This window comes from Homo sapiens, chromosome 11 (assembly GCF_000001405.40).
Source record: "Homo sapiens chromosome 11, GRCh38.p14 Primary Assembly".
Taxonomy (NCBI): Eukaryota; Metazoa; Chordata; class Mammalia; order Primates; family Hominidae; genus Homo; species Homo sapiens.
Window position 1 is genome coordinate 61,251,756 of NC_000011.10, and position 214,729 is coordinate 61,466,484.

The window sequence follows — 214,729 nt, forward strand, 5'->3', positions numbered from 1 at the left end:
AAAAATAGGGCACTGAAGCTCTTAGTTGAGGGAGTCAACTTCTTCTTTCTCCCAAAGCCAATAAGAGATCATGAGAAGGCTGGGCACAGTGGCTCACACCTGTAATCCCAGCACTTTGGGAGGCTGAGGCGGACAGGTCACCTGAGGTCAGGAGTTTGAGACAAGCCTGGCCAACACAGTGAAACCCTGTCTCCACTAAAAATGTAAAAATTAGCTGGACATGGTGGTGTGTGCCTGTAATCCCAGCTACTCGGGAGGCTGAGGCAGGAGAAGCGCTTGAATCTGGAAGGCAGAGGTTGCAGTGAGCTGAGATCGCACCATTGCACTCCAGCCTGGGCGACAGAGCGAGACTCCATCTCAAAAAAAAAAAAAAAAAAAGAGCTCATGAGGAAAGGAAAGCAATCAGGAGAGTCAGGAAAGGCGGACACTAATGGTGATGTCCCTAAGTAGATAGGACAGGGCAGTGTTGTCTGCAAGACATGGACAAGAGAAGTGGAAGAAGCTGACACCCCACAATCTTATAGGATGCCCTTGTGATTCGCTGGCTACCAAGACTAACAGTTAATCTCCCCCAAGTCCCAGGCATAAGACACTGAATCCATCTGTTTCCCCATCTGTAACCAAAGAGAAAGGTCTTCCACTTCCCTGAGCAGAGGTTGTGAGACAGAGAATTAAGCATGTTCATTAGCATATATGCCCTAGAAAGGCAAAGAGGAAATGGAGCAGTTTCTCAGACTGGGCTTGGTAGCAAAATGTTCAATGGAAAACACAGTTTCAGAATAAGTATAGAACATGCTACATTCTAGGCCCTTCCCCAGGGTTCACCAGCTACAGTTCCCAATCAAAAGCTCTGACAAGTCCTGCTGCAAAGTGATCTGTTTCTTTTTTACTCAGCTGAGCTTCATCTCAGACTCTCTCTTGCTAGTAAGTCTATTACAGCCCTGGGCTCCCCGGCATGCATGCTGGGAAAATTCCCATAGCTCCTGCTTCTGGTGACAGCCGACCTAGGCTGTCTGCTGAAGACACAAACCCAGAGGCTGGAGCTGGGCTCTAGGAAGGGCGGGGGTGAGCTCCAACACCCAGTCTCCCCAGGGTCACTCTCACCCTCCCAAGCCCATTTTCCATAGCTGAATAAACTTTAGGAAACATAAATTTCATCTCATCCCTTCCTTGCTTTAAACTCTTAATGCCTTCTTGCCATTGCCGTTGGAATAAAACAGCAAATCTTTGGCATAGTTCCAGGTCCTGTGTGCTCCTTTCCCTCCAAACCTTCCCTGCTTCACTCTGATCCCGTTACCCTGAGCTCCGTCCACCCTGGCCTCCCACGGCCACAAAAGCCCATGTGTTCTTCCCACCTCCAGACTTTGCACATGCTGTTCCCTTTGCCTGGGTTGCTTTTCCCTCTTTCTTGACTAGCTAACACCTAGCATCTGCAGACGTGGCTTAAATGTCACTTCCCAGCCGTGTGTGGTGGCTTATGCCTGCAATCCCAGCACTTTGGGAGGCCAAGGCAGGCAGATCAGCTGAGGTTAGGAGTTTGAGACCAGCCAGGCCAACATGGTGAAACCCCATCTCTACTAAAAATACAAAATTGGCCGGGTGTGGTGACCCATGTCTGTAATCCCAGCTACTTGGGAGGCTGAGGCAGGAGAATTGCTTGAACCTGGAAGGTGGAGGTTGCAGTGAGCCAAGATCACACCACTGCCCTCCAGCCTGGGCAACAAGAGTGAAACTCCGTCTGAAAGAAAAAAAAGCATATGGCTCAGTAACTTCCCTTCTGAAAATTTACCTTAAAGATACACTAGTAGATGTGCAAAGCGATGTAAGGACATGATTTTTTGTAGCATCATGTGGAAAAGCAAGATTTGAAATGACCCAAAAGTGCATCCACAGGAGTTGGTTCAACAACTTATGGTGCATCCACACAATATACAGCTGTAAAAGGAAGAAGCAAATGTGCTCACTGGGTGCTAAGATGGAAAGACCTTTTTTTTTTTAAGACGGAGTCTTGCTCTGTCTCCCAGGCTGGAGTGCAGTGGCATGATCTCAGCTCACTGCAATTTCGGCCTCCCGGGTTCAAGCAATTCTCCCGCCTCAGCCTCCTGAATAGCTGGGATTACAGGCACCTGCCACCACACCAGCTAATTTTTGTATTTTTAGTAGAGACGGGATTTCACCATGTTGGCCAGGCTGGTCTGGAACTCCTGACCTCATGATCCACCCACCTCGGCCTCCCAAAGTGCTGAGATTACAGATGTGAGCCACCACTCCCAGCCTCGGAAAGATCTTAAAAAGAGGGTAAGTTAAAAAAAAAAAAAAGTGAATTACAGCGATTTTGAGCCTCTGTAAGTTTGTCCTACTTAGAAACCTACCGTGACTTGCCTTCAGGCCATGCATCTAATAACCTTTAAAATCAGGTCTCTTGAAACAGGTCTGATCATTCTGCCCTTTGAGAAGCTGCCAGGTGCAAGGGAAACTGAGGCCACAGAATAAGCTTCCGACACACCCCCATTCTGTTCTGTTTCTCAGAACCCTAAAAGTGGAATCCTAGCTCAGGAAAAATGCAAGGTGTCTCCATCCAAGAACAAACACTCCCTTGCTTGTTGGAGCACAGGCTCCCGAGAATTCAGAGCAGCTTATCCCATTAAAGGCACTGCGCGCCCCGCTGGGGGCTTCAGGTGGACTCCTGCCTCCTGGTGCACTGCGGTTTACCGTGCACAGAACATGTGCTTACATGGCCCAGTGAGAGCCCTGACCCAGCCCTCCACCCATGGCTCCTGCACCTCTGCCCCAAGAGCCTTCTGGTGCCTGGGGACAAGCAGAAAGGCAGGCTCAGTACTATGGCAAGGCCAGCAGGGTGTGCTAGAGAGCCAAAAGCCCAGGACAAGGCTCGACCAGTGAGGGACGAAAGTTGAGGGACAACTACTGGTGCATCTTCACACCCTTGGGGGACAATCCTCAGGCAAGGCATGGGCTCCACAGTCTTCCAGAAGGTCCCTAGGACAAAGTGCCAATTGCCCATAGCTGCAACCGGCTCATCAATGCCCCTTGATTGGTCTTTTTCTCTTGGCTCTCACCCGAATACTATCTCTGGGTCTGCTTTAGGGGGAACCCAAACTAAAATAGTGTTCACAGGGCCCCTCCTAAACTGTGGGCCATCAGCTGTCTCTCCAAACACCAACAGGAGAACCTCATCAGGTGAAATGTGAAGCGAAGGAAAAACACCTGGACTGGGAGTCAGACGAATGAGGCTGTCTTCCCATTCAGCCGTCATAATCTGTGCAGCCTTAGAACACTCTCCTAACTTCTCTGAGCCTCTGCTTCTCAGCTGTAATATTGGGTGGGGAACAGTCCAGTTAAACATGTTTTTATACTCGGAAAAACTTGGGAAAAGTGTTTACAGCTGTCCCCCTGCCCCACCCCCAACCAATCTTTTTTTTTTTTTGAGATGGAGTCTCGCTCTGTCACCCAGGCTCTGAGTGCAGTGGTGCGATCTTGGTTCACTGCAACCTCTGCTTCCCAGGTTCAAGCGATTCTCCTGCCTCAGCCTCCTGAGTAGCTGGGACTATCGGCACATACCATCACGCTTGGCTAATTTTTGTATTTTTAGTAAAGATGGGGTTTCACCATATTGGTCATGCTGGTCTTGAATTCCTGACCTCGTGATCCGCCCACCTCAGCTTTCCAAAATGCTGGGATTACAGGCATGAGCCACCACACCCGGACTCCTTTTTTTTAAACATTCAAAATGAACATCATTGACATGAGTCCTATTTGCAGAGGCAGGTGGGGGGGACTAGTATTAAACTTAAATTGCATGCTAACTTATTGCATAAAGGAACAGCAATGAGGAAATTGGCACTAATTTTTAGCCACTACCATTTTGACAGATGGACTTGTTTGAAAAGTTGCAGCATGGGGGCAATGAGAATTCTACGCTTTTATCCTGAAATCAGACCCCACGTGGCATCACCAAGCCGGGTGGGCTGTAGCAAGTTTAGGGGCCACAGGGCCACAAGTGCAAACCACTGAGACTTATGGAGGCATTATCACACGTCATTGTCACAACTCCATAAAGTAGGCCTGTTATTATCCCCATTGTCCAAATAAGGGAGCAGAGGCCTGGCGCGGTGGTTCATGCTTGTAATCCCAGCACTTTGGGAGGCCGAGGCAGGCAGATCACCTGAGGTCAGTTTGAGACCAGCCTGGCCAACGTGGCGAAACCCCATCTCTACAAAAAATACAAAAACTAGCTGGGCATGGTGGCGTGTGCCTGTAATCCCAGCTACTCGGGAGGCTGAGGCAGGAGAATCGCTTGAACCTGGGAGGTGGAGGTTGCAGTGAGCCGAGATCATGTCACTGCACTCCAGGCTGGGTGACAAAGCAAGACTCTGTCTCAAAAAATAATAATAATAAGGGAGCAGAGACCTAATATCCCACAGCTAGTCCAGCTGAGCAAGGCTCCAACTTGAGATTCATTGGCTGCAGACCCCGCTCATGACCATGACCCTTTGTATCTTACTGGACAAAACGGCCTCTAAGTCCTTTGCCTCTCTAAACTGTTTGGTTTCCATGCTCCTATCTCCCACATTTATTATTCCTGCCACCAGCCGCAGGTTAGAGGCCAGGACTACACTGTCGTCTGGACTGGATACCAGGTTGCCTTTGCAGCCAGGAAACACTTCAGCAGACCCTTCGCCCTGGGACACAGAGTGAGTAGCAGGTCAGAGAAGGGCTCAGAAGAGGGCGGCCTCGGCAAAGCGATGGGCCATGCCCGGGGGTGCTTTCACTCCGCAGCCTCCATGGGTTTCAGTGGTAGCAAGTGTGGGGCTGCAGGCCCGTAATCCCAGTACTCAGGGAGGCTGAAGTGGGAGGATCGCTTGAGCCTAGGAGTTCAAGACCAGTCTGGGCAACACAGCGAGACCCTATTTCTACAAAATTTTTTTAAAAGTTAGACAGGCGTGGTGGCATGTGCCTCTAATCCCACCCACCCGGGAAGCTGGGGTGGGAGGAAGGCTTGAGCCCATGAGGTTGAGGCTGCAATGAGCCGTGATCATGCCACTACACTCCAGCCTGGATGACAGGGCAACATCCTGTCTCAAAAAAAAAAAAATGGTAGCAAGTGGTGACTTGGTGACAGAGCAGCTTCTGCTTTCCAGCCCCACATCACTTCCCTTATCACAAATCCGCATCCCCCCATTCATGACGGCACTGTCCTCTTTCCGTCTCTCATGCACACTGTGCTACACTGCCCAGATCCCCCCACTAGGACTGAAGGATCAGTCTCCCAGCTGCTGGGAAGGTGGTTGATAGCAGCTCTCTGGTCAATATGAGGCAGAAAGCCCTGCCCCGTAGCTCCAGCTCAGGACAGCTCCGAAGGGCCAGCCTAACCCCAGAGCTCCCAGAGGGGGCTGGCTGAGGCTTCGAGAAGGCCCAGCAGCCCCAACTCTCCCTCCCTGCTCCTTCCCCGCTGCCCACAGGTGTTCCTGCTGAAAACACGTCTTAAGAAACTGCTGGCCCGGCCCGGCGCGGTGGCTCAGGCCTGTCATCCCAGCACTCTGGGAGCCCAAGGTGGGCAGATCACCTGAGGTCAGGAGTTCGAGACCAGCCTAGCCAACATGGTGAAACCCCAACTCTACTAAAAATACAAAAAATTAGTCAGGTGTGGTGGCGGGCACCTGTAATCCCAGATACTCAGGAGGCTGAGGCAGGAGAGCCGCTTGAACCCAGGAGGCAGAGGTTGCAGTGAGCCAAGACCTTGCCATTGCACTCTAGCCTGGGCAACAAGAGCGAAACTCCATCTCAAAAAAGAAACTGCTGGTCTGTCATTTCGTCTCAGAGGTTCCTTCCCAGAAGCAAGTCCTCTCCATCATCTTTTCCCTTCTCACTGTGGAAGCCCCCCAGTGTCTGTATGGTATTCCATGGTGTACATACTATGCAGCCATAAAAAAGAATGAGATAATGTCCTTTGCAGGAACATGAATGGAGCTGGAGGCCATCATCCTTAGCAAAGTTACGCAGGAAGAGAAAACCAAATACCGCATGTTCTCATTTGTAAGTGGGAGCTAAATGATGAGAACACATGGACACATAGACACGAAAAGCACACACTGGGGTCTATGGAAGGGTGGAGGGAGGGTAGAGGGAGAGACTTAGGAAAAATAACTAATGGGTACTAAGCTTAATCCCTGGGTGATGAAATAATATAATCTGTATGACAAACCCCTGTGACACGAGTTTAACTATATAATAAACCTGCACATGTACCCCTGAACTTAAAATAAAAGTGAAAAAAAGAAAAAAGAAAACAGAAAAGAAAATCATGATCTTGGGGAAAAAAATAAAAAGAAGTCTCCCAATATAAAAGGCCGCCAAGTGCTTACAGGAGACCCTTCCCCAGCCCAGTCACAATTTGGTGCCAGCTTTTCTCCCCAGCAGTGGGGTAAAGGTGGATGCTCACTTACCACCTGTGGGCTTGGGGTCACGTTTCCCACCTTCCCACAGGTAAGCGGTGAATGAGCAGTGCAGCATGGGGAAACCGAGACAACCTTTAATCAGGAAACCTCAGAGAGACGCATGACACCTGGCGGTACAGTCCCAGTGAGTGGAATCCCAGCCGGACGCAACTCTTCCTCCAGGAGAACTTGGCAGTCCCAACCCTTCTCAAAAGATGAGCCAGCCACGCGGTCCAGGGAGGATGCTGACAGTGGAAACGACTTCCTCCATTCTTACAGCACATTCCAAACACTTCTTGGGAACAAGGTTACATCCAGCCTTGGGGGTCTTCCATCCTCACCAGGGCCCCTGCAGGAGGGAGCCCAGGCATCCCCACCAGGTTCATCCTTGGAGCTGCCCTGCACACACCCTGGGCCACTGGCAGAGGTCCTCTCTCCAGAGTCTCCCGGACACAGTGACCTCCTTACATGGTGGACTCTTCCCCCCGAGAAGCCCCCACTGGGGGCTGCTGGGGGCCAGGGTGGGTGGTGGCTGCAAGGGCTGTGGAGAGTCTAGAGGTGGTGGGAGAAAGCACGCGAGGCCCGAGGAGGGTGATGGGGGTCTTCGAGGGGCTGGGGTCCATCATGGAAAGTGCTGAAGCTTCCGTCAGGAGGGTGCCAGGCAGAGGAGGCCACCTGGACACTATCTGGGCCCCAGAGGCTGAGAACGAGCGCTCTGGAGTCACAGGAGGTGGCTGAGGAGCCCCTGGGGAAGCTAGAGGTAGAGTGGGGGCTCCTGGAGGGGTCGAAGGCCCTGGTGAGAGTCGAGGGGAGGCCCCAGGCTCCCCTGGGAAAGTGGCTGTCAGCCCCAAAGCGAGTGAGTGTGGACCATGAGCTCCTGCCGGGCTTGTAGGTAAAGTCTGTGTTTTCATCAAGTTCGTTCTTAAAAGGAGCTGGAGGAGATGAAGCACCGGCCTCGAGGGTGATGCTGTCGGGGGCCCAGGACAGGAGCTACAGTTGACAGGGGCCTCAGTGTCTCCATGCAGGCTCCGACCAGCTTTGCTGAATGCCACATTTCCGTGAGGGGAGAGCCCCTGCTTTTCTTCCAGAGGAGACAGGGAATCTAGAGAGACGAGGGTGAAACGAGATGCACAATGGCTCTCTCCAGTGGCCAAGGTGGCTCTGGGACAAGGTATACCAGGGACACCCAAGCTCTGTCCTCAGAGGGGCCTCAGCACACCTGGTGAGGACCAGCCAGCTCCTGCCTCCAGGAAGGGAAGACTGAAGGAGCCATGAACGGAGGGAGGCAGGCAGTTAGCTGTGTGACCTCACGCAAGGCATGCAACTCTCCTGGGCCTCTGTTTCCTCATCTGTAAAATGGGCACAGCAGTAAGGACTGAGTGTGAATGAAAGGGTGCACGGAGAGTCTCAGCCTAAACCTCAATGTGAACTATAGACATTGGATGTCAATGACATGTCAGTGTCAGTGTAGGATCACCGATTATAACAAACATGCCACGCTGGTATGGGGTGCTAATAGGGGGCAACGCTGTATCATGTGGAGTCTGAGGCATATGGGAACTCTCTGTACTTTCCACTCAATTTTGCCATGATCATCAAACTGCTCTAAAAAATAGTTTCTTTGAAGAATTTTTTAAAAAGTCTCAGCCTAGGGCCTGGCATATCATAAAGGCTCAGTACACAAGGAGAAAATAAACACAGATGCTCCTTGACTTACGATGGGGTCACGTCCCAATAAACCTGTAAATCAAAAATGCATTTCTGACCAAGCGCAGTGGCTCACGCCTGTAATCCCAACACTTTGAGAAGCCGAGGCGGCGGATCACCTGAGGTCAGGAGTTCAAAACCAGCCTGGTCAACATGGTGAAACCCCATCTCTACTAAAAATACAAAACTTAACCGGACGTGGTGGCGCGTGCCTGTAGTCCCAGCTACTCGGGAGGCTGAGGCGCGAGAATCACTTGAACCCAGGTGGCAGAGGTTGCAGTGAGCTGAGATCGTGCCACTGCACTCCAGCCTGGGAGACAGAGCAGGACTCCGTTTCACCAAAATTTAAAAAAAGGCTTTTTTTTGGGGTGGGGGGGACAGGTTCTCACTCACTTGTCCAGGCTGGAGTGCAGTGGTGCAAACATGGCTCACTGTACCCTCAACCTCCTGGGCTCAAGCGATCCTCCCATCTCGGCTGTCCTACTTGCTGGGGCCACAGTCACATGCTACCACACCTGGCATTCTGTTCTGTTCTGTTCTGTTCTGTTCTATTTTATTTTTGTAGAGACAGGATCCTACTTTGTTACCCAGGCTGGTCTCAAACTCCTGAGCTCAAGTGATCCTCCTGCCTTAGCCTCCCAAAGTGCCGGGGTTATAAGTGTGATCCACGGTGCCCAGCAAAAATGCATTTAATACAGCTCACTTCCTGAACACCACAGCTTACCCTGGCTGACCTTACACGTGTTCAGAACCCTTATACTGGCCCACAGTTGGGCAAAATCATCTAAGTAAATCCCTATTTTTTAATAAAGTGCTGAATATCCATGTGTCACATATTGATAACCCAGGAAAAGATCAAAATTCAAAATACAAAATACAGCAAAATTTTGATGGTTTCACATCATTGTAAAGTCAAAAAATCATTAAGATAAACCACCAGAAAGTCAGGAATCATCTGTGAAAGAAGGAAGAAGCTCAGCAAAAAGAAAATGAAGAGTGAAGAAGCAAAAAAAGAAAAAGTATCGGCCCAGGCGCAGTGGCTCATGCCCATAATCCCAGCATTTTGGGAGGCCATGGTGGACAGATCACTTGAGGTCAGGAGCTTGAGACCATCCTGGCCAACATGGTGAAACTCCATCTCTACTAAAAATACAAAAATTAGCAAGGTATGGTGGTGCCTGTAGTCCAGCCACTTGGTAGGCTGAGGCAGGAGAGTTGCTGGAAACCGGGAGGTGGAGGTTGCAGTGAGCCAAGATCATGCCACTGCACTCCAGCCTGGACAACAGAGAGAGACTCCATCTCAAAAAAAAAAAAGAAGAAAGAGTATCGAAGGTATGATCAAGGAAAAATCAGACGTTGTCAAGCACATAAAAAACTGGAATGATTATATTTTAAAAATCAACTATTCATATTAATAGATGGTTGCGTAACTCTAAAAATATGCTTAAAATGACTGAATCATACACTTTAAATGTGTGAATTGTATGACATATGAACTTTATCTTTAGAAAGCTGTTATACTTTTAAAAAAATCATCAAAAGAGGCTGGGCTCAGTGGCTCATGCCTGTAATCTCAACAGTTTGGGAGGCCAAGGCGGGACGATTGCTTGAGTCCAGGAGTTGGGACCAGCCTGGGCAACATAGCAAGACCTTGTCTCTAAAAAAAAAAAAGTAAAAAAATTAACCAAGTGTTTATCACTTCATGGGCTTGGAAATAAAACAAAAATAGAAACAAAAAATTAGCCAGGCAGGGTGGCATGCACCTGTAGTCCCAGCTACCTGTGAGACTGAAGTAGGAGGATTGCTTGAGCCCAGGGGTCGAGGCTGCAGTGAGCTGTGATCGCACCACTGCACTCCAGCCTGGGCAACAGAGTGAGACCCTGTCTCAAAAAAAAAAAAAAATCATCAAAAGAAAGCAATTCATATTCTACTTCAATAAAAAGTTGTTTTTCCTTAAAGGGAGCTCTTGTTAATAAGAGGTAGGTGGTAAACATAGTGTGCTTCAGGAGAAGGAGCTGGGCTCTGGAGGTTACCTCTTGGTTTTTGTTTTTGTTTGAGACAGAGTCTTGCTCTGTTGCCCAGGCTGGAGGGCAGGGCGCAGTCTCAGCTCACTGCAACCTCCATCTCCCAGGTTCAAGCAATTCTCCTGCCTCAGCCTCCCAAATAGCTGAGATTACAGGTGTGCACCAACATGCCCGGCTAATTTTTCTATTTTTAGTAGAGACAGGGTTTCACCATGTTGGACAGGCTGGTCTCAAACTCCTGGCCTCAGGCGATCCACCCACATCAGCCTCCCAAAGTGCTGGGATTACAGGCGTGAGCCACCACGCCAGACCTGGAGGTCACCTCTTTGGGTCTCAGTTTCCCCAGGTGGAGGTAGGAGGGCACGGTGGGAAAGAGGACAGGATAGGAAATAAGAGAGACCTAGGCTTAAGTCTTACACACCAACTAGAAACTTAACTTCTTTGAGCCTCCATTTCCCCACCTGCAAAATGGAGATAACATAGCAGCCACGCTGGAACACTCCATGAACATTTAAATGAGGTAATACATTTAAATAAGGTATAAAATGCTCAGTATGCTGCCTGGCACATTAGCTAGCAATCAGTCTCTAGACAGTCAGGGGACTAATATCCACTAGCATGCAGAGAGGTTTGTGGTGGTTACAATGAAGTACAATCTATAATGTCCCCAACATGATGGATTTGAAGGCTCAATGGATATTCCTGGCGCCACCCGCCCTAAAAGCTCATCATCCACAGATCTGAAGAGCTGCCCCCGAAAACAGAACATACTCTTCAAAAGGTCAAAGGAGTTAAACAAATATTTTATAAAAAAGGGAATTCAGGCCACCATCAGTGAAAAAAATTCCCTGTCTTCCTAGAAGTTTAAAAAACATAAAATAGATCCAGCAATCCCACTGCTGAGTATTTATCCAAAAGATTTAAAGTCAGTTTGGGGAAGAGAGCTGCAGTCCTGTGTTCACTGTGACACTATTCACAATAGCCAAGCTATGGAACCAACCTAAGCATCCATCAATAGTACTTCATTGTGTGCATATACCACATTTCTTTATCCAGAATGGAATACTATTTAGCCTTTTAAAAGAAGGAAATTACAGGCTCACGCCTGTAATCCCAGTGCCTTGGGAGGCCGAGGTGGGTGGATCACTTGAGGTCAGAAGTTCGAGAACAGCCTGACGAACATGGCGAAACCTTGTCTCTACTAAAAATACAAAAATTAGCCGGGCATGGTGGTGTGCGCCTATAATCCCAGCTACTCAGGAGGCTGAGGCAAGAGAACCACTTGAACCTGGGAGGCAAAGGTTGCAGTGAGCTGAGATCGCGCCACTGCACTCCAGCCTGGGTGACAGAGTGAGAATCCTCAAAAAAAAAAAAAAAAGGAAATTCTGTCATTTGCAACAACATGGATGAAACTGGAGGACATTATGCTAAGCGAAATAAGCCAGACACACAAAGACAACTATTGCAAAATCTCAGTTTTATGTGGAATCTAAAAAGGTTGAAGCCAAAGAAGCAGAGAATAGAATCGTGGTTACGAAGGCTGGCAGGGGCGAGGGGAATGGGGAGATGATTGTCAAAGGGTACACAATCTCAGCTAGACAGGAGAAATATGTGTTGTGTTGTGTTTTGTGTTGTTTAGAGACAGTGTCTCTCTGTGGCCCAGGCTGGAGTTCAGTGGCGTCAGTTCTTGGGAATCAATCCACTGTCCTATCTAAAAGCATCGACTCCAGTCTGAAACCCTGGCTCTACTACCAATCAGCTATGTGATCTTGAGCACAGCACTTCACCTGCCTGGGCCTGTTTTCTCACCTGGCACAGGAGGATGACAAGAGTATTGCAGGGGTGTAGACACATGAGGTGTCCCGGCACACCGTGGGTGCTCAACACATATTAGAGATTACTCTTCTGCAAAACGGACTCAGTTCCCATGTTGTAATTTAAAATAAAGAAGAAAGCATAGGAAGAGGTTAAGAAAGGGGATAAAGAAGAAAAAGGGAGTGCAGGCCGGGCGCAGTGGCTCACGCCTGTAATCCCAGCACTTTGGGAGGCTGAGGCGGGCGGATCACGAGGTGAGGAGATCGAGACCATCCTGGCTAACACGGTGAAACCCCATCTCTACTAAAAATACAAAAAAATTAGCCAGGCGTAGTGGCAGGCACCTGTAGTCCCAGCTACTCCGGAGGCTGAGGCAGGAGAATGGCGTGAACCCGGGAGGCGGAGCTTGCAGTGAGGTGAGATAGCGCCATTGCACTCCAGCCTGGGTGACAGAGGGAGACTCAGTCTCAAAAAAAAAAAAAAAAAAAAAAAAAAGCAGAAGAAGAAGAAAAAGGGAGTGCAAATAAACAGACATCATGGTGTGTGGCATCATGAGCACGGGATGAGGGTCAGCAGGCCACAGCACAGCTGTACAACCTTGCGCGAGCCGTGTTCCCTCTCTGAACATGGCTTTCTCTTATCCAGCCCTTTACAAGTTCTATGTACCGGGGAAGAAAAGTAAAATGGAAGAAGATGGCGGAGAAACTCCAGGACCCAGAGACCCACTTACCTGGACAGGAAGAGCAGCAGTCCCCAGGAAGCAGGGCAGGGTCGGCACAGGCCCGCTGGCAGGGAACCTTCTCACAGCTCACCTCTCCCAGCTGGGGAAGCAGAAGGAACCCCATGAGGAAGCCCAGAGCATCTTGCCTGCCCTGGGCAGTGCCCTCAAGGGCCTCTTGCACCAGCAGCAGGACCCACGGAAAGATCCCAGGACAGAGGCTGCAGTGCCTGAGCCCTCGCCTGGAGAACAGGTAAAGCCAGCTATGGCAGGACCCCCTTTGGGAAACCACTTCTCCCTCTGGACTTCCACAGAGGGAGGAGATGGTCAAAACCAAAGATATTCTGGCAGTTAATTAAAGGCGGAGGATGGCAGGAGGATGGATTTATGCTGGCTAAAGGGCTCCATGTTTTGCAAAGGGACAAAAGGCAAGAAGCTGCCCTCTGGCGGGGCCGCTCCTGGGTTCCCAGGCCCAGCTCACCTGGCACGTGCACCGGGTGCAGGGTTCATCATCCAAGGTGAACACCTGGCCATTCGCCACCTTCCTTCCCTCGTAGTTGCAGTCTGTGGAGGAAGGGGAGACAGGAGCCCATGAGAGCCGAGGCCTGGCCGGGAACCTGGCACGTGGGGCAGCTGGTCCCACTCACCTCGGCACACGGGGCAGCACTCCCCGTCAGGGTGGAAAGGGTAGGTACAGGTGATGGGGCAGTCCACGGGGGAACAGGCCACTGAGCCCAGCTGCAGGACACAGAAAACACACAAGGCCCTCGGTTCAGGGCAGCTGACAAGACACTCAGGAAGATGCCGCTCCTATAGCCACTGAGTGTCCATCAGAACAATCAACATTGTGGGAGGAGTCCATGGTGGGGCAGTGGGGCAGGGGGCGCATTTTCTCTGTTGGGGTCCAACTTCCCACTAGAATTCAAGCCCCTCGAAGGTAAGAACATGGACTTGTCCACGGAGGGCATCTGTTAACGGGTGCCTGTTGCATAAACTGCCCAGAAAAGATAAGCACCAAAACCCGATAGAGAAAGATCCAGGGGCCAAAGTTCCCCAAAGCCCGAGGCTGAGAACAACTAGGGCCTACGTGCAGTGGGTCACTCAGGGTAAGTAGCTCAGGGCTGTTTACCGTGAGTTTCTCAATCTTTCTGCAGACCGTGTCCCTTGTCACGCATGTACTCTGCTGAGGCTCACTGATCACCAAAGAAATACCGCATCTGCACCCACACCAGCAAAGCAGCGTCATCCCGCATTCAGGGCGTCAGCATGCTAAGCATGAAGAATTTTTTTACCCGGAGTGGTGGCTCACACCTGTAATCCCAACATTTTGGGAGGCTGAGGCAGGAGGATCATTTGAGGTCAGGAGTTCGAGACCAGCCTGGCCAACATGGCAAAACTCCGACTCTACTAAAAGCACAAAAATTAGCTGGGCGTGGTGGTGCGCACCTGTAATCCCAGCTACTCAGGAGGCTGAGACGGGAGAATCGTTTGAACCTGGGAGGCGGAGGTTGCAGTGAGCCAAGATTGTGCCACTGCACTCCAGCCTGGCGACAGAGTGAGACTCTGTCTCAAAAAAAAAAAAATAAAATAAAATAATTATTTTTTTCATCCAGGCATAGTGGCTCACACCTATAATCCAGCACTTTGGGAAGCTGAGGTAGGAGGATCACTTGAGGCCAGGAATTCAAGACCAGCCTAGGCAACAGAGCAAGATCCTGTCTCAGTATTTTTTTATGTAAAATTTTTTAGCTACATTTTTAAAAAAGCTAAAAACAAAATTTTTGGCTGGGTGCAGTGGCTCATGCCTGTAATCCCCAAACCTTGGGAGGCCAAGGTGCGAGGATTGCCTGAGCCCAGAAGTTCCATACCAGCCTGAGCAATACAACACGACCCCATCTCTATGAAAAGAATTTTTTAATTAGCCAGGTGTGGTGGTAATCCCAGCTGGGTGTGATCCCACCTACTTGGGAGGCTGACATAGGAGGATCGCTTGAGCCCAGGAGGTCAAGGTTGCAGTGAGCCAAGATCACGCTACTGCACTTCAACCTGGGTGACAGAGCAACACCCTGTCTCAAAAAAAAAACAATTTTTTTTTCATTTTCCAAAAACTAAATGATACTATGGGACATGCTTTTTCAGACTGAGAGGCAGTATGACCCAGGAGAAGAAATATGCATCTCAGAATCACAATACTAGGGTTCCATTCTCAGTACTTTGATTAACTAGTTACGGGATCTGAGCAAAGACTCTCTCTGTGCCTTGGTTTTCTCATCCAGAAGAATGAGATGATAAACTCTTGAATGGATTAGCTGAGTGCATGCCTATGAAGGGCGTGGCACACTGCAAGAGCTTGACCACATGGGTCTACTGAAAAGGTTCCAGTACTGGATTCTGGGTTTGTGCGTTTCACCTCCACCCTCATCAAGAATCCCTAAGACTCTCTCTAGGGGGTAACCCGGAAGCAGAGGACTTTGCCAGCCAGGTTTAAAAATATTTCTCTGGGCTGGGCATAGTGGCTCATGCCTGTAATCCCAACACTTTGGGAGGCTGAGGTGGGCAGATCACCTGAGGTCAGGAGTTCAGGAACGGCCTGGCCAACATGGCGAAATCCCGTCTCTACCAAAAATACAAAAATTAGCCAGGCGTGGTGGTGCATGCCTGTGGTCCCAGCTACTTGGGAGGCTGACACAGGAGAATCGCTTGAACTCGGGAAGCGGAGGTTGCAGTGAGCCAAGATCACACCACTGCACTCCAACCTGGGAGCCTGGGTGACAGAACAAGGCTCCATCTCAAAAACAAACAAAAAAAATTTCTCTGGCCCTGTCTAAAGGGTCACCCTGGGCAGGACTGGAGGGAGCTGACTTCCACCATGAACCAGAAGCATCCCTTGTCTTGGAGGTCTCTGGATTTTGCCTCTGGGATTCAGGAGCCGATGTCAGTTGTGGGGGAGTTTCCAGGGGCGGGAGTCAGATCTGGGTGGTCCATACCAGGCAGATGCAGCTCAGACATGGGTCCAGCACAGACGGGAAGGTCTCGTTGTTATAGAAGATTCTGCCTGTGTAGGTGCAGCCTGCCAGAGAGAGCATGCGCTGAGCACCAGCTGGGAGTGGCCAGGCACCAGGCTTCCCGCCAGGGCCAAGGTCACAGGCTTATCTGGATGGCAAAGGGGAGGCCATGTGCCTCCCCAGGCAGTCACCCTGGGAGTTAGGGAAGGGACAAAACGCCTGTTTGGATTGTCTGAATCGGGTATTGACTTTTTTCCCACTGGATTCAGCAAAAGGATCAAGTGTCTTGGCCTCAGTGTCCTCACCCTGAAGAGTGGGGAGATTCATCCTCTACCTCCTCACCAGGGGGGATCAGGTGGAAGAACTGGGAAATACGAGGTGTGTGTGAGGCCCCACAGCATCTTCCCAACCTCCTCTCTGCCCTCCAAACTCACTCAAACCACCAACCCCGCCTGTCCAGAACATTCCCCAACACTACTCCCCTCTCTGATTCCTGACAGCCCCAGAAGCCTGATGTGAGTGATGCCACCTTGGATGATACTATCATATACTGCTAAGTGTAAAAGCAGGTGATGAGACAGTAGGGGAAGCTTTAAAAAAATAAAATAAAATAAATAAATATATGTATGTTTATATATATATTATATATATAATGTACATCTACTAAATGTGTGTGAGCATCACAAAAAGAGACTAGAAGGACATAAACACAAATTTAACAGTGCTAATAGGTCCTTGCTAATATTCTTTATTTTTGCTTTCTGTACTTTTTTTCTAAATTTTCTATAATGGAGCTGGGTGCATTGGCTCATGCCTGTAATCCCAGCACTTTGGGAGGCCAAGGCAGGCAGATCACCTGAGGTTAGGAGATCGAGACCAGCCTGGCCAACATGGTGAAACCCCATCTCTACTAAAAATACAAAAATTAGCCAGGCATGGTGGTGGGCACCTGTGATCCCAGCTACTCAGAAGGCTGAGGCAGGAGAATCACTTGAACCCGGGAGGTGGAGGTTGCAGTGAGCTGAGATCACGCCACTGCACTCCGGCCTGGGTAAGAGAGCAAGGCTCTGTCTCAAAAAAATAAGATAAATTTTCTATAATAAAACATTACTTCTGAAATCATGGAAAAGGTAAAAATGACTATTAAAAGGCAAAAATGACTGTTAAAACTTCTCTCCTCCTGCTGTTCTCCAATTGTCTCACAGGTGCAGCTCCTGTACCACCCACCTGCACCGTAAGCCCTGCGTGTCTTCAGATCTGCCTCGAGCACTCAGAGGGGGCCTGACTTGGGTAAACTGTTCTACCTCAGTTTCCTTATCTGTGCAATGGGGTTGTCCCTTGGGGTTGTTAGGACGACATGAGATGAAGGCTGTATAGGGCTTAAGGAGCCCGATGCCTGAGATGCCCTGCCCTGGGGGCTTGGGGCAGAGGCAGGGGATTACCTGCTGAACAGTCTGGGCAGCACTGTCCAGGGATCCGGATCGGGTGAGGGCAGGAGTCCACACAGTCTGTCCTCTTGCAGCTCACCGAGCCATCTGCCTGGAGGAAGGAGGAACTTCACCAAGACCCCACCGGTGACACCGGCCCCTGCCTCCCCGCCCTGCAAAAGAAACAGCAACGCTGCAAACTGGCCAAGGCTTGCCCTGAAAGGCAACATGACGCGGCTGGAAGATGGCAGGTCTCCCCTAAAGAGGATCGGCTACTTGAGAAAGGCCATGTGAGCCTTCCAGGAAGTCTATGCATCTTTAAGGAGAAGGAAGGTCAGGGTTGGGATTCTGGTCTCCTCCGCTTCCTGTAGCAGCCAAAGCCTGCACCGTCACCACCATCCAAATCCTTTCTCAGCTTTTCCCTGGAACCCTGGCTCACCAGGAACCTACAGAGTACCATAAAACCCTATTTTTAGAAAAAACAATGCCACCAGAAGTGTCTATTTCAGAGAGCCAAAGTGCCATACAAGGTTTCTTTCTTTTTTTTTTTTTCTTTTTAAGACGGAGTCTCACTCTATTGCCAGGCTGGAGTGCAATGGCGCAATCTTGGCTCACTGCAAACTCCACCTCCCGGGCTTAAATGGTTCTCCTGCCTCAGCCTCCCGAGTAGCTGGGATTACAAGCATGCGCCACCACGCCAGGCTAATTTTTGTATATTTAGTAGAGATGGGGTTTCACCATGTTGGTCAGGCTCGTCTTGAACTCCTGACCTCAGATGATCCACCTGCCTTGGCCTCCCAAAGTGCTGGGATTACAGGTGTGAGCCACCGCAACCGGCCTCTTTTTCTTTAAAAGAAAAAAACACAAAAACAATCTGACAGTTTGAACCTTTTGTATCACTCTCTTGGTGACTGATTATGGGTGCCCGAAATCAGTCATAAAGGAGAAGACAGCACAGGAAGGACTTTCCTCCCAACTCTAATTTCAATGAGACGTGTTCAGCTTACAGCATTTTTTTTTTTTTTTTTTGAGACGGAGTCTCACTCTTTTGCCCAGACTGGAGTGCAGTGGCTCTATCTTGACTCACTGCAAGCTCCGCCTCCCGGGTTCACGCCATTCTCCTGCCTCAGCCTCCCGAGTAGCTGGGATTACAGGTGCCCGCCACCACGCCCAGCTAATTTTTTTTGTATTTTTAGTAGAGACAGGGTTTCACCATGTTAGCCAGGATGGTCTCAATCTCCTGACCTCATGATCCACCTGCCTCGGCCTCCCAAAGCGTTGGGATTACAGGCGTGAGCCACCGCGCCCGGCCCAGCTTACAGCTTTTTAACAAACGGCTCATCGAAGGCACTAGAAGGCTGGGCTTCTCCCACATGAAAGTGCACACAAATCACCTGGAGGTTAAAATGCAGTTTGTGAGAGCAGAGGTGTGGGCAGGGCCTCGAAAGGCTGCACGTCTAACCAGGGCTCCCAACGCAGGTGCAAGGGACCTCATTTTGAGAAATAAACCTCTAAAAGACTCGAAGCTCTTAAAGTAGAAAGGAAAGCCAGCATGTATTAGATTGGTGCAAAAGTAATTGCGGTTTCTGCCATTGTAAGTAATGGTAAAAAACTGCAATTACTAGTACTTCAATAATGAGCTAAAACAATTGTATTTCTGGGTGGATAGCTGTGTTTGCATTGTTGTTGATCTGACTCAAACTCATGCACCTCCTTACTCATTTCTGAAATGGTGAGGTCACATGTTTTGCAGTCATGAAGAAAACATTGCAATTTCACAGAAACAGCCTGAACAACTGGGTCTCAGGCTACCCCACTCCCTCAGTTATCCATGCCTGGGGAAAACCTTCTATGAAGATTCCTAATTCTTACTCCTCATGCCAGCAGCTCCCTGCACATGCACACTGTGTTACACACACTTTTTTTTTTTTTTTTTTTTGAAACAGGATCTTTCTCTTCTGCCCAGGCTGGAATGCAGTGATGTGATCACGGCTCACTGCAGCCTCGACCTCCTGGGTCAGCCTCAGGAGCTGAGGAAGCGATCCTCCCACCTTAGCCTCCCAAGTAGCTGGGACCACAGGGGCATGTCACTACATGCAGCTAATTTTTGTATTTTTTTGTAGAGACAGGGTCTCACCATGTTGCCCAGGCTGGTCTCAAATTCCTGGGCTCAAGCAATCTTCCCACCTCAGCTATGTTGGGATTATAGGCGTGAGCCACCACTCTTGGCCATACACACTTTTTTTTTCTTTTTTTTTGAGACTCCTTCTTGCTTTGTCGCCAGGCTGGGGTGCAGTGGCGTGATCTCAGCTCACTGCAACCTCCTCCTCCCGGGTTCAAACGATTCTCCTGCCTCAGCCTCCCAAGTAGCTGGGACCACAGGCACCTACCACCACGCTCGGCTAATATTTTGTATTTTTAGTAGAGACAGGGTTTCACCATGTTAGCCAGGATGGTCTCGATCTCCTGACCTTGTGATCCACCCACCTCGGCCTCCCAAAGTGCTGGGATTACAGGCGTGAGCCACCGCACCTGGCCAACAATACACACTTCTTAAGGCCAACTGCCAAGCACCATCGTCCTCACACATCTACTGAGAGCAGGATAAACTCGGTCCAACCCTTTTTGTGAAAGTGGAACTTGACAGCACCGGAGGGAGACTGCGGCCAGCCTGAGGCCAGCCTCTGGAGGGGCCAGGACGCTTGTCTCCTCTGGGTGAGGCGGGGCAGCCAGGTAAAGCAGCTGAAGGCGAGCAGGTTGTCATTCACCTGGCAGATGCATAACTCACAGGGGTCACCAGGCGACCAGATCTGTCCAATCGGAAACTCAACCCCGTTGTCGTCAAGAGAGCAGCCTGGATGAGGACAATGGCAGAGAAAAGACGGCACAAGACCTAGACTACAACAGCAGCAAGGACAGATGCCTCATGCGCACAAACACACACAGACACCGATATCACTCACACACGGACACACAAACTTACACACACTCATACAAATGCACACTTACACAGATACAATTCACACAGATACACATACACTCATACAAATGCACACTTAAATATACATGTACACACAGATACCATTCATGCACAGAGACATACACATACCGATACAAATGTACATTTGCATACACACACAGATACAACAGACACACATGCTGATACAAATGTACATTTGCATACACACACAGATACAACACAGACACACATGCACACAGACACACACATACTCATACAAATGCACATTTACATACACACACAGATACAACACAGACACACATGCACACAGACACACACATACTCATACAAATGCACATTTACATACACACACAGATACAACTCACACAGACACACACTCATACAAATACACTTACATACACATACATATGCTCAGACACACACACACAGATACTACTCAGAGAGACACAAACTTACACACAGACACACTCATAGAATCATACACTTACATGCACATACACACATACAGACATGCATGCTCACACAGGCACACACAAAAACACAAAAACAGACACATAACATACATACCACAGAGACACACTCATACTACACAAAACATACACATACATGCTCATACACAAAGACACATGTACACAGACTCCCACAGATACCATTAACACACTGACACACACACACAGAAAACTATTCAGAAACACAGAAACACACACACACAGGCACATACTAAGACATACTACACAAAACACAGATACACACTCGTACACAGGCAAAGACACATGTACACAAATTTACACACATTCATACAAATGCACACATACACATACATGCTCACACAGACGCACACTACTCACACACAGACACACAAACTTACTCTCACGCAGACACACTCATACAAACATACACTTACATGCACACACACATATGCAGACACAACAGACACAAAGATGCATGCTCACCCAGGCACACACAAAAACACAGACACATACACACACACCCACAGAGAGACACATAGACATACTACACAAAACACAGACACACACTCATATACATAAATACAAAGACACACATACGCAGGTACCACTAACACACCAACACACAGATAACCACTCACAAACTCAGAGACACACAAACTTACACACACAGGTACACACTCAGACACACTACACAAAAACTCACACTCATACACACGCACACAAAGACACATGTACACACACACACAAACAGCACACACACCAGCAGTCTCAGCAGCAGGTGAAGCTCAGCCTCTCTCCCCAGTATCCATGCCCTGTGTCGGGGCAGCCCTGGACCAGCTCACCTGTCGAGGGTGTGGGCTCCTGGCAGGTGAAGCAACACTGCCCAGGGCCCAGCCGCCACTCTTCTCGGGGGCAGGCCAGCTCAGGGCAGGGCATGAAGGAGCACTCCACCTCCCCATTCTGGAAGAGAGCCCAGGCACAGAATGATGAGGGCGGCACCCTGCCTGGGGACCATGGAGAGCTAGAGGAGGCCGCAGGCTGCCTGCCATCACCCTCCCGGCTACTCAAGTGAAACTGACAAAGAAATCTACTAAAGTGAAACTGACAAAGAAATCTCCAAGGAGCACAACAGTGGGGTGGGGGGAACTGGGAGTCCTTCAATGGGGGCTGGGTGTGAGCCCAGGAGGGCATCCTGGGAATAGGCACGGCCTTCACCATCTCTCACCCTCCCGCTTCCATCCAGGCTCCCTACTGCCTAAACCATTTGGCAGCTTCACTGAGTGCAAAGCCCTCAATGCAGCTGGTGGAGCCCTTCAGGACTGAGTCAGGGGCAGAGGCTGTCAGTGCCCACCCAGGTCCTGTCTCCGAAGTACTGCCAGTGGCTGACGGCAGCTGCGTCCTCCAGAGATGCCTAGATGGTCACCACCCCCACTCCCTGGGGAGCAGAGAGAGTCTCTATAACTGACTGGCCCTGAGGTGCAAGAGCCTTGCTCCCCAGCACGGTCCACTGCCCAGAGCTTCCCAGGGATCAGTGTGAGACCACACCTTCACCCTGCTTCCTCTCCTGCCCCACCCTTCTTCCCTCGCCAGTTTCTTCTGAGAGCACTCCCTTGGTAAGTCGCCTGCACTGGCCCTGCTTCTAGGGAACACAACCCAAGATGCAACCCCTACCTGCAGCCTTGCCGCCTGCCTGACTCTCTCCATGCTCCAGGCAGAACGGCCATCTCCAATCCTCCACCCTCTGCTGGGTACAGCAACCTCAGCTCCCCACCTGATGAGTCCCTACCACCCTCCAGGTCTCTACTTAACATCCCGCCTTCCAAAAAGGCATCAGGAGCCCTGGGCACCCGGCCATCAACCCACCTAGGCAGTGGGCTTCCGGACCAAGGGGACTGGGGCTTCCTTGTGCTTAGCTGTGTCCCCAGCACACAGTAGGTGCTCTGTAAATAGCAGTGTTGAAAGATGAAGTTCAAAGAGACTGTGGGAAGACCTGGGGGATCCCTGTAGTGCCTTTGCTTCCTCAGTTTCCCTGTTGCTGTATGACAACTCATGTTCTCCTAGTCATGTCAACCTGAGTAAAGTGTTGTGCCTCGCTCCCCTCTCCATCAATTCCACAGGCTTTGGGACGCTCAGCCACCATACCTGGCAAACACAGGTGGTACACTCGTCACCACCCCCACTGAACACAGCCCCGTCTGCGTACCACCGGCCGTGGAAATAGCATCTCACTGCAGAGGAGAAAGGGAGAAGCAACTCAAGGTCTTTGGGCAGAGGCAGCTAAAGAAAGGGGGGAACAAATGGGTAGGGAGCCCCGGGGCACTTAACACACACCCACAACACTCCACAGCATGCTCCGTGCCCAGGAACCCAAAGCACTTCTCCCCCTCCAAACCCCAGACACAAAACAAGTCATGCCGACAAAGGGGTGGGTGTGGCAGTTCATGTCTGTAATCCCAACATTCTGGGAGGCCAAGGTGGGAGGATCTCTTGCAGCCAGGAGTTTGAGACCAGTCTGGTCAAAACAGCGAGACCCCATCTCTACAAAAACTTTAAAAAATTAGCTGAGTGCAGCAGTGCGTGCCTGTTGTCCTAGCTAATCAGGAGGCTGAGGCAGGAGGATGGCTTGAAACCAGGGGTTGAGGTTATAGTGATTGCACCTCTCTACTACAGCCTGAGCGACAGAGCAAGACCCCATGTCAACAACAACAAAAAAGTCTGACAAAGAATGAGTCACATGTAAGATGAGGTCCTCAGCCAAAAAGGCAGGGGAAGCCCTAAATAACTAAAAAGTAACAGAAAAAAAGAAATAAAAAGAGACTGTCCAACACCTAAGACAAAGGTGCTACCTTAGACAAATGATGCTACCACCCCCTGGAGGCTGTGAGAATTTGGGGAGAGGCTTTGATTTGAAGATCCACTCCAGCGAAAAAACAGCCTTAGAAACTGCCCAGGCCCACCTGCCAGTAGTCAGACTGCCCTGGGCTCAAATCCGAGCTATACAACTCACCAGGGAATGACTTTGGGCAACACACTTAAAGCTCTCTAAGCCTCAGTTTTCTCATCTGTACAATGGGACCGATAAGGGTTCCTATCTCACAGAGACTACACTGACTATGCAAAAGTAAGTCAATTAAAAATAATGTAACATTTAAACATTAAGAAAAAAAACACTTAAAAAGAACACCAGCTTTGAAATCAGGTAGACTTGAATTCAAGTTCGGCTCCATTACTTAATGGTTGTGTGTCTTTAGGCAGTGACTTGAACTTTCCAAGCTTCAGTGTTCCCATCTATAAAATGGGGCAATAAATAGTACTGCCTTACAGTGGTGACATAAAGGGTTCCATGAGATGGAGTTCTGGTAAGCGCCCCACACAGCAAGGGGCACAGAGTCAGCAGGGAACATCCATGACAGCAATGAAGCCATCCCAGGAAAGAAAACCTTGTTTTTAACAAAGGACCAACTCATTAGTGGCTAAGGAGAGACCCTTCCCTGCCCTGGGACAGAGCAATGACAAGGGTGGACTGAAACTCCATCCTGCCTGAGCTGAAGGTGCCTCCTAAGGCAGGGGAAAGCTGGGCTGTGAGCACAGTCTAGCCTCAAACTGCTGTGCACATAAGTGCACAATAAAAACAGGCACTTTGAAATGCTTCACTTGATCTGAGTTTGTAAAGCAGAAAGCAATCTCCTCCCTCACTCCTCCACTCACCCCACTCCATCGCATACTCAAAAGACATGCTCCCCTACACACACAAAGAAGCAAAATGTAAAACTGAGCTCGGGGGCTCATGCCTGTCATCCCAGCACTTTGGGAGGCCAAGGCAGGTGGATCACCTGAGGTCAGGAGTTCAAGACCAGCCAGGCCAACATGGTGAAACCCCATCTCTACTAAAAATACAAAAATTAGCCCAGTGTGGCAGCAGGCGCCTGTAATCCCAGCTACTCCCTACTCCGGAGGCTCAGGCAGGAGAATCACTTGAACCTGGGAGGCGGAGGTTGCAGTGAGCTAAGATCATGCCACTGCACTCCAGCCTGGAAAGCAAGTCTCCCTCTCAAAAAAAAAAAAGGAGCAAAATGCAAAACTGGGCTTGGGGGCTCATGCCTGTCATCCCAGCACTTTGAGAGGCTGAAGCAGGAGGACCACCTGAGGCTCAACACCAGCCTGGGCAACATAGTGAGGTCTACAAAAAATCTAAAAAAAAAAAAAAAAGCAAAATGCTCCAAGAGTGTCACTTACCTGGAACACAAGTACAGCAATCCGTCTGTGGGGGGGTCTGACAGGGGCCAGAAGGACACTCAGGAGAGATGCAGGACACGTTTCCAGCCTGAGGAGGAGGCAAGAGAGGGCACTGGGGGTGCGGGTGTGGAACAGGGTTCATTCCCCATCTCACAGCAGGCCCTTCGAACAGGAAAGCTGCCTAAAGGAGGCCACAAGAAACCTTTAAAGGCTGCACCCCAGCCTGGGCAACAAAATGAGATGCCATCAGTAAGAAAAGAAAAGAGGAGAGGAAAGGAGAGAGGAGGGATGGGGGGAGGGGGAGGGAGAGGAGAGGAGAAAGGGAGGAGGAGAGGAGAGGAGAAGACAGGGAAGGGGAGGGGAGGGGAGGGGAAGGGCAGGAGAGGAGAGGGGCAGGATAGGAGACAGAGGAAGGAAGGAGGGAGGGAGGGAAGGAAGGAGAGAGGGAGGGAAGGAAGGGAGGGAGGGAGGGATGGAGGGAAGGGAGAGAGGAAGGAAGAGAGAAACAGAGAAGTGAGAGAGAAAGAAAGAGAGAGAAAGAGAAGAAAGAAACAAGAAAGAAAAAGAGAGAAAAAAGGAGGGAGGGAGGGAGGGAGGGAACTTGACTGCTGTGCTTTCATGTAGCACACAGGAAGAGTTCGATAAGGGGTGCTGGTGGTTGTCTGCATGCCCCTGATTTCACACTGCAGCATCCACCTTTGATGCCAGAGCAAGAGACACTTAAAGATGGTCATGACCCGGTGCAGTGGCTCATCCCTGTAATCCCAGCATTTTGGGAGGCCAAGGTGGGAGGATCGCTTGAGCCCAGGAATTTGAGACCAGCCTGGCCAACACAGCGAGACCCTGCCTCTACAAAAAAAAAAAAAAAAAATTAGCCGGGTGTAATGGCATGAGCCTGTGGTCTCAGCTACCTGGGAGACTGAGATGGGAGGATCGCTTGAGCCCGAGGCTGCAATGAGCTATGACTGCACCACTATACTCCAGCCTGGGCAACAGAGCAAGACACTGTCTCTAAAACAAAAAATAAAGATGGTCAGAGGGTGGCAGTGAGGGCTGGTAGACAGAGCCCTGACTTTGGGCTCAGACAGACCTCAAATCCCAGCTCTGCCACCTCCCACCCTCTGTCTTTTCATCTGCAGAATAGGGGCAGTAAAGCTGACCCCGAAGAGCTGCTGGGAGCCTCGGTGAAGAAAGAGATGAGAAGCACCAACCCTGGGCCTGGCACTCAGTAGATGCTCCTAATCAGCATTTTCTTTTTTTTTTTAAGACAGAGGCTCGCTCTGTCGCCCAGGCTGGAGAGCAGTGGCGCGATCTCAGCTCACTGCAACGTCAGCATCTGGCAGGGCAGGCACACAGTAAGTGCTTAATAACTATTCTTGCAGGAGTGAATTTGCCCAAAGCCAAATACTTTTAACAAGCTGAGTTTGGTAATGAGCCTTCTTTTTCCCAAATGTGGAGACCTTTATTGTGCTGGCAAATATTTTGCCTGGAGAGAAAAACAGCTTCCCTGGTGGGAAGTTTCCAAGGGAGTTTCGTCCCCTCCCCTTCCTAAACAGACGGACCCTGTGTGCCTGCTGGCTGTCTGCTGCGGAGCAGAAGCCTCCCTTACTCCACCAACCTTCGTGTTTTACACTTCCCTCCCCCTTTTAAATTCTACAGCTTCTAACCAAATTCCACAACCTGAGAATGTTCCCTTCCACTCAACAAGCTCACCTTTAACATCCGGTCTTTTCCCCTTCCTCTAAAACCCCCAAAGGTTAAGAAAACACCCACGAGGCTTTGAGGATCTTGTGACGCTTACCAGACAGACACAGACGGTGCAGTTCTCATTGGGAGGTGAAAACACATCCCCTTCAGCTCGGACGACACCACTGTGAAAACAGCCTTTGAAGGACAAATAGGAGGTAGAGGCATCAGACCTCTTCAAAGAAGAGGAAACTTGAGGTCTCGCTGCTTCTCCATGCTTAATGTACCTGGAACATTCTCTCACTGCCCTAGGTGTCCCAGGAGTGGTAGATTCAGGGTACTCTGACTGTGTGGTCCTGCAAGGATCAGCCGTGGTGGCCCCAGAAGGGTCCATTCATGTCTCACAAACCCACAACTGTCTGGAGAGCACAACATTTTCTTCCCAGAGGGCAGGAAAGGCAGCCTGGTTTCAAAACCTGAGGCCAGGTGCAGTGGCTCACACCTGTAACCCCAGCACTTTGGGAGGCCAAGGCGGGCAGACCACAAGGTCAGGAGTTTGAGACCAGCCCGGCCAACATGGTGAAACCCCGTCTCTACTGAAAATACAAAAATTAGCTGGGCGTGGTGGCGTGTGCCTGTAATCCCAGCTACTCGGGAGGCTGAAGCAGGAGAATCGCTTGAACCCGGGAGGCAGACGTTGCAGTGAGCCGAGATCGCGCCACTGCACTCCAGCCTGGGTGACAAAGCAACACTCCGTCTTAAAAAAAACAAAAAAACAAAAACAAAAAAAAAAACTGGCCATCCAGCTTCGTTAACCAGCGTGTCCCTGGACATGTCACTTCACCTCTCTAGTACCCAGATTGTCTTCACTGCAAAATGAAAACACCACCATGTACCCTGCAGGGATCTTGGAAGGATCCAAAACCTGGGCAATAAAGTACCCAATACTTCGCACTCAAGACTCAGCGTGTTGCGGGGACATAGCCCACAACAGTCATTAAGAAAATCAAGCCAGGCCCAGCGGCTCATGCCTGTCATCCCAACACTTTGGGAGGCCGAGGCGGGCAGATCACTCGAGGTCAGGAGTTCAAGACCAGCCTGGCCAACATGGCGAAACACTGTTGCCAATAAAAAAAAAGTACAAAAATTAGCCAGGCTTGGTGGTGGGTGGCTATAATCCCAGCTACTTGGGAGGATTGCTTAAACCCTAGAGGCGGAGGCTGCAGTGAGCCGAGATCACACCACTGCACTCCAGCCTGGGTGACAGAGCAAGACTCCATCTCAAAAAAAAACAAAAACAAAAAAACAAAAAAAAACCAGTGCATTTCCATTTTAACCCTTAGGAAGACTTTTTAACTACTGCTCAATCTCCAGCAACCTCAGTGTCATATCACCAAGACCATCAGACAAAGAATCCCCTCCCAGACCAACTGAATGAGAATCTGCTTTTTTTCTTTTTTCTTTTTAGCCAGGGTCTCACTCTGTTGCCCAGGCTGGAGTGCAGTGGCACAAACATGGCTCACTGCAGCCTCGACCTCCTGAGCTCAGGTGATCCTCCCACCTCAATCTCCCAGGCAGGTAAGATTACATGTACACGCCACCATACCTGGCTAACTTTTTGTATTTTTTGTAGACACGGGTCCTCCCTATAGACACGGGGCTAGTCTCAAACTCCTGGGCTCAAGTGATCCGCCCACCTCGGCCTCCCAAAGTGCTGGGATTACAGGCTTGAGCCAGCATGCCCAGCCAAGAATCTGCATTTTAATAAGAATCCCCTTGATTCAACTGCAGAGCAAGTTTCGAGAAGCTCTGTTAAGGATCTGTGAAGAATTTGGGTCCCTATCCTTCCAGCAATGGGAAGCAAATGAAAAACCATCAGCAGATGGCGGGGGCGAGTCAAAAAGGGGGCAGAATTTAGAAACAACTACTCCTCCGCCTGTAGGAGGGTAACTGGGCAGGAGAAGGGGACTGCACAGTGGATTTAAAGAGGCTCAATGAATGACTGAATAAATGAAAATGAGCGAATGAAGCTGAAAACAGATGCCCAGAAGATGAAAAGTCCCCCTTGAGGCATATTACAGCATAAATGAGTGGTTCTCAAAGTATGGTCCCTAGACCAGCCACGTCAGTATCACCTGGGAACCTGTTCAAAACGCACATGTTCTGGCCCTATCCCAGACCTACTACATCAGAAGCTCTGGGAGCAGCGCCAAGGGAAGTGTGGCTTAGTAAACCCTCCAGGAGATTCTAATGTATGCTAATGTTAAAGAACAGCCTTTTGGCTGCAGGAGGGTGCAGAGAAAGGAAGAGGCAGGACTATGTCCTTCCCTGGCACCAGCTCTCACCTGTGCACGATGGGCAGCACCCACCATCTCTGGAGGGAATTGGGTGGGAACAAGCAGCTTCACACCTCACCTTTTCACAGGTCACCTTCCCGTCCTAGAAGCACAAGCAGGAGTTAGAGCCACCACAAGGCCCCAGACCAAGGAAGCTCCGGGGACCCCTAGTACCCACCTCGCACCAGCACTGGGAACACCCAGGCTCTGTCCAGCGACTCCTTGATTCATGCATGGCTCCCAGGTGCCAGCAGGGAGAGGGCCCTGCTGCCAGTCGGGGGGACTCAGGGCCCCTGGGTGAGGAAGGGGTCCCCATCACCTCCCCCTGAAGGAGTGAGGGGGGTCTGAGGTTCCCCAGCAGGGAGGCAGTAGGCACTGGGGTGGCCAGCAGGGTGGACAGCAGCCACACAGGGGCAGAAGGGGAGGATGTGGGTAGTCGTGGGGTGGGAGATGGCAGGCGGGTGGTCCTGACTCCGGCTGGGGGCCCTGGAGCCCCAGAAGGAGGGCTATGTCCTGGGGACAGGGCAGGCCGGCCGGCCTCAGGAAGCAACAGAAGCATCTTGGACGGGTGTTGCCGGGGTTGCAGGATGGCAGATGGGGCCAGCACGGCTTTCGGGAAAGCTGAAACAGAAGCACGGAGGTCTCTTGGGGTGGACAGCAGAGACAGGAGGCAGGGTTTAGGGAGACCTGGGCTCGGCTCCACCACCACAAGTCCCTGTTCACCCCCCGTGGTCTGCGCAACATTCTACTATGTTTATGGGGACACTGTCGCCGTTTGGCAGGGCGAACCACGGAAATGGCTGTCCCTGTAGCCCAGGATACTCGGACTCCTGTTGGGTTTTATCCTTTTATCATTTGGGAAAAAAACAGAAGGGCTGGGGAAACAGTGAAAAGAAGAAGGAAGAATGGATAAAGAAGTGGAAAAAGAAAGCGAGGAAGAAAGTGGAGTGTTGAAAGTAACAAACAAGATGAACTCAAAACAAGGGCAGAGCAGAAAGGGAGCCTAGCGCCAGGTGGGCGGGGCCGGGGTAGGGCGGGGCCAGGAGCTGAGAGGGCGTGGCTGGGCGCCGGGAGGGCGTGACGGGGAGGGGCCAGGCTATGGGGGGGCGTAGCTGGGGCAGGCACTGAGGGGGCGTGGCCAGCCGCCGGGATGGAGGGGCCTGGCGCTCACCTTCACAGGACACGCGGTCAGCTCGGAGCCTGAAGCCAGGTCGGCATGTGCATAGGAAGCTGCCCACGGTGTTGTGGCAGGAATGGTGACAGACTCGCCTCTCCAATGGCCTCCGACACTCGTTTACATCTGCGGGAGAGCCTCGCTGCGGACAGCTGCTTTGTTTGGGCTACGGAGCCCTTCTTCCGCCCATCCCTTAGCTCAAAACACTTGGGGAGTTTCTCTGCCATGTTCTTACAGGGTCCATGCCTGCCCCGAGGTGCGGGATGTGACTCAGACAGCTGGGAGCGGGGCTGAAATCTAGTGCTTGTCTTGTTAATAGGTTCACACATCGAGCAGGTATTTAATGCGAGTATCAGAGACTCAGCCCCAGCACTATGCAGCGGTAATTAATTGCTGCGTGGTAGGGGTAAGCCCCAATGAGAAGCTCATCTCCAAACCTTCCACCCTCCCGTTTTTCTTTCCGAAAAAAGTCTCAAAACTCACTGGGCTGCTGAAGGAAGGCTTCGGGACAAATACCTAACTCCGCTAGAACAAGGTCTTTTTTCAGGCCCATGGGACCCCACCTTAAACCCATGAGCCAAGCTCAAACCAAACATGCCAATCCCTTTCTGGAAATTTCTGCTAATGGGCTGAGAAAACAGGGTCTCCTTCTAAACCAGAGGAACCAAGACATAACGTGCTTTATTTACCAAGGGGAGCAAAGGCAGCCAAGAAAATGGGTGAGCAGAGAGGAATCCTTGGGGTGTATCTGGGAGAGGAGCGGAAGAGAAACATAACAGGATGAAAGTGGCAAATGGCCAGGAAAAGTCCAAGACAGGGTCTTCATGCAGAGCCACACCAACCCCAGGGACAGGCAGGCTCTGAGCCAAAGGCTCAAGCCCCTTCAAGCTCCAGAGGACCAGAAAGTCTAATTGTTAACCTTCCCGGGTCCCTGGGCTCCCTGTCCATCCTCCTGATTGGCAGCCTAAGTGTGCAGACCACAGGGTCCTCCCCGCCTTACCTACACAGGAGTGCCGGTTGCCATGAAGGTGGAAGCCAGTTCGACAGGAACACTTGTAGCTGCCAATGCTGTTTTTACATCTCTGCTGACAGGGAGTCCCTAGGCATTCGTCAGTGTCTGGCAGGAAAAGGGACAAGACTGGGGTTCATTTCCCCAACAGAACCTTGGAAATATATGGTCCCCTCTTCCTCCCTCATCTCCATCTCCTATACACACAGGGCTGTGGGGAACCACCTTAGCTGCCCCTCTTCTGCACTGCCCACATCCAGTCCTAAATACTCTCTGGACCAGCCCACGTCTCTCATCCTCACTGCTACCCCTTAGCCCGGCCACATTCATCTCTAGTCTGGAGAATAGCCAGAGCCTCCAGTGTGTCTATCTCTACCTAGGTTCCTTCAAGCCATCCTCTGCACAGCCTCCAGGATGTTCTGACCAAAGGGCATTTCTAATCAGGGCCCTTCTGCTCAAAACCTCTCCGCTGCTCCCACAGGCCACAGACCTCATCTTAGGGTAAGACAGCAATGCCGCCCCATAGCTCACGATGCCTTTGAACACAGTCCTGGTTGCCTTGCCCACCTCCTTCCTTGCCCCTGACCTTCACTCTGGCTTAAATTCTTTTTTGTTGTTGTTGTTGTTTTTTGAGACAGAGTTTTGCTCTTTTTGCCCAGGCTGGAGTACAATGGCGCGATCTCAGCTCACTGCGGTCTCCATCTCCTGGGTTCAAGCAGTTCTCCTGCCTCAGCCTCCCAAGTAGTTGGGATTACAGGCATGCACCACCATGCCTGGGTAATTCTGTATTTTTAGTAGAGATGGGGTTTCACCATGTTGGTCAGGCTGGTCTCAAACTCCTGACCTCAGGCGATCCACCTGCCTTGGCCTCCATTACAGGCGTGAGCCACTGCACCTGGCCACTGGCTTAAATTCTTGCCATCTTCCAAATGCACCACGCTCTTTTGGTGCTCCACTTTTGCCCATGTTCTCTGTCTGCCTCGAATGCCTTTCCCTCTTGTCTGGCTGGAAAACTCCTACTCATACTTCAAAACTCAGCTTCAGTGGAACCTCCTCTGTAAAAGTTCCCTAGTGCTGTTTGAAATTGTGAAAAACTGGAAATAATCTCCATGTTCATCAATAAGAGAAGAGTTAGTAAACTATGAAATATTTGCACTGCAGAGTCAGCAGTTAAAAGGAACAAGGCAAGTCTATTTACCCTGATGTGGAAACATCTTCAAGACCAACGTTGGGCAGGGGTAAGGGGAACAAGCAAAGGAATGACTAGGTTCAAATCCCAACTCTGGCTGGGTGCAGTGGCTCATGCCTGGAATCCCAGCCCTTTGGGGGCCAAAGCGGGAAGGATAGCTTAAGGCCAGGAATTTGAGACCAGCCTGGGCAACACAGCAAGACCTCATCTCTACAAAAAAAAAACAAAGAAAGAAAGAAGAAAAAAACCTTAGCTCTAATGGGATCTTAAGCAAGTAACAATTTCCTTAAGCCTCAGTGTTCCTTTCAATAAAATGGAGATAGATAATACCAACTTCACTGGGTAATTGTGAGGGCGAAAGGAGAAAATGCGTGTAAAGTGCTTAGCCCAGGACCCAGGACCTGAGAGTTCAGCAACTATCCTATCTCTGTAAGTGCCCATGTACGTACGTACACATCATGGGGAGGGGCAAGGAGGGCACACAGCAGACCAATGCCTGAGTGCTATGGACTAAACTCTGTCCCCTCAAAAATCGTGTTGAAGCCCTAACCGCCAATGTAATGGCATTTGGAAGATATGCAGGTAAGATAAGTAGATAAGAAGATAATTAGGGTTACATGAGGTCATGAGGGTGTGCCCTCTTGATGGGATTAGTGTCCTTTTAAGAAGAGACATGAGAGGCCTAGCTGGGTGGCTCACGCCTGTAATCCCAGCACTTCAGGAGGCCAAGGCGGGCAGATCATTTGAGGTCAGGAGTTCAAGACCAGCCTGGCCAACATGGTGAAACCTCATCTCTACTAAAAATACAAAAATTAGCCAGTCGTGGTGGCGCACACCTGTAACCCTAGCTACTTGGGAGGGTTGGAGGATCGCTTGAACCCAGGAGGCGGAGGTTGCAGTGAACTGAGATTGCAACAATGCACTCCTGGGCAACAGAGGGAGTGTCCTCTGTCCTCCTCCATGTCAAAAAAAAAAAAGAAGAAGAAGAGATACCAGAGAGCTCTCTCTCCAAGTGAGGACACAGCAAGAAGACTGCTTTCTGAAAGCCAGGAAGAGCCCTCACCAGAAACTGAATTAGCCAGTGCCTTAATCTTGGACTTTGCAGCCTCCAGAACTATGAGAATCAATGTCAGTGGTAGAAGCCCCCAGCCTGTGGAATTTTATCATGGCCGCCCAAGCAGACTAAGACGCGCAGGCTATTCTCCAGGGAGAGCAGAGGGCAGCAGTGGGAAAGAGGGCCTGGGCTAGCACCATGGCTTTTAAATTTTTTCTCATAATTTATGAAAATGTCAAACATAAAGAAAATAATAATGTAAGATTCAGGGGGAGGTCACAATTATCGGCCTTGTGAGATTCTTTCCATAATGTGTAAATAAAAGGCATTTTAAAAGAATGAGTAATAATTGTAAGATCTCTCATCCTGCAAACTGAAGAGGTAGGATTCCTTCTCTTCCCTGGGTTTTCCCAACACTTATCCCTCATCCTAAGCTTGTTCTTCTGCTCCCCATCAGACTTGGGGGATCCTACTCCCCAGGGTAGCTCCAGAGCCTGGGCCAGCAGTGGGGCAGGTGAAACTGATGAATGTAGTCAGTGAATGACCCCATCCCGGTATGCCCCTCCCATGGCTCCTCGGGACTCATGGCCTGAGTCTCTCCCGGCCCTCCCTCATCTCAGTGGCCTCCTTCCCCAGGTTGGTCGGCCCACTCTGCCCTGGCTCTCCTCACGGCCTCTCCTCCATCACCATCCCTTTATCCTGCAACAGCAGCAGCAGGTACTTTGTTTTCTGAGATGAAGTCTCACTCTGTCGTCCAGGCTGGAGTGCAGTGGTGCAATTTCGGCTCACTGCAACCTCCACCTGCTGGGTTCAAGCAGTTTTCCTGCCTCAGCCTCCCGAGTAGCTGGGATTACAGGTGCTCGCCACCACGCCTGGCTAATTTTTGTATTTTTAGTAGAGACGAGGTTTCACCATGTTGGCCAGGCTGGTCTCAAACTCCTGACCTGAGGTGATCCTCCCGCCTTGACCTCCCAAAGTGCAAGGATTACAGATGTGAGTCAACCCACCAGGCCAGCAGCAGTCGGTTCTAACTGTTAGATGTGCTGGGATTCAAACTCTGACTCCACCTCTTACTAACGACTTGGCCTTGGGCAAGCCTCAGTCTCCACATCAGTCAGACAGGAACCATAATAGCATCTCCCTCCGAAGCCGGTGGTGAAGGTTCAATGCAGTGGCACACAGAGCACACTGCACTGGGCATGGCAGGGCTGAGTGTTCAATGTGGCATCCCCATTACCCCTCCCAGAGCAGCCATTCCTTCTCTGCAGCTCACCTTGGCAGCTGTGGCGGTCGGCAGACAGCTGCATGCCCGGCCCACACTCGCACACAAACCCACCTTCTGTGTTCACACAGTGGCCCTCGCAGGAGGAGGTTACACATTCGTCAATGTCTGGAAAGACAGAAAGCACGTGTTTACACAGTGGTCCTCGCAAGAGGAACTTACACATTTGTCAGTGTCTGGGAAGAAAGCACCCTTGCAGGCCGGGCATGGTGGCTCACGCCTGTAATCCCAGCACTTTGGGAGGCCGAGGCCCATGGATCACCAGAGGTCGGAGTTCAAGACCAGCCTGACCAACATGGAGAAACCCCGTCTCTACTAAAAATACAAAATTAGCCAGGCATGGTGGTGCATGCCTGTAATCCCAGCTACTCGGGAGGCTGAGGCAGGAGAATCGCTTGAACCCAGGAGGCGGAGGTTGCGGTGAGCCGAGATTGCGCCATTGCACTCCAGCCTGGGCGACAAGAGCAAAACTCCATCTCAGGAAAAAAAAGAAGGCCGGGCGCGGTGGCTCACGCCTGTAATCCCAGCTCATTGGGAGGCTGAGGCGGGCAGATCACGAGGTCAGGAGATCAAGACCATCCTGGCTAACATGGTGAAACCCCGTCTCTACTAAAAATACAAAAAATTAGCTGGGCGCGGTGGCGGGCACCTGTAGTCCCAGCTACTTGGGAGGCTGAGGCAGGAGAATGGCGTAAACCTGGGAGGCGGAGCTTGCAGTGAGCCAAGATCGCACCACTGCACTCCAGCCTGGGCGACAGAGCGAGACTCCATCTCAAGAAAGAAAAAAAAAGAAAAGAAAAGAAATCTCCCTTGCACGGCCCTCTCTGACATGACTGTGACTCAGGAACAAATCAACCCCACAAGGACCCTGAGCCCACACCAAGCCTGCCCTCAGCAGCATGGAATCCCCACCTGCACCCCAGGAAAAAAGAGCAGACACCAGGAAGGTCACTGGCTATGAGGAAACCCCAGGAAGGAAGAGGCCAAGGGACTGGGGCCCCCTTTAACCCATGAAGATCAGATGACGAGAGAAGACGGCTGAGACCAAACGTTTCCAATGGCCCTGGCCCTCAGGGCAACCCCAAAGGGCCCTCAAACGGGCAGAGGGCAGTGGACAGGGAGGTTGATTAAATAATCAACAGAGTCATTCTCTTAAAGGTTCATAGAGCACCAACTGCGTGCAGCAGACCCAGAGGGGTGCTGTTGAGGACGCAAATGTGACTAACTAAGACACAGCGCTGACTCCAGATGTTCACGGTCTGATAACACAGGAGCCAAGACACACACCCAGGGGAGAACAGTGCCTGCTGGGATGATATATGCCCCACCAGTGACAGACTGGCCCAGGCAGGCATGCCCTGGAAGAGCGACTGGCTGAGAGGACCAGGAGTATCGGGAGAAGGACTGCCCAGGTGGAGAAAGGGTCTGAGGTGCTTCCAGGCAGCAGCTGGGCTCCTTGCAAACTGTACTGAGGCCCAGAGTAGCTGAAGCTTGGGTTCCTTTTGAGGCAGCAGGAGACAGGACTGAAGATATGGATTAAGAGGAGACTAAGGCCAGGCGCAGTGGCTCACGCCTGTAATCCCAGCACTCTGGGAGGCCGAGGTGGGTGGATCACGAGGTCAGGAGATTGAGATTATCCTGGCCAACATGGTGAAACCCCGTCTCTACTAAAAAAAAATACAAAAATTAGCTGGGCATGCTGGCACGTGCCTGTAATCCCAGCTACTTGGGAGGCTGAGGCATAAGAATCGCTGAACCAGGAAGTCAGAGGTTGCAGTGAGCCGAGATCGCACCACTGCACTCCAGCCTAGCAACAGAGTGAGACTCTGTCTCAAAAAAAAAAAAAAAAAAAAAAAAGATGAGACTAAGTTGCAGTGACTAAATCCAAGTAGTACTTTACGAAGGTGAGCCTAGTGAGATGTTCTGATCTGAGGGATGATAGGAGCTGGGAGACAGATTTCCCCAAATCATGCTTCATGCCATCCCTTCCCTGCCAAAGATCCGCAGCAGCTTCTGAGGACCTACGGGCTCAGCTCAGTCTACTCAATCTGCACTCACTGTGTAGTGAGCCTCGCCACTGTGGCCCCCAAGCCCATGGGACACCCCCACTCTCCTTATCCCCTACTTAGCCTTCTACCCAGCAGCTACCCACTCTTCCCAACAGCTGGACCGTCAAGACCATGCTCAACACCGCTAAGAAGCCCACTCTGACTAACCCCATTCCACTGGGATGTCTCGTGGCTACAGTCAGTGCCACCCTGTCCTGCAAGTGCTTTGACATTGTTCTCTGGCTTTTCCTTGGTTCCGTTTGCCTCTGCAATGAGAAATACGTGCAGAAAATGTCCCAAGGTGAAAGGCATTCAGGAGCAGATCAATTGCTTCCATTGGTTTTCCTATCTGGAGGAGATGCTGCAACAAGCAATGAGCTCCAAGACCCCTTTATTGAGACCCTTGGACCCAACAGCGTCCTTCTGGGAAATAATCAGAGAAGCTGACAGGAAGCCTCTTTATGGCGCGTTTTTTTTTTTTTTTTTGAGACGGAATCTCGCTCTGTCACTCAGGCTGGAGTGCAGTGGCGCGAACTTGGCTCACTGCAACCTCCGCCTCCCGGGTTCAAGCAATTCTTCTGCCTCAGCCTCCTGAGTAGCTGGGATTACAGGCACCCGCCACCACACCCACCTAATTTTTGTATTTTTAGTAGAGACGGGGTTTCACCATGTTGGTCATGGCTGGTCTCGAACCCCTGACCTCGTGATCCACCCACCTCGGCCTCCCAAAGTACTGAGATTACAGCGGTGAGCCACCGTGCCCGGCCCTATGGCAGCATTATTTATACTGGTGAAACACTGCAAACCTCTTAAATAAGGGACAACAGACAAATAGTTATTTCAATTACAGCAACCACATATGTAACTGCTAAAAAAAAATTTTTTTTCTTTTTGTTTTTTTGAGACAGTCTTGCTCTGTCGCTAGGCTGGAGTGCAGTGGTGTGATCTCGGCTCACTGCAACCTCCACCTGCTGGGTTCATGCAATTCTCCTGCCTCGGCCTCCTGAGTAGCCGGGATTACAGGCATGTACCACTACACCAGCTAGTTTTTGTGTTTTTAGTAGAGACAGGGTTTCACCATGTTGGCCAGGCTGGTCTTGAACTCCTGACCTCAAGTGATCCACCCGCCTCGGCCTCCCAAAGTGCTGGGATTACAGGCGTGAGCCACCAAGCCTAGCGAAAAAAAAAATTATGTTGCAAGGAATTGTTAGTGATGCCTACAACATAAAGTTAGATGGGAAAAATAATAAAAGCTACAGATAAGATATAATCCCAGTTTTATAAAGCATACATATATGCTGCATGCTTAACATACATACACACACATACACACACTCACAAACACAGACACACCCAGGGAAAAGGGCAGGAAAAAAAACTTCATTTTAGTAACAAATATCTCCGGGTGGGGACTTCCAGAGAATGCTTATTTTCATCTTTCTCCTCTTACTTTCCAAATGTTCTACAATGAACTATCTCTTGCTTTTCTATTCAGGGGGAGAAATATTACTTTTACGAAGTTAAAACTCCAAAAAGGCTTTTGTCGCTCTGGAAAGATTGACAAGAAACTGGTCACAGTGACTGTTTCTGGGGAAGGTAACAGATTTTGTCCGTAGAAATGTTTTAAAAATCACAAGCAAATAATACATTCACAAACTAATTATTGAGTTTAGCGTCCCTCATCTTTTAAATGTCATTTTCCCAAGGAGCCTCCCCTGGCCAACCCTCCCAACTCTGGGTTCCATGCCCCTCTGTGGGCCCTGGCACCTTGCCCTTCCCAGTGAAGGTCCCCATGACAATGGAGCTGTTCTTGTCCTGTTACTTGTCTTCCTTCCTCATATTCAGAAACTCCCTAATGGGGCTGGGTGCGGTGGCTCACGCCTGTAATCCTAACACTTTGGGAGTCCGAGGTGGGTGGATCACCTGAGGTCAGGAGTTCGAGACCACCCTGGCCAACATGGCAAAACCCTGTCTCTACTAAAAATACAAAAATTAGCTGGGTGTGGTGGCACCCGCCTGTAATCCCAGCTACTGAGGAGGCTGAGGCAGGAGAATCATTTGAACCCAGGAGGTGGAGGCTGCAGTGAGCTGAGACCATGCTACTTCACTCCAGCCTGGGCAAAAGAGTGAAACTTCGTCTCAAAAAAAAAAAAAAAAAAAACTCCCTAACAGGGACCAACTGTGGCTCCCATAACCCCAGTCCCTAGCTCAGTTCCTGCCCCTAAGAAGTGCTCAATAAATAATTGTAAAATAACAGAAGTGACACATTTCTTTTGTTCTCATGTCTCTCTGCCCACTCTCAAACATCAGAGCCTATCTTGGCTCAGCTTAGCCTTGCAATACACTGGAGACCATCCTGGCAGGAGGGGGAGGAGATATAATTCCCGCTGTCCCCCTCCCCCTCCCCCACCACTCCCAGGCGTCTCACCTGTACACCTGATGCCAACAGCTGTCTCCGTCATCGAGAAGCCCACGGGGCACACTCGGGCCACCTCCTGACAGCCTCCATGGTTGCAGGTAAGGTCACAGCCGTACTCCCCACATGGTCCATGGGTTTCTAGAGCAGGCATCACACCAGTGAGCATGCACCCCGTGGCAGTCCCAACCATCCCCACTTCACCAGGGTCCTCCTGAATTCTGTTGGGAGGGTAGCTCTGAAGGCAAACAGGCCTGGGTTTAAATCCAGCTCTGCCATTTACCAGCTGTGTGACCCCGGGCAAGACAATAACTTCTGTGTCTCAGTTTCTTCATCTATAAAATGGGCACAAAATGTCTACCTAATGGAGTTGTCTGAAGCTGAGACACCAGGACACATCTCAAGTGCCCACTGCCCAGGACATAACCTCAATGCTCATTCATCTGTTCCCATCAGCCCCTTCCCATCCCCAGTTACCTGGGCAGGTGGCCCCTTGCTCTCCATCCTGGCAGGAGCAGACATTGGGAGCGATGCAGATGCCACTCCCACAGCCGAAGGAGCAGAGGGCTGAGAGGAGAAGTGCAGGTGAGACACGAGGAACTGGGGCCTCCCGTCTGCCCCTCGGACCAGGGACTGAGGGCTGGCAACACACACTGCTGGAGGAGAAGACTTGGGGCACAGGGACAAGCACTTACGCAGGGTGCAGTGCCCACCACCCATAGAGGGCGCCCAGCCAGGGCAGCAGCCACTCCCAAACCCAGAGAGGCAGACGTGGGGGCCCAGTCGGCGTCTGCAAGAGAAGAGAGAGCACTTTCCTCATTCTATACTGGGGGAGACATTGGTCAACAGGAAAGTCTCCCAGCCAGTGTGTAAGTGAATCAACAAACAATTCTCAAGAACTGTCTGGAGGGGCAATGGGAAGTTTCCAAAGAAAAATGACCCAAACAGTCTTCTCCTGGAGGCAAGACAGAGACAAAAGTGTGAGACAATAGATACTGGCCTCCTACAGATATCTGCCACGTGAACACACAGCAGAGTGGCCAGGAGAGGGGCCTCAGAGTTGAAGAAAGGCTGTGCAATAGATGAGGAGCCCCAGGGGTGGCTGCCTCAGGACCTTTGCACTTGCAGTTCCTGCTATAAGAAAGGTTCTTATGGCTGGGTGTGGTGGCTCACGCCTGTAATCCCAGCACTTTGGGAAGCCGAAGCAGGCTGATCATTTTGAGCCCAGGAGTTTGAGACCAGCCTGGGCAACATGGTGAAACCTCGTTTCTACTAAAAACACAAAAACTAGCTGGGCATGGTGACACACACCTGTAGGGTCAGCTACTCGGGAGGCTGAGGTGGGAGAATGGCTTGAGCCTGTGAGGCAGAGGTTGCAGCGAGCCAAGTTGGCGCCACTGCCCTTCAGCCTAAGTGACAGAGCCAGACCGTCTCAAAACAAAAAAAAAAAAAAGAGAGAGAGAAAGATTCTTCCTCAGACACACACTGGGCTTCCTCTCTCCCTTCACCCAGATCTCTGCCCATGGCACCTTCTCAGAGAGGCCTTCCTTGTCCACCCTTACCTTGCTTTATTCTCCACAACATTTACTTCCTGTGACATTAGATTTTAATTTATTAATTCATTGTCTCCCCTACAACTCCCTGATGACAAGGGTTTCTTATCTATTTACCCCAGCACGTACAGGAGTGCCTGGCATGTAGTAGGTGCTCAATAAATGGCTGTTGAGGGAAAGGTTGAGAAGGGCAATGGCATAGGTGACATCTCTTGGGTGGGTGTGGGGTCATGAATGAGCTGCCCAAAACTGGAGGCAGTAGGGGTCTGTTCAAGCAGGAATGAGGTCCAGAAAGGGCAGGAAGCCAGATGCATCCAACTGGTGCTGGGTGCTGAGTAAGGCGTGACCATACAGCCATAAACAAACTACTGCCCCCACCTTCAAGGAAAGTAGGGCAGACCAGGAGCTAGGTGATAACAGCATAGAGTGACAAATGCCACAGTGGGACAGACTGTGGAGCCCTGAGGAGGGTCAGGGGGGGTTCCTGGAAGGGCAGCATCTAGGCTGAGGTGAGAGAGAAAACTTTGGGAGGCCAAGGCAGGCAGATAACTTGAGGTCAGGAGTTTGAGACCAGCCTGGCCAACATGGCAAAACCCTGTCTCCACTAAAAAAAAAATACAGGCCGGGCGCGGTGGCTCACGCTTGTAATCCCAGCACTTTGGGAGGCCAAGGCGGGCGGATCACCCGAGGTCAGGAGTTTGAGACCAGCCTGACCAACATGGAGAAACCCCGACTCTACTAAAAATGCAAAATTAGCCGGGCATGGTGGCGCATGCCTGTAATCCCAGCTACTTGGGAGGGTGAGGTAGGAGAATTGCTTGAACCTGGGAGGCGGAGGTTGCGGTGAGCTGAGATCACGCCACTGCACTCCAGCCTGGGCAACAAGAGCAAAACTCCATCTCAAAAAAAAAAAAAAAAAAAAAAAAAATTAGCCAGGTGTGGTGGCATGTGCCTGTTGTCCCAGCTGCTCGAGAGGCTGAGGCATGAGAATCGCTTGAACCCAGAAGGCAGAGGCTGCAGTGAGCCGAGATCGCACCACTGCACTCCAGCCTGGGTGACAGAATAAGATTCTGTCTCAAAAAAAAAAAAAAAAAAAGTAGGGCAGCCAGCAAAAGAAGAGGAAGGGAGAGGGTGTTCTAGCAGGGGAAACAGCACAACTGCAGGCCTGGAGGGGGACAGAGAGGACAACTGCAACCAGCTCCAGTCATGGACTGGACAGAGGGTGATGAAATCCAGCCTGGTTTGAGCTTCCAACCCCACCGCAACAGAAAAGGGACAAGAAACCCCTTCCCAATGGTGTTCCACCAATGTTCAGAGCGGAGGGAAGATGATTCTGCGAGGCAGGCACTTTGTAAAGCACCCACTCTGCGCTGGGCACTGGGGACATGGGACAAGGCAAACTTAGCGTGTTCTTGGGGAGAAAAATCTGTGCCAAAATGTGACAAGTATTCCGGAAAGGGAAGCTCAGGGTGCAATGGCAGCACACAAAAGTCTGAGGAAAGCTGTCCCTGGGGCCTTTTTCCCTCTCTGAGGTCATCACAGAAGAAAGGGGGGGCCCTCCTGCTGGCGGGAGCTGGCAGTGAAGTCTCATCCACCCCCTTGCTGGAGTGATTATGGCAGCAGCCTGAGAAGGAGGGGACCGGGCGAATGAGCGGAGCCTTGGGACTCTCAGAAACGGACAGGCAGTGCCACCAAGGCGGCAGATAAAAGGGTGCCCAGGGAGGCTGATGGAGTCGAACTCTCAGGTGGGCAGGGACCGAGCACCCGCCAGAGCGCCCTAAGGAGCCTCCTAGGGCTGGTGACAGAGGGACAGGTGGTGGGAGCCTGTGGAACGCCGGGGAGTCGGGGCAGGTTCTGAGCAGGAACTGGCGGTGGCTGTGGAACACACGTGTGAGCTACAAGCCTGGCCGGGCCGCCCCCGCTGCGCGCCCCCCGGAGGACGTGGCCGCGGGCCAGGCCGCCTGCTGACACAGTGTTCCCTAGCTCCGAGCATCACGCACACACGCGCACGGCCCCACCGCGGCCCGGGGGAAAGCACGTGCGGAGGGCGGCATCCATCGCGAAAGACAGCGGAGGGGCATGCACCCCACCCCCACGCGCGCACACGCACGGACAGAAAACGAAAAGTGACCCAGAGACCCCGGCTGTTCCAAGGTCCATGAAGTTCGTAGGGCCAAGACCCAGGGAAAGCCCCGCGCGGCAGGGGAGGCCAGGCGCTGCCCGGGCAGAGCCACGGGCACGCTGGGGGGTGAGCCAGCCAGTCCGGAGACCAGATGGCACGTCCTGGGCTCCCCTCTCCAGAGGTCCGCGCTCCAGGGCACATTAGGAGTCACCCAACGCCTGGACCTCCGATCTCCCAGGTCCCAGTCTGGACAGCCCCAGCCAGGGGGGCACGATGAGCACCCGCCTAGAGGCACAAGTTGCTGACTCTTTGTGCCGTCCCCGAGCTGTGCCCGCGCTGATAGCACCCCAGAGGAAGCCCCGACACGCGGCTGCCTGCGGCTCCTGAGCGCCCCTCCGCGCCTCTCGACTGCACGCCGGTAGCGCTCTCCCGGGCGGGGGAGCGGGGAGGAGCTCCGGGCGCTTACCTCTCGGCCGCGAAGTGCCCGGGCGGCTTCCTCCCGGTGTAGCCTCGGGCTGGTGCCCCCGGCAGCAGGAGCGCGACACAGGCGGCCCGAAGGAGCAGTCCGGCCCACATGACCGGCGGCGGCGGGTCCCCCGGGCTGGGCTCGGCTCCTGCGCCGCGCGCGGGAGAGGGGGCTGCCGGCCCTCGCCCCTCCTCCTGGCGCCGTGGGGAGCGAACCAGCGATCCCCGAAATGGCACGCAGAGCTGAGCAGGGGGGCTTGGGACGCCGAGAGGAGGGGCCGAGGGCCGCGAGGGGACGCGGCGGACGATTGTGGGGAGGGTCTCTGGCACCTCGAAGCGAAACACACAAAGGCAACGCCGCCCGCCTGCTGATGCCTCTCCGAGAGGCGCGGAGCCCGGGGCGGGGGCAAAGATCAGGGACCCCTGGGGGCGGGGTTTCGCCCTCGGCCCACACCCCCTGCCCCGGTTTGGGAGTCGGCTTCCTGCGAAGCGCTGACTGAAGGCGTCAGACCGAGGCCCCGGGAGGAAACAGACTTCGGGAACAAGGCTAGCACCAGAGGCTGCGCGCCCCGGGCATGGCCCCTGTCGGTGGGACCCGAGACGCCTTGTTGTGACGAGGTGGGAACCGTGGAAATTCGAACCCACGACGCCAGGTCGCTGTGCCGCTGAGCAGTTCTAGGCCTGCCCCCAGCCTGCCAGAAGGTCTGCACCCTAACGCCGGAGTGCGTTGATCTGTGGGTCCAACCGCTCCCTGGCCTGGGGCCCTAGCCACTTTTGAAGCCCCGGGCTCCTCTGGGCACCCAGGGGGCAGATGGCCGGCCTCCCGACTGCTGGTGGCAAGACCAGGAAGCAGCTGGCGCCGTTGGCAGTGGAGAGGCAGCAGCAGATCTGGAAGGCTCCTCTTTGCCCCTTCTGCAGCTGCCCCAGGCCGTGGTCAGAGACTGGGGGGCTGCCTAGGGATTTAGGCAAAGAAGGGGTGCGGAAATCAAAATCATCCCGCTGGGAGAAAGCTGAAAGGATAACTGATTTTACCTTCTGCTCCATGCAGTAATCTTTCCCTTAGCCACCCACAATTAGTCAAGATTTTGCTTAAATACTTCCAGGGGTAAGAAACTCACTATCTGTTAAGAAGCGGCCCAATCCAGTTTTGAACCACATTTGTTTTAAAGTGTCTTCACTTCCCAGTTGAACAATCCCTGTTCCTTTGGCCTTCCTGCTACCTCTGCCTTTACTGAGGTGCTTAACATTGGTGGCCACAAATGGACATGGCGTACCAGCGGTGGCCTGGACTCGTGCCTCCTTCCTGCAGACACCATACTTTTACTAATGCACCCTAATATTACGTTTTTGGCAACCCCATGATGTTAATTATGACACATTGAGTTTGCAGTAAAGAAAAACCACAGGTGGCCGGGCGCGGTGGCTCACACCTGTAATCCCAGCACTTTGGGAGGCTGAGGTGGGCGGATCACCTGAGGTCAGGAGTTCCAGAACCAGCCTAGCCAATATGGTGACGCCCCATCTCTACTAAAAATACAAAAATTAGCTGGGCATGGTGGCGGGCGCCTGTATTCCCAGCTACTCAGGTTGAGGCAGGAGAATCACTTGAACCCAGGAGGCAGAGGTTGCAGTGAGCCAAGATTGCACCATTGCACTCCAGCCTGGGCGACAGAGCAAGGCTCCATCTCAAAAAAAAAAAAGAACGAAAAAAAGCAGGCATTTTTTGTTGTGCTTTTATGTTATTTAAACACAAGCTGCCAAGTGGTCTCCCTACCTGAAGCTGTGTGGCCCCATTTTTTTTTTTTTTTTTTTAGATGGAGTCTTTCTCTGTCGCCCAGGCTGGAATGCAGTGGCACGATTTCGGCTCACTGCAACCTCCATCTCCCGGGTTCAAGCAATTCCCCTTCCTCAGCCTCCCGAGTAGCTGGGACTACAGGCGCACATCACCATGCCCAGGTAATTTTTGTATTTTTAGTAGGGACGGGGTTTCACCATGTTGACCAGGCTGGTCTTGAACTCCTGACCTCAAATGATCCACCCACGTCAGCCTCCCAAAGTGCTGGGATTACAGGCGTGAGCCACCGCACCCGGCTTGTGGCTACATTTTTGCAGACATTCACCTTGAGGCCGTATCTCACCTTGTTTGTTTTGGCCCATTTTCTTGTCAACATATTCTCAACAAGTAGGAGCCAAAATATTCTGTAACATAAGATGAATGCAATTTCCGTCATATCCATTCTGAGTCCCAAGGACCCTCGGAATCCTAAGGCATCTTTCTCTCTTGCCCCAAACATCTGAAGGTTACACTTTCCCCCTCCACTGCCCCTAAACCACCAATGTCAAATAGGTGCTCTTTTTTCCTGGCCCTAGGGGAGCTACCCAAATTTTCAACAGGCATACACAGAACAAGTGTCCACATGGCTTCCATATTTCATGCCATCTTCTCACACTCCAGCACACCTCAGCTACCTCTGTTCTTAGCTACATTATGGAGCCCCACCTGCTCCACCTCACCCTGTAAAACTCACTCCCTGGCAGAGTTTGCTCCATATTGGCCAATGAGCAGCTGGAATAGCTGAGATGCAACTTTGTGCTTGAAGAAAACCCACATCTACCCTAAGGAATTTAGGATACTTAGTACACAGTAAATTCCTGTTAGTGAATCTCCAAACAACGTCCAAACTGCCCCTGGCATTTCTTTCATTTCCCCATAAAGTTTCTGTGACCTTATGGCATTCACCTTGCTCCTATCAACATTTTCCCCTTTAGTTTGGTTTTTGTTTTTCTTGTCTTTTTGTTTGACCCTGAGGTTTCTCAGTTTGGACACAGAGTCTCTAACTTACTATTGTTCAAGACTAGTTCGGGCATATCCCTTGATTGCAGTTCCTGTGTTTCTTCCCACTTCTGTGGCTTGTGGTTTCTCAGTAACAAAAGGGACCCTCCACCGAGGGTGGAGGATCCAAGTTGTTGTTGGCTGCAGAATGACAGCCTCTGGCTTGTGATCCCTTCAAATGGTCATGTGATGAGTCAGTGTTTCTATTATTCTCCCAAAGGTCCCTTCGTGCAGAGGCCTGGAGTGATGCTAGTTCATCAGCGCCTACATGGAATGGAGCTGTTCCAGTTGGCTACAGCCACGCTCCAAAGACAACCTTTCACCCCTAGAGAGGTGATTAATGGTGTTTAAGAGGGGATGTGGGAGTATGGCAGCAGAACATCAGTTTCCAAAGTTGGAATTCAATCCCGAGTGAATACACCCAAGAGTGTACAAAACAAAAAATCAGCAAAACATAGCAAGGACTCCACAGGCTTCCAAATTCAAGACAAGTCATTGACAACCTTCTTCTCAATAGCAGGTCTCAGCAGCTGCAGGTCAGACCACAAAAGTGCCCCAGAATGATCATCCCACCACATTCTGTCTTTCTGATTATGACACCTTATAGTCAGCGCTCCCATCTAGGATTAAATTTTTAAAATAATCACAATGTGGAGACTGTTGCTTGCCTGCCTCATTAAAGCTGGCCTCTGGCAGGGGGGCAGGCCCTTTCAAATTCAAACTATGACTTCTAGAATTCAAATCACAGTGTTGGGTTTCCAGTTCAACCTGTGGTTTTTGAGAGGCTGATTATTTTTTGTTAAGACCCTTATCCCCCACCCGCAGAACTCTCAGAAGAGTAAGGGGAAAAAAAGGTAATAAAACACAAGGAATTCCTTCAGGGAAGGAAACTTCCTCCAGAAGACCCTCAAACCAGGGATGCTTCTTAGCTCTTTTCTTTTTAAGCTAGAATCTCTCAAAACCACAATTTGAACTTGCAACCACAATTTTCCTGACACTGTATCAAAGGCTGGTCTTAAAGGAGCCACCAATATGCCTAGTATCAACCCTACTCCACCGTGGGGACAGAGCAGCCTTTCTTCCCACCGGATCACTGAGAGAAACGTGGTCCCAGACATTGGCCCACCAAGCTGAAAAGAAGACAGGCTTTGTTTGCCAGACAGAAGAGTGAATCCCATATGTGCCCTACTCCTGCTGTATTCTCAAACCAAAAGCACCAAAGGTTCACTTGATTAGATCAGAGGAAACAAAATGAGGGTCCAAAGGGCATGTGGCAACAAGCAGCTGGGAGGTACATGAGGAGCTACTAGGTGGCCTGGGGGCTAGATGACTGGACACTGCACACAGAGCTGGCTATAAAACCAGGAAAGGCAGTCCAGGCAACCCCCAGGCCCAGCAGGTTACCGACAGAGGCAAGTAAGAATCAAATGGTGTCAAGGACAACCAAAAAGACCAGTGAATTTCTAAGCCCATCATCCTTGGGATCCCATCAAACAATCACGTGATGAAGAAGAGGTATAGATGTCTTCACTTTCACTACTTGAAAAGAGCTGTTCTAACAGCAAGGGCAAGTGAATGCAACAACTGCCATAAAAGGGAGGATACTGCCTAAGTTCGCAGTAAATTAAGAATAGTTAACCTGGAGTCCTGGATAGCTGGGCAGGGTGAATAAAAGCAAAAACAAATGTACCTTTCTTCTTATATTCTACTTTATTTGGTAAAACTCAGAAACTAACAATTCACATCCTCCCACCTTCTTCTTTCCGAAGAAGGCAGTTTGCAGAGACAAAAGGGCTGTGGCGTGGGGATCATCCACCATCTCCAGGTTTTACACCCAGGCTACCCATGGCTTGGCAGTCAGGCCTCTAGGCCTGATGCTCTCAGAGGCAATAGAAGAAAAGTAAAAGGAAGGTCTCACTTCACAGACAATGAAACCCTCCTAACCCTCTTCCCCACTACCCACAACTCCCTACACTGCCAATCTAAATAAAAAGAGGACAATGCATGAGTGTGAGATACACATACACACACACACATACACACACACACACGCACAGCTTCCTTTCAGCCAAAGAACTGCAAAATCCTTCCCCGGAAGGAGGACAACTGGCAACACCAATCAAGGCTTGGTGGTCTAAGGTGATGGCTGGAATCATGTGAGACTGGTAAAAATCCAGGGAGAAAATGTTTCACCTTCAGCTCATTCCCAAGTCTCTATGAAGCCCGCCCCACTTCCACATAGGGGAACTGTGGCTCTGGGGGCAGCTGGCTTAGGGAAAGGCCTCCCATGGCCAAGAAGACGATGGTGGAGAGGAGGGGGAGGGCAGCAGGGCAAAGCCTTTGGGGAGGGTCAGCAAAGGGGCCCCCTGCCCTTGGCTAATGGATCCGAGTTAGCTCCTCCACAACCTTGATGAGGTCGTCTGCAGTGGCCTCTCGCTTCATACCGCTGCCATCGTCATACTGCAATGAGAAGATGGGCGGGGCTGTGAGGACCAAGAGGGTGCTCTCCCACAGGTGGGGAAGGGAATGCCCCCAGTGAAGGAGGCACAAGACTCCACCATTGTCATGGCAGAGGAAGGACTCACCAGAAACCCACGCCTCCCCCTGGGTGGCACAGGTCAGCAAGGACACCACCTGGTCTATTTCTCCCTCTTCAAGATTCTCCCTCTTCTGCTATCCCCGAGACACCATCTCCAGTGAGCAATATCCCAAACTCCAGAATTGTGGCCATTTCTCCTCCCTACGGGATCCTGACCCTGCCTCCCACCTTTGGGTCTTGCTAAAGATCCCAGATATGTCTTCACTGCTCAAGGACGGGGTTAACATGGGTAGAGTTACTAGCACAGCATCTGGTACCTAGTGGGTACCCACGAGCCACAACTACAAACATCTCTTTTCCCTCAGACTCCACCTTCCATCTGGTAAGGATTACACAGAGGTCCCCTCGCATCTTGGAACTGAGGAGGAGAGGTGCCCAGAGACAGTCTCCTGGCATGCCCCAACCTGCAGTGGACTTGTCTGGCCCAGGGTTAAACACCACACAGCTCACCTGTAGGTTTGCCACCACCTCCTGCATCTTGGGGCGGCTAATATCCAGGAAACTCTCAATCAAGTCACCGTCGATGAAACCTGTGGCTGGTTCTGTCTTCCGCTCGGTGTGAAAGGATCTCCAGGTGGATGGGTGAGTTAAGGAACACGTGCTTATCAGGAAACACCCTCCTCAGTCATCCCCACCTTTGAATAAGACCACAATCTAAAGCAATCATCAGGATTAGAAAGGAAATGACACTTCCTTTCGCCTTGCTTTTATTTGGACATTTTTGGAATTGAAAAAAATGTAAAAATATGACCTAATCTAATTGGTTCTCAATTGGGGTGATCTTCAAAATAGTTTTTAAAAGTACAGATCAGAGTCTATTAATGTGAAGCCCGTATATGTATGGAAGTTCTTTAAAAGTGCTCTAGGCAAAGCTGATGCACAAGAACCACCTAAGTCTAGCCTCAAAGCTCCATAGAGGGGTCAGTGTGGTGGTGGCTCATGCCTGTGAACCCAACACTTTGGGAGGTTGAGGCAGGGGGATCGTTTGAGTCCCGAAGTTCAAGACCAAACCGGGGCAACATCATGAACTCCTGTCTCTACAAAAAACAAAATTTTTTTTTAATTAGCCAGGTGAGCTGACACGTGCTTACAGTCCCAGCTATTCGGGAGGCTGAGATGGGAGAATCACTTGAGCCCAGGATGTCAAGGCTGCAGTGAGCCATGATCATGTCACTGCACTCTAGCCTGGACAACAGAGCAAGAACCCACCTCCAATTAAAACAAAAAAAGAAGAAGAAGAAGAATAAAAGCAGCAGCTCCGTTGATGAATAAACTGAGACTCAGTGAGACAAGGCTGCCAAAAGTCTTGTTAGCAAAAAACCAATAAACCAGCCCATCAGCCCTCCTTGGCTAGAGCAGGGCCAGAGTCACAGACAGGAGCTCCTCCCACCTCCAGGGGGGCGGGGAGGGCCCTTTATATCTCCTGTACTACACAAACTTCCAATAGCACTTGGATTCTGGGGGTCCCAGGGTGGCAGATTCTTTCAGTGTTTTCCGCTTCTTCACCTTTCCCTTTCTTCTGGTAGTTTCTCTAGTCTCAGACACTGTTGCCCTCAACCAAATCCCTGAAAGGATGTGCTCCTGTGTTGTGATCTAAATTCACATTTGGCCTGCTACACCGAGAGGGCCAGAGGCGGACACATTTCAGGAATATAAATGTACATTTCCAAGATGGACCAGCGGAAGCTAGGTGATAAGTACTTTGGGAGTCAATATACTGTTCTATTGTGTATGTTTGAAATTTTCCACATGAAAAAGTCAAAAACAAAACAAAACAAAAAACCTGTTCTGTACAGGAACCTAATCAAGACATGTAGTAGCTTCCGGGTAATGTGACTCCGTGTGCCACATATGCCGGGATGTGCTTCCCAGCAAGGGGATGGCTCTGGGAAGGATATAAGGAGTGCTCGATCTTCCCCACACTTTTGATGACTTTATTGAGTCGATTCTGCATGTCCAGCAGGAGGTTGTACCAGCTCTCTGACAGTGAGGTCACCAGCCCTGAAGAAGTGAAGGAGGCAGTGAGCTGCAGAGAGCTCAACCCCACAGCATGTATCCTCTACGTAAAGGGCAGCCCAGGTGAGCAGCTCAGGGAGGGCTAATGTGCTGCAGCCTCCTCTAGTAAACACCTAGGTCTTGTACAGTTGCTCTCCCCAGTCCCTCAGAATGCTGGTATCAGGAAGGAGGCCTGTGTGGGGGTGTGCCCCACAGGGGTGACCTTACCTATCATGCCGTTGACCGTGCCGAAGAGCACCGAGCCTTGTGTGGGGGTGGAAGTCTCACCCAGATTCTGCATTACCAGAGAGCCGTGGCAAAAGACATTGACAAACTCGCCCAGGTGGAAAAGACCAACCTCCTGGAGGTGCTGCCGCTCCTCGTCAGTGGTGGCAGCGCTGAAAGGCGGTAAGAAAGTCACTTTCTGAACCTCCTGTTTCCACCACAGGCCCTGAGACAGGACCACGTGCAGTGGTCACGGTGCTCAATTTCCCTGGGGAGCTGACATACTCCACAGTAGGGGAGCCAGTCTAAAGAGGTGGATTTCTGTCACCTTTTATTCTCTGACGAGGAAAGTTCTATCTCTGTAAACAGGAGCACCTGAACCTGACACAGAACCCAATGCTTGCATCCACCAGAGACCAAGGAACTCCCAGCCCTCCCCACCACTCCCAGAGCTGGCCACTACTCACCTATCCTTTTGACACACAAACAAGTTAAAGGCATTTTCAGCCCCCAGAAAATTGTCATCATCCAAGATTTCCACAGCACTCATCCAGTTGGGATTAAAGTCTCGAGCAATCTTAAAACAGACAAGGTGAAAGAAGAAAGCATAATCAGCAGTTTGCACGGAATCCAGTTCTGGGACTTGTGTTTCCTTTATTCAGGAGCAAGGCCCCACCCTGCAGAAGATATAGCATGGTGTTCAACAAGTGTCACCCTAGAGGGATTCTCCCCGACCTCTCTGCCAACGCAGCCCATTTGGTTGCCAACTGCCCAGAGATGGAGCCTAGTCAGAGTTTGAGTTGGGAGTCTCTAAAAATACTTAATCAGGGCCGGGCACAGTGGCTCACGCCTGTAATCCCAGCACTTTGGGAGGCCGTGGCGGGCCGATTATGAGGTCAGGAGATCGAGACCATCCTGGCTAACAAGGTGAAACCCCGTCTCTACTAAAAATACCAAAAATTAGCCAGGCGTGTTGGCAGGTGCCTGTAGTCCCAGCTACTCGTAGTCCCAGTTACTTGGGAGACTGAGGCAGGAGAATGGCGTGAACCTGGGAGGCAGAGCTTGCAGTAAGCCGAGATCGCACCACCGCACTTCAGCCTGGACAGAGCCAGACTGCGTCTCAAAAAAAAAAAAAAAAAAAAAAAACTTAATCAATGTAGAATGTCTGCTCCGGGGAAAACATTTCTGCCCCTAATACTGGGCTGGCTTATCCTTCCCCACCAGAGACACTTGCAGGGGCGGTGGCTCAAGCAAGAAGTCTGCTCGCATCCCCCCACCAGCATCACCTCTTCAAAGTTTCCTTCCATGGGCTTGTAGGCAAGCAGCAGCACTGAGCGCATAAGGTCGCCCACCAGGATGAAGTCGCCCTTGGTCTTCAGGTAGAGGGCCATGATGTTGTTGTAGTGGTTGCACTCAGTGCGCAGCTCCTTCTCTGTTGTCCACTCATAGAGCCGCACCTGGGAAGGGCATTGTCTCTCTCAGCCAAAGGGGCCAGAGCTCTCTCAGAATGACTCCCCCCAACTCTTCGACCCTTCATCTGCAGCACTACTTCTCAAAGTGCAATGCGGGACAGGAAACGGTTTTATGAGGCACTGGGGTGAACATTTATTATTTCACTATTACATATTTATGAAATATGAAAACACAATGAACACACCAAACCAGGAATACAAAACTTCCCAAGTTTTCCTTTACATAAAAAAATGAGTCCACGTAAAGGAAACAGTAATGTGGGTAGTCGGGCTTGGTGGCGCACACCTGTAATCCCAGCTACTCAGGAGGTTGTGGCACAAGAATTGCATGAACCCAGGAGACAGAGGTTGCAGTGAGCTGAGCTGAGATCATGCCACTGCATCCCAGCCTAGGCGACACAGCGAGACTCTGTCTCAAAAAAAAGAAAGAAAGAAAGAAAGAAAAGTCCAACAGAAACATTGACAAATAACTAAAGGAACCTGAAGAACTTGATTCTACAGCCACCCTCTACCACCCCGCAAGAGGGAAAAAGAAACTGTGCAGCCGGCCGCAGTGGCTCACGCCTGTAATCCCAGCACTTTGGGAGGCCGAGACGGGCAGATCATGAGGTCAGGAGAACGAGACCATCCTGGCTAACACGGTGAAACCCCGTCTCTACTAAAAATACAAAAAAAAAATTAGCCAAGCGTGGTGGCGGGCACCTGTAGTCCCAGCTACTCGGCAGGCTGAGGCAGGAGAATGGTGCGAATCTGGGAGGCGGAGCTTGCAGTGAGCCAAGATGGGGCCACTGCACTCCAGCCTGGGGGACAGAGTGAGACTCCGCCTAAAAAAAAAAAAAAAGGAAAAAAAAAGAAACTGCTTTTTTCTGTCTCCACCACAGTGCTTCTTCAATTACAACCACATCTCCAAAAGAATGAAAATGCTTTATCATCAGTAGACAAATGGAGAGCTACTTGGCACGGCCCAGTGCTAAAGAAGACAGACTCAACCCATCTGAACTGACAAGCCTCCCCTGGCAGATCCTTCAGGATCCAGATAATCCCCATGGCCTCTGCACATCTAGAAACTCCTGGGCAGAACATATTAATCAAACCACAATTTCTCAAGATTTGTCCAAAGAACCCTAGCTACACAGGAATATATTCCAAGAATCATTTGTAATAATTACAATGGTTGGCGGGGCGCAGTGGCTTACGCCTGTAATCCCAGCATTTTGGGAGGCCAAGGCAGGCGGATCACGAGGTCAGGAGATCGAGACCATCCTGGCCAACGTGGTGAAACCCCATCTCTACTAAAAATATAAAAATCAGCTGGGCATTGTGACGTGTGCCTGTAATCCCAGCTACTCGGGAGGCTGAGGCAGGAGAATCTCTTCAACCAGGGAGTCGGAGGTTGCAGTGAGCCAAGACTGCGCCATTGCACTCCAGCGTGGCGACAGAGTGAGACTCCATCTCATAAATAAACACATACATACATACTATGGTTACCACACCTCTATCACAGGGTAAAAGGTACCTCCAGAGTGCCCCGTCTTCAGGTAAGCCCACCTTGCTGGGCCTCCACACCTCCAACAGAAAGAGTGAAGCGGGGGGCCTCAGAGCTCCACATGTTCCTGCCAACACCTGCCACCACTCTCTCTCCACACTCTCAACCTCCCCATCGCCTTGGAGAGAGTCAAGACTAAAGCCAGACACCACCAGAAGGCCAAGACTCCCATTCTCTTCCCAAAAGGCTGTAGACTTCCACTGTCCAATATGGTAGTCACTAGCCACACATGGCTATGAAACACTTGAAATGTGCCTAGTCCATGTTGAGATGTGTTCTGACTATAAAATACACACCAGATTTTGAATTATTAGTATGAAAAACTGTAAAATATCTTAATAAGCATTTTTATACTGATTACATGTGGAAATGCTAATATTTTAGATATTGGGTTAAATAAAATACCTTATTCATTTCACCTGCTTCTTTTTGCATTTGTTAATGTGGCTACTAGAAAATTCAGAATGACATACATCGCTCATATAATATTTCTATTGGCTGGCAACAGAACAGATATGTCCTCACCTGACCTCAAATGCCACCCTCCACCCTCCTGATCCCTGTGCCCACTCACTGCACCCTCTGGAACACAGTCATTAACCATGGACAGCCACTTCTCTGGGCAAACCCTTCACTTCATTCTAACTCATATCCATGGCTCTTTCCTAAGGGCCTTGTGGCCCTCTTAACTTGTCTGTTTTCTCTTCCACTGTCCCTCATAGCACTGGAACAGGAGGTAGCACAGTCTCCCAAGCTCCTCGTCTGCTCTTTCAGACTTGTCACTCCCTCCCCTGAAACACCACAGTTTTAAGGCTCACACCACCAGACCACACAACCACCATCACCCACTAAAGCAGTCACCTGAATCCCCAACCCACCCATCACTCTCTCCCACACAACCTCCTATAAGTCTTGATGACTATAATATTCACAGAGAAGGTCCTTCTAATACCCTCACCTCTTAGCTTTTCTGACCCCTTCTTTCCCACTTACTTTGTCCATTCTTATGACCACCTCTTAAAGCCTGGCATTACAAGTAACTGCACTCTTCCTGAATCTCGTGTCCTCCGCTCTGCCTCTTCTCAGATGCTCATAGTCCACCACCATAATCACATAATAACTGTCTTGCAGATTCCAACGCCCTGACCCCTCTCCCCTTTCTCATGCTCACCTAACAAAACTCGACTTGTATTAAATTTTCATCTTCCACTCCAGGTAAGGAAAACCAACCAACAGGATGACTGTTCTTTTACATTCAAGACGACTAACTGAAAGGGGGTTCCTAAACCTCTCAGAAATAATGCATTTTCCTACTCCTCTCACTCTTCTGGTCCTAAAACAATGAATTCATCCCTTTTCCACTCTACTCAAATTGCCAATACCTCCTTCCCATCTTCTCTCTCAGCAATTTCACAGAGAACAGAGACACAGCCAAAAGGGCATTTCCATGAACTTCCACATCTGTTCCCTTCTCTGTCACTCGGTTTGAGATCCCACCTCCTTTTGCCTGGCCAAGAACAATGGCTCTCTTTCTAACATCAGTCCCATCAGCATAGAAAACATGCAGCAGTGTTTCCCAGCTTGAAAAATTAAAAACAGAAAATTCTTATCCTGAAATTTCACTGTCCACATCACTCTGTCCTTTACTGCAAAACTCCTTGAGGGGTTTTCTGTACCAGCTTCCTTTCCTCCTACTCTCCGCTGAGGCGACTGCAATCAGGTTTCTAGCCCCACCACTCAACCAAGAGCTCTGATCAAGTTTACCACTGACTTCCATGTTACTAATCTTTATGTTACCTGACCTGCCAGCAACACTTGGAGTTTACCAATTCCCTCCTGCTTCAGATAACTTTTTCTCCATGGCTTCCAGAACACTATTCTCTCGGTTCTCCTCCTACTTCACAAGTCACCCTTTGTTTGGCTGGATCTTCACCCTATCTCTGAAATGCTGGACAGCTCCTAGGGCTATCTTCAGATCCTGTCTCTATGGGCTCTCAGCACATGGGTGGTCTTAGGTGATGTCATCCAGACTTTCAGCTTTAACTGCCATGCTAGTATCTCCAGTGTACCTCTTCCCTGGATTCCATACCTCTCTCATTGTTATCTAGTGAACATCTCCACTTAGATAACCACTGAAACTGAGTATATCCAGAACCTCTGGTTTCCACTCCAAACCTGCTGCACTATCTTTCCCATCAGTAAATGGCAAAGCCAAAACCCGACCCTTTATTCCTCTGCCTCTCACATCTCATCTTCAATCTATCACCAAAGTCCTTCAATCCTACCCTCATAACATAAGCAGAATGTGACTACTCTTATTCCTCTCCTCCATCACCACCTGGTCCCAGCAACCACCGAATGCATCCAGATTACTACAAGAGCCTCCCCTAACTGACCTCTTATACCGCTGCTTCTACCCCTGCTCCCCTACAGTCTTTCCAGAGAAGCAACATGACCTTTTGAAAATACAAGTTCAATCATGTTCAAACCCTTGCTCAAACCCTCCAGAGGTTGCCATCATGCTCTGAATAAAACCCTGATATGGCCTACCAGGCTCTGCACGTTCTGGCCCCTGGCTGTCCCTTGGACTCATCTCTCACCAGAACACCAGCTCAGTCCCCACAGACACCAGGCCCGCCCACTCTCACCTATGACCTACCACCCCTTGCACTTGTCTTCCCCAAGCACAGGTAGGGTTCTTACCTCCCTTCATTTTGGAATCTGCTCAAATGCCACTGTGTATCCACAAGACCCTCCCGACCATGTGATATGAAACAGCAAACCCCACTTCCCACATTCATCCTGGCATTCCTCCAGTCCTGCACCCCTTTTACTTCTCACCATTTCACGTACTATGTACTTTATTTGCTCATAAACTCCAAAAGGGCAGCTCATTGTCCATTTTGTTTGCTGCTATCTCCCTACTCCAAAACATCAAGTTGTCCATTTTCGATATACAAAATTTTTGTCAACTATACCTCAATAAAGATGGAAAAAAACTTTTTAGCAAGGGAGGAGGTAGGGTCATGGCATAAGCAGTGGAATATTTCAAAGGACTAGCTTTCAGGAATGCACTCAGGATATTCTGATTTGGCTCATTTTCTTTTGGCATGGAACATCCTACGTGCAGGGACCATAGGTCTCACTCGTTTCTCAAGTCCCACAGCACTCAGGATCTGAAACACATGGGGGTTCACGTAACCTAGTCTAATGCGTGGTTCAACCTCAGTTTCCGAGATTCTCAACTCAGAGCTCTATCCTCCACACCCGCTACTTTGTTCTCCTTCAGATCTGACACACACGTGGCCCCAGACAACCTAAGAGAGACACATTCTGCAGACAATGATGGGCAGCCTAAAGTAAGTACCAAGTGGTCCAGGCCTCACCGTGCTATTGATGCTGGCTAACAGCTTCCCGTTAAATTCCACCATAGAGTACACGGCCCCTTTCACTTCCTTTTCAGCCACAGTCTGTAGTTTTCCTGGGGGTGGAAAAAATATGTTTGAGTCTCTATGAGCCCACACTTTACCTCATCAAAAGAATCCTCTGGTTGCCCCTGTGGTACAAATTCTTGCCCCCCAAAACCACTCATCTAAAAAAACAACACAGACTCAGTATCTACTGGAGTTAATGACCACGTGAAGTATGAGCCCCAAGATAATGTGCAGAGAAATCCAGTTGGTATCTAGGATCTGCCCCCTCGCCCTGAAACTCTAGATCTCTCTCTCAAGATGGAAACCAGATCCCATTTCAGCTATCTGATCTGAGATTTCCGGGCTGATAGTCTTTAGAGCCATCTTGGGTGGGTGTAACGAGAAAAGATATTAAAATATAAACACAGAGTTGAAGCTGGAAAGAGCACCTAAATGCCTGAGCAACCAAGTGGAAAACAAACCTAAGATTCTGAATTTTTATACCTGTTGTCACTAGATTCCCTTACCCATCGTTCACTTCTCCCACCCCTCCCTTTTGTTCTTTTGGCCTTTCAAAGAGTAGCAAAGAAAGAAATGTAAGCTAAATTTTACTGTGTACTGTTCACATGCTCCAAAATTCAATCAAATAAAGAAGAGAATAGCTCTTTACAGCAATGAACCCAACTTCTTCTACTGCTTAACTGAGGCTCTCTGAAACCTCACAATGGCCTGCTGACTTTCTCAGCATTTCACATCCCTCAGAAACTGGAGACTGCGCCCACTTACCATCCGAATACTGAAAGACCACAATGCGACCCTGCTTGGGCTCTGCCTCTTCAGGATACACCATTGCTGTGCCCACAATGAAGTAAGTGTTGGGGTCTTTGCCCAGCTTGCAGGAAACCAGACTGAGGGCATATTCATTCTGCAGAAACTGGTGGGCATGAAGCACTAGAGAGTAGAGAGATGACTACGTGATGACAGGTTACCCATATCTGCACGCACACATAACCCCGTATTTCTGAGGCCTGTGGCTTAGGCAGTGACAAAGCGTGTACCACCTGCTGTCCCTGTCTCATCAGATTATCCATCCCCCACCAGCCTAAGCTAAGGAGAGGATGCCCAGCCCTCCAAACTCACTGCCATCTCACAGAATTCCCACCCCTCCTTTCTGCTCCTCCTAGGACAGTCTGCCACATCTGTCAGGCTTTGCAGGTACCAGAGCCCAGAACAGCCTGGATTAGGGAGGGCGTAGATAAAAATTATCGAAAGAGCTCATGTGCACCTTCAAAGGTGTGTTGGTCAATGATAAGTAGGTTGTGCACCTCCACCTCTTCTCCAAAGGAGGTCTCATGAGGAGCAGTGCTGCTGGAGAACAGCTTGCTGGAGCTTACACTGCTGGACAGAGCCTGCAAACAGAGAGAATGCACATCATCCTTCTCAAACACAGAAGAAGTGCTGAGACATCATTGTGAAGGGACCCGTCAGATCAGGACACAAAGGCTGCAGCTAGCCAAGAACTCTGATGGCTGGCAGCTCAAGGAGCCTGAGGAGAGTGTTTCAGAGGAGGCATGTAGTTGAAACATCAATCCCAAACAGTAAAAATCTAAGGGTCATTAAAGACAAAACAGTGATGCTTCAAGTCAATCAAGCACAGCTAAAAAGGAACTCAGGTGACCTAATGGGGACAGACTCCACTACCCTCAATGGGAAGAGGAGGGGGGCACTTCAAATAAAAACAGAAGCCATGAAGACTTCAACTCTGGACTACGGAGGGAGGTCCTATCGCAGATATGTGGAAACATGAAAGGCAGAGAATACATGGAAGAAAATGACCAGCTGGTATCACCACTGAGCCTAGTATGTGTAGCTCCAGACTGTTATCTGCCTCATTCTGCAGATAAGAAAACTGAAGTTTAGGCTTTCCCAAGGTCACACAGCTAGCAATAAACCTGGAAGCCAGGCCAGGCACAGTGGCTCACGCTTGTAATTCCAGCACTTCGGGAGGCCGAGGCAGGCAGATCACAAGGGCAAGAGTTCGAGACCAGGCTGGCCAACACAGTGAAACCCCATCTGTACTAAAAATACAAAAATTAGCTGGGCATGGTGGCACGCGCCTGTAATCCCAACTACTCAGGAGGCTGGGCCAGGAGAATCGCTTGAACCTGGGAGGTAGAGGTTGCAGTGAGCCGAGATCGTGCCACTGCACTCCAGCCTGGACGACAGGGTGAGACTCCGTCTCAATAACAAACATAACATAACATAACATAACATAACATAACATAACATAACATAACATAACATAACATAACACATAACATAACATAACATAACAAACATAACACATAACATAACATAAAACATAACATAAAACATAACATAACATAACATAACATAAACCCAGTAGGCACTTTTGAAAAGCTGGTTTCTGTCTTAAAAAAAAAACAAACAAACAAACCTGGAAGCCCGTTCTGTCGGACTCCAAACCCCATGTTCCTCCTCTATTCGACCACTCTACAAAGGACCCAAACTGATGGTGACAGATGCTGCAAGGCCACCAAGTAGGAACTGTTTTTTAAAAATAAACTTTTATAGAAGCCAGCTATGCTCACCTGTTGCCTACAGCTGCTTTCAGGCTACGATGGCAAAGTTGAACAGTCAGTGGTAACTGAGACCACACTGCCTGCAAAGCCGAAAGCCTTCACTACCTGGCCTGTACAGAAAGCTTGCTGGCCCCTGCTCTAAGGTCATCTTTCTTTGTCCACTGCCCTTACCTGGGTGCTAGCGCTGGGCCTCAAGGCTGTCGTGCCCCCACTCGTGTCTTGGACTTCAATGCGGCTGGAGAGGACCCCGAAACACTGGGACACTTCCTGGTAGCAGATCTTCCTGCAGAACAAGTACAGAACAACAGTGTCACTTAGAAAGTCAGAAGCACCCTACACCAACCCCCACTTCCCACTCTCCCACCCTGGGCCTCACCTTGGAGACTCATAGAGGGGAACTGTGCGAATGTGCAGCTTCTGGATCTCATCGATGGTGCCAATGGTGAGGGTGCTATTGTTGGCCAGCGCCAGGCTGGAAAGAAGGGTCTGGGTTTAGACTGAGGAGACTCAAGGAAGGCAAAGATTCTATGAGGCAACTCCACAGAGGAAGAAAAACAAGGCAGGATTACACCAGCTTTGACTCCATGCTAAACATCACCTGGAGAGACAGACAATTCTGATTCCTGGTCCCATCCACAAGATACTCTTATTTCATTGGTCTGGGTGAGCCTAGGCTGAGATTTTTAACAGCTTTCCATTTAATGATAATGTGCAACCAGTTAAAAAAATCAACGCTCCAGGAATGTGACTTTCAAACTACTGCCTGTGTCAGAGTTGGCTGGAGGGCTTGTCAAAACAGTCTGCTGGGCCCCCTCCCAGAGTTTCTGATTCTGTGAGTCAGGGTGGGGCTTGAGCATCTGCATTTCTTTCTTTTCTTTCCTCTCTCTCTCTCTCTTTTTTTTTTTTTTTTTTTTGAGACAGAGTCTCAGCTCTGTTATTCAGGCTGGAGTGCAGCGGTGAAATCTAAGCTCACTGCAACCTCCACCTCCCAGTTTCTTTTTTTTTAAGACAGTTTTTTTTCTTGTCACCAGGCTGGAGCGCAATGGTGGGATCTTGGCTCACTGAAAACTCTGCCTCCTGGGTTCAAGTGATTCTCCTGCCTCAGCCTCCTGAGTAGCTGGGATTACAGGTGCCTGCCACCACACCCGGCTAACTTTTGTATTTTTAGTAGAGATGGGGTTTCGCCATGTCGGCCAGACTGGTCTCGAGCTCCTGACCTCCGGTGATCCACCCACCTCAGCCTCCCAAAGAGCTAGGATTACAGGCATGAGCCACTGCACCCAGCAACCTTCCAATTTCAAGGGAATCTCCTGCCTCAGCCTCCCAAGTAGCTGGGATTACAGGCACACACCACCATACCTGGCTAATTTTTGTATTTTTATTAGAGACAAGGTTTCACCATGTTGGCCAGGCTGGTCTCAAACTCCTGACTTCAAATGATCCTCCTGCCTCGGCCTCCCAAAGTGCCGGGACTACAGGTGTGAGCCACCATGCCCAGCCAGAGAATCTGCATTTCTAACAAGTTCCCAAGTAATGCTGTAGCTGCTGGTTGGGGACACCCTTTGAGAATTCCTGCTCTAGAGGGACACAAAATGATCTCTAAATTAGGGATTATGAAACAGTCATCTGAATCACCTGATAAGTTTTCTGAAAATACAGATTCCAGAGCTCAACCTCAGACCCACTGAGGATTCCAAAAATCCTGTAGTTTTAAAAAACTTCCCAAGTGTTTCTATTGGGTAGCCAGTTTTGAGAACCTCTGCACTATACTTCCCATCTCAGTTATGATTTTGACACCGGAAAAAGGCTTTGAGGTAAGGGTTTGAGGAAAACATCATGACCCCCTCAATCAATAGCTCTCATTAAATAAGGAAAAAGAGACTCACCTGTCAGGATAGCCATCTGAATTGAGGGGACACATGTAGTTCACTTCCTTGAGGTTGACATTTGAGAAGACCAATTTGTGGTTGCTGCTATAGATGACAGTGGGGCGGTCAGAACAAGCAAAGACGTTGGTGGTAGAAAGAGAACGAAAAGTCCTCAATACGGTGGGCTGGGTGCCCAAAGTCACCTTCTTACGGTCGCTCAACAGACCTACAGAGAGAATGACATCAGGAGAAAGGAAGAAAGAAAACAGGACAAAAAGCTGGCCTGTGAAAGTTCAAAAGCAGAACCCTGGGACTAAGAATTCTGTGTAATTCTAATACTCTATTTTTGAAAGAGTCCCTCACTCAAAATACTACTCTCACCTGTCTCAATGTTGAGCCCAAAGTAGAAAAGCGCTCCATCTCCCAAGGCACAAAGGAGGTAATGGCTACTCTCAAAGGTGGTCATCAGGATGGAGCGAGGAATGATCTCTGTGAGAAAGGGGGACATTATGTTCTTGTTCCACATTTTGACTCTGTCCCAACCCAGGTCCCTAAATGACACATACCTCCACCCAGCATCTCCTTGTGCAGTAGTTCAAAAGAGGGCAACTTCAAGATACGAGCCGAGATGTCCGTCCAGAGGCCAATGGCACAAAGAGGGGACAGTCCATTGCTGTCTCCTAATGGGGTGATGTCCAAGCAAGCCACTTCATGTTCCATCTCTGTGTGGCTGAACAAAGAAGAATATGGCAGAGGAAGGAATCCAAGGCTCAAAGAAGTCCTAGAGAAAAGAGGAGGAAAGCGAGCAGACAGAAAAACACACACACCTGATCTGCCGGAGCTCCTGAGGATGGATCTGCAGATAGTAGAGGGCCCTGCCTACAGCCACCACCACCTGGCTGCTATTGCAGGAGGCCACACTGATGTTCTTGGCCTGAGGCTCCTTCCATTCACTGACCAGAGCTTTGGGTTCTTGAGAGACCAACCTCACCGATGCTGAAGTGATCTAGATAAACAGCAGATGAACAAATGTCTCCAAGCATCTGCCAGGGTCCACACAGGAGTGGAAAGGTGGTAAATGCAGCCCTAATAGAGCCCTACGAATAAGCTACATGAGGCTTCTATTTCTTATTCCCCAAAGTCCTGCTAATGATTACAATAGATGTCATTTTTGCATGAATGCCTGAAGGAGGCCAGCTTAAAAGTAGCTTACAGCTTACAAACCTACAGCTGGTGGGGAAAAGGCCTATTTCATTCTAATTGAGACTTACTTGGGTAATACAAACTGCATCCTGTGGGAAGATATGAATAGAGTAAGACCCTGTGACCACCAGTTTTTTGGCTTTTTTTTTTTTTTTTTTTTTTTTGGGACAGAGTCTCTCTCTGTTGCCCAGGCTGGAGTGCAGTGGTGCAATCTCAGCTCACCACAACCTACGCCTCCCAGGTTCAAGCCATTCTCCTGCCTCAGCCTCCCAAGTAGCTGCGATTACAGGCGCATGCCACCATGCCTGGTTAACTTTTGTTTTTTGAGTAGAGATGGGGTTTCACCATGTTGGCCAGGCTGATCTTGAACTCCTGACCTCATGATCCACCTGCCTTGGCCTCCCAAAGTGCTGGGATTACAGGCGTGAGCCACCATGTTGACTGTGACCACCAGTCTTAGCAGTTTTTCTCAACCCCCAAATCAGACCTCTAAAATATCTAAGTTCTTTACTGTGTATGAGCCATTTAAATTATTTAAAGTTCCTTAGTAAAGATTACAAAATTGTATAGAAATATATTGTATAAATTTATCACTGAAATAAAACAGGAAGTAGGTTGGTGACACTGTTATCTATTCATTCATCTTACCTAGCACAATTGAGTTTATATATAAGGATGAAAGCTCTTTAATAATAAATAGGTGAGCTGGTGCCAGTCTTCAGGCCAATAGTTAGATAACACTGACAAAGCAATGACTCAGTATCTGGGCACGTCCCACACTTGGTCTGCAAACTGACAGAACTTTCCCTCCGGTTTTACCAATCTACCACTGCCAGGTGGCTAAAAGGAAAACCAGGTGGATAAAAAGACAGAGACAGTTCATTAATCCTTAGGCACTCCAGTGCCCTACCCACCAAAGGCAAGACAGACTCTGGCCACAGAGTGAAGAACAGCTCAGAAGGTAAGGAGAGAGTGCTAAAAGCTGAAGGATGTCAGGGTCACTCCAAACTTCAAAAAATTGCTGAGGGGTGGAAGGGTGTCAGAAATGAGGCTCTCGTGGATAACAATATGCCAGAAGGCTATCTGCCCCCGTATTGCAGATAGATTGAAAGTAAGGATCAGAATAGGGTAAGCTTCGGTTATAATTAGTATGTGGAAAGGGCTGCCAAGAGTCATATTGGATGGTAGCATCATGATTTTTTCTTTTTTTGTGCATTTTGGCATTTTCTAATTTTATAAATAAGGATGTATCACTAGTTTAACAAAGGGAAAAAATTTGAGTGTCTCGGAAGATATAATTAGTGCTAAAATAGGATCCGAAACTATATTTTTATGTTTATATATATAATGACCCGAGTCTATAAAAGAAAATGTAAATAAATACACAGACATTTGCAGAAGAAAAATAAAGCTAAAAGGAGCAACTCTAAGGTTAAGAGTTGTGATCTCTGAGTAGTGGATTATCTGTAATTTTTTCCCTAGAATTTTTACATTATTTTTGGAGCCATAAAAATTGGTTGTTTTAAAATCCAGTGGTGCTCTGTACTGCATCTAGGTCAATTCAAGTATATGGTAACACCTGCCCCTTTCTCAGTTATCACCTGGATAAGCTGCTGATGAGCCACGTTGCCACAGAAGAAAGTCTGCTGATCATCCACGAAACCCATCAGTTCGGTTTCTTCTACCTCCTCTCCATTTAACATGAGAACTCTGCAGCAGAATGGAGGGCCTGGGTCAGCCTGGGACCAGCTTCCCCACCTCACAACCTTCTCACCAGCACCTACAGCTGGCACTAGACCCATCCTTACCTTGTCTGGCCCACAAAAGAGAGCACCAAAGTGTCATCAGTCTCACGATTAGGGTCAGACCGCAGTGGCCATAATCCTGGAACAAGGACCAAGGATTCAGATGCATAGGACAGACCAACACTTAGCATGCATATCTACGGACAGGGCAGGCCAGGGGCAGTGGCTCATGCCTATAATCTCAACACTTGGGAAGGCAGAGGCAGGAGGACTGCTTGGAACCAGGAGTTCTAGACCAGCCTGGGCAAAATGGAGAGACCTTGTCCCTGCTAAAAATACAAAAGAACTTGCTAGGTGTGGTGGCACAAAACTATAGTCCCAGCTACATGGGAGGCTGAGGTGGGGGGATTGCTTAAGATTAGGAGAAAGAGGCTGCAGCTATGATCATGTCATTGCACTCCAGCCTGGGTGACACAGCAAGATCCTGTCTCAAAAAAAAAAAAAAAAAAAAAGGATAGATATATATATATATATATATATATATATATATATATATATATATATATATATAGACATGGCAGCCTGACACCACTGGAAGGGCTGGAACATGGAGTCCTGAGCTGGAACCCCCTCTCTGCTCCTTCTTGGTTTTAAGGCTCTAAAAAGTTAAATAGTTTTGTTTTGTTTGTTTGCTTGTTTTTTTTGAGACGGAGTCTCGCTCTGTCACCAGGCTGGAGTGCAGTGGCCCGATCTCAGCTCACTGCAAGCTCCACCTCCCGGGTTCACACCATTCTCCTGCCTCAGCCTCCCGAGTAGCTGGGAAGGCAGGTGCCCGCCACCACACCTGGCTAATTTTTTGTATTTTTAGTAGAGACAGGGTTTCACCATGTTAGCCAGGATGGTCTCGATCTCCTGACCTCGTGATCCGCCACCTTGGCCTCCCAAAGTGCTGGGATTACAGGCGTGAGCCACCACGCCGGGCCAAAAGTTAGATAATTTTAAAGCTGTTTTGAGCCTATTTTAAATTTGGGATTGGATATACATTTCCATGACCCAAAGTCTAAATTTATTTATTTATTTATTTACTTATTTATTTGAGACGGAGTCTTGCTCTGTCACCCAGACTGGGGTGCAATGGCACGATCTCGGCTCACTACAACCTCCGCCTCCCGGGTTCAAGCGATTCTCCTGCCTCAGCCTCCTGAGTAGCTGGGACTACAGGTGCGTGTCACCACGCCTGGCTAATTTTTTCTATTTTTAGTAGAGACAGGATTTCACCGTGTTAGCCAGGATGGTCTCGATCTCCTGACCTCATGATCTGCCCACTCGGTCTCCCAAAGTACTGGGATTACAGGTGTGAGCCACTGTACCCAGCCTAAATTTATTTTTTAAAAGTACACAGAAAAGTCTCATTCCCATACCTCCCTCCAACCCATCCCCCAAACAAGTAATCAATAAAGGCATCTTGTTTAGCCTTCTGGTAAAGAGATGGGGTGTGGGAGGATCTTGCTATGTTGCTCCAGTCTGGCCTCGATCTCCTGGGCTCAAGTGATCCTCCCACCTCAGCCTCCTGAACAGTAAGGACTACAGGCCCACTATGCAACACTAAGCTTAATTTTTTTTACTTTAAGGAAATAGAGTATTACAAACAAATGCAAATATAAAATAGTCTATCATGCACTATTTGGCACCTTGTTCTTTCATTGAACAATATATGCTTGAAGCCCTTATCAGAACACAGTATTTAATTGTGTAAATCATTTATCTATAATTATTAAATTATGCAGATTAACAAATCCCTTCTCATTATATTTATTCAGTATTTTGCTATAACATACAATGCCACAAGAAATAAGCTTGTATTTTTATGTCACTTTATACATATAAAGGTCAGGTAGAGGCTCAGAACTGGGACTACTAAGTAAATCGCTAACTGCTGTCTTTGATATTGCCCAATTCCCTTCTATAGAGGATGCACAAGCATGTTTATTTTCTCACAGCCCGACCAACATAATGTGTGGTCAAACTTCTGGATTTTGGTCATCTAGTAGAGTACTGCTGTTTGGTGTTAATGTGCATTTCTCAGGACTGTTGCCTGTCCATTCATGTCCTTTGCTAGTTTGGGGACAGAAAATTTAGTGATCTTTCTATAAATATGTTATAAATTAGGAAGACTGGGCCTTTTGTCTATAAGATGAACTACAGAATATTTTTATCTGGTTTGTCATTTCTTCTGACTTACCTAATAGTGTTTTGTTTTGCTTTTGCTATGAAGTGTTTTATTTTTATATAGTTGGAATTTATCAATCTTTCTTTTTGGCTTCTGTACTTTGAGTCATAGTTATGGCTTCATTTTTTTACATTAAGTTTTTCAACCATTTAGATTCTAGCCAAGTGTACATTTGGCAGGCAGTATGAACCCAAACTTGTCTTTTCCCAAATGACTATCAATTATCCCAAAAACACCATTTATTAGGTCCCAACTTTAGGCTAGGCTCAGTGGCTCATGCCTGTGATTACAGCACTTCAGAAGGCCAAGGCGGGAGGACCGCTTGAGCCTAGGAGTTTGAGACCAGCCTGGGCAACATAGGGAGACCCTGTCTCTACCTCTACCAAACACAAACAAAATTAGCCAGGCGTGGTGGCGCATGGTTGGAGTCCCAGCTACTGGGAGGCTGACATAGAGAAGATCTCTTGAACCCAGGATATTGAGGCTATGGTAAGCCGTGATCATGCCACTGTACCCCAGCCTGGGTGACAGAGTGAGACCCTATCTCAAAAAATGAATACAAATAAAAATTTAAAAAGTCCCAACTTTACTCACTGAACTGAGAAGCCACCACTATCATACACTGAATTTCCACATGTAATTATGTCATTTCTGGACTTCTGAATCTGCCCATTAGACTCTGCCTATTCATCAGCAATACTACACTTCTAATTATAGAGGCTTAACAGTATGCTTCAGTATCTGGTAGGGCTAACATGTCTCACTGCTTTCTTTTTTTTTCTTTTTTTTTTTGAGATGGAGTCTTGCTGTGACGCCAGGCTGGAGTGCAGTGGCACGATCTCGGCTCACTGCAACCTCCGCCTCCTGGGTTCAAGTGATTCCCCTGCCTCAGCCTCCCGAGTAGCTGGGACTACAGGCACGCGCCACCACCCCCGGCTAATTTTTTGTATTTTAGTAGAGATGGGGTTTCACCATGCTGGCCAGGATGATCTCGATCTCCTGACCTTGTGATCTGCCCGCCTCGGCCTCCCAAAGTGCTGGGATTACAGGCATGAGGCATTGCGCCCGGCCTCTCATTGCTCTTTTTAAAGTTTTCCTGGTTATGCCTGCTTCTTCCTTTTTCCATTTGGACTTGTCTAAGTCAAGGAAACATTGTATACATATTCAGGTACATTAAATATAAAGAGAGAACAGCTTTATAATACTGATTTGCAGTACTTGGTGTGTCTTTTTCGTTTGATCAACTTGTTCTTTTCCTCCTTCAGGAGTATCTTTAAGTTTTCCTTGTATAGGTTTTGCACAATTTTGTTAAATGTACTCCTTGGTACTTAATCATTTTCTTGTTATGGTAAATTGCCCCCTTTCCTCTACTATGCTTTCTAATTGACTGTGTTTACATGAAAGCTATTAATTTCAGTACATTACTTTTACATCCTGCTATCTTAGTGAATTTGTATTGTCTATAGTAGTTTTTTAGTTGATTATCTTGGGTTTGTAGTTATATGATCTCTTCCTTTGCAATTTCATATACTTCTCTTTTCTTTTTTTCTTTTTTTTTTTGAGATGGAGTCTCACTATGTGGCCCAGGCTGTAGTGCAGTGGCGCAGTCTCAGCTCACTGCAACCTCCGCCTCCCAGGTTCAAGTGCCTCTCCCGTCTCAGCCTCCCGAGTAGCTGGGATTACAGGCACCCACACCATGCCTGGCTAATTTTTTGTATTTTTAGTAGAGACAGGGTTTCACCATGTTGGCCAGGCTGGTCTCGAACTCCTGGCCTCAGGTAATCCACCCACCTCAGCCTCCCAAAGTGCTGGGATTACAGGTGTCAGGCAACATGCCTGGCCATACTTCTATTTCTTTATTGACCTTTTCCCATACTTTTTTTTTCATATTCTGAATTACTCCTTTTTTTAAATTGAGATGGGATCCTGCTATGTTGCCCAGGCTGGTCTCAAACTCCTGGACTCAAGCAATCCTCCTGCCTCAGCCTCCCAAGTGGCTAGGACTACAGTCACACGCCACTGCACCTACCTTCAGAATTACTCTTTTAAAGATGTGCCTCCTATATACAACTTTAAGGTGGTTTTGTTTTATGATTTAATCTGATTATGCTGTCCTCAAACAGGACATTTACATTTACTGACATGACAGCTATGTTCCATATCAATTCTGTCATACTGTTTTAGGTTACGCTTATACATTCTAAATGTCTTTCACTGTGTAGCCTCTCTTTTTTTTTTTTTTGGTGACACAAGGTCTCATTGTCGCCCAAACTAGAGTGCAGTGGCACAATCATGGCTCTCTACAGCCTCAACCTCCTGGGCTCAAGTGATCTTCCACCTAGGCTAGAACCAAGTAACTGCAACCACAGGCATGCACCATCACCCCTGGCTAATTTTTAATTTTTTTTATAGAGATGAGGTCTACGTTGCCTAGGCTGGTCTCAAACTCCTGGGCTTAAGCAATCCTTCCACCTTGGCCTCCCAAAGTGCTGTAATGACAGGCATGAGCCACGCCACCTCGCCTAGCCTCTGATCTTTTTTTTATTAAAATTCTCCTGGAATTTAGGAAGATTTATATTTTTTATCTAGAAACCACATTTATACTTATATCTTCATAAAATATCCTCAGTCTCTCCTTTCTTTATGAATTCTATCGGTTGCCTCATATAAACAACATTAATTTTAATTTATAATCTTTTAATCCCCTAGTCCTCTATTCCACTACCAATTTTGATCAGTAGTATTTTCTTTTTTTTTTTTTTCTAAAGTTTACTTTTATACTTTCAGATATGTTTAAGCTTCTGATCTGTTGTTACGACTTTCACTCTTCACTTGATCTGCTTTCCTCTGGCTCCCACCAAAACGCCTTCACAACATGTAACAAGGCCAAAGTCCCTCATGTAAGATCTACATCCTATGCCCACCAAAAAAGCTACCTTTGATGCCTGGTAAGTCAATGCTGGCATGCTCGTGGATTCCAATTCCATTCCGGATGATCCGCAAAGAACCTTCCTTGAAAGCCCCAGAGCAAGTGACCAGCTGCAAGCAGAGAAAACGTTTCTAAAGAACCCCCTCAAGATACTGGGCCAGTCATACTGATGCCCAGAAAGTAAACACGGTATACCTAAATCCAAGAACCTTTATTGTGGGGCTAGGTTTGAGGATGCAGACTTGGCAGAGGTTGATTTCCAAAGTCTTTCAAATTTACAGAGCAGACAGGACATCCTAGTCCAGGAAGCAAAAAGCTTCTACCACTGCTCCTAGCAAGCTTGCTTAGATCGCTGGGACCTAGTTTACTAGAATGAGCACAGGATCTGTTAGATACACCTGCCACTTATTAAGTTAGGTGACTTTGGAAAAAGTTACTTAATCTTTCTCAGCCCTAATTTTCCTCACTTCTGAGATGGCCAAATATCCCTATCTAGGGTACTTGTGTAATTAGAGATAATGTATATAAAGTGCCTGGCAGACCAAGATAGGCACTCAATAAACAGTAGTTATCCTTATATCACTGGGATTCATGAGGGGGCTCTTAAAAGTATTTTCAGTGCACCCTCCCCATTCTAGATAAGCATAGCTAGGAGGACACAGTTTGAGTGGGCATATACCAACTATCCACTTTCAGAATGGCCCTTACCTGCCCCTGCCCCTGCCTCTCCAGGTCCACCACGCACATATCGACAATGGGTCCTAAGTTGGTAAAGGTTTCCATGGCCACTACATAGGAGCCTTGTTCATTACTGTCAACGTTGAGCTAATAAGAAAGAACAATGTTATGTTAGTCCTAGAACACCCTAACAGACCCACCCAAAAGAGATGGTTATTGTCCAAAAGAAACTCTCAATAACTAGTTTCTAGATCTGCCATTCTCATGTTCCAAGGGATGATTCCAGAAGGGGACTATTGACGAAAGAATATGGTTGTCCCACAGGTGACCCATTAATCAGCCAAGGATTGCTGACCTAGAGTCCATGGATGGATTTCAGAGAAGTAGTGAATGTTTGAAAATTAATGTAAAATGTTTGCATGCATTTTTCTGCAGAGAAGGTCCGAAGTTTTCATATTCTAGAAGAAGTCCATTACATTAAACTATGACCTATTTGAAGGTAGGAGCTGGGTCTTGTTCATCAATGTATCCACAGCACCTAGCACCTTGCCTGGCAAATTTGCTGAATGAACCACAAAGGCAAAGAGCTAGTCAGGGGTAGGATGTTAAATTAACCAAGTAGAAAGCTGGATAGTAGGGATGTGGATAAAATGGAGAGATTCTGAGAGGTGCCAAACATAGGAGAAATTTGATGAAGAAACAGTGAGTACAGCAAAAAAGAAACCAGAAACAAGTGTCTTCTCACCTTCACAAGCTGGGAGTCACCCAGGCGAGACCCGACAAACACAACACCATTATCAAGGTATGTCAAGCACTCAGCAATAGAGGTCTGGAAGAAAGTCAGCAACGTGAAAGAAATGAGAATGGACCCTACGTGGGATCCAGATACTACCCACATCTCAGACATCTGCTGAGAAAACTCCCAACTGCAGCCATAATTCAGAACAGTTCTGTTTCAAATTCCCAGGTCACACTAAGCAAATGTTTCTAAATCTCTGAAGTTTTTGATTCTTCATCTATTGCATCCCTACACTCAGAAAAATCTATAATTTGTCTTGCATATTCCTGCTCCAAAAGATACTGCCTAAGTATTAATATTAAACTTTTTGGGAGCCTCCTCCCAGAACTGAAATCAGCAATAATCTTTTTTTTTTCTTTTTTTGAGACAGGGTCTCACTGTCACCCAGGCTGGAGTGCAGTGGTACCACCATGGCTCACTGACTGCAACATCGACCTCCCCGGGCTAAGGTGATCCTCCCACCTCAGCCTCCCGAGTAGCTGGGACTACAGGCACACACCACCATACCCACCTAATTTTTGTACTTTTTGTAGAGATGGGGTTTTGCCATATTGCCCAGGCTAATCTCGAACTCCTGGGGCTCACACAATCTGCCTGACTCAGTCTCCCAAAGTGCTGGGATCACAGGTGTGAGCCACTGAAACCAGCTAGATTGATCTTTAATTCCAGATTATATCCTTTTCTGTTTCCCTTTCTTTTCCTTTTCTCACAGGCTGCTTGGATAGATTATCACAGGATCCTGTGAGATGCTCCAATACCTAACTCATTCAACAGTCAACTTCCACAGCAGGAACAACAGTTTGTTGTTAGGTGTTAAGTAACATAATTCCCAGAGTTGAGGTGTGGGACCACACATTTGGTGTCTTTAGGAACCTAAAAGAACATTGTAGAGGAACAGGGAGAACAAGCTCTACCTCTCCAAGGAGTTCTACACGGAGATCCTTGAGAGTGACGGTGCCATCCATCTGTTCCTCCTTCTCCAAAAGCAGCATGAAGAGCCGGCCTTCCATGTCTCCCAGCAGGTATCTTGAGCCATTAGGGTCCACTCGATTGTGGCACACAATCGTGCTTTGCTGCCAATTGGAAGGAAACAGTCATTAGAGATTCAGCATCTTCTACACCAGAAAACAAACCCTACTGGACCACTCCCTTTACCAAACCCAGCCATTTTACCAGCAGACAAATCGCTCAGATAACATTACATGAAAATGAGGATAGATCCTATTGCCCATTAATAGAAAATGGGGAGCTTTTTTATTTTGAAGATAATTTTCTGAGGCGCTCCATCAATATATCTTATATGTTTACTGATATGTCGTCATTCTGCAGGAAAATAGAAATACACAGAATAGGAAGCTGCTGCCAAAATCTACTGAACTATGCATGCTACTACAAATGTTGTTATTTATTCTTAATACCACTAATTACCCCCTACCACTGTGGCAATGCTACCACAGATTTTGTTCTTTTTTTTAAAGACAGGGTCTTTCTATGTCACCCAGGCTAAAGTACGGTGGCTATTCACAGGCATGATCACAGTGCACTGTAGCCTTAAACTCCTGGACTCAAGCCATCCTCCCAAGTGGCTAGTACTACAGGAACTTGCCACTGTAGCCAGCTAGATTTTGTTCTTTTTTCTCAAAAAGAAAGTAAAATGAAACTTTTAAGGCTTAATTTTTACAACTTGATATTCTAAGTCCTTGACATTTTTGACTTTCTTAGCCTTTATAATTTATCAATATATTACTTTATATGACTTGAGCCCTGAAAACATTACATGCAATAGAAATTGCCAAAATTACGGCTGGGCACAGTGGCTCATGCCTGTAATCCCGGCACTTTGGGAGGCTGAGGCGGATGGATCACCTGAGGTCGGGAGTTCAAGACCAGCCTGACCAACATGGAGAAACCCCATCTCTACTAAAAATACAAAATTAGCCGGGCGTGATGGCACATGCCTGTAATCCCAGCTACTAAGGAGGCTGAGGCAGGAGAATCGCCTGAACCTGGGAGGCGGAGGTTGCAGTGAGCTGAGATCGTGCCACTGCACTCCAGCCTGGGCAACAAGAGCAAAACTCCGTCTCAAAAAAAAAAAAGAAACTGCCAAAATTTTCCCCTCTTAAAGTTGCCCCATGTGGTAGTTCATGCCTGTAATCCTAGCTACTTGGGAGGTTGAGACAGGAGGATCACTTGAGCCCAGGAGTTCAAGGCTACAGTGAGCTACGATCATGCCACTGCATTCTAGCTCTCCAGCCTGAGCGACAGAGTAAGACCCTGTCTCTTTGACAAAAAAAGTTGCCCCAGTCAATGAAAAGGGGAAGCCTATTTTGATTATCATTTATCTAAGTTAGCAAGCAAGTTCTCTGTAAGCAAATCCAGGCTAATCTCTCTCTGTATTCCCAATGGCCAACGCAATACCTTATATACATAGTAAATTGTGTAACAGGCATCTGTGAATCTCCTTTTGATAAATAAGAGAAAGGGAGGAGCAAGGTGAGGACAAGGAAAGAAAAGATGAAAGGAAAAAAAGGTAGGACTGCGCTCACCTTGATGATAGGAGGGGCAATAGCCAGGTATTTGTCACCATTGTGATAGGTGATTGACTCCTGTCCAATGATGATGGCCCCCCCAAAGGGCTCTGGGACTGCAGGAAAGACAGCAAAATTAGAATGCTCAGCACTCTGGGTCTGCCAAACCAGGACTGGCAAAAGTACAGGTCTAGTTAGCCCCAAGGCAAACTTTAAGGTCATCATTATTTTAAAAAGGACATCAAAGCCCAGGGAACATGATAGCCTTTACGAGACTCTTAGAATTTGTTAACTGGCCATTATCTAATCCTGGTAGTATTTTTACTGCCACTCTTCTGGTGTTCGACTATTCCTATGGGTGGGGAGTCTTCTCCATGTTCTTCCCCATGCATTCTCCCCCATTTTTCTTCTCAACTTCTAATCCTTTCCAAGTAAAAGCTTTTACTTTTTTTTCCTGGTTTCCACTCTTGTTCCTTAGCTTAACTTCCCCCCATTATCAGGGCTACCACTGAGAAGAGCCAATTTTCTCTTAAGAGTTTTAAAACTTCCCTACTGAGTGAGACAAACATAATGTAGGGGCAGACTTAGGACAAGGAGTGAAGAGGCCTGGATTCTAGCCCAGACTTTGTCAATCATGGACAGGCATGGGCAGGTCCCTCTGGCCCTGTTTCTTCATCTATGAGGTAAAGAAATCAGATAAGCTCTATTGCTCCCTTTCAGTTTTTTGTTGTTGTTTTTTTTTTTAAAGAGATGGGGTCTCATTATGCTGCCCAGGCTGAACTCAAACTCCTAGGCTCAAGTGAACCTCCCACCTCAGCCTCTTGAGTAGCTGGGACTATAGATCCTGGCTTCCTTTCAGTTTTAAATGTTATGCCCAGCAATAAAATAATGAGACTCATTTCCATATGCCACTGTGCAAATCAATCTCAATGTTTTATAGTCAATCCCTCCACCCAAGTAAAAGACAAGTTATACTTTTGGGGGGAGAAGTGAAAAACAGAAAATCTCAAAGACAGAAAAAAACAAAGCACAATTAGAGAAAGAAAACATAAAGGAGTGGTAAACAATGCACACCTTCAATAATACCGAGCGCCAAAACGAAGGGCAGAGAAGGTGAGGGAGCGAACAAGAACAGGGAACTAGCCTAGACCCAGGTGGAGGCACATTTCCTAAACCCCCTACCAACCTGCGATCACCATGGAAGCTTCAGCTTCGACATTTTCCTGTTTCCAAGGGCCCTTATTGAATTCCTTTTCTCGGAGAGACACCTCATAGGTTTTTACGTGCCGCCCCTGAGGGTCCTGGGGGGGAAAGGTAAAATGGTTAGCCCTTAGGAAGGGTGAGCCTTGGGCTAGAGAGAGGTGCTGTAAGGAATAAGCCACCACTACCCAGCATCTGACAGTCCTGTCATGTCAGCCCTCCCACCCTTATCCATCACTATACTGACAAGCACTAGCTGAGCCTGGGATGAATTCCTAGGTAGACTGCAGCATCTGAGATCTACCATTCTTAACAATTCAACCAACCAAGAAAGGTTTAAAGAATTAGAAAAATGAACTTGTCACACTGCACTAGGTACTATAAGAGATACTGTGTGCCAGGCACAGTGGCTCACGCCTGTAATCCCAGAACTTTGGAAGGCTGAGGTGGGCAGATCACCTGAGGTCAGGAATTCAAGACCAGCCTAGCCAACACGGCAAAACCCCGTCCCTGCTAAAAATACAAAAATTAGCTGGCATGGGGGCGCGTGCCTACAGTCCCAGCTACTCGGGAGGCTGAGGCAGGAGAATCACTTGAACCCAGGAGGCGAAGGTTGAGCTCCAGCCTGGGCGACCGAGCAAGACTCCATCTCAGAAAAAAAAAAAAAAGAGATACAGTGTGTGTGCCTGTGTGTGTTCCTTAGCCTCGAGAAACTTACAAAACAGCTAAGTGAAACACGCACTGATAAGCTACACCTATGAGATTTTTTTTAAATTGATACAATTCTTAAAAGCATTCTGATGGAATAATGGTAGAGAGAACACAATTGATTGCTCCGCTAAAGTTGTCAAAACTTTCAGTCCTGCCATTGTCAACATCATCTTCCCCTCCTTTTTCTGAATTATGACTCATGTCAGTCCTGGGACTGCCAAGGTCACCTTTAAGATGCTAAAAAGCAGGGACCAGAAGAAAGCTACACTCAGCCAGTGGAAGACAGCTTCAACAAAGAAGTTATGGAAGGAATTCAGCAATGTGTTTCAGGGCAGGGATCACATCTTAGTCACTGTTACAGCTCCTGAAGCATGAATACCTTTCACATAGCACTAAGTACCTAAATATTTGTCAAATTGAATTTCTGGCATAAAACAGAAGATAGTAATTTTTGGCTGATGAAAACATTTTCCCATCAATGAGTAGGGTTATGACACAACTTTGCAAAAAGTTCAAGTGTGGATTTGGGCCTCTGAGACACACATGCAGAAATGAAGATCTGATCACAGCTGGCAGCCCTGAAGCTTAGAACAACCAGCCTTGAATAATCAACAACATCAAAGTTTTAATGACCTAATATTACAAAACTAAAGAACATAGAGAAATTCTAAGTTTTTATTTTAACTCATACTAAGTAAGATCAAACAAAATCTCCTGGTTTCAACCTTATTCAATTGGGTCTTATTCCAATAGCTTCAGAACTACAGTAACACTAAGAAATATACAAAAATATATCAGCACCTCCAACATATAACAAGGCTATCAAACTGTTTATGTGCCAACACACTCTATGTGGAACTGGACTATCATTTCCTTCCATCACTTATTCAGCCACATGCAAATGAAATGATCTTATGCTGCATGGCCCTTTGTTAAAGGGCTGAGATTTTACCAAGATACTGGCATGTTAGTCTGGTGCTCTACCACCCCACCCCCGCTTAACAGATCTGGACCAGAGAACAGCTGCCCAGGATCAGCTCTGCTACAGTTTTAGGCAGACTAAAATAGAAGTTAAGAGCCAGCAAGTTGCCGAGCACGGTGGCTCACGTCTGAAATCTCAGCACTTTGGGAGGCCGAGGCAGGCGGATCATGAGGTCATGAGTTTGAGACGATTCTGGCCAACATGGTGAAACCACGTCTCTACTAAAAATACAAAAATTAGCTGGGCGTGGTGGCATGCACCTGTAATTCCAGCTACTCAGGAGGCTGAGGCAGGAGAATCGCTTGAACCAGGAGGCGGAGGTTGCAGTGAGCCAAGATCAGGCCATCGCACTCCGGCCTGGGCAACAGAGTGAGACTCTGTCTCAAAAAAAATAATAAAATAAAATTAAAATAAGCCAGCAAGTCACCAGTAAGTGATTACTGGACAAAATGTAAACCTCTTCTTAAAAAACACATATAAGGCATCACCAAGACAATTTCTCTTTGCTTAATATAAAGGCAAGATCTAGATAATTTCTTGACAACTAAGTTTTAATAATCCCCTAGCACTCCAGTAAGAGAATCAAAGTATAAACTGGGTCATCCTATGAAATCTCCCAAGGCCCACAACCAGAGTGTAATCTCAGGATTAAAACCTGCTACAAGCCCCAGAGAGCTTGCTGCCTCCACAATAAGTACTACTGCACTCAAGAAGCAACGAAAGTCTGACCCATATTAATTGTGTTGTTCAAAACATTTCAGGACAAACACATTAAACACTTCTCTCTATCCTACCAAACCCAGACATGCCAGTTAGCAAAAACAACTCCTATCACATCAACCTCACAGTTTCTCGCTCTCTCTTCCTGATCCAGTACCTGGTAGACAAAGCAAATAGTAGGTGCTTGGCAACCATATAGGAACTTGACATCAATGACATGCAGCTCCTCCAGGCGGATGTTGAAGGCCTTGAGTTCTTTATTATCGCGATCTAGTGGAATAACCTTGAAAAGGCCATCATAGAGACGCAGGCCAATCATCCGGCACTCAGGGTCAATGATGCCAATAATGCCGGTCTCTGAGGGGCGGCCAATGCGGTCCTGAGAAACAAAATCGGGATTAGGGAAGAACCTCAACATCCACAGAGCAACAGAGGACGCTGGGCACCACTTGTGCAGAAAAATTTTAGGAGAGGTATTAAAACTAATGGATCTATTTGATAGGCCAAATAGTTGGAGCCCCAATGTCAGTGCATGCCTTTTTCATGAAACACTGAATCTCAATGAATTATTACCCTGTCCCTTGGGTCTTGAGTGAACTACAGGAGTCCTTTCTCCAAAAAGCTCAAACCCATAGTGTCTTCTCCTTATTTCTCTGATCGAATAGAGAGCTGCCCCCAGCACTTTAATTTTTTCCATGAATCATGACAGCCCTACTTAGAAAACTTTCATTGGCCTAAAGCAGCCACCTCACCTGGACATTGCCATGGGCTCGCGTAATGATGTCAATGCTCTCGCCACTCTGTTTATACTCCAGGATGCAGGCATTGTACTTCGCTGTCAAGATAAACAGCAGGTCCTTGCTCTCCCCCTGGAAACCAATATTATGCTATCAAAAGAGGTTCTTTTTAAAACAGGAACAACCTGTCCAGTCTTTAAGCACACCAAATTCTTTAAGAATTTTCCAAATTCTTCTCTCCCTAAAGAGAAAATACATGGTGAGCTTGTAACCCACACTAGGTACACATACACCCTAAGGGCATGTACAAAAAGCCAGAACTGAAGCTGGTAAACATCTAGTTCTCACTTTCATGATTCTCCATCTCTCTGTTCTACAAACAAAGTCTTCATCTATTTCAATCTCAAGCTAATCTCAATCATCCCATTCAAATTCTGAAAGATGAATGTAATGCCTCCTCCACTCCTCCCCAAGTATTTGAAGAAAGAGGAAAAAAAATGTGGGAATAACAACGGAAGCTAAAATGGATCAACAAAGTCCTACTTATTTAACACAGACTCCAAAAAATTGCTGTTTTGTTCAAAGGGTTATAATTAAAATTTTGAACCCACTGCTTTCTTGCCAGATTCAGTTAAGACAACATAAAGCAATGTGGTGGTGATTTGGATGAAAACATTTGCGCTAAAATAATGAAAATACTGATGGTAATTGTTTTTTTTGTTTGGTGTTTTTTTTTTTGGAGATGGAGTCTCGCTCTGTCACCGGGCAATGGGCGCCATCTCCACTCACTGCAACCTCCGCCTCCTGAGTTCAAGCAATTCTTGTGCCTCAGCCTGCCAAGTAGCTGGGATTACAGGCACGTGCCACCACACCCGGCTAACTTTTGTATTTTTAGTAGAGATGGGGTTTCACCATGTTGGCCAGGCTGGTCTCGAACTCCTGACCTCACGTGATCCACCCACCTCGGCCTCCCAAAGTGCTGGGGTTACAGGCGTGAGCCACCATGCCCGGCCTGGTAATTGTTAACATAACTGTAAATGCTTGCTATATGATAGGCCCTATGTTACTGAATCATTTCATCGTCACAACAACCCAGGGGATTTGATCTGAAAGGTGCCTTAAGTGGCACCTAAAGTCAGAATTAACAAGAAATGAAGCCAGGACTGCCCCACTCTGTAGCCTATCCTCTGAAACAAACTGCTTTAATTTCTCCCTTCTAAAGAAGTCAACTTCATAAATGTTTCCCTAATGAATCTCTCCTTTTACTTCTAGAAAGCTTGGTCAAGAGTACATACTGAAATTTGCTATCCAAAGAGAGAAAAAAGAGAAGAGTTTTTCTCCTAAAGCATATTCCACCCATCCCAAGAATTCGCAAAACAACCTAACACAGCCCAAGCACGGTGGCATGCCTACAATACCCCAGCTACTCTACTCCAGAGGCTAAAGTGGAGGGATTGCTTGAGCTCAGGAGTTCAAGACATCCTGGGCAACACTGTGAGACCCCCGTCTCAAAGAAAATAAATAAACAAACAAAAATAACATAAAACAACCTACGACCAACAGTTCCCCCTCCACTGCTTGTCCCAACTGCAACACTTACCTTGGGCCTGAAAAGCTCCATGACCGCAATCTTCCCATACATGCCCACCTCTTTGACGGGCCGAAGCCCCTCGGCGGTGACCACATAGATCTCTAATCTCGTGTTTTTGGCAATCAACAGGTTTAAGTCTTCGGCCGAAGTAAAGTGTCCTGAAAGAACAGACCCTCTAACTTTTGAACTCAGGGGAAGGGCCTCCCATCCCTTCAAAATAATCCTATCACTTATGTCTAAATACCTCCAGAATTCTCATTTACTTCACATACTTCTCCAACTCCCTCCAGCTACTCCCCTTCTTGCCAAATCCGGCACCTCAAAGAGTCTCAGTTCATGCATTCAACAAAGCTACTTCCCTAATCAGACTAAGAAAACTGGACTGGACCTAAGAGCCGTGTGTCCTCCAAATGACAATGACTGCGTAATCCCTTCTCATGCCTCTTGCCCCTCCAATTTTACTCTATTACAGTTACAGTGGCAGGCTCTAATTGAGAATGCCGGAGAAAGTGTTCACTTCTTCCAGTCTTCATCTAAAGTCTCACAAAACTTTTATCTGACAGACCAAGTCAAATGAAGAAGTCCCAGAGCTTTATATGAAAACACTGTTTTGTCCACACCCCCTGCCCTCCTGGCAGTCTACCAATACCTCCATCCACACTCAGCTACCTCCAACTCTGAACAACAGTTTTGTTTTGGAATCATGATTAGGGTGTATATAAACATGCAAGCTTGGGGTCTGCATATTCAGCTGAGAATGTGGGTTAAGATGACTCTTCCCGGGTTCTGAACATCGGTGTCCTTAACAATCCAAGCGCATCGTCAACAAGGCAAACCCAGCACTGGGCCAGGCAAACCAAACCCTCTTCTCCAGCAGGGCCCTCATGTAAACAACAGCCCCAGGCAAAGGGGTTAGCCTGAAGAGGGCTCCTCTCCCTCTGTGGGATAATGCGGGCATTCCTCACATCCCTCCACCTCCTGGGCCCCCCAGACTTCCCCACAGGAAAATCTTGACCCCAAAGTCGTCATTACCACCTCCCCTTTTCCTGGCCACAGAAAGCCAATCTCCGGGCCCAAACGACACCGCACAACCAACTCACACTCCTCTGTCTCACTGGGCCCGCCCTGTTCTCGAGGCCGAATGACCTCCCCAGGACGAAAGGGGACCCTCGAGAGCGGCTTCCAACCCCCAAAAAGCGCGTACAGGGACGACTCTTTCGAGGTCGCGGTGCTGGGGGAGGTTCCTCGGCCGCCAGCGCCTTCCATTCGCCGGGCCCACTCCTGCCCGGCCGCCCCCGGGGCGGCGGGCCTCCCTAGGCCGCGGCTCCCCCCAACTCCCTCACTCGCCGGGGTCTCCGGCCCCGGCAGCCTCACCGGTCACGCAGCCGTTCACGGCGGTGGGCTTCTGGGCCGTTACCACGTAGTTGTACGACATGTCGAGGCTTGGAGCGGCCCGTCGGGACTCGAGCGCGACACTAGAAAGAGGGACACAAGCGAAAAGACAGGTGGCCCCCAACAGCGCGCAGCGAACTCCACTGCCGCTGCCTCCGCCCCAGAGACACGTTGCAGGCCAGAGCGGCCGGGGCGCGGGGCATCACGGGACGGCCTCACCTGGCCTCTTGGAGGACTCCCGAAGCCCGAGGCCGCCAACCGAAGGAGGCCCCGCCCCCGGAGGCACCGCCTCGCCTCTTTCCGCCAGCGCCCGCAGGACCCGGATGAGAGCGCACGCTTCGGGGTCTCCGGGAAGTCGCGGCGCCTTCGGATGTGGCGGATGCGGCCGTGAGCCGGCGGGGGAGGTGCGCCAGTGTCCTCCGAGCTCGCCCGCAGACTCCCCACCCCGTTCCGCGCCCTTTGCCCTTCCCCGCATCCAGTCCTCCTTCCGTTGCTCCAGGAGCCCTCGGGCTGTTCCTCCTTTGGGAACGGGAAGGACTGCGGAGGCATAGAGAGGGAAGGGAGACCGCGATTCGTGCATATCCCAGACTAGAACCTTGCCTGCTTTCCTTTCACTGTCTCAGTTCCTCCAGATCCAGCTGGTGCCCTCGCCTGACGTTTGAACGACCACCTGCTCACCTCCTCCCTTTTGCGCGTTGATTCTTCAGACTTCAAAGGGCCCACCGGTCTGCTTGCCCAACGTTATTAGTGCCCCTATTGCTCTACAAATTCGAACCTCAAACACAAAACCAGTATTTCTCCGTAGGGAACCTTAATGAGCCAGGAGAGCCGTCAGCCCTGCAGCCTCCAGGGTACCCCACATCAAACAGGCTCCCCGGGAACAAGAGGAATACCACGTGGCTTGGCACACTCGCAGAATGCCAGAGAGGAGCCAACCCCCATTTTACAGATGAGGAAGCTGAGGCTTAGGGAGGAATTGGTTTACCTAAGACCCTCCCCACAACCCCAAGTAGGCTGAGGCAGAGCTATGTTGATTCTTCCTATTGTGCACCCACACAGAGGCCAACACGCTGCTGAACCAGGCTGAACTGAGGAAAAGCTAGAAAGTCATCGTGGTTTACATCTTGCCTTTCCCATAGCAGAGACTCTGCCTGACTTTGGAGGCACTGAATTATCAGTAGTAAAAACACACTCTGTAGAAAAACTAGACATTGGTTTAGATTCTGGCTGTTACCTGTATTACCTTGGACAAGTCCCTAGAGCTCTCTGAGTCTGTTTCCCAGAAGTAAAATGGGTCACAAACCTGGCTAGCTCCCCCCATTCCCTTCCCTTTTGGTGCCAAGGCCAGTGAGGGCAAGCGTGTGACGAGCTTTGTTAACTTTTTCGCTGCATGTGATGCCCGTGTAAAAGATAGTTATTCTGAGGATCACTGTCCTTTAGTGATGAAGTGGGTGCTGTTCCTGGACATAAAGGCAGACCTGTGCTTGACATGGATTGATCTGTCTTCTGGCAGTGAAGTGCAGGCATGAACCTTGGTCAGCCCCACACTCTTCTCCATCCGTAGCCCATGTACTAGAGTTTGGACTTGGACCGAAGTCTGGGGCAGCTCCCTAATTACTAGGGTGCTGAAGGCGTGATTGTGCCAGTCGACTGCGAGTTCCTTCCGCAGCTTGTATCGTTACCCACTCCTGCAGGTGCTGCTGCTGCCTCCACTGTACTCAGACCCAGGTAGCACAGGATTGTCCATCCTCCAGCAGCTCAGTGCAACGGTGTGAACTCAGCCTGTTTCAGAGCCTCCACACCATGGTGAGTCATACAGGGCCGGGACGGGAATGGCAGCATGGTCTCAAAGCAGGATCCCAGCCTTGGGCAAGCTAAAGCTCCTTACACTTTGACTGAGAGATGCTATTGCCTCCTGAGGCTCACGGGTGAAGAGAGAGGGTCATCCTCTCTCCCAGGGTCTGATCCCTGCTTTTCTTTGTTTCCTGGAGGCTGCTGGTCCCAGCCAGGCCTGGGGCTGCAGCCTCTTGAGTCCCTTCAGAGCCACTCTGCCCCTTATCTGGGTCTTGCATTCAGAGTAAAACAGTAACAGTTACCTGCTCTGTAATAGACATTGTACCGGTCACAGAAGGAATCGTGAAGAATGACCATGTGACCGTTCCTAACCTTGGGGCTTATGTGGGCCGGTCTGGAGCTGGGATCTACAGTGTGGGAGGCTGGCCATGTCCCTGGGCTTTGCTCCAGGCCCACTGATTTGAACCAAAACAAGCCTTGAACATATCTGGATTCAAATTTCAGCCTGCCACTGACCAGCTGCATGACCTTTTACAGACCTCTCTGCGCCTCTTTTTCTTCATCTGCATTATAAGGCAAATTAAGGCCTACCTCCAGTGGTTGTGTGGTGTTGATCAAGCAGAGTCCTGGAGGCCTCACTTGACTTCCTTTCCTTTTCCATCCTTTCAGGCCACTGAAACCAGGGATAGCACTGGTCCCTAAACCCTCTTCTGGCTCTGTAAAAGACAGATTATCATGATGGGGAGCAGGCCACTTTCTTGGAGGGTAGTGCTGCTGGAGGCTGGGCTTGGAGTGAGGCCAACTCACAACTTCATTGTGTGTTCCAGTCCCTGGTAGGCTCTGAGAGCCACAAACCCATGTCCTTTCTAGGGCAACCTCTGTCACCCTCCACTTCCCTCCAGCCCCTCGAGAAAGCAGCATGATATGGCCAAAAGGGAACCAGCTTTGGAGCCAGGCAGACCTGGACACCTGCTGGCTGTGTGACCTTGGGCAAAATAGTTTAACTGTGCCTCAGTTTCCTCACTGGGCTCATCTTTCCTCCATAGGGCTGTTGGGAAGTTTTGTTTTGTTTTAGTTTGGGTTTTTTTTTTTGAGACGGAGTTTTGCTCTTTTTGCCCAGGCTGGAGTGCAATGGCGCAATCTCGGCTCACCACAACCTCCGCCTCCCAGGTTCAAGCAATTCTCCTGCCTCAGCCTCCCGAGTAGCTGGAATTACAGGCATGTGCCACCACGCCCAGCTAATTTTGTATTTTTAGTAGAAATGGGGTTTCTCCATGTTGATCAGGCTAGTCTCGAACTCCCAACCTCAGGTGATCCACCCGCCTTGGCCTCCCAAAGTTCTGGGATTATAGGCATGAGCTACCACACCCGGCCTGTTGGGAAGATTAAATGAGACATGCTCAAAAACACTTAGAACTGGGCCTGGCTCTTAGTCACTGCTCAGCAAATGGAACCAATCTTATTGTTCTTCTTGCTCCCTACAGACCTAGGCTACTCTGAAGCAGGTGGCTTAGCCCTGGCCCTGGCTGGATGCAGGACAGGTTGGCAGGGAGGCAGCAGAGCCAAATTTTGTACAAAGGAGCTGGTGCTAGCAAGCTCAGGAAGAAGCCACAGCCGGAAGTTCACCTTGCCAGGACCTGGCTCAGCTGCAGGTTCCCACCGGGCCACCAGGTGGCGGTGGGAGCCCAGCCCTCTGAGTCCACGTTGGGCCCCAGTCTCACTCTGTCTTCAGGACAAAGCCAGGGGCTGCAGCCCTTGTTCAGCAGACTCTGGCTTTTCACAGCCTGTTTGAAAAAGGGAGTAGCTTCATTTGATTGAGTTTCCACTATATCATGGGCATATACTCTGTTCTAGTAAATCCCTATTTTACAGAGGAAGAATTTTAGCTCCCGACAATGATGTATCTTCCCTGAGTTCCTGCAGCTAATGAGAGGCAGAAGTGGGATTTGAACCCAAGTCCCTGTAACAGCAGAGCTCAAGCCACACTCCATTCTGGCCCCCACGCTACTCACTTCTGTCTGCACCCTGTATCCACTCAGCCAAGCCTGGCGGCACTGCTCTGTAACCCTCCACCAGCCTGTCCACAACCCCTCCTGAGGCTGCCTGTGGCCAGTCCTCTCCTCCCCACCCCTTCCTGCTGGTCACCCGTGCTTCCTGGCACCACCACACTATTCACTCATCCAGGCCTTGGCTTATGCTCCCCCTCTGGCTGGAAGAGCCTCCCTTTTCCCTCCTCCCATGTCTCCTGCCCCCTTTTTCCCTACCCCGGTCCTGCTTATCCTTCCCAGAGACCTCCAGGCCCCTCGGGAGGCTGCGGCCCCTCCTCTATGCTCCCATGGTGCACGTGCGCTCCTCGTGTAGCAGTGCCCACTACACATGGCTGTGACCTCTGCTGTGTTTCCACTGAGGGCAGGAACAGCATTGTTATCTCTTTTTTTATTTCCGAGATGGAGTCTCACTCTGTCACCTAGGCTGGAGTGCAGTGGCACGATGACAGCTTACTGCAGCCATGACCTCCCAGGTTCAAGTGATCCTCCCACCTCAGCCTTCCGACTAGTGGGACTCCAGGCATGCACCACCATGCCTGGATCATTTTTCATATTTTTTGTAGAGATGGAGTCTCATCATGTTGCCCAGGCCGGTCTCAAAGTCTTGGACTCAGGCGATCTGCCTGCCTCAGCCTCCCAAAGTGCTGGGATTACAGGCATGAGCCACTGCACCTGAGCTGTTATCTCTACACATAGTGTCTAGTGCTGGGCCTGGCATACCAAGAGGCTGGGGAAATGTTTGCCCCGCGTTGGAGCACCAGGGAGCAGCGGTGGCTGTGGAACCTGCTCAGCTCCTCCCCCAGCATAGGAGCCTCAGCCTGAGGCTTTTCTTCCTTTTGACAGAAGAAGGTGTTGGGCCCCAGTTTTATTAAAATATTTTACACTGCAGGCAACCACTCCCCCATTTTCTTTGTATTGCAGCCATTTTTTCAGAATAAATTGAAGGTATGGTGCAAGACACTTCATAAATTAGGTACTGAATAGAAAGTCACACATTACTGAAAACTCACAGAAATACCCACCTAAGATGTCGCCCAACTCAAGGAAGTCCTGTGCTCCTGGAGTTCCTAGGTGGATGCGGGAGAGGGGTCTACACCACAGCAGTGTGGCTGCGCAGGATGGGGGTATCTGTACTGACCACATTCTGACCTCCTTCTCACTCCTCCCTTGCAGACCTCCAAGAAGCTGGTGAACTCGGTGGCTGGCTGTGCTGATGACGCTCTTGCTGGCCTGGTGGCCTGCAACCCCAACCTGCAGCTCCTGCAGGGCCACCGCGTGGCCCTCCGTTCTGACCTGGACAGCCTCAAGGGCCGGGTGGCACTGCTGTCGGGTGGGGGCTCTGGCCATGAGCCTGCCCATGCTGGTGAGTATCCTGGGGTGGGGCAGGGGGTACTAGTGGAGTGGACAGGGCCTCCTGGGGGATCCTTAGTGCTGCCATGAAGTGCAGGATGGAGCTCAGCCCAGAATCAGGAACTGGGGTACTTCCCACTCTCCCACTCCCTCCGGCTGGGATCAGGGGCCCATCACGGCCTCTCTGAATCTGTTTCTACATCTACAAATCTACGAAGTTGGGCCAAACAATCTCTCAAGTCCTTCTAGCTCTGAGAGTCGGTGATTCCATGAATCTTCTGGACCCTCCAAGCCCAGCAGACCCACCCCGATTCCATGAAGGCTTCCTGACTCTTCCAGCCTACAGCAGCACCCCTCTTCTGAATTCCCACCTGCTGTGTCCCACTTGTGGACTGTCCTGGCTTCTTTCCTGTGTGGAGCCAGGGACGCAGACTCTCCTTGAGGGCTGCTGGAGGGCAGGGACTAGGATGCGCGTCATTTCTCTGCTTCCTGTCTTCCTTCAGCAAAATCCATTCATTTGGCAAACACTCATGAGCCCACTGTGTACCTGGCGCTGTACTGGGCACTAGGGATACCAGACAGGCAAGGTCCCTGCCCTCGTGGAGCTTATATTCTACTTAGGGGAGACAGACAATAACCAAGTAAACACGAAAGTAAATGAGATCATTTCAGAGGGTGCTAAGTGACTTAGTAAAGACAGTAAAATGGGGCAAAGGAACAGTGAGTCCCTGGGGAGGGAGCTGGTGACTGCTTCAGGCTGGGAGGTCACAGAAGGCCTCTCTAAGATGCCTCCTAAGAAGGAGTCAGCCATGTGAAGACCTGGGGGATCTTTGAGCACCAAGCACACAGTAGGGCTCACCAAACCATGACCCCCGGAGTGTGGGAAGCCCCAGTGACTACAGGCGCGAGTCCCACCCAGCATGCTCACTCCACTCCTTCCACCTCCAGGTTTCATAGGGAAGGGGATGCTGACTGGGGTCATCGCGGGAGCTGTGTTCACCTCCCCGGCAGTGGGCAGCATCCTGGCAGCCATCAGGGCCGTGGCCCAGGCCGGCACAGGTAAGCCTGGCATGCAGGAGGGGCTGCGGCAGGGAGGGCACAGTAAGCACACTGAGCCCTTCCGGCTGCTCCCGCAGTGGGGACGCTCCTTATCGTGAAGAACTACACTGGGGATCGGCTCAACTTCGGCCTGGCCCGGGAGCAGGCCCGGGCTGAAGGCATCCCGGTGGAGATGGTGGTGATTGGGGACGACAGCGCCTTCACTGTCCTGAAGAAGGCAGGCCGGCGGGGGCTGTGCGGCACGGTGCTTATACACAAGGTGGGCTTCCACCGGGGACGTGGAGACTGGCCAGCCCTTTCCAGCCTTCCCTTGCCTGGCAGCACCCAGTAACTGGACCTTTCCAGCCCTTCCCCAAGAAGCTAGTTCTTTTTCTCCAGTGTTCCCTGATCTCAGAAGGCCCCGCCATCCCCTCAGCTACCTAAGCCCAGATACAGGCATTTTCCCAGACTCGTCCCCTTTTCTTCTCCACACCCAATCAGTTGCCCGGTCCTGGTGCTTCTCCTCCCAAATGTACAACACACATCCTTCTCAGACCCCGCCCTCCTGCTTTGCCTTGGTTCAGGGGTCATCTACTCATGCCTGATGGCTGCAGCCACCTCCTCACTGGGCTCCCCTGCCTGCTTCCTGCCTTCTGGCCTTGCTCATCCATTCTCCACACTACTGCCAGAGGTGTCTTTTTAAAATGTGTATCTGACTAGGTTATTCATCCACTGAAAGCCTTCTTGGGTGCCTACAATCAATACAAGCCCTCACCATAGCTCCCTGACTCCCCACCTTCATCTCCCATCATCCCTGCCTTCCTCTTTTTTTTATTTTCTTTTATTTATTTTTTATTTATTTATTTATTTTTTGAGGCAGAGTCTCACTCTGTTGCCCAGGCTGGAATGCAGTGGCGCGATCTTGGCTCACTGCAGTCTCCGCTGCCCAGGTTTAAGTGATTCTCCTTCCTCAGCCTCCCGAGTAGCTGGGATTACAAGGCGCCTGCCACCACGCCCGGCTAATTTTTGTATTTTTAGTAGAGATGTGGTTTCACCATGTTGGCCAGGCTGGCCTCGAACTCCTGACCTCAAGTGATCTGCCCGCCTCGGCCTCCCAAAGTGCTGGGATGACGAGCGTGAGCCACCGCGCCCAGCCATCCCTGCCTTCCTCTTTTTTTTTTTTTTTTTTTTTTTTTTTTTTTTTTTTTTTGAGACGGAGTCTCGCTCTGTCGCCCAGGCCGGACTGCGGACTGCAGTGGCGCAATCTCGGCTCACTGCAAGCTCCGCTTCCCGGGTTCACGCCATTCTCCTGCCTCAGCCTCCCGAGTAGCTGGGACTACAGGCGCCCGCCACCGCGCCCGGCTAATTTTTTGTATTTTTAGTAGAGACGGGGTTTCACCTTGTTAGCCAGGATGGTCTCGATCTCCTGACCTCATGATCCACCCGCCTCGGCCTCCCAAAGTGCTGGGATTACAGGCGTGAGCCACCGCGCCCGGCCCCTGCCTTCCTCTTATGGTCTCTTCACGCCAGCTCCTGTACCTGCCAGGCTATGGATCATCTCTGGCTTTGCTTATGCAGTATCTGTGGCCTGGAAAATTCTTTCCTTGTCCAGCCTCCTTTTGGCCTGGCTAACTCCTACCATTCTACAGAGGCCCAGCTCTGATGTCTCCCCACCTGGAAGGCTCTCCCTGATCTCCATCTCCCCACTACCCTGAGCTGGTTGGCAGCCAGTCCTAGTGTGGACTCCATCACTGTAATTACCACCTCACATAAATTTTCAATTTATGGGTATCTGCTTCCCTAGCCTCTCCCCAGGCTGTGAGTTCTTGAAGGTGGAGACTGTGACTTAGTCGCCTTTTTTCCTTTTCAGCATATACTAGATGCTTGGTAAAAATTGGGTGGATGGATGGATGGATAGATGGGTAAAGTGACCCAAAATAGCAAGGCTATGGGAGAGAGAACTCTGGAACTCTAGAGTTGGGAAACTGGCCACCCACTGGCTGTGTGACATTGGACAAGTCACCGCCCCTCTCTGGGTCCATTTCCCCATTTGTAAAGTCTCTTCTGACTCCAACAGACTGGAATTCTTGAAGATTCCTGGCAGGTACACTGTGAATGAGGGGAGTTTGCTCTTCTGCCCTAAATGTGATGGGCCAGGTTGAGTGTGAAAATCCTGAGGTTCCCCCTTCCCAACAAGAAATTCATCCCCTGCCTGTCTTCTACCCCACATGGTACAGTGATACCCTCCCCCCTGGGGCTTTTACCTCTTTGTGGCTGCAGGTGGCAGGTGCTCTGGCTGAGGCTGGTGTGGGGCTGGAGGAGATCGCAAAGCAGGTGAACGTGGTCGCCAAGGCCATGGGTGAGTGCTGGCCTGGGAGCTGGGGAAGAGAGTGGGGAAGGTTGGACAGCCCTGGGGCGAGGAGCAGGTTCCTGTTGGCTGCCTAGCGGTGCTCCCCAGGTTATTCCCCAGGGGTCTAGGGAGTGTATCCCTGGGGGAGCTCCTGGGGACTGGTGGCCTTGGGTACCATGGCTGAGGTGGAGAGTCTGGCAGCCTTTCTCAGAGAAGAGGGTACCTGTGGGCAGGGCCTCTGAGATGCTGCTGCCACCCTTCCTGATGCCCAGTGCTAAGAGTGGAACAGTCATCCCTTCATGCCTTGTTTCTCATAGGTACCCTGGGGGTGAGCTTATCCTCCTGCAGCGTCCCTGGTTCCAAACCCACCTTCGAGCTCTCAGCCGACGAGGTGGAGCTGGGCCTGGGTAAGCTTGTGGCCATCCATCCCAGCCCTGCCTGCTCCTTGGCCCTGGACTTTGCCCACCTTGCATACCCTTAGAGCCATCAACCTGGTCCTCTCCCCAGGTGGTCTTAGTATTTTTACCTGGTCATTTGAGGCCCAGCCTGGGCCAACCTGCCTGATTTCTACCTGCTTTGCTGTCTATACCCACAGCTTTGGCCATGTGGAGCTCTGTGCACTGCCCACCTCCTAGCCTTTGCCTGCCATTCCCAGGTCCTCCTGTCCCTGCCAGAATACACCCTTCTTTCAACGGCTGTTCAAAGATCACCTGGCTGCAAAGCTTTCTTTCCTCGCCTGTGCTTCCTCCTTAACTATCTCTAGTTAAAGCTATCTCCACCACCAGGCCACAAGCTCCCAGAGAACAGAGATCGTGTTTTTCATTATTCTGTCCATTTCCATCCCCCACTCCCGCCCACTTACTGTGTGAGTCCAGCACTGTGTGAGTCCTTGATAAAAACGATGAGCAAATCCCCAGGCCTTGAGTGGGTCAGCAGTGACCACATCTATCCGCAGGGATCCACGGGGAAGCTGGTGTGCGCCGGATAAAGGTAGGTGGTCCCTCTGGCACAGGCCGCCCTAAGGCCAAGGCCCCCCAGATGCAGCTCATTCCTGGCTCCCTCTGACAGATGGCAACCGCCGATGAGATTGTGAAACTCATGCTCGACCACATGACAAACACCACCAACGCGTCCCATGTGCCTGTGCAGCCCGGTGGGTAGCCTCTCGCCCGCGTCTCCCAACCCCTCCTAAACCTCTGGGGAGGAGACGCCCAGAGGGTCTCACCTGGGGTGTCATGTCTACCCGCAGGCTCCTCAGTTGTGATGATGGTCAACAACCTGGGTGGCCTGTCATTCCTGGAACTGGGCATCATAGCCGACGCTACCGTCCGCTCCCTGGGTGAGCCATGCACTGGGAAGGGGATCCTACAGCCCTTTGGAAAGGGCTGAGGGAGGGTCTTGTGATGGCAGAGAACACGGACTGTGCGTCAGATAAGCCTGAGTTAAATCGTCTCTCTGCCACCTAATTGCCGGATACCTTGAGCCTCTGTTTGTTTTCTTGTCTGCAAATTGGGGGTAATAATAATGGTACCTGCTTTATACCGTTGTTTTGAGGATTAAGTGAGATTAAACATATGTAAGACACTCAACACAGCGCCCAGCACCTGGCACGAACTGAGTAAATGAGACCTGTAATTACTCATCTTCCCCGACGTAGGGGACACCTCCAGGGAACGTGGTCATTTGTGGGGTTATTGAGGGATGCCTGCCAGGAGGAAATCAGGACATCTCCCTCCCGACCTCAGAGCCCCAGCTTCCAAGGTCCTTGCTTTTCTGTTGTTTTCTTTCCCTGATGCCCATTTTTCCCTTTTGGACTGCCACACTCTGGTATTGCAGAGGGCCGCGGGGTGAAGATTGCCCGTGCCCTGGTGGGCACCTTCATGTCAGCACTGGAGATGCCTGGCATTTCTCTCACCCTCCTGCTGGTGGATGAGCCTCTCCTGAAACTGATAGGTGAGACTTGGAACCTGGGGTCACCCAAGCCAGGGCTCCTTGTAACTGGAAGGAGCCAGGGAGACTTGGAGACCCCGTCAGGGCTGACCGTGACAATCAGGGCTCTGGAGCCTGTGAAGAAGGCTCTTCCTGGGCTTCTCCAGCCTTCTCCAGCTCTCACTGGACTAGAAGGAGTTGGTATTAGGATCCTCCTCAGAGAGGCCTGACCCTTTCCCAGGGACCCTCTCTCCATACCCCTGTATACAGTAGGCACTCAGTCCATGCTTGTCGAGGTGGACTCCCTTCCTCCAGGGCTGCTGAGAAAGCCAGGCCACCAGGGTCAGGATGGGAGGGTCCAAGCCCTGCTGAATCCCTGGCTGGACAGCCGTGTCTAAGAGAGTTATCTTGCTGCCCTTAGATGCTGAAACCACTGCAGCAGCCTGGCCTAACGTGGCTGCAGTCTCCATTACTGGGCGGAAGCGGAGCCGGGTAGCCCCTGCCGAGCCCCAGGAGGCCCCTGATTCCACTGCTGCAGGAGGTACCAACCCCTGCCTTTGGGGAAGGGACAGGCTTCCCAAAGGATGCAGGAGTATACGGTGGGGCGGGTAGGGGCCCTGGCACCCACACCTCCCACCATAGTCAAGTGTGGTTGTGAGAAGGGCCTGGTGGGCCTGTTCTTCAGCATCCTCCCTTTCTAGGCTCAGCCTCGAAGCGGATGGCGCTGGTGCTGGAACGGGTGTGCAGCACTCTCCTGGGCCTGGAGGAACACCTGAATGCCCTGGACCGGGCTGCTGGTGACGGCGACTGTGGCACCACCCACAGCCGTGCGGCCAGAGGTTGGTGCCAGGGACTTTGCCAAGTGAGGTCATTCACAAAACCTTAGCCCCCCTTCCACTTGTTTCCCTGAAGGCAGGGACCTTCCTTTTTTTTTTTTTTTTTTTTTAAGAAGGAATCTCACTCTGTCGCTAGGCTGGAGTATGCAATGGTGTGATCTCGGCTCACTGCAGTCTCCGCCCCCCGGGTTCAAGTGATTTTCCTGCCTCAGCCTCCTGACTAGCTGAGATAACAGGCATGCGCCACCACGCCTGGCTAATTGTTGTGTTTTTAGTGGAGACGGGGTCTCGCCATGTTGGCCAGGCTGGTCTCTAACTCCCCACCTCAAGCCATCCGCTCGCCCTGGCCTCCCAAAGTGCTGAGATTACAGGCATGAGCCACCACACCCGGCCGACAGGGACCTTCTTAACACCACAAATGTATGAGGTTGTTATCTTAGAATTAAATGAAATCCTTCACAGTGAATAACTTACAACTCAAGGCGAACTTATTCTGTTGTCCTTATTTTTCTCAGTTTACCCAGACCAGTGAAAAGCTCTTAACTGTCCAGCATCATTCATTCGAGAAAAAGGTATTTGGTGCCTGCCGTGGGGCAGGCACTGCTCTCAGCTGTGGATACAGTAGTGAACAGAGCAGACAGAAATCACTGCCCTCATGGCTTATGTTCTAGGTGGAAGACAGTCAACCAGATAAATCAGTAAAACACAGAGGATGTTAGCACAAAGGGCTAAGGAGAAAAAAACCAAGCCAGGGAGCAGAGTACAGAGCGTCAAGTGGAGGGCTTCGGGGCAGGCCTCACCTCCCCAGGCCCCTTTCGGTTACGCAGCCCAGCCCCTCTCCAGACTGCACACTGGATGTGGAAAGGGATCTTGGGAAGCCTTCATTCCACTTCCCTGTCGGCCTTTTCCAGCCTTCATTGGTGCTGGCTGGAAGTCTGGCAGATGGAGGGAGGATCTCTGAATTCCTCCCCATCTCTCTCTGCCTGCAGCAATCCAGGAGTGGCTGAAGGAGGGCCCACCCCCTGCCAGCCCTGCCCAGCTGCTCTCCAAGTTGTCTGTCCTGCTCCTGGAGAAGATGGGAGGCTCATCTGGGGCGGTGGGTGCCTGGGGGCTGAAGGGCTGACAGGGAGGTGGCTGGGCTGGCTGGGGTCCAGGCCAGCACCACATGCTCAGCGTTGTCATCTTCCCCAGCTCTATGGCCTGTTCCTGACTGCGGCTGCACAGCCCCTGAAGGCCAAGACCAGCCTCCCAGCCTGGTCTGCTGCCATGGATGCCGGCCTGGAAGCCATGCAGAAGTGAGCCAGAGCCCTGTGCATCAGACCAGGGGTGGGCTGGGGGAGGTGTTTGGTGACATCTGCGCCCTGCCAGGCCCTAGCCCAACCCTCAGAGTGATTCCCTTGGTTCCCTATAGTGAGCCTCTTTCACTCTCTTTCCCTGCCAGGTATGGCAAGGCTGCTCCAGGGGACAGGACTATGGTATGTACTCAGGCTGTGGCCTCAGACCTTTCTCCTTTTGGCCCTGTAAGTCTAAAGAGCACCCTCGGTTGCAGGGCCCGTGCTCAGCCCCCTTTCCTTCACCTTGTCCAGCTGGATTCTCTGTGGGCAGCGGGGCAGGAGCTCCAAGCCTGGAAGAGCCCAGGAGCTGATCTGTTACAAGTCCTGACCAAAGCAGTCAAGGTGAGTGAGGCTGGGCCCAGCCACCTGGGGAGACAGGCTTCTAGCCAGCAGACTCCTGTCTCCATGTGACCCTGAGCAAGTTAATAACCTTCCTGGACCGCAGTTTCCTTCTCTGTACAATGGAGATGAGCACCTATCTCAGAAGGTGGTTATGTGGCTAAGGAAATATGTAGAGCCCCGCACACTGCCTGGGATGTGACAGGGCCTCAGTGAATGGTGACCCTTTTCCCTGCTGGAAGTAGATGAGAAGTGACTTTCCATTTGGTGACAGAGCAGAGGGTGCTGGCAGAGCCAGGGCAAGGGCGTGCAGGGCCAGGCTGCACGGCAGAGACGTTCTGCCCATGGCAGGAAGGAGGCGGCCTGGTGATCTGCCCTTGAACCTGCTCCCACACCCCATCCCCCAGAGTGCCGAAGCTGCAGCCGAGGCCACCAAGAATATGGAAGCTGGAGCCGGAAGAGCCAGTTATATCAGCTCAGCACGGCTGGAGCAGCCAGACCCCGGGGCGGTGGCAGCTGCTGCCATCCTCCGGGCCATCTTGGAGGTCTTGCAGAGCTAGGGTGTGTGACTGCCTCCCTTGGCCTCAGCTCCTCTCACTGCTGTGCTGAGGTGGCCTTTGTCACTTCCTTCTGCCTTCCAACCCTCACCTTCCCCCGGCCTGGCCCCATTGGCCCACCCTCTAAGTTGAGCAGGAAATCCTCCACCAAGCTTCCAGAACTACAGACAGCACCCAGAGTGAGCTGGAGTGGGTCCCCATGCCTCTCCAGCATGCCCTTTCCCTTTGCAGGAGGGTGGAGTCCCTGGGTCATGCCCTCCCCTGCCAGCTCTGGGCTTCAGAGATAAGGCATTTTCCTTGTGCAGCCTTTACCTGGCAATCCTAATTTGGTTTTAAGACTCCCTGTGAAATGCTTTCCGCACCTTAACCCCAGTGAGCGTGAAAAAGAAAGTTAATAAACTATAATACATGGAAGCAAGAAAGACACTGCCTCCTCTGAGGGACCTTTTCCCAAGCATGTAAACAAGGGGGCCCACAGCCCTGGCTGCAGGCATCATGACCCATCTTCTACCAGGCAGATCTTTATTACCTGAGCCCCTAAGGCAGTGTCTCCTCAGCTGGGCTGCTTCCACTGAGACCCCCGACCCATCCCCTTTCCAGTACACACACCTGATGCATGTAAGAATGGTAGAGGGGCTTTTCTTAGCATTGAATTAATAATTCAGTGGCTCCTCGGGAGTCGAATGGGCATTTGGGACACCAGAAGGAAAAGAAATCATCATAGTCTAAGGTTCAGTTGTAGATCAAAAAATGCAGCCAGGCCGGGCACGGTGGCTCACACCTGCAATCCCAGCACTTTGGGAGGCCAAGGCAGGCGGATCCCTTACACTCAGGAGTTCAAGACCAGTCTGGGCAACATGGTAAAACCCTGTCTCTACCAAAAAATACAAAATTAGCCAGGCATAGTAGTGTGTGCCTATAGTCCTAACTTGGGAGGCTGAGTTGGGAGGATGGCTTGGGCCCAGGAGGTCGAGGCTGCGGTGAGCCATAAGCATGCCACTATACTCCAGCCTGGGCAACAAAGCGAGACCCTGTCTCAAAAAAAAAAAAAAAAAAAAAAGAAACTGCAGCCAAGCCAGCCCCTAGGTCTCTTTCTAGAGCGATCACTGATGGCACCAGGGTGAGCAGGGGCACTGTATGCATGTGGAGACAAACAGCACATGCCTGGCACACATGTAGGGTAGGGAGTGGTTAAAGGCACTGGCTGTCGACTCATACACATGATCTGAAATCTGATTCTGCTTTAACCCGGCTACAGGAGCTAAGGCCTATTTTTTAGCCCTTTGGGATCTGTAAAATCAGAATGGTACCCACCTCATGGGGACATGAAAGGATTCAAATGAATTGATGAAGATGGGCCATAAAGCCCAGCACAGTCCAAGTGCTCACTCACTGAGAGTTACGGTTATCACAGGGGTTGGGCCCCCAGCCCCTCCCAGGTCATCTGCTCTACCACTAGCTGGTAGGAAAGAGCCTCCTGCCCTCCCAACCCCCGTCACCTACTTGGCCCAAATTTGGCTGCAGGCTCCCCGAGTGCCTGGGCTTCTCTACCCAGGGTCCTGTCTGTCGGCTGCACCATACGTCCCTGACCACAAGGCATCCACGTGCACAGGAGTATGCGCCCAGCAGCTGGGAAGGAGGCTGACCTCAGACGGTGGCCTGTGGATCCCAGCTCTGTCATTTCCTGGCTGGGTGACCTCAACCTAGTCACCCTTTTTGAGTCTTGTTTTCTCAGATTATGAAATAGGAAAAATTTCCTTCCTCGTGAGATAAGCACGTGCCATTAGCTATTAAGGACACGCACATAAATGAGCTGCATGTGAATCCACACATGCCATTCCATGAAGACAGAGGATCATGTGGATCTTTGGTGCCTTCCGGTTGGCCCCTCCCTAGGTCTGTGAGGGTCAGACCTGTCCTGAGGCTTTTACAAATTGGCCCAGAACTCATTTAACCACAGCATCATTTCATTAGAGGGCTGTTATTAGAGACTGAATGTTTGTGTCCCCCCCAAATTCCTGTGTTGAAAGGCTCACCCCCACTATGGTAGTGTTAGGACGTGGGGCCTTTGGGAGGTGATGGGGTTATGAGGGTGGAGCCCCAGAGAGCTCTCACGCCCTTTCCACCATGTGAGGTTATGGTGAGAAGATGGTCTCTGAGGAAGCTGGCCCTTGCCACACACCACATTTGCCAGCGCCTTCATCTTGGATGTCTATAGCCTCCAGAACTGTGAGAAATAAACACTTGTTGTTTAAGCCACCCAGGCTATTATATTTTTGTTATAGCAGCCTGAACAAAGACAGCTTTGATTCTTAACATATTTAATGAAACTCGAGCTTCATAAACCAGTGAAATGCCTACCCCTATGGAGATGGGGAGCTGGTCATGGGACCCAGGTGCCTGGAGGACATCCCAGTGGCTTTGAAGGCTCCAGCCAGTCAAGACGGTCAATATTAGCCCTTCTGCCAACATCTGGCAATGTGAGGCTGGGGTGGACGTTGGCCTGATGTTGCCAGGAGTAGGATGCTGATGCTGCCAGAGAGTAGGTGGGCTCCAAACCCCAGGCTTCTCACTTGCTTACTAAGCACAGCAGTCTGAAGCTTGGGACCTGGCAGTGCGTCTTTGGAGAAGGCAAAAAAGCCACAGCAGCAACACTTAGGAGCAAGACCCTTCCCGCTCTCCACCCTATTTCCTCCCCTGAAGAAGAGCAACAGCTCAAGCTCTAGCATGGCACAGAACGCTAGGTTGGGCCAGGCAAGCAGCCATGGTGGGGCCAGGTGAAGCAATGTGGGTCTCAGCAAGGAACCCCTCTGAAGGTGGCAGTGGCTCCCAGGGCTGCTGCACACTGGACACCACAACTTTGGCATCAGCTGCATGGTGAGCTGCAGAGTGGTCAGAGGGGCTGGGGCCCTGCCAAGAGAGCAAGGCCAGACCTGCCCAGCGGGAGGCAGGAAGGCCCTGATCCAGCAAGGAGAAGTAGAGGAAGTCCACAGCCACCTCTGTTACTCATCGCTACTGGGACATCTGGGGACAGGCTCTGTTCTTGGGAGAGCAGGTCACCAGGATTTGTAGGGCTGCCTGCCGGTGACAGACACGTAAGTCACAGGGAAAGGCCGGGATCCAGGCCTCAGCTGTAGCAGCAGCTGGAAGAGGTGGAGCCGCACGGTCACAATACATGCAGACACAGAGCAGCAATACGAAACAGAACAGCTCAGAGCGGTCAGCTCCTCAGCAGAAGCTGCGTGGGCCGCCACTCCCCCTTTCTGCAATCACCCCATGATGTCTCCACCCCACCTCACATCCAGATGGGGCTGGATGGCAGAGCAGATGAAGCCTGCTCTGTGGCGGGGCAGCCTAACTGAAATGCACACCTTTATGGGGGAAGTGGACGGACACCTCACCTCCCTCATGTTTCACACCGTGGACTGCACTTGAGTCCCAGCTCTTCACCACATCCCTAGGAGTCTTAAGAGGAAATCAGTCTGATTTCTTCAGACAGGAGCAGCAAGAGCGGCCAGAGCGAGGAGGACCTCGTGTGAATGGAGGACCTGAGAGGCTGACGCCAAGGAGTGCAGAAGCCAAAGCCACCAAGGAAAGCAGACAGGCAGCAAGCAGCCAGAGAAGGCAGGCCCAGCACCCAGGCAAAGCCACCAAGGAAAGCAGACAGGCAGCAAGCGGCCGGAGAGGGCAGGCCCAGCACCCAGGCAAAGCCACCAAGGAAAGCAGACAGGCAGCAAGCGGCCGGAGAGGGCAGGCCAGCACCCAGGCAAGAAGTCTGGGCCCAGCATTGGAAGAAAGTCGCCTGCTGAAACCAGCCGGGAGCCCTGGGAAGAGCAGAGCTTCTGAGGGGAGCACAGGCTGCACCACCAGGAGCTCTTGGGAGCCCCTTCCTGCTGCTTCACTCCCCATCATGCAGCAGGGGCTGGAAAGAGAGGCAGATGCCCAGGAGTTAATGACATGATGCAGGAGTCACACCAGGCCCAAGCTGTTCAGACAGACCCCCAGCCTGCAGGGTGGTCCCCATCCAAGCCACCAAATCCCTCAGGGAAGCCCCAAAGTCCCTGAGCCTGGTACACACCCCGTCTCCCTACATCCCATCAAGACCTGCTCTGAGCACTCAGCTGGTCACCAGGCACCCATCCCACTAGACTAGCCCCCAGGCTGGTAAAGGAGAAATCACACACCCTTGTCACAGTCAAGCCCTTCCTTGGGGAAGAAGATAAGGCCACACTTCACCCCACAGAACCACAGTGATTTGGGGGGGAAATTCTGTCTCCCAATGGACAGACTGGGGAGTCCCAGCATTTCACTGGGATGCGCTGGTTTGGGACCAGTGCTCCCCATCAGCCACCCTAACTCCACCCTCAAGTTACTTGGTTTCCTGCTGTGCCACAGGGTAAGTCTTCTTGTCAAGGCCCCAGCCTTTCGTGGGAGATCCTTCTCTAGACCTGGCCCTGTCCCACCCTGGAATGTGGGACTGGAACCCATACCTGTCTGTCGGTCAGGATCCCCGGCTCTGGGCGCTTCCAAGATGAAGCCAGAAGGATGTAGAGCACCAGCAGCCCAAAGGCCACCACCAGCATCCCGGTGCTGTTGGCAAAGACCGCCTCACTGGGCAGGCTGTGGTATGGCCTGGTGGTGTTTTTCCTGAAGATGACAAAACAATGTGAGCCCTCGAGAGATTTTTCCACCTATTTTTGTCTAGTGGGAGACTCGATGTCACTAACAGAGGGTGAGAAAACCTTCCCGGGTCCATATGTGATCTAGAATTTTAACACCCTTTCTTTTTTTTTTTTTTTTTTTTTTTGAGGCAGAGTCTTGCTCTGTCACCCGGGCTGGAGTGCAGTGGCACGATCTCGGCTCACTGCAAGCTCCGCCTCCTGGGTTCACGCCATTCTCCTGCCTCAGCCTCCCAAGTAGCTGGGACTGCAGGTGCCTGCCACCACGCCTGGCTAATTTTTTGTATTTTTAGTAGAGACAGGGTTTCACCATGTTAGCCAGGATGGTCTCGATCTCCTGACCTCATGATCCGCCCGCCTCGGCCTCCCAAAGTGCTGGGATTACAGGCGTGAGCCACTGCGCCCGGCTGAATTTTAACACCCTTTCTAAGTCCCTGCAAATATTTGTATAATGAGCCAGGTGCAGCGGCTCACTCTTGTAATCCCAGCACTTTGGGAGGCCAAGGCATGAGGATTGCTTTACCCCAGGAGTTGGAGACTAGCCTGTGCAACATAGTGAGATCCTGTCTCTACAAAAATAAAACTTAGCTAGGTGAGGTGGTCCATGCCTGTAGTCCTAGCTTACTTAGGAGGCTACATTGGGAAGATCGCTTGAGTGCAGGAGTTTGATGCTGCAGTGAGCTATGGTCACACCATTGCTCTCCAACCTAGGCAACAGAGTGAGATGCTATCTCTTGGCTGGGGGGATAAAAGGAGAGAGAGAGGGTCTTCCTATGTTGCCCAGGCTGGACTCCTTCCACCTCAGCCTCCCTAGTAGCTGGGACTACAGGTGCATGCCACGGCACCCAGCTGTAATAATCCTTTTACCCATGAGGAAACTGAAGCTCAAAGCAATGAAATTAACTTGCCCAAAGTTGCATAACTAGTAAATGGCACAGCCAAGATCGAAACCAAGGTCTGACCTTAAGTCCTAGTTGCTTTTCACTACACCCCATTGCCTCAAAAGAACGGACAGTAGTGGTCAGGCATGCAAGGCTCTAGAGTCAGACTGCCTAATCTGAGTCCCAGCTCTGCCACTTACTGGCTGTGTGCCCTCGGGTAAGTTACGTAACCCCTCTGTTCCCTCATTTTTTTTATTTTTATTTCTACCTGAACAGTCCTATTGCAGAATCTGTTCCCTCAATTGAAAATGGCAATGACGGCCGGGTGCAGTGGCTCATGCCTGTAATCCCAGCACTCTGGGAGGCCGAGGCGGGCAGATCATGAGGTCAGGAGTCCGAGACCAGCCTGCCCAGCATGGTGAAACCCCGTCCCTACTAAAAATTCAAAAAATTAGCCGGGCATGGTGGCACACACTTGTAGGCCCAGCTACTTGGGAGGCAGAGGCAGGAGAATTGCTTGAACCCAGCAGGTGGAGGTTGCAGCGAGCCAAGATTGTGCCACTACACTCCAGCCTGGGCGACAGAGTGAGACTCCATCTCAAAAAAAAAGAAAAAAGAAAATGGCAATGACAACAATACCAATCAATACCAATGATGTAGGGTGGTTGACAGGATTAAATGTAAGGTGCTTAGTACTGTTTCTGACACACAGCAGGTGCTAAATCAAACTGATGCTCAATAAATATCTGCTGACTTACCAATTTCAACCTAAAGAAAGATCAATTCTGTTACCTTCCAGATCAGGAGTGGACCCAACCCCAAAATCTCTCCTCCCTTGGGTGAGTCCTGTGATCACAGGGTGTATCTTTTGAAGACCCTATTCCCTCCTCTTCACCTTAGAGTTGGGGACCCCACTGCACTCACAAACTGAAGAAAAGCTTCTCATTAATGCCCGAAATGACGGATGCGATGGACAGAGAGAGGATGGCGGCTCCAAAAAAGACGTGGATAGGTTTTAGGAGGCTGCGCAGCCACATGGACGCCCAGGGCAGGAGGAAGACAGCAAAGCCCAGGAACCACTGTGGACAAAAGGGAGGACACACCCGACTGTGCTATGTGTGACCAAAGCACATCCCACCCCATCAGTGCCTCCTCCCCATCTCTGCTCCCTGGCTCTTCTTTCACAACTCAAACCTTCCCACCTGGCATTGCCCACTACCGTGCTAGCTTCCTCATTGTGGCCTATTACCCAAGCAACAAGAACAGTAAATGACATGCTTAGCTACCATCCCACTCCCAGCAAACCCAACCACCTTGTTTGTCTCTGGTTCCTTCCAGTCCTTGCTCATAAAACTCTTCACTCGCACAGGCCTGAGATCAGAATATGGAAACCACTTCAAGAATTCTTTTGGTTCACAGAGGTGGGAGTGGGGAAAGTGGAAGCCAGATGGCTGATTAGAGTCAGCATAGTGCGTGCCATGACAAAGTTAGCAGAGAGGGCTCTGGGACGAGAGACGGGCAATGGGAGGGATAAAAGGAACAGGGTAAGTTCAGGCCACTGACCTCCCACAGCCCTTGAATAAACTGTCAGTTCTACAAGATAACAATCTGCAAGTCCCTCTCCAAGCAGTGAGCAGAGGAATATTTGGTGCTCATGCAAGTGAACCCCCAACCAGAGCTCATGGCTCTGGGAACCTCGAGGAGGAGAACAGAGAGAACCCACCTGGCAGGCGAAGAGGAAGACAGTGGTGATGCCCAGCCAGCTGTGAAGGGAGTAGAGGTTGGCAGTCCTTCCATGGTTGTGAAACGTAAAGACAGCAACCAGCCCCACAACAGTGAGGACGAAGGCCATCAGGTGCAGCGCTGCATGGAGGAGTTTCCAGGGCAGTTTGGGCCCCACCCACGACTGGGGCAGGCGGTACACCAGTGACGCTGCAGGAGAGAGTAGTGCCAGGGCTCAGCCTCTCCCCTCGAGCTCACCCAGACATCAGGGAATAACCCTGATAGGATCCTACACAGCTTCCCAGCAAGGGAACAGGAAATGCTAGGGCACTGGTATCAACTCCTCGGCATCTTCTACCCTCCCATGATTTGTGGGATAACAGCCATGAAGGGAGGAGAGAAGGGCCAGTTAAAAAGGGAGGAGTGGTCAGGCAAGGTGGCTCATGCCTGTAATTCCAGCACTTTTTGGGAGGCCAAGGTGGGAGGACTGCTTGAGGCCAGGAGTTTGAGGTTACAGTGAGCTATGATCATGCCACTGCAATCTAGCCTGGGCCACAGAGAGAAATAAATAAATAAACAGATTCCAATTAAAAAGGGAGGAGGGCTGGGCACGGTGACTCATGTCAGCACTTTGGGAGGCCAGAAGTTCAAGATCAGCCTGGGCAACATAGCAAGATCCTGTGTCCACAAAAAATAAAAATAAAAAATATTATCCGGGCATGGTGGCACATGCCTGTTCTCTCAGCTACTTGGGGGACTGAGGTGGGAGGATCACTTGAGCCTAAGAGTTCAAGGCTGCAGCAAGCTATGATCATCCCACTGCACTCTAGCCTGAAAAAGAGGGAAACCTGTCTCCTAAAAAAAAAGTGGAGGGGGGAAGCAGGTTTCTTGGACCTCTCATTCTATTTTCACAATAATAAATTCAGCTTGTTTGCAGTTTCTAGGCTAAAAAGCATCATGACAGTCATTGTTTCATCAAACTGAATTGTCACAAGTGAGGCTGGCTGTCAACACAGGTACTAAGGTCAGGCAACATAGGTCCAAATCCAGGCTCTGCCTCTTAGCTGTTTGGCCTCTCCTTTCTTTTTTTTTTTTTTTTTTTTTGAGACAGAGTCTCGTTCTATCATCCAGGCTGGAGTGCAGCGGCGCAATCTCAGCTCACTGCAAGCTCCGCCTCCCGGGTTCACGCCATTCTCCTGCCTCAGCCTCCCAAGTAGCTGGGACTACAGGTGCCTGCCACCATACCCGGCTAATTTTTTGTATTTTTAGTAGAGACGGGGTTTCACTGTGTTAGCGAGGATGGTCTCGATCCCCTGACCTCATGATCCGCCCACCTCAGTCTCCCAAAGTGCTGGGATTACAGGCGTGAGCCACCACGCCTGGCCTGGCCTCTCCTGTCTAACTCTCAATTTCCTCATCTGTAAAAGGGATATAACAGAGCCCACCTCACAAACTTGTAAGAACAAAATGGGATGATATATGTGAACTGCACATGGTAAGCTGCTATCATCAATGGCATCGTATTGCCATTTTACAAATGGGGAAAATGAGGCTCACCAGGGCCCCAAGGCACAGATTTGAAAGCATGGGACAAAGATTACAAAGATGGATCCCAGGTTGGGCGCAGTGGCTCACACCTGTAATCCCAGCACTTTGGGAGGCAGAGGCGGGTGGATCACCTGAGGTCAGGAGTTCGAGGCCAGCCTGACCAACATGGTGAAACCCCATCTCTACTAAAAAATATAAAAATTAGCTGGGCATGATGGCGGGCACCTATAATCTCAGGTACTTGGGAGGCTGAGGCAGGAGAATGGCCTGAACCCAGGAGGCGGAGGTTGCAGTGAGCCAAGATCACGCCATTGCACTCCAGCCTGGGCAACAAGAGCAAAACTCCATCTCAAAAAAAGAAAAAAAAAAAAAAGATGGATCCCGGAAGAGCAAGCAAGTCCCTCATTCGGTGGCCTGACTAAACCATGAGAGGCTTCAATCTCCTGTTCTCTAGAGCTGGTTAAAAACTACAGCTCAGGTCGGGCATGATGGCTCAAGCCTGTAATCCCAGCACTTCAGGAGGCTGAGGTGGGCAGATCACAAGGTCAGGAGATCAAGACCATCCTGGCTAACACGGTGAAACGCTGTCTCTACTAAAAATACAAAAAAAAATTAGCCGGTCACGGTGGCAGGCGCCTGTAGTCCCAGCTACTCGGGAGGCTGAGGCAGGAGAATGGCGCAAACCTGGGAGGTGGAGCTTGCAGTGAGCCGATATCACGCCACTGCACTCCAGCCTGGGCGACACAGCAAGACTCCGTCTAGAGAAAAAAAAAAAAAAAAAAAACACTACAGCTCAAAGGCCAAATCCAGCTCGCTACCTATGTTTGCAAATAAAGCTTTATTGGAACACGTGATCCACACTTGTGTGTATGTGTTGTCTATGGCTGCTCTCACAATACAGTGGCAGAGCTGAGTAACTGCAACACAGATTCTGTCTTGCAAAACTGAAATATTTATCTGACCCTCTATAGAAAGTTTGCCAACTCCTGCCCTAGAGTATTTGTGAAGCCACCCTTCTGAGATGCCCCCCATCTTAACCCCTTCCTCCCCCAAATGACAGCTAGGCCCAGAGACAGCCCAACCCACCCTACCCCCATAGCCCCAAGCCCAACATTTACAAAGGCCAGCCTTGGAGAGGGAAAGTGCAGCTTTGTCCAGCCTGAGCCCTATCCCGCCTCCCTTCCTGACCTCTTACTCACCACCTCCATAGAATACCACCATGCCAGCAACCATAAGCACTGGGTGCCAGTTGAACATGTAGATGCTGCCATTCCAGGCAAAGCCACCACGCCAGTACTGCATCCAGTAGATAGTGAAGAGGATGCACATAGAGCCCAGGGACCCCAGCAGCAGGCAGGACAAGTAGAACCGTCCAGACACCATTCTGATCACGCACTCCTAGAAGAAGGAGAAGTCACAAATCTCCACTGGCTCAGATGCACCCAGTTCTCTGGCTAAAGGAGGTAACACTGATTTAGCTCTTGGCCTGTGGGATGGAATCTTTTTGCTTCAGTTCCCCTGCATCAGCCTGGGCACCACCCCCCGCCCGAGGCCTCAATGCCTGGGTGGGCCTGATCTTCAGTCACAATGACTGAGGCCCCACCCCAGCACCTGGCAGTGCCCAGACAGAGCAGCAAACTCAAGGCTATGGCTGGCCCTGGCGAAGGCCAGATGCCAAGGCCCAAGACCCAGAGTCCTGGGATTCCTCTCCCCTCACAGGACCAGAAGGTAAAGAATTACCACCCCATACCCCCCAGGAAAAAAGGGACAGGAATCAAAATCCAGGCTAAATTACGCAAACACCCAGGCCTTGGGTTCTAAGATAAGAAGGCAAAAATTACAGTCTGAAAAGAGCAAACACCCCACTATTACCCTAGACAGGAAGGAGTCAGAAAAGTTCTTCCCCATAGAGTAAGCTCTATGGGGCTAATCTTCACTGGAGAGGTAACCAGGCCTTCACTCCACTGCCCACACTCCACACCTTGAACCAGCTGATGCCCCTCAGCTGTCTCCAGCCCTGAGACTTCTGCTTTCTCTTCCTCTGGGGAAAGTCCAGAGAAAAAAAGAGGAAGCAACAACTCATGGTCCAGAAAGCAAGAGATTTATTTTGAGATTTCCACAAGTCCTTGATAAACCCAGAAACCAACTCTGGTTTCAGGCATGGCAAATGCTTAAAGCCCTGAGCAGTTGCTCTTAAACGCTAGGTGAGTGGGCAAAGCCACAGGACTGGCCCTGCTTTCAGCTAATATGTAGGCAGCACGGGCCCAGGCATCAAGGCAGTCACCCTGTCCCACGGACTCACACCAAGAAGGCAACAGTGTGGCTTCCTGCATTGAGGTCCCTCACTCGGAAGCAGCTAATAGCCAATAGCCCCCACGGAGGTAAAACATTTGACTGCTCACCTTTAGCCCTAATGATAGGCTCAGAGAACTGGCCTGGGCTCCAATTCCTGCGAAATGGGCACCTTGAGCAAATCACTTAACATTTGCAGGACTCACCTGCAAGAAAGGCGTGGCAGTAAGAATACTTGAACAGTAAGAATAACGAACACCAGCTACGAGCACCAGAGCCTTACACACAAGATCCCATTTACTCCTCTTAACCCTGGGAGGCATATTATTCCGTGAGGAAACTAAGGCTGAGAGAGATAAGTAATTAGCATGAGGACCCAGTGAGAGTGGGTGGGGAGTTCCAAATCCTGTGTGTTTAGCTTCAAGGCCCACGCTGCTTCCTTGACCACAGGTTGTCAGATCAAGTGAGAAAATGAATGTAGCACACTGTAGAAGTCAAGTATTAGAATTCTTCGCTGGGCGCGATGGCTTATGCCTGTAATCCTGCACTTTGGGAGGCTGAGGCAGGTGGATCACCTGAGGTCAGGAGTTCGAGACCAGACTGATCAACATGGTGAAACCCCGGTCTCTACTAAAAATACAAAATTAGCCAGGAGTGGTGGTGGGCGCCTGTAATCAATCCCAGCTACTCAGGAGGCTGAGGCAGGAGAATTGCTTGAACCAGGGAGGCAGAGGTTGCAATGAGCCAAGATTGTGCCATTGCACTCCACCCTGAGCAATGAGAGCGAAACTTCATCTCAAAAAAAAAAAAAAAAAAAGGCTGGGTGAGGTGGCTCACACCTGTAATCCTAGCACTTTGGGAGGCCGAGGCGGGCAGATCATAAGGTCAAGAGATCGAGACCATCCTGGCCAATATGGTGAACCCCCGCCCCCATCTCTACTAAAAATAAAAAATTAGCTGGGCATGGTGGCGCGCGCCTTTAGTCCCAGCTAGCTACTCGGTAGGCTGAGGCAGGAAAATCGCTTGAACCCGGGAGGTGGAGGTTGCAGTGAGCTGCGATCACGCCACTGCACTCCAGCCTGGCGACTGAGCGAGACTCCATCTAAAAATATATATATATACATAGAATTCTTAGTCATTGCTGTCATGCACTTCATCCTAACTACTAACATGCAGCTCATGTTCCTTGTGCCTGCCCAGGCCTCTCAGTGGCCCTCAGCCATGCCATGCCAGCTCTCCCCATGCTAGGGGTCCACCTACTTAGGTAAAGATGCACAAGGTGACCCAAGTTGGCAGTAATCTCTGAGAAAGGAAGGTCCAGCCAGGCTCGGTGGCTCAAGCCTGTAATCCCAGCACTTTGGGAGGCCGACGCGGATGGATCACCTGAGGTCAGGAGTTTGAGACCAGCCTGGCCAACATGGTGAAACCACGTCTCTACTGAAAATGCAAAAATGTGCTGGGTGTGGTGGCGCACGCCTGTAATTCCAGCTACCAGGGAGGCTGAGGCAGGAGAATTGCTTGAACCCTGGAGGTGGACGTTGCAGTGAGCCGAGATCGCGCCACTGCTCTCCAGCCTGGGGGACAGAGTGAGACTCTGTCTCAAAAAAAAAAAAAAAAAAGAAAAGAAGGTCCAAGGGCTGCAGGGAAAAAGCTTCCATGAAGCTGGCAGGAGAAAATCATGCCACCAGCCTCCTAGAAGATTTGTGACTCAACTACTTAACTCAGAGATTTGCTACCCAGCCTCAGAACTGCCTCCTCAATTCCTCCAAGGGCAGAGGACGTTTCAGATCACCAGATATTCACCTAAAACACTCTCCATCCCTCAGTGAAATGTAAGAGATCTTGATCAGCAGGCTCACTCATCTGACAATATCTACTTCCACAACTGTTTTTTTTTTCTTTGTAAGAGGAAAAAGTAAATGCAGTCCGAAAGGATCTGTAGCCACACCCTAGAAAAGGTCCTGGTTTACTGCTCTGTGACAGACTTAGAATAGACCCTGGGCACACTTTCCTGACAGAGAGCTGCAAAGTTATATTGCCCTGCTCACAATACACAGATAAGCCCTCCTACTTCCTGAAATAGAGCAAAGCAGGAGAAAAGGAAGAATGCAGTGAAGGACCAGCACAGTGATTCATGCCTGTAATCCCAGCACTTTGGGAGGCCCAGGCAGGTGGGTTACCTGAAGTCAGGGGTTCGAGACCAGCCTGGCCAACATGGCAAAATCCCGTCTCTACTAAAAATACAAAAATTAGCCAGGCACGGTGGCATGCGCTTGTAGTCCAAGGTACTCGGGAAGCTGAGGCACGAGAATTGCTTGAACCCAGGAGGCAGAGGTTGCAGTGAGCCAAGATCACGCCACTGCACTGCAGCCTGTGCAACAGAGATAGACTCTGTCTATAAATAAATACCCAGGAGTTCCAGACCAGCCTGAGCAACAGTGAGCCCTCATCTCTTAAAAAAAAAAAAAAATTAGCTGGGCGTGATGGCATCCACCTGTAGTCTCAGCTACTCAGGAGGCTGAGGTGGGAGGATGGCTTGAGCCCAGGAGAAGGCTGAAGTGAGCCGAGATCGCACCACTGCACTCTAGCCTGGGCGACAGAGCTAGACTCTGTCTCAAAAACAAAACAAAACAAAAAAACCGTGAAAACTGCAATGCAAATGCTTGAAAATATCCTCTCATTTGTTCTAAGGGCAGGCTGGGCTGTGATCCCAGGGTGTGCTCACTTTGCAGAGCCCCATTCTAAGGGAGCAGTCAGCAAGCTCTTCTGTAAAGGTCCAGGTAGTAAATATTCTAGGCTTTGTAGAGCACATGGTCTGTCACAACTATGTCATCAACTCTGCCCATGCAAGAGCAGCCACATAAACATCTTAACAAATGAGCACCACGGCTGTGTTCCAGTAATATTTATTTATGGACACTGAAGTCTGAGTTTCACATAATTTTCACGTCACAAGATATTATTAACTTCTTGCGAAAAAGGATTCTCCCGGCTGAGCTAAAACAGGTCACATCCAGGGGTAAGAAATGCTAGTTCCCATCCAGCCCTTAGTCTTAGAAAAAGGCTCTACGCAGGCTGGGCGCGGTAGCTCACGCCTGTAATCCCAGCACTTTGGGAAGCCGAGGCGGGCGGATCACATGAGGTCAGGAGTTCGAGACCAGCCTGACCAACATGGAGAAACCCCGTCTCTACTAAAAATACAAAAATTAGCCGGGCGCGGTAGCGGGCGCCTGTAATCCCAGCTACTTGGGAGGCTGAGGCAGGGGAATCGCTTGAACCCGGGAGGCGGAGGTTGCAGTGAGCCGAGATCGTGCCACTGCATTCCAGCCTGGGCGACAGAGTGAGACTCTGTCTCAGAAAAAAAAAAAAGAAAGAAAAAGAAAAAGGCTCTACTCCAAACTCTTGCAGTGTTACTTTTATAATTTAGAACTACAAATAAATGAAGGGGTAGAAAATCAGTTTGTTGCTCTCCCTCCCCGATGGACTGGGGGACTTCAAGAATCTTGAGGACCAGATTTAGGATACAAGCCCTAAACCCTCATCTTACAAATCAAAAACACTGTGACACTGGGGCCCAAAACAAGAAAATGACTTAGCCAAGGTAAGTGGCCGAGCTGGTACAGGAATTCGGGTCCACTCCCTCTCAGCTCTGAGGATTCCTTATTCTCAAAGGTAGCTTCTGTTAAAGTCGGAACATGAGGAGTGAAGGGCTCAATATTCCTGCCAAGGAGGTAGGTGAACAAGTTACCCCTTAGCACCGGAATAATTATAGACCCCGACTTCAGGCTGTGCCTAGGTCCGGCTCAGGTGTCCAAAGAACCGTTCCAGGCACCCGAGGGGTGATCCCTGACTCCTCTGCTGGGTGCTCGTGCCAGCTAACAATGGGTGAAAATTGGGGTGAGGAGCTCCAGGTGCTTTCTGCGTCCTCTGAAGAGCTTTCGTGCCTTTATAACCACCGCGTTGGAAGGAAGAGCGCGGAGAAAGGTGCCCACTTTCTAAAAGAGAAAATTGAGGCCGAGCAAGGGGATCGCGACAGTGCGAAGCGAGATAGCAGCGGAACCAGCATTCGAACCCAGGTCCCTGAACTCCCAGCCCCGGGATCCTTCTCACCCCTAACCACAGTGGGACGAAGTGAGGCCGGGATCTCCGGAACCCGCCTCTCGCTACCAGGCGCCGGAGCTGCCGCTCCCGAGGTTCCTAGGAGATGCAGAAGACACTGCCCTGAATGCCTACAGCCGGCTGGCAATGCCGCCCCAGAGCAGAGCGGCGGGTGCCGCCTCGCCTTCTTATAGGCTCGCAGCACTTCCAGTCGCGCGCGAGGCCTCCTGGGAAGTGAAGTCCGGAGACCAGGGGTGGCCGGCTCCCAGCGCGCCAAGCTGCTAACCCCCTAACTCCCGTTCCTCCTCGGCGTTTCTTCTCCAAGTCCGAAGTCAGGGTCCAGGACTGCTGCGATGCATCAGCCCCGCCTCTCATCCCCCATCCAGAGGAGGCGGAAATGTTCAGGTGAACGCGAAGCCTCCCACTACGAGCCGGCCCTCAGCAAGGCCGTGCGCAGTGTGGGCGGGAGCCCTAAGTCAGCTAGCGGCGACGCTGGGAGGGCCCGGAGCAGGCCGGGCCCCGAACAGCGAAAGCTCCAACATGGCGGCCAGACTGGCCATAGAGCGGGAAGAGAAAGCCGGGGACTAGCAGGCCGCACGGCGCAGACGGGGCCCGCCTCCTCCATTTACTTCCGGAATTTAAAGCCGGCTTCCGGAAGCCGGGACGATGTCCGCATGACAACCGACGTTGGAGTTTGGAGGTGAGAGTGATTGACGAGGAGTGGGTTAAGTGACCAGAAGTCAGAATTTTTGGTGCTGTTGTTTTGGGCTTGGGTTTTATGCTTTGTTGTTGTTTGCCAAGGAAGCCTCGTTTTTAAGTGGATTGGGAAGCGTGAGGAATACTGCCCTAGGTACAAAGGGAAGGCGGCAGGTAGCGGTGGACGAATTAAAGAGCTTCATGAGCTTGTGAGTCTCCACTGCCCTAAACTGGAGGGGATCGTCGTACGTAGAGACAGGCATGGGCGTTTCTGCATAACGGATCCTCAAAACAGCCCTGGATGGTGGCCTATGAGTAGTGGTTAAGAGCACGGGTTTGGCGTCACAGTTATGAAGCCGGGTTCTGCTGACTTGAGACCTGGAGGAATGCCTTGAGCTCTGACTTCTGTGTCCTTTCCTGTAGAATAGGAATAATTCCCACCTTGCAGACTTGTAGGGAGGATTAAAGGAAACGATCTTGGTTGACAAGTTTATCGTGGTGTGAGTACCTAGGTAGTAGCTATCAGTGTTATTTAATGCGGCCGGGCGCAGTGGCTCACGCCTGTAATCCCAGCACTTTGGGAGGCCGAGGCGGGAGGATCACGAGGTCAGGAGATCGAGACCATCCTGGCTAACATGGTGAAACCCCGTCTCTACTAAAAATACAAAAAATTAGCCAGGCGTGGTGGCACGCACCTGTAGTCCCAGCTACTTGGGAGGCTGAGGCAGGAGAATCGCTTGAACCCGAGAGGCGGAGGTTGCAGTGAGCCAAGATCATGCCACTGCACTCCAGCCTGGCGACAGAGCGAGACACTCTCTCTCTCTCTAAAATTTAATGAATGAGGAAACCGCGAACATATGTCCAATAAGGTGGGACTTCACCAGCTGAGGTGGAGGAGGTGCCTTAACCTTCCGGAGCCTCTGTGTAAAATGGGGATAATATACATTGTAATGGCTACTTCTCAAGATGGTTGTAGGATTACGTAAGGTTAGAAATATGAAAAGAGCTTATAAATTGCAAAACATTTTACCGATGCTAATTTAATCGCTAACACTCCAGAGCATTTTGAAATTTCTTTATAGATTTGGCACAGCAGCGGGTCATAGGACACCCCCAGAGCAACTTGTGGGTCTTGGAATAGATGAAAAGAAACAACTGCCACTGTGTTGCAACCATAACCCTAAAGATAAAGCTTTCCAGGAGACCCCTGTTTCCTCTCTGCTTTTTCTGCCTAGGGCACTTCACACTTCTTTGCTGGCATTTTTCCTGCCTAGTTAAATACTAGTCTATCAATTATGTAAGAGACAGCTTAGTCCAGTAGTTAAGAGCACAGACTGTGGACCCGTGCAGCCTGCATCTGAATACTAGCTCTGCCACTTACTAACGACGTGACCTTGGACAAATTATTTTACCTCTCTTGGCCTCAAATTTCTCATCTGTAAAATGGGGAAGGTAATAATGTATTATGTCATCTACCTTGTGAGGTTTAAATAATGTTAGTGCTTGTAGAACACTCCCTGGCACATTGTAAGCAATGTATAAGGATTTGCTGCCATTTTTGTTACCACCGCTACTACATGACCAGGCAGTCATTCTTCTCAGTAATACTACTAGATTCCTTTGGTTAGAGACAGCTCTGCATTGAGAAGATTCCAGGCATGGAGAAAAGCTGGTGAAGGTCCTAGAATAAATGACTTCTTGGGGGTTTTTGTTGTTGGTTTTGTTCACTAAAGTATCCCATGCAACTGGAGTGGTACCTGGCACACAGTAGGTCCTCAGTAAATGTTTATGGTATTAATACATTTCTAACCTTGCTTATCTTTTTGCTCCAACAGGTGCTTGCCTTAGAGCAAGGGAAACAGCTCTCATTCAAAGGAACTAGAAGCCTCTCCCTCAGTGGTAGGGAGACAGCCAGGAGCGGTTTTCTGGGAACTGTGGGATGTGCCCTTGGGGGCCCGAGAAAACAGAAGGAAGATGCTCCAGACCAGTAACTACAGCCTGGTGCTCTCTCTGCAGTTCCTGCTGCTGTCCTATGACCTCTTTGTCAATTCCTTCTCAGAACTGCTCCAAAAGACTCCTGTCATCCAGCTTGTGCTCTTCATGTGCGTGCAGTAAGGCACTCTGGAAAGCTGAACCCACGCAATTCAAAGGCCCTGACAGTGGTGATTTAGTGTCTTAAAGTTATTAGTAGGCTGGGTACGGTGGCTCACACCCATAATCCCAGGACTTTGGGAAGCCAAGGCAGGAGGATCTTTTGAGGCTGGGAGTTTGAGGACCAGCCTAGGCAACATAGCAAGACCCTGTCTCTACCTACTAAAAATTTTTAAAATTAGCTAGGCATGGTGCCACACACCTGTAATCGCAGTGATTCAGGATGCTGACGTGGAAGGATTGCTTAAGCCCAGGAGTTCAAGGCTACAGTGAGCCATGATCATGCCACTGCACTCCAACCAGGTGACAAAGACCCTATCTCAAAAAAAAAAAAAAAAAGCCAGGTGTGGTGGTTCACGCTTGTAATCCCAACACTTTGGGAGGCCAAGGTGGGCAGATCACCTGAGGTCGGGAATTCGGGACCAGTCTGACCAACATGGAGAAACCCCATCTCTACTAAAAATACAAAAATTAGATGGGCGTGGTGGTGCATGCCTGTAATCCCAGCTTCTTGGGAGGCTGAGGCAGGAGAATCACTTGAACCTGGGAGGCAGAGGTTGCAGTGAGCCATGATCATGCCACTGCACTCCAGCCTGGGCGACAGAACAAGACTCCATCTCAAAAAAAAAAAAATGTTTAAGAGTGTCAGATAGCCTGGGCAACATAGTGAGACCTTGTTTCTATTAAAACATAATTTTATTTTTTTTTTTTTGAGATGGAGTCTAGCTGTGTCGCCAGGCTGGAGTACAGTGGCACAATCTCAGCTCACTGCAACCTCCGCCCCCTGGGTTCAAGCAATTCTCCTGCCTCAGCCTCCCTAGTAGCTGGGATTATAGGTGTGCGCTACCACACCCCACTATGTATTTACCACACCCAGCTACTTTTTGTATTTTTAGTAGAGACGGGGTTTTGCCATGTTGGCCAGGCTGGTCTCAAACTCTTGACCTCAAGTGATCTGCCCACCTCGGCCTCCCAAAGTGCTGGGATTACAGGCATGAGCTAATTTTTTTTTTAATTAGCTGAGTATAGTGGCACACACCTGTGGTCACAGCTACTCAGGAGGGTGAGGCGGGAGGATCACTTGAGCCCAGGAAGTTGCTGCAGTGAGCTGTGATCATACCACTGCACTCCAGTCTGGGCAACAGAATGAAACCCTGTCTCGAAAAATAAGGAGTATCAGAGAATCTTCTATAGGACTATGTATGGAAGAAATTTTAAAAATAAAAAAGAGTATTAGAGCAGGAAAGCCTTGACTATGGACTGCAAACCCAACTGATGGGGCCAGTGGGTAATTTTAGGTAATTTTAGCTTCATGTCATTCAGGTCCCAAAACCCATGTTATCTCTGTGAGGGTTTAAGATGTCAGATGCCTATCTCACAACAAAGGACAGGCCTCGTGGTGTCCCTCAGGACATAGTACCTGCTCTTGGGTCCTCACACAGGCCTTCATTGGTTGTACTTTTTTTTATGTCTACAGCATCCAGGATATTGCAGTCCTCTTCAACATCATCATCATTTTCCTCATGTTCTTCAACACCTTCGTCTTCCAGGCTGGCCTGGTCAACCTCCTATTCCATAAGTTCAAAGGGACCATCATCCTGACAGCTGTGTACTTTGCCCTCAGCATCTCCCTTCATGTCTGGGTCATGGTAAGAGTGGCAGTCTGAATTCTTTTTTTAATTTTTATTTTAAATAGAGGTGGGGTCTTACTTTGTTACCAAGGCTGGTCTCAAACTCCTGAGCTCAAGCAATTCTCCTGCTTCTGCCTCCCAAGCTCAAGCAATTCTCCTGCTTCTGCCTCCCAAAGTGCTGGAATTACAGGCATGAGTCACTGTGCCCGGCCTGAACTCTGAATTCCTGAATCGCTAAAGGGCTAGGAATAACTTTTCTTTTCTTTTCTTTTCTTTTTTTTTTTTTTTGAGACAGAGTCTCGCTCTGTCGCCTGGCTGGAGTGCAGTGGCGTGATCTCAGCTCACTGCAACCTCCGCTTCCTGGGTTCAAGCAATTCTCCTCCCTCAGTCTCCTGAGTACCTGGGATTACAGGCACGCACCACCACGCCCAGCTAATTTTTGTGTTTTTAGTAGAGACTGGGTTTCACCATGTTGGCCGGGATGGTCTCAATCTCTTGACCTCGTGATCCTCCTGCCTCGGCCTCTGAAGTGCTAGGATTACAGGCGTGAGCTACTGCGCCCGGCCACTGGGATATCTTTTCTCTGGGAACCCAGCTTCATTCTTTGACATCTCACACAATCCTTCGTAGAGAACAGGTGAAATGAAAGTGGTTTGGGTTGGAGCCCTGGGCATGTGAGAGTTTCATAAGGTACTCTTGACCAACCTTATGTGTTGAAAAACAGCCTTGTCCAAGAGTCAGGGGACTCTTCCAGAACATTCAATTCACCTTTGCCCCAAACAGGCCTACCAGGGCTAAAACAGGTAGTTGAATGTGTCTCATCATTAGCTATTTGGGCAGGTGGATGTTGATACAGGTTATTCTTAGGCATCAGTGCCCCATGGCTAATGCTGTAGGCAGTGGATGTTTTTGGAAGTAGCCAAGCAGGATTGCTGCTTGCCCTTGAGTGCTCCATGCCGTCTGCCAAGCTCCCATCACTTTAACTAGGAGAACCGGCCTCCAGGATCCCTCCCTTTGGTTCTAACATAGGCCTCAGATCAGATCCAGTGTCTGTGGTTTCAGATTTCTTCTGCTTCACAAATTCTTCCAGCTCTTTGAGTATCTTGTATATTTCTCATGTACTCAATTCAATTGAACTCTAAAACCTCAGGGTTCTCTAGTTGTCACTTCATTATTAAAGCCACTTTCACACCTGAACCCCCTGTTAGGTTGTGCTTGTGATTCCACAGAAAGAAGTAGAGGTCCCAGGAAAGAAGCAAAGCAACACCAGAGTCTCCGGGTGCTTCCTGAAGAGGATTCTGTGCCCTGGTTCCTGGAGCCAAAATAGGTCCTGGCTTTGTACTATAAAAGCCGTTAATCTCATTAAACCCTGAGTACACCAAAGTCTTTATCTGACAGGAGCTGAGCCAGCGATTTTTCAAGGCAAGACAGTGACCAGCTGAACTCCTGAGATAATGAATATATCATTTCTCCTTGGCAAAGGTTATGGAATTAAAGAGAATAAATAACTTAGTTCATACTTCCTCCCTCAAAGTTAAAAGATATTCCCTTTGCAGCGAAAAATGGAGCTTTGAGGCTCCTTCGAGAAACGCTCCTTGGGGTTGTAGAAAGGAGGAAGAGGTTAGCATGATTTTAAAGCAACTGGCATCTCTGCAGCTAACCAAGTTGGAGACATTAGGGCTTCTTGTGGCCATTAACTTTTGTGTATCTCACATCTCCTTCAGAACTTACGCTGGAAAAACTCCAACAGCTTCATATGGACAGATGGACTTCAAATGCTGTTTGTATTCCAGAGACTAGGTAAGGACCAGAGCAAGGTCAGGCCTCTCTCAGGTCCCACATGTGTCTCTTTCAGTGAGGGCCTTGATGCTGGCTTCCCAGACCTGTCCCAGCTGGCTTGGGATGGTTGTGACAGCCACACCAGGAACAGGAGGGATTACTGCCCCTGCCCTTGCTAGAAGACTATGGGAAATGAGGAGGCAGGGCTGCCCAGCCTCATTAGGTTCTGTTCTTTTTGTTTGTTTGTTTGTTTGTTTGTTTGTTTTTGAGACAGTCTTGCTCTGTCGCCCAGGCTGGAGTGCTGTGGCGCTATCTCAGGCTCACTGCAAGCTCCGCCTCCCGGGTTCACACCATTCTCCTGCCTCAGCCTCCGGAGTAGCTGGGACTACAGGCGCCCGCCACCACGCCCAGCTAATTTTTTGTGTATTTTTAGTAGAGACAGGGTTTCACCGTGTTAGCCAGGATGGTCTCGATCTCTGACCTCATGATCCGCCTGCCTCTGCCTCCTAAAGTGCTGGGATTACAGGCGTGAGCCACCACGCCTGGCCAGGTTCTGTTCTTAACCTGAAATGATACTCAGGAGCACCCCTGAGGCTTCTCTTCTGCTTCCTCCCCACAGCAGCAGTGTTGTACTGCTACTTCTATAAACGGACAGCCGTAAGACTAGGCGATCCTCACTTCTACCAGGACTCTTTGTGGCTGCGCAAGGAGTTCATGCAAGTTCGAAGGTGACCTCTTGTCACACTGATGGATACTTTTCCTTCCTGATAGAAGCCACATTTGCTGCTTTGCAGGGAGAGTTGGCCCTATGCATGGGCAAACAGCTGGACTTTCCAAGGAAGGTTCAGACTAGCTGTGTTCAGCATTCAAGAAGGAAGATCCTCCCTCTTGCACAATTAGAGTGTCCCCATCGGTCTCCAGTGCGGCATCCCTTCCTTGCCTTCTACCTCTGTTCCACCCCCTTTCCTTCCTTTCCTCTCTGTACCATTCATTCTCCCTGACCGGCCTTTCTTGCCGAGGGTTCTGTGGCTCTTACCCTTGTGAAGCTTTTCCTTTAGCCTGGGACAGAAGGACCTCCCAGCCCCCAAAGGATCTCCCAGTGACCAAAGGATGCGAAGAGTGATAGTTACGTGCTCCTGACTGATCACACCGCAGACATTTAGATTTTTATACCCAAGGCACTTTAAAAAAATGTTTTATAAATAGAGAATAAATTGAATTCTTGTTCCATAAATGGGGGAGTCTGTCTGTCTAGCTAGATCTCTTCATGTTAAGAGGCGTGCCAAGGTCCAGCTTAACATCTACTTGACCCAGAGGGAAGATGGAGCCACAGATGAAATACAGATCTTTGTTGAGATCCATTATGAGTACAAAGTATTTTAGCAGAAATTCAAGATGGAATCTGATGCTGCATCCCCCACTCCTGGAGCTCCAGATGTGTGTGCTCTGTTCAGACTCTCTTTCCTTATCAGAAGCCTTAACTGCCCTCAGAAGAATAAAAATATTCCCTTAGCCAGCTTTGGCAAAAGAAATTTTTAAAATTCTTATGTCCGTAGTATCAGTTTTCTATTGCCAGAATATTGTGTAACTCCACCACCAAAGTTCAGGGGCATACAGCAATCAACAGCTGCCTGGCTCTTTGTCTTGGGGTTCAGCTGATCAAGGCTGTGTGTGGGTGGTTTCATCTGGGCTCACTCTTGTGTCTGTCAGCTGCAGGTCAGCTAGGCAGCTGCGATGGCCTTGGGATCCACTGGCAGTTGGCTAGCCTTCATTGACCTCAGCTGGAGTGACTGTGGTTACTCAGCTCTAGTTTGCAGATTTACTTCCCACAGACTAGCCTGGATCTGCTCACACGCCAGTGGCAGAGCGGGAAAGTCCCAGTATGCAACCCCATTTCAAGCCTGTGCTTGTCTTGTGTCTCCTAGACTCCTGTTGATCAAGGCAAGTCACGCAACTAAGCCCAGAAACAAAGTGGCAAACGGTTACCAACCACAAGTTCTTAGACTCTCATTGCTATAGAAATTGACATGAGGCTAAAAGAATTTGCCGACAAGGCTTCATTGGAGCTTATGCCTGGGCATAAGAGACACAACACAAGTCAAAGAGAGAGTTCCCTGACTGACTCCAAACAAAGCCTGCAGGGATTTTTCTCTTAGGCAAAGCACTGGAATTGACCTCGGGTAGGGTAGGCAGGCTGGGCTGGACAAAGCACGTGAGGGTAGGGTGTGCAGGTCAGCATCTGGTTGTAAGGGTTATCTTGAATAATGGACCACCAGGTAGTCTAGCCAATGGCAGCAAATCTGTATTCTTTCCTGAGGAGGGACAGTCCACACACAATGTTGGTTTGATATTTTGGACCTCCTAAGGCCAGTTCCTGGAATTCTTTAAGTAAAAGGCCTGGTTAAACATTGTGAGAGCACAGAAGATGAATACAAAATGGCGATTTTCTTTGTATGACTAAAGCGTTGATGATAGTGGATACATCAGCAAGGTAGAGGGGTGGGTTTTGTGGTCAGTGGGGATGCATGAAAGGATGCTGTAGTGGGGGTGAGCTGAAGCCACACCCTGTCTCTACTCTGTCTCAAAAGCACTACAAATTTTCAAGGGCAAAGGCATGGATACAGAGAGAGTAAAGAATGGGGGCCATTAATTCACCCAGTCTCTCACACCAGAGAGCTGCTCTGTGAAACTTGTTCTTCAGAGATGCTTTGGCAGGGTCGCCAAGCTTTTTTTAAGAAGGGTCAGATAGTAAATATTCGAGGTCTTGAGGGTACAACCACTTAACCACGACACTGAAGCATGAAAGCTTCCATAGACTATAGGATACATAGGAAACGGGAAAGTGTGGGTGGTTTCAGCTGGGCTCGCTCATGTGTCAGCTGCAGGTCAGCTAGGCAGCTGTGATGGCCTTGGGATCCATTGGCAGTTGGCTAGCCTGCAGTGACCTCAGCTGGGGGCCCCCAAACATCTCAGGACCCCCAAACTCATTATGCCAAAGGGAAAGTTAAGCCTGGAGACTGAGTCACGCAACACCGCCCCCCTCTCCCAAATAAATGAATTTATTTTATTTTATTTTGAGATGGAGTCTAGCTCTGTCACCAGGCTGGTGTGCAGTGGTGCGATCTCAGCTCACTACAACTTCCGCCTCCTGGGTTCAAGTGATTCTCCTGCCTCAGCCTTCCCAGTAGCTGGGATTATAGGCACGTGCCGCCACGCCCAGCTAATTTTTGTATTTTTAGTAGAGATGGGACTTCACCATGTTGGCCAGGATGGTCTCGATCTCCTGACCTTGTGATCTGCCCCCCTCGGCCTCCCAAAGTGCTGGGATTACAGGACTGAGCCACCATTCCCAGCCCCAAATGAATTTCTGTTACTTCACAGCCTTTTGTCAAAGCATTATGCCTTAGGCCGACCCCACACCCCCAGGGAAAGGAAAAAAGCCTCAGGCATCCTTAGATGACTGCCCTCAGAAATTGTTCTGTGCTGGCTTTGAACCCTTTCAAGATGTCCTATAAAACAAGGACATGCCAATTCTTACTTCAGGTCTGCCTGCAATCTAAGTCTAGCTCCTAAAGTAAGAGTTTGTTAGATTTCACACTGATGATGCTTGTATTGATGAAAAAGAAAGCCGAACTCTAAAATACTTGAAGAGATGTATTATTCTGAGCCAATGTGAGGACAATAATCCATGACAAAGCCCCAGGAGGTCCTGAGAACACGTGCCCAAGATGGTTGGGTTACAGCTTGATTTTATGTATTTTAGGGGGACAGAAGTTACAATCAGAGACATAAATCAATAGACGCAAGGTGTACATTGATTTTGCCCAGAAAGGCAGGACATCTCAAAAGGGGAAGCCTTGCAAGTCAGGTGGATTTAAAGATTTCTGATTGGCAACTGGTTGAAAGGGTTAAATTTGGGCCGGGCACAGTGGCTCACACCTGTAATCCCAGCACTTTGGGAGGTCGAGGTGGGGTGGATCACGAGGTCAAGAGTTCAGGACCAGCCTGGCCAACGTGGTGAAACCCTGTCTCTGCTAAGAATACAAAAATTAGGCAGGTGTGGTGGCACATGCGTGTAATCCCAGCTACTCAGGAGGCTGAGGCAGGAGAATTGCTTGAACCTGGGAGGCAGAGGTTGCAGTGAGCCAAGATTGTACCACTGCCCTCCAGCCTGGGCAACAGAGCAAGACTCTGTCTCAGAAAAAAAAAAAAAAAAAGTTAAATTCTGCCTAAAGAATTGAAGTATTCAATTCTACCTAAAGTGTTGAAGTCCACAGAAATGTTTGCAGTTAAGATCATGAGAGGGTATAGAAGGCAAGGTTCTTGGTTTTGTTTTGTTTTTGAGATGGAGTCTCACTCTGTCTCCCAGGCTGGAGTGCAATGGCATGATCTCAGCTCACTGCAACCTCTGCCTCTTGGGTTTAAATGATTCTCCTGCCTCAGCCTCCTGAGTTGCTGGGATTGCAGGCGTGCACCACCGTGCCCAGCCGGAAAACATTCTTTCTCAAAAAAAAAAAAAAAAAAGCTGGGTGCGGTGGCTCACGCCTGTAATCCCAGCACTTTGGGAGGCGAAGGCGGGGGGATCGTGAAGTCAGGAGATCGAGACCATCCTGGCTAACATGGTGAAACCCCGTCTGTACTAAAAAAAATACAAAAAAATTAGGCAGGCGTGGTGGCAGGCACCTGTAGTCCCAGCTACTCGGGAGGCTGAGGCAGAAGAATGGTGTGAACCTGGGAGGTGGAGCTTGCAGTGAGCTGAGGTCACACCGTTGCACTCCAGTGTGGCAACAGAGTGAGACTCTGTTTCAAAAAAAAAAGAAAGAAAGAGGGATTGTTCAGGACAAACCAGCAAGTCCAAGCATTTCATTAACAGTCTGTGTAAGTTACAATAAGAGAATTTACTTTTTTTTTTTAAAGCCAAAAACTTTTATATAATCAAGTTGTCACATTAAGTTTGGTTTGCCTAGGAAAAAAACAGATTAAAAAAAAAGTTTTTAATTAAGGTTATTACATCTGTTTATCTGTCTATATGCGCTTTTAAAATACTTGCAACATTGAGTTACAGGGCTTTGATTCCTGGGTCTAAGAAGGACAGCAAGTCCTGCTAAATGTTAAACACTGACGGCAATTAAAGCCCCATCTTCACGCCCGGTAGAAGATGCCAATCAAAATAAACTTCATTCCTGAAGCACGGGGCTGGAAAATCAAAGCTATTCAACTCCTCAAGGCCCAGGGACTATCAAGAAAGAGGCGGACAGATGAGATTGTAAAGGCTGATTTTGAGAGATAAAATAAGTTCAGTTTCCCTATAAATTAATCATTAATGTCAAAGGCACACTGAAGCAAGACCAGCATATGGGCCTCTGTGTCAGATTAACAAGGTTTTCTTGAAGCAGTAACTGACTCCTTAATAAAGGTTATAAAAGTTATAAAGGCTTATGGAAGTTATATTTAATTGGCTTCATGCTGTTTTTATTAGGGCTTATTGTTTGGAAAATTAAGTCTCCTCTCTCAAAGAATGAAGGTTTTTACCTTTTTTTTTTTTTGAAATCCTTGAGTTATCACTGGTTAAATGAATGACTTATTTAACAATGGCCTGTGATAACCTTTGATATTTGAGAAATGTTCCAAAATCAAATTATAAATAATGTCTTTTTCAGACCTAATTAATCCTTTAACATATTATTAATAGGTTCCCTAAAGTCCAAAAATGACATATTTGGCTTACTTGGTATAAAAATTATACAGGAAACATTGTCAAATATAAAATGGTGTTTGGTTTTCTTTGGGCTGTATTTGTATAAATATGCTGTTGGATGTGTTCCAAAATTATGGGAGACTCCTATAATTATTTTTTATTTTTTATTTTTTTTTTTTTTAAAGATGGAGTCTCACTCTTGTCGTCCAGGCTGGAGTAGTGCAGTGGTGCAATCCTGGCTCACTGCAGCCTCCGCCTCCTGGTTCAAGCAATTCTCCTGCCTCAGGCTCCCAAGTAGCTGGGATTACAGATGCCTGCCAACACACCCGGCTAATTTTTGTATTTTTAGTAGAGATGGGGTTTCGCCATGTTGGCCATGCTGGTCTCAAACTCCTGAGCTCAGGTGATCCATCCACCTCGGCCTCCCAAAGTTCTGGGATTACAGGCCTGAGCCACTGCGCCCAGTCCTTTTTTTTTTTTTTTTTTTTTTGAGACAGAGTTTCGCTCTGTCACCTAGGCTGAAGTACATTGGCATGATCTCAGCTCACTGGAAACTCTGCGTCCCGGGTTCAAGCAATTCTCCTGCATCAGCCTCCCAAGTAGCTGGGATTACAGGCACCCACCACCACACCCAGCTAATTTTTGTATTTTTTTTAGTAAAGACAGGATTTCACCATGTTGGCTAGGCTGGTCTCAAACTCCTGAGCTTGGGTGATCCACCTGTCTCAGCCTCCCAAAGTACTGGGATTACAGGTACGAGCCACTGCCACTGGCCCTGGAAACTCCTATAATTCTGATATGACTTAATGTACATTATCGGTAATAATTATAACTGTTATGTTAAATTATTATGTGCCACAGAGGTAACAAATTTCCTTGTCAGTTTTGTCTTTGACTATAGCTGCCCTAAAACATTTTGTCATCCATGGACAATTGTTGTTTTGCTTTGGTCCTCTTTAGAAGGTGGTTTTATAATCAGCTATAAAACTCTAGGCCAGGCGTGGTGACTCACACCTGTAATTCCAGCACTTTGGGAGGCCAAGGTGGGCAGATCATGATGTCAGGAGATTGAGAACCATCCTGGCCAACAAGGTGAAACCCTGTCTCTACTAAAAATACAAAAATTAGCTGGGCGTGGTGGCAGGTGCCTGTAATCCCAGCTATTCAGCTACTCAGGAGGCTGAGGCAGGAGAATTGCTTGAACCTGGGAGGCGGAGGCTGCAGTGAGCTGAGATCGCGCCACTGAACTTCAGCCTGGTGTCAGAGCTAGACTCCATCTCAAAAACAAACAAACAAACAAACAAACTCTAATAGGTGCCCCTGAATAAGGTTTCTGATAACTTTAGAGACTGTCACATCAGAATAGAGGAAAAACTTTCACGACTCATGGAGAACTGAAATGTTCATGAAAAATGAAGCAGAACAGGAATTAATTGCATGGACTAAACTAATAGGTGTCTGAAGTGATCTTTTTAACTTTACACTTAAAATGTTGCTGATCCTGTGTTTTGTTTTTCAGAGTCAAGAAAACTTTTAAGCTATTTATAGCTTTAACAATTGAGTATACTCCTATGAACAAAATTTGCAGCATATTTGTTTTTCTCTGATTTCTCCAGAATTTGGAGATTATTTGTGAGTATTCTTTTTTTTTTTTTTTTTTTTTTGAGATGGAGTTTCACTCTTTTTGCCCAGGCTGGAGTGCAGTGGTGTGATCTCAGCTCACCACAACCTCTGACTCGCAGGTTCAAACCATTCTCCTGCCTCAGCCTCCCAAGTAGCTGGGACTACAGGCATGCGCCACCATGCCTGGCTAATTTTTGTATTTTTAGTAGAGATGGTGTTTCACTATGTTGGCCAGGCTGGTCTCAAACTCCTGACCTCAGGCGATCCACCCACCTCAGCCTCCCAAAGTGCTGGGATTACAGGCATTAGCCACTCCACCCAGCTGTGAGTATTCTTAACTTATGACAATACTGTTATTTGCATAAGTGCAATAAGAATCTGTTTTCGTTTGTAACAGGACACAATTGGAGAAACTGGTTATTTTACCAAGGCTTTTACTGGAATGGTGTGCTTTCCTTTAAGCAATCAAATTTGACTTTATGGAGCCAATAAAAGCCCCTTGGAAAAACTGGCCCCATACCTTTGTCCACACAGCCGCTGTCCAAGGTTTCTGACCTGTGGCAAGTAAAGCACGTCACTTTCTGACAGGCCCAGGAGTCCCAAGTTTATCTTGGAACCTCAAGAGGAGAGGATCATGCAATTCATAGGTATTTGATGGCACAAATCCACGGCTGGGCTCGGCTTTTAAAAAGTCTTATCTGAGATTCTTTCTATGGAACAAAGTTTCATCAAAGCCAATTTAAAAGCCTATGTAAAAAATAATTATTCGGCCAGATGCGGTAGCTCATGCCTATAATCCTAGCACTTTGAGAGGCCAAGGCAGGCGGATCACCTGAGGTCAGGAATTCAACACCAGCCTGGCCAACATGGTGAAACCCCATCCCTACTAAAAATACAAAATGTAGCCAGGTGTGATGGTGCATGCCTGTAATTCCAGCTACTCAGGAGGCTGAGGTGGGATAATCACTTGAACCCAGGAGGTGGAGGTTGCAGTGAACTGAGATCACGCCACTGCACTCCAGCCTGGATGACAGAGCAAGACTCTGTCTCAAAAAAAAAAATAATGGAAAACTGGAAAGAGAAAAATTGTTTCAAAAACTATAGCACACCTGTTGTTAGATTCTTGTCTTGCCTAATGTTTTTCAATTTTATTATTTTCTACAGTTTGGACCGAATTCTAATTTTTCTTGACTACAAGTCTTCAAAATAATGTTTTCATTTTTTTCTTCTTTTTTCCATTTTTTTCCAATTTGGAGTCACTGAAAACTAAGCTGTGCTTTCATAAAGCCCTGCAAACTGAATCTAGACAACTTCAGAAGAAAAATAACAGCAACCTATTTACATACATAAGCCACTTTCATACCTGCCTACCGATGTATGGACTTCAGAGTAATGTGGCTTATAGCAATTTTCCAGGATTGTTCTTTTGTTTGTTGTTGTTCTCCCTTCCTCCCCCTATTTTGTCTTTATGGGACATGACACTTCACAACCTTCTAAAAATGAGTTTTCCTAATAACTCAGGACCTACTCGTCTAGAAATAAACCATCCTAGCCATGAGAGATAAGATAAAACATGAGACAAGAGACTCATTTTTTTCTAAAATGCTTTCTCTAAAAGATTTTTAAAAAGAAAGGGGAGGAAATGTGAAAGGAAAATATCTTGGGCCCCCAAATCACTCAGCTAAAGGCAAAAGTCAAGCTGGGAACTGCTTGGGGCAAGCTTGCCTCCCATTCTAATCAAAGTCACTGCTCTGCTCACTGAGACAAATGCATATCTGATTGCCTCCTTTAGAGATGCATTCATGAGAAACTCAAAAGAATGCATCCATTTGTCTCTAGTTTACCTGTGACCTGTAAGCCCCTCCCTGCTTCGAGTTGTCCCGCCATATTGTTTCACTGAGCCAGACTAAGGCATACGTGACTATTCCTCTACCCTCCTCTTGCATGTAAATTGTGCCTTCAGTGAAAGGCTAATCAGAAACTCAAAAGAATGTAATTGGTTATCTCTTATCTACCTATGACCTGGAAGTCCACTCCCCTGCTTAGAGTAGTCCCACCTTTCTGGACCAAACCAATGTACATCTTACACATACTGATTGATGTCTCATGTCTCCCTAAAATGTATAAAACCAAACTGTGCTCTGACCACCTTGAGCACATATTGTCAGGACCTCCTGAGGCTGTGTTGTTACAGGCACGTGTTCTCAACCTGGCAAAATACACTTTCTAAATTAACTGAGACCTGTCTCAAATTTTCTGGGTTCACACTCACTTGGCGATCCAAGATTTATTTTCCTTTCACACTGGTCAGATGTGCCTGAATTCCAAAGGGAGGACAGTATAATGAAGCATGTCCAAACACCCCTTCCAATCATGACCTGAACTAGTCTTTCAGGTTTAGTTTGGAATCCCCTTGGCCGAGAGGAGGGTTCATTCAGTCTTTTGGGGGACTTAGAATATTACTTTTGGTCTACACCAGGGAGGACATGGAAGCTTCCTGGCTGTTTTCTATACATTGCCCTGTGCATGTCTTCCATCTGGCTATTCTAGAGTTCTTTCCTTTTATAATAAACCAGCAATCTAGTAAGTAAACTGTTTTCATGAGTTCTATGAGCCATCCTAACAAATTACTGAACCCAAGGAGAGGGTTGTGGGAATCTCTGATTCATAGCCAGTGGGTCAGAAGTACCAGAGAGCCAGACTTGCGATTAGCATTTGAAGTGGGGACATTCTTGTGGGACTGAGCCTTACTTAACCTGTGGGCTCTGATGCTAACTCCATGTAGTGTCAGAATTGAATCGAATTGTAGGACACCCAGCTGATGTTGAATAATTTGTCAGTGCGGGAAAACACCCACACATACCATCATACCTGGCTAATTTTAATTTTTTTGGGTAGAGATAGGGCCTTCCTGCTGTTGCCCAGGCTGGTATCAAACTTCTGACCTAAAGCAATCCTCCTGCCTGGGCTTCCCAAAGTGCTGGGATTACAAGCGTGAGCCACTGCACCTAGTGGAAAGAAGCACTTTGAAAGCGCTTAGAGACTTCCATTCTTCTAACTGACCAACACTCCAGTCAGGAACTAGAAAAGTCAGATAAAATACACACACAAAAAAAGTCATATATATATACGATTTTCAGTTTGAGGCTTTCTTTTTTTTTTTTTTTTTTTTGAGATGGAGTTTCACTCTTGCTGCCCAGGTTGGAGTGCAGTGTCGTGAGATATATATATATGTGTGTGTGTGTGTGTGTGTGTGTGTGTGTGTGTGTGTATATATAGTGTTTTTAGTAGAGATGGGGTTTCGCCATTTTGGCAAGGCTGGTCTCAAACTCCTGATCTCAGGTGATCTGCCTGCCTCGGCTTCCCCAGGTGTTGGGATTACAGGCGTGAGCCACCACGCCCAGCCTAAATAATAATCTTGAAAAATCATATTTTTAATACCCTCAGAGAGCTGGTGAAGCAAGAAGGGCCAGCAGACCTAAAATTCTAGAGTACGGAGAACCATAGAGAAGCCAGCTAACAATTGCAACAGAATTCTCCCTGGGGTATTTACTAATTCTACAATTGAGCAAGAGGCTAAGAATCCAAGCATTGCCCAGACAAGGTTGCAGAAAAGCCAGCTGAGCTGAGTCATCTCATAACACTGGAGGAAGAAAATTGGGGAGTCAAAGAGCCTTTAAAACATAACAGATTTTTTCCTTAAGATATTTACCAAATTCTGAAGCTGTGTAGAACTAGAGGCTATAAAAATCTAAGCCTCTGGTGAGGCATGGTGGCTCATGCCTGCAATCCCAGCACTTTGGTGAGGCTGAGGTGGGCGGATCATCTGAGGCTAGGAGTTAGAGACCAGCCTGGCCAACACAGTGAGCCCCTGTCTCTACTAAAAATGCAAAAATTAGCCAGGCCTGGTGGTGCGTGTCTGTAATCCCAGCTACTCAGGAGGCCGAGGCAGGAGAATCACTTCAACCCAGGAGGAGGAGGTTGCAGTGACCATGCCAACGCACTCCAGCCTGGGTGATAGAGTAAGACTCCGTCTCAAAATAAATAATAATAAAAAAATAAGCCCCAAACTTCTGAGAAGCAGAGTAGAATTTCTGACTGATAGCGATGAAGATTCGAATTTAGGACCCACCTGGGCAAAGGGATTGGCAAACACACAGGGCTTTCATATGAATGCTCAGGAGGGCTCCTTACTGGGAACAGGATGAAACAGGTGGACTGAAATTTGTCAAAATTGTAATGCAGGCTGGGCACGGTGGTTCATGCCTGTAATCCCAGCACTTTGGGAGGCCAAGGCGGGCGGATCACGTGGTCAGGAGATCGAGACCATCCTGGCTAACATGGTGAAACCCCATCTCTACTAAAAATACAAAAAATTAGCTGGGTGTGGTGGCACACGCCTGTAGTCCCAACTACTCGGGAGGCGGAGGCAGGAGAATCGCTTGAACCCGGGAGGCAGAGGTTGCAGTGAGCCGAGATCGCACCACTGTACTCCAGCCTGGAAGACCAAGCGAGACTCCATCTCAAGAAAAAAAAAAAAATTGTAGTGCAGCCTCAAACCATAAAGTCCCTGATGGGGTTAAAGTGATCAGCACTCATTCTATGTGCCTAGCAAGGAAAAGTTGGAAGAAAAAACATCTGTAAGTTTTTATACACAATTTCTGGGTCTAATAAAAATTACTAGTTTGCTAAAAGGTAGGGCCATATCAATAAAACAAGAGAAAAACTAGGAAATAGAAACAGGTGATCTAACTGTTAAAAAAGGAAGACAAGGAGTCAACAATAGAGGAAAACAAAAATTAGCCAGGCATGGTGGCACATGCTTGTAATCCCAGCTACTTGGGAGGCTGAGGCAGGAGAATCTGTTGAACCCAGGAGGTGGAGGTTGCAGTGAGCCGAGATCGTGCTAGTGCACTCTAGTCTGGGCAACAAGAGTGAAGAGCGAAACTCCGTCTCAAAAAAAAAAAAAAAAAAAAAAAGAGGAAAATATGGAAGAAATAGACAAACTATCATTAACTTAAAATAATCAAGAGGGTCAGAATGTGTTTTAAAGACAGTGTATTCAAGAGCAAAGTTCTGGCCAGATGCAGTGGCTAATGCCTGTAATCCCAGGACTTTGGGAGACTGAGAAGGGTGGATCACTTGAATCTGGGAGTTCAAGACCAGCCTGGGCAACATAGGAAAACTCCCATCTCTACATAAAATTTTTTTTTTCTTTCTTTTTTTTTTTTTGAGACGGAGTCTTGCTCTGTCACCCAGGCTGGAGTGCAGTGGTGCGATCTTGGCTCACTGCAAGCTCCGCCCCCCGGGTTCATGCCATTCTCCTGCCTCAGCCTCCTGAGTAGCTGGGACTACAGGCGCCCACCACCACGCCCGGCTAATTTTTTGTATTTTTAGTAGAGACGGGGTTTCACTGTGTTAGGATGGTCTCGATCTCCTGAGGTCGTGATCCGCCCGCCTCAGCCTCCCAAAGTGCTGGGATTACAGGCTTGAGCCACTGCACCCGGCCTCTACATAAAAATTTTAAAAATTAGCTGGGTGTGGTGGTGTGTGCATTTGTAGTCCCAACTACTCGGGAGGCTGAGGTGGGAGGATTGCTTGTGTCCAGGAGGTTGAGGCTGCAGCGAGCTGTGATTGCACCACTGTACCCCAGCTTAGGCGGCAGAGCAAAACCTTGTCTCGACAGAAAAAAAAAAATTAAACCAAGCTAATTAAGAAAGGAGGTGGTTATAAAATTGTTCGTCAGGAATTATCATTGATTTGCAGAAGGAACATTGGTTCGTGATTGGCTATACCTTGTTGAACTATAGGGTTTATGGTATTTTATGGCAGCTTGGTGTCAGTTAGTCTAGAGTCCACATAGCAAGTGGCTTCAAGAGGTAATTATTTTTCTCAAGAGGGAATGAGACGTGACCGTGGCTATGTTTTTAAACATCTTTCTGAGCCTGACAATTTATTTATTTATTTATTTTAAACGGAGTTTCGCTCTGACCCCCAGGCTGGAGTGCAGTGGCGCGATCTCGGCTCACTGCAAGCTCCGCCTCCCGGGTTCACGCCATTCTCCTGCTTCAGCCTCCCGAGTAGCTGGGACTACAGGCGCCCGCCACCACGCCTGGCTAATTTTTTTTGTATTTTTTAGTGGAGACGGGGTTTCACCTTGTTAGCCAGGATGGTCTCGATCCCCTGACCTCGTGATCCGCCCGTCTCGGCCTCCCAAAGTGCTGGGATTACAGGCGTGAGCCACCACGCCCAGCCGAGCCTGACAATTTAAAGAGACCCATATTCCTCAGATAAAAGATTTTTTTCCTTCTCAATTTTTTTTTTTTTTAGACGGAGTCTCATTCTGTCACGCAGGCTGGAGTGCAGTGGCCCGATCTCGGCTCACTGCAACCTCCACCTCCCGGGTTCATGCAATTCTCCTGCCTCAGCCTCCCGAATAGCTGGGATTACAGGCGCCCGCCACCATGCCCGGCTAATTTCTTTGTATTTTTAGTAGAGACGGGGTTTCACCATGTTGGCCAGGCTGGTCTCGAACTCCTGAGCTCGTGATCCGCCCGCCTCAGCCTCCCAAAGTGCCAGGATTACAGGCATGAGCCACTGCGCCCGGCCTCTTTCTCAATATTGAAACAGGGTCCTGCGTGTGTGCAACTGAAACCACTAGAGAGGAAGATGGGAATCTTAGAAGGGAAAGAGCCAGAGAGGGAAATCCCCACATTCTGTCTGCCCACACCTCCGCCCAAGCTCTGAACCCCACATAGGGAACTCAGACTCCACGCAGCTCAGTTAAAGACAGAAGATCTAAAGTGGCCAGGTGTGGTGTCTTGCGCCTATAATCCCAGCTACTCAGGAGGCTGAAGCCAGGAGTTCAAGACCAGTGTAGGCAACATAGTGAGGAACCACCCCCCAATCTCTAAAAATAAAATAAAATAAAATAAAAAAGATCTAAACTGAAAATTGGAGCTGCCAACTCAATAAGGGTGACTGTAGTATATATGTAACTGAGCTAACCGCCTGATAAAATTAAAAAACATCACTCTTTGGGGAAAAGTAACTGAAACCAGAGTCTCCAACATTTACAAGTGCCACCAAAGAGATGGTCCAGATATCGGAATTAACAAACAAGGATATGAAAGCATCAATGAAAATATTATCTCAAAGCTGGGCACAGTGGCTCACGCCTATAATCCCAGCACTTTGGGAGGCCCAGGCGGGCGGATCAGCTGAGATCAGGAGTTCAAGATCAGCCTGAACAATATGGTGAAACCCCGTCTCTACTAAAAATACAAAACTTAGCCGAGCGTGGTGGCATGTGCCTATAGTCCCAGCTACTCGGGAGCCTGAGGCGGGAGAATCGCTTGAACCCGGGAGGCAGAGGTTGTAGTAAGCTGAGATGGTACCACTGCACTCCAGCCTGGGCTATAGCGAGACTCCGTCTCAAAAAAAAAAAAAAAAAGAAAGAAAGAAAGAAAAGAAAATATTATCTCAGTAAATTAAAAGACAGGCAACCTCGGGCTGGGTGCAGTGGTTCATGCCTGTAATCCCAGCACTTTGGGAGGCCGAGGTGGGTGAATCACCTGAGGTCAGGAGTTCAGGATTACCTTGGCCAATATAGTGAAACCCCATCTCTACTAAAAATAAAACAAAATTTAAAAATTTAAAAAAAATGAAGCTGAAATAAAAACATTTTCAAATAAAAGAAAACTAAGAGAATTAGTGCTGCACTATAAGAAACATTAAGGCGGGGCACAGTGGCTCACACCTGTAATCCCAGCACTTTGGTAGGCCAAGGCAGGTGAATCACTTGAGGTCAGGAGTTCCAGACCAGCCTGACTAACATGGCAAAACCCTGTCTCTACTAAAAACACACAAAAAAATTAGCCAGGCATGGTGGCCCATGCCTGTAATCCCAGCTACTCGGGAGGCTGCAGAGGGAGAATCACTTGAACCCAGGAAGCAGAAGTTGCAGTGAGTCGAGATCACGCCACTGCACTCCAGCCTGAACTCTGTCTCAAAACAAACAAACAAACAAACAAACAAAAGATAGGCCAGGCACGGTGGCTCACGCCTGTAATTCCAGCATTTTGGGAGGCCGAAGCGGAACACCTGAGGTCAGGAGTTGGAGACCAGCCTGGCCAACATGGAGAAACCCTGTCTCTACTAAAAATACAAAAATTAGCTGGGTGTGGTGGCACATGCCTGTAATCCCAGCTACTCGGGAGGCTGAGGCAGGAAAATCGCTTGATCCCGGGAGGTGGAGTTTGCAGTGAGCTGAAACCTCGACACTGCACTCCAACCTGGGTGACAGAGTGAGACTCCATCTCAAAAAAAAAAAAAAAAAAAAAGATAGTATTTAGGTAAACATAAAGATTATTTTTAATTTTTTTCTATTTTTTCTTTCTAGTAAGATGAAGGTCTCACTATGTTGACCAGGCTGGTCTCAAACTCCTGGCCTCAAGCAACTCAAGCAATCATCCCACTTCAGCCTCCCAAAGTGCTGGGATTACAGGCATGTGCCACCACTCCTGTTTAATTTTTGTATTTCTAGTAGAGACGGGGTTTCACCATGTCGGCCAGAATGATGTCGAACTCCTGACCTCAACTGATCCGCCTGCCTCGGCCTCCCAAAATGCTGGGATTACAGGAGTGAGTCACTATGCCCAGCCGGTCCCAGCACTTAGGGAGGCTGAAGCAGGAGGATCACTTGAGACCAGGAGTTTGAGACCAGGCTGGACAATATAGCAAGACCTTGTCTCTATTAAAAAGAAAAAATTAGCTAGGCATGGTGACATGTGCCTGTAGTCCTAGCTACTTGGGAGGCTGAGGCAGAAGGATTGCTTGAGTCCAGGAGGTCAAGGCTGCAGTGAGCTATGACTGCAGCACTGCACTCCAGCCCTGGGCAACAGAGCAAGACCCTGTCTCAAAAAAATTAAAAAAAAAAATAGAAAAAGTAAAAAAGTATTAAACTATAATAAGAGAGGAATTATAAGGAAGTAAAGAGGGAAGTACCCAAGGAAGGGCAAACTCAGTAGGGTCCCCACCCCCAAGGCAGGGGTTCAGACTTCACTGCATGCCACTCACTGGGCAGTGTGAAGTTCACTGATTAGCCCAGGCCAGAGCTGTTTCACAGTTGCCAGGCAAGAAACAACCCTCCAGGCCAAAAGCAAGCTAAGGCTGGTAGGCAGGTGCTTAGAGCACATGGGGACACCACCTGCCCAGAGCACATAGCAACACCACCTGCCCAGAGCACATAGCACCCGCATTGGGAGGCCCCTAGGAAACAACCTTCCAGGTCGCAGGTGAGCCCCAGCTGTCAGACAGATGCATCAAAAGAGCTGGAATGCCCCATGTGCTTGGAGTGCATGGTGTCCACACAGGATATGGAGGATGGGAATCAACCCTCTGGGATGCAGAAGAACTCAGATTGGTGAGCAGACGCACAGAGGAAGTTGGGGCACAGCCTTGACCGCACGTTGTCCATGCCTGGAGGGCTTTGGGGAAAACCATCCATGGCATAGGTAAGCCAAGACTAGGGGGCAGGTGCACAGAGTTAGGGAGCTGCCCCAGGTGGAAGGCCTGGAGTAAGCGGCAACCATGACAAGGAGTCCACAGCAAGTTGGTCACGGGGCCTAGACCAGATCGGCAAAGTTGCCAAGGGAGTGCCGGCTTTGGGTGTGCAGCTGGAGTGGAACACCAGCAGATCTCCCAAGGCGTGCCCTGCTGATGGACGATGGAGCAAGGCCCCTAGCTGGAGTGCACTGGAACCAGAAGACAAGCCCTTTCCTTCCTGCAATGTCCTTCTAGCGTCCTCTGCTGACAAAGCCTAACATTGTACTCATTGTAGGGAGAAATGCTTCGAGTCTAGTTATCGCTTAACAGACACCGAAGGGTAGGTAAATAATGAAGCTGAGAGGCAAAAAATAGGTAACTGGCAGAAACCATTCTTCCAGCTACTCCACTACCATATGCACTCTTTACACAAATTTTGAACTCCCTTAGTAGCTACATTCCTACTAACAAGATATCTCCTCTCTAAAAGTGAAGTTCTCAGCCTTCCCCCAAATGATAAGACACACAGTCCAAACAGTCACTGTATCCATAGCTGGCTAGATTACTCCACAGATTTGTCGTGATCCCTATTACCTAAAAACTATTACCTAAAAACTATTACCTGTGTCTATTACCTAAAAACTAGATTGTAAAGTTGACCTCCAACAATTTGCACATAAAATAACAAAGGGAGGCAAAAGACATGGTCAGTACATACAAATAAACACATGCATGTAAGAAGCAAAGAAGAATATGCATCGCTGCTACAGTCCTCGTTTTTGTAACTGATCATTTTTGTAACTAATCACGGTCATAGTTGACATCCATGGTTTCCTTAGAAAAATCCGAAGGCTGCACACTGGAACCCGGGAGAGCCTCTTTGTTTCTGCAATAGCCCTCTAGTGCCCTCTGCTGACAAAGCTTAACACTGTACTCACTGTACGGGATAAATGCTTAGCGTCGATCCGGTTATCATGGAACAGAACAGGTACTGAGAGTGAATCTGGAGCTGAGGCAGTGTTGATAACTGCCATACTAGGAAACCACTAAATATTCAGAAATTAAATAAGGCTGGGCACGGTGGTTCACGCCTATACCATGTCACTCGAGCTCAGGAATTCCAGACCAGCTTGGGCAACATGGCAAAACCCCACCTCTACTAAAAATACAAAAATTAGCCAGGCGTGGTGGCACGCACCTGTAGCCCCAGTTACTCGGGAGGCTGATGCATGAGAATAGCTTGAGCCTGCAAGGCACAGGTGGCAGTGAGCTGAGATCGCACCATTGCACCGCAGCGTGGGCAACAGAGAGTCTGTCTTAAAATAAATAAAATAAAATAAAATAAAATAAAATAAAATAAAATAAAATAAAATAAAATAATAAATAAAATAAAATACACTTATAAATAGCCCATGGGTCAAAGAAGAAATCATAAGGGAAATTAGAAAACACTTTGAACCCAGCTGGGCGCAGTGGCTCATGCCTGTAGTCCCAGCACTTTGGGAGGCTGAGGCGGGTAGATCACTTGAGGTTAGGAGTTCAAGATCAGCCTGGGGGCAACATGGTGAAACCTCATCTCCACTAAAAATACAAAAATTATCTGGGTGTGGTGGCACACACCTGCAATCTCAGCTACTTGGGAGGCTAAGACAGGAGAATTCCTTTGAACCCAGGAGGTGGAGGCTGCAGTGAGCTGAGATCGCACCACTGCACTCCAGCCTGGGCAACAGAGTCAGACTCTGTCTCAAAAAACAAAAACAAAAACAAAACAAAACAAAACAAAAAACCTAAAGAAAGTAAGAAGAAGGAAATTATAAAGAGCAGAAATTTGTAAAATAGAAAACAAATTTTATACGATGAAGAAAAAGAAAGTCGAAAGCTGTTTTTAAAAAAATTAATAAGGCTGGGCACGGTGGCTCACACCTGCAATCCTAGCACTTTGGGAGGCCGAGGCGAGTGGATCATGAGGTCAGGAGTTCGAGACCAGCCTGGCCAACATGGTGAAACCCCATCTCTACTAAAAATACAAAAATTAGCCGGGCGCAGTGGTGGGCGCCTGTAATCCTAGCTACTCGGGAGGCTGAAGCAGGAGAACTGCTTGAACCCAGGAGGCGGAGGCTGCAGTGAGCCGAGATCACACCACTGCACTCTAGCCTGGGTGACAGAGCAAGACTCTGTCTCAAAAAAATAAAATAATAATAATAATAATAATAAGAAACCAGGCATGGTGGCTGATGCTTGTAATCCTAGCACTTTGGGAGGTCGAGGCAGGTGGACTGCCTGAGCTCACCAGTTCGAGACCAGCCTGGGCAACATGACAAAACCCTGTCTCTACTAAAAATACAAAAAAAAAAAGCCGGGAGCAGTGGCTCACACCTGTAATCCCAGCACTTTGGGAGGCTGAGGCGGGCAGATCATGAGGTCAGGAGATCGAGACCATCCTGGCTAACACGGTGAAACCCCGTCTCTACTAAAAATGCAAAAAAAATTAGCTGGGCATGGTGGCGGGTGCCTGTAGTCGGCTACTCGGGAGGCTGAGGCAGGAGAAGGGCGTGAACCTGGGAGGCGGAGCTTGCAGCCAGCCGAGATCGCACCACTTCACTCCAGCCTGGGCGACAGAGCAAGACTCCGTCTCAAAAAAAAAAAAAAAAAAATTAGCCAGGTGTGGTGGTGCATGCCTGTAGTCCCAGCTACTTAGGAGGCTGAGGCACGAGAATTGCTTGAGCCTGGGAGGCAGAGGTTGCAGTGAGCCAAGATCGTGCCACTGCACTGCAGCCTGGGCGATAGAGTGAGACCCTGTCTCATAAAAAAAAATAAAAAACAAAAATAAAACGTTAATAAAATTGATAAACACCTATCAAAACTATTGAAGAAAAAAATATGAAAGAAAAGGGACATCACTGCAGTTCTTACATCCATTAAGTAATATTTAAGGATTGCCTGGTGACTTTTTTAATTTTTAAAAATTAATTAGTTATTATTATTCTTTAGACAGAGTCTCGCTCTGTTGCCAGGCTGGAGTGCAGTGGCATGATCTTGGCTCACTGCAACCTCCACCTCCTGGGTTCTAGCGATTCTCCTGCCTCAGCCTCCCAAATAGCTGGGACTACAGGCATGCACCACCACACCTGGCTAATTTTTTTGTATTTTTAGCACAAATGGGGTTTCACCATGTTGGCCAAGCTGTCTTGAACTCCTGACCTCAAGTGATCCGCCTGCCTTGGCCTCCCAAAGTGCTGGGATTACAGGTATGAGCCACTGCGCCCAGCCTGACTACTGACTTATAATACAGAAAAAAAAAGAATTGAGGAATGTTATGAAAACCTTCACACCAATACATCTGGAAATGTATACAAAATGATTTACCCAAACCTTATTCAAGGTTTATGCAAACACAAATTCACCCAAACCTTACTCGAGAAGTAGAATATCTGAATGTTCTTATATATAGTACAGGGATTTCATTATTTTAAACTCCCCCCCACCAAAAAAAAAATTTAGGTTTAGATGGCTTCATCAGTGTATTCTTTCAAATACTTGAAGAAGAAATATTACCTAGCTTACACTATCTCTTCCGGAGAATAGAAAAAGAAGAAATACCTTTCGCTTTATTGGATGAAGCCACCTTAACCTTAATACCCACCCTTGACAAGGTCCTTGACAAAGTTAAATTACAGACCAATCTCTCTCATGATACATATGTAAAACCTGAACAAAATTAGCAAATGAAATCCAGTGACATATAAAAAGGATAACATATCTGTGTCAGGGGTCTCCAAGATCACACCCAGTTTGGATGATTTGCTATAAGGACTTATGGGACCCAGCATACAGGTGTATTCATGCCTCTGATCTATTACAGTGAAATACAAAGCAAGGTCAACAAAGGGAAAAGATACATGAGGCACAGTCAAGGAGAAACTAGCAGCATGCTTCCAAGAGGTCTATCTCAGGGGGAATCACACAAGACGTTCATCATTCCTCCAGCAACAAATTCTGATAACATATGTGCAATGTTGTCTACTAGGAAAGCTCACTTGAGACTCAGGGTCCAAGTTTTATTTTTTTTATTTTTATTTTTTTAAACAGTTATGGTTCACTGCAGCCTCTTCCCTCTACCTCTTGGGCTCAAGCAATCTTCCTGCCTCAGCCTCCGAAGTAACTGGGACTACAGGTGTGCACCACCATGCCTGGCTAAATTTTTTTGTTTGGGTAGAGACAGGGTCTCACTGTGTTGTCCAGGCTGGTCTTGAACTCCTGAGCTCTATTGATCCTCCTGCCTCAGCTTCCCAAAGTGCTGGGATTACAGGCATGAGCCACTGGACCCAGCCCCCAAGGTTTTTACTGGGAGCTGATCATGAAGGCACCCTCTGCCTAACATGTTTCAAAACTCCAGACTCTGAGAAGGAGAACAGGTATTTAGCATAAGCCACATTGTTTGTACAGTTTAGGCACTGTGAGCCACTTTAAACTGGTGGGAACACTACCAAAAGCCAAGTTCCCTTACGCCAGGCAAGGGTCAACCTTGCAGTTGGGCCTCTCCAAAGACAGCAGCCTCAGGTCTGCTATGTTAAGTTTTTTCTGTACAGTCTCATAAGCAAATGGGTTTTTTATTTTTTCCAGGAAGACATGGTTGGTCATACCTCTGAAAATCAATGTAATTCATATTAGCAGAATAAAGGAGAAAAATCATATAGTCCTCTCAACGGATTAAGAGAACACACTTAATAAAATATATCATAAGCCTTTTAGCAAACTAGGATAATAAGGGACTTTCTTAATCTGATAAAGAGTATCTACAAAAAAAATCTATAGCCACCATATTAATGGTGAGATATTGAACGCTTCCCCTGAGGTTAGGAACAAGACAAGACTATCCATCATCACCACTTATAGTCAACATTACACTGCCAGTCCTGGCCAGTGCAATAAGGCAAGAAAAAGAAATTGAAGGTATAGAGATTGAGAAGGAAGTAAAAATGTCTTTATTTACTGATGATGTGATCATGTACATAACAAGCCTCCTAGAAATAATCAATTTAGCAAGGGCACTGGCTGTTGGGACAGTCTTGCATGGGTCCTAAGCATCCCTGCATGTTCTTACTATGTCAAACCAGAAAGTCTGTCTCCTGATACTGAGCACAGAAGCAATTAAGTAGACCAAAGTGACTATAGTGTGATGATAGTATAATTTCTCCCTCCCCAGTGGAAAGGGCCTGGCTTTATTTGCTGCTTGCTAAAAAGGGTACTGAGCCTTTGGCTCTGGGCTCCACCAAGCTGTGGCATAACTCCTTGAGTGCAGCACCATCTGGGGTCATTGTGTCACTCATAGGACTTGGGAGCAGGGGGCCCCCAGGTTGCCATGCTGATGTTCCTGCTGTTTGCCATAAGTAATTTGGCCTCACTGTCAGCTTTTGGCATCTATGAAGTTGTGGCATACTCTGACATAGATTAGCCAACTTTTTCTTAAAGGGTCAGATGGTATTTAAGGCTGTGGGCCATGTGGTCTCTGTTGCAACTACTTAACATTGCCATAATAGCATGAAAGCTGCAATATATAATAACATGTAAGTAAGTGACCATGATGACGTTCTCCAAAGAACTTTTATTTACAAAAACAAGCAGCTGGCCCACTTTCTTTGTTTTTCTTTTGAGACATAGTTTCACTCTTGTTGCCCAGGCTGGAGTGCAATGGCTTGGTCTCAGCTCACTGCAACCTCCGCCTCCCAGGTTCAAGCGATTCTTATGCCTCAGCCCCCCAAGTAGCTGGGATTAGAGGCATGTGCCATCATGCCCGGCTAATTTTGTATTTTTAGTAGAGATGGGGTTTCACCATGTTGGTCAGGCTGGTCTTGAATTCCTGACCTCAAGTGATCCACCCGCCTCAGCCTCCCAAAGTGCTGGGATTACAGGTGTGAGCCACCGCGCCAGGTGCAGCTGGCCCACTTTCTTTCCATATCAGGCTCAGAGCAGGAACTTTTCTAATGTCTCTTGTCTTGCAGGCAGCGAAGATGGGGAAGCAGGATCTGGATTCCTTTCCACCTTAACCTCTGTGCTCTGCGCTTTCCTACTTACCCTAAAGGGCTTCCTTGCCCTCCAGCTTGCAGTTAAGTTGTGTCAGCGGGAGACATAAGCAGAGATCAGAGATGGGAGAAGGGAAATGGAGGTCCCTGCTATATTTATCCACTAGCCTCCTAGAGTGTGAGGGTTCCTAGTGGGAGGCCTTCTATGCACATATTACTCTCCAGCTTCAGGGAATTGTTTCAGGCCCTTCCCTTTTAAGCCTAGAAGTAACAATTACCGCCCCACCACATCCCAATTAGCCAGGGGTACAGCACTTTGCTTAAAGCTTAGTCACTCTTGGCCGGGGGCATTAATCACACCTGTAATCCCAGCACTTTGGGAGGCGGGGGGGGGGGGGGGGGGGGGGGGGGGGGGCGGGTCACCTGAGGTCAGGAGTTCCAGACCAGCCTGGCCAACATGGTGAAACCCCGTCTCTACTAAAAATGCAAAAATATTTAGCCGGGTGTGGTGGGGGGCACCTGTAATCCCCGCTACTTGGGAGGCTGAGACTGGAGAATCGCTTGAACCCAGGAGGCGGAGGTTGCAGTGACCAGAGATAGCGCCATTGCACTCCAGCCTGGGTTACAAGAGCAAAACTCCGTCTCAAAAATAAAATGAAATAAATAAAATAAAGCTTAGTCACCTTCCTCAGGCTACCTGGTTGGAGCGTGCCATCTGTTTCCTGCTTTACCCTGATTGACAACGGGCTAACAGCCAAGTCAAGTCAACCTGAGTCCTCTCAAAACCCTTCTTTTTGCACTCCCCTGCCTGCAGCAACACAGTTTTCTGTTTTTTTTTTTTTTTGAGACAGAGTCTCACTGTCGCCCAGGCTGGAGTGCGGTGGCGCGATCTCAGCTCACTGCAACCTCCGCCTCCCGGGTTCGAGCGATTCTCCTACCTCAGCCTCCCAAGTAGCTGTAACTACTGGCGCGCGCCAGTACGCCCGGCTAATTTTTGTATTTTTAGTAGAGACGGGGTTTCGCCATGTTGGCCAGGCTGATTTCGAACTCCTGACCTCAGGTGATCCATCACCTCGGCCTCCCAAAGTGCTGGGATTACAGGCGTGAGCCACTAAGCCCGGCCAGCAACACGCTTTTACCGCTGCAAATCCGGATCAGGCAGGCTTTGAAGCCCAGCTCACAGGCCGTCTCTTGGAAACTAACTTAGATTTCCACCTGGGAGCACTTTGTCCTCTCAGCTCCCACTGCACCACTTTATGGATCGCGTGGTGACTCGTTTCATTTTATTTATGTGTGTTCCTGGAAAGGACGCTCTATTTCCTTCGTGTCTCTACCTGGTAGGTAAATCGGCCGCAGAAAAGACCAATGCTAACTCCACCCTGCATTTGCAGAGATCCGTCGCTCACACCTTTTCTTGTCTTCCGTTGAAAAAAGAGAATCGTGGGAGTAGGACCTATTTGCCAATCTCCTGGTAACACTATCACAACTGGCCACTTCCGCCCAACGCCCGGTAGTCTGAGAGCCTCCAAGGTCCTCCCCCGCACCCCTGAGGTCCTGCAGACGACGGCGTCGTGGGTGGTCACCGTTATCCCTTAGGTCTGGAGAGGGGACATCCGAGCGAGGGCCACTTGCGGCCAGGCCCGAGCTCGTCCAGCTCCGGGTGACCACAGAGTGCCGCGGGCGGGCAGAGGGGCCGGAAACCCAGGCCGCTTCGTCCCTGTTTCCGGCAGCGCCGCGCTGCTCCGGGAGCCGCTGTGGCAGCGTATGCTGCCACGGGGACTGAAGATGGCGCCGCGAGGTGAGATTCCGGAGGTGTGTGAGTCGCTGGTCCCTTTCCCTTCGGTCGCTCCCTCCCACCTCTGTCCCAGAGCTTGACCTAAACCCTCCATTCTCTAGCGTTAGGGACGTCGCGCCTCCCTGGTCCAAAGCCGGCTTCCGCGGTCCCGCCCACCCTGGGTGCCTGAAGGTCTCAAGGTGCACAGCTCAAATAAACGCAGATCCTTGGCTGGGCCACTTCTAGGCTGGCTCAGGTGCGAATCTGTTGGTCTCTGCGCCCCAACTTCCCCTCCCAAATAGTGACAGAGTGAGATCTTTGAGATGTCTGTCAGCTGCGAGTTACCTCTTGACTTTTATTCCTGAAGCCGAAGAGTCGAGTTTCACGGTGATTCCTAGGAAAGGAGGGAAGCCCCCTCCACTCCCACCCCCGTACCCTCGCCCCCTCATTATCAGCAACCAGAAGTGCCCCTGAGTGGCCGGTCCCATTAGTTGCAGCGTCTAGTTTCCCCAAAGTTAGACACCAACCCATACGAGCAGAGAGGGAGCTGCCTTCCGGCCCATCCCACTTCTCTGTGCTCCTTTTTCAGGTAAACGGTTGTCCTCCACCCCGCTGGAAATCCTGTTCTTTCTGAACGGGTGGTATAATGCTACCTATTTCCTGCTGGAACTTTTCATATTTCTGTATAAAGGTAAGGAAGGCTTGGGGCTTGACGACAGCATCCCTTCCCCACTTCAGCTCAGAGCCAATTCCTACCAAGAACCTTCTTATTTTCCGTTCTTTTCTGCCCCCTGCAGTTCTTTGTCGCTGCAAGGCAGGCCTCCTCATCAGATGGCTTCTTTGAGTATGATTCCATAGGCAGCCCCTCAGCAAGAATTTCTTGAGTTTGAGAAATGTGGGCTTCTCCATTCTGACTCTGCCCACATCACTGCTCTTTGCTGAGCTCCACTGTAAGCCCACTGGTGACCCTTAGAAACTATTCAGTGGCCTGTGTACCCATGTACATCCAATCATTTTGGAGAGTGGAGTCCCCAGAGACTTTTGGAGTTAGGAGTAAAACACCATAATAATGAGCCTGAGTCGCATTGTGAGTTTATGTATCCTGCTGCTGTAATAATGCCCACATCTCACTAACTAGTTCATGGAAAGCTGAGACTGATGTCCTCTTTTTTCCCAAGTGTGTGGCAGTTCTTGTGGGTGCTGTTATATGCTGTTTGCAAACTCTGGCTTTTGTATTGGCAGGTGTCCTGCTACCATATCCAACAGCTAACCTAGTACTGGATGTGGTGATGCTCCTCCTTTATCTTGGAATTGAAGTAATTCGCCTGTTTTTTGGTAAGTGTTGTCCAGAGAATATTTCCACTCCTTATGAGACAAGCTGGTATCTGTAACTTGATTAACAAGAAAAGTACATAACCTAGGTTGACTATCATAGACTGGATCTGTATATCCTATTACTCCGTCTCTGAAGTTTCAAGTTGCTGCTTCATACATTGGGTCAAGATTTACCTGTTTGTTGCTCTGTAAGGCTAGAGATGGGCAATAGAATGGGATATTAGATGATTCCTTCCCAGCTGCCTAACTGCAAGAAGAGTGCTTGGTTCTTCTCACTAGTATTCTTAGGGGAATAGGTTCAGTTGTAACTCCACGTCAGGGCAGGCAGTGTATCCTGTACAGATCAGTACTAAGATCCCTAACAATTCTCTGAATAAGGATCTCTGTAGGAGTTTTTTGTTTTTTTTTTTTGAGATGGAGTCTCACTCTGTCCCCAGGCTGGAGTGCAATGGCACGATCTCGGATCACTGCAATCTCTGCCTCCCGGGATCAAGCGATTCTCCTGCCTCAGCCTCCTGAGTAGCTGGGATTACAGGCGTGCACCACTGCTCCCAGCTAATTTTTGTATTTTTAATAGAGACGGGGTTTCACCATGTTGGCCAGGATGGTCTCGATCTCTTGACCTTGTGATCTGCCTGTGTCGGCCTCCCAAGGTGGTGGGATTACAAATGTGGGCCACTGCACCTGGTTGGATTTTTTTTTTTTTTTGAGATGGAGTCTCACTCTGTCACCTGGGCTGGAGTGCAGTGGCACCATCTCGGCTCACTGCAGCCTCCGCCTCCCGGGTTCAAGCAATTCTCCTGCCTCAGCCTCCTGAGTAGCTGGGACTGCAGGCGCCTGCCACCATGCCCGGCAAGTTTTTATATTTTTAGTAGAGATAGAGTTTCACCATGTTGGCTAGGATGGTCTCGATCTCCTGACCTCATGATCCACCCGCCTTGGCCTCCCAAAGTGCTGGGATTATAGGTGTGAGCCATCACACCTGGCCAGATTTTGTTTTTTAAACATTTATTTATTTGAGACAGGGTCTCATTCTGTCACCTAGGCTGTAGTACAGTGGTACGATCATAGCTCACAGCAGCCTTGAAGCCCTGGGCTCAAGCAGTCCTCCAACTTCAGCCTCCTGAGTAGCTGGGACCACAGGTGTGCGACATCATACCTGGCTAATTTTGTGTTTTTTGTAGAGACAGTGTCTTGCCTTGTTGCCCAGGCTGGTCTGAAGCTCCTGGCCTCAAGCAATCTTCCTGCCTTGGCCTCCCCAAGGTGCTGGGATTACAGGCGTGAGCCAACATGCCTGGCCTGTAGGACAAGTTTTATAACCCCAGAAATACAGAGCAAAACCCTTATTTGTTAGAATATGTCATCCCTGAAATCAACGTTAAAGCACAAACTTAGGAACAAAATTACTTGCAACATATAAGAAAGGATAAAAGAAGGCTCACATAAATCACTAAGGAAAAAACAAAATAACTTTAAAAATTGGCTGGGCGCAGTGGCTCACGTCTGTAATCCCAGCACTTTGGGAGGCCGAGGTGGGTGGATCATTTGAGGTGAAGAGTTTGAGACCAGCTTGGCCAACATGGTGGCCGTCTCTACTAAAAATACAAAAATTAGCTGGGTGTGGTGGCGCGCACCTGTAATCCCAGCTACTTGGGAGGCTGAGGCAGTAGAATCGCTTGAACCCAGGAGGCAGAGGTTGCAGTGAGCCAAGATCGCCCACTGCACTCTAGCCTGGGCGACAAAGTGAGACTCAAAAAAAAAAAAAAATTGGTAAGGGACATTAATGGCAGTTCATGTAAAAATAATTACAGAGAACCAGTAAAACTTGACAAGATGCTCAAACTCGCTAATAAAAATCAAATTGAAACAAAGTAACATTTTTTACCCATCAGACTGGCAAAGAAAGATTTATAACACCCAGTATTAGGGTGTGGGGAACAGGTTGTTATACACTTTTGTGGTAATTTAATTTAGTACAACTCTTGGGTAGTAGTTATTACTGTGTAATGTTTTACTGTTAGCCCCAACAATTTCACTTCTAAAACTAGATTAAAAAAAAATTCCACAGATATGCGAAGATAGCTATATGAGAATGTTTATTGCCAAAAATTTGGTAACATCAAAACACTGTAAACAAACTAAACATCTGTCCATACGGGATTGTTAAATCAGTTACGGCACTGATTCAACGGACTTGTATATAACCATTAAAAAAGAACAGTTGCTGGGCATGGTGGCTCACGCCTGTAATCCCAGCACTTTGGGAGGCTGGGGCAGGCAGATCACGAGTTCAGGAGATCGAGACCATCCTGGCCCACATGATGAAACCCCATCTCTACTAAAAATACAAAAATTAGCTGGGTGTGGTGGCACGTGCCTGTAATCCCAGCTACTCGGGAGGGTGAGGCAGGAGAATCACTTGAGCCCGGGAGGCGGAAGTTGCAGTGAGCCGAGATTGCACCACTGCACTCTAGCCTGGCGAGAGAGCTAGACTCTGTCTCAAAAAATTAAAAAAAATTAAAAAGAACAGTTAAGGCCAGGTGCAGTGGCTCACGCCTGTAATCTTAGCACTGTGGGAGGCCGAGGCGAACGGATTGCCTGAGGTCAGGAGTTCGTGACCAGCCTGGCTAACATGGTGAAATCCTGTCTCTACTAAAAAATACGAAAATCAGCTGGGCATGGTGGCGGGCACCTGTAATCCCAGCTACTTGGGAGGCTGAGGCAGGATAATCGCTTGTACCTGGGAGGTGGAGGTTGAAGTGAGCCGAGATCGCTCCATTGCACTCCAGCCTGGGTGACAAGAAACTCCGTCTCAATAAAAAAAAAAAAAAATTAGCTGGGCATAGTGACGTGTACCTATAGTGGGAAGATCCCTTCAGCCCAGGGGTTCGAGGCTGCAGTGAGCTATGATGATGCAATTGCACTCCAGCCTGGGTGACAGAATTAAACACTATCAAAAAAAAAAAAAAATTAAGGTAGCTATGTGTGTGGAAAAATGTTTGTGGGGGAAAAATAAGTTGCAAAACAGGATGTAGGGTATGCTTCTATTTTTATAATAATAAATAGTAATATGTGAATATATACGTATAAAAAATCTGAAACAATACACGTCATTCTCTAATAATCTTCAGGGTGTAGGGACATGGAGGTCTTTCACTTTCTATAGTCTCAAAAATTATTTTCTGTGTTGAAATTTTTTTTTTTTTTTGAGACGGAGTCTTGCTTTGTTCCCCAGGCTGGAGTGCAGTGGCGTGACCTCTGCTCACTGCAAGCTCCACCTTCCGGGTTCACACCATTCTCCTGCCTCAGCCTCCCGAGTAGCTGGGACTACAGGCGCCCGCCACCACGCCCGGCTACTTTTTTTGTATTTTTAGTAGAGATGGGGTTTCACCGTGTTAGCCAGGATGGTCTCCATCTCCTGACCTTGTGATCCACCTGCCTTGGCCTCCCAAAGCGCTGGGATTACAGGTGTGAGCCACTGCACCCGGCCATTGAAAATTTTTAAATGATTATATATTATTTTTATAATTAAAAATTTTGTTTTTCCCAAATAAAGATCCCATTGTCCCTTGAGTGGGAACCAGACTGGAAGCAGGACCTCTGGATTAAGTGACTTTAATCTTGTAGCTCTCCTAAGCCTCAAACTTTTAGTACAGTGGGACCCCATTTATAAATCTGCACACCCCCACTCAGGATTATTTTTTGTGCCTTGCCATTCCATCACATCTCCCACGCCTTTCCCCTGGGCCAGGAAAAGCAGACCATTTGGAGATGACTCCATGGGCTGTGTCTGACAGGTACAAAGGGAAACCTCTGCCAGCGAAAGATGCCGCTCAGTATTAGCGTGGCCTTGACCTTCCCATCTGCCATGATGGCCTCCTATTACCTGCTGCTGCAGACCTACGTACTCCGCCTGGAAGCCATCATGAATGGCATCTTGCTCTTCTTCTGTGGCTCAGAGCTTTTACTTGAGGTGCTCACCTTGGCTGCTTTCTCCAGGTACTGCTGCTGAGGGACCATTTCTCATCACTAGAGGGTTGGGTTCCCATCCCAGGGAGGGATTCAGTATTCTTCTGAAGCCTAAGGGGTCTAGAAGACTTTTTTCTAGAGGGAGGAAGGGGTGGCTATGGGATTGCCTTTCCTGTTTAGGGTAGGTAGATCGTTTCCCACTCAGGGAAGATACTCTCCCTATCCTTTGGGGCCAGGAGGCTTGGAATATAGAACAGTCGAGGCCAGCTGCTCTCATTCACTGGTCTTTTAACATTTTCTTTCTTTCTGCCATCGTATGGACAGGATTTGAAGTACAGAATTTCAGCCAGCAGCCCATCAGGCTGACACCACACATATTGCTTCTGGTACTTTAGCCACACCAGTGAGAATTGGTGGGGCAAGTTGTCCTGAGAAAGGCTGTGTGGCTTTTCTTCAGCACAGACATTTGGGCAAGCAACTCAGCATAAGGCCAGTGGGTACCATCTTCTAAACCAGGACCATCAGCCCAAGAGACTCTTCTACACTCCAGTATAGGGAGGGGCAAGGTTATTCCCATCCTGCCCCTTCTCAGAACCAGTCCCCTGCTGACCTCAAGTTCTCCTCCTTGATCACCGTGGCCAGAGCATCTCGTGTGGACCATCTAGGCTCCTTGGGCTTCAAGCAGGACCTGAGCCACATGCTCCCTGTACGAGCTGTGCTATACCTGTCCCACATGAGCACGGAGAGCCTCATGTTGGTGGGTTTCCAGAGTGATGTGAAAGCCTCTCACCCCAATCCTCGGAGACTGAGTTCCACAACTTTTTTAGTAGCTCATAGTGTTATTTTTCTACTCTCTTCATGAAACTAACTTTATTTTATAATAAATATGTATTTTCTGTTGTGGGGGTTGCAGCCTTTCCTTATGGCACCTGTCCCTAGAATTCATCCACTCCAAGAGAGGGTCATGACTATCCCAGCAGTTTGTTCTCAGGAGCTTTGCTTAGTGATACAGTGTGGACAAAAGGCAGTGATGACCACTGATTTTCTTCCCCAAGCTGCAGCCTAAATTAAACCCTAAATGCACTGCCATCCTCTGTATCTTCAAGTCTCTCGTCATGCAAAAGACTGCTTATTTGCTTCACTCTGCCCCAAAGTCAGCATCTTGTCTCACTCCTCTTACAGATAATTGTTAGCTTTTTTCCAGTGGGCCATGTGAAACTGGAAGAAGCATATTCTAAACTAACTTTTTTTTTTTTTTTAATTTTGGAGACAGTGTCTCAGTCTGTCATCCAGGCTGCAGTGCAGTGGCATGATCTTGGCTCACTGCAACCTCTGCCTCCCTAGCTCACGTGATCCTCCCACATCAGCCTCTCAAGTAGCTGGGACTACAGGCACACACCACCATGCCTGGCTTTTTTTTTTTTTTTTTGAGACGGAGTCTCGCTCTGTCACCTAGACTGGAGTACAGTGGCATGATCTCGGCTCACTGCAACCTCCGCCTCCTGGGTTCAAGTGATTCTTCTGCCTCAGCCTCCCGAGTAGCTGGGAATACAGGTGTGCACCACCATGCCGGGCTAATTTTTTTTTGTATTTTTAGTAGAGACGGGGTTTCACCATGCTGGCCAGGCTGGTCTCAAACTCCTGACCTCGTGGTCTGCCTGCTGGCCTACCAAAGTGCTGGGATTACAGGCATGAGCCACCGTGCCCAGCCCACTAATTTTTGTATTTATTGTAGAGATGGGGTCTTTGTTGCTCAGGCTGGTCTGTAACTCCTGGGCTCAAGCGATCCTCCCGCCTCTACCTCCTAATGTGCTCGGATTATAGGTGTGAGCCACTGCAACCAGCTGATGTTTTTTTTTTTTTTTTTTTGGTCATTTATTTTAGTATTTTGAGGCCTGGCACAGTGGCTTACACTTGTGATCCCAACATTTTGGGAGGCTGAAGCAGGAGGATTGCATGATTCCAGGAATTTGTGACCAGCCTGGGTAATATGGTGAGAACCTTGTCTCTACAAAAAATTTAAAAACAAGCCAGGTGTGGTGATGCGCACCTGTAGTCCCAGCTATTCAGGAGGCTGTGGCAGGAGGATAGCTTGAGCCCAGGAGGTCAAGACTGTAGTGAGCTATGTTTGTACCACTGTACTCCAGCCTGTGCAGGAGTGAGACCCTGTCTCAAAAATAAAATTTTGAGTCAACATAAAAGGAACACTTTTTTTTTTTTTTAAGCTGGAGAACTGTCACTCTAGATCAATGTATACTTTCTTTCTCCAAGTAAGCATCTTTAAAATTATTCCTCATTTCCTTGGTAGTGGCCATGTTTTTTAATTCCAAGAAGCCACGAGGAGCCATGACGGAATCCACTTCAGAAAACCTTGAGGCTCTTCTGTTTTCAGATGAATCCTAGATTATCTGCTCTTACTCGAAGTAAAATGTAACTTTAAGCATTCTATGCTGGCTTTAACTCTTACTTTCTATGATCAAGCTCATTCTTATCCTGAGGGGCTCTGCTGTCCAAAGCACTGATGTTTTTTCTTGTTTCCTACCCCTTCTGTGCCCTTGCCTCCCAGTTGCCCTTGGGGACTATCCAAAAACCAGAGTAGACAGGTCTAATCAGCCATGACACAGTAACAAAACCTTCAATAGGAACTGCCCTGATAATTACAAATCCCACTAATACCAATTTTCTGCTACTTTCTCCCTGTGTTGAAGAAATCGCTGGTATCAAACTGGAAGAGAGCCCATTCTGTATGGCCTATTTAGAGGTTCACTGGTTAAGCTCACTGCCACAGCAATATAAATGATTGGAAGGCTCAATTGGAAGTTGAAGGGTGCCTTATAAAATCCATTAGAATTTAAAGACCTATTTTAGAGATGAACCAAGTCTTACCCCCGACTTTGCAGGCTTAGAGATGAGAAGTGACATAACCAGCACCACACATCTGGTTATTAACAGGTGGAACTAGAAATCTTGCCTTAGGAGTCTGTCTGGATCAAGGAAATTCCATTTCCTCATACTTGAGAATGAGGATGATGGTTGAAAATGAGGCTGTGATTAGGAATAGGAAGTCCTCTCATTTACTGGGTGGTTATGTGGAAGTTTAGTGCATTGTGCTTCCTGTGGGTTGCGTGATAAATGTTCATTTTTCCTGATGCTTGTTGGAACCACCTGTGTAGATGCAGTTAGTCACATAATTAGGACATACAACAGAAACTGAGGCAGTGGAGGCCTGGCACAGTGGCTTACACTTGTGATCCCAACATTTTGGGATCACAGAAATCAGTGTAGCTAGTCTTTCAGATTTATCGTGGCCAGAGGCTGTGCTCACTAGAGTCAAGGGAAGCTGCTTTACAGTCCACACAGAGCTGGAGGTACCAAAATTCTGGGACAGTGGAGAGAACTGAGCAAAGCAACAGGCCCTGGTCATAAGCTTGGCAGAGGCCTGCTCAGCTACTCACACTCATGGCTAGAACCAGCAAGTGACTGCAGTGGTCTCGCCCAGTTTAGGAAGCATTTAGGGCAGATTGATTCTAGCTCCATACCATGGCAGCAGCTTGTGGAGACTACTAATCATCCAGTGCCTGGCAAAGTGTATTTCATTCATATAATGATCCTATGAGGCAGAAGGAAATTAATCAGATGTTAAGTCATGTGTCCAAGGGCATTCAGCTTAGAAATGGAACTGGGATTTGAACCTAGAGTAACCATAAAATCCTTCCTTTTCTACACCACCATGGTACCTCCTAGATGAAGCTGAATTTTGCCTCTAAGCTACTAGTCCTCACAATTTAGTTTACAAGTCATCTGGGGCATAAAAACCAGACACCTAGACCTTATGTAGAGATTGCTACAGCACAGGAACAGGTGTCTTAGCAAGCATGACGTACAACTAAGATGTGGGTTACCATGGAACCCAATTTGAAAGTAATAGTTTTACATTCTAAGGTATTCCAACTATTTTTTTTCCTTAAGTTTCACATCTTGATAGACCCTCTACGGAATCTCTTCTCCTAAAGCTTGTTTTTACAGTGATCTTGCCATTCCTGGTACCATACACATTATCATCTGGTCTGTGGTTCACTTTTTTTTTAAATCATTGAACCCTCCTTCACCTGGCTTTTTAAAGCCAAAAGCTTTTCTGGAGCCCCAAGATCACCCACACTATGTACTTCCTCATATTTAGGCAGTTTACAAAACATTCACATTTGTTATCTCTGACTCTTAAAACATCCCTGTGTAGAAGGCACAACAGCTATTATTTTCATTTTGTAGGTGAAAAAGACCAGGGTTACACTGCTTGTCCATATTTAGATAAACAGGTGGTAAACTAGGCACTACCAGTCAGATCTTCTAACTCCTATCAAAGGATTCTTCCCTTCCTGAACTTGATACTGGAATTTAACTGCACAAGGTAGAACATTTGCTCTGAAAATAAGTCTTAGGAATCTTGAAGGGTAAAGGATAACTTAGAAGTTTTCTTTAACCAGCTGTTTAGATGGCCAAGGAAAAAAGCTAAACCTTAAGGGATGCCTCCAAAGGTTTGCATTAGAGGTCTCTTAGGAGGCTTTCCACAGTCAACTAAAGCCATGTATCACTGCCTGACATGCAATCCTAGCTAAGAACTTGGCATTTCACCATCATTCGAGTGTCTACATCAGCCCATGCCCATGCCCCAGACACCTCAACAAATCTATTCAATGCAGAATCCATAAAACAGCTCACACCCCATTTATTATTTAAAAATATTTTGTTACAAAAGGAAAAAAATACAATGCAGTATAAAAGATTGACAGCGTCATCAAGTTTATTACACAATTTTCAACCTATCAGAAAGACAAACAAATCACCGACAACAGGGGGACGGGACCTTGGCCTTTTTGAGGGATGGGTGTTTTTTTTCCTTTTGCTATCAGGAAATAAAACTAAAAATGGTGTCATTGAGTAAAAACAAAACAAATGGGGAGAAAAAAATTCTCCGGGTAAACGGCATTTCTGGTATTCTATATATATTTTTCCTTAAACTGTCACCTTTTCTCTACATTTTAAAAGACACCCGGAGTTGCTCTCAATAAGCACATCACTTAACACTTGGCCAGTTGGGTGGGGTGCCATGTTCTGAAGTGGAGGTGGGGATGGGGTTGGGGGACAGGGGAAAAAAAGCTCCAACCTGTAGCCTCTGTCCCAAGGGAATGTGCCTCTCCAATCCTGCGGGGGACTCCCTCAGTGACTGAGGGCTATATGAGAAACGTGCTGGGAACAGAGGACGGGTTTAGTCCAATTCAGTCTCTCTCCTCTGACCCAGAAGGGTCTCTAGTGACCCTATGTCTCACATGCCAAGTCTCATCTCACATGCCACGTCTCATGTTAGGTGTCAGATGCCCTGTAGATGCATGCAGAAGTAGCATCACCCCATGGGTACCGCAGGACCTCGCTGCTGCCTCCTCCTTCAGCAGCAACCACATTACAATTTGGATGTTATGGAAAAGCAATTCCATTTGCCTGTAGAGAAAATGGCCCCCAGAATGCTGGTCCTTAGAACTCTGAGCTGAGTTCATTCAAGTCGGGCTCTGTTTCTTCTGGCTCCTCATCTGAGGCAGGAAGTATCTCCAGGCAGAGTGAGAGGAGCTATTAAGTCAACAGTCAAAAGGTGAAAAGACACCAAATTTGTGACTTTACCTGCCTACTAGTGCCAGGTTATCCCACAATAAGTAAAAGTATGTACCTGGGGGATGTAAGCCCATGCTTACATCAAACCTGAAAAAAGAAAAGCCTATGGAAGTAGGCCATATCCTGCCCAACTTGCTTCTTTCCCCATTCCTCCTGGTTACTTCACAAGGGTTCTTCATTGCTGAGGTCCCAATGTCCCCATCTCCCAATGGGCAGTACCTTCCTCTAAAACAAGGAAGTAGCCTTCTGGGGGAAGGGCTCCATGTGTTAAATGGAAAAGCCCCAGGGAAAGGGAACAACTAAGAGCTGGTTATTGCAAGAGGTACCCAAGCACTAAGCAGCAGAGGGTGGTAATTGGCTCTGCCAGGCTTCCCAGCAGCAAGCAACCTCATAGGCCTTCTCTGCTTAGGAGGGGCAAGTCCACTGAGAAGGCTGGGCAGCGCAGAGTTGAAAGAGTTCAGCCCTCTGGGAGGTCAAAGAAATAAACCGTCAATACGTGAGAGGGAAAGCAGGAACAGAAGTAGCTTTTCATAAGGTAATTTCTGTTCTCATGGTCCCTCCTCAAAGGGCTGGAAAGGTAAAGGAGTTAAACAAAGAAGTGGTATGTTAGCAAGGGGTTTGGACCCTCTTGGCCCCATTAAATCTAGTGCTGAGGGCAGGACCCTGGGCATATTTTGGCACACCCAGTCACTCTCCTAGATCCTGCATGGAGGATCTATTTTCTTTGGGAAGGAAGTCTTCCCATCAACCTCACCATTGAACGGCTCCCGGAGAATCAGAAACTCATACGTTTTCTTGGACAAAGCACCATTCTCTATGGAGACCAGGGGCCTGGACATGTTTTCTTCCTGTCTGCCACCCCTCCCAATCACACGAAGTCTTTAGGTTCTTTCCCCTGGCAAACAGGAGGTGTGGGATTGGGAGGACTGCCAAGCAGTCTTCAATCCTGTGGGGCAGAGGGTATTCCCTGGGTGTCTGGAGGGAGTTAGGGGTTTGGAGGAAAGGGAAGGGGGTGGGGCGGCCTCCGTCCTTTAGTCCTGATCAAGGTGAGGAGATGCAAGTCCATTAAAAAAACATTTGCTTCCAACCAGACTCCTGCAATGAGAACATCAGAAGAAAAGAAAGAAAACACAAGTTAGAGGTTACTTTCTGAATGACAGGGGCTTATATAAAACACACATATTCTAACGCTACAACATAAGAAGTAAGGAATGCAGACAGAGAATGCAAGTCTGGGAAAACAAAGCAGGACTGTCTGACACTAGAAGTGGTGAGGAATGGCTGGAGGAGAAGCTACTGTGAGTAGAGAGAAAAAAAGCAGTGACATCCACTATAAAGATTCGGTGAAAAAACAGAACAAAATGAGGTCTCTGAACGTTCGACTGAAAAGGAGACTTTGGCTGCAAAAGTATGGAAACTGTGACATATTTCAAGAAAAGTTGCTAAAAGGGAATAAGGTGAGTTTAAATATAGGTTAAGAAGTCTATTCTGTGCAAGTCATAGCTTACCTTAAGGGGAGGGGGAAAAATCTGGAAATGGGAGGTTTAGTGGTAAGAAAACAAGTATGTACACAACCAAATCCATTAATCCCCAAACACCCAAGAGGCCCTAGCAGGCAGGATGCACATACACAGGAAACTCTTAAATCCTTCTTTTTTCTTTTTAAAGGAGTCCTGGCTAAAAGTGCCTTTATGAGTATGTGTGTACACAAACACAGCCCCAGAGGTTTTCCAAGTGTACTAAAACTCGAGATTTTAAGTCTTTCCTCGCATGACAGCCATAGGTGAGGAACCAGGAAACATACTAACACTAAGCAGGAGTCACGTGGCCAGGCCAGAACAGAAAGCAGAGCATGGAAGAAACCTAAATGCAGTTAAGAAGTTTTACCCAAAAGGGTCTATTAAGCCACCTGTCACATGGCCACCAAACAAAGTTCCTACTATACTCAGCACCTGTTCCAATGCTGCAATACCCATCTGCGGGTGGTGGTATGGTCAGTCTGAGCATATTAAACAGAATTAATAGCCAAAGGGAAAATGAGGAATTAGAATTTCTCCTAATGCCCAAACTGGCAACACAGCCTACGCACAAATGTTTACCTTTTATATAACTACTTCTGTAAAGTGGCCTTATAAAACCTAGAGGAGACATCTACGTCCTCCCTGATCCTTGTACACACCGAAATGACACTATTTTCAGCTTGGGTCCTCAGAATCTATATGGCCTAAGCCTTCCTGGCCTGTCTAAACACCTACGCAGGCTGGTATTTGTCCCATTTTCTCTAAGGGAAAACTGAAGCCCTCAGTGCACTCAATTACATACCATTAGGGCTTCTGAATCTTTGAATTCGATCCAAATTGAAGAGAAAGCTCAGTTTTCAATGGATAACGAGGACAGGAATGACGTGAGAATGACTATATTTCAAGTAGGATAATGTCCTAAAATAATGAGATAACTGACATAGTTGAGAACTACAAAAAGTTGAAGACACAGGTTGCAGAGGATAACTTGTACACCAAGAGAAGCAAGCCATAGCACTGAATTCTTAAATCTCCATGGCTACATTTTGGTGCCAATGTTGGAATGCAGGCAGAAATCAGAGATTCCTTCAAGTGGGCCAATTAGCCTTCAGGCCCCAGAACTGGGTCTTACGCCGAGAAAAGATGGACAAAGAAGGCTACTGTTCTATTGCTGCCTCTGGACAAAATGTACCTTTCACTCTCAGGGAACAGCTGTCATCATAGAATATAAATATGATTCATTTCTAACTAAAAGGTTGCTATAAATGAGGACCATGTACCATCTTCCCAACATGAAACTTCCTAAGCCATAACTTGGTCACTACAGATGGAATTAAGAGTCCTTAGGGTGAGAATGTAAGAAATTGACATTCTTGGGGTGCCTGATTCAGTTCTTTCAGACTATTATTCAGATGCAATAACCACTATATCAAACGGGTGACCAGGAAAAGTGAGGAAGTAGAAAACCTGCCTCAGAGTTAATTTTTCCCATCTTGTCATGGGCCTACACAAGTCAAATGACTGTTTTCTAGGCAATATTGTTACAGCATTTTCAAAGTTACCAAAAGAGAGTTATCCTCATAATGGGAGAAATAGTCTCATCTTATTTTATTTTTATTACTATTTTTTTTGAGACAGGGTCTTGCTCTATTGCCCAGGCTGGAGTGCAGTGGCACAAACATGGCTCACTGCAGCCTCTATCTCCCGGGCTCAAGTGATCCTCCCACCTAAGTGCCCCCAAGTAGCTGGGACTCCTCCTGCCTCAGCACCCCCAAGTAGCTGGGACTACAGGAGCACATCACCATGCCCAGCTAGTTTTGTATCTCTGGTAGAGACGAGTGTTTTGCCATGTTCCTCAGGCTGGTCCCTGAGCTCAAGCGATCTGCCCCTCTCGGCCTCCCAAAGTGTTGAAGTTACAGGCATGAGCCACTGTGCCTGGCCCCATTTTATAAGTGGAAGAAATAATGCAAAGTGACAGCTAAAGACTCAGGTTGAGATGTTTAATTCTCAAACTACTGCTGGATCAGTGGATCTCGCTGGTAATTTCCCTGTCATAAGGCTGTCAGGAGCAAAGCCATCAGGAATGGTGACATGCATTTATGTTCTAACTACTAAACTGAATGCAGCCCCAAAGACGACAGTGCATGCTCTGCACAGGTCAATCATCACCTTCCTGTTCACTCTTATCCCAGTCAGCTCCAAAAGACATACACTGTAGCCTACATGTGCTTTTCAACCCACAAGTAACACTAGCAACTGTGCAGACTCAAACAAGAAAAGGGAGTTAGGACTGGACCAAGACCAACTCTAATGCCTGCCCTCATGCCCACCTGAGACTGAATTAGGCCAAAGTTGTTTGTGGTCTCCATCTACAATAGCGTCTGCTTTTCCAGAGGATACATGGGCATCTCCCCAAACTCAACCTGTTGCAAAATCTAGAAAGAAGTACCTGGAGCCCACAGCCTAACTGTTGATTCTACATGAGTTAACCTAGATTTCAATGATGTTAAGCACTCTAGGATTTTGTGGAATAAATGAGTGGCTAACAACAGAGAACAGAGACAAAAAATATTAGTAATTTTTCATCTTTCCACTTACTTGTTTGGGAGAAGATAAAAACAATTCCTGGCTATAAATCTATTTAAGCTAATGGCCAAAGAACAAGACAGAGGGCAGTAGCCAAACCTAAAAGGAGTATTTTGGTTTTTAGTAGGTTGTCACTGGGCAAAATACTGCTAATTTTCCAACTATTTACATTCCAGCTACTGCTCATGAACTATAGGGGCTCACAGGTGGTGAGTTTCTTTGTCCTTCTTCATCCAGATATCGCCATCCCAAAGACACCAAAAAGAACTACTATTCTTTCCCCTCACCTTCCTTTTCAATTACCATTACTTTAGATCAAGCAGGCAAATAATCAAGGACATCTTTTTTTTTTTTTTTTTGAGACAGAGTCTCACTCTGTCGCCCAGGCTGGAGTACAGTGGCGCGATCTCGGCTCACTGCAAGCTCTGCCTCCCGGGTTCATGCCATTCTCCTGCCTCAGCCTCCTGAGTAGCTGGGACTACAGGCACCTGCCACCATGCCCGGCTAATTTTTTTGTGTGTATTTTTAGTAGAGATGGGGTTTCACCGTGTTAGCCAGGATGGTCTCGGTCGGGATAGAGACGGGGTTTCACCATGTTAGCCAGGACGGTCTCAATCTCCTGACCTCGTGATCCACCCACCTTGGCCTCCCAAAGTGCTGGGATTTCAGGTGTGAGCCACCGTGCTCGGCCAAGGACATCTTCCTAATGTACTTGATGTGAGACAGAGAAATGGGAAGTCCTAGAGACTTATAAATCTGCAACCACAAAATTAAGAAAGGACCCTGAAGTTACCTGGGTCACGCAGTAGCCTCCAAGAACTACAGACAGACCCCTAGCCACTCTGGCCTATTTTAAAGATTTCCATAGAAGCAGAGACAACACCTGCTCCTATATGCTTATATAATAGAAACAATCTTTCCAGAAGTTTTCCTTCAGTTGGGATTGCTAAGCTGGTAGGATGCAACCTAAAGACACAGCACCCCCTCTGACTCCCTACCAATATGGAGCCTGTCTAAGAATGAAAGCAACAGAGAAAAGCAGAGCTGAGAGATGCAGATAAAGTCTGGATGACACAGCCAGAGCCCCTGGATCCAACCAATCTTAACTGAACTTCTCCATTACTTAAGAGTTTTTATCCCAACCTTCCTGCTTTCATTTTGCTTCAAAAGAAAATTACAGCCAGTCGCAGTGGCTTCATGCCCATAATCCCACAGCACATTGGGAGGCTGAGGCAGGGGGATCACTTGAGGCCAGGAGTTCAAGACCAGCCTGGGCAACAAAGCAAGACTCTACAAAAAATTTAAAAATTAGCCCTCAGGAGGCTGAGGCAGGAGGATCACCTGAGCCCAGGAGGTTGATGTTACAGAGCCATGATGGTGCCTCATGACAGTGCACTCCAGCCTGGGTGACAGAGTGAGACAATGTGTCTATTAAAAAAACAAAAACAAAAACAAAACAAAACAAAACAAAAAAACAGCCGGGTGCGGTGGCTCACGCCTGTAATCCCAGCACTTTGGGAGGCCGAGTCAGGTGGATCACGAGGTCAGGAGTTCAAGACCAGCCTGGCCGAGATGATGAAACCCCGTCTCTACTGAAAATACAAAAATTAGCCGGGCGTGGTGGTGGGCGCTTGTAATCCCAGCTACTCGGGAGGCTGAGGCAGAGAATTGCTTGAACCCGGGAGGTGGAGTTTGCAGTGAGCCGAGATTGCGCCACTGCACTCCAGCCTGGGCAAGAGTGAGACTCTGTCTCAAAACAAAACAAAACAAAAAACACAACAACAAAATAAACAACCTTGTCACTAAGTCTTTTCCAAAAGCAAAAAACCCTTCCGTTGAAGTTAATTATCCACCACAAAGCCTCTAAACCTGTTAAAGATAATTTTTCAGATCAGCTTTCTCCTCTCTGACTAAAGCATATTAATTTTCAAAATCTTTTAAATAAACCGTTTTTTTTTTTTTAAAGAGATGGGGTCTCGGCCAGGCATGGTGGCTCACGCCTGTAATCCTAGCACTTTGGGAGGCCAAGGTGGGCTGATCACGAAGTCAGGAGTTCAAGGCCAACCTGGCCAGTATGGTAAAGCCCCGCCTCTACTAAAAACAGAAAAATTAGCGGGCGTGGTGACGCGCGCCTGTAGCCCCAGCTGCTGGGGAGGCTGAGGCAGAATAGCTTGAACCCGGGAAGTGGGGGTTGCAGTGAGCTGAGATCATGCCACTATACTCCAGCGTGGGCGGCAAAGTGAGGCTCTGTCTCAAAAAAAAAAAGATAGGGTTTCACTATGTTGCTCAGGCTGGTCTCAAACTCCTGCTTAAGTGATCCTCTAGCCTCTGCCTCCCAAATTACTGAAGTGATGGGATTACAGGCATGAGGCACCCACCCGCCCCTCCTCCCTACCTTTTTTCAGACAAGGTCTCACTGTCGCTCAGGCCAGAGTGCAGTGGTGCAATCACAGATCACTGCAGCCTCGACCTCCTAGGCTCAAGCAACCCTCCCACCTCCACCTCCTAAGTAGCTGGGACCACCACACTTGGCTAATTTTTGTATTTTTTGTAGAGACAGGGTCTCCCTATGTTGCCCAGGCTGGTCTCGAACTCCTGGCTCAAACAATCCTCCCATCTTGGCCTCCCAAAGTGCTGGGATCATAGGTGTGAGCCATCATGCCAAGCCTAATTCTTAAAATCATTAATGTTGCAGCTTGAAAACTAAGTGGCAATGGCTTTACTATTCTTAGTCAATTTTCCTAATTTAAATTGAAAGTTCATAATGATAATAACAATGGCTATTAATTATTGAGAACTTACTATGTGACAGGTACCATGAGTGCTAAATGGTCTACATGGACTCTCTCACTAAAACTTAGCAAGTCACTGGGACAGTTGCTTTTATTATCTTCATTTACAAATGAAACTGTGGAACAGAAAGTAATATGGCCAATTATTAGTGGAGAAACTGGGATTCAAATTGGTACCTGAATGCAGACACCATACTCTCACTCAGATACCAGGTTAAGGCAGTCAAGAAACAAGCAGAAACAGCTGAATCTCAGGGTAAGACTCCCCATAAATGTGCAGAAAATCTGCCCTGAAATTCCAGTTATGTAAATCAGAAGTTCCCCCTACCCTTGCTGCATTTACTTTTGCTTTAAAGAGAGAGAATTCTTCACTATAAATCTTTTTTTAATAAAAAATCCCCCAGCAGCCAGGAACGGGGCTTCTCCCCACCTTTCTCAGTGGTGCCGGTCCCGTTCTCTATCCCGGTGTCTCTCATGCTCCCGGTTCCTTTCTTGGAAATAATCATCATGCCGATCTTCATTATGAAGCAGATCCCGGTGCCTCCTGCTGCTCTCCCGGGACCGGCTAGGTGACCTTTCCCGGGAGCGATGTCTTTTCCTATTAGAAAGATCCTTCAGCCTCACTCAGAAGGCCTACCACTTTCTTTCCAAGAATGTGGTGTTTTGGTGTCTTCTGATATTTGCCTAAACTATTCCTCTATTACTCTATCATGGGCCTGCTGTCTGAGGATTTTAGCTCTTTGAGGACTACTCTTTTTTGGGAAGATGATTAACAGGTAAATTTATCTGTTGAGAACTAATTTATCAGGTGTAGTGCTAATAATTTTGTATGGATTATCTGACCTAATCTTTACAACAGGTCTGTAAGATAAATACTATCAGTGTCCCTTTTTTAGAAAATGAGAAAAATAAGGCTTGGAAAGTTGACTAACTTCCATACACAAGAAGGTCATACAGATAGTTAGCAGCAGAACTGGGATTCCAATCCAAGCTTGTAGGGCTCCAAAACCCATGTTCTTAAAAATATCTGTCTGTATTTTTTCCTACATGAGCCCACTGCCTCACCCACCAGATTCCAGATGTTACAACACTTATTAATGAAAGCATCTGATTAGTTTCTTCCCCAAAAAGACATGAAGGCTAACGTCCAGACTTTCGGCCAGGTCTTTCCCAGATTCCCTGGGCTCCATTTGTCCCCACTCCCTATCCCTGGAAGAGTGCTGCTTGGGGCTGGTAGGTGAGGACACAATCACCAACTCACCTGGAAGAGCTCCCACTGGCACCCACACTGTAGGACTTGGCTTCGATGCCATGAAGACAGTCCTTAAGAGAGGAGATGAGGACACGGCAACGCTCATCATTGGCAACCCGGGACTGTTTGATAACCGCAATGGCTGTGAGCAGCGTCTCAATTGCGTCACTGTAATCCCCTGATAAAGGATGAAGGAGAAAGGCCAAGGGTGAGGAGAGATGGTAAACTAACTGGACCAAAAGGAGAACTCAGGCAGACACAAACCAAGAGTAGCTAGCCGTCCCAAACAACCGCGGTAAAAGAGACAAGGCAGATGTTGCAAGTGTAAAACTGGATGACACCTATATTCCAGCAGTTCGGAATTTAACAGATGTTGTCAGATGAACAAACTGACACACTGTTGTCCAGGGGCTATTTGACATCTATTAAAATAAACAATGTGCATATTTTTTGAGCCAGCAATTCTATTAAAAATTTTCTACTTCTGTTCACAAGTGTGTATGTTTAACAGTGTTTTAGTGTTTATTTTTTTTCATTTTTTTTTTTTTTGAGACAGTCTCACTCTGTTGCCCAGGCTGGAGTGCAGTGGCCGTGATCTCGGCTCACTGCAAGCTCCGCCTCCCAGGTTCACGCCATCCTCCTGCCTCAGCCTCCTGAGTAGCTGGGACTACAGGCGCCTGCCACCACACCCAGCTAATGTTTTGTATTATTAATAGAGACGGAGTTTCACCGTGTTAGCCAGGATGGTCTTGATCTCCTGACCCTGTGATCCGCCCGCCTTGGCCTCCCAAAGTGCTGGGATTACAGGCATGAGCCACTGCGCCCGGCCAGTGTTGTTTGTTATATTATCTTCAATAGGGTCTGGCTATATAAAGGAACATTGGTTCTACAGAATATTACATTATTAATGTACTATTAACAATTAAAAAAGCAGGAGGTAAACCTGTATGTAAACAAAGTAATCCATGTAAAGCCCTTAGCACAGTGCCAGGCACACAGTAAGGATCAATAAATGTTATGTTATATGTTGATATAATAGGTGTCCAGAATATACTAATTGAAACAAGCAAGTTTCAAAACCATATCCTGTTTTTGTAAAAACAATAAAAATTATATAAATTGTCATATGCATAGAAAAAATTCTGGAGGAATATAAACTATAAAAGGTGGTCTTATTGGTTGATGGTCCTTGTATAGAGGACTATTTTGTTTTTGAGATGGGTCTTGTTTTATCATCCAGGCTGAAGAGCAGTGGTATGATCATAGCTCACTGCATCCTTGAACTCCTGGGCTCAAGCCATCCTCCTGCATGCCACTTCACCTGGCTTATTTTTCAAAAATTTTTTGTAGAGATGGGGTCTCACTATGTTGACCAGGCTGGTCTTGAATTCCTGGCCTCAAGTGATCCTCCTGCCTGGGCCTCCTAAAGTGCTGGGATTATAGGTATGAGCCACTGTACCTCATGAGACTTTCTAAATAATGTGTATTTCTACAAGTTATTTTTAACCTACCATCAGATGTATGTGTGTATATATATGATATTTACATAAAACATGTATGCGTAGTATATGTATACATTAAAAAAATTATGGCTGGATGCAGTGGCTCACACTTGTAATCCCAGCACTTTGGGAGGCCGAGGTGGGCGGATCACTTGAAGCCAGAGTTCGAGACCAGCCTGGCCAAAATGGTGAAACCCGGTCTCTACTAAAAATACAAAAACTAGCTAGGCAGTGTGGCATGCACCTGTAATGCCAGTTATTTGGGGGGCTGAGGCAGGAGAATTGCTTAAATCTGGGAGGGAGAGGTTGCAGTGAGTCGGGATCAGACCACTGCACTACTCCAGCTTGGGCAATAGAGCCAGACTTCGTCTCAAAAAAAAAAAAAAAAAATTTATGCTGTCATAAAAAACTAGGCCTTTCATTTCCCAACTCTGAGTAATGCCTGGCTCAGGGATAGTGGTCATGGGGCGGGTACCTACACTTTGCTTTTCCAAGCTAAGTCAAGAGCATTAAGGACAAAAGTTAATACAAAGAAAATATGAATTCAGGCAGGGGTCCAGTGAAAATGAAGCCTGGCAGCTTCCTCTGTGCAAGGCAACAAGAACAGAAACTATGGAGAAACTGTCCAGTGGAGGCACAAGAATATGAAGACATCAGCTCCATCCTGGCAGGGAATTTTTGCCTGTTTTTGTAGTATCTTCAATAAGTATTTGTGGTTTGAATGACTGGAATGAGAACAACAGGAGATCAAGATTCAGTTATTGATCATCTTAGTGTGAAAGGGTTGATGAGGAAGAAGGAACAATGAGTACTTTCTTTATACTGTTCTGTGTATTTAACCCATATAACCCATGGGTATATATTACTTTTTAATTTAAAAAGACTAATTTTTTTTTTTTTTTTTTTGAGACACAGTTTCACTCTGTTACCCAGGCTGGAGTGCAGTGGCACAATCTCGGCTCACCACAACCTCCACGCCCTGGGTTCAAGCAATTCTCAATTCTCGTGCCTCAGCCTCCCAAGTAGCTGGGTCTATAGGCATGTGCCACCATGCCTGGCTTATTTTTGTATTATTAGTAGAGATGGGGTTTTGCCATGCTGGTCTCAAACTCCTGACCTCAAGTGATTTACCGGCCTTGGCCTCCCAAAGTGCTGGGACTACAGGCATGAGCCACTGCACCTGGCCTAAAAAAGACTAATTTAGATGTCAATGTAGATTTTTCTGGTGGGAAAAAAATGAAGGGAACATATGTACTTTCTGTCTTTAACCTTCTCTGTGGATTCAAGTTTGGCAAGATGATGCAAAGATGAAAACTGATGGAAAGCAGATGATAATATTTAGGGCTAACTTATTTCTTAGGAGATCTGATAATCTACAGACATTTACATTCATGTAGGAAACTCACAGGAAGGAAGTGAATATGGCTAATGTCACGATGTGAAAACCGGACCAGAACTCTGAAACTTCCTGTAGCCTCTTCTTTTAGAAACTAAAGATCTTATGCTCAGGGCTTTCAGAATCATGGCTGCTGGTTCTACCCACTTAATAATGAGAGCAGGGCAAAAGTTAGCTGTAAGGGCATAACATGCCTTAAGATGACATCTACAGACTTGCCTCTTTTTAGGATAGGCTACCTACCAGCTCTGCTTAGACTCCTAAATGTAATCAGATTTCATAGCAAACCATTATCTAGGCTGGACGTGGTGGCTCACACCTGTAATCCTAGCACTTTGGGAGGCCGAGACAGGCGGATCACTTGTGGTCAGGAGTTCAAGACCATCCTGGCCAATATGATGAAACCCTGTCTCTACAAAAAAATACAAAAATTAGCCGGGCGTGGTGGCAAGTGCCTGTAATCCCAGCTACTTGGGAGGCTGAGGCAGGAGAATCGCTTGAAACCAGGAGGTGGAGGCTGTAGTGAGCCAAGATTGCACCACTGCACTCCAGCCTGGGCGACAGGGCAAGACTCCCTCTCAAAACAAACAAACAAAAAAACACATTATCCAGTCAAAACATCATTCCTAAAGAAGACCCAGGGTCTATATCTGGTATTGGGTCTACTACACAGACACTAGATCTAAAGATCAACCACTGAGATGGAGATTTCCACAAGGCAGGAATTTCACTCTACAGCAAACACCACATCGAGATGGTATTAATTATTTATATTCTAGGCATTAAGTTGGTTTTCATGAGGGCAGGCCTAGATACAGACTAAGTAATACTGCCGGAGCTTCCCCAAGGCCAAGAAATCAGGTTACATATTGCTCTTCAAAGTATGCCGCTCTTGATATCTACAGTACTCCAACTTTATCTTGTTGAACTTTTGCCAGTAGAAATGACAAAATCAGGAAAAAAAAGTAAAGGTTAAGGAGAAGGCAGCAAAGGTAAGCACTGAGTTACCTGCACTGGCTCCAGATACTGCTTTGGAAATGGCACTGCTGGAAATTGCTCTGTTTCGCTTCATGATATCTTCAAATTCGGCTTCACTCACTGTAGAGGGTGGAGGGCCCGAATCTCGGCTGTACAGAGAAAATACCATCCTTGATTGCTCACATCCCTTATTATTTTTACTGTACTCTACAACACTTTGGTAATTTTGGCATAACACAGAACAATGCTAGACATCTGTAGCATTCATAACACCTGCTCCCGCATTTAATTAAGCACCTTAAAAAGGGGTATAAAGGACATGGTACTACTTCCCAGGAGTCAATGCTATGATAACAGAATGTCTATAAGGGAAAGAACAAGGATTCAGTGCTCACTTTCTCAGGGAGAATAAAATGCTTAATACACTTATTTACCCTGGCTCAAATCTGAAAGGAACAATAGTCCTTACCTGCCATGGTGGTTATAGGGGGCAGAGGCCTTCATGTAAGTATCTGGTGGAGGCCCCACTGTAGCGTTTGGTGGGGGGAAGAAGGCTGGATTGAGGTGAAGGGCAGGTGGGATGGCCCCAGGGGGAGGTACAGCAAGATGAGGAGGTAATCGAGGAGGTGGGGGCATGAGATGCTGGTAGTGGATACCAGGAGGAGGAGGAGGGACCCCAAAGCTTGAGGAGAGAGGTGGTGGGGGTGGAATTGGTGGTGGGGGCAGACCCATCAGGGGAAGGGCCGAAGGAGGACGATTGAAGTAGGGCAGCACACTGGGGGGCTTATCCACACGAGCAGATGAGGGTACAAGGTTCTCAGAGGGTGTGGCCCGTCCATCAGCAGAATCACTAGAATCTCGGGAATGGGCCCGTGGAGGTATTCCTATGAAGCAAAACAGAACTGATGTTACTGCCCAGGCTTTACACAAACCCACAGGACCAGTTCATCCTTCAGAAGTTATCAGACACCCTACAAAGGAAGGTGACTAAAGAGGCTGAGAAGGTAAAATCATCTACTGCCTTTTTTTTGGCTTCAGAGGTCAGAAGCAACTCAGTGAAGACATTAAATCCAAAAAACAATATCGTCCTAAATCCTGTCAAAGAATGTTTTCCATCCATAACTCCAGAAGTGCTTCAGAACAGATTTAATTTATCCTTATATGTATCTTCTATTTTTAAATGTAGAAGGATCCTGATAGCCCACGAGAAAATGACAGTGTTCACTGATGTTCAGGTGAATTGCAGTTGACTTGAAACCCCACATCTCCTGAAGAGTTCAGGACCTCTCTCCTTAAACTAATACTAGTTAACCTCTTCCTGTTGCACACTTAAAATGTTCTCTTTGCCACAGGGTGTTGGCTAGGGAATTTAAGGGAAGAGAGGGAGTGGCAGGAACTGGATGGCACTTCTATTTACATACTAAAACTAGTAATCAGGGTGAGAAAGAGACACACATGAAGACTAGACAACTGGAGGTTAAGTGAAAGATAAGAAAAATTGGGAGATACGCCAATAAAAGATCCGCCCACAGCACAAGCAGATAGCACACAGCTGACAGTAAGGATGCTTAGCAAAAGCTTGCTACAAAACATGTCTCCAATCTGGGGAACTCCCGCTACATTTCAATGGCCAAAATCCTCTACCCTTCAGGGCAGCCTAACAGGAACACCATCACCACATGCTAGTATGGTGCTGTGCACAACAGGAGCTCAGAACATGTTTTAAACAGCTGGAAGCATGGATTCTGACATTGTCAAGTCACTTGGTTAAACTTGTTCCTTCTCTCCAGTTTAACAGTCTAAGCCTGTTTATTGTGGAATCCAATAGAAGAACAAGATCACATGGCTTTGGGGGGGTCTTGGAGATAGAAAGATGCCACTGGCAGCAAGTGTGGAGGAAAGAGTGCTCCTTAAACTAGAATATGATAGTTAATCCCAGCTCCTGAGTAAAGCCTAAGGTGGAATCAATTATGTTGACAACCACCTAGATTTCTCTTACAGAACAGTGCCAGTGCTGTCTTGTTCTTCAGGTCTCAAACACATGGCAACTGGCTCTTTCCTAGAGTTCTCTCAAACTGAAGAACAAAAAGGTATAAGGCAAGTGTCATCTGACAGTTAACCACTTTCCCAGCTACTACTGTTGTCACATCTGCAAAGGTTGTTTTGTATCTATGGCTACAAGTCCCAAAAGACGCAACATTTCTATGCAGAGGAAGTCCACCAGCTTTACTTAGTGAATTAACAGAGCCCAGGTCCATCAGCATGACAGAGCAGAAAAACAGCACTCAGTTACACAATCTTTTCAGCAAAAAAAAGTAACATGAAAAGTAGCTGAGTAGAAGTAGAACGTTACCCCCAATACAGTTGTAAAATTACATACCTAAGGAAAGTCAGGGGTGAATTACAGAAAGACTCCAAAACAGAGGGGACTTGAAAATACAACTTGTCAAGGAAGAAGAGTGTGTCCTTTCTAACATGGAACAACAAGAGTTCACACCAAATCTATCTAGGCTGTCAATCTAGTTAAAAGAACAGCTGTTCCTATGCAAGAGCAAAGTGGTCCTATTTCTACCTGGAGGATACACCCAATCAATACAAGGCACTATTTTGAGAGCTGGACCTAAGCAGTGACAGAACATCAGTGATGAAACTTTGCTGTTCCTCCCACTGTAGCAAAAGAAAATAAGGGTGGTTGGCTGTCTCAGGGAAGGTCTTGCAGGGTGGCTGCACTTTATGAGGTCAGGAAAATCCAAGGTCTAGTCCTCAGGTTTCTCAGGTTCAGAAACTTGCTTCAACTGGGGTGACTAGGCCCTAGGAGACTGATTCATGCTAACCAAACTCACAAGAGACTGATTCATAAACCATAACACCAATTTATTAATTTACAATGAGAAATGTAATTGCCAAGCAGACCAGAATACTTGTGTCGGCTGGTCAGCGAATTCTCTTCCTAGTAGGAGACCCTAATTGGGAAACCAAATTAGCATCAGAAAGTGGCTTAGTGAGTACAGTCAGAATAAAGAGAGTAAGATGGACATTGGGGAAACTGTCCTCAAACTAAGGTAGTTCTGAGGTAACTTTCTTTTTTCTTTTTTTTTTTTGAGACAGAGTCTCACTCTGTCACCCAGGCTGGAAGGCAGTGGTGCAATCTCAGGTCACTGCAACCTCCACCTCCTGGATTCAAGAGATTCACCTGCCTCAGACTCCCGAGTAGCTGAGATTATAAGCATGTGCCACCATAACTGGTTAAGTTTTGTATTTTTAGTAAAGACAGGGTTTTGCCATGTTGCCCAGGCTGGTCTCGAACTCCTGACCTCAGGTATCTGCCCGCCTCAGCCTTCCAAAGCACTGGGATTACAGGTGTGAGCCACCATGCCCAGCCCCTAACTTTTTTATTTTCCCTCCAAGATGGAGTCTTGCTCTGTTGCCCAGGCTGGAGTGCAGTGGTCTGATCTCAGCTCACAGCAACCTCCGTCTCCCGGGGTCAAGCAATTCTCCTGCCTCAGTCTCCCGTGTAGCTGGGATTACAGGCATGTGTCACCCACACCCGGCTAATTTTTGTATTCTTAGTAGAGATGGGGTTTCACCATGTTGGCCAGGCTGGTCTCAAACTCTTGACCTCGTGATCCACCCACCTCGGCCTCTCAAAGTGCTGGGATTATAGGCGTGAGCCACCGCGCCCGGCCTGTAACTTTCTTTACTAATGGGATATAACTGCCAAGCAGACTAAAACATTTGGTAATCAAAAGAGCACCCTCTCCCCTGGACAATGCTGGAGAAATATTGTTCAAGTCTTATTCTCCAACACTCCTCTTGGTTGATTCCTTACAGTATCCTTCCAATCAACGTTTATGAAAAGATTATAGGCACCTTTTAGTTACATTTTAGGGTGGCTGCTTCTTGATAATTTATAGAGAGGCATGTCTTAAAAATTAAGCCCATTCACCTAATGCCAAGTTTTAGACAGAAACACAGAATTTAGAGGTGATGGAACTTTAAACATCATGTCACTAGTCCAGATGGGGAAACAGGCCCTAAGTAGTAAAGTGACTTGGCCAAGGTCACACGAGTCAGTGGCAGAACCAAACTACAACCTGAACCTACTTGACTCCCAGCACAATGCTCTTTCTTCTATATAGACCTATTCTGAGGACTACTTGTCGACCATGACACCACTCACAACCACCATCACCCTCCCCCAAACTCACCCACACTGTAGGCTAAGCCTACACCATAGAAAACAAACCCACAAACACCCCCCCCTCATACAGATGGTCTCCACGTACCCCCTCTTGGGACTCGGACACACTCACGTTTCCGAGCCTGTGCCTCAAACTGTGACAGGTTCTGCCGGGTGGCCGGCCTCACGTCCACTTTTTCTCCATTAAGAACTTTCCCTGGTAGGAGTTCCAACAATTTGTGGACAGAGTTTTCAGAGGCTACCACCACCTCAGCATACCTTAGGAAAGAAAAATTAAAAATGAATGAAATCTGTAGACAGCCAAGAGAAGAAAAAAGAAATTCTCTTCCACTTTTAGTAAAAATTGATAAAGCAAAGGACATCTTGCTAAACTAAACACACATACAGCACTAACAACAAAGAGACAGCCTAAATCTTTATTTTTTTGGAATTAAAAATCAGTATTCTTCGCCCCTTAACAGATGGATATTCTACTACACTGCAGCTAGGTCCCTTTCTAAGGCAGTTTGCCAAAACCAAGGCAGTAAGCTGGGCCAGGGGTGGGAGTGATTAAAATCCAGGGCCAAAATATAGTACAGATCTTTTATCCCAATGGTTACAAATTAAAAGGGGCTTCTCAAATCCAGACCTCACCCTTTGGACTGGCCATTTGCTCGATTCTCTGCAAATTTCAACTCCACCACATCATAGACTCCTATAGAGCGAATAACCTGGATCAGCTGCTGGTCTGTGGTCCACTGGGGCCGGCAAGATGGAAAAGGAAGAGATGTCAAGAGCTACACCCCCGCCCGCCAATGTCCCAAACCCAGGATTCTAGTCACAACTAAGTCCCCCCAGAGGAAACTCAAAAGCCTGGCAATATTTCAATTAGTGCAGACTTTTCTTATTGTCCTCACCCATACAGAATTCCAAACCCACTCACCCCCAATCTCCATCTTTAGAGATTACGAAGATTAAAACTTATTGTAACTTTGACTGCCGTTTGGGCTGGCTGGTCATCAGTTCAAACATTGACAGCTAGCAATTTTTTAATTATAGATCTGTCAGGCTAGAGTTGACCATTGCCAGAACTTCCCCCACAGTAAATATACTTCCTAATTTGGAAAAACCACCCCCACCACCAGCCCCAAAACATCACAAAATAACTTGCAGAACAACAGTCACCACCTACCCCAAGTATACTAGAGTTATCAAGGTCTTTAATCCCCATCACCCACCATTATCACAGGACCATCTAATGACCACCAAGAGTTCAAGGTGTTCACTCTGAAATCTCGTCCCTCAGATGACCCTGCTAGACATAAAGCCCCAGGGTCAGGGGCAGTAACAAGATGGCAGAAAAAGCAACTACCCACTTAATCATTGCTTTCTTCGGCACCAGTACGTCCTCAGGATAGTTCTCTTTCAGAGATCAATCCAACCTGATCCCAGGAAAAAGAAATCCAACCCCATCAGAGCACAAAACAGTGCAACAGTAGTTTCTGAAAATGCCATCACCTCCCAGTGCTCTCCCTCCAGCCCACCCCTAAGCATTTTTGGTTACCCACACTCACCCAGGAGAAGCTGCCCACATAAACGGCAGCTCGTCTATTACGCAGGCCACTGTAGGTATACAGAATTGCAGGGGTCTTGTTGTTGGGCTTGGGAGATGGCTCCTGGCGAACAGGAGGAGGTGGTTCAGTGCTGCTGCTTCTGTCATCTGAGGGCTGTGAGGTGGCTGTCAGCACATCATCATACAGGTCAATCTGATCTGTATTGTTGAACTCTGGGTCCTAAGAGATGAGGGGTTGGCAAAGGTAGGTCTGCAAACTTCATTTTGTTCATTCTATTTCACTCTAGTTTATTAGAATCCAGTTAAATACTTGGTAAAACATGTACAAAACTTCCTTGTCCTACCCCAGGAAACAAAGTAAGAAAAACCTCCTTTTGAAACTGTATCACTTAATTATGCTTATGTACATTTTTTTCCCCTCAAGATTCTGTTAATAGTCTGTAAAGTTTCTGGCTTTAGCCAACGGCAAGAATCAAAAAGCACTGGGTGATTAAGCAAGCAAAGAAAGAATGCATAATGAGATGCATGGGCTGCTGTTATCAATAAGGTCAGCTTCTAAAGACCACATCTAAGATAAGCTAATGAAAACTTATTTTCAGTATCTTATGCTATTTCCAAAATCAAGTGTTACATAAAATTCACTTGTCTATTTAATAATAAATTTATTTAGAAACAGAATGCAGAGGAAAAGCATGAAAGTGGGTACAAAAATGCAGAAAAGATTGGGAGTTACTGATTTAAATCCCTTGATTGGTATAAATGATTTAGGAAAGCTCTAAACTCATTGTACACAATCCCATCTTTCCATCGGAGAAAATAAAAAATAAATAAAAGGGAAGGGAATAACAACAGGGGTTTTCCCCTACTAAGTTCTATTTCTTAAATGACATACAGGCCCAATGCATTACCATGACATGTATCTAGGAGACTTTTTTTTTTTTTTGAGACAGGGTCTCACTTTGTCACCCAGGCTGGAGGGCAGTGGTGCAATTACAACTCACTGCAGCTTCAACCTCCTGGGCTCATGTGATCCTCCCACTTCAGTCTCCCAAGTAACTGGGGACTACAGACATGCGCAACCATGCCCAGCTAATTTTCAAATTTTTTTTGTAGAGACAGGGTTTCACCATGTTGCCCAGGCTAGTCTGGAACTCCTGGACTCAAGTGATCCACTGGCCTCGGCCTCCCAAAGTGCCGGGATTACAGGGGTGACTACCATGCCCAGCCAATATTCAATGATATACAAAAAACAGTTAAAGTTCTCTAAAATATAAGGGCCAGAAAACAGGACAAGAACATAAACTGTATCACACAGTAAGCATTTACAATATGAATATGTATTATGGAAAATGTGCAAAATACATATTCTGCCTATGTGATATCTTACTTACTATATACCAAAACCCCTAAAACTACAACTACTACTACTACGATACAGGACCTTAATGTTTAGGATTTTACAGGCTGGGTGCAGTGGCTCACGCCTTGTATCCCAGCACTTTAGGACGCAGAGATAGGCAAACTGCTTGAGCCCAAGAGTTTCAGACCAGCCTGGGCAACATGGTGAAACCCTATCTCTACAATAAATACAAAAATTAGTTGGGCATGGTGGCACACATCTATAGTCCCAGCTACTCGAGAGGCAGAAGGATCACTCGAGCCCGGGAGGTTGAGGTTGCAGTGAGCCAGCCTGGGCAACAGAGTGAGACCCCATATCAAAAAAAAAAAAAAAAAAAAAAAAAGGGTTCAGGATTCTACAATGTAATTACCTCAGAGAAATCTTTTTTTTTTTTTTTTTTTTTGAGACACAGTCTTGCTCCATTGCCCAGGCTGGAGTGCAGTGGCGCCATCTCAGCTCACTGCAACCTCTGCCTCTTGGGTTCAAGTGATTCTCCTGCCTCAGCCTCCTGAGTAGCTGGGATTACAGGCACACACCACCATGCCCAGCTAATTTTTGTATTTTTAGTAGAGATGGGGTTTCACCATGTTGGTCAGGCTGGTCTCAAACCCTTCATCTCGTGATCTGCCCACCTCGGCCTCCCAAAGTGCTAGGATTACAGGCGTGAGCCACCGTGCCTAGCCTCAGAGAAATCTTTTTAAGGATTAGACAAGCATTTTATTTTTATTACAAGAATTAGACAAAACATTCAAACAATGCTAAAGATAATGCTGCCAAAATGACAGAGACAGCAAGTAGTTCAGTGTTTTAAGGATGCTACGGCAGTTTCATATTGCTATTCTTTTAAAAAGGGAATAAAGGAGGCACCTAAGTTGGGAAACTTGTCTAGTACCCTGAAGAAACAGTTTCTCCAAGGCAACTAAAGACAGGCGGCTCCCTTAACTTTCTCCCTCCAATATCACGGCAATAACTGCTAATTCTGAAGTGATCTGAAGACGACTCACTAAAAAATTTACTCTTAGACCAGTCCTTGTATTATAAGAACCTTTGGAAACAATCTTTCAGTTTTTCAGTTTATCTGAAGTACAGTGGAAGAAAATGCACACTAAGAGAATAATCTTGGGTTGTTCTGATAGAGAAGGGGGAAGGATTCTACTTCCTAAAGCATATAAATAATTTCAAATATTAAAACACTCTAAGAAACCCACCAGGAGGGCTTAACCCTTGTAAAAACGTTAGAAAAAGAATATCAAGAGACAGTAAACTTTTAGGGGGCAACTTAACAACAAGAAATTAGTGAGGCAAATAAGCACAGGAAGCTTGTTCCATGTAGTCAAATCCATCAAAAAGGATTGTGCATAAAAAGGGTCAGCATGTAAAGAATGAGGAGAGAAGCTAACACTGGAGAGGACAGGGTGGATAATAAAGTAAGGTGAGGTCAGCTAGGGCTAATGAGTGGGAAAACATTTTGTGTGTAAGTAATCACTATAAAATATTTCATAGCTGTTACGTCTCAAACTATCCCAACTCTATAGACAAATCACTCTTCTATTCATGTACCAGGTATGGTGAGTTGCTCCTGTGGTTCAAGGTAGAGAAAGGATTTATATACATCACTTGATCCCATCCAATGCTCAAATCCTTAGAAAGCACTACTTCACACCAAGATTCTTCTTTTTTTCTGAGATAGAGTCTCACTTTGTCACCCAGGTTGAAGTGCAGTGGCGCAATCTTGGCTCACTGCAACCTCCGCCTCCTGGGTTCAAGTGATTCTCCTGCCTCAGCCTCCCGAGCAGCTGGAATTACAGGTGTGCACCACCACACCCAGCTAATTTTTGTATTTTTAGTAGAGATGGGGTTTCACCATGTTGGCCAGGCTGGTCTCTAACTCCGGACCTCAGGTGATCCTCCCACCTCAGCCTCTCAAAGTGCTGGGATTACAGGCGTAAGCCACTGCACCCAGCCTTCTTTTTTTTTAAATCAAGGATTTTCAAATGACACGTAAACAGAATAAGGAAACACATCATCTTGGATAATCGAATGGAACCAAACTGAGATTCCCTTCCATGCAGTATCTGTAATTCAGGTATATGTGTCTAAAATTTGTAATGTAAAAATGATCACTGAAAATTGAGTAGTGGACTAACATGCAGATTTGGACAGCTCAGAGACCAAATGCATCACCAGGAAACCCTTCGTACTATATGCTTAGGCAACCAATCCACTGTTTTAAGATCCCTTAAGAATAGGATAGACTAGATCCTGGAGAATCTTGGTATGGCTACCACTTTTAGAAACAAAAGGATTGAATGAATACAAAATTATCACAAGATTTAAATGGTCTCTCTGGGCCACAGAGCCTCAGTTCAAAGAAGCTGGTGGGAACTGCACAGGGCAGGTCTGTTGAGGGTTCTACTGAAGAAACAAGGTATCAAATTGTTTGGATTTTAATCCCCCAGCATCACAATTCATTTTACTTGTTCAGCTAGTAAGACAGAAACACAGTTAAGGGCCGGAGATTTTTCTCAGCGGATTTATGCAGTAATAGATTAAAGTAAAATCAAATTCTACAAATTAAGTGAAAAGTACATTTTACATGCACTGATGTTCAAAGTTTCATTCCAGGGAGATTAAACATGAAACATATATTTAATACTGAATAACTATCTCAAAGAATTTTGTGTTTAATGGCACAGAAAGAACTGTGACTGTCTCATGAAACTTCCTGCTTCCCTGTAAACAAAAGAGAACATGTGTGATTTTCAATTTAAATAAGATCTTCTCCACTTGTCTGCTCAGTGTTCCTAACCTCCACCCTCTTCTTCCTCATATCCCACTGAGGGAAGTAACTAGCCTAGGATTTATTTTTCTCAGAGCAACCAACTTGATACCATTGTTTCTTTTAATTGTAACCAAGGCTTAATCAAAAATTTTGGCTTTATAATGACCATTTCCACAGTTCCCACTTCACACCCTCCTTGTCCTTCACTGTACATTGTCGTTGTCCACCACCCCTACCCACCAGGAGTGGAATCTGTTTTGAGTACAGGGACCCACTTTTTTTTCCTTTTACCTCACTAGTCCTGGCACAGTGCTTAGCAAACACAAGTAGCTCAATAAATAAATACTTATTGATGGACATAAGGAAGAGAACTGGACACTGTGCAAAGCCTGTCTCAGTATGAAAAGCCAAAACTCCCAGCAGAGCAACTGATCTCAGTCACCTTTCCAGAGTTCTCCCTGGCCCAAGAGAGCCAATGTGAATCCCAGGACTCCCTGTGTTACAGGAATAAAGTAGCTCTGGCAAAAACAGGCTTTTGCAGCAAATGCTCTAAGAGATCAGGGAATAAGCACCATAGGGTTCCATCTAGGAAAAATATTAATTTTCCTTGAGGAGCAAAGTGCACATGAAGGGCTTCCTGTGCATGGGCCAGCTTGGGGCGAAATCAGTAACATTCTTAAAACATTCTAAAACACAATTTGTACTGGGTGCCTTCAGACTAAGCCAGCTTCTAACAATTCTAGCCAAAGTTTTTTTGTTTTTTTGTTTTTTAAATAATTTCTGTAGCTTCCAGATGACACTAACACTAACTTTGTCAAAAATAACTAATTGATATGTGTGTGGGGGGGAAGCACTCATCCCTCACCTTCCACAAAACATAAGATATTCAAAATTCACACTTTCTTCAGCTTGCCTAGTGTCAAATATTGCCCGTTGGATATATGTATCTATTAAAGTCCACATACTACCTTTAGCCTGTCTTAGACCCATAAAAAAGTCCTTTTTAACTGAGGAGACCAGAGAACAAACTATTGAGGCCAATAACTTATACTCTAACAAAGCAGTGACCACTGGACAATGAGTTCTGCGTATTTCTCAAAGTGAAATGAATGGCACTATTATCAATCCACAGATAAGAAATTAGAAGGGGAAAAGCTTTTCATTAATAACAAAGGTGGCTGGGTACGGCGGCTCACGCCTGTAATCCCAGCACTTTGGGAGGCCGAGGTGGGCAGATCACAAGGTCAAGAGATTGAGACCATCCTGGCCAACATGGTGAAACCCCGTCTCTACTAAAAATACAAAAATTAGCTGGGCATGGCGGTGCGCGCGCCTGTAGTCCCATCTACTCAGGAGGCTGAGGCAGGAGAATCATTTGAACCTGGGAAAAGGAGGTTGCAGCGAGCCAAGATGGTGCCACTGCTCTCCAGCCTGGCGACAAAGAGAGACTCTGTCTCAAAAAAAAAAAAAAAAAAAAAAAAAAGAGAAGAACTAAGGACCGCTCTTGTTATCTTGGTGGGGGAAAAACATAATCTGCAAAAAGTCTGAACTGGGCAGAGTGGCTCACACCTATAATCCCAACAGTTTGGGAGGCTGAAGTGGGAGAATCGCTTGAGCTCAGGAGTTGAGAGACCAGCCTAGGCAACACAGCAAGACTGTGTGTTTTTTTTTTTAAGGTATTAAAAGTCTGATTCAAATGAATATGGAAAACTCAGGAAAACAATGATTTTGTAACTAAATTAACATCTAGAACTTTTCTCTTTTATCCATAATTATTGGACTTATTTAAAACTAAAAAATTTTTTCGCCATGCACGGTGGCTCACGCCTGTAATCCCAACTTTGGGAGGCTAAGGCGGGCGGATCACAAGGTCAGGCATTCGAGACCAACCTGGCCAACATGGTGAAACCCCGTCTCTACTAAAATTACAAAAATTAGCCAGGTGAGGTGACCCACGCCTGTAGTCCCAGCTACTCAGGAGGCTGAGGCAGGAGAATCACTTTAACCTGGGAGGCAGAGGTTGCAGTGAGCCGAGATCGCGCCACTGCACTCCAGCCTGGGTGACAGAGAGAGACTCTGTCTCAAGAAAAAAAAAAAAAAAAAAGGAAAATTCATCTATTTAAGATAATCAGCAGCTATATTTAAAGGACCACAGTTAACCACAACAGAGACAAGAAACCTGCCATTAAAAAGTATAATTGGTGAAGCTGTATAATGGGTACAAGGTCATTACATTATTCTGCTTTTGTGTATGGTTTATAATTTCCATGTTATAAAACCATAATACATCAAAAAATAGATTTTCATGTAAACTTATGCCAAGTGAAAAATAAATGGCATGTATCCGCCTCTTCTGTTGCCTCATATCAAAGTCAGGGTCAAACCAGGGAACTTTCCCTTTCTAACCCATTCAATACATGCTCTTACCAGGTCCTTATGTGTACCCACTGGAAGATGCAAATGGGAAGAGCCAGCTTACTTACATAGAATGGTGCTGAAAATAACCCAGGCAAGATATTAGTACGTTTTCAATAGAAATTTTGGAACATTCTTGAGAATTGACCTCAAGACTGAAAAACTTAACTGCATGGAAGATTATTTCTTTGAGAGAATTTTTCTTGTGTTTTTAAGAGTCAGGGTCTTGTTCTGTTGCCCAGGATAGAGTGCAGCGGCCCAATCATGGCTCACTGCAGCCTTGAATTCCTGGGCTCAGGGAGTACCTCTTGCCTCACTCTCCAGAGTAGATGGGACTACAGGCACAAGCCACCATATCTCGTTGTTGTTTTTTTTTACATTTTTGTAGACTGGGTCTTGGTATGTTGCCCTGGCTGGTATTGAACTTCTGGTCTTAAGTAATCTTCCCATCTCAGGCTCCAGAGCAGCTGAGATTACAGTCAAGAGCCACCTTGCCCAGCTCTAGATAAATTTCTGTATAATGTTCCCTGGTACAATAAAAACAAATCCAACTGAGGGTATGTGCATGGGTCTATTATCAGTTTTCTAACTGGTTTGTCTAACGTCTTTACTCTTTTATTCCCTCTAGAAAGACTAAAGGTAACCAATACAATTTATTATACCAAAATGCCTGTGGACTTCTCATGACTGGAGTCAACCTACTTATAAAAGGAAGTAAAACTTAATTGGAATGGAGTTGAAACTAAATGTTAAAGTCATCTTTTCTACTTTGCTTTTGCACTGTCACGATGGAGGGGACTACACTTCTCCAGCTGCAGGTTGAGAATGTAAAGGAACCGGTATCAACACTGTCCTCATGAATACCGTAGCAAATGTACTTTTGATTTTTAAGTGTGGTTAGTCTGACACCCACCTTTGGCTTCCTGGGGAGTAAATTCCACAGGTTGATTCACCATTCTATTACACCTGCTTTTTATTTGCTCTTAAATCAAAGCCTTTAAAATTAAGCCTGGAGCTTCAAATTAACATAAAGAGGAATGGAGTGTAGTCTTTAAAGTTTCTGCAGGAGAAAAATTTTAGACCGGATAGACGCGTGTTCAAGCCTAGGACTGGTACAGCTTGAAACCACTGCCAGTTTGCTGAAAATGATTCCTCAGATGATCAAGGAAAATCCCAAAGCTCCTGATGACACCTCACCTGGTTGAACTCCTCGTCAGCATATATATCAATCAAGTCCACTCCTTCTGACATGGCTCCGGAAGGAAGATCGCGAGTCCGGAGGATGGACAAAGTAAGGAAGATGCCACTGCGGGATTCGGAAAAATGCAAGAATTAGAAGGCACGAGGGTCCTGGGCTGGGAAGAGGGTAATGATTGCTAACCTCCCATCTCCAGAGACGCAGCATCCTGGCGGCCCCAGCTCGGCCCCACCCGCTCCGCCCCGCCCCCGGCCTCGCGCCGCCCACCGCTCTCCCAGGCCGCCGGGGGTCGCTGCCCATCACCCTCGGGCCCGACCCGGGTAGCGCCGCGTCTGCGCCGCAGCTGCCTATGGCGCGACGGAAAAGTCCCACCCTCGGGTCCTAGTGGCCCTAGGACGGCGTTGCGAAGAATGACCGCGGCGAAGCCCGCAGCCCCTATCCGCTGCACCTGCCTAGCCCCCAAGGCGGCTCCGGCCAGAGCCCCCAGGTGTCAAGCAGCTCCAGCCGCCTCTGCCCCCAACCCAGGCCTACTCTTCGCCCCCAGCTAGGCCCGCCCCGCTCCCTCCCGACAAACCCGGCCCGGCGCGCTCTGCCTCCTCCCTCAAAAGGCCCGCGACTCCCTCCGCCCGCAGACTCCGGCCGTCCCATCTCAACCGACCCCCTTCCCGCCTCAGTGCCGGCCCGGACCCCTCTTCCGGCCCAACCTGCCCCCGACCGCGCGCCCCCGTTACCGGGAATATGGCGGCGGCGGCGGCGAGTCCGGACTAGGCCCGAAGCGCGCGAACCGCTCTCCGCCCCAGGTCCCGCCCCCCCCGCCGCCGGCGTCACACGCACCGCCACTTCCGGCATGCGCAGGGACGCACCTTCCGGCTCAGCTCCTCCGTGGCTGCCGTGGTCGGCTGGCCGGGCGGCTAGGAGTTCCCGGAAGTGCCCGCGCAGCCGGTTTCCGGTGCAGGTGGGGAAAATGGCGGTGTCTACAGTGTTCTCGACTTCGTCGCTGGTGAGGAGAGAGAACGTTCTAGCGTCCGGGGCGGGCGGCAGCGGGGATTACCCTTTGTCTTCCTCTGTGGTCTCTATCTTGGGGAGAGTTCGTCTGCCCGATAGCGCAGGGCAAGGGCAGGCCCAGGGAGAGGCCGATCCTGCAACTCAGGAAATAAAGGTCGCTTCCATTCTTTGGTGAGCCTACTGTGTGCCGGTCTGGAAATATCTGCTTAAACGATCAGTCATCGTCCAAGACCCAATTCGCCTCTCACCTACGTCCCAGGCGGGATTAGCCCAACTTCCCTGGGCTCCCCTTCTCCCCGTTCTTTAGTCTTTAATGCTTTTCGTGGTTTCACATAGTATCTTCAGCTTTTTGTTTGTTTATAATTGACATATAATTGTACGTGTTTATGGGGGTACAGTATAATGTTTTAATACATGTGTACATCGAATAATCAAATCAGCGTAGTTAGCATGTCCATCACCTCAAATCTTTATCATTTATTTACGGTAATAACTTTTCAAGATCTTTTTCTAGCATCTTGACATATACAGTACAGTGTTATTAGCTGTAGTCACTCTAATATGTAATAGAACACTGGAACTTATTATTCTTTTTTCCTAGCCTGCTGTTATAAAGTAACTAACTTTGCCTCTATCTTCCCCTCCTACCCCCATCCCTATCTTTATTCTTTTTTTTTTTTCCTGCAGACCCAGGGACTCGATCTTTATTCTTTTTTGATGTAGGCGTTTACACTATAAACTTCCTTCTTAGTACAGCTTTTGTCGCATCTCATAATTTTGTATATGTTGGGTTTTAGTTTGTCTCAGGATATTTCCTTTTTGTTTGTTTTTTGTTGTTTTCCTTTTTTTTTTTTGAGACGGAGTTTTGCTCTTGTCGCCCAGGCTGGAGTGCAATGGCACGAACTTGGCTCACTGCAACCTCCACCTACCGGGTTCAAGCGATTCTTCCGCCTCAGCCTCCCAGGTAGCTGGGATTACAGGCATCGCCATCATGCCTGGCTAATTTTTGTATTTTTGTAGAGATGGGGTTTCACCTTGTTGGCCAGGCAGGTCTCGAACTCCAGACTTAAGGTGATCCGTCCTTCTCGGCCTCCCAAAGTGCTGAGATTACAGGCGTGAGCCACCGCGCCCGGCCTGTTGTTTCCCTTCTTTTTTCTTTTTTTCGTAGAGACAGGTTCTCACTATGTTGCCCAGGCTGGTCTCAAACTCCTGGCCTCAAGTGATCCTCCTGCCTCAGCTTTCCAAAAAGTGCTGGGATTACTGGTGTGATCCACCATTCCCGGCGTGTCTCAAGATATTTTCTAATTTTCCTTTTGATGTCTTCTTTGACTCATTGATTGTTCAAGAGTGTGTTGTTTAATTTCCACATATTTGTGAATTTTCCACCTTTTCTTTTGCCATTGATTTCCAGATTTTAATAAAATGTCTCTTGTGCGGCATATAGTTGAATCTTTTTTTTAATTCATTATATTCAGCCACTTCATGTCTTTTGGTTGGGGAGGTTATGTTATGTTATGTTATTTTCTTGAGACAGAGTCTCGCTCTGTCGCCCAGGTTGGAGTGCAGTGGCATGATCTCGACTCACTGCAAGCTCCACCTCCTGGGTTCACGCCAATCTCCTGGTTTAGGAGTAGCTGGGACTACAGGCGCCCCCCACCACGCCTGGCTAATTTTTTGTATTTTTAGTAGAGACGAGATTTCACCGTGTTAGCCAGGATGGTCTCGATCTCCTGACCTCGTGATCTGCCCGCCTCAGCCTCCCAAAGTGCTGGGATTACAGGCGTGAGCCACCGCGCCAGGCCTGGAGTTTAATCCATTTATACCTAAAGTAAATAGTGGCCGAGGTGGGTGGATCGTGTGAGTCCTGGAGTTCGAGACCAGCCTGGGCAACATGGCAAAACCCCTTTTCTACTAAAAAAAATTAGTCAGGTGTGGTAGTACACACCTGTAGTCCCAGCTACTTGAGAGGCTGAGGCGGGAGTGCGTCTGAGAAGTCAAGGCTGCGGTGAGCCTTGATTTTGCAACAGCACTCCAGCCTGGGCATTGGAAGTGAGACCTTGTCTCAAAAAATAAATAAAATAGGGAAGTACAATCATCCCTTTGTATCCATGGGATGACTGTTGTAGGATCCGCTGTGGATATCAAACTCTGCAGAAGCTCAGTCTCTTATATAAAATGGCATAGTATTTGCATATAATCTACACACATACTTCCATATCCTTTAAATTATTTCTAGATTACTTATAATACCGAAAACAATGTCAAGGCTATGTATATGCTTGTTATACTATATCTTAGTTGTTTTTTAATTGTTGTATTATTTATTTCTTTTGAATATTTTTGATCCACAGTTGGTTGAGTGTGCAGTTGGTTGAATTTACAGGTGTGGAACCCACAGATACGGAGGGCCAACTGTGCTTGCTGTTGCCGTTTTGTAAACTGTTCTCTGTCTTACAACCTTTTTGCTCCTCTTTTCCACTCTTGTCATCCTTTATATTTCGTTGACTTTTTTTTTTTTGTAGTGACATACTTTGAGAAACGAATTTCTCATTTCCTTGTGTGTCTTACACAGGTATTTCTTTGTGGTTACCATGTGGCTTATATAAAACATAACAATCTGTTTTGATAACTTAATTTCCATTGCATACAAAAACTCTGCTCTTTTATGACCCCCTTGTATGTTGTGGATGTCACAAATTACATCTTTTTATATTGTCTCCATTAACAAATTTTTATAGTTGTTTTTATACCTTTGTCTTTAATTTCTATACCAAAATTAAAAGTGACTTACATACCACAGTTACAGTATTATAGTATTCTGTACTTGTCTCTCTCTATATATTTTTTTAATTTAATTTTTTTTTTTTTTTGAGACGGAGTCTCGCTCTGTTGCCAGGCTGGAGTGCAGTGGCGCGATCTTGGCTCACTGCAACCTCCATCTCCTGGGTTCAAGCGATTATCCTGCCTCAGCCTCCCGGGTAGCTGAGACTACAGGCGCCCGCCACCATGCCTGGCTAATGTTTTGTATTTTTAGTAGAGATGGGGTTTCACTGTGTTAGCCAGGATGGTCTCCATCTCCTGACCTCGTGATCCGCGCACCTCAGCCTCCCAAAGTGTTGGGATTACAGGCGTGAGCCACCGCACCCGGCCTCCAGTGATAATTTAACACAACTCATACCAGTATCACACAATTCCCTGGAACTATGTGACAACCATTATTGTTTCTTTTATGGAATGCTGCCTTGATACTAACAGAAAAAAATGGGTGAAATTTGGCTAAAATAATAAGACATCCCAATTATTAGAACAATTTCCTTGTACTGATGAGGATAGTCCTCCCCATCCGCATTCATTTCTGTAGAAATTACTCAATCATGTTATTTTAGTATAGAAAGTAGGAATCCCTGCCTTCAGTCTGCATCAGAATCTCTTAGAGGGTTGTTAAAAATTCATTCGTCAGGGCCCAGTCCTAGAGATTCTCATCCAGAATGTTTATGGTGGGGCTTGGGAATCTGAATTTTCATCGCATGCTGTATTAGTTTACTAGGGCTGCTATAACCTGTGTGGTTTGAAGAACAGAAATTAATTTTCTCATAGTCCTGGAGGCTAGAAGTCCAAGAGCAAGGTGTTGGCAGGTTTGGTTTCTTTCGAGGCCTCACTCCTTGCCTTGCAGATGGCCACCTTTTCACTGTGTCCTCACATTTCTCTGTGCATGCACATCCTTGGTGTCTCTTTTGTGACTTTTTAAAGACATAGGATCTTGCTTTGTTGCTCAGGTTGTACTTTAACTCTTGGGTTCAAGCAATCCTCCCACCTCGGCCTCCCAGGTAGCTGGGACTATAGGGTCATGCCACTGCACCCAGCTTTTTCTGACTTTTGACAGTTTGATTAAAATACGTCGCAGTATGGACTTCTTTGGGTTCATGTTAATTGAGATCTGTTAGGCTTGAATCTGGATGTCCACTTCTTTCCCCAACTTTGGGGGTTTTTAGCCATTATGTCTTTTTTTTTGAGATGGAGTCTCACTCTATCACTGAGACGAGTGCGATGGCACAATCTCAGCTCACTGCAACCTCTGCCTCCTGGGTTCAAGCAATTCTCCTGCCTCAGACTCCCCAGTAGCTGGGATTACAGGCACGCGCCACCATGCTTGGCTACTTTTTGTACTTTTAGTAGAGACGGTTTCGCCATGTTGGCCAGGCTGGTCTTGAACTCCTTACCTCAGGTGATCCGTTCACCTCAGCCTCCCAAAGTGCTGGGATTACAGGCATTAGCCACTGAGACCAGCCAATTATGTCTTCTAATAAGCTTTCTGCCCCTGTCTTTCTCTTATACGACTCTCATAATGTGTATATTGATCTCCTTGATGGAGTCCCTAAGGCTTTCTTCACTCCTTCTCATTCCTTTTTTTTTTTTTTTTTTTAGAAAAAACCCTGACTAATTTCAAATGACCAGTCTTTGAGTTTGCTGACTCTTTCTGCTGCTTGATCAGGTCTACTATTGATTTTCTCTAGTGAATTTTTTAATTTATTTTAATTTTTTAATTTTTTTTTTTTTTTTGAGACGGAGTCTCGCTCTGTTGCCCAGGCTGGAGTGCAGTGGCACGATCTCAGCTCACTGCAAGCTCCGCCACCTGGGTTCACGCCATTCTTCTGCCTCAGGCCTCCCAGGTAGCTGGGACTACAGGCGCCCGCCACTATGCCCGGCTAATGTTTTGTATTTTTAGTAGAGACGGGGTTTCACCATTGTTAGCCAGGGTGGTCTTGATCTCCTGACCTCTTGATCCACTCGCCTTGGCCTCCCAAAGTGCTGGGATTACAGGCATGAGCCACCACGCCGGGCCTAATTTTTTAATTTTTATGTATTTTTATTTTTTAGAGACGGGGTCTCACTGTGTTGCCCAGGCTGGTTCTCGAACTCCTGAGCTCAAGCGATCCTCCAGCCTCAGCCTCCCAAAGTGCTAAGATTATAGACATGAGCCACCGTGCCTGGCCTCCTCTAGTGAATTTTTCAATTCAGTTACTGTATTCTTCAGCTCCAAAATTTTCATTTGGTTATTTTTTAATGTTTTCTGTCTTTTTTTTGGTTTTCTCATTTTGTTCAAGCTCAATGTTCAAGTTCTCAATGTTCCAAAGCTCATTGAACATCTTTATTATGGCTAGTTTGAATTCTTTATAGGTGATTCATATACTTCTGTTTCTTTAAGGTTAGTTTCTGGAGATGTATTTCGTTCCTTTAATAGGACCATGTTTTCCTCTTTATTCATGTGCTTGGTAACTTGTACTGGTGATTTCTACATTTGAAAAATCATCTGTCTCTCCTGGTCTTTGTACTGGTGATTGGCCTTCACTAGTCAGCATGGATAGAGATTCCAAGGGCCTCTCAATCCTTTACTGAGGATGTGTCTTTTCTGGACTTGCGGATGTAAATTCCCATTTAGAGGGATTTGCCGGTTTCCTTTTTCAGGAGCCCATAATCTCTTGCTCCCTCTAGTGTCTGCGTATGATACTGCAGTTTCTCTGGAGCTGCTACAAGTCTCCCAGCTGTCGGTGGCCTCCAGACTTTTAGAGTATGCCATGTCCCATCAGTGCCCCAAGCTGGGCAAGACAGAAACCAGTCCCTCTGGTAGCTTCCCCAAAGGACAGAATGTTACGACTGGGTGTGGTGGCTCACGCCTGTAATCCCAGCACTTTGGGAGGCCAAGGTAGGCAGATCACCTGAGGTCGGGAGTTCGAGACCAGCCTGACCAACATAGAGAAACCCTGTCTCTACTAAAAATACAAAATCAGACGGGCGTGGTGGGGCATGCCTGTAATCCCAGCTACTCGGGAGGCTGAAGCAGGAGAATTGCTTGATCCTGGGAGGCGGAGGTTGTGGTGAGCCGAGATCGCGCCATTGCACTCTAGCCTGGGCAACAAGAGCGAAACTCCGTCTCAAAAAAAAAAAAAGTCAGAATATTAGATGCACACTCCACTCCCCTCAACCCTGGGAGAGGCCACTGGGCTGTATTGGCCTTTCTCTGCAGTTTCAGGGATCCTCTGGATCAGCAGCAGGCCACCCAGGCATTTAGAGTGTGCTAGATCCTTTCAAGTGCTTAGAGACAGAAACCAGTCCCCCAGAGAGCCCCAAAAAGCTAGAATGTTGGATGCATACTGCACCTGTTTCCCTCCCTAGGGAGAAGCTGGGAGGTGGGAGTTTTCTCCTGCTTGTTCTGCACTGAGCCAAGGATGAGTGATGAGGGAGTGAGTGCTTGCCAGTCTAAACTGTCACCTTTGTTCTCCATGGTTCTTTGTTCTCCCTCAACCTGCTGCCCTTTTCTGTTAGCACTTAGATTCAAACAAAACAGAAACCTGATCCCCCCAAAAGTCCGAACATTATACATACTTTTCAGTCTTCTCTTTCTGTCTCAGGTAGAAGCTAGGAGCTGGGGGTTATCTCATGATCATGCTTGAGCAGGGAGGGAAGAGACTATGGCAAATGAGTGCTACAAATTTTTCTGCTGGATTCGATGCAGCTGGTTTTGTGCTCACCTGGGGAGCAGGAGCCTCTTACTGGTTTCTGGATTTCTCACAGGGAATTGGTTTGTTTGTTGCTGTTGGCTCAGTGTCTCCATCGGGGAAGGAGGATCTGGGGTTTCCTACTCCACCATCTTCACCTCTTGCTGAGGTCACCACCTTGACATCATATCTTGATAAGTTGTCAACTTCTCTGGATTGGGAGCCTTTGGGGGATTAGGGATCATGCTGTCTCTGTGTGCTCAGGATTTGACACAGGTGAGTGAGTAGAGTATAAACCACACTGTAAGAATTTTAAGGGAGTGCAAAGGAAGGAAAAATTATTTCTGCTGGGATAGTTTCTGGAAAGGCACTGGTTAGGGACACATTTGCAGTTAGGACTGTGTTTTAATTCTAATTGCAGTTACTATTTGGATGATTTTGGGTGAGTTATTGAACCTTCCTGAGCCTCTGTTTCCTTGGCTATAAAGTGGGGACAATATCAGCATAATTTCTTTTCTTTTTTCAGGGGGATAGGGTCCGTTGCCCAGGCTGGAATGCAGTGGTACGATCACAGCTCACTGCAGCGTTGACCTTCCCAGGCTCAGATGATCTTCCCACTTCAGCCTCCTGAGTAGCTGGGACCACAGGCACCATGGTGGGACTACCCCACTATGCCTGGCTAATTTTTGTATTTTTGGTAGAGACAGGGTCTCGCTATGTTGCTCAGGCTGGTCTCGAACTCCTGAACTCAAGTAATCATGCTCGCGTTGACCTCCCAAAGTGCTGGGATTACAGGTGTGCGCCACCACGCCTGGCCAGCAGTGTAATTTCCTCATGACTAAATGTGATTGAATGCATTCAGCACCTAGTAAGCATTGAGTAAATGATAGCGATGATAGTCGTCATTATTGTAAAGATGTTTGTGGTTTGTTCATTTCAGATGCTTGCTCTGTCAAGGCACAGCCTATTGTCTCCTTTGCTCAGTGTGACATCATTCAGACGCTTCTACAGAGGTGACAGCCCAACAGATTCCCAAAAGGACATGATTGAAATCCCTTTGCCTCCATGGCAGGAGAGAACTGATGAATCCATAGAAACCAAAAGAGCCCGCCTGCTCTATGAGAGCAGAAAGAGGGGAATGTTGGAAAACTGCATTCTTCTTAGGTATGGGACTAGGAGTCTTTTTTTTTAAATCGGGCAGCTTCCTGAGCCAGAGTAGGTTCAGAGAGACTCCCAGGAGTAGGAGTCTTGGTGTCACTTCTCTTTTATTAGACACAGCCTTCTCAACCTCTTTTTCTTTTTTTCTTTCTTGTTTTTAGTCTTTTTGCTAAAGAACATCTGCAGCACATGACAGAAAAGCAGCTGAACCTCTATGACCGCCTGATTAACGAGCCTAGTAATGACTGGGATATTTACTACTGGGCCACAGGTACTGGGTATGATAAGCAGCATAATGTGAAAATAGGACAGTTTAGGCTGATTTGAGTCTAGAATTGTATCCTAGATAATTTTTTTCTTTCTTTTTTTTTTTTGAGACTGAGTTTCACTCTCGTTGCCCAGGCTGGAGTGCAATGGCATGATCTCGGCTCACTGCAACCTCTACCTTCCAGGTTCAAGCGATTCTCCAGCCTCAGCCTCCTGAGTACCTGGGATTACAGGCATGTGTCACCACACCCGGGTAATTTTATATTTTTAATAGAGACAGGGTTTCTCTGTGTTGGTCAGGCTAGTCTCGAACTCCTGACCTCAGGTGATCCGCCCGCCTCGGCCTCCCAAAATCCTGGGATTACAGGCATGAGCCACTGTGCCTGGCTTATAATTTTTTTCTTTTATTCATGAAGTAGACACTCAACCCAAACACTGTTCAAATTTTTGTTAAGTGTACAAAATTTATCAGTTAAAGTTCTTTATTTGCGAGACAGAGTGGAAACTTGTTTGTCTCACTTAAGCAAAAAGGAATTTAGTGGAAGGGTATATGAAGCTCACAGTATCAAAGGTTGAAGAAGAACCACTCTGGGAATGGAGTGGAATCAGACAACTAAGTCTGCATAGCCAAAGCTCCTCAATAGTTTCATTCTGGCCGGCCGCAGTGGCTCATGCCTCTAATCTGAGCACTTTGGGAGGCTGAGGCGGATGGATCGCTTGAGGTTAGGAGCTTGAGAGCAGCCTGGCCAACACAGCGAAACCTCATCTCTCCAAAAATTCAAAAATTAGCCGAACATGGTGGCGGACAACTGCAGTCTCAGCTACTTGGGAGGCTGAGGCAAGAGAATCGCTTGAGCCTGGGAGACAGAGATTGCAGTGAGCTGAGATTGCACCACTGCACTCCATCCTGGGCAAAAGAGTGAGACTATGTCTCAAAAAAAAAAAAGTTTCATTCAGGCACTACCTTTATGAGGAATGAATTCTAACTGTGTATAGTTAGGATTAACTTTGGCTATGAGTAAAAAAACATCCAAAACAGTAATGGCTTAAACAAGGTAGAACTGTCTTTCTCATGACAGAAGTCCAGAGGAAGGCACACTCCAGAGCTCATAGAGGGGCTTCAAAAAGTCATGGGTCCAGGTCCCCCCTACTTGCTGCTCTTTCATCCTAGCATGTGTTTTCTACTTCTTGATCCAGGACAGCCATATTTCAGCCCGGAAAAAGTGTGTGGAAGTGCATACCCCTCCTTTGTAGATCCCGCTCAGGAAATTATCCAGCATACTTCCACTTATTTGCCATTGGCCACAGCTTAGTTACTTGGCTACGTCTAACCATAAGGAAAAATAATATAGTCTATTCCATCTGCCCAGCTGTGTTGGAGATTCTGTTATCGATGAAAACTGGATATTAGGGGACGTGTCATTCATTCTGCCACACTCCGGGACTGCTGTTTTTGTGTCTCCACTCAATATTTGTATCAGAAAGTAGCAGCCATTGTCTATGGGTTCCAGGTATGAAGAGTGATAAGACAGAGTCTGGAGCCTTATACAATCACTGGAAAGCCAACAAAGTCCAAATATTTACTCTCCAACCCTTTACAGAACAAGTTTGCCCTGACTTAGCATAATGCATTTGAGATGCGTATCCTTGTTGTTACTTGTATCAATAGTTCATTCTTTTGTGTTGAGTAATATTCCATTGTGTGGATGTACCATGGTCTGTTCATCTTTTGACCAGCTGAGGGACATTAGGATTATTTCCAGCTTTAGGTGATTATAAATGAAGCCACTGTAAACATTTGCATACAGATTTTGTGAACATAGGTTTTAGTTTTTCTTGAGTGAATACTCAGGAGAAGGATTTGCTGGGTCATGTGGTAAGTGTATATGTTTAACTTTATAATAGGGCCAGGTGTGGTAGCTCATGCCTGTAATTTCAGCATGAGATCACATGCTCCTCCTCTGGGAAGCCGAGGCAGGTGGATCACTTGAGGCCAGGAGTTCGAGACCAGCCTGGCCAGCATGACAATACCCCGTCTCTACTAAAAATGCAAAAGTTAGCCGCGTGTGGTGGTGCGCCCAGCTACTCTGGAGGCTGAGGCAAGAGAATCTCTTGAATCCGGGAGGCAGAGGTTGCAGTGAGCCAAGATCACGCCACTGTGCTCCAACCTGGGCGACAGAGTGAGACTCTTTCAAAAAAATAAATAGGGCTGGGCGCGGTGAGTCAACACCTGTAATCCCAGCACTTTGGGAGGTCGAGGCGGGTGGATCACCTGAGGCCAGGAGATCGAGACCTTCCTGGCTAACACGGTGAAACCCCGTTTCTACTAAAACGACAAAAAATTAGCTGGGTGTGGTGGCGGGTTCCTGTAGTCCCAGCTACTCGGGAGGCTGAGTCAGGAGAATCGCTTAAACCTGGGAGGTGGAGGTTGCAGTGAGCCAAGATTGGGCCACTGCACTCCAGCCTGGGTGACAGAATGAGACTCTGTCTCAAAAATAAATAAATAAAACTTTTAGTACATTTTTTCTGTAATAGGTAAATATAGATAGTAAGCTTTTTCTATAATAGGTAAATATAGATAGTAAATACAGATAATGAATATTTTAGGCTTTGCAGGCCATACAGCCTCTCATAACTACTCACCTCGACCTTTGTAGCATGAAAGCAGCCACAGATAGCAGGTAAACGAATATGATTGTGTTTCAATAAAACCTTATTTGTGGACACTGAAAATAGAATTTCATACTGTTTTCACCAGTTATGAAATATACATTTGATTTTTTTTCCCCAACCATTAAAAAATCATTCTTGGCTGGATGCAGTGGCTCACACCTATAATTCCAGCGCTTTGGAAGGCTGAGGCAAAGGATCTCTTGAGGCCAGGAGTTTGGGACCAGCCTGGGCAACATAGACCCCCTATCTCCAAAAATAAAAATAAGTTAGCTGGGCTTGGTGGTGCACACTGTATTCCCAGCTACTTGGGAGGATCACTTGAGCCCAGGAGTTCAGAGACTGCAATGACCTATGATCACGCCACTGCATTTCAGCCTGGGCAAGAGTGAGACCCAATCTCTAAAAATCATTCTTAGCTCACAGGGCATAGTTTGCCAGCTTCTGTGCTAAGCAAAAGAGGTCAAACTCAACCAGACGCGGTGGCTCACGCCTGTAATCCCAGCACTTTGGTAGGCTGAGGTGGGCGGATCACGAGGTCAGGAGATTGAGACCATCTTGGCCAACATGGTGAAACCCCGTCTCTACTAAAAATACTGGGCGTGGTGGTGGGCGCCTGTAATCTCAGCTACTTGGGAGGCTGGGGCAGGAGAATCTCTTAAACCAGGGAGTCGGAGGTTGCAGTAAGCCGAGATCATGCCACTATACTCCAGCCTGGGTGACAGAGCGAGGCTCCATCTCAAAAAAAAAAAAAAAAAGATCAGACTCAACAAGTACATACTCAGTACATAATTGGACTCCAAGAATGTGATTCTGTTTACATGATAATCTGAAAAAGGCAAAACTTACAGGGACAAATCAGTGATTGCCAGGGTGTTGGATGTGAAGGGAGGGGTTGGTGTTCCACATCTTTACCCACACTTTGTATTATCAGGGTTTTGTTTTTGTTTTTAGCCATTCCAAGAAGTATATATTGGTACATCACTATAGTTTTAATTGGCATGTCCCTAATGACTAATAATATTGAGGATCTTTTCAAGGGCTTATCAGCCCTTTATGTATATTTGGTGACATGTCTCTTCAAATTCCGCCCCCCACCACTCCTCCCTTTTTTTTTTTTTTGAGACAGGATCTCACTCTGTCACCCAGGCTGGAGTGCAGTGGTGCAGTCATGGCTCAGTGCAGGCTCCACCTCCTGGGCTCAAGCGATCCTCCCACCTCAGCCTCCAGAATAGCTGGGACTACAGGCCGGCAGCACCATGCCCAGCTAATTTTTGTTGTTGTTGTATTTTTTGTGGAGATGAGGTTTTGCCATGTTGCCCAGACTGGTCTCAAACTCCTGAGCTCAAGCAATCCACCTGCCTCGGCCTCCCAAAGTGCTGGGATTACAGGTGTGAGCCACCATGCCTGGCCAGATTTTCCATTTTGGAAGATACTTTCACTGGATATAGAATTCGAGGGTCACAATGTTTTTTCTTCTGTTAAATAGAAACACTTCTACCGCCAGCTCTTAGTGTACAAGATCGGGTAGTCAGGAGTTCCGCTGGGTTTGGACTTTGGTTTTGCTCTGGTTACCTTCAGTGCATCACCAGCTTCATATTCCCTCCGGTGTTACCATGTGCTGTTTTCTCATTTCCATAGTTTGTGACGAGGTCTGCTGTATCTTTGTTCCTTTTTATGTGTCTTCTCTTTCTGAATCTTTTCAATATTTTGTCTTTGGTTTCTAGCCGTTTCAATATTATATACATAGGTATTTATTTGATATTTATATATGTAGGCATTTGATATTTATCGTGCTTTTGGGTTCTCTGGGCATCTTGGATCTGTGTTTTCATATCTTTTATTATTGTTGAAAAATTCTCAGCTGTTACCCCTTCAGCTATTTCTTCTGCTTTGTTTTCTCCCTCTTTTCCTTCTAGGATTCTAGTTATACTTAGTTAAATGGTTTAATATTGTCCAACAGCTGTTGTGGGGGTTTTGTTTTTTGTTTTTTTGAGACAGTCTTGCTGTGTCACCAAGGCTGGAGAGCAGTGGCGCAATCTTGGCTCACTACAACCTCTGCCTCCTGGGTCCAAGCGATTCTTGTGCCTCAGGCTCCTGAGCAACTGGGACCACAGGCACGTGCCGCCATGCCTGGCTAATTTTTTTGTATTTTTCACAGAGACGGGTTTCACCATGTTGGCCAGGCTGGGCTTGAACTCCTGGCCTCAAGTGATCCGTCTGCCTCAGTCCCTTAAAGTGTTGGGATTACAGGCGTGAGCCACTGTGCTCAGTCTGTCCAACAGCTTTTGGGTTCTCTGTTTTGTGTTTTTTATTCTTTTTTCTCTTTGTGCATCAGTTTGGGTTATTTGTATTAGATAATATCTATTGACCTGTCTTCCACTAATTCTTTCCTTGATGATGTCAAATCTCATGATGGGCCTGTTGAAACCATTCTGCATATCTGCTACTGTATTTGTTTTTAGCATTTCCATTTGACTTTTGGAGTTTCCAACTCTGCTAGAATTTCTCATCTGTTCATACATTTTGTCTGCTTTTTCCACTGGCGCCTTTAATATTAGTCATAGTCATTTTAAATTCCCTGTCTGATAGTTCTAACATCTGGGTCATCCCTCAGTCTGCTTCTGTTGATTTCTTTGTCCCTTGACAGTGTGTTGTTTTTTTCTTCTTTTGTGTATATGTCTCGTAATTTTCTCATAATTGTATTTATGCTTACAATTGGGGATGCTTCTTCTACTTTACTGTTAGTGTGGGGATCAAGTCAGTGAGTTGGGAGGTAAGCTCAGCTTGGGTTGTTTTTGCTTTGGTTACCTTCATTGCATTACTAGTGTCTAGCGTTAACGTGTGCTTAGAGTGGAAGCTGGCTCTGTCGCCCAGGCTGGAGTGCAGTGGCACCCTCTCGGCTCACTGCAACCTCCACCTCCCAGGTTCAAGCGATTCTCCTGCCTCAGCCTCCTGAGTAGCTGAGACTACAATCACGTGCCACCACACCTGGCTAATTTTTTTTTTTTTTGAGACGGAGTCTCACTCTGTCACCCAGACTGGAGGCAGTGGCGCGATATCGGCTCACTGCAAGCTCTGCCTCTTGGGTTCATGCCATTCTGCTGCCTCAGCATCCCGAGTAGCTGGGACTACAGGCGCCCGCCACCACGCCCGGCTAATTTTTTGTATTTTCAGTAGAGACGGGGTTTCACCGTTTTAGCCAGGATGGTCTTGATCTCCTGACCTCGTGATCCACCCGCCTCGGCCTCCCAAAGTGCTGGGATTACAGGCGTGAGCCACTGTGCCCAGCCTGTGTCTGTGGTTTTATACACTCATGCTAGCCCACACTTGGCTTTTAACAATTCATTGCAAATTTTAGTGGCACAGGCCTGCAGTCCCAGCTGCCCTGGAGGCTGAGGCAGCAGGATCGCTGGAGCCCAGGAATTCTTGGCTGCAGTGCTCTATACCAATCAGGTGTCTGCTGTAAAGTTGGCAACAGTATGTTGACCTCTCAGAAGCAGGGGACCACCCGATTCCCTAAGGAGGGGTGAACCAGCCCACGCTGGAAATGGGACAGGTCGAAATTCCTGTGCTGATCAGTGGTGGAATTGCACCTCTGACTAGCCACTGCAGTCTCCCCTGGGCAACATAAGGCTGGCCCTGTCTGTATTAATTTAAAACAAATTTTTTTGGCTGGGCGTGGTGGCTCACGCCTGTGATCCCAGCACTTTGGGAGGCAGAGGTGGGCGGATCACAAGGTCAGGAGACCAAGACCAGCCTGACTAACACAGTGAAACCCCATCTCTACTAAAAAAAAAAAAATTACAAAAAATCAGCCGAGCGTGGTGGCGGGCGCCTGTGGTGCCAGCTACTCGGGAGGCTGAGGCGGGAGAATGGCGTGAGCCCAGGAGGTGGAGCTTGCAGTGAGTCCAGATCGCACCACTGCACTCCAGCCTGGGCGACAGAGTGAGACTCGTCTCAAACAAAAAAAAAAATTTTTTTAGCTGAATTCCTTTTACCCATTTGTATGATGTCCAGTGTCTCTTCTTCCTGTGCCTGCCACAGGTGAGCAAGTGCATGGCTCTCGTTTCTCCTTTGAAGGGCCTCTTTTTCCTTAGGTTTCGTCTGTTGGGTTGCCTCGTGACCTCAGTTCTCTGATATCTTTGAGAAAAGTCATAATATTTGTAATTTATCTGGCTTTTTCTTGTTGTTACAGTGAGTGCAATATTCTTTCCAACTTTCTACTTTCTTGGGGGAAGCCAAAACCTCTTTGATCTTATGTTGATTGTCACATGAAAACAGAGCCCTCACTAGATGCCAGGCCCTGTGCTGAGTAAGGGAGAATCTGACTTGGTTTTGAGGAATTCTCTCTCCTGGCGTCGTACCTAGTGTTGGTGGAAGGGTAATTCTGGAGCACATTGCCTCGGCTTTGGCAGTGGGAGGCTTTGCTTGTAATTGGCATCTTAAATAAGTGTCCCAAGGGTGTAGAGAAAGGTCAGGGGGAGCAGCACACTGCCAGACCCACTGCCGTAGACTGAGGCTGGCCTTCTCATTCTTCTGACTCAGTGCCTATGTTGCCCGTTCACTGAAATCTGGTTCTTTAGGCTCATGACAGTTCTGTGTGCCTCCAATATCCTTCCAATAAATTCCTTTTTGCTTAAGTTTACTAGAGTTATTAGTTTCTGTCTCTTAAAACTGAGGACCTCTAACTGATAGACAAAGGAGAGAGCTTTTGTTTCAAGAGATATATACATTGCAAGGGAAAACACAATGTCTGGGGAACAATGGAATTGCCAAATGCAAAGCAAAATAGTACAGCCAAGATTGTGCGGGCCAGGGGTCAGCAAACTTGTTCATAAAGGACCAGATAGTAAGTATTTTACTTGTAGTCATATGGTCTCTGTTGCAAGTACCCAATTCTGCTGTCATAACACAAAAGGAGCATGGGTAATATGTAAACCATTGGGAGCAGCTGTTCCAATAAAACGACTTGCAAATATAGGCTCACACAGTTTGCCACCCCCTGGTATAGGCTAACATCGTGTATATTTAGAAGAAGGATGGAGACAGTCTATATATCCATCTGTGGTTCTTGGCCAGTGTTTCGAGTTTTAAGATTCTCATACCTGAGCATTGACTGACTATGGCATAATTTTTTCTGCCCACTCTTCTCTTGCAGAAGCTAAACCAGCCCCAGAAATATTTGAAAATGAAGTCATGGCCCTGCTGAGAGACTTTGCTAAAAACAAAAACAAAGAGCAGAGACTGCGTGCCCCAGATCTTGAGTACCTCTTTGAAAAGCCACGTTGAGCTGTGCTCCACGGCCTGGCATGGGGGTTCAGTCTGTGGATGGTAACTACTTATGATGGACGTTAGCCTTGCTTCCGGCTTCTTAGATGCCCAGCTGCCCTACCCCAGACCACTGGTCCTGCCTCAAGTGATGGACATAACCCTCTCCTAGGACATACATGTAAATGCACAATGTGACTCATTCTCATACTTTTTTGTTCAGCTCTGAGCCTCAAAAGTGATTTGTCAGCAGCGCTGGCATGCAGGCTTTGCCTGGCTGCTATCTCTAGAGGCAAGTCTGCCACGAGAGGGCACTGCAGGCGAAGCAGTTGTGCTTGCTCATTGCCTCAGCCCAAGTGTACTCAAAGAAAAGAGGCAGCCAGCTGTGCGTGCTGTATGGAAAGCCTCCCGCCCTCCCTGCAGCTCCCCGCCCTCAGTGGCCCAGGGCTTTGTTGAAGTGGAACTCCCCACTTCCAACCTGGTATGGCTCCTTCTGCGAAGGGAAGCTGATCCCAGCCTCCTGAGCTGAATCCTTCAAAGGCACAGCAGGCAGAATGAGGGCCACAGGCAGGAGTGGTGTGGGCACACTGCTTAGGAGTCAACATCTTCATCATTGGGCTTTCTTTAAAACGTGCACTTTGTAATTTGAAAGAGAATTATTAAAGCATACTGAAAAAAGGAAATTTACAATTTCCCAGCCCTCACAATTAATTTTAATTTTGTCTATTTTCATATAACCCATAGTCATGTTTATAGAGTTTTACAAGTTCACAATTACAGGTTTTATTTTCATGTAGCACTATAGAAAACTTTCCCCCTCATTCCTACAGTCTTCACAATTAGTTGACTAAATAATAATACATAAGAAATAATATATTAGAATGAATTAGTTAGAAGTGTTTTTAAAAGCTCTAGGGCTGTGTGACTTCTGTGTTGCTAGTGGTGCCCTCCCTGGAGGGGTTTTGCCCTCAGAGCTGTAATCTAGGCAGTAGAATCAGTCACCCAGACTGGACCAGGTGCATCTAAAGGTGTTGACTAGAAGAAGGTCGGCCAGATTTGATGAGCAGGTGGTTGGTGATTATAGGAGCCGCACACAGGGACTACACACGCACATGTTTCCAGCATTGTTGAGCTCCAGGGTTCCTACAGAGCCACCTCATGGTTCCTGCCTGCTCTTCAGTATCCCTGGTGGCTCAGGAGGGAAGGGAAGAGATCTAGCCTTTACGTAATCACAGTTAAGCCTCACAGCACTCTAGACTAGTGGTGTTACCTGTATTTTATACATAAGAAAGTGGGCTCAGAGAGAGGAAGTAATTTGTCCAAGGTCAGGTAGCTATTGAGTCGAAAAAGCAGAATTTAGTATAGCTCAGTCTGCCTCCAAAGCTCTTGAACTTTCTACTAGAACACACTGCCTTACTGCTGGAAATTTAATAGAAGTCTCTGTTTGGGAAAGCTGTGGCAAATAGATGTGACAGTTCTGAGACATGACCTCTGTGTTACATGGTGGGTAGGAATCTGCCAGGTGCTTCGCCAAGTGAGTAGATCTGAACTTGATCACCCAGTGAAGCTTCTGTGAGGAAGCAGCGCAGTGCACTGGTTACACATTTAAATCCTGGCTCTGCTGCTTACCTGCTGGATACATGAATTGACCTGAGCCTCAGTTGCCTCATCTATAAAATGGGGATGACAATGCTTCCTGTCTCAGCTAGTTGATGAGATGAAACACACAAAGCTCTTACATGGTAACTTGCACAGTATGTACTCTAGATATGAATGTCAGCATTTAGTCATAGCCTCAGTCTGAGACTTAAAACCTGTCCCTAACACAAATTGCCTGGCATATCAATGAGGTCACCATAGCTACATCCAGGGTTTCTCATCTGCAGGTCAGAAAGCTGAGCCTATTAATAGAACCACAGAATGTCTTACCTCCCAGTGAAGACGAGAGAGAAAACAGACCCTGGTGACAAGACCTTTGATGGAAAAATCTAGCACTCTCCCCTAAGCAAGGAATGGAAGTGAGACTCGCAGAAGCAGGGCAGGCGAGGAAGGAGACGTCTCCCTGGGAGCTTGCTGAAGACTCTGGCTATTCTCTCGGGCTGCATTTATGTACCCTGGGGAGAATGTTAAGCAGGCCGGGAGTTTATATATAGACATAGATCTGGACTGTACGAAGTGCACATGAATTGGGCGGTGACTTACCCATTTATCCTTTGCACGTTATGCAACAAACCCCAGTAGCCAAGGATGTAGTTGGAACTTTTCTCCCCCTCGGGTTTGATCCCTTCTTATCCTGATTTTGTCTTATTTAACACAATGTTCAATTGCTGCCGCTTTCACCTGGGAATGGCATGCTTCTAGAGGAATTGTTTTCCTCCCAGGCTGCTGGATTGTGTCATCTTTGAAAGTGAAGGATCTTGCTAAGTTCACCTGCTCAGTTGTCAGGCCCAGGGATGCTATGTAAACAGTTTTTCCCTTTATTAGGCATTAAGTAAAACTAGGCCGGCCACAGTGCATTTTTTTAGGAATTAATAAACATATAGCAAGGGCCAGCAGCCCCCGAAGGATCGCTAATGCACAGAAGCTAGACTCATTCCTTTTACTTTGACACATCCCTGCTTACTGACCTCATTCAGAGCCTGTGTGGGGCATATGAGCGTCTGGCCCTGTCCTGACCGACTCAAGTGGTCTTGTGAGTCCTGCACAGGCTCTCCACGTGACACCTTAAATTGGGTCAGGAAAGGCTGTTCTCTTTCCATCGTTTCCTTTTAATCATCCTAAGTCTTAAAAATCCATAAGCCAAACACCTTGTGCTGGAGCTTTCTGTGCCTTAGACAGAGTGTGTCTTTTGGGGGTCATTGTAGAAGCACTCTTACTGGCTTTGAGTGTTATCTGGAGGTCATCTGGTATGTCTTCTGCTCCAGCCAGGGTGGCACCAATACAGACCTGGTTCATATTTTTAAACATCACTGGGAAAAGATTCCGATGGGATAGTTGGGGTCTCTCATTTATCCTTCAGTCCATCTGCAGCTATTTGTGGCTAGACAAAGAGAGGAAGGTTTAATGATAAGCTAAACAGCTGTAGATGGCAAGCAGGTCTGTGAGATTTTTGAGCTGACAGCCCCACTTAATAGTATGTTCTGTAGTATCTGAGGACAGTGGACTCACCATCCCGCAGCTATCAAGTTGATGACACTGATCAGTACCCAGTGAAACTAACTCCTGACACCTCAGTTTCCCAGTGAACCCTCTGGGAATGAGGAGTGGTGTTCGAATTTTCCTGTCAGGGAAGATGGCATTGGTGGGATAGGTGGCTTCAGGCCAGCAGTACTTTTTGTGGCTTAAGAAACAAGTGTTGTTAGCAGTTTGTTAGAGGGGTGGTAGAAAGTTTAAGCTATCCAGGACAACATCAGTCTTTAAAGGAGATGGGTAGATTTATCATCACCTATAGCTGCAAAAGAAGAGTTAAAAGCCTTTTGTTGGATCCCGGATCTCAGACCCCAGATACTCCTTTTTTTTTTTTTTTTTTTGAGACAGGGTCTCACTGTCACCCAGGCTGGAGTGCAGTGGCAGGATCTCCCCTCACTGCAAGCTCTGCCTGGGTTCAAGCGATTCCATGCCTCAGCCACCCTAGTAGCTGGGATTACAGGTGCACGCTACCATGCCTGGCCAATTTTTGTGTTTTTAGTAGAGACGGAGTTTCACCATGTTGGACAGACTGGTCTCGAACTACAGGCCTCATGTGATCCGCCTGCCTCAGCCTCCCAAAGTGCCAAATATTCCTTTCAAAAAGGAGAATGTTTCTTTAAGAAGGGGATTGTATAATCTGTCATGAGATTAGAGTATAAAAGGAAAAAAGTGGGGGAGGGTGGATATATCATTTTCTGTAACAACACATCACAGCATGGAACTTTCAGCAAGTGAGAACGTTAAGATGTACATTCTGTTTCTCAGTGGATTCAGGTGATTTGGCTAATATTTAATAAAATATTCTCCTCTGGTGATGCCCTGGAACACGTGTTTAGGGGAAATAGAACAGAGTAGTTAAGGGGAGCTGTTTAGGAATCAGGCCTAACCTAGAATCCTGGAGCTCCCATTGATTAGCTGGGTGACCTGAAACACATTATTTAACCTCTCCAAGCTTCTGTTTCTCATCTGTGGAAAGGAAAGAAAAGGAACCCGACCTCACAGTGTGGGTATAAGGACTGAATAAAGTCCTGCCCCTGGAGAGCTTAGTACAGCCCCTGTACCCTCAGTAATACTTGGTAGTAACATCTAATAGTTCGGCTTGTTGTGTACCCAGTGCTGCTGAGTGCTTTACGTCATTTCATCCCACAATACCGTGAGATAGGTGCAATGATTATTCCCGTCTTAGAGATGAGGAAAGTGAGGCTCGGTGAGATAAAGTTGCTAGCTCAAAGTCACAGATAGGAAGCGGTTGGGCTAGGGTTTGAAGCCAGGCAGTGGGCCCCAGGGCCCTTGCACTTAGGTACCATGTGCTACCCTGCCTCAAAACATGAAAAGCATCATCATCTCTCTTCTAACGACCTCTCATCCTGAATCTTGTCTTGGTCCATGGCAGACTGCTGGTGTGGACAACTTTGCACAGATTGGGCCACCCTCTCTTGGTTCCCTATAGGACCTGGGGACCATGACTCATATGTCACAGCCTCAGCAGCTCTAGACTTAACCATCTGAGCCTTCCAAGGAGGACATGTGCAGCCTAGCTCTCCAGGTGAGAGCTTGGAGTTCAGAGACTTCCTGTGGATTTGGAGGGGAGCCAGAGGGAAGGGCTCAAGTTCTACCCAGCTTCAAGCGTTTTCTCCTTACCCTGAGCAGCAGAGATGAGCTCTTATGCTTTCTGGGCCGTCCCATCACTGGCTGTCCTTTGTATCCAAGTGGGAGGCTGCCTCTGAGAGTTGGATGTGCCTGTTAGGAAGCCCACATAGAACTCATTCCAGGGTCCCAAGATGAGTTGCACAACCTCTATCGCACCCACTGGCTCCAGTGCCTTTGCTGACAAACTAGTGCTGGTTCCTCCTAAGGCCCAAGGCTCTGAGGCCAGGCCCTCTGTGAGCAGGACCCTCACTCACCTGTTTCTCTGGGCTCCCATCTCAGCGGAGTCATGCAGAAGTGAGAAGGTTTTCATAGATGGTGTATTAGATACTGTTTGCAGCAGAAGCAGAAACAGGTAGTTGTCTTGGTCCAAATAGGAGAAGTGATGCCTAGAAATCTAACTGGAGACCGGGTGCAGTGGCCCATGCCTGTAATCCCAGCACTTTGGGAGTCCAAGGTGAGTGGATCATCTGAGGTCAGGCGTTCAAGATCAGCCTGGCCAACATGGTGAAACCCCGTCTCTACTAAAAATACAAAAAAAATTAGCCGGGTGTGGTGGCACGTGCCTGTAATCCCAGCTACTAAGGAGGCTGAGGCAGGAGAAGCACTAGAACCCGAGAGGTGGAGGTTGCAGTGAGCCGAGATCGCGCCATTGCACTCCAGCCTGGGCAACGAGTGAAACTGCGTCTCAAAAAAAAAAAAAAAAGAGAAAGCTAATTGGAAAAACACTGTCATGGTCTTCACTAAATGCTGGGGATAGAGAAGAATGCATCTTGTCTGTCCTTGAGGAGCTCACTGTTCTTGGTGCTTTATTTCATTGATTGCCAAGCAGAAGTTGTCTGCACTAGCATAGCACAATGTGCTACACCCAGTGCCAGACACAGAAGACGCGGAGATCAATGAGATGGAGCTCGTGCCGCAGAGGTCCTCTGAAGAAGGGATAAGTGAATGGAAGGCACGAAAGGATCTGTCTATGGGCCTCAGGCACTGACCCTGTGAGAGCAGGCAGCAGGACATCTAGCCTTGTATGCCAGGTCTATCCTCACAGCAGGGATGAGGACACCAGGCCACTGAGCTCTGAGACACCTACTTTTAATATAGAAATAACTTCTTTTGTTCTGAATTCACCCTCAGCAATCAGTTACGATTGTCTGGTAGATTTCCTTTTTATAGAGACAGGGTCTCACTCTGCCACCCAGGCTGGGGTGCAGTGGTGTGATTGACTCTTGGGCTCGAGGCATTCTCCTGTCTCAGCCTCCTGAGAAGCTGGGACTACAGGCGCATGCCACCACACCCAGCTAATTTTTTAAAAAAAGTTTATTTTGGGCCAGGTGCAGTGGCTCACGCCTGTAATCCCAGCACTTTGGGAGGCCGGGGTGGGCAGATCAAGAGGTCAGTAGTTCGAACCAGCCTGGACAACATGGTGAAACCCCCGTCTTTACTAAAGATACAAAAAATTAGCCGGGCGTGGTGGCACGTGCCTGTAATCCCAGCTACTCAGGAGGCTGAGGCAGGAGAATCCCTTGAACCCGGGAGGCGGGGGTTGTAGTGAGCCGAGATCATACCATTGCACTCCAGCCTGGGCGAGAGACTCCGTCTCAAAAAAAAAAAAAAAAGTTTTGTAGAGACAGGGTCTTGCTGTGTTGCCCAGACTGGTCTGGAACTCCTGGCTTCAAGCGATCCTCTCACCTCAGCCTCCCAAAGCACTGGGATTACAGGCATGAGCCACTGAGCCAGGTCTGTCTGGTAGATTCTTACCCTGTGTCCATGCTGTTTGCCATGTAGCTTTTAGGGCTTTCTGCCCAGACGCTGGGGTCAACTCATTGCTTTGGTCAATGAGATATCAGTCATTGTGAAGCAAGCACAGCCTTAGAAAGCACTTCCCCTTTAGCTCTTGTACCCCTGCCACCACGTGAGAACCTGCCCATGGTAGACTTCTGGAGGATGAGATGTGTGTCCCAGTCACCCCAGTTGCCTCAGCCAAAGTCAGCTGACAGTTAAGTGAGCCCAGTCAAGACCAGAAGAATTACCCGGCCAAGCCCAGTCCAAATTGTGAACCCGCAGACTTTTAAGCTAAGGAAATGCTTATTATTTTAAGTTATCAAGTTTTGGGGTCATTTGTTATGCAGCATTATTGTAGCAATTGATAACAGATACAGATGGCAACAGGGCTTGTCCATGTAGATTTGCTTTATAGGGAGAAAAATCACTGACTGGCCAGCATGAATGAGCATCCTGTCCCTTGGATGGGTCAATCTCTCATTTGTTTTTTTGTTTTGTTTTGTTTTGTTTTTTGAGATGGAGTCTGCTCTGTTTATTGCCCAGGCTAGAGTGCAATGGTGTGATCTCGGCTCACTGCAACCTCTGCCTCATGGATTCAAGTGATTCTCCGGCCTCAGCCTCCTGAGTAGCTGGGATTACAGGCATGCACCTCCACGCCCGGCTAATTTTTGTATTTTTAATAGAGATGGGGTGTCACCATGTTGGCCAGGCTGGTCTCAAACTCCTGACTTTACCACCCGCTTCGGCCTCTCAAAGTGCTGGGATTACAGGCGTGGGCCACCGTGCCCGGCCCTTGAATTTTTAAAAAGGCAGCTGCTTAGTATAGATCAGATTCTTGTGAACTTAGTATAGCAATCGCCTATGAACACACATGATTCCTACTGATCTATTTGAACAGCAGCAATAACATTTACTGAGCACTTATTCCAGAGCAGACATTAGGCTAACACCATACATGGCTTGTCCTGCTGAATTCCATAGCAGTCTGATGAAGTTGCTTGTATTGTTGTCTTCATTTTGCCAAAGAGGAAACAGGCCCAGAGGGACTGAGTTACTCACCTATGGTGACAGTGGCTTAGCACTTAGCAAACAAACTGATATAGGACCCTTGGAAAGTTGGAGGTCTGTGTTATGCATTAGCAAAATGTTTGATAAAACTACAGCCCACTGTAGCTTGGGAGGGTATCCCATGTGCTTTCCAGGCTGACAGCCAAAGGCAACGCAGTTGGAAAGCAGAAAACTTGTCATCTCTCTTGGCTACTGTAGGCTGTATTTGTTGAGGATTTATAAGGAAGGGATGAGCTCAGGCGAGGATTACCTGGTGTTTGAGCAGTAATGAAAGGAAATAAAGTACAGAAACCCACGGTCTTTCAGGGTTGGAAAATCTGCTACACCCCAAATAGGAAGAGATGAGATATAAGACTCATCTGGGCAAGAAAAGCCTGGTAAAACTTTTCTCTTGGATGCAGTTACTCAGGACAAGCATCAGGTTAAAGGTGGGCCTCCTATTTATTGTTCCAAATAGCCTCAAGCTAGCCATTGAGTAGAAAGGGAGAGACATGGAGGATGAACAGGCAAAACATATTAGACCTAAGAACTGGATCTAGGAAAAGACTTGGCACGTGCGTGAGCGTGGCCACTGGCCCACAAAGCTGACCAGGGCAAGTAGGTTAGACACTAACTATGTAAAGAATTGTATTGCCAAGGAACCGGGAGCCAGCCCTTTGGACAGTTCCAGCTATAAAACAACCTTTGGGCCTCCAATCATCCATGAGCAGGAGGGACGGTGCTCAGCCCCCAGAGAGGGCAGGCTCTGCCACTCTCATTTCAGCTGTAGCCAGAGAGGATGATGGAAAAGGAGGAATCTCCCAGAGAGAAGAGCCAGGGCCAATGTGGAGAGTGGATAAGGAGAGTGTCTCCCGGCAAGCAGCACCGGGGTGTAATGAACGGGTACCCCTGAGTCCTGTCCCTGCTCCACCACTGTGTGGCACAGGGTTAGGGGAGCAACTTGCTTGTCTTTTTGGTCATGGCTTACTGGACTGAGAAGAGCCACATTGGATGAGAAGTGACTACTGCACATCACCAGAGACCCTGGGCTTTGAGCCAGATATCGGGACTAGATAGGACTTTGGGTCCCTTGGGAAGAGGGTGTGTTCCCTGAGTGAAAAGAAAAACTTGGTTTGGCAAACAGAACGGTGGATCGTGGCAGAGATGATGGTATCCACCCGCCACACCATTTGATCTCCCTGAGCATATAGAAAGACCATTTCCTATAGCATCCAGGAAATGCCCTGAGCATGTGGGAAGCAGACTCTCCGGGCCAGGTGCGGTGGCTAATATCTGTAATCCCAGCACTTTGGGAGGCCGAGGCGGACAGATCACTTGAGGTCAGGAGTTCTAGACTAGCCCGGCCAACATGGTGAAACCCCGTCTCTACCAAAAATGTAAAAAATTAGCCACATGTGGTGGTGGACGCCTGTAATCCCAGCTACTCGGGAGGCTGAGGCAGGAGAATTGCTTGAACCCGGGAGGCAGAGGTTGCAGTGAGCTGAGATCGTGCCACTGCACTCCAGCCTGGGCAACAGAGCGAGACTCCGTTTCAAAAAAAAAAAGAAGGAGCTGCCCTGATAACAAGGCTGGTGCTATGCGACTGAGTCCGGCAGAGAGAGTGTGAGTGAAAGCAATGAAAGCCACTTCCAGGCCTGGCCCTTGGAAACATCTTGAGTGGTTGCAGCCCACTGTTACCCTGCTGCAGACATCCCAGAGACCACACGTCCAGACAATGTGGCACACGAAGGAGGAGGGCCACCTAATCTCTTGCAAACTGCTTGTGAATGAGAAGCCTTTACTGTGTTAAGTCAAGGGGGATTTCATGCTTTATTCATTTCCTCATCATTGTCTATTCGATCCTGATTAGCACCTAGCACCTCTCAGTGTAGCAGGCTCATAGGATATCGCTGGCACATCTCAGTATATCAGACCTCATCTTGGCCAGGCACTCAGTTTCTGTGCTCCAGCCTCTAAGATGGTCAGTCTTTCAACCTCACCCTTTGCAGAATTCCTCCTGCTGCAGGGCCTTTGCACATGCTGTATGTCTTTGGCCAATCTGCTCTTTCATGTTCCACAATGACTGGGTCAAACCTCCCACCCATTACTCAAACCTGTGACTTTTCCTTCTCTCCATTCTCAGACGACCTCACTGACTTCCATCAGAGGACATTGAAGCCCTCAGAGAGGAGCTCCCTTGCCTTCCCACATCTGCACACCCATTCTTCTGTGACACAGGAACTTTGGCTTCTGCCCTTACCTTGCTCTGCACTGTCAGTAGCAGCCTGCCTCCTGTATGCTCATCTGTCCCACTCGGCTCAATCCTACTCCCAAGCCCTGGCTTCTTTGTCAAGTCCAGTGACTCTCCTTTTTCTTTCTTTCTTTTTTTTTTTTTTTTTTTTTTTTGAGACAGAGTCTCACTGTGTTGCCCAGGTTGGAGTGCAGTGGTGCAATCTTGGCTCACTGCAACCTCCGCCTCCTGGGTTCAAGCGATTTTCCTGCCCCAGCCTCCTGAGTAGCTGGGACTACAGGCGTGTGCCACCACGCCCAGCTAATTTTTGTATTTTTAGTAGAGACGGGGTTTCACCATGTTGGCCAGGCTGGTCTCAAACTCCTGACCTCAAGTGATCCACCTGCCTTGGCCTTCTAAAGTGCTGGGATTACAGGCGTGAGCCACCGCGCTCGGCTGACTCTTCTTTTCCTTTCCTCCCCTTTGTAATCCAGCTTCTTCAAGGGGTTGACTATACTTGTCTCTACTTTCTTAAAATCTCACTTATTCTTTATATTAATCTATCCATGTTTCCACCTCGTTATGCTATGAAAGCATCTCTCACTAAAGTCACCTGTGACTTCCATGTTGCTAATCCAACAGGCTTTATTGAAGTTTTATCTTTGCCTCTAACCAATTATGGACACCTCCCCTTCCCTTGATTTTCATGATTCTGTTTCCTTCTGCCTCTCCAGCCATGCTTCTGCCTCTGTGAGGCACGCCGTCCTCTTCCCAGTCATTCTGTTTGTAGTTCTTCACAGTGCTCTTCTAGGAGCCTCCTCTCTCCTCTGGATACTCTCTCTAGTGATCTCACCCATACCGGGGTACCCATCACCACCTATGTGTGGACAGTTCTCACATCTTCCTCTAAGCTCCAGCTTGCATATCTAACTGCCAACTTGACTCCTCCTTTGAAGGAGGCTGAAAAACCCTTCAAACTCAGCCAGGCTACCCTCCCTCCCTGTTCTACTCACCAAAAACTCCCTCATCTTGAGAGCCTCAGTGAATGGCATCACCAGTCATCCAGTTGCTCAAGCTGGGAATTGTCCTAAGCTGCTCCTTCTCCCTCCATGGCCATCATCCAAGGCCTGTTGACTTAGCTTCAAAATAGTTCTTGAATCCATCACTTCTTCCCATCTCTAGCACCATCACTGTGGTGAAAGCTACTCTCATCTCTCTGATGGACAATGGGTATGGCCATCTGATCTGCCTTCATCATCTGGCATTCCCTCAAATCTGTTCTTTGCCTGCAGCTCCCAAATGAGTGTGCAGTTAACCCTTGAACAACACAGGAGTTGGGGCGCCAACCCCTGCATAGTCGAAAATCTGCATATACCTTTTGATTCTCCAAAAACTTTACTAATAGCCTACTATTGACCAGAAGCCTTACTGAGAACATAGTCGATTAACATGTATTTTATGTTATATGTATTATATACTGTATTCTTAGAGTTAGCTAGAGAAAAGAAATACTATTAAGAAAATCAGGCCAGGCACAGCATCTCACACCTGTAATTAGCTTTGGGAGGCTAAGGCAGGAGTTGGAGACCAGTCTGGACAACATGAGACCCCAGCTCTACAAAAAAAAAATGTTAAAAATTAGCCAAGTGTGGTGGCACACCTTGTAGTCCCAGCTACTGGGGATCTGGGGCAGGAGGTCGAGGCTACAGTGAGCTGTGATCACACCAGTGCACTCCAGCCTAGACAACAGAGTCAGACTCTGTCTCTTAAAAACATCATAAAGAAGAAAAAATACATTTACTATTCATTAAGTGGAAGTGGATCATCATAAAAGTCTTCATCTTTGTTGTCTTCACATTGAGTGGGCTGAGGAGGTGGAGGAAGAGGATGGGTTGGTTTTATTGTCTCAGGGGTGACAGAGGTGGAAGAAAATCTGTGTATAAGCCAGCCACAGTCGTTCACATCTGTAATCCCAGCACTTTGGGAGGCCGAGATGGGAGCTCAGGGCTGACAGAGGTGAAAGAAAATCTGTATATAGGGCCAGATGCAGTGGCTCACACCTGTAGTCCGAGCACTTTGGGAGGCTGAGGTGGGAGGATTGCTTGATTCCAGGAGTTCAAGATCAGCTTGGACAACATGGAGAGACCCTGTCTCTACAAAAAATATTTTTTAAAAAATTAGCTAGGCATGGCCGGCTGCCGTGGCTCACGGCTGTAATCCCAGCACTTTGGGAGGCTGAGGTGGGCGGATCACCTGAGGTCAGGAGTTTGAGACCATCCTGGCTAACATGGTGAAACCCTGTTTCTACTAAAAATACAACAAATTAGCCAGGCATGGTGGCATGCACCTGTAATCTTAGCTACTCGGGAGGCTGAGGCAGGAGAATTGCTTGAACTCAGGAGCCAGAGGTTGCAGTGAGCTGAGATCGCGCCATTGCACTCCAGCCTGGGCAATAAATAGAGCAGACTCTGTCTCAAAAAAAAAAAAAAAAAGGCCAGGCGCGTTGGCTCACGCCTGTAATCCCAGCACTTTGGGAGGCCGAGGCGGGCGGATCACGAGGTCAGGAGATCGAGACCATCCTGGCTAACACGGTGAAACCCCATCTTTACTAAAAAAAAAAAAAAAAAAATTAGCTGGGTGTGGTGGCGGGAGCCTGTAGTCCCAGCTACTCAGGAGGCTGAGGCAGGAGAATGGCGTGAACCTGGGAGGCGGAGCTTGCAGTGAGCCAAGATCATGCCACTGCACTGCAGCCTGGGTGTCAGAGTGAGACTCCGTCTCAAAAAAAAAAAAAAAAAAAAAAAAGAGCTAGGCATGGTGGCACACACCTGTGGTCCCAGCTACTTGGGAAGCTGAGGTGAGCAGATTGCTTGAGCCCCATGGGTTGAGCCTGCAGTGAGCAATAATCACACCCCTGCACCCCAGCCTGTGCAACAGAATGAGACCGTGTCTCTAAAAAAACAAAAGAAAAATTGGTATATAAGTGGACGCATGCAGTTCAAACTTACTGTTCAAGAGTCACATGTATTTCAATACGCTGGTCTGAACATGTCTTCCACTTCCTTAAAACCCTTCTATGGCTGCTCATTGCTGTTAAGAAAATGAAAATTCTTAACACGACCTACAGTGGCCCACTGCAACCTTGACTTCCCAGACTCAAGGGATCCTCCCACCTCAGCCTCCCAAGTAGGCTAATTTATTTATTTTTTTATTTGTAGAGATAGAGGTCTCACTATGTTGCCCAGGCTGGTCTTGAACTCCTGGGCTCAACCGATCCTCCTACCTTGGCCTCCCAAAATGCCAGGCTTATAGGCATGAGCTACCGCACCCGGCCTAACTTCTCCATTTTATTTATTTATTTGTTTGTTTATTTATTTATTTATTTACTTTTGAGATGGAGTCTGGCTCTGTCACCCAGGCTGGAGTGCAGTGGTGCAATCTCGGCTCACTGCAACCTCCGCCTCCCAGGCTCAAGCGATTCTCGTGCCTCAGCCTCCCAAGTAGCTAGGACTACAGATGCCACAACCACGCCCAGCTAATTTTTTGTATTTTAGTAGAGACAGGATTTCACCATGTTGCCTAGGGTGGTCTCACACTCCTGAGCTCAGGCGATCCACCTGCCTCGGCTTCCCAAAGTGCTGGGATTACAGATGTGAGCCACCACACCCGGCTTCCATTTTTTTTTTTTTTTTTTTTGAGATGGAGTCTTGCTCTGTCACCCAGGCTGGAGTGCAGTGGCACGATCTCGGCTCACTGCAAGCTCCGCCTCCCGGGTGCATGCCATTCTCCTGCCTCAGCCTCCCAAATAGCTGGGACTACAGTCGCCCGCCACCACGCCCAACTAATTTTTTGTATTTTTAGTAGAGATGGAGTTTCACCGTGTTAGCCAGGATGATCTCGATCTCCTGACCTCGTGATCCACCCACTTCGGCCTCCCAAAGTGCTGGGATTATGGGTGTGAACCACCGCGCCCAGCCCCGGCCTCCATTTTAAATCCATATGGTGGTTCTCCCATGGATGCTTATCTCCCCACGAGAATTTTAAGCCCCATGAAGACAAGGACTAGATCTTTCTTTTGTTCACTTTATATCCTGGTGCCTAGCATAGCCCTTGGCATATAGAGGGTGCTCCTAATTATTTAAGAAACGAGTATGGTTCATGCCTGTAATCCCAGCACTTCGGGAGGCCAAGGCGGGCAGATTGCTTCAGGCCAGGGGTTCGAGACCAGCCTGGCCAACATGGTGAAACCACGTCTCTACTAAAAATACAAAAAGCCGGGCATGGTGGTATATGCCTGTAGTCCCAGCTACTGGGGAGGCTGAGGCAGGAGAATGGCTTGAACCTGGGAGGCAGAGGTTGCAGTAAGTCAAGATTGCACCACTACACTCCAGCCTGGGCAGGCAACAGAGTGAGGCTCCATCTCAAAAAAAAAAAGTAAAAATAAAATCAATTGATGGATCCATCTGATTTCAGAACTCAGAGTAAACCTTTCTAACAGTGAGAGCTGTACGGGTGCAGGAGTCAGAGGCCTCCTGGGCCTCCCGCTGTGATGAGAGATTTTTTTTCCCCTCCCAAGTTCAGTGTGCCTGAAGGATTAGTGCCAGCTTTCCAGGTGGCTGGATGCCCTGTGGCTGGGGAGAAGAGTTTTAATGAATTAGATCTGTCTCTCTTGTGCAAAGTGGAGAGTTCTTGGTTCTCTGCCCAGGCCTCTGGAAGACCTGGGATGTTAAAAGAAGCAAACTCCCAAACCCAGGCGTGCTCCAGGAAATAGAAGCTGCATCACATAGTCCTGGAGCCTGGGGCTCCAAGATCCATCCACCCCCACTGAGGGCGGGCATTACATTTCTCATGAGGAGGATGTCCTGGAGAAGCAGAAATAGTTGGCCATCCTAAGTAACTGTGTGGGTGCTCAGTACTGGCTCTCTCTGCTTCCTTACTCCCCATTCAATCTGGTGGGCCTTCTTTGACTCTCTCCCACTGCCTAGCCCCAGTGCACACACATATACTCCCTGCTCCAGTTGTATTCTTCAAACTGTTTTCCCAGATGGGAATGTCCTCTGCCTTTCTCCCCTCAGTGCGAGGGAGGTGCCGCTTACTGAGGCCTCCAAACTACACTCTCCCTGGGTTCTCTCATTCATACTCACAAACCTCCCTTCGGAGATTATATCATCCCATTTCCTACATGAGGCTTGTCCAAGGTCACACCGCTAGGAGGCAGCAGGGCTGAAATTTAAACCCAGGTTGCCCTAGAGATTGCGTTGTTCCCAACACCCTACTCATCCTCCCAGACTTAGCCTGTTCACTCATTACCTTCATGAGCACTGTGGGATCTGTGACCATTTATTCTGATATTTACTTAGTCTCTTTTCTTAAATAGAGCCCCTTTTTTATTTAAATGAATTACTTTTAAAAGGAAACTATATGACAACTGTAAATGAAAAAATCTCATCAATAGTGTCTCTTGCCAAAATTAAAACTCTAAAAACAAATACATTCAATGTTACTTTTTTTTTTTAACATTTTACTATAAAAAAATTCAAACATACAGCTAAAGTTGGAAGAGTTTTACAGTGAGCACTGGTATAGCCTCCACCTAGTTTCTACCTTTAACTTTTTTTTTTGAGACAGGGTCTCACTCTGTTGCCGAGGCTGGTGATCACAGCTCATTGTAGCCTCAACCTCCTGGGCTCGAGTGATCCTCCCATCTCAGCCTCCCAAATAGCTGGGACTACAGGCATGCACCACCACACGCGGGGTTTTACCATGTTGCCCAGGCTGGTCTCGAACCCCTGGGCTCAACCGATCCGCCTATCTCTGCCTCTTAAAGTGCTGAGATTACAGGCATGGGCCACTGCACCGGCCTACTCTTAATTTTTTACTCTGCTGGGCTCTTCACATATCAGTTTATCTTTCCATCCCTCTCTCCACCCATTTATTCATCTCCTTTTTGGTACATTTCAAAGCAAATTATAGACATCAGAGCACTCTTGCTAAAAGCTTCACAATGTATGTTATTAACTAGAATTCAATATTTAAAGTTTATTCTTTTGCTGTAAAATTTACATACAGTGAAATTCACAAAAATCTTAAGTGTATGTTTGCTGAGTTTTGAAAGGCTTATACCAGACTCTTATTGAAATGGAGAAATTGGGCCAGGCGCAGTGGCTCATGCTTGTAATTCCAGCACTTTGAGAGGCTGAGGCAGGCGGATCACTTGAGGTCAGGAGTTTGAGATCAGCCTGGCCAACATGGTGAAACCCCGTCTCTACTAAAAATACAAAAAAATTAGCCGGGCGTGGTGGCAGGTACCTGTAGTCCCAGCTACGTGGGAGGCTGAGGCAGGAGAATGGCATGAACCTGGGAGTCGGAGCTTGCAGTGAGCCGAGATTTCGCCACTGCACTCCAGCCTGGGCAACAGAGTGAGACTCCATCTCAAAAAAAAAAAATTTTGATTGTAGTCATTTTTTTTTCTTTTTTTGAGACAGGGTCTCGCTCTGTTGTCCAGGCTAGAGTGCAGTGGTGCAATCACAACTCACTGCAGCCTCAACTTCCTAGGCTCAAGTGATCCTCCCACCTCAGCCTCCCAAGTACTAGGACTACAGGCATGCGCCAACACACCTGCCTCATTCTTTAATTTTTGTAGAAATGAGGTCTCCTTATATTGCCCAGGCTGGTCTCAAACTCCTGAGCTCAAGTGATCCTCCTGCATTCGCCTCCCAAAGTGCCAAGATTACAGGCATGAGCCACCGTGCCCAGCCTGTTGTCATTTTTTTTTTTTTTTGTAGAGAAGGGGTGTATTAGTCTGTTCTCATGTTGCTATAAATAACTACCTCAGACTGGGTTATTTATTTATTTATTTATTTAGGGATGGAGTTTTGCCCTTGTTGCCCAGGCTGGAGTGCAATGGCGTGATCTCGGCTCACCGCAACCTCCGCCTCCTAGGTTCAAGCAGTTCTCCTGCCTCAGCCTCCCGGGTAGCTGAGATTACAGGCATGCGCCACCATGCCCAGGTAATTTTTGTATTTGTAGTAGAGACGGGGTTTCTCCATGTTGGTCAGGCTGGTCTCGAACTCCCGACCTCAGGTGATCGGCCCGCCTAGGCCTCCCAAAGTGTTGGGATTACAGGCATGAGCCACTGTGCCCAGCCTGAGACTGGATAATTTATAAAGAAAAGAGGTTTAGGCCGGGTGCAGTGACTCACACCCTTAATCCCAGCACCTTGGGAGGCCAAGGCGGGCGGATCACAAGGTCAAGAGATTGAGACCATCCTGGCCAACATGGTGAAACCCCGTCTCTACTAAAAATACAAAAATTACCCAGGCGTGGTGGCACACACCTGTAGTCCCAGCTACTCGGGAGGCTGAGGCAGGAGAATCACTCGAACCTGGGAGGTGGAGGTTGCAGTGAGCCGAGATCACGCCACTGCACTCCAGCCTGGTGACAGAGTGAGACTGCGTCTCAAAAAAAAAAAAAAAAAAAAAGGAGGTTTAATTGACTTACAGTTCTGCAAGCTGTACAGGAAGCATGGCTTGGGAGGCCTCAGGAAACTTACCATCAGGGCAGAAAGTGAAGGGGAAGCAGGCACGTCTTACATGGCCAGTGAAGGAGGAGGTGCTACATACCTTTAAACAACCAGATCTCATGAGAACTCACTATCACAAGAATAGCAAGGGGGAAATCCACCCCCATGATCCAATCACTTCCTCCAACACTGGGGATTACAATTCAACAGGAGATTTGGGTGGGGACACAAATTCAAACCATATCACCAGGTTTTGCCATGTTGCCCAGACTGGTCTCAAACCCCTAGAGCTCAAGCAGTCTGCCTGCCTCTGTCTCCCAAAGTGCTGGGATCACAGGTGCGAGCCACTGCGTCCAGCTGTGGTTGTTCTGTGTATATCTTACATACCAGTCCTTTGCACATGTGTTTGGAAATATTTCTACTCAGTCCATGATTTGTCTTTCTCCTCTCCTCTCTCCTTTCCTTCTCCCCTTCCCTTCCCTTCCCTTCCCTACCCTTCCCTTCCCTTCCCTTCCCTCCCCTCCCCTCCCCTCCCCTTCCTTCCCCTCTTCCCTCTCCTCTCTCCTCTTCTTGGCTCTCTTCCCTTCCCTTCCCTTCCCTTCCCTTCCCTCCCCTCTTCCCTTCCCTCCCCTTCTCTTCCCTTCCCTTTTCCCTTCCCTCCCCTTCTCTTCCCTTCCCTTTTCCCTTCCCTCTTCCCTTCCCTTCCCTTCCCTCTTCCCTTCCCCCCTGCCCTGCCCTGCCCTTCTTCCCTGCCCTGCCCTTCTTCCCTGCCCTGCTCTTCTTATAGGGTCTCACTATGTCACCTAGGCCGGAGTGCAGTGGCATGGTCATAGCTCACTGAGCCTCCAGCTCCTGGGCTCAAGTGATCCTCCCACCTCCACCTCCCATGTAGTTGGGACCACAGGCAGAGTCTACCACAACTGGCTACTTTTTGTTTTTTTGTAGAGACAAGGTCTCACTATGTGGCCCAGGCTGACCTTAAACTCCTGGGTTCAAGGGATCCTTCCTCCCTGAGCTCCCAAAGTGCTGGGATTACAGACATGAGCCACTGCCTCAGCCCCATCATTTATTTATTTATTTTATTTTTATTTTTTTGAGACGGTTTCACTCTGTCGCCCAGGCTAGAGTGCAGTGGCCCGATCTTGGCTCACTGCAACCTCTGCCTCCCACGTTCAAGCAATTCTCCTGCCTCAGCCTCCCAAGTAGCTGGGACTACAGGTGCATGCCACCACGCCCAGCTAATTTTTTTTGTATTGTTAGTAGAAACGGGGTTTCGCCATGTTGACCAGGCTGGTCTCGAACTCCTGATCTCTAGTGATCTGCCCGCCTTGGCCTCCCAAAGTGCTGGGACTACAGGCGTGAGCCACCATGCCCAACCCCCATCATTTATTTTTAAAAACTTATTTTCCTATTGGATTGTTTGGCATCTCATCAAAAAACATATCTGTGGCTGGGCATGGCGGCTCACGCCTTAATCTCAGCACTTTGGGAGGCCGAGGTGGGCAGATTATGAGGTCAGGAAATAGAGACCGTACTGGCCAACATGGTGAAACCCCATCTCTACTAAAAAAAAAAATACAAAAATTAGCTGGGTGTGGTGGCACATGCCTGTAAATCCCAGCAACTTGGGAGGCTGAGGCAGGAGAATCACTTGAACCAGGGAGTCGGAGGTTGCAGTGAGCTAAGATCACGCCACTGCACTCCAGCCTGGGTGACAGAGCAAGACTCCATCTCAAAAATCAAACAAACAAAAACATGTCTGTGACTATAAAAACAAATGTAAAACAACTACAATGAGTTATTAAATTTAATTTTTTAAAAAATAAAATGTTGCAGGGCGCGGTGGCTCACACCTGTAATCCCAGCACTTTGGGAGGCTGAGGCAGGCAGATCACGAGGTCAGGAGATCGAGACCATCCTGGCTAACATGGTGAAACCCCGTGTCTACTAAAAAATAAAAAAAATTAGCCAGGTGTGGTGGCGGGCGCCTGTAGTCCCAGCTACTCGGGAGGCTGAGGCAGAAGAATAGCGTGAACCTGGGAGGCGGAGCTTGCAGTGAGCAGCGATCACCCCACTGCACTCCAGCCTGGGCGAAAGAGCGAGACTCCGTCTCAAAAAATAAAATAGAATAAAATGTTCAGGCTGAGCACAGTGGCTCACCCCTATAATCTCCGCACTTTGGGAGGCCAAGACGTGTGGATCATTTGAGCCAGGAGTTCAAGATCAACCTGGGCAACATGGCAAAACCATGTCTCTACAAAAAATTTTAAAACTATATTAACTGGGCATGGTGGCACATGTCTATAGTCCCAGCTTCTCCAGAGGCTGAGGTGGGAGGATCGCTTGAGCCCAGGAGATCCAGACTGCAGAGAGCTGTGATTGCGCCACTGCACTCCAGCCTGAGTGCCAGAGCAAGACCCTGTCTCACATAAATATTTTAAAAATAAAATATTTGGCTGGGTGCAATGGCTCACCCCTGTAATCCCAGCACTTTGAGAGGCCAAGGCGGATGGATCACTTGAGGTCCAGAGTTCAAAGACTAGCCTTGCCAACATGGCAAAACCCCATCTCTACTGAAAAATACAAAAATTAGGCGGGCGTGGTGGCATGCACCTGTAATCCAAGCTACTCGGGAGGCTGAAGCAGGGAGAATTGCTTGAACCCAGGAGGCGGAAGTTGCAGTGAGCCGAGATCACACCACTGCACTCCAGCCTGGGTGACACAGTGAGACTCTGTCTCGGGAAAAAAAAAAAATTAAGTGAAAATAAAGCGCGAGTAAAAGTAGTCTGAGTTAACAAAAATTCATGTTTAAAAATCAGTTCCTCACTGAGAAAAATGGAACTGATTGTGACTAGGCTGTAATAAAAAGATGCTCAGTTTGATGTCACTTATATCGAAAATTTGAAATTCTTCATCAAAAGACAACTTTCTTTTTGAACTTTGATATTAGCCAGGATTGAGAATGCCAAAGCTATATGCATGTGGGTGGAGAGAGCAAAAGATTTTAACTGCCTTCGCTG

At 48.0% G+C, this 214,729-nt stretch overlaps 8 protein-coding genes and 1 pseudogene across 82 annotated transcripts, besides 27 other annotated features; 5 read left to right on the top strand and 4 right to left on the bottom strand.

Moving 5' to 3' along the window:
* Positions 1-6,530: 6,530 nt before the first annotated feature.
* Positions 6,531-43,561, bottom strand: VWCE (von Willebrand factor C and EGF domains). Of its 12 annotated transcripts, none has more exons than XM_006718460.1 (20): positions 43,173-43,561; positions 39,727-39,821; positions 39,509-39,598; positions 39,044-39,172; positions 34,559-34,675; positions 31,034-31,150; positions 30,031-30,159; positions 29,038-29,480; positions 28,869-28,962; positions 26,639-26,721; positions 24,838-24,925; positions 22,744-22,829; positions 21,444-21,561; positions 19,940-20,005; positions 17,167-17,259; positions 15,707-15,789; positions 13,367-13,457; positions 13,201-13,283; positions 12,732-12,822; positions 6,531-7,557 (listed from the first exon to the last, which is right to left on the bottom strand). In XM_006718460.1, exons 1-20 carry the CDS (start codon positions 43,280-43,282, stop codon positions 6,920-6,922), a joined length of 2,844 nt encoding a protein of 947 aa, XP_006718523.1. In that variant the 5' UTR covers positions 43,283-43,561; the 3' UTR covers positions 6,531-6,919. The 12 variants fall into 12 exon arrangements, 11 of the variants coding, with proteins under 11 accessions (XP_006718523.1, NP_689931.2, XP_016872831.1 ...); NM_152718.2 differs by having other exon boundaries at positions 17,167-17,263; positions 19,920-20,005; XM_017017342.2 differs by lacking the exon at positions 39,727-39,821 and having other exon boundaries at positions 17,167-17,263; positions 19,920-20,005.
* Positions 14,561-15,760: an enhancer, noted in NCBI's record as "CDK7 strongly-dependent group 2 enhancer chr11:61033788-61034987 (GRCh37/hg19 assembly coordinates)". NCBI's record gives its function as "activates an origin of replication core promoter dependent on BRD2, BRD4, P300/CBP, MED14 and CDK7 cofactors, with strong dependence on CDK7, by STARR-seq in HCT116 cells {active_cell/tissue: HCT116}" and the evidence as "EXISTENCE:reporter gene assay evidence [ECO:0000049][PMID:35650434]".
* Positions 29,712-30,633: an enhancer, noted in NCBI's record as "H3K4me1 hESC enhancer chr11:61048939-61049860 (GRCh37/hg19 assembly coordinates)". NCBI's record gives its function as "activates a minimal SCP1, AML or CMV promoter by ChIP-STARR-seq in naive H9 embryonic stem cells {active_cell/tissue: H9 hESC(naive)}" and the evidence as "EXISTENCE:reporter gene assay evidence [ECO:0000049][PMID:30033119]".
* Positions 42,381-42,640: a silencer, noted in NCBI's record as "silent region_3387". NCBI's record gives its function as "represses an Ori minimal core promoter by ATAC-STARR-seq in GM12878 lymphoblastoid cells {active_cell/tissue: GM12878}" and the evidence as "EXISTENCE:reporter gene assay evidence [ECO:0000049][PMID:35858748]".
* Positions 42,612-43,314: an enhancer, noted in NCBI's record as "H3K4me1 hESC enhancer chr11:61061839-61062541 (GRCh37/hg19 assembly coordinates)". NCBI's record gives its function as "activates a minimal SCP1, AML or CMV promoter by ChIP-STARR-seq in naive H9 embryonic stem cells {active_cell/tissue: H9 hESC(naive)}" and the evidence as "EXISTENCE:reporter gene assay evidence [ECO:0000049][PMID:30033119]".
* Positions 42,612-43,390: a biological region, named in NCBI's record as "H3K4me1 hESC enhancer GRCh37_chr11:61061839-61062541".
* Positions 43,081-43,390: a silencer, noted in NCBI's record as "silent region_3388". NCBI's record gives its function as "represses an Ori minimal core promoter by ATAC-STARR-seq in GM12878 lymphoblastoid cells {active_cell/tissue: GM12878}" and the evidence as "EXISTENCE:reporter gene assay evidence [ECO:0000049][PMID:35858748]".
* Positions 43,571-43,640: a silencer, noted in NCBI's record as "silent region_3389". NCBI's record gives its function as "represses an Ori minimal core promoter by ATAC-STARR-seq in GM12878 lymphoblastoid cells {active_cell/tissue: GM12878}" and the evidence as "EXISTENCE:reporter gene assay evidence [ECO:0000049][PMID:35858748]".
* On the bottom strand, positions 47,696-81,350 carry DDB1 (damage specific DNA binding protein 1). The gene is made up of 27 exons (NM_001923.5): positions 81,153-81,350; positions 79,788-79,936; positions 78,203-78,319; positions 77,608-77,829; positions 75,024-75,138; positions 73,856-73,953; positions 72,224-72,382; positions 71,256-71,339; positions 70,541-70,657; positions 69,840-69,942; positions 64,737-64,812; positions 64,530-64,638; positions 62,553-62,731; positions 62,292-62,455; positions 62,107-62,214; positions 61,744-61,951; positions 60,234-60,329; positions 60,029-60,140; positions 58,540-58,663; positions 58,041-58,205; positions 57,228-57,322; positions 52,110-52,280; positions 51,291-51,400; positions 50,827-50,996; positions 50,502-50,604; positions 49,054-49,177; positions 47,696-48,464 (listed from the first exon to the last, which is right to left on the bottom strand). Exons 1-27 carry the CDS (start codon positions 81,211-81,213, stop codon positions 48,381-48,383), a joined length of 3,423 nt encoding a protein of 1,140 aa, NP_001914.3. The 5' UTR covers positions 81,214-81,350; the 3' UTR covers positions 47,696-48,380.
* Positions 48,367-49,566: an enhancer, noted in NCBI's record as "MED14-independent group 3 enhancer chr11:61067594-61068793 (GRCh37/hg19 assembly coordinates)". NCBI's record gives its function as "activates an origin of replication core promoter dependent on BRD2, BRD4, P300/CBP and CDK7 cofactors, and independent of MED14, by STARR-seq in HCT116 cells {active_cell/tissue: HCT116}" and the evidence as "EXISTENCE:reporter gene assay evidence [ECO:0000049][PMID:35650434]".
* Positions 80,912-81,434: an enhancer, noted in NCBI's record as "NANOG-H3K27ac-H3K4me1 hESC enhancer chr11:61100139-61100661 (GRCh37/hg19 assembly coordinates)". NCBI's record gives its function as "activates a minimal SCP1, AML or CMV promoter by ChIP-STARR-seq in naive and primed H9 embryonic stem cells {active_cell/tissue: H9 hESC(naive and primed)}" and the evidence as "EXISTENCE:reporter gene assay evidence [ECO:0000049][PMID:30033119]".
* Positions 81,353-81,612: a silencer, noted in NCBI's record as "silent region_3390". NCBI's record gives its function as "represses an Ori minimal core promoter by ATAC-STARR-seq in GM12878 lymphoblastoid cells {active_cell/tissue: GM12878}" and the evidence as "EXISTENCE:reporter gene assay evidence [ECO:0000049][PMID:35858748]".
* Positions 81,353-81,957: a biological region, named in NCBI's record as "NANOG-H3K27ac-H3K4me1 hESC enhancer GRCh37_chr11:61100662-61101184".
* Positions 81,435-81,957: an enhancer, noted in NCBI's record as "NANOG-H3K27ac-H3K4me1 hESC enhancer chr11:61100662-61101184 (GRCh37/hg19 assembly coordinates)". NCBI's record gives its function as "activates a minimal SCP1, AML or CMV promoter by ChIP-STARR-seq in naive and primed H9 embryonic stem cells {active_cell/tissue: H9 hESC(naive and primed)}" and the evidence as "EXISTENCE:reporter gene assay evidence [ECO:0000049][PMID:30033119]".
* TKFC (triokinase and FMN cyclase) lies at positions 81,473-101,671 on the top strand. 20 transcript variants are annotated; one of them, XM_047426732.1, is made up of 19 exons: positions 81,473-81,574; positions 81,794-81,895; positions 82,865-82,976; positions 86,186-86,375; positions 87,311-87,421; positions 87,499-87,680; positions 89,681-89,759; positions 90,068-90,157; positions 90,706-90,740; positions 90,819-90,903; positions 91,000-91,089; positions 91,587-91,703; positions 92,101-92,220; positions 92,381-92,518; positions 93,505-93,611; positions 93,707-93,810; positions 93,957-93,990; positions 94,102-94,191; positions 101,105-101,671. In XM_047426732.1, exons 3-19 carry the CDS (start codon positions 82,974-82,976, stop codon positions 101,234-101,236), a joined length of 1,707 nt encoding a protein of 568 aa, XP_047282688.1. In that variant the 5' UTR covers positions 81,473-81,574; positions 81,794-81,895; positions 82,865-82,973; the 3' UTR covers positions 101,237-101,671. The 20 variants fall into 20 exon arrangements, with proteins under 20 accessions (XP_047282688.1, NP_001338905.1, XP_047282691.1 ...); NM_001351976.2 differs by lacking the exon at positions 101,105-101,671 and adding an exon at positions 94,596-97,487; XM_047426735.1 differs by lacking the exon at positions 101,105-101,671 and adding an exon at positions 94,540-97,004.
* Positions 93,296-94,222: an enhancer, noted in NCBI's record as "H3K4me1 hESC enhancer chr11:61112523-61113449 (GRCh37/hg19 assembly coordinates)". NCBI's record gives its function as "activates a minimal SCP1, AML or CMV promoter by ChIP-STARR-seq in primed H9 embryonic stem cells {active_cell/tissue: H9 hESC(primed)}" and the evidence as "EXISTENCE:reporter gene assay evidence [ECO:0000049][PMID:30033119]".
* On the bottom strand, positions 96,990-110,528 carry CYB561A3 (cytochrome b561 family member A3). Of its 8 annotated transcripts, XM_047426555.1 has the most exons (9): positions 109,978-110,528; positions 107,671-109,587; positions 105,978-106,073; positions 105,448-105,616; positions 104,775-104,973; positions 102,029-102,237; positions 101,230-101,384; positions 99,236-99,392; positions 96,990-97,888 (listed from the first exon to the last, which is right to left on the bottom strand). In XM_047426555.1, the coding sequence occupies exons 4-9, from the start codon at positions 105,481-105,483 to the stop codon at positions 97,802-97,804; spliced, it is 843 nt and encodes a 280-aa protein (XP_047282511.1). In that variant the 5' UTR covers positions 105,484-105,616; positions 105,978-106,073; positions 107,671-109,587; positions 109,978-110,528; the 3' UTR covers positions 96,990-97,801. The 8 variants fall into 8 exon arrangements, 7 of the variants coding, with proteins under 7 accessions (XP_047282511.1, XP_011543123.1, NP_001287692.1 ...); XM_011544821.3 differs by lacking the exon at positions 107,671-109,587; NM_001161454.1 differs by lacking the exon at positions 107,671-109,587 and having other exon boundaries at positions 96,993-98,667.
* Positions 109,678-109,897: an enhancer, noted in NCBI's record as "active region_4795". NCBI's record gives its function as "activates an Ori minimal core promoter by ATAC-STARR-seq in GM12878 lymphoblastoid cells {active_cell/tissue: GM12878}" and the evidence as "EXISTENCE:reporter gene assay evidence [ECO:0000049][PMID:35858748]".
* Positions 110,016-110,737: an enhancer, noted in NCBI's record as "H3K27ac hESC enhancer chr11:61129243-61129964 (GRCh37/hg19 assembly coordinates)". NCBI's record gives its function as "activates a minimal SCP1, AML or CMV promoter by ChIP-STARR-seq in naive H9 embryonic stem cells {active_cell/tissue: H9 hESC(naive)}" and the evidence as "EXISTENCE:reporter gene assay evidence [ECO:0000049][PMID:30033119]".
* Positions 110,148-110,637: an enhancer, noted in NCBI's record as "active region_4796". NCBI's record gives its function as "activates an Ori minimal core promoter by ATAC-STARR-seq in GM12878 lymphoblastoid cells {active_cell/tissue: GM12878}" and the evidence as "EXISTENCE:reporter gene assay evidence [ECO:0000049][PMID:35858748]".
* On the top strand, positions 110,619-125,115 carry TMEM138 (transmembrane protein 138). Of its 11 annotated transcripts, NR_028473.2 has the most exons (6): positions 110,619-110,665; positions 112,497-112,560; positions 112,678-112,763; positions 114,290-114,461; positions 116,168-116,243; positions 116,842-117,754. NR_028473.2 is itself a non-coding variant. In NM_001441181.1 (5 exons), the coding sequence occupies exons 2-5, from the start codon at positions 112,636-112,638 to the stop codon at positions 123,466-123,468; spliced, it is 405 nt and encodes a 134-aa protein (NP_001428110.1). In that variant the 5' UTR covers positions 110,619-110,665; positions 112,497-112,635; the 3' UTR covers positions 123,469-125,115. The 11 variants fall into 11 exon arrangements, 8 of the variants coding, with proteins under 8 accessions (NP_001428110.1, NP_001397927.1, NP_001397926.1 ...); XR_007062486.1 differs by lacking the exon at positions 116,842-117,754 and adding an exon at positions 124,708-125,115 and having other exon boundaries at positions 112,497-112,763; positions 115,673-116,243; XR_949965.2 differs by lacking the exon at positions 116,842-117,754 and adding an exon at positions 121,288-121,651 and having other exon boundaries at positions 112,497-112,763; positions 115,673-116,243.
* Positions 118,017-118,276: an enhancer, noted in NCBI's record as "active region_4797". NCBI's record gives its function as "activates an Ori minimal core promoter by ATAC-STARR-seq in GM12878 lymphoblastoid cells {active_cell/tissue: GM12878}" and the evidence as "EXISTENCE:reporter gene assay evidence [ECO:0000049][PMID:35858748]".
* Positions 133,909-134,068: a silencer, noted in NCBI's record as "silent region_3391". NCBI's record gives its function as "represses an Ori minimal core promoter by ATAC-STARR-seq in GM12878 lymphoblastoid cells {active_cell/tissue: GM12878}" and the evidence as "EXISTENCE:reporter gene assay evidence [ECO:0000049][PMID:35858748]".
* Positions 140,597-141,558: an enhancer, noted in NCBI's record as "H3K27ac-H3K4me1 hESC enhancer chr11:61159824-61160785 (GRCh37/hg19 assembly coordinates)". NCBI's record gives its function as "activates a minimal SCP1, AML or CMV promoter by ChIP-STARR-seq in primed H9 embryonic stem cells {active_cell/tissue: H9 hESC(primed)}" and the evidence as "EXISTENCE:reporter gene assay evidence [ECO:0000049][PMID:30033119]".
* TMEM216 (transmembrane protein 216) lies at positions 140,832-147,091 on the top strand. Of its 4 annotated transcripts, none has more exons than NM_016499.6 (5): positions 140,832-140,924; positions 141,476-141,577; positions 142,129-142,221; positions 146,019-146,220; positions 146,506-147,091. In NM_016499.6, exons 3-5 carry the CDS (start codon positions 142,176-142,178, stop codon positions 146,519-146,521), a joined length of 264 nt encoding a protein of 87 aa, NP_057583.2. In that variant the 5' UTR covers positions 140,832-140,924; positions 141,476-141,577; positions 142,129-142,175; the 3' UTR covers positions 146,522-147,091. The 4 variants fall into 4 exon arrangements, with proteins under 4 accessions (NP_057583.2, NP_001317214.1, NP_001167462.1 ...); NM_001330285.2 differs by having other exon boundaries at positions 146,515-147,091; NM_001173991.3 differs by having other exon boundaries at positions 140,832-140,910.
* CPSF7 (cleavage and polyadenylation specific factor 7) lies at positions 150,974-178,220 on the bottom strand. 25 transcript variants are annotated; one of them, NR_165420.1, is made up of 12 exons: positions 178,159-178,220; positions 177,427-177,535; positions 169,635-169,853; positions 169,437-169,502; positions 168,715-168,818; positions 168,194-168,339; positions 164,350-164,764; positions 163,911-164,029; positions 160,014-160,182; positions 159,183-159,350; positions 151,910-152,949; positions 150,974-151,812 (listed from the first exon to the last, which is right to left on the bottom strand). NR_165420.1 is itself a non-coding variant. In XM_047427623.1 (11 exons), the coding sequence occupies exons 2-10, from the start codon at positions 177,478-177,480 to the stop codon at positions 159,188-159,190; spliced, it is 1,188 nt and encodes a 395-aa protein (XP_047283579.1). In that variant the 5' UTR covers positions 177,481-177,535; positions 178,159-178,220; the 3' UTR covers positions 150,974-152,949; positions 159,183-159,187. The 25 variants fall into 25 exon arrangements, 17 of the variants coding, with proteins under 17 accessions (XP_047283579.1, XP_047283578.1, XP_047283580.1 ...); NR_165418.1 differs by lacking the exon at positions 169,437-169,502 and adding an exon at positions 169,299-169,375 and having other exon boundaries at positions 150,974-152,949; positions 169,635-169,798; NR_165414.1 differs by lacking the exon at positions 169,437-169,502 and adding an exon at positions 169,299-169,372 and having other exon boundaries at positions 150,974-152,949.
* Positions 177,435-178,083: an enhancer, noted in NCBI's record as "NANOG-H3K27ac-H3K4me1 hESC enhancer chr11:61196662-61197310 (GRCh37/hg19 assembly coordinates)". NCBI's record gives its function as "activates a minimal SCP1, AML or CMV promoter by ChIP-STARR-seq in primed H9 embryonic stem cells {active_cell/tissue: H9 hESC(primed)}" and the evidence as "EXISTENCE:reporter gene assay evidence [ECO:0000049][PMID:30033119]".
* Positions 177,590-178,019: a silencer, noted in NCBI's record as "silent region_3392". NCBI's record gives its function as "represses an Ori minimal core promoter by ATAC-STARR-seq in GM12878 lymphoblastoid cells {active_cell/tissue: GM12878}" and the evidence as "EXISTENCE:reporter gene assay evidence [ECO:0000049][PMID:35858748]".
* Positions 178,130-178,299: a silencer, noted in NCBI's record as "silent region_3393". NCBI's record gives its function as "represses an Ori minimal core promoter by ATAC-STARR-seq in GM12878 lymphoblastoid cells {active_cell/tissue: GM12878}" and the evidence as "EXISTENCE:reporter gene assay evidence [ECO:0000049][PMID:35858748]".
* Positions 178,130-178,499: a biological region, named in NCBI's record as "ReSE screen-validated silencer GRCh37_chr11:61197385-61197720".
* Positions 178,158-178,493: a silencer, noted in NCBI's record as "fragment chr11:61197385-61197720 (GRCh37/hg19 assembly coordinates)". NCBI's record gives its function as "represses an EF-1alpha promoter that drives an FKBP-Casp9 reporter gene in an ReSE screen in phorbol 12-myristate 13-acetate-treated (for megakaryocytic differentiation) K562 erythroleukemia cells {active_cell/tissue: K562(+PMA)}" and the evidence as "EXISTENCE:reporter gene assay evidence [ECO:0000049][PMID:32094911]".
* Positions 178,369-194,978, top strand: SDHAF2 (succinate dehydrogenase complex assembly factor 2). The gene is made up of 4 exons (NM_017841.4): positions 178,369-178,427; positions 185,870-186,093; positions 186,249-186,358; positions 194,186-194,978. The coding sequence occupies exons 1-4, from the start codon at positions 178,392-178,394 to the stop codon at positions 194,314-194,316; spliced, it is 501 nt and encodes a 166-aa protein (NP_060311.1). The 5' UTR covers positions 178,369-178,391; the 3' UTR covers positions 194,317-194,978.
* Positions 178,440-178,499: an enhancer, noted in NCBI's record as "active region_4798". NCBI's record gives its function as "activates an Ori minimal core promoter by ATAC-STARR-seq in GM12878 lymphoblastoid cells {active_cell/tissue: GM12878}" and the evidence as "EXISTENCE:reporter gene assay evidence [ECO:0000049][PMID:35858748]".
* Positions 192,394-192,668, top strand: RN7SL23P (RNA, 7SL, cytoplasmic 23, pseudogene; annotated as a pseudogene).
* Positions 194,587-195,334: an enhancer, noted in NCBI's record as "H3K27ac hESC enhancer chr11:61213814-61214561 (GRCh37/hg19 assembly coordinates)". NCBI's record gives its function as "activates a minimal SCP1, AML or CMV promoter by ChIP-STARR-seq in primed H9 embryonic stem cells {active_cell/tissue: H9 hESC(primed)}" and the evidence as "EXISTENCE:reporter gene assay evidence [ECO:0000049][PMID:30033119]".
* Positions 206,692-206,873: a silencer, noted in NCBI's record as "fragment chr11:61225919-61226100 (GRCh37/hg19 assembly coordinates)". NCBI's record gives its function as "represses an EF-1alpha promoter that drives an FKBP-Casp9 reporter gene in an ReSE screen in K562 erythroleukemia cells {active_cell/tissue: K562}" and the evidence as "EXISTENCE:reporter gene assay evidence [ECO:0000049][PMID:32094911]".

Coding starts and splice junctions, on each gene's coding strand:
- CPSF7 (NM_024811.4), bottom strand. CDS start 178,075: ATGGGACGGCCGGAGTCTGCGGGCGGAGGGAGTCGCGGGCCTTTTGAG. Junction 168,819..169,634: donor ATGTGGGCAGCTTCTCCTGG/GTGAGTGTGGGT, acceptor TGCCGGCCCCAG/TGGACCACAGACCAGCAGCT. Junction 159,351..160,013: donor GCCAGTGGGAGCTCTTCCAG/GTGAGTTGGTGA, acceptor TCTTTCTAATAG/GAAAAGACATCGCTCCCGGG.
- TKFC (XM_011544912.4), top strand. CDS start 84,495: ATGCAGGACAGGTTGGCAGGGAGGCAGCAGAGCCAAATTTTGTACAAA. Junction 86,376..87,310: donor CCATGAGCCTGCCCATGCTG/GTGAGTATCCTG, acceptor TTCCACCTCCAG/GTTTCATAGGGAAGGGGATG. Junction 93,811..93,956: donor GGCCTGGAAGCCATGCAGAA/GTGAGCCAGAGC, acceptor TTTCCCTGCCAG/GTATGGCAAGGCTGCTCCAG.
- CYB561A3 (XM_011544821.3), bottom strand. CDS start 105,483: ATGGGGAAGAACTTTTCTGACTCCTTCCTGTCTAGG. Junction 102,238..104,774: donor GGTGGTATTCTATGGAGGTG/GTGAGTAAGAGG, acceptor TCTCTCCTGCAG/CGTCACTGGTGTACCGCCTG. Junction 99,393..101,229: donor GAGAAGCTTTTCTTCAGTTT/GTGAGTGCAGTG, acceptor TGTCATCTTCAG/GAAAAACACCACCAGGCCAT.
- SDHAF2 (NM_017841.4), top strand. CDS start 178,392: ATGGCGGTGTCTACAGTGTTCTCGACTTCGTCGCTG. Junction 178,428..185,869: donor TGTTCTCGACTTCGTCGCTG/GTGAGGAGAGAG, acceptor TGTTCATTTCAG/ATGCTTGCTCTGTCAAGGCA. Junction 186,094..186,248: donor GAAAACTGCATTCTTCTTAG/GTATGGGACTAG, acceptor TCTTGTTTTTAG/TCTTTTTGCTAAAGAACATC.
- TMEM216 (NM_001173991.3), top strand. CDS start 140,877: ATGCTGCCACGGGGACTGAAGATGGCGCCGCGAG. Junction 140,911..141,475: donor ACTGAAGATGGCGCCGCGAG/GTGAGATTCCGG, acceptor CTCCTTTTTCAG/GTAAACGGTTGTCCTCCACC. Junction 141,578..142,128: donor TTTCATATTTCTGTATAAAG/GTAAGGAAGGCT, acceptor TTGTATTGGCAG/GTGTCCTGCTACCATATCCA.
- VWCE (NM_152718.2), bottom strand. CDS start 43,282: ATGTGGGCCGGACTGCTCCTTCGGGCCGCCTGTGTCGCGCTCCTGCTG. Junction 26,722..28,868: donor GTGCTGCCCATCGTGCACAG/GTGAGAGCTGGT, acceptor TGTCCTTCAAAG/GCTGTTTTCACAGTGGTGTC. Junction 17,264..19,919: donor GTGAGTTATGCATCTGCCAG/GTGAATGACAAC, acceptor TCCTTCCTCCAG/GCAGATGGCTCGGTGAGCTG.
- DDB1 (NM_001923.5), bottom strand. CDS start 81,213: ATGTCGTACAACTACGTGGTAACGGCCCAGAAGCCCACCGCCGTGAAC. Junction 64,639..64,736: donor TCTTTTGTGGGCCAGACAAG/GTAAGGATGGGT, acceptor ATTCTGCTGCAG/AGTTCTCATGTTAAATGGAG. Junction 62,215..62,291: donor CAAGGAGATGCTGGGTGGAG/GTATGTGTCATT, acceptor CCTTTCTCACAG/AGATCATTCCTCGCTCCATC.
- TMEM138 (NM_001410999.1), top strand. CDS start 112,636: ATGCTCCAGACCAGTAACTACAGCCTGGTGCTCTCTCTGCAGTTCCTG. Junction 112,764..114,289: donor ATCCAGCTTGTGCTCTTCAT/GTGCGTGCAGTA, acceptor TTATGTCTACAG/CATCCAGGATATTGCAGTCC. Junction 114,462..116,167: donor CCCTTCATGTCTGGGTCATG/GTAAGAGTGGCA, acceptor CATCTCCTTCAG/AACTTACGCTGGAAAAACTC.